The following is a 225022-nucleotide window of genomic DNA, read 5'->3' as shown; positions in this document are numbered from 1 at the left end:
TCACTTCCCACACAGCTGCGACAAGCAGGACTAAGACAGGCAGAAGCCAGGAGCCTCCTCTGGGTCTCCCACATGCACGCAGAGGCTCAAGGACTCCAGCCATCCTTTTCTGTCTTCCCAGGTGTTTTCAGCAGGAGGCGGATCAGAGTGGAACAGCCAGGATTCAAATCGGCATGGGACCCCGACACAGCAGCCCTCAGAGTGACAGCTCCAGCCAGGACCCAAACACAGCAGCCCTCGGAGTGACAGCTCCAGCACGGGACCCCAACACAGCAGCCCTCGGAGTGACAGCTCCATGGGACCCCAGCACAGCAGCCCTCGGAATGACAGCTCCAGCACGGGACCCCGACACAGCAGCCCTTGGAGTAACAGCTCCAGCACGGGACCCTGACACAGCAGCCCTCGGAGTGACAGCTCCAGCACGGGACCCCGGCACAGCAGCCCTCGGAGTGACAGCTCCAGCATGGGACCCTGGCACAGCAGCCCTCAGAGTGACAGCTCCAGCACGGGACCCCGACACAGCAGCCCTCAGAGTGACAGCTCCAGCATGGGACCCTGGCACAGCAGCCCTCAGAGTGACAGCTCCAGCACGGGACCCTGACACAGCAGCCCTCAGAGTGACAGCTCCAGCCTCACAGGGATCATTTCTCCTTCTGCCTGCCCTGTGCTTGGGTCCCACACACCTGGAACCCTCTGTCTGAATTACCACTCTGCCCACCTAATTCCCAAGGCCCTTCGGGTTTCGGCCCATTCCTTCCCGTTTCCGTGGGACACCGCCACCCCACGCCCTGAGTCCTGTCACAGATGCGTCCTTTGGGCATCTCTGGCAGATGCTGTGTATTTCTGAGTCACCCAGCAATGCACACCATGTTGTGGTTACCAGGGTCCTTGCCAACCAGTCAGGGAGGGTGGCAACATGGACCATTTCTCTCTCCCCACTGGCACCTCATTCAAGGTGATGCAGCTGGTGAGTGGAGACTGTGGGTTCAGGAATCTGACCTGGGTTGGTGAGTCTCCTTGCCCCAACCCCACAGAATCTACTGTAGGCACAAGGACTTCCTGGCCCTGGATTGGACATGGTCTGTCCCATCTCTCCTTCACAGTGCCAATTAACATCTCTCTCTTTCTCTCTCTCCCCTAGCCTCTCAGATCTCTTCTTTAAAAAACCGTACAGTGTTTGAAAGGCAGAGTCCCGCATACAGAGGTCTTCCATCCATCAGCCCACTTTCCAAATGGCCTTAATGGCTAGGCCGGAGGCAGGAGCCAGGACCCTCTCCCAGTCTCCCACATAGCTGCAAGCGGCACAAGCATGTTAGCAGTCTTCCACTGTTTTCACAGTCCATTAGGCAGTGAGCTGGACTGCAAGTGGAACACCTGGGACATAAACCAATGCCCAGATGGAAGCCAGGATCACAGGCCATGGCCTCAACCCACCGCACCACAGTGGCTCCAAGAACCTCTTATCCTGACCTCAATCCTTTATAATTACACCAGAAGAAGAGGAAGTGTGGGGCTGGGGCTGGTGCATACCAGCTAAAGCCTCCACCAATAGCACCAGCAGCCCATGTGGTTACTGGTTGGATTCCCAGCTGCTCCACTTCTCATCCAGCTCCCTGCTAATACACTGGGAAAGCAGCAGAGGATAGCCCAAGTGCTTGGGCCCCTGCACCCATGGAGGAGACCTGGCAGAAGCTCCTGGCTCTGAGAATCAGCTGCTGCGGTCATTTTGAAAAGTAAACCTGTGAATGGACAATCTCTGTGTCTCTCCTCTGTTTGTAACTCTGCCATTGAAATAAAAATTTAAAAATAAATCTTAACAATAGTATGAGTTCGGACTCAATCAAGATCTTCGTCAGCTCTCTAAGCAAAGCACCCCAAAGTCTTGAACTTGAACCTTCTAACACCAAAACCAGGCTCTTTAGAACAAGAGGGAAGCTGTATGTGAACATACACACACTCCCTCCTCTATAAAATTGGCCACAGAGCTTGCCACTTTGCACAGCATCAGGCTCTGCATCCCATTAAGGATCCTAAGGAGGAGGACTTGCAGCCTTTATACCCTGAACCAAGTGCTTCCCCGCACTCAGCACTGGGCTGGGTGCACCGGCTCCAAGAGGGAGAAGACAGTCCTGGTCCTCTAGACACGCCACACACTTGGAGGGAAACCCCCCAGAAACCTGAGACCCCCACAGGACCAGCGAGGACAGCCGATGTGTGAGCAGAAGCACTTGTTACACTGGCATCCACATGAGCTCTGCCAGGCGTGAGCAAATGCCACTGGGCACCCCAGGAAGGGGGGCACTGAGAAAGTGGCCGCCGGGCCAGCCCCCAAGGGACAGTGTGAGCCCAGCAGGGATGGCTCCTCAGACGCTGGTCCTGCTTTTTCGTTTGCAATCTGTGGTCATCTAGTATGTAAATCAGCGCAGCACACCAGCCACTGGGTGGGTTAGTGAATTCTAGGTGTGGTATTGTAAGTCAGAATCTGATCAACTTCAAGCAAAGCTGTGACCTTAAAATGCGGGCCTTTGCATTTTGAAAGGCTGTTCAAGGACCAGGAAAGAGAAGAGGTTCCCCATGCCTGGTACCTGCTAAGTTGACGCCGTGTGTGGTAACTATAGCCACCACGTAAGGGCCTATCAGACCTACAGAATCTCAAAATAGCTCTGCTCTCTGCAGCAGCAGCTCATTCTTTACTATTGTTGCTATGTGACAAACTATTGGCTCTCCGCATTTGTTCATCCGAGCCTGCCAGGGAGGGAGGGTGGGCAGAGGGCTCGGAGACAAGCATTTCTTCCAGAATCAAATGCAACCAACACTCCCTCAAAGTGGTCCTGTAGTGCTTCGCTGAGTTCGGTGGAAGAAATGCTGACTGAGTAACCCACACGGGGTCCGTACCATGCTCGGTTCTGGGGACACAAAGACAAATGCACATGGTTTCTGTCCTTGGTTGCTAACTCTGGAAAGAAAGGCAGAGTCATAAATTGAAACTGCAAGCTGAGAGGGGCAAGACAGAGGGCTGGGTGTTAACGGCAAGCAAGAGGGGCGTTCCTGGTGAATTCAGCTTTGGACGTGGTGGTGCAGCTGTGGGGTACCCACTCGAGAAATCACCTACAGACAGCTAGATATGCAGGGGCAACCAGATCACTCAGGTCCTAGGGTCTGGCAGGCTAGCAGAAAAGAGCGAAGACTCAGCAAAATAGATGAGGGGCAGTACTGAGCAGTGGGTCCTAACAGCTGCACACAAAGATGTTGGAACAGTAACCATGGCCTTGAGGTGGGGATGTCCATTTCAGAGAGAGCGGAGGAGCTGAGCCTGAGAGATTCAGAATACCTGCTACTGTGTAGCTGAGAGGCACCAGGTGATGGCACAGTAGCTGGCTCACTGCCACTGATGTGGAAGACTCCCAGTGACTTGTAGGTGCTTGGCCCAGCGCTGCCTAGTGTGCACATTTAGCAAGTGAGGCATGTCTCGTATCTGTCTGTCCCTTTGCTTCTCTGCCTTTTAAGTAACAGAGTGGTAATGGAACAAGCCCTTGGTTCTGCAGCCCGGGAACTGCTAAGGGGAGCCAAGAGGCTGGCATAGCAAACACCAGAAGGAGCAGAATCAAGAACTTTTGTCCTGGAACGACAGGTTAAGCAGCTTCTAGCCCTGGACAAGCTAGTGTTGGGGTAACTGACCCCAGATGGGAGACCAGGAAGACATTCCAGGCTCCTGATTTCAGCTTTGCTCAGCCATAGTGGTTACAGTCATCTGCAGAGTGAACCAGTGGATACAAGCTCTCTCTCTCTCCTTCTCTCTGTGTAACTCTGACATTTAAATTAAGAAATTTTTTTTTCTTTTAAGCAGAACTGGACAACAGGCATGGGAGCTGTGGCATGGGGCAGTGGATGCATTCCATCAAACGGTGATATGGCACCACAGGCAGACAGGACAGCAAGCCATGCTGCCACACTCCTCCAACCTTACGCATATACACAAGCTCTTGGGAAGGCAGCAGCAGATGGTCCATGTTCTTGGGCTCCTGCACCCATGGGAGAGACCCACGTGGAGATTCTGGCTCCTGGCTGCAGTTTGGCCCAGCCCTGGCTGCTGCTGCCATGAGGTGAGTGAATGAACACATGCTATCTTGTAATCACTGTGCTTTTCAAGTACATTTAACTGTACTTTGACCCAACTTAGTTTTCTAGATAAGTAGGCCATATTCAAGAAAGACTTAATGCAGTCGCTATTAGCACAGGTAAATGTGGAATAGATCTGGCAGGAGTTCACGAAGTCATTTATTCATCTGTCCCAAAAAATATCTTGAATTGGCACCTCAGGGAATGAACAAAAGGTGATTTTCACCAGATGTATCTGTTGCAAATTGAGAACAAAAAATAGTGTGTGTGTGTGTGTGTAGAGGGGGTGGGGAGGCTCTCCTAAAATAATAAACAAATGTGTCCCAATGAATCTCCCCGCGTGGCTTCCCTCCCAGGAGTCGGCGGAGGACTGGGCCTGGTCAGGAGAACATGACCCACGTGACAGCGCAGTGAGGTTCCAGGTGGGATAAGGAGCTTTCCCCTTTGCTGCCTCGGAGAAGTCACCAAGCGATTGGGAATGCTGGGAGGCCTGCCAGCTACAGCAGGCACACGGGAAGGCCCTCTGGCACAAGGACACGGATTCTGCCAACAGTGTGACGGAGCTCAAGAGCTCATGTCCCCACAGGAGCTTCCTGTCCACAGCTCGATCCCAGGCCTGGCAGACCCTGAGCGGAGGGACTGGCTAAGTGACACCGGACTCCTGACCCTCAGAAATGGGGAGATGATAAATGCTTGCATTTATGAAGCCTGTACATTTGTGGTAACTTGCAAGGCCACAAAAAAAAAAAAAAAAAAAACAGTGTAACATTTCAGGAAAGGAAGTAAGAGTCCTCTGGAAAAAAAAAAAAAAGTAAATCTGATTAAAGATTACACTAACGTGGTTTAACACTTTCAAAGATGTATTACTGCTCCATCAACAACACTGCAAACACCCAGTCCGAGACATCAGCAACTGTTTTTGTTGTTGGTTTCTTGCATATGCTTCCAGAGCCGATCCTTGCATATACAAACAACCACACTGATGTGTTCTTATATTTTCCTTAGCTTCCTAAATCACAGATGCTTCCTAAATCAACATGGGAGGAGTGCATAGAAATAACACTGCAGGAAATTAGTAAGCCAAAAAAGAACAGTATTATTCCCTCTCTATAAAAGTCAAAAAAAGGGCCGGTGTCGCAATGCAAAGAGTTTTAAGCCTGTAATTCCAGCATCGCACATAAGCACCAGTTCAAGTCCCAGGTGCCTCACTTACAGTCCATCTGTCTGCTAACGACGTGGCACAGCCTTGGAACACGGCTTCAGTGCTCGGGCACCTACATCCACAAAGGAGACCCAGAAGAAGCTCCTGGCTCCTGGCACCATCCTGGCTGAGCCCTGGCCATTGTGGCAACTTGAGAGTAAACCATTGCATGGAAGATCTCGCTTTCCTGGCTCCTGGCTTCAGATCGGCTCAGCACCAGCCTTTGTGGTCCCTTGGGAAGTGAATCATCGGATGGAAGATCTTCCCTCTCTGTCTCTCCTCCTCCTCTCTGTATATCTGACTTTGTGATAAAAATAAAATAAAGCTTAAAAAAGAAAGAAAGAAACTCATTCTAAGGGTCAGTGTGGTGGCTTCACAGGTTAATCCACCTATAGCACTGGCATCCCATATGGGTTCTAATCCCGGCAGTTCCACATCCATAAGCTCCCTGCTTATGGACTGGGAAAGCAGTGGAGGACGGCGCAAGTGCTTGAGCCCCTCCCCTGCACCCACATCGGATATCTAAAAGAAGCTCTTGGCGCCTGGCTTCAGATTAGCTCAGCTCTGGCCATTGTGGCTAGGGTAGTGAACTAGCACATGCAAGATCTCTCTCTCGCTCTCTCTCTCTTACTTGCTCTGTCTCTCCTCTTATAACCTATCTCTCAAATTAAAAAAAAAAATTTTTTTAATGCATTCAAAATTTTAATGTTGGGGCCCGGCGCGATGGCGCAGTGGTTAAGGTCCTCGCCTTGCACTCCCGGGATCCCATATGGGCACCGGTTCTAATCCTGGTGGCCCCATTTCCTATCCAGCTCCCTGCCTGTGGCCTGGGAAAGCAGTCGAGGACGGCCCAAAGGCTTGGGACCCTGCACCTGCGTGGGAGACCAGGAGGAGGTTCCTGGTTCCCGGCTTCGTATCAACGCAGCACCAGCTGTTGCGCTCACTTGGGGAGTGAATCATCGGACGGAAGATCTTTCTCTGTGTCTCTCCTCCTCTTTGTATATCTGACTTTGTAATAAAAATAAATAAATCTTTTAAAAAAAAGAGATACATAGTCTATATTTCAGAAACAGTGAGAAGACATCAAGTAATCAATTCATATTCGTATACCACAATCAAGAGCTGCTACGTCCAACATAAACTCAAAATAAAATCAACAACATAGAAAACGTTCCACACGATCTTCCTTTTTGCCTGTACGTCGGTGTCTTTTTATTATTATTATTATTTTTTTTTTAAAGATTTATTTTATTTTTATTGGAAAGGCGGATATACATAGAGGAGAGACAGAGAGGAAGATCTTCCGTCCGATGATTCACTGCCCAAGTGAGCCCAACGGCCGATGCTATGCCGATCTGAAGTCAGGAGCCTCTTCCGGGTCCCGAGCGGGTGCAGGGTCCCAAGGCTTTGGGCCGTCCTCGACTGCTTTCCCAGGCCACAAGCAGGGAGCTGGATGGGAAGTGGAGCTGCCGGGATTAGAACCGGCGCCCATATGGGATCCCGGGCGTGCAAGGCGAGGACCTTAACCACTGCGCCACTGCGCCGGGCCCCTTTTTTATTATTATTGATTACATTGTATTATGTGACACAGTTTTATAGGTACTGGGATTCCCCCCACCCCTGAAATAACCATCCCCCCCATGGTGGATTTCTCCACCTTGTTGTGTAACCATAGTTCAAATTCAGTTGAGATTCATTGTAAGCACATACCAAGCATAGAGTCCAGCATCTTATTGTCCAGATGAGTTCAACGGCTTCTTGGGGAGCCCTTCTCTGGTCTGAAGGCAGAGCCAACAGAGTAAAATCCTGATCAATCAAAAGCCCCAACATAACCTCAGCAAGAATATACAATGTTTTGGTATTAATTGACATAGTATTGAGTAAACAATATATTAAAAATAATGCAAGTTCTTAACCACATCCTGTGACTACTCCATTGAGATTTCAACAATTGAGGTGCATAACAGTTGTAGGAGGGGCGTGCAGAGAAATCTTCCGTACCTTGGTGAGGGGTACCTGCTCTGTGTCCTACCTAGTAAGGTATGTGTGAGTCCATGCTGACCAAGCTTTCCTTGTTGTTCTCTGCCTATCTATCCTAATTTGTGTGTGTGTGTTTGGAAGAGGGGCCTTGGAGCGACCATGCAGAGAGGGTGGAGACCCAAAGTTGGAACTAAGTAAGGACCAGAGAAAGCTCCTCTCCCTAGTCCTGAAGGAAGTTTACTGTTCTTAAAAAAAAAATCTTAAAAAAAATAAACTAAAACCTATTTTATACTGGAGTGGGTGTTTGGAAGACAGTAAGTCACGGTTTGGGACAACTGCATTCCGTTTGAGTGCCTAGCTCGTCTTGGCTGCTTGGCTCCCTGCTCGGCTTTCTGCAGGTGCGCGCCTAAAGGGCAGCCAGTCACAGCTCTAGCCGTTGGTCCGTGTTACCCGTGTGGGACACTCAGATGGACTTCAGGATGCCTGGATTTGGTGAGGCTCATCCCAGGCTATTGCAGTCATTTTTTAAAATTATTTATTTATTTATTTATATTGCAAAGTAAGATATACAGAGAGCAGGAGAGACAAAGAGGAAGATTTTCCATCTGATGACTCACTCCCCAAGTGTCTGCGAAGGCTGGTGCTGCGCCGATCTGAAGCTAGGACTTTTAGCCACTAGGCCATCGCGCCGGGCCCTATTGCAGTCATTTTAAGAGTGAACCAGCAGATGGAAAGTTTCTCTGTGTGTCTCTCCACTTCTCAAATAAAATGGAAATAAGTTTAAGAAGAGATCCATTTCGGGAAGTAGCATGGTTGTACGGTAAACTAAGCTGCCACCTGCAACCCTGGCATTCCATGTCAGAGCACTGGTCGGAATCCCTGTTGCTTCCACTTCGGTCTCCTGCTAACATGCCTTGGGCAGAAAGCAGTCCAAGTATTGGGCCCTGTCACCCATGTGGCAGTAGCAGAGGTTCTCCTAGCCGTTGGATGCATTTTGGAAGTGAACCAGTGAATCAAAAATATTGATCACTAGGGTTCCTGCATGGTAGCCTAGAAGCTAAAGCCCTCACCTTGTACACACCGGGATCCCATATGGGTGTCACTTCATGTCCTGGCAGTCCCACTTCCCATCCAGCTCCCTGGTTGTGTCCTGGGAAAGCAGTGAAGGGTGGCCCAACACCTCAGGACCCTGCACCCACGTGGGAGACCCAAAAGAAGCTCCTGACTTTTGGATCGGCTCAGCTTTGGCCTTTGTGGCCACTTGGGGAGTGAATCAGAGGATGGAAGATCTTCCTCTATCTCTCCTCTTTGTATATCTGACTTTACAATAAAAATTTTAAAAAGGGCGTGGGGACTCACTCCCTTGGTCGCATGCTGCCCTTGCTCTCACACTCTGCTCTCGGCATGTGCAGTACCTGTTGACTCGTTTCCTGTCTCTACAGAACAAATGGGAAAGCGGAAGCATTTGCCTCTCCCACCTATCTCCTCCCAACACCCTCCAGTGGGATATTCCTGCTGGGCATGACCTAGAGCTTGGGCGCCCTGGTCTAGGACGTGACTTCCAATCCTGTGTACAAAACACGGCCGCACTGGCTGTTGAGTTCACTTGGGGAGTGAATCATCGGACGGATCTTCCTCTCTGTCTCTCTTCCTCTCTGTACATTTGCCTTTCCAATCAAATAAATAAATCTTAAAAAAATACATATATATGTATAATAAAATAAAATAAAGCTTAATCTAATGCAAAAAAGAGAGAGATTTTATTTATTAACAACAACAAAAAGAACCTAAAAAGAACTGGTGCCCATATGGGAGCCTGGTGCGTTCAAGGTGAGGACTCTAACCATTACGCTATGGCGCCGGGCCCTGAAAACACTCTTACCCTGTTTTCTTACACCTTTATAAACCTGGAACTTGGGCTGAATAGGAGAATCCTTACCAGCTTGTCTCCGGTGGTTCTTGCGGCTGACGCCCTAACAGGGACCTGCTGGCAGGACCTAAAACCCCCATGAGTCTCCACCCCCAAACATGCCTGCACGTGTCTGTTTCCTACTCACCTTCTAAATACACTTAAATTTGGGGGGGGGGGGGAAAGGCCAGTCCTATGGTATAGTGGGCAAAACCATTACTTGCAATGCGGCTTGCTGTATGGATGCCAGTTCGGGTCCAAGCTGCTCTACTTCCAATCCAGCTCCCTGCTTATGCGTCTGGAAAAGCAAGAGAAGATGGCCCGAATATTTGGGTCCCTGTACCTACTTGAAAGATTCCGAAGAAGCTCGTGGATCTGGCCCAGCTCTAGCCATTGTGGACATTTAAGGGCCAGCGGATCTCTCTCTGTCTTCCAAATAAGTAAGTAAATTTGAAAAACAAGCAACTCATTGAGTTTCTGCTTTAGGCCTGGCCTCTGCAGAATCCTGTGGTGCTAAGGAAAACAGCACAGAGACCTGGTGCTAGGGACCACTTGAGCAGGTGCAATGGGGGAACACCCGGCGACAGCACTGTCCCAGGCGACATTCGAGACATTGGGCGACACTGGCATCTGGTAAAGGCATCTAGCATGCTTGGAAGAGGGCAGACAGCCTGAGGCTTACTTGGGAAACAGACAGAGGAGAAAGGCAATCTGTGGAGGTGGTGATGGGACTAGAGGCCCCAGCAGAGGGGGGCCCCGTGTTTGTCACAGGCAGGCAGAGCTCTGTCCATTTGAGGAACTGAAAGAAGTTCAGCTCAGCCGGAAGCGGAGATGAGTCAAGTTCGTTTTTAAGCCAAAAGCCCTATGAGGAATCTGGACAAAGGATTGAAAGAAGGCATTAGCGTAAAAACTTCTGTCAGGAAGCTTGTGCAGTCTTCAGACAGCGGGGCCAGTGGGGACAGAGGGACAGGACCCAGTCCAGGGATCCTGAGAGCACAGACCCCTCCCCAGACGAGCCTGGTGATGGCGTGCCGTGTGGAAGGCAGGGTCATGAGGGTGAGGTCAAGAAGAGGCACCGCTGGTATAATCCCGTCCTCTGAGACCCTTGGGAGGGCGGAGCTCCCATGGTAAGGTTCTACAGATTTAGGATTTAGGAGTTGAAGAACTTGCCTGAGGCTACACAGCCTGTGTGCAGTAGAGGCTAGCTAGCTTTCTTACTTTCTTTTTTTTTTTAATTGGAAAGGCAGATATTCAGAGAAAAGGAGAGACACAGAACTGCTGGCTCACTCCCCAAGTTGCTGCAACGGCCAGAACTGAGCCGATCCAAAGCCAGGAGCCTCTTCCGGGTCTCCCACGCAGGTGCAGGGTCCCGAGACTCTGGGCCAACCTTGACTATTTTCCCAGGTCACAAGCAGTCATTGTGCTGGGACCAGGCTTTTTTTTTTTTTTAATTAAGAGCTTTATTTATTTTTATTGGAAAGACACATTTATAGTTAGAGAAGGATAGACAGAAAGATCTTTTTTTGAAAAGATTCATTTTATTTTTATTGAATGGGCAGATACACAAAGAGGATCTTCCATCTGTTGATTCACTCCCTAAGCAGCCACAATAGTCGGAGCCAGGAGCCTGGAGCTTCTTCAGTTCTCCCATGTGGTGCAGGTCCCAAGGCTTTGGGCCGTCCTCAGCTGCTTTCCCGGGCCACAGGCAGGGAGCTGGACGGGAAGTGGGGCCGCCGAGATTAGAACCAGCTATCTTTCACTGCTTTCCCAGGCACATGAGTGAAGAGCTGAAATGGAAGTGGAGCAGCAAGGACATGAATGGCACCACCCCCACAGTCCAGCCTTTGTTTTTTTTTCTTTTCTTTTCTTTTCTTTTTCTTTTAAAGATTTATTTATTTTTATTGGAAAGGTGGATATACAGAGAGAAGGAGAGACAGAGAGGAAGATCTTCCTTCCGATGATTCACTCCCCAAGTGAGCGCAATGGCCAGTGCTGAGCTGATCCGAAGCCAGGAGCCAGGAACTTCTTCTGGGTATCCCGTATGGGTGCAGGGTCCCAAGGCTTTGGGCCGTTCTCTACTGCTTTCCCGGGCCACAAGCAGGGAGCTGGATGGGAAGTGGAGCTGCCAGGATTAGAAGCGGCACCCATATGGGATCCTGGCATGTTCAAGGTGAAGACTTTAGCTGCTAGGCCACGCTGCTGGGCCCTATTTTTTTTTTTTTAAGATTCATTTATTCATTTATTCCGGCATGACAGCATAGCGGCTAAAGTCCTTGCCTTGAACGTGCTAGGATCCCATATGATGCCGGTTCTAATCTCGGTAGCCCCACTTCCCATCCAGCTGCTGTGTTGTGACCTGGGAAAGCAGTCAAGGATGGCCCAAAGCAAGACCCTGCAGCCATGTGGGAGACCCGGAAGAGGCTCCTGACTTTGGATTGACTCAGCTCCAGTCACTGTGGCCCCTTGAGGAATGAACCATGGGACAGAAGATCTTCCTCTCTGTCTCTTCTTCTCTCTGTATATCTGTCTTTCCAATAAAAATAAATACATCTTTAAAAAAAAGATTCATTTATTCTTTTTATTGGAAAGTCAGTTTTATATAGAGGAGAGACAATGAGAAAGCCACCAGGCTACTGCGCCATGCTCCAGAATCCAGCCTTAAAGCTATTAGTCCGGTTGTCAAATTCCTGTCCATAACTTACTTCTTAAAAAAAAAGAAATAGATTTGGGGCCAGTACAATAACCTAGTGGCTCAAGTCTTTGCCTTGAAACCCCGGGATTCCATATGGGTGCCACTTTGAGTCCCATGGGTGCTGCTTCATGTCCTGGCAGCCCTGCTTCCCATCCAGCTCCCTGTTTGTAGCTGGGGAAAGTAGTTGGGGATGTTCCAAAGCCTTGGGATCCTGCACCCACATGGGAGACCTGGAAGAGACTTCTGGCTCCTGGCTTTGGTTTGGCTCAGCTCTCTGTAGTAGCAACCTGGAAGAAATAACCTGGGAAGAACAGCTAGGGTAGCCTGAAGCTTGGACACTTCCGTCCACGTGGGAAACCCAGATGGAGCTCCTGGCTCTGGCCTGACCTATCCTCTAGCTACTGCTGCCATTTAGGGAACAAACCAGCAGATAGAAGATCTTGCTATGTCTCTCACTTTCTCCCTAAATTCTGATTTTCAACCAAATAAATAGATTTTTTTTTAAAGAATACTCTGTACTCTTCAACACAAAGATTGGCCTAAGACAGGGTCTATGGCTGGTGGGTGCCAGGCCGGGCATCTCCAGGCTGGGATCCCTGACTCCCCCATCACGTGCGTTGGTGAGCTGTCCCCAGGCCTGCCTGAGCTCTGGGGGCTGCTCCCTTCAGGGTACACCCAGGGGGGAGTCTCAGGGGCTGGGCAGGCCTGGGGCCCGCCCGCCACCACCACTATTGAGTGGTGGATGGGATTAGGAAGAGGCGTGACCTTGGACCTGGGGGTTGAAATATGGAAATTATAGTCTTATCCACTTTCCTGTAGCCCTTGAACCTCTTTACCCTAATTAACTATGTAAAGATTATAAAAAATATTTTTAAAAATGAAAAAAAAATCTTAGAAAAAGAACCAGATTAAAAAAAAAAAAAAGACAGGGCCTATACCACAGAGAAGGAAGCTCAAGTTTAAAGTGCAGACTTCAGTGAGAAAGCTACAGCAGCAAGAGAATTGTATCCAGGGAGTCACCCGGAGGGCGAGTGAGCAGAAGGCCCAGGGAGGGAAGACCGGTTCCCGGTGACACCATGTGCACTTTGACCAAGCCACATGTGGGGCAATCCCAGGAAACAGGCATTTTAATCATCAGAACTCAGAGATGCAGACTGCTTGCTGGAGTGGGAATACTCAAACAAGCGCTCATGAGGCACTGCAATAAATCACTGGATGAGAACAGAAACCGGAAACTGACATAAAGTGTACTTGAAGACCATGAACTTCATGGGCTCAAGTCTGTGGGGTGGGGGTGGGGCTTCAGGAGAGGAAGATGAAGAGCATGGTCCATTAGTGTACAATGAGGGGTGTCTGAGGAGATGGAAGCCTTGAGACCAAGGGTCCAGAAAGTGGGCACAACTGAGAGTCAGAGAGAGGGCTCCCCTGTGGACACGTTCCGTTGGAGGGGCCTTAGTTCATGCTTAGTCCAGAGATGGTAGGCCTTCTATTCACACGCGTTGTGGAGTGATTAGATGTAGCCTACTCGCATGTCGAGCAACTCACACTTCCTTGGTGCTGGGACTGTTCGAAATCTGCTTTCAGATCAACAGTGCATCGTTACCAACATGGTCACCATGTTCATTGCACGATCAACACCTGCAGCCTACTCTGTCTGACTGACCCTTTGGACATTTTGACCCAAATCTCCCCAAACCTAAAGTACTTACAGTTCCTGGTAGCTCTGACATAAATACACTCAGGTAGCTGGTTGAAATCTGTACATGAAGCAAGATTTATAAAATGTCATCACATAAGTAAGACTTTTAAAACTATTGGTATTATTTACTTGAAAACCACAGGTACATAGAGGGAGAAGGAAAGAGAGAGGGTGAGAGATCATCCATCCCCTGGTTCGCTCCCCAGATTCCTGTAAGAGGCAGAGCTGGACCACATTGAAGCCAGGAGCCTGGAACTCCATCTGGTTTCCCACATGCCTGCCTGTCTGCCTGCCTGCCTGTCTCCTGTCTGCCTGCCTGTCTGTCTGCCTGCCTGCCTGTCTGCCTGCCTGCCTGTCTGCCTGTCTGTCTGCCTGTCTGTCTGTCTGTCTGCCTGCCTGTCTGCCTGCCTGCCTGTCTGCCTGTCTGTCTGCCTGTCTGTCTGTCTGTCTGTCTGCCTGCCTGCCTGCCTGCCTGTCTGTCTGCCTGTCTGTCTGCCTGCCTGTCTGCCTGTCTGTCTGCCTGTCTGTCTGCCTGTCTCTCTGCCTGTCTGTCTGCCTGCCTGTCTGTCTGCCTGCCTGCCTGTCTGTCTGCCTGTCTGTCTGCCTGTCTGTCTGCCTGTCTGTCTCCTGTCTGCCTGCCTGCCTGCCTGACTGTCTGTCTGCCTGCCTGTCTCCTGTCTGCCTGTCTGCCTGCCTGCCTGTCTCCTGTCTGCCTGCCTGCCTGTCTGTCTGCCTGTCTGCCTGTCTGTCTGCCTGACTGTCTGTCTGTCTGCCTGTCTGTCTGTCTGCCTGTCTGCCTTCCTGTCTGCCTGCCTGTCTGCCTGTCTGTCTGCCTGTCTGCCTGTCTGCCTGTCTGTCTGCCTGTCTGCCTGACTGCCTGCCTGACTGCCTGTCTGTCTGCCTGTGTCCTCTTTTGGTGGAGGAGTGAAAGGGCAGCTGGGAGGGAGGGAAGGCAAAAGTGAGAGCTGAACCCGGGGAATGAATGACCGAATGGAAGACCTCTTTCTCTCTGTCAAATTTGCCTTTCAATTAAAAATAAATAATTTAAAAAGTACAAAGTTACCGATCAGAGATGCAGACAGAGAGAGACCTTCCAGCCACCAGCTCACTTCCTAAACTGCCATGATGGTCGCAGCTGAGTATAAGGAATGAGATGACCACAGTGGAAATGACCATCCTGGACACAAGAGGAAGCGAGCTGTTCCGGCGCGGGGTGACCCCTAGACAGACGCAGAAAGTCCATGTCAACACCGTAGAATCGGTTCCTGGGTGTATCCTAGCTCAGGTGACACAGCAGCAGTGGTCAGCAGTTGGGGGAAGGTCCACCATGGAGGGCTGCCCAGCTTTCACAGCCAGTGTCCTGTTGGCACAGTGTTGGCACTTGGGAATGGCTTCTGGAATGGAGCGGTAGTAGACTTTTTTTTCAGGGTGACTGCTGTTTTCTTCAAACACTGGCCAGTTGCTTGGTCACAGCTTCATGAACAAATGTTGGCTGAGCCCAGTGCTGTGGCCTAGCAGCTAAAGTCCTCGCCTTGAACCCACCGGGATCCCATATGGGTGCTGGTTCCAATCCCGGCAGCTCCACTTCCCATCCAGCTCCCTGTTTGTGGCCTGGAAAAGCAGGGGAGGACAACCCAAAGCCTTGGGACCCTGCACCCGTGTGGGAGACCCGGAAGAGGTTCCTGGTTCCCGGCTTCGGATCAGTGCAGCACTGGCTGTTGTGGTCACTTGGGGAGTGAATCATCGGATGGAAGATCTTCTTTGTCTCTCCTCCTCTCTGTCTATCTGATTTTGTAATAAAAAATAAATAAATCTTTTAAAAAATGATGACAGTCAAAAAGCTCACCTTGACATACCTGTGGCGTCTCAACACTTTGGTCTTTGGCACTGCAGTCTCCGTGAGGGGTGCGTGCATGGGAGACCCAGGACTCCCGCAGCCTCATGGCAGACTTTATAAACACTGGATGCTGGGGCAGCACTAAATCAGTGCTAGCGGTTTCTCCATTTCTTTTTTAAGAATTAGTTTATTTTTTATTGCAAAGGCAGATATACTGAGAGGAGAAGAGACAGAGAGGAAGATGTTCCATCTGATGATTCACTCCCCAAGTGACCACAATGATTGAAGCTGAGCCAATCAGAAGCCAGGAGCCTGTAGCTTCATCCAGGTATCCCACACAGATGCAGGAGGCCAAGGTTTTGGGCCGTACCAGCAATGTTGGGGTACACTTAAATAGGAGACTGGTGGAATTATAATTCCTTATGAAGGATTATACCACCGTAGTAAAATGGAGAAAATCTCTTGGGGGGGGGTGGGAGTTTGGGGTGAAATCCCAGCCTATATGAAATTGTAACGGATAATTCAAAACATTCAAAATAAAAAATTATATATATATAAATAAAAATAAAAATTATACAAGTATGATACACTCTCTTTGTTCCAAGACAAAATTCTAATAAGGGAAAGAATAACTTTCTCAGCAAATGTTATAAATGTTATTGGACAACTTGATATGCATATGCAAAAGAGTAAAATGGGTGGGGCTGTGCGGGGCTGTAACAGCCTAACCCTCCTACGATACCAGCATACCCTACGGACATTGGTTCGAGTCCTGGCTGCGCCACTTCTGAGCCAACTCCCTGCTAACAACGGCCTGAGAAGCAGTGGAGACTGGACCAGGTCCTTAGGCCCTGCAGCAACATGCAAGATGGAGAAGCTCCGGTCGACCAGCTTTGGCCCACACCAGCTCCCACCGTGGCAGCCACTGACGGAGTAAAACAGGGCTTGGAGGACCGGACCGCTGTCTCTCCTTCTCCCTCCCTGCGACAAAACAATAACAACAGCAACAAAAAGAGGGAAACTGCACCCTTATCTCCTTACCCCAATCACACAGAACCAACTAACATGGATTAGAACCCTAAATGAGAGAGCCACAAAAGCCCTCAGCAGAAAATAGGGGAGTCCAACTCCTCCCCAGTCATGGGTTAGGAAACTTCTGTATAGGACACCCAGAGCACAAACTTCAAAAACTAGATAAATCAGATGTCACTGAAAAATGAGAAACTTTTCATTGAATGGAAACAAACACAGAATGGGAGAAAATATTTGGAAATCACATGTTCAGAATATATAGAGGACACTTACAACTCAATAACAAAAGGCAAATGAGCTCAAATTTTGAGCAAGAATTTGAAACAGTGGAAATGACCATCCTCTACATAAGATTACAAGTGGATAACAACGCCATTAAAATATCTCCACATCGTTAGCCATTAGGGAAGTATAAATGAGAGCCACAATGAGGTACTTTGTGCCCACTCAGATGCTACAATCAGACAGTAATAATGGTCAGTGGAGATGTGAGGAAGTTGGAAAATGGTTGAAGGAGATGTGGGGAAGTTGGAATCTTCATGGATGCACTGTCGGAATGGACAGGGAGGCATCACTGCCAGCACGGGCCTGGGGATGTCCAGCAGAGCCACCCTAGGGCCCAGCAAGTCCACTCACAGCGGGCAAACTGCAGAGACAGAGAAACACACACATAACTTGACGTCCTGTGTCTAACAGAAGCACAACAGCTACAACGTGTAAACGTGCATGTTCACCAGCGGGTGAATGGATAGCTACCATGTTACAATGGACCATGCAATATTTGACTATCAAAAGGAATAAAGTAGAGGGGTTGGCACAGTGGCATTGCGGGCAAAGCCTCTGTCCATGGTGTGGGCATCCCACATGGGTGCCAATCCGTGTCCCAACTGCTTCACTTCTGATTCAGCTCCCTGCTTATGACCTAAGAGAGCAACAGGTGATGGTCCAAGGCCTTGGGCCCCAGCACCCATGCAGGAGATCCATTAAAAACAAACAAAAAAAAAAAAAAACCTCTTGGTTTCAGACTGGGGATGAGTAGGAGGTCACCTTAGAAAAGTTGGTGGGTCCAGGGTCAAGTTCTGATGCTCTTGACCTTGGAAGGAAAGGGGGTGGGGCTCTGGGAAGGGACACCCAGTGGGGTGCTGGGCTCATGCAGGACGCGGGGTTTGTGAAGGAGAAGGGGTCAAACGTGCCAGGGGCAGCTGGAAGGGCGAGAGGACAAGGCCGGACTCAGGGCCGAGCCCAGGCCTTCCCGCACTGCCATTGGCAGCAGGGAGAGCAGTGGGGCTGAAACACGAGTATGGACACTGTGCGAACACCCTCAGCTCCTTCTTTAACTGCCTGGTGACCCCAGGAAGGAAAACACCCCTACAGCACCAGTGCAAGTCCCAGCTGCTCCACTTCCGATCCGGCATCCCTGCTGGTGCACCCGGGAAAGCAGAAGATGGCCCAACCACTAGGGCTCCTGCGTGGGGACCCAGGAGACATTGTGCCCATTTGGGGGGTGACCCAGCCGATGGAGCTCTCTCTCTTGTCCTCTGTAACTCTGCCTTTCAAATCACATAAAAGAAGAAAGGAAAGGACCTGATGAGTAGAGATGGAATCCTGTAGCCCTTGTGAACTCCCTGGCTTGTTAAATCCTCAAGCTCCACAAAGTCAGGTGTCCAGTGGCACAACCCCGGGTTCATTTCCTTCACTTCTGAATCTCCACTTATCGAGGGGCATAGGGGACCTTGGGGGCATCTGCCCACAGGCTCGCTGCAAGGCTTAGAGGAAAAGACGCAAGGAAAGCGCTTGGCAGGGCCTGGTGCGTGGCGAGGGCTCCAGAGCAGGGAGGCCCCTTCCCCTCTCCACCTGACATTGCCACGTCCTCTGTCGGGGACATTGCCACGTCCTCTGTCGGGGACAATCAGCTGAGCCCAGAGGGTAAAGCCACACGATCCAGCAGGGCAGGGTCAAGCCTTCTAAACAATCAGCCTGGTCCCCAGGTAGTTCAGATAGAGGGGAGCCTGGGAACCTGTGCAGGAGGTGTGGGGTGAGCGCGGTGAGGGACAGGAGGGAACCCGTGCCCTGCCCTGCTCAGCTCCTGTGGCTCCCAGGATAAACCTGATCACCATCACGACCATGAGAGCAAACAACCGCACTGGGGCTACCCGGCCCGTGACTCGCGTTCCTCCTGTCAGCAACCTTAACCCAGAGCAGCTGCCATGGCTGGGACCAACAGCTGGGCCCCAACAGGCCATAAATCACCGCTGACCCTGGACAGGAGGACAGCGTGACCATTGGCTGCTCCTGGCAGTGGCCTTGGGCTGGTGGGCGGGGGAGAGCAGGTAGGAGCTCAGAACTGTCTCCCCCAACCCCCACCCAGTCAATCCAACCATCACATCCAAGTTCAGAGTGGCTTCCAGTGTGGTATTCCAGCCTCGCCAGGCAAACACCTCCTCGCACAGCAGGGCAGTGAGGCTCCCCTTACTGGTAAAGCTGCAAGCTGGTGGAGGGCACCCAGAGAAAAGCCCCCACTCCAGGCTGTGGGGACCAAGTCTAGGGTTTCCCCACCACACCAGCCCCTACTAGGCCTGTGCATGCCCAACTGAATTGCTGTGCACTCAATGAAATGAACATGAAGCCACCTAATCCCACGGTTCCCACTAAGAGCCACAAAGCACCCTCCAGGCCCGGCAGCACAGGCTGGTCCCACCAGTAGCTCCAGCCACTGGGCAGAGAGGCCAGAGTGCAGGGCTCAGAGGTCGGGACGAGGGCCCTCCACACTGTGAGCCTGGTGGGAACTACAGCTTCTCCCTGCCGTGAGGAGGTTGGGAGGAGAGCCACTTGCATCTGCCGGGCTCCTGCGTGACTGCTGGGAAGCGTCTGTATCAGCCGTTTTCCCTTTAACATCCTGACGGGCAGAGCAAAGGAGAACCACGGGCGTGCCTGCTTTGCCACTGGATTCCTGAGCGCAGAGGAATCCGCAGAGGACCGCAGGCGGGTTGACACCTGTCAACACCCATCACCACAAGCCTGCAACACAAGTGCCAGTGCGAACACTGGATGCAGGGTGCTCGGGGCTGTCACTGTTCTGGGGGCCAGAGTCCGGGAATCAGCAGTGAGAGGAAGGACTTTCTGGAGTCTCCCGAGGTGGTCTTCTACCTCCGTTCTAGGTACCATTTCCCTGGGTGTGCTCATGTTATCCCGAGCCACCCACTGCAGCCGTGCACACTGCCCTATCTCTAATACAGCAACCCAAGGTTTGTTTGTTTATATACTTTTTAGATCTTTTTTATATTTATTTGAAGGGCAGATTTAAAGAGAGAGAAGGAAGAGAGAAGAGATCTTCTATCCACTGGCTCACTCTAAATGCCTGCAACAGCCAGAGCTTCTGAAGCCAGGAGCTTCTTCCTTCCTGGGCACATGGACTGACGGGCCAACCTCCACTGTTCTTCTAGGTCATCAGCAGGGAGCCGGATCAGAAATGGAGCACCAGGACTTGACCCAGCATCCATACGCTGCAAGAGGAGGTTTAGCCTGCTTTGCCATGGCACCGGCCCCCTGAGCAGTTTTTAAAATGCTCACGACTGCTCTCTTAGTGTCAACAACATTGAGATTTATTTATCTTATTGGAAAGGCATATGTACAGAGAGGAGAGACAGGGAGAAGTCAGATCTTCTATTGACTGGCTCACTCCCCAAGTGATTGCAACAGCCAGAGCTGAGCCAAAGTAAAGCCAGGAGTCTCCCACACGGGAGCAGGGTCCCAAGCATTTGGGCCATACTCTACTGTTCTTCCACGCCACAAGCAGGAAGCTGGATGGGAAGTGGAGCAGCCAGGACACAAATCAGCATATAGTATCCCACCGCATGCAAGGCAAGGATTAGCCCATCCAGCCATTGCACCAGGCTCAGGTCCTATGTCAATCATTTTTAAATGTTTTTGCAGAATTCAGGCTGCAGAGGAGTCAAAAGGTTAACCTAATCCAAACCAATTGTGACTGCACTGCACATTTTGCATGTGCCAGAACGAACTGCAAAGTTGTTTTTGACATTTTAAAATTACATATATATATTTTTTTTATTTTTTGTTATATTTTTTACAATCTTTACCTAGTTAATTAGGGAAAAAAAGGTTCAAGGGCTACAGGAAAGTGGGTAAGACTCTTATTTCCATATTGTTTCCTTCATGTATCTGAGATAAAGGGGGATGTTGAAGGAGAAGCCCCACCCAGTTTCCCACCCACTCCAGGTCCCAGATGTGGGGCAGGCTCCGAGATCCTTGCTCAAGTGGTTTTGATAATTCACCAGTAATGAACTGCTGCCAATCTCGCCACTCCAAGCACAATGAGGTCGTTGAAAAATCCACTGATTGACATAGTCCATCACAGAGTCCCCATTTGTCCAGTATTTCGCTGCCAACATATAGCTGAGGTGGCTGATTGACTTGTTCTGTCTTCTGTCCTTTCATGGTTAGGGTTCTGAGTCCAGCATTTCGATTGGGGAGATCCCAAAGAAACTTTGAGGTATTCCCAGACCAGATTCTTGTGTGTTCTAGCAAATACAGGGCCTGGCACACTCCATCGCCCCATCAGCTGGTGGTTGCAATTGCTGGGTTAGTTCTGTTTTCAGCCCTGACTTCCACTGGAACCAATGGGTGTTGCAGTCCAGCCTGGCTCTGCCAAGCACACACTCGGCCCTCACATAAACCAGTGGGAGCTGCAGGATAGTCGGAGGGACCCACAATAACCCCCACCAGGCCCGCCCCCTGCTCTGGTTGGCCAGTATGTGTAGCGGACTAGTCCAGTCTGTCCCACATCCCATTCAGCTCTCATACATGTCAATGGGTATTAAAGCCTAGTTCCATGTAACTAACTCAACTATCCAGCCCACACACCTGCTGTTGGGTGCCTCTCTGTCTAGACACCCCAGCCCCTGTCCTAGTTTTCTTGCCCTCCAGTGGGAGTGGTAACCCAAGAGGGAGGAGCCCACTATTTCCCTCCCAGGCCACTCCCACCCCCGAATCATGCACTCTCCAGGTGGTTCTGTGGTTTAACTTCACAGAATTAGCCCTCAGTGGTTAAGGTCCTCGCCTTGCACGCCCAGGATCCCATATGGGCGCCAGTTCTATCCCGGCAGCCCCGCTTCCCTTCCAGCTCCCTGCCTGTGGCCCGGGAAAGCAGTTGAGGACGGCCCAAAGCCTTGGGACCCTGCACCCGCGTGGGAGACCTGGAAGAGGTTCCTGGCTTTGGATCGGCATAGCATTGGCCGTTGCGCTCACTTGGGGAGTGAATCATTGGATGGAAGATCTTCCTCTCTGTCTCTCCTCTCTGTATATCCGCCTTTCCAATAAAAAATAATAAAAATAAATCTTTAAAAAGAAATAAGGAGTTACAATTCTATCAGTCTGCTACATAAGTGTGCCCAGACAATACTGATGCAGACCATGTCAGATGGCCATCACCCCACTGTCTAGATATGTCCAACACTTCTGTTGTTGGGAGTCCAGCTTTGGTTTGGAAGCACAGGTGCACGCTGCATTGTGTCTTCAAATTGCAAAGTTTCTTACCACAGAATATCAAGGAACTCTATTGGAGGCAATGGGAAGTTAATCAGTTTAGCCTCATCATTTCACAGGGTCCCATGAGGGTGAGAGGGGAGCTGCTTCCCAGGCGCACTGCAGGGATTTGGGATTAGAAGTGGAATAGCCAGGAATCAGGCTGGCATTCTGACATGGAAGGCCAACATCCCCAAAACAGCTTTACTCATTGCACTGCACCTCTTTGAAATTTAGTAAACACTGCCAGACTGCCAGCCACCCATTGGACATGGTACGGTTGCACAGGCAAGAGATGACAGGCTGTTTCCTCATGGTTACAATGCAGTGATGTCACACTCTTCAGCTCTGGCCAATCAGACAGACCTCAAACAGCGGGTCGGAGGAACGGAAACTCGCCTTTCCATGACTGTGAGGATGAAGGAGGGGACGGAGCCTGTGTGTGTGTGTGTGTGTGAGATTTGTTTGTATTTTATTGGGTTGTTGATTTTATATCACTACCAAGTTTAAAGTAAGATTTGAAATACAAAATCTTAAGCATTTTTCTGAAAACAATACAGCTAAGTCTCTGGGGTACTCCTCTGGCCCAGAATCCACACACGCACAGCCTGTGCTGCTGCGGAGGGTCTGCCGGGAGCAGGGGCCGGGACCTTTCCCAGTGCTGGCTCCTGACGCCAGCTTCTGCTAAGTCAGGCCTCGGAGGCAGCAGGTGATGGAAGCAGTCAGCGGCTTCCTGCCACCCACGTGGGAGAGACCCAGACTGAGTCCTGAACATTTGATTCACTCCTACCCCAGCCATTAGGGGCATTTTGGGAAGTGAACAGACAGATAGGAGACCTCTCTCTCAAATGAAAAAAGTGATGACAGTACCTACCAGGTTTTATTGGGCATTTCCTGGGTGTGAGGCTGGTGTGAAATAATCTTGGGGCACACGAAACCTCCAGTTCTGCTTTTGCTCACAACGTTGTGGCAGCCGTGGTTTCTGACGTTGCGACACGGTCTTCATGATTCTCATTTGTAAGGGCTGCTGTGGAGACAGGGTGTGAGCCTCGTGTAATTAGCTGTTCTCTAATTGTTAGCTGTCACCTTCTAGGGCCCTATGCTGTTTCTTAGAATTTTGTATTGATTTTTCCTTTGCTTAAAAAGGAGAGAGAGAGAGAAAAGATATCTTCTACCTTTTGGTTCACTCTTCAAATGCCTGCAACAGGCAGGGCTGCGCCATGCCAAAGGCAGGAACTAGAAATTCAGTTTGGGACTCTCAAGTCGGTGGCAGGGGCCATGAGTTGTAACCTTCCAGGGTTTGTAACCTCAGGAAGCTGTAACACAAAGCAGCCAGACTCAACACCACTCACTCCACTATGGAATATGGGCACGCAAAGCAGAATCTTGCCCACTGTGCTAAACAGCTGCTCTTTATACTTTTTTATGTTAAAAATTAACATAATTTTAACTGCCATGGCATAGGAGATTAAGCCTCTGCCTGCAGTGTGGTGTTGGCATCCCATTTGGGTGCTGGGTCAAGCCTCAGCTGCTCCAGTTTTGATTCAGTGGAGGGTGGCCCAAGTGCTTGGACTGCTGCGGCCACATGGGAGACCCAGAGATCTTTTCAGCCTGGCCCAGCTAAAGCCCTGGTGGCCATTTGGGAAGTGAAACAGCAAATGAAAGATTTCTCTTTCTTTCTTACTCTCTTTCTGTTACTCTGCATTTCAATTAAATTAAAATTTTGTTTTCTAAAAATAAAATACAGGGCCTGATGTGGTGGCCTGGTAGCTAAAGTCCTCACCTTGAACACACTGAGATCCCATATGGGCACTGGTTCTAATCCCAGCAACCCCATTCTACATCCAGCTCCCTGCCTGTGGCCTGGGAAAGTAATTGAGGACGGCCCAAAGCCATGGGACCCTGCACCATGTGGGAGACCTGGAAGAAGCTCCTGGCTCGTGGCTTTGGATCAGCCTAGCTCCGGCCATTGGGGACCACTTGAGGAGTGAATCAGCAGATAGAAGATCTTCCTTTCTGTATGTCCTCCTCTCTGTAAATCTGACTTTCTAATACAAAATAAATAAGTCTTTAAAATCATCATCATCATCATAAGCCACTTGGAACACCTGTATGCTGTATCAGATGCCTGGGTGTGAGTCCCAGCATCCTGCTGCTGTGCATCCTGGGAGGCAGGGGGTGACTCCTCGGACCCTGCCATGCTGTGACAGAGACGGAAAAAGACCTGGGCTTTGGGGCAGCCCTGCGGACATTTAGGGAATGAACCACGGCTGGGAGATCTCTGTCTGTTTCTCCTCCTCTCTCTAACTCTACCAAGTAAATCTTTCAATCAACCAGAACCCAGCCCTTCTGAGCAAGGGCCTTTCTGGTGCTGTGCTTCTCCTCCTTGCTGGCTTGGCAGAGGGGTGCTCAGCCCCCAGGTCCTGGTGTTGGAGGGCACCTTCCCCAAACACGGAGGTTCACCTTCCTGGGCCAGCCTGGCAAAGGTCACAGGGCCCCACCTTCTCGGTGCTGCTTCTGAGGTTTGTCACTAAACAAATCTGGTTGCCAAGACAAACGTGCGGAGGTACGCTCTCCCAACCCCCTCCAGGCTGGGGTTGTATTTGGAGTTTCTATAGATTCTGAACCACTGTTTTCCCTCAACCCCCCAAAAGGCACAAGGCCTCATCTCTCAGCACCGTGGATGCACACATGTCCCTCTGTGCCCCCCCAGAGAAAGGAGGGCTCACTGGGGAGATGCAGTGGCTGGCTACATCTGTGAGAGACCTTAGACTGCTGTCCTACCCTCTCCCCCACTGGCAGGCGGGACCCAGGTCAAGGTCACAGCGCTGGGTGGAATGCCAAGCTCACATTGCTACCCTCTCCCCAGCACTCTGGCATCAGGTCAACTCCCTTCTCTTCAAATTCCTCTAGAGACGGGGAGCTCATTATCTCGCCGTGGGCACCTCCCTACCCGGCTCATTGTTGGAAACTTTCTTTCTGGGCCTGCTGTGATGACTTGATGGCTAAATCCTCGCCTTGCAAGCACCAGGATCCCATATAGGCACCGTTTCCTATTCTGCGTGTTCCACTTCCCATCCAGCTCCCTGCTTACAGATCCTGGCTCCTGGCTTTGGATTGACTCAGTTCCGGCCACTGCGGACACTTAGGGAGTGACCCAGCTGATGGAAGACCTCAGTCTCTCCTTCTTTCTGTAACTCTGCTTTTAGATAAAATAAATCATTTAAAAGAAAAGAAAATGTGTCCTTCTAATGAATCCAGCCCTGACTGTGAGGTCTTCGCCCTGCCCTCTGACCCTTACCTAACCCATCTGATAACACCCCCATCCCTCCACCCAACGGCTATCTCACCTGAAGCCAGTGTTCCCAGAGTCCTGCCCTGAACACAGCTTGTTCTCCAAGGGGTTGACAGTGGAGACAACGTCCTGGCTGCCCGTGGGATGCTGACCGTCAGGGGTCGGTATGGATGAAGGCACGGTGAGAGGGGCAGGCATCAGGCACGGTGGGGAGGTGCCCCCTGAGTCATCCACATTTCGTTTCTGCAGCTCCTTGCCAATCCACATCCGATGCAGCTGCCTGCTAACGTGCAGAACAGGTGGTGGCAGGTGAAGATTGCAGTGCGTGGTCCCTCCTGCTTCGGGCTGCCTGCTGTGGGCATTCTGGGGCAGCGGGCCAGCAGACAGAAGATCTCTATCTCTGTGTCTCTCTGCCTTTCAAATTAAAAAAAAAAAGAAGAAGAAGAAGAATACAAAGGGAACACCTAGAGCACCGGGATGTCTAGTGGGAAGTTTCCAGAAGAGATGGGTGACCTGCAGCATGCCCTGTATCAGCCAGGGGCTGGAGAGAACAGCCACCGGAGCCTGCCCCCCAGCCCACGTCTCCACCTTTATCTGCTGTCTCTGTAGCCCAAAACAGCTGGCTCACACAATCTAGGGCTCCGAGGCAACAGGGCAACAAATATCAGAGACACACAGAAGCCAGCAGACGGGAGATTCAGGTTCCCAAAGGCCCTGCCCCTCGCAGGTGGGCAGCTGGAGGGGGCGAGGACAGAGACCTCCAATAGCATTGTGTCTGGTGCTAGGAAGGCACCCGGGGGCCACAGGGAGAAGCAGGGGGAAGATCAGAGTTGAAAACACCTGACTCTGTAAAACTCTGCCTCGTTTACTTTCGTTTAATTAAAAGGCAGAATGGGGCTGACATTGTGGTGCAGCACATTAACCTGTCACCAAAACTGGCATCTCATATCACACTACTGTAAGGACTTATTCCAATATCCCACCCTGGACCCTGCGCCATTTCTTCTTCCTCACAGCTCACGGAATTCGCACCAGTCCGGCCGTCCACCAATCAGATGTAACCTGGCATTCCACCTGAGAATCCCATCCTCAATCTTCCAGCCCCTTCCCCAACCCCGCCCACTCACCAATCATCCCCAGGCATTCACCTGCAGGCACCAATCCCCTGGGGCCTTGACCTCAATCCCTCCAATCCCCGCCCCCCACACCTGGCAGACAAAAAGGCCCCCAGGTGCGGTTCTCTCTCTCTTGCTCTCTCTTCTTGGTTCCTCTCCCCTGCTCTTCCTCTCTCTCCTCCTTTTTACCTCCCTTCCCCCCCTTCCCTTGTTCCTGCCCCACTCGGTTCTCTCCCTGTTTCTCTGTCTCCCTCTCTCTGTCTCTCTCCCTCTCTCTGTCTCTCTCTGTCTCTGTCTCTCTCCTCTCTCTCTCTTGCTCCCTCTTCTTGGCTCCTCTCCCTTGCCCTTCCCCTCTCTCTCCTCCTTCTTGCCTCCCTTCCCCCACCTCCCTTTCCCCTTCCCCTTTTTCCTCCTGACCTCCACTACCTCCACCCTGTTCCTGCCCCGCTGGAATAAACCTCCTAAGCTATGTCGTTGCGTCTGGTGTTTTCAGCTCACGGTAAAGAACCAGGTTGCGGGAATTAGCTGCGCGTAAAGTATCGTCATATCCTATGATCTAGAACTAGAACTCTTCCATTCTTTTAAATAACTAACAACTACCAGTTCAGGCCCCAGGTGCTCTGCTTCTGATCCAGTTTCCTGCTAACGCACCTGGCAAAGCAGCAAACGATGGCCTTGACATTTAGGGCCCTGCCACCCAAATAGGAAAGCACGATGGAATTCCTAGCTCAGCCTAGGCCCCGTGGTTGCTGTCATTTGGTGAGAAAGTCAGTGGGATCTACCTCTCTCGGTCTCTTTGTTTCTCTTTCCAATTAAAAAAACAAAAATCTGAATGGCTAAACAGCCAGAGTTGGGCCAGGTTAAAGCCAGGAGCCCAGAGTACCAGCTGGGTCTCCTACATGGGTGCCAAGGTTCACACACTTGAGGTGTCATCAACTGCCTCCCAGGAACTCTAGCAGGAACCTGGATGGGAAGTGGGGTAGCCAGGATGCAACCCCAAGCACTGAGAAGAACCACTGACATCCCATGTGGTAACTTAAACCCAGCACCACAACACCCACCCCCTGCAAAGCCGAGTCATTGTTCAGCATTAAAAACACAAGTGCTCCTCATGGCCTCAACTGGGAGACCTCAGCCCAGCGGCCTCCCTCTCCTCCAGGGCCCCCAGCCCTCTCTCAGACATGGCCAGGCCTGGTCCTTGCAGGTGTCTGCATTGACTAGTAGCTTGCCTCCACCCCTTCAGGGATCTCATGGCTCGTACCTAGAATGCTTGGAATACAGGGATCCGCAGCCCAAAGGCTGATGGAATAGATTCTCCTAGAGAGTTCTCAAGCCGCTCTTATATCCTGGAAAGAATCCAGTACCGCTTCCTCCCACTGCACCCTCACGTCCCACCCCTTGCCTCCACTGCTCTCCATGCACACCGGAAGTCACCAACAGAAGCCCAGAGCTCACCCGGCCACACAATCACCACTGAGGCCTGGAGCGCCCACCCACAGTTTCTCTGAGTGTAGACATTTACACTCCGTTCACCCCCTGCAGTCCCACACCCCCTCTCCAATCACTGTTACACTTGTAGCCTAGCAACCCGGCAGCATCCAGTCTCCCTCCCAACTTCATTCAAGCCCTCCAGCAGTCAGCCAAGGAGCTCCTCCCACGCCCGGGACAGGCAGGAGGCTGTTGAATCAATGAATGAATGAATGAATCCAAGACACGGGGATGAATGAGGCCCTAAATGAGGTACTATTCTTGGGAGAGGAGTAAGGAAGTGTGTAACACAGGGCACAGCAGGTGTGTGCATGCATTCGCAAATGCCCACGATGCAGTCACCGAGAGGCGGCAGAAGGAAGAATAAGGGCAAAGGAGGTCCGAGGCCCAGAGGTATGGGCCCCCTCGCGATGTCTGACGTCACAGCGAAGTTCATTATCAACAGAGAAGGACAGGCCAAGACTCAGGGTGCGGCTTCAGGTGGCTCTCTTCTGCCGCAACTCTGAAGGTACAAGCCAGTGGGAGGGAGTCCCCGGCTCCTGGCTTCAGCCAGCCTGGGCGGTCGTGGCTGTTTGGAGAGCGAACAAGCAGAAGGAAGCCTGCTCTCCCTCTCTGACTCAGTGCCCTTCGTATAAACATCAAAAACAGTAATAATAAGGGGAACAAGATTTCTAACATCTATACCCGAGAAGGCTCGTTCAAGACAGTTCCAAGTTTGACAGCAAAATCACAGTTCTCTCGGGCCAGAAGGCAGGCACACATCTCTGGAAAACTCTGCTGTGGTTTCAGCAAGATTTCCCCCTCCAGGGCAAGTGCTGTGGCATAGTAGCTTAGGCTTCCGCCTGTAGCACTAGCGCTGACAACCCACCTGGGCACCAGTTCCAGTTCTGGCTTCTCCACTTCCGATGCAGCTCCCTGGTAACGAGCCTGGGGAAGCAGCAGAACGGCCCAAATCTTGGGGCTCCTGCAGCTGTGGGAGAGACCCAGAAAAAGCCCCTGGCTCCTGGCTTCAGATTGGCCCAGCTCCATTGTAGCCACCTGGAGGGTGAACCAGTGAATGAAAGAACTGTCTTTCCTTCTGTCTAATTCTGCTTTAAAAAAAATTAAAAATAAATGAGGACAGATTGAATCCCATCTCCACTTCAGATTCCAGTTTCCTGCTAATGTATATCGTGGAAGGCAGCAGATGATCAAGACCCTGGGGTCGTGCTAACCATGTCAGGTCTGCATGAAGTTCCTGACTTGGACCTGGCTCGGCCCCAGCTGTGGCAGGCGTCTGGAAAGTGAACCAGCAGGTGCAAGATTCTCTTTCTCTCAATCTAACTTTTCAAATATACACACACACAAATAACCACACACAAAAAAAAAGGTACTTAAAAATGTTGCATCTGAGGCAGCACAGCAAGTATAGGGCAACTGTTCACCTAAGATTGCTGCATTCAGACCAGTTTGGGTGCCAGTTCAGGTCCCAACTGCTCCACTTCTGATCCAGTTCCCTGCGTGTAAACTGGAGAAAGCAGTGGAGGATGCTCGGAACCCTGCACCAACGAGGGAGACCCAGGAGAAACTCCTGGCTCCTGGTTTTGAACTGGCCAAGCTCCAGCTATTTCAGACATTTAGGGAGAAAACCAGGATTGGAAGACCTCTCTCTCTCTCTCTCCTTTTCTCTCTGTAAATCTGTCTCCAAATAAAAAAGGCCACATCTGTACAGAACACATGCACATGTTTTTAAAATAATAAGTCATGGTTCTCTAGCTCATGCAGACAGTGAAATCCCAAAGTCTTACATGAATGGTTGATGTTACTGGATTACTGTGAGTGGAGGATGGATGAAGGGCACAGGGTTTGGGTTTTCTTTAAGATTTTTAAATTGTTTTTATTGGAAAGTCAGATGTACAGAGAGGACCACAGAGAAGGTCTTCCATCTACTGGCTTACTCCCCTAGTGGCTGCAATGGCTAGAACTGCAATCCGAAGCCAGGAGCTTCCTCCAGTCTCCCACACAGCTGCAGGGTCCCGAGGCTTTGGGCTGTCCTCGACTGCTTTCCCAGGCCACAAGCAGGGAGCTGGATGGGAAATGGTGCCCATAGGGGATCCTGGCACAGACAAGGCAGGAACTTTAGCCACTAGGCTACCATGCCGGGCCCAAGGGTAGGGGTTTGATCTAACTGTGGTGCTGAGGAAGGGGAGGCATGGTGGCAGGGTCCTCAGGTCATGGGACCAGGCCCTCAGAAGGTAGGTCTCACAAAAGCTTGGTTCCACATTTGGCCCAGCTATTCTCTCTCTCCCTGGTCCAGTAGGTGGTCGTCCTGCGGTACCTGTTCCATTGCCTGTTGCTTTCATCAGATGTCAGTCTCAAGTGGTCACCGGATCGTGGACCGTGAACCTCCAAAACCACAGAGCCGAAATAAACAGGCTTCCCTCCTGCGTCATTATGACCAGTCCTTCTGAACAAAAGGACTGGTCAGAAGGCCTGCTGAATGCAGTGGAAGTGGGCCAGGGACAGAGAGGAAAGGAGACCAGCACAGACAGAAATGATCCAACCACCTGCTCCACACGGCCAAGGGTGGGACGCAGCTACCCCATAGGACCCGGGCTTACAGGAAGCCTAGGTGTGTGGCCCCATGCAGCTGGGACCTGGAGTCCTCAGGAAGCTCTGTGTGACAGACACGATGTCACACTTCTTACTTCCTCACAGCACTTAGCATCTCCCAGGGCACCCAGGGGTCTCAGACCTCCCCACATGCAGCAGCCCCCATATCATGGGAGGTGGAAGTTAGTGGAAAAATCCCAAGCTTGCTTCCTCGCATAGCAGAGCCATTGAGCAAGCTGGACACGCCTCCTCTGTCACCGGCTGCCCACGATGCTCGCATTCATCCCTGGGCCCCGCGGCACCCACTGCCCTCTACTTCCTGACCTTCCAACTCCTCCCTGACTCTTCCTAGGATCAGTTTTGGAGTGAGCTATTTGTTCTCAAATCCTTGCTTAAAGATCTGCATTGGACAGAACCGGAAGCAGGATGCTAGTGGGGCTGGTGCCAGGAAGGAAAGCTTCTGGAATGGGCTCATTTGCCAGGTGTATGGAGAGAAGGACCCTGTTACTGGTGCCGGCTGGGAACGACACCAGGTCATGGCTTTTACAGAGCTGCTGGTGGAGGTGCTCAGCTCTAACTGCCATGGAAATCTGGAAGGAGAAGAACGACAGGTTCCCCCATCAACTCAGAGCATGCTGAGAAAGCTGGAGTCTCCATGGAAGCATTTAGGTTTTAAGAAGGTACAGTGAGAGGAGAGGCAGAAGGATAGAGCTCTGGCCACCGGTTCACTCCCCAAATGCCGGTAGCAGCCAAGGTTGAGCCAAGAGTCTGGAAATCCATCAGAGTGGCCCACATGGGTGGCAAGGGCCCAAGTCCCTGGACCATCCTCTGCTGTTCCCCAGAGTGCACTGGTTCAAGCATCAAGGACGTGAAGTGGGTCCTTCAATATGGGATGCTGATGTCACAAGTGGTGGCTTCAGCTACTGAGCCATGAGGCCAGTTCCCTGCAGAAGCATTTAGAGACCCTTGCATCTCCTACAGCCAGAGGATGGACCGGGCTGAGAAGCAGCACCAAGATGTTGAGAGACGGATTACAAAGGCATCTAGAGCCACGGCCTCAGCAAGTGCCATCTGCTAATGACCCAGAGGGAGTGTGTGAGCTCTGAGACCTGGATGTGATGACTGGACAGATGCTCATTCCACCACAGCCATCTAGGGCAGCAGAGGCAGCCCTGTGCCCTTCCATGCCAAGCTCCCGTAAGATACTGCACCGGGATACTGCTCGGTACCAGCCGGCCAGGCTTCTGGCCAAAAATGAGGCATAGGCCTCAGTAGAAGAGCTTTAGAACTTGGCTAATGTCTCCCAGAAGGCAAAGGAGAAGATGCCTGGAACTGAATCCTGAGAATGAAGGCCCAGCAAGGGTAGAAGCCAAGGCTGAGATGGGGAGAAGTTATTCATATGCGAGAACCCTCACGTGATCCAGATGGAACAGGCAAAGGCCGGTGTTGCAGTGTAGCAAGTAAAGCCGCCAGCTACATCACCATACAGGAACAGGTTGAGCCCCATTGCTTCACTTCCAACCCCTCCCGGCTGGTCTACCAGCAGTGGAGGATGACCTACGTCCCCAGGCCAACTGCACCCATGTGGGAGACCTGGAAGAAGCTCCTGGCTTCAACCTGGCCCAGCCTTCATGATTACGGCTATTTGGGGAATGAACCAGTGGCAGGGAGATAGTCTGTCTCTTCGTTTTAACTCTGCCTTTCAAAAAAAAAAATCCAATATTCTGGCAAGGACTCCTGGAGTGAGTGCAATGTTCTCTTTCAGCCGCCAATAGTGGGAAGGCCACTAAGTGAGGTGCAGATGTGGGACCCACCAGGGCAAGGTGCAGAAGAAGGGGTGTGGTGAGAGGTGAGCACGCAGACTGAATCAGGAACAACCAGAGAACACACCACCCACGCAGGAAGACAATGGGAGGCCTTTCCGCAGGGAAAGCTCCATCCCTAGCCGCCTCCTCAGAGAGGAGGGGTCCTCACGCCCCAAGCCCATGCCTCAAGGGAGTGGCTTGCATCATCACGGCAGGAACCCTATACCAGAGTTCCTGGCTCCTCCCACAGGACTTGCCATCACTGCCTGGCCTAACTGTCCACAGCAAGACCTAGGGATGATCAGAGGCTGACCTGAAAGAGTGTCATGTATCAAGAGGGTGGAAATGTGCTTGGGAAGTTCCAGGTGACACATGAGTTATTTAGTTAGCAAATTCTTCATTTACCAGAATAAACAAACAACTGAGTTGGAGGGAGAAGAGGACATGCTACGGATGGAAAGGCGCCAAAGAGACATCCAGGCAATGCCTCGACACTGCAACCAACCAATGACACAGCAAGAGACATCCAGGCAATGCCTCGACACTGCAACCAACCAATGACACAGCAAGAGACATCCAGGCAATGCTTCAACACTGCAACCAACCAATGACACAGCAAGAGACATCCAGGCAATGCCTCTACACTGCAGCCAACCAATGACACAGCAAGAGACATCCAGGCAATGCCTCAACACTGCAACCAACCAATGACACAGCAAGAGACATCCAGGCAATGCCTCAACACTGCAACCAACCAATGACACAGCAAGAGACATCCAGGCAATGCCTCAACACTGCAACCAACCAATGACACAGCAAGAGACATCCATGCAAATGCCTCGACACTGCGACCAACCAATGACACAGCAAGAGCGGGACAGCCAGGAGCAGCGAGCGCTGACGCCTGGGTGTGAGACCACCTCAAGGCATCGGTATTTCTGGCTGTTGACAGCTTACCTGTGCCGACACATGTCTCAGCGGGGTAGGCTGCCTCTTGCACGTCTGGGCTCCCTTATCCGAGTGACTCCATTTCTGACACAACTTCCTGTGGATACACCCTGAACACACTGGACGGTGGCCCGACATGCAGGCCCCTGCTTCCCATGTGGACGAGCCGGATGGAGCTGCTGGCCGCTCGCCTTCGTCCTGGCCACCCTGGCTGCTACAGACCTGGTGAGTGAATGCCAGGGTGGAAGATCTTCCTCTATTTCCCCTTTTCTTCAACACGCTACTTTTCTTTTCTTTTTTAAGATTTATTATTTATTTTTATTGGTAAGTCAGACATACAGAGAGGAGGAGAGACAGAAAGGAAGATCTTCCATCCGATGATTCACTCCCCAAGTGAGCGCAACGGCCGATGCTATGCAAATACGAAGCCAGGATGCAGGTCTCCCACACGGGTGCAGGGTCCCAAGGCTTTGGGCTGTCCTCAACTGCCTTCCCAGGCCACAAGCAGGGAGCTGGATGGGAACTGGAGCTGCCGGGATTAGAACCGGCGCCCATCTGGGATCTCGGTGCATTCAAGGCAAGGACTTTAGCCACTAGGCCACGCTGCCGGGCCCCAACACTCTACTTTTCAAATGAACAAGCCTTAAAAAAAAAAAAAACTAACTTGGGCCCAGTGCAATAGCCTAGTGGCTAAAATCCTTGCCTTGAACGATGTTTCCAATCCCAGCAGCCCCACTTCCCATCCAGCTCCCTGCTTGTGGTCTGGGAAAGCAGTCAAGGACAGCCCAAAGCCTTGGGACCCTGCACCTGTGTGGGAGACTCAGGGGAAGCTCCTGGTTCCTGGCTTTGGATCAGCTTAGCTCTAGCCATTGCAGCCGCTTGGGGAGTCAGCGGATGTAAGATCTTCCTCTTTGTCTCTCCTCCTCTCTGCATTTCTGACTTTCTAATAAAAATAAATGAATCTTTAAAAAAATATTAACTCATCCTCATGCCCTCCCTGGCCCCATCTGTCTTGGCGGCCTCACCTGCCACGCCCTCACCTGCCACGCCCTCACCTGCCACGCCCTCACCCGCCACGCCCTCACCCGCCACGCCCTCATCCTTCCTCTGGCCTGCCTTCCTGCTCTCGCCAAGGTCAGCCGGTGCCTCCACGTCCACTGTGTCCACCCACCTCTCCCTTGACCTCAGAGTGGCATTTCAGATCTTGGTCCCTGTTTTCCCTTGGGACACTTTCTTCCTGGGGCTTCGGAGAGGTCACCCTTTCCCGTGTCTTTACAATGTCACCAAGTCGTTGTATCAGCCAACACCGAACCCAGGATTCTGCACGCTTGAGGCTCTGATTCCTAGAAAAGGAATGCTAGCCCCACTTTCTTCTCCAAAAACGGAGTCAAGAATAGAAACAGAACAAAGGTCCCAAGCATCAGAAGGCGAATCATGGAGCCAGAGTGGTGGCTTATCCAGCTAACGGTGCTTACAGCACAGCATCCGCTATGGGCTCTAGTTCCAAGCCCCAGCTGCTTCATTTCCGTGTTTATGACCCAGGAAAGCAGCTGAGGACGGCTTAGGTGCTTGGGGTCCTGCACCCCTTGGAGAGACTTGGCGGAAGCTCCTGGTTCCCAGTTTTACATTAGATCAACTGCAGCCACTGCAACCATGTGGAGAATGAACCAGCAAATGGAAGACCTCTCTGTAAAACTTGCCTTTCAAATAAAAATAAATTAATCTTAAAATTAAAAAGGCCAGAACTGTGTTGTACTGGGTAAAGCGACCGCTGGTAGCTGCAGCATCCCGCACGGGCTCAACCCCCAGCTGCTCCACTTCCGATCCAGTTCTCTGCCTGGGCGGGCAGGGGAGCTGGCCCAGTGCTCCGGCGCCTGCACTCAGGGAGAAGCTCTTCTTGGCTTTGAACTCAGCTCGGGCTGTTGTAGTTCTTTGGAGAGTGAACAGTGGATGGAAGATCTCTAACCCTCCTAGCTGTGCCTTTCAAATCAAAGCCCGCTCGGGAGCAGCGCGGCCATACCCTGCTTGGATTCCTCCACTTTCCCCGGTCGGCTGCCTCCCCTGTCTGCCCACCCACACACAGCCAAGGGCACCAACAGGTGCCCCCCCCCTCAGGGTCTCATCCACGAAGCCTGCCACCCCCCGAAGCCGGCCACCCCCCGAAGCCGGCCCCCCTACCTCCTCCCGGGCGACTCCCGCAGCCAGTCCCCTCAGCTCAGTCCCCGCTCTTACCTGGCTCACCCGTGTTCCCAGGGCGCACACCTGGCTTTCCACCTGAGTCTTTTCTTCCCTCTTAACCCTGCAGGCCCTGGTCTCCGCCTGCCGCCTATCAGCAGGTTTATCTACCAAGCCTTTTAGCAAATCTTCTAAGCTGACTGGCTGTGTGGGTCCTCTCACCAGATCCCGGCCAGGTTCAGGGCATCGGCCAAATAGGACATGTACTGTGGAATTATCAGTCAACCACGGGGTGGGGAGAGACACAGAATGCAAGCCTGCTTAGGGAACCCCCCTTTAACTCTCTGAAAGGAAACCCCACTCCTCTGGGGCCGATTCTGCCAACAGCCTCTCAAGGTTACCCCAGGCACTGCGGACTCGCTGCAGGGACAGTGTGGTAAGAATCTACAGTTCAAACCCAGCCCTGAGCCCCACAGCGCGGGGACCCTGCGTTCCTCCCTGGGTGCTCCCGCCTGCGGCTCCCGCGCCCAGCTCCGGGCCTGCGGGAGGACCAGAGCCCTGCCCAGCTCGGCCCGGGAGCCCAGGGAGGCCCCGCACGTGCAGCCCTGGGCTGGCCTCCCCGCCCCCACGGCGCACATGTGACCGCCGCCCGGGGTGGGGGCCAGGCCCGCGTCTGGCCGAACCCTCGGATTGGGGTGGGGCACCCTCCACCTCGGGGTATGCGGATGAGGAGTCCCTCGGAGGGTGCGATGAGGCGAGGCTGGGGGGACTGGGGACAGGGGGTGCAGCCTGCACCCTGCGGGCGCGGGAGGGCCGCGGGCCCAGGTGTCTGGGTGTGGCCGGACACCGGTCCCTCCGCCGCGGCAGCCCCTTCCTTTGTGTCTCCGGGCTGGGGAGGCCTAGCCACCCGGGGCCGACTTCCCTTTTCACGCACGCCCCAGCATGGGCCGGGTCGGAACCCCTGGAGCGCCCAGAAAACACTTGGAGGTTTTTCATTTCCACGCCCGTGAGTCTCCAAACCCAGCTCCGGGAGCCGCCGCGTTGCGCACCGCCGGCGGCGGAAATGGCGCCGCGCTAGGGGTGGGGACAGGTGGGGACGGTCGGGGCCGCCCGCGTCCCAGAGCTGGATGCTGGGGGCCAAGCCTAGGGAATCCTGCCCTGCACGAGGCCTAGGGGCCCAGGCTCCAAGCGTGTGTGCGCGTGTGTGTGTCCGCGTACGGACCTACGGCTGCTTGTGGGGCAGCCGGCCTGGGCTGGGCGGAGTCTGGGCTTAGGACAGGAGGCAGAGTTTCTGGCCAAGAAGGGCCTCTGGAAGGTGCCAGAAGCCGGCCTGCCCAGCGTCCCATCTGCCCCAATCCTTTTTGTCAGGGACCTCGGTTCCACCGTGCCGGCGCTCGAAGCACGCACTTCCTCATACGTGTTTTTAAAGGCCCCTTGGCTTAATCCTTCTGGGTGTTTCTCCCGAGACTCTCCGTGCCCACAGAGGGAAGCCAGACCCAGGCCCTCGGGAAGATCCTTGCGTCCTGGACGTTGCCGACTATCCCCAACTTTCCCAGATCCTTGGGAGTTTGGGGCCCGTGCATGGCCTGACCTCCCTGAGTGGCTGGCTCGGTGCAGCCTAGGACTTGCCTCGGCATGGCCAGGGCACCAGGACATCAGAATGAACGAGTGGGTCTCTGGGTGCTGCTCCCTTCAGAACCCTTGGGAGGTCAGTGTAGCCCAGACTGAGCTGGGTGCTGGCCTTCCACCTGCCCTGCTGGACACAGTCCACCCCAGGGGTTGCTCAGAGACCAGTGTCCCCAGCAGGGGGAGGGGAGCTCTGGCAACAGGTCCGGGCTGTGGTTTTGGAAGCTGAGAAGCCCTCAGATCAGCCAGGGTCCACTGTCCCCCAGCTCTGCCTTAGTAACTTTCCGGGGGGGGGGGGGAGAATTCCAACCTAGACTCCCCTTCCCCCTAGGGCTGCGGACTGTGACGTTTGTACCCCCAATGTCAGGCCCTAGGGTACCGCATCACACCTGGATCTTTCCTCTCTCTCCCCACTCACCCCCCACAGGCTTTGCCACACAGCCAAACTTGAAGGTGCTTGCCTTCCTACCCTGTGCTGCCCAGCCTGACAGCACCCGGAGTGGCCCCAGCCCAGTCTGCCTCCCTACCAGGCAGAAGCTGGACGCTGCCAGACCCTAGTCAGCCGTTAGCTCTTCTGGATTCTCTGTAGGAACTGCGGGCTGGAAGGTATCACAGTGCTTGTCCCAGCTGTACTGTGCAGTGAGAGAAAAATGAATGGGGGCTGGCATGGTGGCACTGCATATGAAGCCTCCAGCTGCAATGTCAGTACCACCATATGAATGCCAGTTTGAGTCCCTGCTGCTCTGCTTCTTATCCTTGCTGATATGCCTGGGGTGGCGATGGAAGTGATGGCCCCTGCCACGCAAAGGGGAATCTTGGATGGGTTTGAACTGGCTCACACCTGAGGGCTCCACTGAGTGTGCAAGTGGAACGTGAGAGGCAGAAAAGACCGAGGGCCAGCGGGCACTGTGCCAGCCACCCGGGGGGCCAGGAAGCTGTGGCCTTGCCGAGGAGGGTGGGGAGCAGCTGTGACCTGGCTGTCCCGGGGACACAGAGAGGGTGGTGCAAGGGTGGTCAGCATCAAGTGGTAAGAGCTGGGATTTCACTGTGGGGAGAGGCATCCCACTGTAGGTGGGAATTGGGGGTCACTGGACAGGCCTTTTTGGGGCTCACTGGCTTGCAGAGACCCAGGGCCACCCGATGATAACCTGGTGCTCCTCATCCAGCTGACTTCCACTCCCCGCCTGGAACTTCAGCACCTTCTGGAGTTCCAGCCAGGGGACGGGGGCAGGCCAACTGGGTGGGGGCGGGTCTGGAAGAACAAGTCGCCAAGGGTCTCACCTGGCCGCCTGGGGCCGACCTGGAAGCCCTGTGAGCCCCGAGCACAGGCTGCGCCTCTTGCCATCAGGGATTGACTGACCCCTGCTCTTTCCAGCTTCCCGAGGAAGTCCAGTCCTGCCCCTCAGGAAGCTCACAGGGAAGATGGCCATCCTAGGCACTGCCCAGTTCATCCTGGCAGTCTGAGAACTACCCACCATTCGGACCATTGGGCTGTTTCTTGGGAGATTAATACCTTGTTTTTAAAACATCAAGTTGTTGGGCCCAGCAAAATGGCTCAGTGGTTAAATCTTCACCTTTCGTGCGCCAGGATCCCATATGGGCACTGGTTCATGTCTCAGCTGTCCCACTTCCCATCAAACTCCCTGCCTGTGGTCTAGGAGAGCAGTGGAGGACGGCCCAAAGCCTTGGGACCCTGCACCCGCGTGGGAGACCTGGAGGGGGTTCCTGGCTCCTGGCTTCGGATCGGCTCAGCTCCAACCATTGTAGTCACTTGGAGAGTGAACCAGCAGATAGAAGATCTTCCTCTCTGTCTCTCCTTCTCTCTCTAAATCTGCCTTTCCAATAAAAATAAGTAAATCTTTAAAAAAAGTCAAGTTGGTAATTCAATTGGGAGTGATTCACTAGAGAAAAGCTAAACAAGACCCTTGATCCTGCACTGGCGTGTAGACCTACCGCATGTTAGTGAGTGAGTTGCAGGTGTCCACAGGAACCAGAAGGAACCCTGAGACATGACTCGGGCAGGTGCGTCCCTTACAACACCACATGCCATACTGGAGCCTGGCTCAACTGGCTCTACTTCTGACCCAGCTTCCTGTTAGTGTGCGTCCCGGGAGGCAGCGGGTAATGGCTGCAATGCTGGGGGCTCTGCCCCCATGGAAGACCCAGCTTCTTATCTCAGCTCTTGGCTTCTGCCTTGCCCAGGCCCCAAAGCTGCAAGCATCCAGAGAAGTGAGCCAGTGGATGGAAGATCCGTCCTCTTTCTCTCCTCCACTCAGAAAAAAATGGAAAGAAAGATTTTTATTTAATAATAATGATGATAATAATAATGGAATAAAAGTTACAGAATGGCCCGCAGAGCGTGATGCCGTACATTAAAGGTTTCAGTTTTTTAATCATTAAAAATGAGGATTAAGAATCCTGCAATCCTATAAGGTAGTTAGGGGGATTAAACGGGCTTTAAGGATTAAACTCCTTAAACTGCTTGGAAGGATGCCCGTCACCTAGTAGTTAGGGAGCGAGCGGGCGGGCAGTCCTGGGGAAGGATGGCTGGAAGTCTGTGTTCTACACCTAGTGGTGGTTGGCGTCCCCCACGTCACAGATACTGGTTACAGGTCATGGCTGGATGCAGCAGAGCAGGAAGGGTGGGAAGCAGCAGGTGAGGCTGGGGGTCAGGGAGAGCGGACTTCGGCACAGAAGGGAGAGGCTGTTGGGCAGAAGCAGAGAACTTGACCTGTCAGGGGACCCCCAGCTTCTGCAGGAGAGCTGCTGGGTGGGGCTTTAGCTGTGTGCTTCACCTGCCCGCAGAGACCTTGCTGGTATCTTACCCCAGCATCCGTGCAGGTCCCAGCTGCTCCACTGCCGATCTAGCTCCCTGATAGGGTCCTGCAAAAAAACAGCAGAGGATGCCACAAGTGCTTGGGACCCTGCCTCCCGCATAGGACCCTGGGACTGAGTTCCCCATTCCACCACACTGGCCGAAGTCCTGTGTCTCACCAATAACTTTCAGTGCTGGTCTAGAGGCCACTGCTTCTGAGGAGCCCTCCTGGATTGCCCTCCTGGGGATTTTGTTTTTGTTTTTTTTAAGACTTAAGGGAATTGTCTTTTCCACTTGTCACACCACAGTACCCCTGTTCTTCCAGATTGAAGTTGAAGAAAAAGGGGATGAAACAAAGCCAGGAGCAAACCGGAGGCAGTGCCCAGAGAGGGTCTATGTGCAGGAGCGACATTGAGACTGTGAAGCCGGGCCACTCTATGGCAACGCCATCTGGGGCAGGGCCCCGGGGACGGGTAGGGAGGCCCTCACTCCTTTTGAGGACTGGCTTTTCCTCTGAGGCCATGATGGGGAGGGTACGTTGTGGGGCTGCAGACTTGGGAGTAAGGGACCAACCAGCCATCATTGCACCCAAGCAGGTCCCCCAAGTGCTGAGGACTGAGAGGTGCCAACTCCTGACGGGGCTCCCGCTGCCAGACAGAGCAGACCAGGCTGACTTCCCACTGGGCTGCGATCAGGATTGACTGGATGTGGATGAGTAAGAGGGGTAAATTCCACGTCTACTTTCTTTTTCTCCTTCCCACACACTGACTGGGAGCTCCCTCTACCCGCTGCAGAGCTGGATAAGATCCTAAAGAAGAAAAAACCCCCAGGGCTAATGGGATAAGGAGTCAAGTGGGGGTGGGGAGCCAGCTCTTCCTCACCAAGGAGTCTAATGAACAGATGCGCCCAGCCAGCATCCCAGGACACAGCCAGGCATCTCAAAGTTCCAGCTGCCCTGCTTCTTGTCCAGCTGCATGGAATGCACGTAGGAGTTGGTCCCTGCCCCCGGTGTTGGAAACCTGGATGGAGCTCAGGGCTCCTGGCTTTGGCCTGGATCGCCGACAGCCGAGGTGGCCGTATTGAGGGTGAGAACATTCCTCCCTTTGAATAAGCAAATCTTTGGGAAAAAGAGAATTAAAAGAGAAAGAAAACATTGCCCTGAGACACTGGCCACAAGGCAGAGACCCACAGCCCCCGGGTGGAGTGGGGGGAGAGGAAGGGAGCCTGGTTGTGGTATTTTCCCAAGGCCCTCCCTCCCTCCCTCCCTCTTCGTGTGAGAAAGCTGGGAAGGATCTCAGGTGCCAAGGCCACACGGAGGAGGGAATGCAGGCAACAGTTACAGTCAGTGCAGATGAAGCAGATGCCACGACTGCCGGACGTGTGGGACCCTGGCCTGCAGCTTAGAACAGACCAAGCGGTTGGCTGCTGATGCTGAGCAGTTAGATGACACAGGAACCAGGTCTGTGTTTGACTGTAAACATTAGACACAAGAGAACACTTATTTTGCTGCAAACGTTTTAGAACACTATGTATAGTGTTTCGACGAACATTGGGAAGATTTCCCTAGAGGACTGAACCTCCCTCCCTCCCCCATGATTGATTTATTTGAAAGGCTGAGTTATATAGAGTGAGAAGGAGAGAAAGAGATCTTCCATTCGATGATTTATTCACCACAACGAGCCAGCATGAACCCGGAGTTTATTCTGTCTTCCACCCTGGCCCATGGGCCCAAGCACTTAGACCATCCTCAACTGCTTCCCCGGCCTGTGAGCAGGGAGCTGCATCCGAAAGTGGAGCACACAGGGCGCAAATTAAACCGTTGCCCACGCAGGGTGTCGGCACCACAGGTAGTGGTTTTACACTTCCTGGTTTGATAACTACTACAGTTTCTTAAGATCCTAACTTTAGGGGAAGCAAGGTAAAATGATATACAGGAACTTTCTGTACAATTTTTGCAAATTTTCTATAAATCTAAAATTGTTTCAAAATAATTGAAAACAGAAAATGTGAAAGCAGGTTTTACCCTTAGCATCCAGCTTGTGATCTGTAGTACCACTTCTCTGTAAGAATGACCAGAGTTCCTTAGCAACAGGCTGGCTCCAGGTCCAGGGCACTGCAAAGACATTCCAGAAGATCTAGAAAAATCAGTACCAGGGGCTGTGGCTGGAGTACAGCAAGTTAAGCCACCAGTTAGGACGCTGGCATCCTGTGTTGAAGTGCTAGGGGCCTGACATGATAGCCTAGTGACTGAAATCCTCACCTTGCATATGCCAGGATCCCATGTGGCACAAGTTCATATTCCAGCTGTTGCACTTCCCATCCAACTCCCTACTTGTGGCCTGGGAGACCAGTGGAGGATGGCCAAAGCCTTGAGAGCCTGAACCCGCGTGGGAGACCTGGAGGAACTTCTTGGCTCCTGGCTTCAGATCGGCTTGACTCCAACCATTGTGGCTTCTCGGGGAGTGAACTGGCAGATGGAAGAGACCTTTCTCTCTGTGTCTTCTCACTGCAAATCTGCCTATCCAATAAAAAAAAAAATAAACAAATCCTTTAAAGACAGAGAGAGAGAGAAAGAGTTGGTTCTAGTCCCAGCCAATCCACTTCCCATCCAGCACCTGGTAATATACCCGAGAAGGTATATGTGTAGTTGGGCTGCCGCCATCCACGTGGGAGACCCACACACAGTTCCTGCCACTTCTGCCAGACACAGCCAGGCTGTTGTGGTCATTTGAGGGGTAAACCAACAGATGGAAGATCTTGGTCTCTGTGTATGTGTGTCTCTTTCTGCCATTCAAGTTAATTATTATTTTTTTAATCCTTAAGAAAGATCAGTAGCAAGTATGCAGGGGAATTGGGAGCCATCTGGAGGCGATTGCCAGGGCTAGAGAGGATAAATCACACATCACTAAGAACTGCAGCGTGGGGGGAGGCCGTGGTGCAGTGGTTCAGTGGCCAGATACTCATCTTGTGTGGCCAGGATCCTGTATCAGCACCGGTTCGCATCCCAGCTGCTCCACTTCCCATCCAGCTCCCTACTTGTGGCCTGGGAAAGCAGCCGAGGACTGCCCAAGTCCTTGGGACCCTACACAAGCATGGAAGACCTGGCTTCGGCTCCTGACTCCTGGCTTCAGATTTTCAGATTGGCTCAGTTCCAGCCATTGTGGCCATTTGGGGCATGCAGTACTGGATGGAAAAACTTCCTGCCTCTCCTTATCATTGTAACTCTGCCTTTCAGGTGGAAATTAAAAGAAAGAAAGAAAGAAAGAAAGTAAAGAATGCAATGTGCTAACACATATCTAATGTTTAAATCTCTGACTCAAAAGGATTCCATGCACTATTTTTATTAAGATTTATTTATTTTTATTGCAAAGTCAGATATACAGAGAGGAGGAGAAACGGAGAGGAAGATGTTCCATTCGATGGTTCACTCCCCAAGCGTCCGCAATGGTCGATGCAAAGCCAGGAGCCAGGAACTTCCTCCAGGTCTCCCAAGTGGGTCTCCAGGGTCCCAAGGCCTTGGGCTGTCCTCGACTGCTTTCCCAGGCCACAAGTAGGGAGCTGGATGGGAAGTGGGGCCACCGAGATTAGAACCGGTGCCCATATAGGATCCCGGTGCATTCAAGGCGAGGACTTTAGCCGCTAGGCCACCGCACAGGTCCCTCCATGCACATTTTTAAAGCAGGTCGTCATTGCTGCCGCTCGAGAGGCAGCTTGGCACAATGAAGCCTGCTAACCAAAGGGCAATGGGGGAGCTGTATCTGGGGGGAGATCAGTAGGTGGGAGGCAAGGTGTGTGTTTCAGGAGGGACTGTGGCTGACTGTGGGAGAGAGGATGTTCAGAAAGCCCTGTGTTCGCTCAGAACACGCTGTCTTCACTGGGCAGCACCCTGGGAACAAAGGGTCCCAGGCATTGAGCAGCCAAGGCTGCTGACGCCGCATACGCGCAAAATGCTACTTGACTGTGCAAGCCTTGGACTCCAAATGGAATCCCATACTATCCCCTGGGTGTTAGTCTTGCTGAAACAGCTGCCAGCTGAGCAATGCAGGTTATGGAACAGGGAGCCCCCTGATATAGCCCCCTTCTCCCTGCCCACCCCCACACGAGTGCCTGGCTTTGGTTCCAGCCTCCGGTTACTGCGCATTTGGGGAGGGTGACGCCCTGAGAGCAGAAGCCTCTGGCTCTTGGGTGCTGTGGCAGAGAGTTCTGGGCTTCTAGTTTGGCCTGGCCCAGCCCTGATCTTCGTGGCCATCTGAAGAGTGAATCAGCAAAACGGAAGATCTCTTTTTCTCCCCTCTCTTGTCACTCAGCCTCTAAATGTGTTACTTTATTTAAAGGAATTGACTAATAAGGTACATTCTCAGGGCCACAGCAAGCACTAGATAATGAATATCACAGATGTCTCCCATTAATGTGATATTAACACAAAGAACAGGTTCACTGTAGTTCCCAACTCTGAGAGTTTAACACTTCCTGTCTGCCCTTTCCCACTCCCCCCCTTAAGTAAGTAGGAACGCTGTGCTCTGAATCTGATGAGACTCCAGATTCCACTATCCCTTTACAGGAAACACCAAGGGCAGAGTTTGCTACACTGTACCTTGAACGGGGAAGTAACAAATTCCAGACTGCGTGATGAATGATGCCTTTGCAAGGAAAGCAAAGAGAGGTGGGGAGCAGACTAGAGAGAAGAGACCTAAATGACACAGTAACAAATTGCACAGCCATCCCTACTTTCATCATGATTGAGAAGAACAAAGCCAGAGCCTGTAAGAGAGAAACATTTAATGTCATTTATGCTGTGACTGCAAATTTGAGCTTCTCATTAGCTATTGTAGCACTATTGTAGCCATGTGGCTTTAAAGTCCTGACCTGTAGAAACACCCCATGAAATGTTAAGGGTAGAGAGGTGATGGAGTGTGGGAGTGTGGGATGGAGCGTGGACCTCGCTTGCACGTAGCAGGTGGCCGGGGAAGGCAATGGGAGGTTCAGACAGGGCAGATAGGAGATGGCAGCAGGTTGGGCCTGGCTGGCTGATGAGGTTCAGCTGCTGTTCCTCCTCCTCCTCCTTCTTTTTTGTATTTTCAAACTCTACCAAGAAAAAAAAAATCTTTCCAAAACATCTGCAACCTACAACTTAAGATGCTCACACATGGCTCAGTAGGGGTGAGACCTAGCCTAGTCCGTCCCACATCTACTCTGGTTCTCCAGAACATCAGATGGTGTTTAAGTCTAGCCCAACTTGGTGCGTCCAGTCCCAGTCCACACTTGTGCCAAGGGAGACTACAACGGTATCCTGATCAGAACACAGCCCCCATTCCAGCCCTCGTAGACCCTAGCTGGGTTAAGATTCCCACCAAGGGCCTGGGCCCGCCCAGCCCTCTAAACATACCCCCTCGATGTACTCACCGTCAAGGGAGCAGGCTCTGGAGTTCGGGCAGGCCCAGGGACAGGTCGTCGCATGGACGCGGTGGCTGGAATCGGGGCTCCGAGCACGGAGACACTCCCAGCCTGGCTGGGTCTCTCATTTTGTCGGCAGGGCCCTGAAGTCCCTGGGCCACAGACGAGATGAGATTCTTTTCTTTTTCTTTAAAGGATTTATTAGAGAATCATTAGCCAAGGTGAAGCAGAGAAGGCCGATTCCAGGAAATACAAGAGGAGAGGCCGAGGGCAGAGGGCACCCATGGACCCATGGACACGGGGCAGCAGTGGAGACAACACAGTAGCCTTGCAGTAACCAGATACCCCATGAGTGGTCAGTGATCGGTGATGGGCAATGTATCTGGACTCTGCCATTCTCCATTCCTACAATGTTAGGACACAGTTAAATAGCAGAACGATGGGCTTACAACTGTTTCCTGAAGGACTATATTTTTAAAGATTTATTTTTATTATTTTTTCATTGGAAAGGCAGATATACAGAGAGGAGAGACAGAGAGGAAGATCTTCCGTCCGATGATTCACTCCCCAAGTGAGCGCAACGGGCCGATACTATGCCGATCCGAAGCCAGGAGCCTCTTCCAGGTCTCCCACACGGGTGCAGGTTCCCAAAGCTTTGGACCGTCCTCCACTGCTTTCCCTGGCCACAGGCAGGGAGCTGGAAAGGAAGCGGGGCTGCCGGGATTAGAACCGGCACCCATATGGGATCCCGGGTGTGCTAGGCGCCCCCGCGCCGGGCCCCGAAGGACTATATTTTTGCAATAAAATAGGGGAAATCTATTGCAGGTGAGGGGAAATCCAGGAGCCTTTGGAACTGTACCATTAATTTATTATTTAAAAAAAATAAATATTTATTTTATTGGCAAGGCAGATCAGATCTATGGGGAGAAGGAGAGACAGAGAAAGATTTTCCATCTGCTGGTTCACTCCCCAAGTGGCCACAACAGCTAGAGCTGAGCCAATCTGAAGCCAGGTGCTTATTTTGGGTCTCCCGCACGGGTGCAGGGTCCCAAGGCTTTGCATTGTCCTCCACTGCTTTCCCAGGCCACAAGCAGGGAGCAGGGTTGGGAAGCGGAGGAGCCATGACACAAAGCAGCACCCACCTGGGATCCTGGTGCCTGTGTAGGGTCATGGACAAAATTAAGTAAAAATCAAGCAGATCTTCTACGGCCCCTGGCAGAGGGACGGGGAGTGAAAAATTAGCACTTATCAAGCACAGAGGCGCTGTGGGAACGTCCAAAACAAACGCCTGGCTGCGTGAACATTTCAGCTCAATACAGAAGGAAAGAAAGACCCTCACGCCTGGACTCCTGGCCCCCAGCGCCATCGGGAGGGCGGCCCTGGCCGCTCCACCTCCACCTCCTCCCCCAAAAGCCCAGAGGGGCCAAAGAACACTGGATTTCTCAAACTCAAACCAGGAGAGCTGGTCTGACCGGGATGGGTTTCGCACCTGAAATCAGGCCAGCCCAGGGAAACCTCGGGCAGGGGGTTGCCGGGCAGGGGGTTGCTGTTGCTGGCTTCCGGCTTGGGAAGAAGGGAGCCGGCTTTTCAGCTACCTGCTTAACCTCTTAGGGACCAGGACTCCCAGATCTGGAGAGGCCGTGGGAGGTCACCGAGGAGGAAATGAATGATCCCGGAAGCTAAGAGCTCGCCAGAGTGAGGAACCACACCTGCTCCACAGGGCAGCCGCTGCTGTGCCCCGGGACCCCGAGCTCCCACAGCTGGGCTGGCATCTGTCTGAAACCCACCTGCCACGTCCGGGGGTGCGGGACCTTGCCTTGCCTCGCTTACCTTTCAGAAGTTATTTAGGGTGAAGGAATGATTGAATGAGTTGTGGGTCCCTGCTCTGTCCATTCCCCCACACCTCTGTGCAGGTCAGGGTCACCCTGTTCAAAGCAGGCAACTTTTGCACCGTTGCCATGGTAACGGCACTTTTAAAGAACTCTTAGAAATAACAGCTGCAGGCCATGCAGGACAAAAACAGCGCTTTTTTTTTTTTTTTTGGTTGCTGTTTGTTTTTCTGTCCAAGCTGACCAGGGTGTGCACAAAGCAGGGAACAGCCAGGGTAGGTCTCCGAGACCCCCCTTGGGAGGAGGGTCACTTGCTACATGGATCCTGGTTTTCCAAGCTGAAGTCTCCTGGACAAATCTTCCAACAGTATTGGGATTGTCACCCCACTCTGCCCACACCAGCCACAGCAAGGCTGGGATTGGTGACGCCATGGGGGTTGACAGATCGCAGCTCAAGGCAGGAACGTGACTGCTTTGTGAGCTGGCAGTACAAGCCTGTAGGGCCTGGACATTGAAAACAGCTTCATAAGACCATTCCAAACAAACTGGCAAACGAAAACGACAAACTAACCACGGCTACCAAGAACCATCAAAGAACTGTGTTGACCCAGTGGGTAAACTGAGAGCTGGCACTGCAGGGTGAACCGGAAACCATACAGGACAACGACCAGACCTTGAAAACAGTCACACTCGAAAGATCCCACAGAGCACGAGACAAAATGAAAATATTATCAGGGTTACTCTCCCACTCACCAAGGAAAACAGAAAAGCAACAAGACCAAACCCGTCGGCGGGGCACTCTGCCAGAACTGTCGGAGGCGATGAGTAAGATGCCGTCTGCCTGGTTCCTGGAAGTGGCAGGGAACCCACTGCACTTAGCTGACTGGGAGCCAGCTGCCATCTCAGTGTTGGTGTCGTTGAATTTTTTTTTATAAAGATTTATTTATTTTTAGTGGAAAGGCAGATCTGATTTATGGAGAGGAGAGAAAGATTTTCCATCCGCTGGGTCACTCCCGAAAAGGCTGCAATGGCCAATGCTGAGCCAATCCAAAACCAAGAGCCAGGAGCCTCTTCCAGGTCTCCCACGTGGGTGCAGGGTCCCAAGGCTTTGGGCCGTCCTCGACTGCTTTCCCAGGCCACAAGCAGGGAGCTGGATGGGAAGTGGAGCATCCAGGACAAGAACCAATGCCCATATGGAATCCTGGCGCATGCAAGGTGAGGATTTAGCCACTGAGCCATCACCCTGGGCCCTGTAGTCATTGAATTTTTAGACTGCTCCTGTGGAAAGTGTCCATATTTTAGACTTGAGAGAACTTGGACAAAATAACAAGCTTGTTTGAGGCTATACAGCTACTTATATGGCAGGTGCAAATTTGAACCTGATGCTCATCAATGCCTGGAACACAAAATCCAAGAATGAGTGCTTGTAAGAGACCAGCCAGGTAGTCTAAGGCACATCGACCAGCAGAATACTACACAGCTACACAAAAGAAGAAGGAAAAAAATCAATTTTGTAAAATGCGAAGAGCTAAACATATAACAGCAAGGTGCAGACTGGACTGCACAATGTGCTAACTTTGCATAACAAAAAGAAGAAAATGAGAGGACTGAGGATTATAAAGACATCGATTCTTTCTAGTTAGCTTAGAAATTTCTTTTTTCTTGGGCCCGGCGCTGTGGCCTAGCGGCTAAAGTCCTTGCCTTAAACGTGCCAGGATCCCATATGGGCGCCGGTTCTAATCCCGGCAGCTCCACTGCCCATCCACCTCCCTGCCTGTGGCCTGGGAAAGCAGTTGAGGACAGCTCAATGCTTTAGGACCCTGTATCCGTGTGGGAGACCTGGAAGAGGTTTCTGATTCCCGGCTTCAGATCCGCACAGAACTGGCCGTTGCGCTCCCTTGGGGAGTGAATCATCAGACGGAAGATCTTCCTCTCTGTCTCTGCTCCTCTCTGTATATCTGACTGTAATAAAAAATAATAATAATAAATCTTTTTTATTTAAAAAAATTTCTTTTTTCTTAACCAGACGAACAAAGAAAATTCTTTTTCTTTTTTTAAAGATTTATTTATTATTTATTGGAAAGTCAGATTGGTGCCGCCCACCCGAGCGTGTCATCGGTCCCAAGCGCTCCACTGCCCTGGTGAGGAGCTGCATCTACCCTGTGTCTTTTGGATGAGGTTTGAGGTCTGACACAAACTCCGCCCTCCTCTGTGACCATGGAAACCTCACTCTCCCAGGCCACAAGCAGGGAGCTGGATGGAAGTGGAGGAGCTGGGACATGAACCAGAGTCCATATTGGATCCTGGCGCTTACGGGGCTGGGTGGTGTGTATTAACCAACTGAACCTTAATTTATTCTTAAAATATGCTGGGGTGGGTTCTGGCATAGTGGGTAAAGCTTCTGCTGTGATACCAGCATCCCACAAGGGCACCAGTTTGTGTTCCAGCCGCTCCACTTCTCATCCAACTTCCTACTAATGGCCTGGGAAAAGCAGTGGAAGGTGGCTCAGGTGCCTGGGCCCCTGCACCCACATGAGAGACCCGGATGGAGTTCTGGGCTCTCGTTCTGTATGCGCTGGATCTGGCTGTTGCAACCATCTGGACAGTGAACCACCAGATGGAAGGCCTCTCCCCTTCTCAGAGTCAAATAAAGAAGAAAGAGGAAAGCTGGCTCTTGGCTCCCACCTGCTGCTCTGTGGGGACACAAGCCTAGGATGTCAGGAAGAGTTTTTATTGGCCAAGCTTGGTGACCAAGTAGGAGCCAGTGTGTGGCGGCCAAAGTCAGGGGTTTCTAAGCTCCCATCCTCCAACCAGCTTGAGAGATGCACAGTACAAAGTTTCCACACATTGAATTAACTAAATGGCAGGAGACAGAAAAGGAGCTGCCGGAGCCCAAAATTTCGCTGTGGTTTTATTAATCTAAAGTTTCACAACACGAGGCAGGAGGCGCAGGGTTTGTGGAGCCTCTGGAGCCACTTCTGCAGACGTGGGCCGCGGGAGTGGAGCCTGAAGGCACGGGGTGCAGACAGCAGGTGCTGAGAACCGGACAAGCAAAATGCCCAGGTCCAGAACAGCTGGCATGGGGCACGGGGACGCAGACACCTTCAGGTTACTGAAGAGCGCAAGAAAGCCTCATACCCTGCTGGCGGAGTGTCCAACGACGCCTCACCGTGGACTAGCTCATGGTCCCTCGGACAGTTGAACACGATGTCACCAAAGGAGCCACCACAGCCACTCCGGGCCATTTCCCAAGAACAGAAAATCGACTTTCCCCACAACTTGTGCGTGCACGTTCATGGCAGCACTGGTCACGGACCACCCACCGGTCCGCCCTCAGACGAAGGTGTAAGGCAGCATGCTGTGCCACGCCACGAGAGACCATTCAGCGACAGCAGGGGAAGATGAGACGATGCAGGTCGACCCAGAAGACACACCGAGGAGCCACATGCCAGACTCCTCACTGTGTGAGTCCACTTGTGCCACGCATCCAGACTGGCAGAGTGGAACCACACATGGTGCCAGGATTTGGGGCTGTAGGGGAAGTAGGGGTGGCAACCGGGGGACATGGGCCTTGGTTTGGGGGGAGGAAAAGGTTTCACTGGATGATGACAGCTGTACTTTGGGAGCAGAGGGGAGAAGAACCACTGGATTTCACCTGCTGCCAGGGCATAGCACGTATGGTGGAGGTGTCTCCCAGATAGATGCCAGAAACCCGGAAGGGCGCTGATCCTGACGCAGCACAGACAGCGCTCAGACATGCATGGGGCTCTGAGAGAAGTCTGGAAGGCTTCAGATGGCTTCATTTACAGCAAGCAAAGCCAGCTAGAATCTGGCCCCTGGACAACCAGTTTGGAGCCTCTTTTTTAAAAAAAAAAAAAAAAATTCTGTTCTCTGGATACAAAAATGGGGACAGGGATCACCACCTTCCAGCAGTGTGGAGGCTCAACAGGCCAATCCCCTACCTCTCAGCACCAGCATCCCATCTGGCTGCCTGTTTGTGTCCCAGCTGCTCCCCTTCTGACCCTGTTTGTGGCCTGGGAAAGAAGCAGAGGACGGCCCAAAGCCTTGGAACCCTGCACCTGTGTGGGAGACCTGGAAGAGGCTCCTGGCTTCGGATCAGCACAGCTCTGGCTGTTGCGTCCACTTGGAAGTAAATCAACAGATGGAAGATCTTCCTCTTTGTCTCTCCTCTCTGTATATCTGTATATTTCCAATAAACATTATTTTTTTAACATCTTTTAAAAAGATGTTAACTTTGCTTTTTTTTTTTTTTTCACGTTTTTTAACATCTTTTAAAAAGATGTTAAAAAACGTGAAAAAAAAAAAAAAAGCAAAGTTACACAGAGAGAGGCAGAGGCCCAATGGCCGGGGCCAAGCCAGGAGCCAGGACTGCATCCAGGTCTCCCATGTGGGCGCAGGGACTCAAGGACTGGGGCCGTCCAAGGCTGCTTTCCCAGGCACATTAGCAGAGAGCTGGATTGGGAGTGGAGCAGCTGGGACTTGAACCGGTGTTTCTTTGAAATGGCAGCATTGCGGCAAATGGCTTCACCCACTTTGCTTCCCGTAGTGGCTCCTCTTCACTGTTTTGTTCTTTTTTTTTTTTTAAGATTTATTTTCTTTTTATTGGAAAGGCAGATATACAGAGAGGAGAGACAGAGAGGAAGATCTTCCATCCGATGATTCATTCCCCAAGTGAGCGCAACAGCCGATACCATGCCGATCTGAAGCCAGGAGCCTCTTCCGGGTCTCCCACGTGGGTGCAGCTTCCACTGCTTTCCCTGGCCACAGGCAGGGAGCTGGAAGGGAAGCGGGGCTGCCGGGATTAGAACCGGCGCCCATATGGGATCCTGGCACGTTTAAGGCAAGGACCTTAACCACTGCGCCACCGCGCCGGGCCATCCTTTGCAGTTCTTGTCCTTCCTGCTCTGCCCACCCGGGGACAACATGAGACCTTGTCTCCTTTTCTATTTCCGTCTGCCCCGGGCCCGTGGGGCAGTGTATCTGTTCTGAGTGTCCTTGATGCCCATGTGCGCTCCACACCGTGACTGGTGTGTGCTCAGTGCCTCGCCTTCCTCCTCCCTCCTTTCCTTCTGGCCTGAAGAACGTCTCCTTTTTCCAGGGCCAAAACCTCTGCGGGGACACAGCAGCTCGTCTCCCTAACCCCAGTCCACTAACTTCCGGGCAGCTCCTTCCCTCGCTGCGGTCATCCACTTAGCTGCCTTCTGCTCATTGCTCAACTTCCTGTCCAACGTTTTCTGACCCTACACCCACCTGTGTGGCTTCCCCGCTGTCATCACTTCCTTCCTCCCTAGCATGGATTCCACAATCCTTGACCTTGACCGTGTTCTCCACAACACCCTGACCAGTTTGATTGGCCCTGACCACACCTGGGCTGTTCTTGGTGCTGCGGGGCATCTCCTTACGGCCGCTGAACTCATGGGCATCAGCCGTGGGCAGCCTGGGCACCAGCTACACATGTCCCTCAAGCAGAGATAGAACCACGTCCTGGCAAACCCACCTTAAACAACAGCACCTGCCCTGTCTCGGGCCACGTGGTACCCGGCTGCCCTGTCTCGGGCCACGTGGTACCCGGCTGCTGTGGGACTCTGCCAGCAGCACCCCTCGACTTCGCTCCCCCAGAACCGAGAGCTGAAAAGAAGCTCTTTGGTTAACATGCCACAGACAGTGTCATTGTGCTCTTGGCAACACAGAAAAGGAGGACCCGCCAGCCTGGCCCAGCACCATGAGAGGGATGTGGCACGCAGCAAACGCAGGCTGGAGGCTGGCCTACATGGTGAGATACTTCAGAGTGCCTGGGGTTCAATAACCAATGCCAGCTGCTGACTCCAACTTCCTATCAAGCTAATGGATCTGTCAGAATCAAAGAAAGAAATAATACGAGAAAAAAAAAATCACTTCAGGTCCCAGTGTAGTAGCCTAATAGCTAAAGTTCTCGCCTTGCTTGCACCAGGATCCCAGATGGGCACTGGTTCGTATCCTGGTTGCTCCACTTCCCTTCCTTGTGTCCTGGGAAAGCAGTCAAGGACGGCCCAAGGCCTTGGGATCCTGCATCCATGTGGGAGACCCGGAAGAGGCTCCTGGCTCCTGGCTTCAGGTCAGTGCAGATCCAGCTGTTGCAGCAACTTGGAGAATGAACCAGCAGATGGAGGATTTTTCTCTATTTCCTTATCCGTGTGCATCTGACTTTCCAATAAAAAATAAACAAATCTTTTAAAAAAAAGTAATAAATAAAAACAATTTTAAAATTGCTTTTGCACTTCCATGAAGTCAGAAAACTACAGCTCAGGGCTGACTGAACTTGCCTTCCGTCAGTCTGCCCTGCAGGTCCTCAGTAGCCACCTGCGACCATCACCTTCTATGATGTCTAGAACCTTCTTCCACGCCATTGTGCCCCCAACACCCCCGGGGAAGACGCCTTTCCTCTCCGCCTGGGCAAGGCAGCCCCCCAGCTTCCCTCGTACCCCCAAAGACTCGCCGTTGGCTCAGTGATGCTGTCTCAGCTTCTAGCACTGGCCCTGTGCCCTGGTTCTGTGCCAAGAGCAAGCTGGGCACCTCGCACTTCTCCCCAGCGTGTCCAGGGCCGAATCGGGCAAGCAGAATGGCCCTCGTGCCCGCACAAGCCATGGCCCTTCTTGAAAGGGCCTCTGCCGCCCCTGCCTCCCCACCTGATCCTTGGGGCAGCCAGGCGTCGGCTCCCCAACTCCACCTAACCTCCATTCACAGATGTGGCTTTTCCTGTGGCAGGTGGGGGAACAGAGGGGTCTATGGAAGCCCAGGGGAGAGACGCCGAGTCCAGAGTGCCCAGGGAGGTGAGTACAGGGCAAGCTTGGAAGGATGAATAGACGTTGACAAACAGAAGGACAGTAGCGCTTTAATTAAAACATGTTTATTTATTTATTTTTATTGAAAAGGCACATCTACAAAGAGAAGGAGAGATAGAAAGATCTTCCATCTGCTGATTACTCCCCAGTCAGCCACACAGCTAGAGCTAAGCTGATCTGAGGCCAGGAGTCAGGAGCCTCTTCCTGGTCTCCCACATGGGCACAGGGTCCCAAGGCTTTGGGTTGTTCTCGATTGCTTTCCCAAGACACAAGCAGGGAGCTGGATGGGAAGTGGAGCAGCCGGGATTAGAACCGGTGCCCATATGTAATCCAGGGCATACAAAACGAGGATTTAGCCACTAGGCTATCACACCAAACACAAGGGGGTTTTTGTTTTTTAACGGCAAACTTACAGAGAGAAGAAACAGCGCCATCATTTACCTGCTGGTTCACTCTTCAAATGCCTTTAGGGTTGAGTCAGGTTAGCAGGGACCAGGAACTTCATCCAGGCTGGAGCTAGCATTGTGACATAGTCATTCCACATGAGTATGGGTTCAAATCCCGGCTGCTCCACTTCTGACCCAGCTCTCTCCTAATGTGCCTGGGAAAGCAGTGGAGGAGGGCTCTGGTCACTGCGATTCTGCACCCACGTGGGAGACCTGGAAAGAAGGTACTGGCTTCTGGCTTTGGATCAACTCAGCTCCAGCCCTTGCAGCCATTTGGGGTGTGAACTAACAGATGGAACCACACTTTCCCTCCTCTGTAACTCTGACTTTCAAATAAATATACAACTCTTAAAAAAAAAAAAAAAAACTGCGTCAGGCGCTCAGGAGTCCTGGAACTGCCAGCAGCTGCAGGTCCCTGACGGTGGCGTGGGGACAGAGGAGGAAGGCCTTGGGGCCGTGCTGTGGATTGCCTGGGCTTGGTGCTAGCCCCTGTGGGACCCAGAGCACAGCAGAGCGGAGAGATCCGGGTGCAGCTCCCAGGCTCCACCATCACAGCCCGAAACGGCTACAGGCTGAAGTTGGCCAACTCCTAACCCAACACACGTCGAGTGCCGTAATTAGATCTGTGTTGCAGGCTGAGGGATCAGAGCAGGGGTGATTAAGTCAGCCGCAGAGGCAGGTGGAGAAGCCGCGGCCGCCGTCTGTGGTGTGCAGGTGGGCAGCGGTGAGGATGGGGCTAAGTGGATGGATTAAGGGTTCCAGGTAGAGAGAGACCTGGCAGGCTCCATGGCCACGGCCCTTAAAAGCCTGGGAGTGAAGAGTGGGTAGCACCCCTCTTGTCGTCAAAGTGCCTTTTCAGGGGATCCTCTGGAGAGCAAATGCTGGGTTTGGGGGCTGTTCCCTGGGTTCCCCCAGGCATCCAGAGATCTTCCCATTTTGCAGAAGATCTTTCAAGTGGTTGCACAAGAAACTGCCGATGGACCAAGCAAGGCGGGGCAGTCGGTGAGAGAGGTGGGGAAATCTGCCCGGAAGCCCTCACTCATTTCATGACCTGCACCTCGAGGTCCGGCTGGACACAGTGACAGGGACCTGCCAGGCTTATTCGAGTGACAGGTGTCGCCACTGAAGCTGCTTTAGGTCTCTTGTGGGGTGCTGGATCTGGAGAGGACTCCCCCGCCTGCTCGCCTCCCAATGCAGCAAGTCTCCCTACACCCCGAAACTCCTCCCACTGCCCCCCAGCCTCAGTGCTTCAGACCCAATCTCCTGCCACCCTGGAGGAGCCCAGCCTCTGTAGACACTGAGTAGTCAGTGGATGGGAGCGCTGTCAGCTGCTCTCTCTCCCAGAGTCCAACACGGCTCTCTGCTTCCTTCACTGCTCTTGGCGTCCTTGAGGATGCCACATGTTCCCTGGGCACAACACAGCCTCCTACCCAGACTTGCTGCTGGCCCGTGCCTCCCCCGGGGCCTGCTTCGGTGGAGTGAGCCTGGGGGTGTCATCTCACTCCCTGTTCAGGGCTTTGCTTGGAGTCCTGCTCAAATAGCCACTCTGGCACCTGCTCTGAGTCCCCCTCACACCGCTGCCTGGCTGACCTGGTGGGGCTCCATGGAGGGAGTGAGCAAAGCACCACCTCTCTCACTGCTGCAGCCCCCCTTCTCACAGCTCCCAGCTCAAGGAAGCAGGGCTGAACAAACCTGGAACAAACAGATCCCGCCTGGGGCCCAGGGGCTCCATTCCGGGAGTTGAAAACTGAGCAGATACATTCTCATTTGTGCCACTCTGGGTCTCCCCAGTCAAGGAGCCCATGGGGACCAAGTTTGCTCCTCCACTAAAGACTTTATCCTGAGTCCAGTGCAATAACCTAGTGGCTAAAGTCCTTGCCTTGAACATGCCAGGATCCCATATGGGAGCCAGTTCGTGTCCCAGGGTCCATGCTTCCCATCCAGCAACTTGCTTGTGGCCTGGAAAAGCAGTCAAGCACGGCCCAAAGCTCTGGTACGCTGCACCTGCATGGGAGACCCAGAGGAGGCTCCTGGCTTCGGATCGACTCAGCTCTAGCCATTGCGGCAGCCTGGGGAGTGAATCAGCGGACGGAGGATCTTCGTCTCTGTCTCTCCTCTCTTTATATCTGACTTTCCAATAAAAATAAAATAAATCTTAAAAAAAAAAAAAAGACTTTGTCCTAAGCAGGACAGGAAGCAGCAAAGGCCATGGTGGGGTGGGGGGCGTGATCCTTTGAGAAAGATGGAGCAGGGCACTCACAGAGGAAGAGCAGAGGCAGCGGATGCTTGCAGCACAGAACCCGTAAGGGAGAACCCCACTGGAAACAGGGGCAGGGGACACCAGCCTTGACACCACTATGGGGTGAGGTGGTTGGGGACCACAGAGGGACACAATAAATGGCTCTTGCAGACCAGCAGAGCCTGTGTGCCACGGCAGGAGATTCAGCTTTGACTCCCAGGGTAGGTACTAGCCTTGCAGGTACGATGAGATTCAGGTGAAAGCAAACAGATCCTGGCAGGCCGGGTGGGGTGCGTGCTGGGGGCCAGCCGACTCGGGGACCCAGCCAGAAGCTGTTGGCAAGCGTCCAAGTGCGCGGGGTCGGTGCCGGGGGCCGGGGGGAGATTGAGATCGGTGTGCCCACTTGGTGGAGCTTGGCATCAGGTCAGAGGGAGGAGGCCAGAGAGATGAAGCAAGGCAGCTGTTTCTTGCTCCGGCGACTACAGGCAGGTGGTGGCCCTTGGCAAGGCCGCTGGGAAGAGGCGTGTGGAGGGACAGACATGGAACTAACGCTGCGGAAAGGGAACCTGGGGCGCTTTGTGCCGCAGCAGCCAAGGCTGACGCCACACCCAGGAGAGGGCACCTGTGCCACACACAGCCAGCTTCATGAAAAGCACGGAGGACCCAGAAAGAGCAAAACGACCCTCCAGGTCTCCCAAGCAGATGCATGGTCTCAAGGCTTTGGGTCGTCCTCAACTGCTTTCCCAGGCCACAAGCAGGGAGCAGGAACGGAAGTGGAACTGCAGGATTAGAACCGGTGCCCATATGGGATTCTGGCATGTTCAAGGTGGGGACTTTAGCCGCTAGGCTACAGTGCTGGGCCCTCACCTGCCATTTAAATCTTGGTTAATGGTTGATGGAATAAAGATGGAGGCTGGGACCAATCATTTGGAGTCTGAATGTGGAGCCTTTGGAAAGAAACTGAGTTGGATTAGGTCGCAAGTATAGAACTCCACAAGCAAATCATGATGGTTTATCAAGGAGAGGCCTAAGGTGGGCACTTGGCACCATGGTAAAGATGTGACAGGAAGTGGGGAGGGGCGAAGCTCGCACCTGACTCAGTGACTAAATCTTCCCTTCGCAAGCACAGGGATCCCATATGGGTGCCAGTTCATATCCCGGCTGCTCCACTTCCCATCCCGCTCCCTAATTGTAGCCTGGAAAGGCAGTGGAGGACACCCCAAAGCCTTGGGACCCTGCACCTGCAGGGGAGACCCAGAAGAAGCTCCTGGCTCCAGGCTTCAGATGGGGTCAGCTGTGACTGCTGTGGCTACTTGGGGAGTGAACCAGCAAACAGGTAGAAGATCTTTCTGTCTCTCCTTTTCTATGTAAATCTGCTTTGCCAATAAACAAGCACCTGTATGTGATCCTGGCCCTTGCAGGAGGATTGGCAGAGAGCAATTGCACTGGGCCCCACAATCTGTTCATCTGCTGCTTCCCCCATATGTTTTATCTGAAATAGTGCAGCTCTTCTATGACTTGCTTCATTTAGCTTTCCTTATTCTGGGCTCAGCCCTGACCCTCCGGGCTCCAGCAACCATGGCCTTGACCTTCTCAGCATGCCTGGGCAGATCACCCCCAGGTGGGGAGACTCCCCTACCTCTGAAGTGCCTGGGGTGCTGGGGCCCTGCGTGGGAGGGTAAGCACTGAATGGAAAGAACATGAGAGCAGAGATGGGTGACTGCGTTTAAGTTCAAGCTTGCCTGTATCTCTCCATGCGCCCTCAGGCAAGTCTCCGAAATGCTGTAAGGCCCAGGGACCTCATTTCTGAATCGGGGGTGGGGAATGGGGGGGAATGGGGTAGGAGGGCAATGACAGTGTCCCTTGGTCAATGAGTTGGGGCATTGATACTGCCAAGGCCCACCGAAGCCAGGATCAGAAGTGGTTTTGGGGATATGGATCGAGGCTGGCTGAGGACAGCCGCTGGAGGAGGCCAGTGAGCGCCCATGAGCAGGGCTACAGTGAGAGCCTTCTCAGGGGAGGGGGAGGCCGACCTGCATCCCGCCCCCTGGCCTGGGAAGGGGCTCAGGGTGATGCAGAATAAAGACAGGAGTGGAAACCGATGCTACCACAGAAGCTTGGAGTTGTGCAGCAGCGAAGATGGCAGAAGGCAGGGGTGGGGGCACAGGGCTGGGCTGCCGTATTCCAGCCCCGCCCTCAGTCCTCCCTACCCACCGGCAGGTGCAGGGGGTCCCTGACTGCAGAACCTCAGCTCTGCTGCTCTGCCTCAGGGTTTTTTCAGGAGCCTGCCCTGCTTTCCCTGCAGGGCTGCCCATCCAGGCCCGGGATGCAGCACCCCCAGGGGAAGCTGAGGTTGCCAAGTGTCTGGCTTGGGCTCTGCTTTGGGGTAGTACGGATTCACCCTAACCCTGGCTGTCCATGCTGGGCATCGGGGGATGGCCTGCAGAGACCACCAAAGGTGGGCCGGGGCCTACTTGGCTACAGGCACAGGGGAGGGTCGTGACAGGCAGCACCGCCTGGTGCACCTGTGTGGACCCGAAGACCTCTGTGCTTTTGACTGGAAGTAACCAACAGGGTGCATGCTAAGGGAGCCACTGTGTGCTAAGCGCCTGCTCAGCGTCAGCTCTGTGCTGGGCACTGCACTTTACATATCCTCTTTCCAAAACTGAAATAGTAGGAAATGGCCCACGGCAGAGGCCTCAACCTTCAACCCTCACATACACGGCCTGGCATTTGCTCTGTGTGTGTGTTGTTGATTTGAAAGGCCGAGTTACAGAGACACACACACAGAGGAAAAGAGAGATCTACCATCCACTGGTTCGTTCTCCAGAGAGCTGTAACAGCTGTGGCTGGTCCAGGCCAAAGCCAGCAGCCTGGAACTCCATCTGGGTTGCCCATGTGGTTGGCAGGGGCCCAGGCAGTTGAGCCATCCTCCGCTGCTTTCTCAGGCTCAACAGGAGGGAGTTAGAGTGGAGGAAGAGGCAGCATGTTACTGGCACTGCTGCATAGTGGGCAAAGCCTTTGCCCAAATGTCAGAATCCCATGAGCGCTGGTTTGAGTCACGGCTGCTCCTTTTCCGATCCAGATAAAGCTGCCTCCTGCAATCCCAGCACACCATATGGATACTGGTTCGTGTCCCAGCTGCTCTACTTCTGATCCAGCTCTGTTTCCCAGGCCACAGGCGGGAGCTGAATGGGAAGCAGGGCCGCCAGGATTAGAACTGGCGCCCATACGGGATCCCGGGCATGTTCAAGGTGAGGACCTTAACCGCTACACTATCATGCTGGGCCCTGGTCAATCAATCTTTTACAAGGGAAAGAAGACAAACTCTAACAGATGAGAAATGAATGTTCACATGCCAAATAATAAAGTTGAGCTTGGGCCGAGCACGGTGGCCTAGGGACTGAAGTCCTCACCTTGACCGTAATGGGATCCCATATGGGCGACGGTTCTAATCCCGGCAGCTCCACTTCCCATCCAGCTCCCTGCTTGTGGCTGAGAAAGCAGTAGAGGACGGCCCAAAGCCTTGGGAACCTGCACCCGCCTGGGAGACCCGGAAGAGGTTCCTGGATCCTGGCTTCGGATCGGCATAGCATTGGCCGTTGTGCTCACTTGGGGAGTGAATCATCGGACGGAAGATCTTCCTCTCTGTCTCTCCTCCTCAATGTATATCTGACTTTGTAATACATAAGTAAATTAAAATAAATAAATAAATAAATAAATAAATAAAAATAAAATCCTGCCTGTTTGAGCAGCATTGTGGCACAGGTTAAGGCAACATCCCGCATGGGTGCCAGTTCAAGTCCTGGCTGCTCCACTTCCCATCCAGCTCCATGCTTGTAGCCTGGGAAGGCAGCAGCATGTGGCCCAAGTGTTTGGATTGCTGCAGCCTGGGGAGCGGCTGGACGGAGGCCCTGGTTCCCGGCTTTGGCCTCACCATATCATTTGGGGAGTCACTTGTTGGAACTGGAAGGGGTCTCTGCATGTCTCTCCTTTTCTCTCATTCTGCCTTCCAAATAAATAAATCTTTTTTTAAGATTTATTCTTACTGGAAAGGCAGACATAGAGAGGAGGAGAGACAGAGAGGAAGATCTTCTGTCCAATGATTCACTCCCCAAGTGGCCACAACGGCCAGTGCTGAATCAATCCGAAGCCAGGAGCCAGGAACCTCTTCCGGGTCTCCCAGGCAGGTGCAGGGTCCCAAGGCTTTGGGCCGTCCTCTACTGCTTTCTCAGCCACAAGCAGGGAGCTGGATGGGAAGTGGGACCACCAAAATATGAACCGGCGCCCATAAGGGATCCCAGCATGTTCAAGGTGAGGACTTCAACCACTACGCTATTGCGCTGGGCCCACAAATAAATAAATCTTAAAAAAAAATCCAAAGCCTAGATTTGGGCCTTGTGGATCCTTCCAGAATTAGCATCTATCACATTTACTTTATCCTTTTGGCAATCTCCACACACAGCAGCGGCGTGAAGGTCGAGGACAGCTGTCTAATTCAGCTCTGCATTGCCAAAGCACTGCACATAGTAGGTGTTGAATAAATAATTCCATGGATGACTTTGGGTCAAGAGACCAAGACGCCAGCAGGCTAAATTAAAGGCACGTGAGGACTTGGCGGCGAGGAAACAGTGACAGGGCAAGGACTTGGTCCCTGAGCCAGCAGAGGCAGCCCCCTGCACTCCAGACTCGCACGCACTCGGCTCAGGCCAGCCCAAAACTGGATGTTAGCAAGACCCCATTTCGGGGGCCTGCAGCCCACTCCTGTGACTAGCGGTGGCTTTCACAATGACTGCTGTCACATTTGCAAAAGCTGGCTTTCCCTCCCACGAACACAGGAGACAACACCATTCTAGAATTCAACCAGACTTTACTTAACAATACAATATGGCCGAAGGAACAACAAATTCAACACAGAAAAGACACAGTTCTATCTAATTTATAATTAAGTAACTAGAGGGCAAGTCTTAAATGAACAACAAAACAATTCAGCTTGATGGAAGAATTCTTTCTCTAGTGCCCATACCTGAAAGACAAAGTAGATCATTTTGTTAATCCCACGGCAGTTTCCTGTTTGAGGTGCTAAAACGTGCTTCTACCTATGAACACCTGAGCTCGGCACAGCACTGCTCGCTCGTGCGTCCCAGCCTGGGCGGGTCACTGCTGCTCCAGCTCTCCGCAATCTCACCTAACCCCGCGCTGGGCCCTCCCTGGGCTCAGTCACAGCACCTGGCAGGGTGCCACGGGGAGTGAAGAAGTCACAGCTGGTTTGGGGAAAGGGGCTCTGCCACCCAGCCTGCTTGAACTTTGGGGTGTCCCTGGCCTGACGTGCCTGGCAAGGGAGGCTTAAGACAAGGACAGTGATTAGACGGCTAACAAGTTCAAAGTCCGCTCTCAGTGCCAAGTAGAGCTGTGGCTGCGGGCAGCACTCTGGGAGAAGGGAGTGTGGAAAATCGAGCCAGGAGTTTCCGAGGTCCCGAGTCCTCCAGAAGCCAAGGCAGGCGTCACAGTAAACATGCCAGGCCATTTTTCCGTGACATTGCTCAACATAACATCTCCCTTGCTTTGGCTCTTTCTGGGCAGGGAGCTGCTTGTCAAGTGAACCTGGACGTGGACCCCTGGATCCTGCCTCCATCATCTGGGAGGATCCTTGGAATGCTTTTCACAGAAAAATCACCTGCACATCATCTAAGAAGAGCCGCCCTGCCACTCCCCAGAGCAGCCAGCACCGCGGGGGTGTGAATGGAACGCAGAGCGGGACTGACATAGTCTTAAGGCGTGTGCTAGCGGGGCTGCAACTGTGGCGTAGTGCATAAAGCCACAGTCTGGGACTGGATATCCCATATTGCTGCTGGCTCAAATCCTGCCTGTTCTACTCCTGTGATCCAGCTGATGGCCTGGGAGGTACAGCAGATGTTCCTAGCTCTTGGGACCTGCAGCCCCCATGGGACACGTGCATGAGACTCCAGGCTTTGGCCTGGCCTCACCCCAACTGCTCCAGCCACCTGGAGTGAACCAGTGGATGGGAGATCGCTCTCTTTCAAATAAATAAATACATCTCGAAAACAAACGAACACAGAATTTCCTCATCCTTGGAGTAGCACTAGCAGCAGCATCTCAGAACTATCAAAAACACGTGAGCAGAACCCCCAGGAAGGGCCCCACGGCGGGGAGCCTGGGGTGCCATCAGCGGCAGGCCGCCACCCCCGGGCAGTGCAGCTGTCTGGGGGGGTGGGCGTGGTTTGTCCTCTTGCATCCTCCTCTCCCCGGATTTGGGAAGAAGAAAAAGAAAACGAGTAAACAACAGCTCACCCACTGTCCGCTGATCCTCCAACCTTCCCACTCTGATCAACTATGTAAACATCATTAAAAATAAAATTAAAAACAAAAAACCAAAAGCAAATGAACAAAAAATCCAGAGTGCTTTAGATTTTATTCTTTCCCAGTGCAGCAATGGGCACTGCCTCCAAGGGCAGCATTGAGGCTCGCTGGAGGAACTCTGCACCAGAATGGGCACCTGCGAGGGGCCAGGTGGAGAGCAGGTCTGAAAGGGAAGGCGAGGCTGGCTCTGGGACCGAAGCCTGGCATGAAGCAAAGTGCTGCTGCCTGACGGGTAGTCCTGTCAGGCCTGCAAGCACAGGGAAGGATGGCCTGACACATGCTTGCACCTTATGCAAGACTCCGCGTCCACCTCCACGCACGGAGCTCGGGCGTGCACGGCAGAGTCCCTCGCAAGTTTCTTGAGAGACACACAGAGGGGTATTAGACCTTGACTAGAATGCAAAAATTTTTTAATCTAAAAAAAAAAAGAAGTTCTCATCAACATCCTAATTAAAAATCAAGAATAAGGGGCACAATACACACGTATTCAGAGGCACTCAACAGAAACGTGTAAAAGATTAAAAAAAAAAATTGCCCAATCTCTTGTGAAAACTTGCGCCCTGAGCACCAGCTCTGGCCCCCAGGGCAGCAGGGCTGAGGAGTGTGTGGCAGACCCCTGGCAGTGGCAGGGTGCAAGCTTGCGCACTCCCCTGTGACAGACACTTCACATGTACACCACGACTCATGCGTAAGATGTCCACCCTGTACGCTGCTTAACACGGAAAACCAAAACCAGATGCCCATCAATGCAGACGGGCTTAAAGTTACGGGTAGCGTGGTACCTAAGGGCATACTCTGCCCCCACCACAGAGCAGGTGGTCTGATGGCTATGTGTATGGACTTTACTAAAATGTACGCAATAGGAAAAAAACAGGATAAACTGTTATACACAAGGGACCATCCTAAATGGTTGCCAGTTCAAGTCCCAGCTCCTCCACTTCCCTCCCAGCTCCCTGCCAACGCACCCAGGGAAAGCAGCAGAGAACGGGCCCAGCGCTCGAGTCCCTGCCCCACATGGGAGACGCTCCTGGCGTCGGCCTGGCCCCGCCCTGGCTGTTGGGGCCACGTGGGGAATGAACTAGCCGATTAACCAGCGGATATTTCTGTCTCTCCTTCTGTCACTTTTTCAAATAAATAAGCCTTATTAAGATGTATATGTATACACATGCCAGTACCATATGGTCCTACATGCAAATCCACCTATGGAGACCGAGAAGCATGAGGCTGCTGCCCCCAGCAACACTCCAGTGTGGGCCTAACGTGGCAGATCTAGCTTTTGTGGTAAATGCCCTTTCAACCATCTGAAATTTTAAGTTTACCATGCCATGATTATTCACATAATAAATCAGTCAGGACAGCCCCAAACGCCGGCCCTGTGAGAGAGCAGTGGAACATGTGGCAGGCGGCTGGTCCGACCCACAGCACAGGGGCTGCCGCTGCGTGGCCATGGCAGCATTCACACGCTGGGATTTCTGCCTGTGCAGCCCCAGGAGGTCGGGAAGCCCTGAGCTGATTCCACACGTGCCGGCCCTTTGTTCCTCTTCCACAGAAATGCTCCTCTGAACATCTAACCATCAGCTCAGTTCACGAACAAGGCCTACCCCACTTCTCTGTCCCCTAAGACTACACCCCCATCAGCCCGAGGGGCCCCAAGAACAGCCCGCCTGACGTCACCAAACAGCCCGAGACACCTACTTTTGGAACTCCCACTCTCTGTTGTCCAAGGGACACACCTGCCGTGTTTTGAGCCAGCGAGAGATGCAGTGGAAGTGAAAAGCGTGCTGAAAGAAAAGACACATTTGGTTAGCACGCACTCCTCACTGACATGCTTCACAGGAGGGAACGTGGGGGTCCACATGGTGGGTGGGTTAGGACAGGGGACAACAAGGCAGGTTCAACATCGGAGCACACCCTGGGGGTGACAAGGCTGTCTGCGATTAAACACTGGTAGAATGCTGCCAGCAGGGCTGGTGCTGTGGTATAGCACACTAAGCTGCCGTCTGTGACACCGGCATCTCACATGGACTTCGCTTCAAGTGCCAGCTGCTCCACTTCCTATCCAGCTCCTTGTTAATGTACCTGGGAAAGCAGAGGATGGCCCTAATCCTGGGGTCCCTGCCACCCACTTGGGGCACCTACATGAAGCTCCTGGCTTCAGCTGAGTCCAACCCCGGCTATTGCCATAGTCTGGGGAGTGAACCAGTGGATGGAAGATCTCTGTCTAACTCTGCCTTTCAAATAAACAGATCAGTCTTAAGGAAAAAATGTTTCCACAAAAGGGAGAGAGAATGGCGGCAGCACAGGCACGCAGCTAGTGGAGAGCTCGCTGCAGCTCTCCTCCGAGGACCAGGCAGGCGTGGCTCCCACGTCCACCTGCCCGTCAGCCTTCTGCTCACAGGCACGCTTCCCTACGGGGAGACTGCCAGAGCTCAGGGCTCATAATCCTTAAAAGGGTGAGGCACTTGGTCTTTACAAGGAATGAGAATTTTCAGACCAGGCTGGCAGGAAGTGCTGGGAGGGAAAGCCTTAGAGCAGCCGGCAAGGAGCAGCCAGGGCTACTTCCACAGTCAGGACCAGGAAGGCACCAGAGGTAAAGGCTCTCAGGTACCTGAGGTAGTGGGCGGGGAACCGGTGAGCGTCGTGGAGAGGGCCCTGTGTCCTGGTGCGAGCCAAGCACACGCAGGGACTGAGCTACCTCCAAGGGGCGCCCACAGGAGCCAGGAGCCTGAAGCCCCACCGCGACTGGGGGGCTGAGGCAGAGAGCAGGAGATGCCAAATGACACCCTAACAAATGATGTATGCTTTGTAGGCTTAACATATTCACAACTATGAAATCTGGGCAGGAAGCCAAGACACTTTTTTCTCTCCCACTGGGTGCTGGGGTCAGGGTCACCTGCGGTGCTCCAGGCCCCTGACCTCCCCGTGCCTGTCAAGCACCTCGCAGTAGCAGCACAGGGTCTGTGTGTCCCCAGGCTCCCTAAGCTGACCTGTCACACGGGGCTCGGGGTCCCTGGCTCTCCTGCTCGTGTCCTAGGGTGTGCCTGCGGCTGTACAGGGCAGCGCAGGGAGAATTTACTTAAGAGACACTTCCAGGACTCAGCAGCTTGCAGCGATGCTGACACTACCTTATCTGAGCCTCGCGCCGAGCCGGCAAGCAAGCACGGCCGATACTACTATCTTCACTGCGCAGACAGGAAGCTGAAGCGCAGACAAGTGAGGTGACTTGCTAACTCCAGGGGCTGCACAGGACTCAGCATGGAACCCAGAGCTGGGCCTGAGGCAGGCCTACGCACATTTAACCAAACCGTAACGACACGTTTCCCACTAGCCCATTCTACACCAGCAAGGAAGACGCAGACAGGGAATGGTGGGGAGACCAGACCCTCCTTGTCCTCAGTCACTCTGCGGCTGTGGGTCCTGTCCCCTCGGCACACAGGAGGCCTGAGCAGGACGGGTCCAGCTCATGCTGCCTGTGACCACATGGCTCTAAGGGTGAATTTTTAAACATGTGCTAGAAATAACATGTTTGATGTCTGCTGTCCTCCACAGCTGTCACGGCCAGGGAAGGCTCTGCGTTCAGCCTCGTGATGCTGCAGAAAACACTGCTGCCACAGCCAACTCCCACCACTGTCCACTGGCCACACACAGATCTGAGCACTTTGCTTTCGCACCAGACACACACCCTCCAAAGCCAGTTTCCAAACTTGCAAGGTAAAGATTCCGCACATCAAGGGGCCGCAGGAACTAAGGGCAGCTCCTGAAGGTGAAGCCCCAGGACTCCAACACAGCTGGGCTTGCTTATTCACACGCAGTGGTGCTTTTCGTATCACACAGTTCTACACTGTTACTGAAGAACAGCATGATGACTTTGTAAAGTCTGTTTTTTTAACCACTATACGCCTTTTGGGAGAAAGGTGGGACTGTGACTGTTCCCGTTTTCAAGACGGGCAAAGCGGGGAGGGTGGCAGTACGTCTCCCAGCCACGCAGACAGTAAAGGTGTGTCCTTACGTTGCAGACGCCCCACGCCACGGTGCACTCCTCCGAGGTAGCAGACGCCTGGTTAGCTTGACACTCGATGCCTGTGGGAACAAGACAGCAGGGTCATGGGACCTGGAAGCAACCGAACAACCCCCACACGGTTCATTCTTTCCATTGCTTTAGAAGAGTAAAAGCCCACAGAAGACAACACATCCTCACTGGATGCCTGTGGACACTCCCCATCCTTGTTTAAAAACAAAGTCCCCGGGCCGGTGCTGTGTGGCAGGTAAAGCCACCACTGGTGGTGCCAGCACCAAGTAGAGCTGCCAGTTGGTGTCCTGGCTGCTCTACTTCCCTTCCAGCTCCCTCCTGATGGCCTGGGAAAGCAGTGCAAGACGTCCTAGTGCTTGGGTTCCTGCCATTCAAGTGGCAGACCCCAAGGAAGGACCTAGATCTTGGCTTTGGCCTGGTCCTGGTCATTGTCACTGTGGAGTGAACCAGTGGGTGGAATACTGTCTCTTCCTCTCTGTGACTCTTTCTTTCAAATAAATGAGTCTTTAAAAAATGATTAACTTGTGCTTTTAAAGACTGGGCGTGACCTGGCCTACCAAAATGGAAGTGATTTTCACTTGGTGAATTTAAGTCTTAAACCTCCTCACTCTGTTCCAGAACTGGCATCTCTTTTTTTTTTTAAAGATTTATTTTTATTATTTTTTATTGGAAAGGCAGATATACAGAGAGGAGAGACAGAGAGGAAGATCTTCCATCCAATGATTCACTCCCCAAGTGAGCGCAACGGGCCGATGCTATGCCGATCCGAAGCCAGGAGCCTCTTCCTGGTCTCCCACGCGGGTGCAGGGTCCCAAAGCTTTGGGCCGTCCTCGACTGCTTTCCCAGGCCACAAGCAGGGAGCTGGAAGGGAAGCAGGGCTGCCGGGATTAGAACCGGCGCCCATATGGGATCCTGGGCGTGCAAGGCGAGGACCTTAACCACTGCGCCACCGTGCCGGGCCCGGCATCTCTTTTCTATTCGTGGTCGGCGTTTCCTCTCAGTCCCCAACTGCCCACAGGCGTGCCTCGCCTGCCAGCACGCTCCAACCCACAAAGGGCTCAGGTGGGAAACTGTGAACTGAGGCGGATGCACAATAAGAATGAGGACCCCTGACTGCGGACAGACCCCTGGACAAGCATCCAAACCCCACACTCTTCAGGACAGCATCAAGCAAAGCACGGCCAGGCAGTTAGGGCAATGGTCAGACATCAGGGTCAACACTGCTGTACTCTCGCTCTGGGAAGCCAAGGCCATTACTCCAACCACAGCCACCAGCAACTTCACCATGGAGATCTGCTGAGATTGGGACTGAAGGCAAAAACTCGAGGTAACTATTCAATGGTTAAGAATCATGAAGGAGGGCCCGGCACGATGGCGCAAGTGGTTAAGTCCTCGCCTTGCACGCCCGGGATCCCATATGGGCGCCGGTTCTAATCCCGGCAACCCCGCTTCCCTTCCAGCTCCCTGCCTGTGGCCTGGGAAAGCAGTGGAGGACGGCCCAAAGCTTTGGGACCCTGCACCCGCGTGGGAGACCAGGAAGAGGCTCCTGGCTTCGGATCGGCATAGTATCGGCCGTTGCGGGAGTGAATCATCGGACGAAAGATCTTCCTCTCTGTCTCTCCTCTCTGTATATCTGCCTTTCCAATAAAAAATAATAAAAATAAATCTTAAAAAAAAAAAAGAATCATGAAGGAACAATCTGCTTTCTCCAAAGATGGTAACAGAATGCAGTCCTGAGTGTCAGCCCTAGCAGTTAAGGGCGCCAGTTCCCACATACAGCACGAGGGAACCAGGTTCCAGTCCCAGCTCCGGCACCTTACTCCAGTTTCCTGCTAAAGTGCACGCTGGGAGATGGTGCAACGCTTCAAGGAACGGGGTCCCTGTCACGCACACAGGGAGACCTGCGCTGAGTTCCTAACCCTGGCCTTGGCCTGGCCTAGTGCTAGCTCTGTGGGAACTTGGGAGGTGAACCAGCAACAGTACAGGACTCTCATTCTGTCTGTCTCAGATAAACTAATATAAAAAGTTTTCAATTGCATAACAGGAAATAATTCAAATCACTGCATGTGGAAAACAATGCATGGGTAACAAAGATTTTAATAGATACAGTGGTCTTATGGGAGAACAGCATATACCACCCTAATAATAAAAGATTCAAAATCACAGAACTTGATTTTTCCCATTTATTTTTACTGGAAAGACAGATTTATAGAAAGAAGGAGACAGAAAGATCTTCCATCACTCCCCAAATGGCCGGAAATGAGCCAATCCAAAGCCAGGAGCCAAGACCTTCTTCCAGATCTCCCATGTGGATACAGGGTCCCAAGGCTTTGGCCCATCCTCCACTGTTTCTTAAGCCACAAATAAGGAGAAGATGGAAGTTAAGCAGCTGGCACCCATATCTGACGCTGGTGCTGCAGACAGAGGATTAGCCTATTGAGCCACCACGTTGACCCTCCAAAACTTGATTTTGGCATCCATTTTCCCAATAAAACAGTGTAACTTACGTTTTAATCATCTGATTACAGTGGAGAATGTAGACCACAGGCTGCTGACTTCTGAAGCTGTGAACTCAGTATTCAGAATGGCAGAGAAAGAACAACTGGTAGCCTTCAAGCGGGACCCCTGACCTTAGACCAGGGCCATGTTTGTGTGTGTGTGTTTTGTTTTTTAAATGTATTTTTATTAGAAAGGCCTATCTACAGAGGGAAGGAGACACAGAGGGAAAGCTCTTCTGTCCACTAGTTCACTCTCCCAAATGGCCACAATGGCCAGAGCTGAGCCAATCTGAAGCCAGGAGCCAGAAGCCTCTTCCGAGTCTCCCACACGGATGCAGGGTCTCATGGTTTTGGGCCATCCTTAACTGCTTTCCCAGGCCACAAGCAGGGAGCTGGATGGGAAGTGGAGCAGTTAGGACACGAACAAGCACCCGACATGGGATCCTGGTGCATACAAGGTAAGGATTTATCCACTAGGCCATATAGTAAAACCAAAAACTGTTTTGGGGCTGGTGTGATACGGTGGCTAAAGCAGCCATCTGAAATGCCAGGATCCCACATGGACACTACTTCATGTCCTGACTGCTACAATTTTGATCTAGCTAACAGCCTGAGAAAGCAGCGGAGGATGGCCTAAGTGCCTGGACCCTGCTTTTGCCCTGGCTCGGCCCTAGCTTCCATGGCCACCTGGGGAGTGAACCAACGGACTGGACAGAAGATCCATCTCCACTCTCTTTCTGAATCTTTAAAAACAAACAACACAAAACTCCAAACTGTTCTAAGGTCCATCACATTTCAGTTTGTTCTGGATCTTTCTGGCTGTGGCCATGGCACTACTCCGGCTCCCGACACGATGAAGTCTCCACCTGTGCTTGCCTTGGCAGCACACACACATACCAAAAGCAGGAAGAAGCCTCGTCCTTGCTCCATGACTTGTCTCCACACCAGAGCGAGTTCTCTCTCTCAGGTCCATCTCCTCCCTCAGTAACAGCTTACACTCCCATGAGAGCTGAAGCTTCTCCTGACTCCCCCACAGAAGCAGCTCCTGCCCTTCCAACTTTCACAGTGCATCCTGTAACACTGCCAGTGACCCCGTGCTCCCTCTGGACAGCCCGAGTCACAGCTCCAGCAGAGTAGGGACCCTACCTTTCTTTGCTTCTTTACTACCTTTTTTAAAAAAGGCAGATTTACATAGAAAGACAATATTTTCCATCAGCTGACTCCCTTCCCAAATGGCAGCAATGGCTGGAGCTGAGCCCATCAAAGCCAGGATTCTCACACGTGGGTACAGAAACCCAAGGACTAGATCCATTCTCCACTGCTATCCCAGGCCACAAGCAGGGAGCTGGATCAGAGGTGCAGCAGCCAGGACTTGGACTGGTGTCCATATGCAATGCCAGCACTACAAAGGATCAGCCTGCTGAACCACTGTGCCAGCCCCTAGCCCGTGTTTCTATGCCGAGTGCAGAGCTCAACACTTGAAAAAAGAAAATCGCTTCCATAAACAGAGAAAATACGGGCCAAGCCTATATGTATTCTTTCTCAGAAAAAAAAAAAATGTAACAAAGAATGAAAACGAGCATGATGCCCTTGAGAATGCCAGGAGAGAGGGGCCGTGGCTTGGGGCTCATCAGGAGAGAGCAGCAGGGACTCTCACCTACACCTCCCAGGCTTCTGCTGCGCCGAGTGCAGTGGGTGCCAAGCGAAACTGAGGCAGCAGGGCCTGACATGGTGCAGCGGCTCGAAGGCTAAACCTCCACTGGCTGGCCAGTTCATGCTCTACTGCTCCGCTGCTGATCCTACTCTCTGCTTACGGCCTGGGAAAGCAGGAGATGGCCCTAGTACATGGGCTCCTGAACCCGTGTACCAAAGCTGGTTCAGATGGACTCAGCTCCAGCCACTGTGGCCATTTGGGGAATGAACCAGAGGACGGAAGATCTTTCTTTTTTTTTTCCTGTAAATCTGCTTTTCCAATCAAATTAATCTTGGAAAAAGCAGCTTCTCATCAAATAAAATTAAATACATAACAACCAAAAAAACCCACCTATGACATCAATAACCCATGTAAGCTTTGGTTCAAATCCTGGCTATTCCATTTCCAATTCAGTTGCCTGCTAATGAGGCTGGCAAAACAGAGGACAGCTGGGTCCTTGGGATTCTTTTATTCGCAAAGAGGACAGATAAAGTTCTAGGCTTCTGCCTTTGGCAGGGCCCAGTCCTAGACACTGCCATTATTTGCGGAGTGAAACAGCAGATAAATGATAGCTCTTCTTCAATAACCCTACCTGTCCAAAAAAAAATCTGAAAAACAAAACATGGGACTGTCGCGATAGCATAGCAGCTAAATCCTCTTTTGCATACGCTGGGATCCCATATGGGCGCCGGTTCTAATCCCGGCAGCCCTGCTTCCCATCCAGCTCTCTGCCTGTGACCTGGGAAAGCAGTGGAGGATGGCTCAAAGCCTTGGGATCTGCACTCACTGGTGGGAGACCCGGAAAAAGCTCCTGGCTTCGGATCGGCTCAGCTCTGGCCATCGTAACCACCTGGAGACTGAACCAGCAGATGGTATCTCCTCCTCTCTCTATATCTGCCTTTCCAATTAAAAAAAACCCATTAAAAACAAAAGGAACAACAACAACAAAAAACCAATCTGAGACAGGCACTATTCACGAGCAGACGGCAGCATGGCACATAAGCTCTTCCTCCCCGTCTCTCCTCCTCTCTGGATGTCTGGCTTTGTAAGAGAAATAAAAACGAAGAAAAGAACACCCAGCACATTGTACATTTCAGGAATATTCTAAAACAATCAATTAACGGGAGCATGTAAGATCAATACTAAGCCCCAGCAAGGGGCAGGCATCATGGCACAGCGGGTTACGTGGTTACGTCACTGCCTGTGAGGCCGACAAGCAGGTGAGCACCACCACGTCCTGCCTACTCCTCTGCTAACACACGTGGCAAAGCAGTGGAAGATGGCTCGAATTCTCGGGCCCTTGTCACCACATCAGAGTCCTGGGTGGAGCTCCAGGTTCCGGCTTCAGCCTGGCCCCCGCCTGGCCCCCGCCTGGCCCAGCCCCAGTGAAACAGCAGGACCACCTCACAACCTTTCTCTCCCTCTGTCCGCACTCCACGGCAGGCAGCTGGATTGGAAGTGGAACAGTCAGAATACAAACCAGTGCCCATGTGGGATGCCAGAATTATTAAGCAACAGCTTTACCCATTATACTGCAACGTTAGCTTACTTAGAAGACATCAGACATTTTCTGATAATATGGGTATCTAACCAAAAGTCGAACTGGATTCATTAAGTGTTCAATTCTAAGAAAATACAGCACTTGTGTTGTAGTCCTTTCAAGAACTATATTCTCTCACATTAAGTACACAAATACTTAAATACAGAGGCAAAGAAAAGCATTATAAAAACTTATTACGTACTTTCAGAAAAGAGCCTCTAGCCACAGGCTGCGAAGAGGCAAGGCACAGCAACTGGCAGCAGGCACGTAATCAAAGACCCCGCCCAAACATATTGAAAACTCTGCATGTGGTTTTTGGTGATGGATTCCTGCCATCTCTATTAAACACTATGTGAGCTGCTGATTGGACTGCAGTGTGGAAGGAAACGGGAGGGGGGGCAGTGCTGTGGCGTAGCACATTAAGCCATTGGCTGCACTGCTGGCAATGGGAGTAGGAACACTGGTTCGAACCCTAGCTGCTCCACCCCCAATCCGGCTCTGGGCTAACGAACCCAGGATGGCAGGAGGATGGCCCAAGTGCTTGGGCCCCCAGCACCCACGTAGAAGACCTGCATGAAGCTTCTGCCTCCTGGCTCTGGCAGGCCCAACACCTGCTACTGTTGCCATCTGGTAAGTGAACCAGTGGATTGGAGGCCTCTCATTTCCTACCTATCTCTATATATATATTTTTAAATTTTTCAGATTAAAAAAAAAAATCTTTAAAGAATAAAAGGGAAGCAGCCAAAGTACAAACAAGGCCAGGGAGATCTACCACTGTCACATATTGTGATCACTCTCCAACACAAAAGATCTGATTTATGCTTTCCAAGCTGCAACAACCACAGCATACTCCTGGTATTTTGTATTTATATTATTCACTCAGCAAGTATTTAGTGAGAACTTTTCTTACAGTACACACCACGCTAACTCCTTGCTATACAGCATAACATACGCCTGGAGACTAACTCAACTAAATGACTAATACAAATGGAAGCCCTTGTGTGTGCTAGGAATAGTAAACAAAACTGCCATGGCCAGCTTATATATGTGTATGATCCAAGTAAACTTCTTGGAGCAAGTTCAACGTGAGATATGAAGATCAACAATGGGTTAGTCTTACATTGGTCAAGACATTAGCTACTCAACACGTGAGGCACCCAGGCACGTGAGATGTGCTAGCCTGAATGAAGACGCACTGGCAGTGTGCAATGCAGCTCAACCTTGATGCAAAAACAAACATACTTTACATCGACCATATGCTGAAATGAAAATATTTAACATGCAGATGAAATATCATATTAATTTCACTTCTTTATGCTGGCTTCACTAAGGTGGGCAGCTGAAAGTTTAAAACTGTGTATGCGTTGGAATTTTTGGACTGGAAAACGCTGGGATAAAAAAAAAGCAGGCCCAAGCCACTGCTCCTCCTGCCGCACAGCTGTCCAACTGGCCAACCCTCCCCCATATGCTGGCATCCGACACGGCACAGGTTCGTGTCCCAGATGCTCTACTTCCTGCCCAGCTCCCTGCTTACGGCTCAGGCCTTTGGGACCCTGCGCATACATGGGAGACACAGAGGCTCCTAGTTCCTGACCAGCTCAGCTCAGGCCACTGAGGAACCAGCGGATGAAGATCTCAAACTGTAAATCTATTTTTTAAATGAAAGTAACTAAATCTTAAAAACAAACAAACAAAAAAACCACAAGGGAAAGAAGCGGAGAACATTTTAGAGGGCTATAAAAACGAGCCCCGGTCACAGATCCTTCAGGAACAGCAAGAAGGCTGTTTATATATGTGGGAGACCAGCCCAGAAAAGACCAGTTCACAATGAAACTGCAAAGGCAAGAGAGCCAGCTACGAAGTGAGAGCCTACAGTTCAAATGTTCAAAAACAGAACAATTTCGTTGTTCCATTCAATTTCGACAACCACTCATTTTAGTACCAGGATGAAAATATAATCTCAACTTTTCCTGCAGTGGTCAACGTGTGTGTCCCACCGCTATCACAACACAGTCAGTCCATCAACAGCTATGATGACACCTACTATGTGTAAAATGTCTTTAGTGAAGATAACTGCCTACTAGGACAATGGTGACTGATGATGCCCTTTCTATTGTTTGGTGTTAACATAGAAACTTTTCAAGATTAATTTTTATTGAAAGGAAGATTTACAGAGAGGAGATACAGAAATATCCACTGGTTCACTCCCCAGGTGGCCACAACAGCCAGAGCTGAGCCAATCTGAGGCCAAGAGCTTCTTCTGGGTCTCCCAAGCCAGTGGAGGGCCACAAGGCTTTGGGTTATCCTCGACTGCTTTCCCAGGCCACAAGCAGGGAGGTGGATTGGAAGTGGAGCAGCTGAGACATGGACTGGCCCTCATCATAAAATTCGAGTGGATGCAAGGCAAGGATTTAGCCACTAGGCTACCATGCTGGGCCCGACAGGAAAAATTCATAACCCCTGGACTGGAGGTGGGTTAAGCTACTGCCTGCATCTTACATACATGTCTGTGCAGGCCCTGGCTGCTCCATTTCCTATCCAGCTCCCTGGGAGCCTGGAAGGGCAGCACAGGACGCTGCTTGGGCCCCTGCACCCCCATGGGAGACCTGGAGGTATCCTCTGGCGGCTCCTGCCTGGCCCAGTAATGGCCATCTGCTGACGACTGGTAAGTCAACCAGGAGATGAAAGATGTGTTTCTCTGCCTCTCCTCTGTCCGTAACTCCTTCATATAAATAAATTTTAAAAGAAAAAACATTCTTCTTCCTTAGGCTTTGCCTTACACAACTGTCCCTTGCCACCTGGGGAGATTTGTTTGCACAGGCCCTTTTCATTAAGTGCCATGGTCCTGGCATACAGCCCACACACATCCTTCCAAATCCTCCATTCATCCCTGCAGGACTTGTAACAACCATTCCAATGGGAAGGCCACTAGCCGCTGCTAGTATGGGTTAGGGCTTCATGACAACACAGGAGGACAGATCTACTCAGTGCAAACATAATTCCTGAAAAAACAAACAAACAAACAAAATAAACTTAGGATCCACCGTTGTTTGCCGTTCCTGAGGGAGGCTAAGGACGCCAAGGATCAGCTGTAAGTCCTGCCCAGGAGAAAATGAGAGCAGATACAATGTTTTAGGTCATAACTTACTCTTCATTCAGATTTCCGCCTTGTAACCTCCATGGGAGACCCAGAGGCAGCACAAACAGCACGTGTTTGTGCATTCTCCACGTGTCCTCAGCCTCGAGAAGTGGATCCACTCAGAGCTGGGCAGGTCAGTCGGGCAGCAGGAAGAATGGCTTGCTTTTGAACACACTGATGCACTAACCATCAGAAACCCGACGCCCTGTGCCCTGTCTCCTCGTGAAGGGAACTGCCACACCGCGATGGCCATGACCTGCGTCCCCTCTCAACAGTTCCCACCCTGCTCCAGCTACTCACAGAGATCCATAATGTGGTTTCTGCAGATGGCACAGTTGTCCACCACAATATCCCAGGCCCACAGAGCCACTGCATTCCACTGCGAAGAGAAAGACAAGCGCCAATGCACTCTCCTCGTAGTCTCTTTTACTCTTACACACACACTTCAGGACTTTTTGCTGCAACCGCTGTTGCTGCCACCCGGGCCCCAGGGGCCGCCAGGAGCCCGAGGTTTCAGCTGTGACATCTTTTTACTCGTTACATTAGAGGACAATTGCGAGCTGTATGTGTGCTCACCCATTCTGCAGAAGTTCAGCAAATACAGAAAAGAATGAGTCATCTTTCTACTCCCTCCCCTAAAAGGTTTAAAATCACTTAGTCCTATCAACACTGGCACGTGAGGAACGGTTCAAGTGCTTGTTTGGGGCTTAATAAGCACCAACGTGCACCCCCGTGAAGGGCTTTTCTGGCACGGCAGGACCCCAGAGGCGGCTCAGGGAGCAGGGGTCGGAGGGGAAAGCTGGAACAGAACAAACGGAGATCAGCAGGTGGGTAATGGCGGGATAAGCCGGATAACCAGCGACCCTGTGCGGGTTTCCGACCAAGGTCATCCCTCCAACCTCACACCGCTACGCCACGCCAATCCGTTCCTAAGAGCTTCCGTTCTCTGCATCAAATAAACGGAGCTGCTCGGCTCTGGGAACGCTCACCCTCCACGGTTAAGACAAGGGGTGAAAAAAACACTCCCCTCAGCCACGCTAACGTGGCGCCACCGCCCAGCCCTTCCTCGCCTTCCAGGGCAGTCCCGGGGCTCTCGGAACTTGGTCGGCAGTTTGCACACGCAGCTCCGGCTAGCAGTGCTCAACATGGCTGCGGGCCGAGCAGGGCCGGCGCTGTCCGCGGCCCGGACCTCCCAGCACCAACAGCTCCCCGTTCCTCTCTCGGGCAGAGCCTAGTCAGGGAGAACGCCCGCGAAAGAGCGTCCTCGTTCTACCTGTGTCCTCCCCCCACGCCCCCTGGACCGGTCACTCCTAACTGGGACGCAGTCCCGCACAAATGGTTTGGGGTATTTTCTTGCAGAAAAAAAAAATTCTTTTTTTGCTTGTTTGTTTTAAATATCTTTCCCAATGGAAGATTCTGGATGTCGACAGATCACCACAGAACCGACCCAACGTCTCTCACGGGAGACACTCTACGGGGTGGGCATCGGGGTCAGGGACCTAGCGGGGTTTCCTCCTTCGAGCCGGGCTCCCGCAGGGCCTCTCCGGTGCGGGAAGCCCGCGGGCTGCCCCCGGCTTCTCGCCACTCTCGCCCCGCTGCCCCCGCTGCCCCCTCAGCCACTTCAGTGACAGCTCAGGCGCTAGGCTCCCGCAGCCCCGTCGCAGCCGCGCGCCTCTCAACAAGCCCCCGCGTGATTGGCCCGTGCGCCCGCCCGGCGCACCTCAGCCCCGCGCTCGGCATTGGGCCGCCGGCACGTCCATCAACGCCAGGGCCCGCCCCCTCCCCCAGCCCCGGGCTTCCCTTCATGGTACCCGCTCCTAGGAACGCCCTGAAAGGAAGCGCCTTTCCTCCGCGCCTCGGTCACCCCAGGGCCTGCCAGCCTGATCCGTGCTTCTCTAAGCTTCCCCGAGGAAGGCGCTGGCGAGACCCAACCTTTTTCACTTCAAAGCGCTTCTTGCCCGCGCCGCTGTTGGTGCCGCTCGGGGTATCCACATCCATCGCTGCCGCCATTTTGGAAACACACGCTGTGTCGTCCGGCCAAGGCGCCTGCGCACTAGCGCACGTCTCGCTTCCCACCCGCCCCCCGAGGCCCGGGCGCCTCCTCCCCTGACTGGCGCGCGAGGGGCGGCTGGGGGCGGAGCACATGGCCACGCCCCTTAAAGGCGCTGGCGCAGGCCTCCCGCCCACCCCAACCCACCTCACGTCGGCGGCCGGAGGGGCCGGGGCGGGGCCGGGCGGGGCTGAGGCGACCGAGGCGTTCGGCCCGGCTCGCTCTCGCCGCCCTTCCCCCGGGAAGCCCCCGGCCTCTCTTCTTCGGCTGGGCGGCGGCTGCTTCCTCCACCTCAGTCTGGGCAGCAGCGCCGTTCCTAAGGGCCGGCGGCAGGGCGACATGGCGCCCCGCGGTTATCCTTAGCGGACCCTGATCCCACTTAGGGTAGTGACCCTGCGAGGCCCGAGACCGGAGTCTGGCAGGCCCCGCACTGGCACTGCCTTGGTTTCCATGATTCCAGTTGAGTAAACGCACTGGGATTCGGCGTGGAGATACACCCCCCCATGTCCTCCCCAAGGGTGAACCATGCGGGCATCCATCCCAGCCCTGCCTTCACCTGCCTAGGAACCTGGGAGATGCCACCTGCCGGCGGCCCTCAGCCGGGGGCCAGCGGTTGGTGACAGGACAGGGATCCCAGGGCCCAGGCCCCACGCACCCTCGTTGCCGGTCCACGTAGGGTCCAGCCTCACTCGTGCCCCTCACTCCGGTGCTCATGGAGTCTTTGTGAGGCGGCTGACATTGTCGCTGTCACCTGTCGGTGCCACCCCACCCAGACTTGGCAGTGAGCTGGCTCCGCTGGACCCCTCTCTCGGCCGATTCAGAAATCACCGTTTTAAAAGAGTCTTAGGAAGATGGTAGGAGTGTGTTAACTTCGATGCTCAACCAGAAGAAAAATTGGAATGGTGTATGTCTTCATCAAAAACGAATCCCGTGATAAACACAACTTCAACCTTGGCAAAGGAAAGCTTGAAGAGACCCAGGTGTCCAGGAACCCTCCTAGGGTTCTTAGCCCGAGCGTTGGCACTGACGGTGTGTGCCTACAAGACCCTCAGACGAGGACCTGAAGCCCACAGCGAAACTATTGAGGCCAGGTGGGGTTTTTTTTAAAGATATATATATTTTTTAACTTTTTCTATTTTTTATTATATTTTGACACTCTTTACATAGTTAATTAGGGTAAAAAGGTTCAAGGGCTACAGGAAAGTGGGTAAGACTATTAGTTCCATATTGTTTCCTTCATGTATCTGAGGTAAAGGGGGATTTTAAAGGAAAAGCCCCACCTAGTATCCCACCCACCCCAGGTCCCAGATGTGGGGCATGCTCTGAGGGTCTTGCTCAAGTGGTTTTGATAGTTCACCAGTTATGAACTGCTGCCAATCTCGCCACTCCAAGCACAATGAGGTCGTTGAAGAATCCACTGATTGACATAGTCCATCATAGAGTCTCCGTCTGCCCCGTCTTTCACTGCCAACATATAGCTGAGGTGGTTGATTGACTTGTTCTGTCTTCTGTCTTTTCTTGGTTAGGGTTCTGAGTCCAGCATTTCAATTGATCCCAAAGAGACTTTGTCTGAGGTGTTCCCAGACCAGATTCTTGTATGTACTAGCAAGTATAGGGCCCGGCCCAGTCCATCGCCCCAATCAGCTGTGGTTGCAATTGCTGAACCAATGGGTATTTCAGTCCAGCCTGGTCCTGCCAAGCACACACTTGGCCTCCACATAAACCAGTGGGAGCTGCAGGCTAGTTGGAGGGACCCACAATAACCCCCACCAGGCCCGCCCCCTGCCCTGGTTGGCCAGTATGTGTAGCAGACTAGTCCAGTCTGTCCCACATCCCATTCAGCTCTCATACATGTCAATGGGTATTAAAGCCTAGTTCCATGTAACTAACTCAACTATCCAGCCCACACACCTGCTGTTGGGTGCCTCTCTGTCTAGACACCCCAGCCCCTGTCCTAGTTTTCTTGCCCTCCAGTGGGAGTGGTAACCCAAGAGGCAGGAGCCCACTATTTCCCTCCCAGGCCACTCCCACTCCCAGATCATGCACTCTCCAGGTGGTTCTGCAGTTTGACTTCTCAGAATTAGCCCCCTGTGCCAGCTTCTGCCAGCTGGTGCTGTGGCAAAGCCCAAACAACCCTCACCCACTCTGATTTATGCTTAAACCAGTAGGAACAGTCAGCCCAGCCTGGCTTTTCCCTGATCTAGCTCACATGAGGCCACAGGTGTAGTAACACTGCCTAGTCTGGTCTGCTCTCATGCCAGCTCACACTCTCCAGTGGGAGTAGCTGTCCAGCAGGGGAACCCCCCCCCCCCACACTCTTATTCTCCTTGCCGACTCTGCCCTCTCCCTTCCTTGTTCTCACCTGTGCTGGTTGGGCACTGTGGTCACATCCAGTAACCTCAGCTTGGCATTCCATATTGTGCACTGGTTTTTGTCACGACCGAACCTGGCTCGACTCATGCTCTGTTCTGGTGCTCAGATTCGTCAGTGGATGATGTGAACTGATTCAGCCTGGTCTGCCCCTGACCCATGCCAAATCTATGCCAGTGGGAAACTTCCCATGGCCTCTTCTAGGCTGTTTCCTTTCATGCTTCTTGCGCTTACCTGCAGGGTCTGTGTCCTGTCAGAGGAGTTGCCCAGGCTCCTCCATCAGAAATTCTCCCAATGCCACATTTTGCGCATACCAGAGGGTCCATGAGCCAGCCCTACTCAGTTCACCTCCTGTCCTAGCAGTAACAGTGGCTTTTCCTGACTGGCCTTCAACCCAATCTGGTTCTTGCTGTTGGATGTTTCAGCCCAGTCACGGCTCGTCCATACCCACAGACAGCTCACACATGGCTCAGTAGGGGAGAGACCTAGCCTAGTCCGTCCCACAGCTACCCTGGTTCTCCAGAGCACAAGATGGTGTTTGAGTCTAGCCCGACTTGGTGCGTCCAGTCCCAGTCCATACTTGTGCCAAGGGAGACTACAACGGTATCCTGATCAGAACACAGCCCCATTCCAGCCCTCGTGGCCCTTGGTGGGAATCTCAAACTAGCTAGGGTCTCACTTTAGCTCCCAACCGGGCCTGACTCAGCTTGGCACAGTCCCTCATCTGTCCTGACCCCTGCCTTAGACACTGGGGCTTAGCATCCCTGGCTCATGCAGACCAGTAGGTACAACAGCCGAGCTCGGCATGCCCTGTGCTCCATTCTGATTTCTAGTTTTGCTTGTGGGCTAAGGTTTGCTCAGGTCTACCTGGTACACCCCATTCCATTATCAATCCACACATGTGCCAGCCGTTGGAGCTACTTTGCCCAGCTTGTCTGACCCCCAGGTCTGGACCACATGTTCACCAGTGGGAGCTATGACCCACCAGGGTAGTTTCCCAAGTTCCTCCACTTAATTCACTCCCAGCCCCAGTTCTCATACATTCCAGTGGGTTTTAGGCCAGTGCCCACATTCTGGCCTTCCAGGGCTCCTGGAACCCTGTAGGACAAGCTGATTGTGTGTTGCTTGATGCCTTGAGGCAGACATAACCTCGACCTCTGTGGCATTAAGAAGCTTGAGGGTTACCCATGATTCTGAAAAACTGACAAAGCTTGGTTTCTCTGTTGTGATGGGGCCATGACGTGTTTATCTGGAGACTTGCTTGCTGGGTTTCAGTGTCAATGCAGAGCGAGTATCTGCACAGGAATGGGTTCTCTGTTAAGCTCATGGAAGTGGATGCATGCAGATCACACTGAAGCTGCCGTCAGAAGCTCAGCTGGGATACTAGCACCATCCCAGTTTCCTGCTTATGACAGAGAAACAACAGTGCATCCTGAAATATCTAAGTAACACAGGCTACCCAGAGAAGCTTTCTTCCCAAATGTGGGGGTGGAAAAGCCCCACACTAGCTGGGATGTCCTGACCCAAAGCAGGTTTTCATGTCCGTGTGTTGGTACAATTCTCTGGGCTGGAGGACATCTGGGCCACAGCTGAGGCCATGGCGAAGAATGAGTGAAAGCTCTCTGCCCTGGGCGTCCCGGTCTGCATGACCAGTTACAGATGCTCACCGCATCACTGGACAGTTCTGACTCAAACACTTAGCCTTGCTGGCGGGTCTGGGCCTCGGATAGGTGAGGATCTAAATATCTCCAGGAGGATGCTACAGTGGTCACAGGTCACAAGCAACCACCAGTGACAGCTGCACCAGAACTTGCTTGGAACCCCCTCACAATCTGGACCCTTCCAAGCAGGCTGCTTCATATCAAAGCCCCTGAGGCTTCTTGCAAGAAAGCTGGAGGCCTCAGATGAGTCAGAGGGACAAGACGGAAACAACCCCAGGAAAGGGGCAGTGGGGCCCAGAGGCCTGAGGAGTGACAAGTCCGAGCTGCGGATTTCTTTTCCTCCTCCTCTTTTAGAAAGTAACACAGGCCAGAGAAGTTGGCAGAAGGCGGCAGGGCAGGTGCAGGGGATGCAGACCCTGGCTGCGCAGCTGCACTGTAAAGCCTGGCAAATCCACGTGTGTGCAGGTGAGCGCTGGTGGGATGTGATATCCAGCCCACTGGTTCTGATAGTGTGGCCACCAGGCTGTTTTTGGCCCTGTGCTCTGGGTTTGCCTGACAGCATGAGCAACCATCTAACAGTATAGAAGTTAACCCCTCAACTAGTGCCTAACCTCAGCATGGAAAAAACCCAAACTAAAACCAAGTCCACCTCAAATGTGTGCTCTACTAGTTGGCACATCTTCGGTATTTTGGGCCCATTTCCACGTACAAAGGAGGTAGACTTCTCCACAGAGGCTTGGAGTTAGCCATCTCCAGTTACTCAGCCCTGTTTGCTGCAGAAACCTAGCTGTGTACTGCTTTTTATTGCTGCCATTGTAACATCAGGGAAAGATAAGTGATATGATGGGATGCTTACAAATACTTGGTGGTCTCAGTATTTTGTTTCTTACCAGCAGTGAAGAGACCAAAGATTGATAAGAGGGGTCTCTGAAAACTGGGGGCCACGACTCTCTTAACAAGGTAAGTGAGGAACTGGACAGAGGCCAGGGCAGAAGCTTGAAGCGTGACCTACCAAAAATCAATGGGGAGGGTGGTGTGATGGCTTTATTGACTCATCCTTTGCCTGCAAGTGGCAACAACCCATATGGGTGCTGCTTCGTGTCCCATCTGCTGCACTCCCATCTAGCTCCCGGCTTACACCCTGGGAAAGCAGCAGAGATGGCCCAAAGCCTTGGGACCCTGTGCCCATGTGTGAAACCCAGAGGGAAACCCAGTGGGAAACTCTTGATCTGCTCCAGCTGTTGCAGCCATTTGGGGAGTGAACCAACCGGATGGAAGATCTTTCTGTCTCTCCTCCTCTCTGTAAATCTACCTTTCCAATAAAAACACATTTTTTTGAAGATTCTGTAGGATGTCTGGGAAAGGAGCCATCTTGAAAAGGTTTCGTTTGACGGAGAGGAGGAAAAGAGGAGAGAAAGCCCTCCACTGGTTTATTCCCCAAATGCTGCAACAGCTGGGTCGGGGCTGTGCTACAGCCAGCGGGCATTTCAGCTGGTGGCCTAACGGACGGGCCCAGTGGCCCTTCAGAAACCATTGTGAAACTGACAGATGGCTGCAAGCTGGGGATGGCAGCCGCCACACAAACCTTTCCACCCTTTTGTTTTCTTACTGAGAATCTAAATGCTTCCTGGGTCTCTGGCAACCAAACAGCACGCCAGGCTTGCCATTCCTCGCTTCAGCGCCCACGTCCCTGGAGTTGGGGCTGCAGCTGGATGGTGAGATGGCAGCCCAGCAGGGCCTGGGGGCTCCGGTGGCTGCAGAAGCCACGCAGGATCTGCGGCATGTGGGCGGGGGTGGGAGCCTGCCCGTCCACAGCCACGGGCAGCTTAGTTCTGAATCCGACCTCACAGAGACAGCGCTGGCGCAGAGCGGGGAGCTGAGCAGAGCAGAGCCTTGTGTACATGTTTGTGTCACTGGAATGCACGAACGCATCACCAAGACCTTTTGTAACGTTTCCAGCTAACACTCGCTTTGGTCCTTAATTCTACAGAATTAAAGTTACCAAAAACAGCGACGACGTACCACTCAAAAATTCATTTTTCTTAGAAAAAAAAAGCCAAGCAGGTGATAACACCCACGCACACTGCCACGCTCCCAGAAGGAGCACCGGTGCAGTGATGCCCACACGCCCCAGGGGGCACAGCGCTGGCCGCCCGCATCCACCCCTTTGGCCCTGAGGTGCCCGTCATGAGGCCCTGCTGCAGATCTGCTCAATGTCCCTCAGCTCTTTGGGACAATCTGCAGAAAGGACGAGGGGCGAGTCCTGGGTCACCACAACATCATCTTCGATCCGAATGCCGAGGCCTCGGAACTTCTCCGGCGCATGGCGGTCATCCTCCGGAATATAAATGCCTGAGAAGTAAAACAAGAACGCGCCGATCAGCAACGACCACTGAGTGAGCGGGACGCGTGAGTTCACCTCTGTGTTAAAATGTCTTCCTGGTCCCCGGTGCGGACAACTGGGAGGGTCAAGCGGGAGACCGCGTGTAAGGGTGTCTGGTACATAACGGCCAATCAGTGCTGGCTACAGTTCTTACTGGTGTTTTGTGTATTAGACAACAGACACCACACAAACACAATAGCTTCATTTTAAAAACTTATTTATTTGAAAGGGGGAGTTGAGAGAAAAGAGAGAGAGGAAGAGACGGATATCTTCCATCCTCTGGTACACCCCACAAGTGGCTCAACAGCAGGCCCGAGCCAGGCTGCAGCTAGCAGCCAGAGCTCCTCCCGCTTCGCCCACACTCGGGCTAACCTCTGCTGCTCTCCCAGGCTCCTCGGCGAGGAGACGGTCGGAGGCGGAGTGGCCAGGACATGAGTCAGCAATGGCGCCGGGATCCCATATGGGTGCCGGTTCTAGTCCTGGCAGCCCCGCTTCCCTTCCAGCTCCCTGCCTGTGGCCCGGGAAAGCAGTCGAGGACAGCCCAAAGCTTTGGGACCCTGCACCTGTGTGGGAGACCCTGAAGAGGCTCCTGGCTTCGGATTGGCATAGCATTGGCCATTGCGCAACTTGGGAAGTGAATCATCGGATGGAAGATCTTCCTCTCTGTCTCTCCTCTCTGTATATCCGCCTTTCCAATAAAAAAATAATAAAAAATAAATCTTTAAAAAAAAAAAGTGTATTTCAAGATATTTTAAATGTGTTAAACATTTACATATTCTCATCCTTAACAACCAGAAACTGTAGTCATTATGTTCTCCCCTCCCCCAAACAGTAAAATAAGAGAGAAACAGAAAGTCTTCATGCCCAAGCACTTTCTCTAACCATCAAGTTGCACATATCCCAGGTATTCTCCTTTTAAAGTAAGTGTGGGGCCCGGCACGATGGCGCAGTGGTTAAAGTCCTCGCCTTGCACACGCCAGGAGCCCATATAGGCGCCGGTTCTAATCCCAGAGGCCCCACTTCCCATCCAGCTCTCTGCTTGTGGCCTGGGAAGGCAGTTGAGGATGGCCCAAAGCCTTGGGACCCAGCACCTACATGGGAGACCCGGAAGAGCTCCTGGCTTTGGATTGGCTCAGCTCCAGCCGTTGCGGCTGCTTGGGGAGTGAACCTTCGGACGGAAGACCTTCCTCTCTCTCTGTCTCTCCTCCTCCTCTGTATATCCGCCTTTACAATAAAAATAAGTAAATCTTTAAAAAAAAAAAGCGTGAATTTCCCTCATCATGCTCACAGAACTGCTTTGTGATAGGAAGAAAGTGATTGGCAAAGAAAACCCTATTCAGCACTCCTCTGCCAAGGCTGGGCTAAATGATATCCAAGGCAGACAGCAGCGCTTGCTTCACAGAGCTCACAGGCCTATGAAGTCTTCCCAGCCCGTTTCTAAAATTTATAGGTGAGAACATTGGAAAGCCGCAGTTGCGGTCTGTTACAACGATGACAGCATCAGCTGTTACAACGCAGCATCAGCGCTTGAGAACCAACCCCAGCAGCCCAGCCTTCACTCAGCTGGGGCCCCAACACAGCGGCTATGGAACTCACGAGAAAGGAACAGTGTCCAGGCCTGGGGCAGCAGGGGGCTGGCGCAAAGCAGGGTGGACACCGGGCAAACTGCTTCTGTGGCATGCATGCCCTGGGCTCTGGGGCCCCTGAGCAGCCCCTACAACTAAGTAACTGGGAGACCAGGACAAACTGGCCGTGGCAGAGGCAGGGGGAAAAGATGCATCTCTAAATATCTAATAATAAAAAGTATTTTCCACGTGCTGTTTATTGGAGGAGTCAAATTGTGTGATGTTAAATAAGACAGCTAAAGATAAATCTAACATAAAGTGACTTTTTACACCCATGAGGCTGTTTTCCTGTTTCTTCAAATTTAATTACATTGGTCTCGGCAAAAACTGACCATGTCCACCTGCCCTATTACTCTGTGCTGCTTGCGACCAGGGACGGCCCCGGCCTCTCCTTACCGGGCTCCAGCGTAATCACCATCCCGGGCTGCAGAGGGAGGGATCGGGGGATGTCTGGAGTGTCGTGGACGTCCATGCCAAGGTAGTGGCCAACGTGGTGAGGGCAGTATTTTCGAGCAGCCTGGAAATGATAAATGCCACAGAATTACTAGAGCAGTAACTTCGTCAGGCCAAAGATCTATGAGACATGCGATATGCCTTCCCCATTGCTCTGTCAACTTAGTTTTTCAATTTTTATTTATTTGAAAGGGATAGAATGTGAGCAAGTGAGAGAGAATCAAAGATCTTCCATTGACTCAATGCACACTCACTGCCAACAGCTGCTGCAGCCCAACGGCAGAACTCAACTTGGGACTCTGCTGGGGTGGCAGGGATCCAAGTTCCAAGGCCATCACAGGCTGCCTCCCTCTGCTACAATCACAAGGGGAGCTGGAACTTGACCCCAAGTACTCTGATATAGGATGTGGTGTCTCCAAATGCCTGCCCCCTACTGCCTGTGTTTAACCCATCCTTGGCCAAATGCTTAAGAGATAAACTACTACCTCATCCACAGTTATGCCATGGCACTTCTGCTCTCCCTAGTAAGTATACTGCACACAGCAATGTGTGGAATCCCAATAGTAACTGTGGCGAATGAAGATCTCCTTCGGGAAGTCGGGACAGAGGTGTCTTTCCAGTGCTCACACGGCCGCCCGGGAGGCCTGCTCTGCAGGCTCTCAGTAACTCAAAGCGTCTTGTGGAGGAGACCCAAGGATCGAGAACTTGGCCACTGTGGATACTTCTTTCTTTTTAAGGTTTATCTATTTATTGGATACGCAGAGTTACAGAGAGAACAAGAGCCAGAGAGAGAGAGAGAGATCTTCTGTCCATTGGTTCACTTCCCAAATGGTCACAACTGCTAAAACCGGGCTAGGCCAATGCCAGGAACCAGGACCTTCTTCTGCATGTCCCACGTGAGTGTGGGGACTCCAGCTTCTAAGTCACCTTGTGCTGTTTCCCCAGGCGCCTTAGCAGGGAGCTGGATGGACAGTGCAGCAGCTGGGTCTCAAACCGCCTCCATGTGGGATGGCAGCATTGCTGAGGGTAGCTGTAACTGCTATGCCACAATGTCAGTCATCAGCCCGGTTATTATCTTTTGTTTTCTAGTTTGCAAAACACAATTTATTTAGGAAAGGGAGAAAGAGAACTGATGTCATCGTGACAGGAGGGGGCTCCAAGGGAGCAAAGTCCCGGCAGCGTGGAGATTTCCATAAGTTAGCCAGGAATTTGTTGGTCCAAGCAACAGAAGTGTGGAGCCTTTTTTTCAACTGATAACAGAAGTGCCAGCAGCCTAAATCTAGAGGTGGAAGACTATTACTACTACACATGACTTAACACCTAGCATTGTAATTTTTAATCTGAAAAAATGTAAAAAATACATTTATTTTTATTTATTTGAAAGGCAAAATTATAGGGAGGAAAAAGGAAAGAGCAAGACAGAGATAGCTTCATCTTCTGGTTCATTCCCTAGATGACTAATGTCTAGAGCTGGAGCAGACAAAAGCCAGGAAGCCAGGAGGTTCTTCTGGGTCTCCCACATGGGCGCAGGGGCCCAAGAACTTGGGTCATCTCCTACTGCTTTCCCAGGCACATTAGCAGGCACTGGGACTCAACCTGGAACCCATATGGGATGCTAGAATCACAGGAAAAAGCTTTTACTTGCTGTACCTCAATGCTGTCTCCTGGCATTTCAATTTTAAAGGTTAATGTTTAAAGGTCAATTTTAAAGGCTTAAAGGTTAATGTAAGATTCTACATTATTATGGGACACCCTCATAATTTGAGTATAGACAAAACTCATTAGAAGACACTGGCCACTGAACATATTGCTAAACTTTCAGTAATATGCAACATTTGACCTTCACAACCTCCACAAAAGGACAGAGTTAAGTTCTCGGGGAGAGCACAGTGCCATAGCGATAAGCTGGATACACACATCTTGTATCAGAGTTCTGGTTCAAGTCCTGGCTCTTCCACTTCCAAATCCATCTACCTGGTAACGCATCCTGGGAAGCCAGGCACTTGGGTCTCTGTCATCCACACAGGAGATGTGGATGGAGCTCCTGGCTCCTGGCTTCAGCCGGCCCACTGCTGACTGCTGTGGGCCTTGGGGAGTGCGCAAGTGGATGCAAGAGCTCTGCTTTTCTTTCTTTCTCTGACACTCTTTCAAATAAATACATGAATAGTTTTTCTTAAAAAACATTTTAAAAAGTTAACTCTTCTTCCTTTTTTTGTTTTTAAATATAATTTAAGCCTGTTGTTACATTTTACTTAAAAGTCAGAGAGAGAGAAAGAGATGGACAGACAGAAAGGGAGGGATTTTCTAGCCACCAGTTCACTCTACAAAGGCCTGTAACAGTCAGAGCTGCGCCAGGTTTAAACCTGGGACTAGGAATTCAATCCTGGTGTCCCACAGGGTGGCAGGGATCAAAGCATTTGAGTCATCACCACTGTCCCCCAGGGTAACCAGCAGCAGGAAGCTAGAACTGGGAACAGAGTTGGGATTCGAACCCAGGCACTTTGGGATTGGGCACACGCACTGGTGGCTTAGCTGCTAGGCCAGAAACTAGATGGAACCCTCTTTTTGCGAGCCCCTTCCAGCCTGTCTCGCGAATACCAGGCTGGTCCTGCAGCTGGCAATGACTCAGAATGTGCTGCCATCTTCTGGGAGCTATGGGAACTGAGTCTCTTTGTTTTAAGTGGAAGCCAAATCCTCACAGAGAAGAGAACACCATGACCATTTCTGTCTCATGAGCTTTGTACAACGTGGAAAGCAGGGAGCGTGTGAGTGCTGAGAGTGGGGGCTGCAGCAGGTACCTGGAAGGCGCTGTTGTCCTTGAGGCTCTTCCCGACGCCCAGCTCCTCCAGCTTCTGGCCGGTCAGGGACAGCATCAGGCTGTAGATGTTCTCCAAGCTCGTCCCAGGAGAGCACAGGGCCAGACATTCCTTCTGGATCTCCAGAACAGCTTCGTAGAGTTCTGCCTGAGGTGCGGTGAACCTGAGGGGAGAGAACCACCCACCTGAACTCAGAGTCACCTATGCAAGTGCGACAAGACTGCTGCTTCAGGCTCAAGAGCAAACTCCGGCGGACGACATGCCCACGTGGGATGGCGCTGCAGCAAAGCGGAGGATTAACGTGCGGAGCCATCCTGTTGGCCCCTGTTCATTTTTTTTAATAGTCTTTCAGTACACAGAAAATTTTATTTTAATAGTCTAATTTATCAACTTCATTTTATGATTACTCTATGAGTTTTTAAACATTTTGAATACTCTCAGGTTTTAAAAATACTCTTTCTTTTTAAAAAATTCATGTATTTTTACTGGAAAAGCTGATCAGATTTACACAGAGGAGAGACAGAGAAAGATCTTCCATCTGCTGGTTCACTCCCCAAGTAATCACAATGGCTAGAGGTGAACCAAACCAAAATGAGGAGCCAGGAGCTTCTTCTGGGTCTCCCACGCAGGTGCAGGGCCCCAAAGCTCTGGGCCGTCCTCGACTGCTTTCCCAGGCCACAAGCAGGGAGCTGGATGGAAAGTGGAACAGCCAGGACATAAACTGGCATCCATATGGGATCCTGGCACTTGAAGGGGGAAGATTAGCCAATGAAACCATTGTGCCAGGCTCTTAAGATTCATTTATTTTTGGACTCAGTGTAGTAGCCTATTGGTTAAAGTCTGTGTTGCATTAGCCGGGATTCATATCAGTACCAGTTCTAATCTTGGCTGTTCCACTTCCCATCCAGCTCCCTGCTTGTGGCCTGCGAAAGCAGTGGAGGACGGCCCAAAGCCTTGGGACCCTGCACCTGTGTGGGAGACCTGGAAGAGCTCCTGGCTCCTGGCTTCGGATTGGCTCAGCTCTGGCCACTGCAGCAGCTTGGGGAGTGAATCAGCACACGGAAGATCTTTGTTTCTTGTCTCCTTCTCTCTGTAGATCTGTCTTTCCAGTGAGAATAAATAAATCTACAAATAAACAAATAAATCTTAGAAGAAACAACAAAAGCCGTGAGATGAGCTGCGCGTTCTTCGGCCGAAGCCCTACCTGCCACTGACGGGCCACGTGCGGGTGATGTCACTGACGTAGCAGGAGCTCTCGCAGCCTCCATCCAGCAGCACCATCTCGCCATCCTGGAACGGAGTGAGACAGGCTGGAGCGAGCGGGCTCATCAGCAGGTGCTATTTCCTGCTCATTTAAACCGGACATTTTAAAAAGCTCTCATCTACAGGAAACCTGGCTTTGCTTCTTTCCCATAAGAAACATACCAGATAATTCTTTCCAGTGAATTCATATCGCTGCAACAAAGGTGGTATTACAGACTGGTCAAATGCAGAGGTTCTACAACCAGGCCCTTGGATTTGAATTATTAGGTATAAATACCAGCATATCACAAAAACCATCATCGTCATTAATTGCAATATTCCTATTTAAGTTGGTATCTTGGTTCTTACATAAGCAAAAAGAACATTTAACTTTTCTTTTTTTAACTTTAAAGTGTTACAAAGAAAGACAGAAACTTCATCTGGGTCTTCCATGTGGTTGCAGGGGCCCAAGTACCTGGACCATCCTCCACCATTTTTCTTGAATGCATTAGCAGAGAGCTGGAAGTGGAAAAGCCAGCACACAAACCTGCACCCATACGGATGCTAGCGTAGGTAGTAGTGCTGTGCATTACGCCACTACCCGGATCTGTAAAAAGAATTTACTTCTTTTCTATATCTGATCACCGAGAAATGGATTTAAAGGGATGCACATTCTTGTGCATAGTCACATGGGAGTAAAAGTATAAAAAAGTCTGTTTCCTCAGCGACATTCTGCCTGAACCCAGGTTTCACCCACTGTTATTGATGTAAGTGCTTAGAGGCATGTGATGGCTGGAAACGAACAAGAGGGCTCGCTTGGCTACGTGCACAGGGCTAACGTGAGGATCAAATGAGCTAATTTCTATAGTTCCTTTATAAAAAGAAAATGCTTTTCAAGTGGTGCGCTGTTCTGACAGGAGAGCTGCCCGAGCGGCAGCAGCGCTGCGGCGCGCCTCGTATACCTTGATGAGCTGGTTGTTCTTCACGTAGTGCAACGTGTTGGACCGATTACCACCAGCAACCACGGGAGGGTAGGCTAAGATGTCAGCGCCCCGAGCCCGGCATTCAAATTCAAACTGTGGAAACAACACCAACACGGGGATGACTCCAAGGCTTTCCTCGAGTTACTCAGCCCAGGCTTTCCCCAACACTGAGCCCAGCTGGCGCTGACACCGAGTCACAACTCCAACACTGGTCATGTCTCGGCAAACTTTCCATGCTGTCACAACAGTCCATTTCTTTTCTTCTTACCTCACCCACTATAATCAATGCTGAAGAGTCTTTTATTCTTTTTTTTTTTTTTAAAGATGTATTTACTTTTATTGCAAAGTTAGATAAACAGAGAGGAAGATAGACAGAGAGGAAGAGCTTCCGTCCGATGATTCACTCCCTAAGTGAGCGCAACGGCCAGTGCTGTGCTGATCTGAAGCCAAGAGCCAGGAACTTCCTCCAGGTCTCCCACATGGGTGTAGGGGCCTTGGGCCATCCTCGACTGCTTTCCCAGGCCACAAGCAGGGAGCTGGATGGGAAGTGGGGCCACCGGGATAAGAACTGGCGTCCATATGGGATCCTGGTGCGTTCAAGGCCAGGACTTTGGCCACTAGGCCACCTGCGCCAGGCCCAAGTCTTTTATTAACCTCTTTACTATTATTACTACTTTTAATGTTCATTATGTATTTTTGAAGGTCAGAGTGACTGCTGGGTGGATGGGCAGAGAGAGAGGGGAGAGACGGGAAAATGGTAAGAGAGAAAGGCAAAGATGGAATCATCTCACTGGCTCACTCGCCAAACATCTGTCCGTAGCTAGGGCTAGTCCAGTGGAAGCTAGAAGTGTGGAACCCTATCATGACTTTCCACGTGGGAGATGGAGCCCCGAGGCTTGGGCCATTCTCTCGCCTCCCAGGATGCACGGCAGGGACTGGACTGGAAGCACAGGCTCTGGAGTAGAACCGGCACCTGTGTGATGATGGGGTCCCAGTGGGCAGGTAAGTGACTGGGCCAAACTCTCCCCTCATTACTTTTAAATTTATTTATTTAATTTATTTGAAAGGCAGTGCGCGAGAGACTGAAAGAGAGAGAACAATCTTCTATTCTTTGGTCCACTCCCCAGCCTCAATAGTCAGGATGGGGGCAGCCAAAGCTAGAATCCGGGAACTATTTTGTGACTCCCACACGGCTGGCAGGGACCCAGTACTGCTGCCTCCCAGGGGTGAAGCAGTAGAAGTTGGGTGGAAAGGGCAGAGCTGGGAGATGAACCAAGCACTCCATCATGAGATGTCAGTATCCCGAGCAGCACTAACATGTTTTTAAATTTATTTGAAAGGCAGAGTCAGAGAAAGGAGTAGAGACACAGATAGGTCTTCCGCCTGCCGATTCTCTCCCCGTGTGGCAGCAATGGCTGGGGCAGGGCCGGGCCAAAGCCAGGAATTTCTTCCATGTCTCCCATGTGGATGCAGGAGCCCGGGTACTCTGGCCACCTTTTGCCATTTTCCCAGGTGCGTTAGCAGGGAGTTGAAGTGGGGTGGCAGAGCCAAGAACCACTGTCCATACGGAACACTGGTGACACAGGCAGAGGCTTAAGGGGCTATGGCACAATACCACTACACTCATCCGTCACCTCTAACAGTAAATCTGCTCCTTTCTGAGCGCTCCCTAAACTTCCTACTATTTTCAAGTGATGTCCAGAAGACGAGAGAAAATCCAGAGGCTGAGTCCACAGGTATAATCACGTCAGGTTATCACTTGCTTGTTCTTATTTAAACACAGCATAGCCTATATTTTAAACAACAGTTTTTAGTTACTAAATAGCTATTATCAATCTAATTATCTGGTAAAGTGAAGAAAAAAAAACGCCAGGTAAGCTGTCGCTCCCCCCCGGTTTCATGGATCTAGGATGGAGGTGAGCCTGGTGAGCACGTGCCCAGTGCTTGGCATCGCCGCCCATGGCCGCGCCGCCACATTCACCTGAGCAAGTCACCGGAGCTGCTTTGCCAGTGTCTTTACCTGTAGCACTGTAGGTTTTCCAATCATCTGATAAAGGCCCAAAGGCCCAAAGACTCCTGCCCATGGCACGCAGAGCCCACGGCACACAGGGCCCACGGTAGGCTGTTGGCAAGTCTGCGACAGTGTGGTACCTCTGTCTCCACCCTGCCCAGGGCTCACCTTAGCGTAGAGAAAGGCCTCATCCACGGGGGCTTTACTGGCGAACATGGTCTCTATGAAAGCCTGCAGGAAGGAAGGAGGATGCAATGAAAACAGCCTCATCCTTACAATGCCATATACCTAAACGCTCTGAACACATCAATAAAAAGCATCCTGCCACCCCTGGTGCTATCAACCTGAAGCTGTGACCGTGGGTACAATGGGATAGTTTTCTCAGGGGAAAAATCGCCATGTTGAGGATGGCCATGCAGTTCTGCGAGGACACCAGGTAGTGCCTTCCAGGGCCACAGCCTTCCCAGACGCAAGCCCGCTGGGGTTTTGATCCTGGACATCCCAGCCTCCAAAACTGGGAGGAAGCACACTCCTACTGTTGTTAAATGACTCAGGCTCAGGGATCCTGATACAGTGGCATAAACAGGCCAAGCCAAACACATCAGTCACATCCAGGTAAGCAGATGCTGGGAGCACAGGCAGATCAGGGTCTGGAACAGGGCTGTCCCAGCATGAGCGCTGCTGACCCGGGGGCCACACTGCTCCCCAGGGGGCTGGCCTGTTCACTGCTGACCCGGGGGCCACACTGCTCCCCAGGGGGCTGGCCTGTTCACTGCTGACCCAGGGACCACACTGCTCCCCAGGGAGCTGGCCTGTTCACTGCTGACCCAGGGACCACACTGCTCCGCCACAGCGAGCTGGCCTGTTCAGTGCAAGGTGTGAGGAGAACCACTGACCTGTGTCGACTAGGACACAAAACTCCCCACCGAGAGTCACCTACCCACAATACAAATATTTTTATCAGTCTCTGTCACTGTCTTGTGTGTGTGTATCTTATCTTTTAAAGATTTATTTACTTAAATATTTATTTTTTATCTGAAAGACAGATTTTACAGAGAGGAGACAGAGCACTCCCATCTGCTGGTTCATGCCCCAAATCACCGAAATGGCAAGAGTGCAGCTGATCCAAAACCAGGCGCCAGGAGCTTCCTCCAGGTCTCCCACGTGGCTACAGCGTTCAGGGACTGGAGCCCTGCTCTGCTGCTTTCCTTGGTTTCCTAGCAGCTAATCTGATAGGAAACCTGTGTCAGTGATATAATTTCCAGTGTCAGCAGGACAAAAACAAAGCAGAGGTCACTATGTGACTGAGACGCTGAGACGGAGCACCGAGGTCTGCGTCCTGGTTCTGCTGCTCGCCCAGCTTCCTGCTAGCCCACCCCGGATGGCAGGTCATGGCTCGGGCTGGGTCTCGGTACTCCCGTGGGAGATCCGCACTGCCTCCCCAGCTCTCAGCTGCAGCCTGGTTCAGCCTGGTTCAGGCCTGACTCTTGCAGGCATCTGAAGGGTTCTCTCAGCGATGGGAGTGTCTCAAATAAGTTAACACAACAGAAAGATCAGTCTGGGGCAGACTCAGCTCCAGCCACTGCGGCTATCTGGGAGTGAACTGTGGGATGGAAGACCTTCTCTCTGTCGTTCCTTCTCTTCGAAAACCTGATTTGCCTTTACAATAAATACAAATAAATTAAAAAAAAAATAATACATACATAAAACAGAGGGAGCTACATTTATTTTGTAAGATTTGAGCATGGTAGGCCCGGCACAATAGCCTAATGGCTAAAGTCCTTGTCTTGCATGTGCCGGGATCCCATATGGACTCTGGTTCTAATCCTGGCAGCTCCACTTCCCATCCAGCTCCCTGCCTGTGGCCTGGGAAAGCAGCCGAGGACGACCCAAAGCCTTGGGACCCTGCACCCATGTGAGAGACCTGAAAGAGGCTCCTGCCTTCTGATTGGCTCGGCTCTGGGCGTTACGGTCGCTTGGGGAGTAAATCTCAATGGAAGATCTTTCTGTCTCTCCTCTCTGTATATCTGACTTTCCAATAAAAATAAATACATCTTAAAGAAAGAAAAAAAAAAAAAAAAGAAAAAGAACTGAGCATGTCTCCAGGTATGTTAATTAAACCCGCAGTAGAAGCTGGGTGCTGATCTGCCTGTGAAGCTATCACTGCACTGGGGTCTAGGACCTTAGGGTGCCCACTGAACTCCAAAAATGTGTGACATTCTTAATGAAGAGAAAAGCTTCCTCAGTAGGAGCCACACCTGTGAGGTCAGCTTCCCGGCGACCTGCATCCGCTCGATTTCCGCAGGAGATTTGATGAGCCGCAGGCGCTGCACCAGCTGCCGCACGCTCCGCACCTTGTTCCCGCTCCTGGCTTTGGCCTCCGTCAGACGCTGCATGTAGTCAGAATGGAGCTGCGCGTGAGAAGGCTTCAGCCAGTCATACCAGACTGTGCTGCTCTCAGCTTAGGGCGAGAAGCCACAAAAGAAGCTTACAAGAAAAGTAACAGCCCGAAGCGAGACATCATCGGTTCTAATTACTTCAACAAGAGTCACAAGTCTAACATAAACTCTGCGGTGTGGGACTCTGAGGGTTACCCCAAACTTCCAAGTATTTGATGGATTGATCATAAAGAGATACTGCCAGATCATTTTCTGAAAATGGCAAGAGATTCTGGGACTGAATATATTCAGTAGAATATTTGGTCCTAAATTACAGTATTCTTAATATATGATATAGAGAACTACAGTTTCATTTAAGGTTTGCTTTTACTTATTCGCTGTTGAGGAACAAATACAGAACTAGAAGCGCTGCTCCATAACTGTACACAGAAGGAAAACGTGCTGGGGTCACGACCTACGGCTCAAGAGCCTCGTCGCTTCACGGCACATCTCGGCTCCCGCCCGCTTTAGAGCAACTATCCCCCGCTGGACAAACACTGCCGCTGGCGACAGGCGCCCGCCCATCCAGATCCTCTGTCAGATCTGCCATTGGCCACTGTGTTGTGACTACTCGCACTTCACCATTTCTCAAAGGAAGCGGCCTGCATTTCCTTGAGCTAAGTGGTGAGAAGGTTCGTCATAAAATTATTTGCACGTAACACCAGGCCTACTTTTGTCCTTTCTCCTCCTAGTAGATTAGGACCAGGATTCCTAACAACGGAAACATCGTACAGTTCATGTGATTCAAAACCACTCTCAGGGCCCGGTGTGATAGCCTAGTGGCTAAATCCTCGCCTTGTAACTTGCAGGATCCCATACAGGCGAGGGTTCGTATCGCAGCTGCTCCACTTCCTGTGCAGCTCCCTGCTGTGGTCTGGGAAAACAGAAGAGGACGGCCTATGGCCTTGGGACCCTCTACCCTCTTGAGACCCGGAGGAAGCTCCTGGGCCCTGGCTTCAGAACAGCTCAGCTTTGGCTGTTGCGGCCAGTTCAAGAGTAAGTGAACAGACAGGGGATTTTTCTGTCTGTATCTCCTTGTCTCTGTAGATCTGCCTTCCCAATAAAAATAATGAAACTTTAAAAAAGAAAAAAAAAAAAAAGCACTTAGAGATAGAAGTGAGAAAATCCAGAAAACTCTGGATGCACATTAGTAAAACTACATCCTAACCACTTAAAAATTAAAATGATTTTACGTATATGTGAAAGAAAAAGCACTTCCTGAAGAAAAAAAGTAAAAGAAACCTGTCCTCCCAGGGAAGAAATCACAACTGAACTTTCAGAGGCCGCAGACGGCTGGCCCACTGTAACGGAAGAAGCCGGAAGCTACAGGCAGCAATGCTGCGGCCCTCTGTGCGGGCGCTGCTGCAGACGGCGTCCTTATCCTCTATCTTAAGGGAAATTCTCTCTGGGATTTCACACCAGCCATTCGTGGTCACTTGTAATTTGGTGAAGATCTAGCATACAATGAACGCAATCGCTCTAGCGGGTCCATCTCCTGGTGGCGACCTGTCCACGATGTGGGGGGACATGCCGCCACGGTCACCCTGTCTACCAGGAGGGAAGGTTCCGGTCCCAGGCAGGCCTGTGGTCTACCTTGGGCTCCCACTTGTTACCTTGCAGCTTGGGGACCAGATGCTGAAATTCTTCCAGCGTATAGGCTTCGTCCACTCCCGTTAGGGCAACCGCCCCATCAGGGCCAGATCGGGGTCCATCCCACAGTTCTCGGCTGGGGTCTCTCCGCGGCACAAACAGCATGGCTTTGTGTGAAGGCAGTGGCTTGCCAGGCACGTTCTGAAGGACCAGGATGCTGTCGGGCTCCTGGAATCCGCACAGGTACAGGAAGTTGTTGTCTTGGTGGAAAGGGTACGGGATGTCGTTGCTCATGTAGTAGGTGGGGTTGGAGAGCAGCACCACGGTCTGGTCTGTCCCGCTTTGCCCTTGAACCTCCTTGTGGATCAGTGACATCAGCTTGTGTCTGCGGAGGGCGTATTCCACCTGAGACAGTCCCGGTGTCACCTCCCCTGGGAAGGGCAAACACAAGTCAGCCTATGCGCTTCGATGCCAGTCCTTAACCAGCTTACAGCTAGATGGACGGAACCAAGCTCATCTCCCCAGTCTGCGCCAAATCTTCTAGCACAAGGAGAAGGAAGCAGAAAAACCAAGTTTCAAATTGGCTTATTGCGTGGTCCTCTGTGAACACAGCAACATGACCACGTGGAAGCTCTTCTAGTTCTCTGGTTTATTATTTTACTTCTTCAGCCAAACATCTATTTAAGACGATTACATGACAGCTGTCGTTAGGCACAGAATCAAGGTTACCCTAAAGGGCCAACCTGTATGATAACAGACAGTTACAGTATCTGTGTATGACTTCCTTAAAAGATTGTGGGTTCCATGAGGACATTAATTTAAACTAGTTTATCAAATTTTCTTCATTTACTCATTTTAATTTTATTTGCAAGGCAGATGGATAGAAAGCCAGAGAGACACAGAGCAAGCTTTTACTTGCTGCTCACTCTCTCAGTTGCTCCAAGGGCCAGGGCAGGGACAGGCTGGAGCCAGCAGCCTGGGACTCCAGAACTCCACCTAAGTCTCCTCTGGGAGGTAGGTTCAGGGGCCCAAGGACTTGAGCTATCTTTGACTGCTTTCACAGGTGCATCAGCCCAGAGGTGGATCGGAAGTGGATCAGGCAGGACTTGAATGGGCACTGATATGGGGTGCCAGTATCACAGATGGTGGTGTAACCCGCTATGCCACAATGCCAGTTGCTAAATACTAGGTGCTCGATGCAAGTACCTGGCAGACTGCCTGGAAGTTAGGACACTGATGAGTGAGTGAATGCATCCTTTATTAAATGGAAATTACGTCTGCATTTACTTCAGGCTCTAACACATAACAAACACTAAGGCGGGCCTGGCATGGGGGCCTAGTGGCTAAAGTCCTGGCCTTGAATGCGCCAGATTCCCATATGGGTGCCACTTCTAATACTGGTGCCTCACTTCCCATCCAGCTCCCTCCTTGTGGCCTGGGAAAGCAGTCGAGGATGGCCCAAAGCCTTGGGACCTGCACACATGTGGGAGACCCGGAATAAGCTCCTGGGTCCTGGCTTCGGATCGGTGCAACACTGGCCGTTGCAGTCACTTGGGGAGTGAATCACTGGATGGAAGATCTTCCTCTCTGTCTCTCCTCCTCTCTGTATATCTGACATTTCAGTAAGAATAAGTAGTAATACCCTCTCTATACTCTTAGCATTTCTTCAGAAATCAATGTTAAGCCTAGTCACCATATTGTTAATTTTACAATGTTTTACCAATCCTAAAACCAATTGCAGGTCCAGAAACAGTCACTTTTAATTTCCTCTAGCTGTTGCAGCCCTTGGCCATCTGGTGTATTCGCTATACACGGGCATTTGCCAACTCAGAGATTTCCTACAGATGAGGTCACGTACACACGGTCTTTGATGACACGTTTGTGTTTCTTGTTACTCTGCGGTTAACTCCTTCTGCTTATGAGGGACTCTTTCTGAAATCTCCTGCTTTCGTACGAATTCCACTCTAACACCTTGCTTTAGAGCACGCCTGTCCCACACCCCTTATGCTGAAGGCTTTCTACCTGAGGCGCTGTACTGCCGCTCCGGCCCTCTGAATTCCGACTTTCCTAAAGGTGTGTGATAACACAGTTCTTACTCATGTGGCCTCAGTCCGCTTGCCTCCTCTCGCCATCCTAGCTCCCTGGGCACGTCTGTCGTCCAGTAGGGGACATTTCCTATTCTCCTTCACACTCATACAATCACAAGTACACGTGTATTTTTTTTTAATCACCAGCATTTTTTTTTTTAAGTGAAACAGTAACAATAATGTTAGAAAATTCCATGTCATCTGATTAGTTCTGACTCAGTTGTGTCTGTAACCCTTGGGAGAGGATGTACTGTAACTTACTGAGTGCTAGCCAGCCTTGCACTCATCTCTTGGCACTTTCATGGCCAACATGCCAGAACGCTCATTTCGTGGCGCAGTCCCAGGAGAGAACGTGCTGCATCAAAGACCTTGGAGTTCCCTTAGTGGTCACGCGTGGTAGAAGCAGGTAGCTCAGCCGCTTCAAGCTACCTGGTTATTTTCCCACGTGCAGTTAATCTCTCCAGTAAATCCTGAAGTCTGCAGTCCATTAATACAAATGTTAGTATTTATTAAATTTGTTAGATATCTGCACCTCTACTGAAGGTGGCACGACACAGAGATTGGTCACTGTGGCCTTCCTGGCCAGCCCGGGTCCGCCAAGCAGTGGAGCGCGGTGAAGATCTCTGCCCACACTCTCCCTCCAGTGAGACTGAGCTTCTTGAGGCTTCTTGAGCAGAGCCATGACCTTTGTATCAGAGTTAATGAACAGCTCCACTTGCAGCTAATTACTCATGCTGTGTCTGCCACTGTTGCCCAACACTGGAAATTTCCCAATCCACACAAGCAGTAAAAACTCATATAGAAGCAGAGGTTGATTATAATGGTGGGTTATCCCATCTTTCCTTTTTTCTCTTTCTACTCTCTTCTGTAACCGAGCTTTGCTTTATGTTACAGGAATGAAAAGAAGCCAGTCATTTTGTAGGGCTGATGCCACGGCAAACAGGTAAAGTTGCCTCCCGTAGGGCTGGCATCCCACGTGGGCACTATTCAAGAGCCCATCACTCTACTTCCGATCCAGCTCCCTGTTAATGAGCCTGGGAAGGCAGCAGAAGCTGGCCCTTGAGCCCCTGCACCCATGTGGGACTGGGTGGGATGCAGCTTCGGGATCTGGCTCTGGCCTGGCCCAGCCTTGGCTGTTATGACCATTTGCGGAGGGAAGCAGTAGGCTCTCAGCTCTCCCCCTCTCTGCAACTCTGCCTTTTCAAATAAATAAATCTTTTAAAAAAAATTGATATTTTAAAATCTCCACAGGAGGTAAAATGTAGAACTTTTTGCACTAGCTCTCATTTTCACCAATAAGAGTCTACATTAACATGTCAAGTGACTATTGAAAAAAGATACTTATTTGAAAATTAAAGACAACAATCTTTTATATTCTTCAAACATTCCTTTTGTTGCTGAATCCAATGTCACACAAATGATTACATGAAGAGTTGTAAAAACACTTGGCAATATTTTCTCAAGCCTAGTTGTAATGATCAACATTATGAAGTGATCATTAACTAAATGCTTTCAGACTCCTTGAAATCTTAAAGTAATAAGGAACTCTGTCACGACAGAAACACTCCAGAGGGTGGCAGGGGCACCTCCTTTTCACCGGGAGGAGGAAAAAGAATGTATGATAAGGCAGTGAACTTTGAACCCGCGGTAAGCCTGGCAGTTGTCCTGGCCCTTGATCAAAGACCTCAGTCTGCCCTGAATCCCTTCTGCTAAAGCTCTACTTGAACACACGCACTGGCCACTCTGTCAGACCGGAAAGTATTAGAAAACCAGCACTTTATCCTGTGGAACCAGCGGAGGATGGAGGGCTGACTGACAAGTATCTTGGACCCATCAAAACCCTAGCTGTCAGATGGATTCTGCAAACAGCAGTCTCGCAATCGCTTCCCAGAGCTGCGGCCAGAACACCCCGGGTACTGAGCCTGGGTCTCTCAGGAGAGTGAGGATGGTCTCCACACTTTATCACGCAAGCAAAACACCAACAAAGTCTGAAAGTGGATGGAAAAGCGAAGATTTTGCTACAATTTAGGTATGTATTTTAAACTTAAAAAATATTTGTATTTGAAAGGCAGAGGGAAAAACGGAGTGGGAGAGAGTGGTCCCACCCACTGGTTCACTGGCCAAACGCCCAAGCAAGGCCAGGCTGGGCTTGAGCACGCTGAGGAGTTGGAAATGCTCCCTGGGTCTAAACCCTTGAGCCAGAAGCTGGAATCAGGGGCCAGGGCCAGGCCGGAAACTGGCAACCCAACTCAGGATGCCCGTGCCTCAGCCACAGGCTAGCAGCTGCTGCTCCTTGTGGGCGCAGTTTAAAGATTTCATCAAACTAAACAGATTAGCATCTTCATATGCTACGATTTTGAAGAGAATGCTTAAAAAGGTAGTTTTTACTATATATAAGTAAGTCATCAACTAATCAGTTATTCTTTAATTGGAAAATGAAGAGAAAGGAAAAGCGAACATTTTCTTTGTAACATATAATACTGACCTCCCTGAAAAAAACTAAATTAATAAACACTACTCCAAACTGATTTTATTTACAAACATTAGGCAAAACAAGCCAGACCTAGAACATGCATTCAGGCGGTATGGTTCTTACTACTCCACCTGAATGAGAACAGAACAGGGGAAACAACCTGCGCGCGCAGTGAGCAGTCGGTGGCATTGGCAGGCGCACCAGGGAACCTTCTGGGGCAAGGAAATGTTCCAACGTTGGCTGAACTGCAGGTGAAGCTCTGTGTGATTCATTGCATCTCAATTTTATCTCATTTTAAAAGAGTATGCTACTTTCCAGACTTGAAAGAATTTTGATGCCAACATTTCTCCCATTTGGGTCTCTTCTTATTAATTATGGCAAAACTTAAAAAAACCCCGGCTGAGTCCTCTTTGGCAGGGTGTGAGGTACTGTTCTGTGGGGAGTCAGATTTTGTTGGGTTGGAATTCAGTCTCAGTGACTTACTGAGTGACTACCTGCTATGTAACAGTGCCGGCCCTGTTTAGTGTATAATGTAGCACAGTGCATGCAAAGTCATCATTCAGTGAATGTTTGCTGATGGTGATGATGACAAAGATGTGAATGAATTTAACAACTGAGTGATAGATCCTGATGTGATGGCTCAATGGTTAAATCCTCTGCCTGCACGCTCCGGCATCCCACATGGGCACCAGTTCACATCCCGGCTTCTCCACTTCCCATCCAGCACCCTGCCTGTGGCCTGGGAAAAGCAGCAGAGGACGGCCCAAAGCCTCGGGACCCTGCACCCATCTGGGAGACCTGGATGAGGCTCCTGGATTCAGACTGGCTTAGTATCCGCCATTGTGGCCCTTTGGTAGAATAATAACGCATCCCTTGTTCAAAGAACTACAATGCAACTATCACTGAAAGCTGGATACCTAAACTGATCTGAACATTTCAAAGGAAGACTATTTTGGAACTATTATCTAGAATCCACTGTAGAACCAATCTCTCCATTATTTTCAATATTAAAAGGTAAATGGTAAATGCATTCTTCCATATTGTGTGCCACACAGCTGCATTCCTAATTCCTGGTGAGCTGTCACTGATGGTGGCTGCCGTGGTCCAGGGCATGAAGCAACCACTTCTGATGCCAGCACTGAATCCCGGCTACTAGGCTTTTGATCCAGCTTCTTGCTAACGTGCCTGAGAAGGCAGTGGATGAAGGCCTAAGTTCTTGAGCCCCAGCACCCATGCAGGAGACCAGGATGGAGTTCCTGGCTCCTGGCTGTGGCCTATCCTAGGCCGTTGGACCAGTGGATGCAAGGTCTCTCTGTGTCCACTTCTCTTTCTCTCTGTAAACCTGCTTCTCCAATTAAACTCTGGATTTGGGCCATTCTCCACTGCCTTCTCAGGCCATGGACAGGAAGCCGGATGAGAAGTATGGCAGCTGGAATTTGAATTGGCACCCGTATATGGGATGCCTGTGTTGCAGATTGTGAATTTGCCTGCTAAGCCAACATGCTAGCTGCTCTTGCAAATCAATAAATCTGAAAAACAGATGAAAAAAGGTAGAATTTCATGCCCCAAGTTAGCAAACTGACTTTGTTTTTCTTCTTAAAGTACTTTAAATTTACTCAAAACTTTGTTTTCCACCTTTCACACATTTTTAACACTTCTACGGGTTTTGCACCTCTGGAGAGAGGAAGGCACATGATTAACACTTTGGAAATTTTTTTCCTTGCAGAACTGTACGCCTAATTGCATGCCTGATGGTTTCTATGAAATTTCAAACAGGGATAATTCTGCTTTTCTATCCTTTCTCACTCTAACATCCCATGTTCGGGTCAGAGAAATGCGGACGTGTGTGTGGCTATTGAAACCAGCTAGCTTGCATTCACATAGTGCACTCAGCAAGCAGCCCGGGTGTCAAGGCCATGGTCTGGACAAGAAAATCACTAAGTTCAAGGCTGCCGAAACGCAGCTCACCCTGGAGAAAGTCTCTCACTACAAGAAATCAACCCGTTTCAAAGCTGGCAACAACACCAATCCACTTTGGTGGATTTTTTTTTTTAAACCAAGGTTACGTGTCAGTTGACAGGATCAATACTTTAAACGAACTGGGCCGCTATTAAGCTTATCCTAGAGCTTTGAAAAACTGATTTTTTGTGTGGTTCAGTGGTGAGCCGCCTTCCCAGCAGGAGTCCCACTCTGGTGAAGAACCAACCAAGGTGGCCCTCCGTGGGAGACACGGAGTGAGACAGCGAGAGAGCCATGGTTTCTACGGGTAACCTTCAGGCAGCTTTGTCACCGACGCTCACACAGCAAATCTTTGATGGAGTCCATCTTCCCGGGGCACAAGGACGACCCCTCTCCTTTGGGAACCTGACAGCTCGTCTACCAAGCACTTAGCTTTGCCCCACCAGGCTCTCTGCAATGACTTTCATTCCCCAGGATTTCCCCCTTACCTACCTTTCAAAACCAAACACCTTTAAGGTCTTACTGCAGGCAGGAGGGACAATGCATCTTTAAGTTGCAGCAATACTGAAATTTTACAGTAGGAAAAATGGGTGCCATAAATTTTTTTGTTTGTATCAGCTTTATTAAACAAGACACCATTTCTCAAAGTAGTGGGACAAATATGGAAATCTTGCTTAATCTACATAGAAATATTTTTATTCAATAAAATTTTGAAGTGACCAAGTAAGCATTTTCAAGAAAACACATTTTCTAAAATATTCTTAATGTAGCAGTCCACACAGAACCAAGGGTTAGAACACTGCTCTAGAAACCATGACCTAAGAGGGTGAGGGCAGCATGGGCACAGTAATTAAGCCCCAGCCGTGCTGGCCTCTCACACTGCAGTCTAGGTCTGAGCCCCGTTATTCGCTTCCGCTCCAGCTCCCAGCACATGTGCATGCTGGGAGGCAGTCGGTAAGGCTCAGGCTTCTGCAGTCCTGCCACGCACACAGGGCCCGGGACTGAGTCCCTGGCTCTAGCCTCCCCCGTCCTGGCAGTTGTGGGCATTTGGGGAGTCAATGAGCTGCTGGATGAGAGTCCTCTGTTTCCCTCTGCCTTTCAGACAAAATGAAAATAAGAAAGAGTTCAAAAAATGAAACTGTGACCTAAGAGTACAGTGCAATCTTTCTTGAAAATTATCCTGAAACACAAACTTTTCATCAGTTCATCCAAGCTGAAAGTTTGATTGTATTGACTGGTATACACTGGTACCAGCAGCCACCTGTGGTTACTGAAGTTTACTTTATTAAAGGTGTATCTTGTTTACTAGAAAGGCAAAGTCACGCATAGAGAGGAGGAACCATAACAGCAGAGAGAGAGAGAGGTGTTCCTTCTCTTCATGGTCGCACAGCCAGGTCTTGGCCAGGCTGGGTGTCCCATGAGGGAGGTAGGGATCCTGTCACCCCCAGGACGCACGTGGGCAGGAAGCGGAACTAGATGTGGAGGCAGGATTCAATCTCAGGCACCCCAAGCAGAGGTTTAATCAACTGCAGCACAACGCTCACTCCCACTTTCAGAGCAGCGACACGTGCCAACGTCACGAGCGCAGCTCTAAGCACCTCCATCCCCGACGAACAGCGCTCTAGACACGGCATGATGAGGAGACAGATGTGAGGTCCAGCGGCCTTACCTGGTCGGAGGAGATGTGGGTGTGTAAAGGGGCTGGGCTGGCCCAGGTACCGCTGTGGGATCTGCCTCTCCGGGACAGGCTGCAGGGAATACCTCCGCTGAGCACATGACAGGCAACCTGAAGCAAGAATACGAGGATGAAACGCAGCAAGGGAGCCACAAAGTCTTCGTGGTATGCAAACGGTTACCTATCGCCAGCAGCTTGGAGGCATTAGAAAAGTGCAAACCAACATTTCTTCCTGTCAGTATATATGATAGATATATTTATATATATCCTAGAGCTCTAGATTAGTTGGCAGTCAACCACACACAGGAACCAGGAGCTTCTTCTGGATCTCCACCGCAGGTACAGAGTCCAAAGCCTTTGGGCCGTCCTCGACTGCTTTGCCAGGCCACAAACAGGGAGCTGGATGGGAAGTGCAGCCGCTAGGACATGAACTGGCGCCCATATTGGATGCTGATGTGTTCAAGGTGAAGACTTTAACTACTAGCTACTGCACCAGGCCCGGAAGATCTTTCAATCCTTTTCTCTGTAAACCTGACTTTCCAATAAAAAATAAATTAGGGTCCAGCGTGGTGGCCTAGTGGCTAAAGTACTCATCTTGAATGAACCAGGATCCTATATGGGCACCAGTTCTAATCTTGGCTGCTCCACTTCCCATCCAGCTCCCTGCTTGTGGCCTGGGAAAGCAGTCGAGGACGGCCCAAAGCCTTGGGACCCTGCACCTATGTGGGAGACCTGGAGGAAGTTCCAGGCTCCTGGCTTCGGATCGGTGCAGCATCAGCCTTTGTGGTCACTTGGGGAGTGAATCATCGGACCGAAGTTCTTCCTCTGTGTATATTTGACTTTGATAAAGATTTGATAAATCCTTTTTAAAAATAAATAAATAAAATAAGGAAAAAGAAAGCACAGTCAATGCATGGGCAGCTGAGACCCAGACTCGCGAGCCAGCACCGCCATCTTGTGAGGACTGTACTGCAGGAAGCTGGGGTCAGGAGCTGAGGCAGGAACTGAACCTGGGTGAAGTGGTGAGCCATGTGCACTGGCTGCAGGACTGCACACTGCAAGATGAGGCAGAGACGCACAGAAGGGACACAGAGTGGGACAGGATTTAAGCAGCAGGCTATTTCTAGAACCACAACACTGTGCAGTCTACATTTCCATTTCAGAAGTAAAATAACTGAACACAGAAAAAGAGAAATAACTCCAGCATGTTCAAATCATGCAATCTCAGCCACTTCCAAGTTGAGGGGGGATTAAATCCCACAGATTACAATAAAATAAGCAAGGAAACAGGACCTTTTGCCCAAAGTCATGTAACTGCTAGCCAGGCTGGCACGTCAAGTCCTGCCCCTCAGTCACCCGACGGCCACAGCCTCTCAGGCCGCAGCTTTGCACCCCGCGTCTCCCTGCTGCTCCGCTCAGACCGTCTTTCTTCTTCAGCTCATCCCCTACAGGTTATGCTATTTCCAAAGGGATCTCTTGTAGTCCTTTGCTTCGAATTCTTCAGAAATTTTTGTCAAATTAAGCTGAAATTCCAAGATCTGTCCTTAATTTTCAACTCACCTGTTCTAATAACATAAATAAGCTCAATTTCCTAACTTTCAGAATAAGCTCCAAACTCTTGAGGTCAACATCACTCAAGATCTGGCATGACGTTCCAACAACACTGCAGCCACACTCAATTCGTCATGCCACACTTTCACAAGCACATCCTAGGCGGCACAATCTTCCCACTTTCAAATTTCTCTCAGAAACTTCCTCTCTTATGGACACAAGCTGCTTTACTAGAACGCTGCCAACGAGGCACCGCGTACACATCACTCGGTACAGTGTGGCTCAGGGGGTACTTACACAATGTTCGACATTATTTTCTTTATTTTTTCAAAATTTTTACTTGAAAGAGTTAAAGGGAGATGATGAAGGTGGGGAGAGACAGAGAGATCTTCCACCCACTGATTTTCTCCTCAAATGACCAGAGCTGGGCTGATCTGAAACCAAAGTGGAGCTGCTTTCCCAGGCCACAAGCAGGGAGCAGAATGGAAAGTGGGGCTGCCGAGATTGTAACCGGTGCCCATATGGTATCCTGTTGCGTTCAAGATGAGGATTTTAGCTGCTAGGCCACCGCACTGGGCCCCCTTAAAATTATTTTCAACTGCAGGCAAGCACAATTGCAGGTATGCTACCCACAAATACATGGAAGCACATATGCTAGAGAGAATTTATTTTGTTTTAACCATTTCACAATATCTTTGGACACTTGTATATCAAAACAGAAATAAATATTCAGACCTGGAAAATGATCTTGAAAACATGTCTAGAAGCATATATTTATAGTTCATTTCAGTAGAGTGCTATTTAATCGAGGGATTGATAAACACAATGGTATATATAACACACATACAAGCCAAATGAGGACAGAGCCAGGGGGTTAAGCTGCCACCTGCAACGCTGGCATCCCATATGAGCAGATTTGAATTCTAGCTGCTCCACTTCGGATTCAGCTCCCTGCTAATGTGCCTAGGAAAGCTGCAAAAGACGACCAAAATATGTAGGCCTCTATCACTGCCATGGGAGACGTGGATGGAGTTCTGGGCTCCTGGTGTTAGCCTCACACAGCCCTGGCTGCTGTGGGATGAACCACCGGATGTAAGATCTCCACCTCTAGGGCCAGCGTCCCACACAGGCCCTGGTGACAGTCCTGGCTGCTCCACTTGCAGACGATGGTTCAAGTCCTTGGACCCCTGCACCCACACGGGAGACCCAGGAGAAGATCCAGGCTCCGGCTTCACTGTTGTTGGCCATCTATAGAGTAAACCACAACAGATCCGTCTCTCCTTCTGATTGCAAAGTTACCTTTGAAATAAAAATGAATTTTTTCAAAGCTCTTTATTTCTCAGAAATTTCTTTTTCAAGTAAAAAAAAAAAAAGAAGTATTTAAAGAAAAAAAAAAAGATTGGCCTAAAGGAGGCTATCATGGTACAGCAAGTTAAGCTTCCACATGTGGCACTGGTATCCCCTACGGGAGCTAGTTCAAGTCCTGGCTGCTCCACTTGTGATCAGCCGTCTGCCAAAGTGTCTGGGAAAGCAGTGGAGAACAGCTCAAGTCCTTGAGCCCCTGCTCCCATATGGGACACCCAGCAGCAGTCCCTGGCTTCAATAGGCTCAGCGCTGGCTGGGGCAACCCTGTGGGGAGTGACCAGCAGACGGAAGAGCCCTCCATGTATGTCTGTCACTCCTCTCTCTGTAGCTCTGCCTTTCAAATAAAAATAGATAAGTCAACAAAACAAAACAGACAGACCAGCTCACTCTAGACATTTTTCAAGAATAATATGAGCCAGGGAGAAAATGTTTTAAATTCAGGACTAGTTTGTTGATGATTTAAATCATCACAAAAGAATATCAGCATTGGTCTAACTTGCTTCTAAATAGGTACTTTGTTCTATTTTCTCACATACAACTTATTATCCACCCACTAGCTACCATCCATTTAAAATTCAAACCAGATCAGTAAATTCTTATATCCTGGTCAGTGGCTTATCACTGTGCTTGAAACACACACTAGCTTTATTTAGACAGCAGCACCAAACTGGTGAAGTGTCCATCAATATTGTTAGTAGCTTCCACACTAGGTCACTACATGGCTAACTGTCATGAGTTCTCAACTCCAAGGTCATCTCAAGAGCCTTCTAAAACCAATTCCATAGTTAAAGAATATTTCTTTATTTCTTTTACTTGAGAGGCAGGTGGACAGTGCTCCCCAAATGCTCACAAGAGCCAGACTGAAGCCAGAAGTTTTGAAATCAGCCGGGGTGCCCTATGTGGATGGCAGAGGTCTAACCACTTGAGCCATCACCTGCGGTATACCTGGACTGGAGAGCGGATCCAGGCCTGGCTATGCGATGCAGGCATCCAAGTGGCAACTTAACCAAACACCTGATGCATGTTACCTGAAAAGTTCATGAGCAGTGACTGAAATCGTGCCTAGCATCACTTGATAGCTACAGGCACACTTTCCAAAATCTTTACAGTCATAAACTTCAGGTTGGAGATTAGGGGTCCGGCTGGTTGAGCTGCTTGCCCTACAGTCCTTATCAACTGATTTTTTTCCCCCACATAAATAATTATTTGAAAGTTACATAGACAGGACAAGCACAGAGTTGTCCATCTGCTGGTTCACTCTCCAACTGGCCCCAGCAGCCAGAGCTGGGCCAGGCTAAAGCCAGGAGCCAGGAGCTTCATTCGTTTCCCACACGGGTGCCAAGGGGTCAAACACCCGGGCTGCCTTCTACTGCTTTCCCAAGTGCATTAGTAGGAAACGGACTAAAAAGTGGAGAAGCTCAGAACAGAAACTGGTGTCTACAGGGGATGTTGATGCCATAGGCGACCACAATACCTACCCCAATTCTCCACTTTTCTAAATCAACACATCAAACAGCCAAGAAGTAATTAAGGCTCAAGGCCATATCGTTTCAAAGGAATGAGGTGGCCTTTAGAAATACATGTCATCGGTTTGAGGCACGGTCTGAGGTTCCCAAGGACACACAGGGGAACAGTGCAGGGGGCTCATGAGGGGCTAGTGTGACTCTGGACTGGCTCCATTTGGAAGGTCCAGTTGCCACCCCACCCTGCGATGACATAACAATGCAGCCACTTCTGACACAGGCTTGTAGCTGTTTGCCACATAATCAGTATCCAAACACCTCCTCGCAGGGGCTCATGGTACGAATATTGCCCTCAGTTTAAGATGCGCCTATTGGCAGCCACTGCGTCTACCATCGACACCGGCACCCATATTTCCCATAACCTGTTCAAACATGGTGGATTACTATGAAGTTCTAGGAGTGCACAGAGACGCTTCACCTGAGGACATTAAGAAGGCTTACCACAAAGAAGCCCTCAAATGGCATCCTGATAAAAACCCGGAAAATAAAGAAGAAGCAGAGAAAAAATTCAAAGAAGTGGCGGAGGCCTACGAGGTATTATCGGATGATGAAAAGCGGGACATTTATGATAAATTCGGCAAAGAAGGATTAAAAGATGAAGGCAGATGGCAGTTTGACGGTGAATGTGAGCACAGTTTTGTATTTCGTAGACCAGACGATGTCTTCAATGAAATATTTGGGCAAAGGGACCCGTTTTCATTTCATTTCTTTGAAGACTCACTCGAGGAACTCCTGCAGAACCCCAGAGGCTGCTGTGGGAGCAGGTGCCCGGGGGCCGGGTGCTTTGTCCCTGCCTGCAGTGAATACCCAGCCTGGGAGACGTTTCCTCCCTATGAGCCAGGATACACATCACTCGGGTCCCTGGGGCAGGAGGGCCTTTCTTCTTTCTCCTCGCTGGCCTTCGAGCATGATGGGATGGGCAATCACATATTCCTTTCAGGCAAATTTGCCAACGACAGAAACACGGGTATCTATGCAAAAATTGTTGAGAATGATCTAGAGGGAGAAGCTGAAGATGAAGGGCAGTTGAAATTCTTCCTTGCGGATGGTGTGGTGGATATGGAAGGCTTTCAAGAAGAAACCAGCTGGAGAAGACCACCTTTCCACCATTGTTCACCCAACTCCTACAGCCCCGCCCATGTGTGTCAATATGCTTTCGTGGACAATGACGTGCAAGGCATACCTTGGGTCAGCAACTCCTGGGAGCCCTCTATTTTCTCCACGGGGTTCAAAGAAGGGGGTAAGAGGAAAAAGAAGAAGTACAAAGAGGTGCAGAAGAAGAAGTCCACCAAAAGGAATCATTAAATTGACTCTTTAGACACATTATGTTCATGTAACACTTAAATGTGACTTTGTGTGCTTTGGTCCATCACAGGGGTCTGTGGCTAACATTCAGTACTACACTAAGAGTGTGGCTTGAACAGTTCTAGCAGGATTTTGATTCTGTGGTCAGCAGTTGCTTGGATGGGATAAGTCAGAGAAAGAGGAGTTTGTAGGGACAGCTGGTGTCAAGAATTTTAAAACTGCCATTTTAGTTTTGAGTTGTCTGCCTATAGAACTTTTCCTTAGTAGAATTTATATGACCTACTGCAGTCTTTTTTATCTAATTAAAGCAACTATGTAAGTTTCTTAAATATGTATGGCACTAGAAAATAGAAATGCAGTAAGATTACTCATCCATACAATGCAACATGTTCAGCGTTCAAAAGAAAATTCTCTCCCACGCTACAGCACGCATGGGCCTTGAGGACACTACGCCAGGGAAAGCAGTTATGATGTAAATATCTAAAGCATTCAAATTCACAGAAACAAAAATAGAATGCTGGTTTCTGGGGGCCTGGGAATGGAGGGAAAGAGGAAAAGTTTAGTGGAAACAGAGTTTCAGATTTCAAAGATGAAATTCTGAGGATTGTTTCAATGTGTGTCTATCAACACTCGTGGGCCTCTGAAAATGGTCAGGATGGCACACTTTACAAAAGGCAAACTTCCCCACCATCTTACAAAGAGGAAGCTTTAGCCAGGGTTCCTCAGGGCTTGCTGGCTGCATCAGGTGTGGTCCACCCTCACTGAATCTTTTCAGATGGGAAGCTTCTGTTTTTGTCAACTGTACAAGATCTACACACACAGTACTTTTCGGCTAAATGTCTGTATTACTTGTTCCTTTAACACAAATGTGCCATGCTTGTGACACAATTACTTCTCAGTTTGCTGCAATGATTTAAGTTTCTGTGTAAATGCAATCTCTTGCTTTTATTCATTCTATCTCTCGTTCAACAGTGTTCTTTCAGCACTTTGTCAGGCAATGTTCTAGGAACCTGAGGTACAGCAGTGAACCAACAAAAATACCAGATGTCACTGTTTACAAACTTGAAATATACATAAACAGATGTCAAGTAACAAGCAACATGCAATCTGTTAGTCATAGAAACTAAGAAAAAAGAAGGGACTAGAAGCTGTGGGGCGCAAACTGCAGGGAGAGGAGAGCCCATCACAGGAAGACACTGAGGGAATGGTGGGTTGCATAAGGCTGCGAGACATCTGAGCCCACACTGTACTCAGCTGCACAGCTGGGCAGTTTCCCAGCTCCTGATACCAGCCAGTTCACTCCTCAAATGCCCAGGTCTTTTAGGGCATCAGGGCACACACCTCCCGGGGTAGGCATGAGCAGTGGATTGCAATAAGGAAGCGCATCCAGGCATGAGTTGCTGACAGACTGGCTGTCCGGTATGATGGAGGAGTCACGGGTACTGCAATGTCTCCCACACATCAGGATCCCATATGGGTGCTGGTTCTAATTCCGGCACCTCCACTTCGCATCCAGCTCCCTGCTTGTGGCCTGGGAAAGCAGTGGAGGACAGCCCAAAGCCTTGGGACCCTGCACCCATGCAGGAGACCTGGGCTGTGTTCCCTAGTGACTGTTTCTGCCTGGCAGGGTCGAACCACTGCAGGCATTCGGGGAATTAACTAGAGGATGGGGCTTGTGCCTGTGGGAGCTCTTACTATCACTTGATGAAATTCTTAAAAACAAGGGCCACCGAGAACATCACAGGTACTCAAGTCCCTGTTTATGAACACCTCTAACCCAAGCTCCCACAACATAATCATTACACGATGCCTAGCCGTGCACTGGTGTCACAGGTCCAGGTTTCTATTGTGACCGGCTCCAAGGTCATCCGTTGCTTGTTCAACTCCCTGGACTGGAGTGTGAACAACTCTTGTGAAGGGACAGTGCAGTCCCACAAAGCCACCACAGGCATTCAAGGCTGCCTGCAGCGCTGGCAACCCCTGGGGTCAACTCCTTGTAGTAAAACAAGAGTCTGTGCCCTCACCGACTGGACTTGCTAAGACTCAACATCATTCATCCACGGAGCCCAAAAAATTGATATATATCTGATGACCTAAGAGGTTATCAAACTCGTCAATCCCACGGCCGCCAACGGAATATATGCATTTCAAACACATCGTTGTCTGGAACCAGTATCCAGTCCTAAGTCTCCAACGAATCAAGTGGTACACCACGCCTCCTGGAACCCCACGGGGAGAAGCAGCAGACAGCTGTGGCCAGCAGTGGCCGCAGTGCGCGGGACGGAGCACCTGCCTTCCCGCAGGCATATCCGCCTGTAAGGTGGATGATGGCAGTTTTCACGTTAGAATACACCTCACCAAGCAGACTGCCCCTTCTTCCCGGGCTCCTCCGTCTCTACACATTTAGGATCTTCCAGACACATACGCATGCCAGGCAGCCGTGGGAGGGACGGTTGTTGAGACACTGGCTTTTATAGGGGTTAGAGCTTGCGGTGCGTGGGTCGGGATATCACTGTGAGGACAAGGAAAGCCACCTTTTCTACCCCGCACATTTTAACCGGGAGAGGAAACCCACAGCCCACCCTCGCCCGGGCGCAGCCGGTACCCAGAGTTTAGGGTTTAGGAGCGGTAAGGCTCCTCGATCCAGGGTCCGCAGAACCGGGGGATGGCCCCCAACATCAACCTGAATCCCCATCTAAGGCATCTCGGGCGCAGGCGACAGCGAGGGAGGACAAGTCTGACCTGAGAGGCCGCGAGGGCCCGCCATGGCGGGAACCAGCCTGGGAGCTACGAGCAGCCAAGGCATGACGGCCTAGCTCACGCGTCAGGAATTGAAAAAAAGGAGAGATCGCACAGCTTCCAGCGGGGCCGCGTCGCCAGGATTCCACACGCACCGGACCGTCCCCTTCCGGCGGCGCGGGCTGATGGCGTCACGAGGCCCGCCGGGTCCTTGGCACAGGCTATGTCTTATCCCGGGGGAGTTAATCCCTCCGTTGCCAAAAGCCCACATTCTGAATGGCTCCCTCCCTCCGTCCTCCTTGAAGGCCATCTCCCAACCCGTAGGAAGCTGGCTGGTCGTGGGAATACTGGTTCGGAAGTGTGTGAGGAGTAGAGGCAGGCAGCGGCACGAACAGCCACCCTTCTAGAAAGTTCGGCGCAGTGCGCAGGAGCAGCGGCGGAGGGAGTCGCCGGGAGCGGAGCCGAGGACCCGGGGTCACGCGACCGTCGGGTGGGCGGAGCCAGCGGCCGGGGAGGTTCTAGGCTGTTCGGCGTCGCGGCAGCCGCCCCCTTGTCCGCGGTCACGTTGAGCCAGCGCCCGGGCCTGGAGTCGGTCCTCTAGCCGCCGCCTGCTGCCCTCCGCCCTCCGCCCGCCGCCCGCCCACCATGGATCCCCGCAAAGTGAACGAGCTGCGGGCCTTCGTGAACTTGTGCAAGCAGGATCCGAACGTGCTGCACATGGAGGAAATGCGCTTCCTCAGGGAGTGGGTGGAGAGGTGAGGGCCGGCCGGGGCCTGGCCGGGAGGGAGCCGTTGGCGGCGGGAAGAAGGGGGGAACGGGGGCCGAGGAGGGGTTCCCTCTCAGCGTGGAGCCGCCCGAGGCCTCGGGGAGTCGCCAGGGGCGTGTGTTGGGGCGAGCGACGCGTGCAGGCGCTGGCCGCCCGTGGACGCGGGGGGCCGGGAGCGGGGGGCCCGCGGCGGCTGGCTCGGCGCGCTCTGCGGAAAACATGGTTCCCCCGAGTCTCCAGCTCGGGAGCCGAGTGCTCGCCGTCGCCCGGCCTCGGCGCGGTGGTGAGCTGCGGGACTGCTTCCCGAGACCGCCCCCACTCCCCGCGCCGCGCGTCTGGGGCGACTTCTCCCCGGACCAGCGGCCATGCGGGGCGGGGATTCATGCACCGGTGCACGGGGAGTCGGAGGGCAGCGCCTTCCCGCGGGTCAGAAGAAGCTGAAACAAGCCCCTCGGCTCCTCGGGAAGATGAACTGGCAGTTACCCAGATAATTGGGAGAAATTGAATTTTTAATTTGAAAGCGTTACGGACAGCGAGATCTTCCATCCATTGCCTTACTGCCGAACTGGCCCCAGGAGCAGCGGCTGAGCCGACCCCAAGCCGGGCGCTTCTGGCGGTCCCCACGTGGGTGCAGGGTCCCCCACGTGGGTGCAGGGCCCCGAGGCTTCGGGCCCGAGCGGATGGGAAGTGGAGCAGCCTGGACTCAGCCATGCGGAGCCCACAGGCATTGGGCAAGGCTTAACTAACTGCTCTGCCGTGGCACCAGCCCCCGAAAGAGTATTTTCAGCACCTTTGTTTTCTAACGGAGAAAGTTAACAACTTTCAGCAGTATTTGCTGAAAACCTCTTAGAGTTGGTTTTTTTTTTTTGTTTGTTTTTTGTTTTTTTTTTGGCTTTTCTCCCCATCAGCTTTCTGTGTACTATTGTGGCTGGGAGTTCGACCCGAAACAAAGCCGCGACCTCATTTTTTGTCTCACATGAAAGAAAATATTCACGTGGATGACTCTAGATGTATTGAGGGAAGGAGGAGGGGCTTCTGGGGAAGGAAAAGTCCTGAGGTGAGGACAGGAGGAAGCCTTGTCCACAGTGAGCGGCCAGGGAACATCAGGAGGGTGGGCCCGTGACTTCCTGCCCTCCTGGGCATGGCTGGGGACAGTGACCGAGATGAGATCAGTGTGTGCGGGCAGCTCAAGAGAGGGGGCTTGATGTGTTGGTCGTCCTCACGCTGTTTGAAAAGGGAGCTTCCCCTGGGGCCTGAAGCCCCTTCCTCACACGTGTGTGGCAAGTGCTAACACCGTTTGAAACTTACCTGATACTAAACAGCCTTGAATCAGAATCCTGAACCCAGATCTCTGCCAGTTGATGTAATAGCACCAGGAATTCAGGGGCGGGCTTTGTTTTTTCTCTCTTTCATGAGTTGATCCCATAGTCTTCTTACTGAGTGCTTCTGTTCTTTTACATCTACTCATTTTAAGAAAGCACCTATGATAAATAGTTCCTCAAATTCCAGGTAAACTACATGAAGAAGTAGCTGGCAGCGGGGGAGCGTTCCGCTCCGTGGGTTCCGTGATGCTCCCCTCCCTGCCGGAGAGGACTGGGGTGCTCCCCTCCCTGCCGGAGAGGACTGGGGCCGCTGAAGGGAACAGTGGCTGCATACAGTGCGAGCAGTGCTTGAAATTGTGCTGGCCCCGCAGATAAACATGCAGCCGGTTCTGTTCTCTTAGATGATTCTAGTGCTGTTGCCTTTTTTTTTTTCTGATTCCGTATATGTTTTTCTTGTATCCTTTTGAATTGTTTGCTAATGGAACAAAGAGTCTTGGGAAGGGAGACACATTCCCTGATTGACTCCCCAGATGCCAGCAACAGCCCGTGGACCCCTGACTCCTTCAGGGTGGGTCACTTGGCGGGCAGGTGCCTGGCTGCTTGGGCCCTCGCCTGGGGCTCCCAGGGTGCGCCTCAGCAGAAATGCAACAGGAAGCTGAGGGGTTTAATTTTCTAAGAAAATTAGTAATGATGTCTTGAATGTGGGTTAAATCTGTCACAGCTCATGTGATCGTGTGAGAAGAGCCTACACTGACCAGTCAAAGTGACAGTTTTTGGGTGGAAGCTGGCTTGCTCAGAATCTTATTTCTAAATCTACATTGATGTTACCTTGCAGTAGTTAACTGAATTTGGAATGTTGAGAAAATCATAAGTTATGAATAAGCTCTCTTGTATTGACAATTTTGGAGCCATTTGTAACTGAAAGAAAATTTTGAAGTGCCGAACAGAGGAGCTCTTCTTCCTTGGCTGCCCACAGGAGGCCGCGCACCGCGCTGTTTTTCCTGGAGCCTGCTGTGGCCGGCAGACCTGGGCAGCTCGGGCAGGTGACAGCAGGCCGCGCCTTCCTGAGCTGCACACTGCGCCCCTTCCCCGTCAGCTTCCTTTACTGAAACAGTTGACTGTTACAGGCTAGGTACATATTTTGTACTTTTTCTTCAACTTAGATTTAAGATAATCTGATTTTTTACAATTAGGTTTAGTGTTGATATATTTTTTGGCCGGAATGTCACTTCCCAAAGTCAGAATGCGGCGGTTGTGTTTGAATGTTATCCTGAGTACATTCCTGACGATACATTTTGAAGCAGAACAGTTTAAGAGGCCTTGTTGTCTACATTGATTCTTAACTGCAGAGAGCTAGTGCTTCTGTACTTTTTGAAAATGGTTTTTCCCACAGAGAAGGATTTTGTGGTGTTTAGAAGACATGTGACTTTGGAACGGCATGTTGAGGTGTGTTGCGGCCATGTTATGGTTGTGCTTCTGCCCCAGAGGAGCCATCCACATGAGGGTACTGAGTCAGTGAAGACGGCGTGGTGACTGGGGGGTGTGGCTTTCCTCAGCAAATGGCTTCTGTAAGAAATTGCAGATTTAGTATCTTCCCCCCTATTTCTTTTACTTATTTTTATTCCATTTGCTGTTTTGTATTTATGCACAGTGTAAACCGCAGGAGTTGACAAGGTATATTGCATCACATAAAACTGACACACCCACATGCAGTGCCTGATAGAAAGCTGCATAAAAGTTAGAACTTTACTAAAAGTTGGACAGTGAACATTTGAAAAGTGCTTCAGCTCAAGTGAGATGCCATAAAGCCGTCAACACGCACCTGTCACCCAACAAGAACTAAGCACTGACACCGAGTTCTCACCCACTGCTGAGAAGTGGAGCTGGGGAAGAACCACTTCACAAAATGGGAAGCCATTTCAGTTCAGCATAACCATACTGTGTAAATTGAACAGTTTTGATGAAGGTAAATGTTGTGGCAGCTTATGCTGAAAAAAAAAATCGAAGCTATTAGAGTGACACTGCAAGCTAATCTTCCTGTGCTGTGGTGCAGGCATGTCATGGGTGCCAGTTTGAGTCCCAGCTGCTCCGGTTCTGATCCAGCTTCCTGCTCATGTGTCCGGGAAGGAGCAAAGGATGGCCCAAGTCCTGGAGCCCCTGTTCCCGTGTCTTTGACCTGAAAGAAGCTCCTGGTTCCCAGCTTGGAATCCGGAATCCGGCTGGGTCTGGCCATGGTGGCCATTTGGGCAGTGAACCTTTGGATGAAAAAATCTCAGTCTGTCTCGTCCCTCTCTTTTTGTAATTCTGAATTTTCAAAGTCAACATTTTCAGGGCATTTGGAAGAGGTCTCTTTTTTCTTGCTTCACACAAGGGTCGCTGTCTGGGACTTGCAACTTCCGCCATTTTGCAGTGTCTGTACATTCGTGGTTCGGTTGCTAGGTTAGATTTTACACAGCCTGTATGCTGCAAACTACACCAGCTAGAGCATGTCATGCTAATTTTGTGTTTTTCTTTACTTTTTAGTTAATTGCATATAATTTATACCATACCCCTGGATTGTATAGAAAGTGGGTACACTTCAGGACGGATGAGAACAGTATGAATATAAGAAAGAATCCATTAGGCACTGCCAGATGAAACATTTTGACTTACGATGAAAATTATTTCATAAAACTGCTTGTTTGAATTCAATGGGCTACTCTTGCTAATCATTCTGTTTCAAATTTGGATTTGAATATACTAAAATCTAATGATTTTCTAAAAACTTATTTTATTTGAAAGAGTTAGCAAAAAGGTTTTCCTTCTACTGGCTCACTTCCCAAATGCCCATAATATCTAGAGCTGGCTGATCCTGAGCCAGGAGCTTCTGCATCTCCCATTTGGGCCTTGGGACCCAAGCCCTCGCCACATCCTCTGCTGCCCTTGAGGAGCTGGACTGAAGGGGAGCAGCTGGTGCTTGAACCGGTGTCCGCGTGGGATGCCGGTGTACCAGGTGGAGACCCCTGCTTCGCCATGTGCTGGCCCTGAGAGCTAATGACTTTTATGAGTGGTTCTGTTATTTGTGTTTGGCCTGTGCTCATTTCTCTGGATGGATAGGAACATATATATAATTAAGGTCATTAGAATTATTGAGCTAGGGCAAAGGTTTCTTAAGTTTTTTAAAGGTAAGTGTCTCGGTGTCACTATTTTTTAAAAGGCATGAATATTGGTGCTTGATTTAATGGATTTTAAATTTCTAAAGAATTGTTTTTTTTATTTCTTTAAGCATGGGCGGTAAAGTGCCACCTGCAACTCATAAAGCTAAATCAGAGGAAAATATCAAGGTAAGTTTTAATTTCATTTGTATGTTTAATGATAAAATAGCATTTTAATTACTATTCTCAAGTTACACTCCAGATTTCTTCAAGATTACTGGGAAATAAGATGTTTTAAAATTGTAGTAGATGGCTCTGTGCCTTATCCTCTATGGATACTTTGTTAATATTTTCAGATTGCCCTGCCCCTCTCCCAGGGTTGCTTTAAGCTGTGACTCATGTGTTTTAGCATTTTGGAGAAAAGATGGAAAAGATCGGGAGCGAATTGCTAGTAGATGAAATTTAGAGAATGGGGAAAGCATATATATATATATATTTTTTTAAAAATTATTTTATTTTGACATTCTTTACATAGTTGATTAGGGCACAAAGGTCAAGGGTTACAGGAAAGTGGGGCAGACCATTGTTTCCACATTATTGCTTTTTTTTCCTGTATCTGGGTTAAAGGGAGAAGCCCCACCCAGCCTCCCACCCATCCCAGGTCCCTGAGAGAGAGGTCCCAGGCATGCTCAGAGGGTCCTGCTCAAGTGGTTTTGATAATTCAGCAGTTCTGAATTGCTGCCAGTCTTGCCGTTCCAAGCATGATGAGATCGCTGAAGAATCCAAGTGTACTCTTCGTTTTATTTATGTGGAGGGTAGAGTTACCACAGAGAGATCGCTTCCCAAATGGTTACAGTACCCAAGGCTGGGCCAGGTTAAAGCCAGTTCAGAGCTTCTTCCTCTTGTCACACGTGGGTGCAGGACGCAGGCTCTTAAACCATCGGCTGCTTTCCCAGTGCGTTAAGAGGAAGCTGGATTGGAAATAGAGCAGTTGGGATTGAAACTGACACTCTAATGGGACACCAGTACTGTTAGGCAGCAGATTAACTTGCTGTGTGACAGCACCAGACCCGTTTTACACTTTTGAATTCTTTTTTGTTAGTATAGTATAATTTCCTAAGTTGTTACCTATAGTTCTATAACTCAAGTACCCTTAAAAAGCAAATGTTTTTAATTAGTGATTGAACATGATCTGAATGGATGTAAGGCTTTTAGTTTTTATACCACTAATTATGAAGGTGCAGATTCAGAAATGGGGATTTGTTTGATGATGGAGTTGGGCCATGATGCCTACTGAAGGTACTCCAAAACATGCTGTGTGGATGACGGTAGGTTCTAAAACATTGTTCTGCAGAGTGGTGAGGAAGGGAAAATTAGCAATGGGAGTGTAATGTATTGACTGCTTTTGCATAAATTTGTCTGAAATGTGACATATTCTGGGTATTATTGACTACTGAAAACACTGTTTCCCTTGCTAGGAAGAAAAAGCAGATGGTAAGAAGGCAGAGGAAAACATCGAGGCGGACGAGCCGTCCAGTGAGGAGAGTGACCTAGGTGAGGAGCCGGTGCTGGGTGCTGGGTGATCCAGGAGCCGGTGCTTGGTGCTGGGTGCTGGGTGATCCAGGAGCCGGTGCTCGGTGCTGGGTGCTGGGTGATCCAGGAGCCGGTGCTCAGTGCTGGGTGCTGGGTGATCCTGGGCGGATCTTTATGAAGTGACTAGATCACTGTCTGATGTGAGCGACAAATGAAACTTTGTTTTCTTTCTTTTTAAAGATTTGTTTGTTTTTAAATTGGAAAGTCAGATATACAGAAAGGAGAGTCAGAGACGAAGATCTTCCGTCTGCTGGTTCAATCCTCAAGTGGCTGCAATAGCCAGACTTGAGCCAATGTGAAGCAAGGAGCCAGGAGCCTCCTTTAGGTCTCCCACACGGGTGCAGGGTCCCAAGGCTTTGGGCCGTCCTTGACTGCTTTGTGAGGCAATACCAGCCGTAGATAAAATACGTTAGAAAACACATTATAGTATATTAGTGTGTAGAAAGTTACTTAAGTCAAATGGTGGTTTTTACACTGAATGACAAACTTGTGCTCTAGCAACCACTCTCCAGCAGCCCGGGACAGTCTGGTGTTTCTCCAATTAAAAGGGAATGTCCTTGCTAAAACAGAATTGTCTTTATTGGGGAACTATTTTCTAATGAATCAGTATTTAAAGTTTTAGGAAGTATGAAGATTGTTAGTTACGCTGGCTCTAGCGCTTCAGGTGGCTGCTGTCTTGCCCAGCCCAGAATTTTCTCTGTTTTCTCCTCTTGGACAGAAATCGACAACGAAGGTGTGATTGAGCCAGACACTGACGCCCCTCAGGAAATGGGAGATGAAAATGCGGAGGTAATTGCATTTTTACTGATTGATTACAAAGCTTTTGTGTTGTTATTTTATTGACCTTCCTAGAATACTTGGGAGAATATCCGTGTGATTAACTGTGCTCCAGCATTGATCTCTGAGATCCCTCTTCCGGGATGTTTTGTTATTCTGTAAATTTGCATCTCGTGTGACTGCTATTCAGTGTCCCCTAAAGTGGAATTGCCTCTAAAGCTTTCGTGTTTACCCGGTGGAGAACTTGTTCATGCTTTTTAATATTGTGTTTGACTCTCCTATCTTCTGTGTCGTCTGAGCCCTTTATGTTGGACCATTTTCACTGTTGAGTTTTATTTCTATTACTTTATGCCCAGTTGTGTCTGATGTGTCCTGCTGATGCTTTAATTGCAAAGGGTTAAGTTTTCATTTCAACACTTTCAGTTTAATTTTTTTTAGAGATTTATTTATTTTTTGGGGAAGAAAGATTTGTAGGGAGAAGGAGAGACCGAGAGGAAGATCTTCCATCTGATGGTTCACTCCCCAAGTGGCTGCAACGGCTGATGCTGAGCCAATCCAAAGCCAGGAACCTCTTCCAGGTCTCCCATGCAGGCACAGGACCCCAAGGCTGTCCTCAACTGCTCTCCCAGGCCACAAGCAGGGAGCTGGATGAGAAGAGGGGCTGCCAGAATTAGAATGATGCCCGTCTGGGATCCCGGTGCATTCAAGGCGAGGACTTTAATCACTAGGCTATTGTGCCAGGCCCTCAGTTTAATTTTTTTTATTATTATTATTATTTTTTTTATTGGAAAGGCGGATGTACAGAGAGGAGAGACAGAGAGGAAGATCTTCCGTCCGATGATTCACTCCCCAAGTGAGCGCAATGGGTCGATACTATGCCGATCCGAAGCCAGGAGCCTCTTCCGGGTCTCCCACGTGGGTGCAGGTTCCCAAAGCTTTGGGCCGTCCTCGACTGCTTTCCCAGGCCACAGGCAGGGAGCTGGAAGGGAAGCGGGGCTGCCGGGATTAGAACCGGCGCCCATATGGGATCCCGGGCATGCAAGGTGAGGACCTTTAACCACTTGTGCCACCGCGCCGGGCCCAGTTTAATTTTTTTTTTTTTTTTTTTTTTTTTAAGATTTATTTTTATTATTTTTTATTGGAAAGGCGGATATACAGAGAGGAGAGACAGAGAGGAAGATCTTCCGTCCGATGATTCACTCCCCAAGTGAGCGCAACGGGCCGATACTATGCCGATCCGAAGCCAGGAGCCTCTTCCGGGTCTCCCACACGGGTGCAGGGTCCCAAAGCCTTGGGCCGTCCTCGACTGCTTTCCCGGGCCACAGGCAGGGAGCTGGAAGGGAAGCGGGGCTGCCGGGATTAGAACCGGCACCCATATGGGATCCCGGGCGTGCAAGGCGAGGACTTAACCACTTGCGCCACCGCGCCGGGCCCAGTTTAATTTTTTTAAAAAGCTATTTATTTGAAAGTCCTGGTATGAGATGCAAGTGCTAAAGTCCCATGTGGGCACTGGTTTGTGTCCAGGAGCCGGGAGCTTCTTCTGGGTCTCCCACATGCGTACAGGGTCCCAAGGCTTTGGACCATCCACCACTGCTGTCTCATGCCATAAGCAGGAAGCTGGTTGGGAAGTGGAGCAGACGAGACATGAACTGCCATCCATATGGGATCCCGGCGCGTGCAAGGCAAGGATTATAACCACTAAGCTACCGGGCCTGGCCTTTGTTTTATTTTAACTTGATAATGTGCAATTATAGATGAAGGGCTGACTTGTGGTTAAATTACCAGAAGATTTTCCACCTCTGTCCTTCACTGTCCCTTCTCTGGTACAGACTTGTTTTGGGGTCACCACTTTGCTTGCCTGTAGTGGAGATTGGAGCTCCATGCTTGGAGAGCATCTGGTTAGAGCTCATATTTTCTCCCCTTCTGAGCCTGTGTGTCTCTTGTGTTGCATTTCCTTCAAAACCAATGCTAGGTTTGACACCTGCTACAGGGGGAACGCATCCTGTGCGCTGAATTCTAATCTTGGTTTACTCTTGTTCTTTGTGGATTTCTGCATTTTATGGAATTTTAGACTTGTTTAGGGATATCATGTATACTCTTGCTGTAAATAGAAGCCATTTAAAACATTTTGGATTTAATTTAAGGAATTGATTGATTGATTGATTGGAGAGGCAGACAGACATATGAGCTCTTGGCGGCTGGGAACCAAGTCCCTGACCAGTCACTAGCTGGCCTCCCAGGATACACATGAGCAGGAACCTGGATGCAGTGGAACTGGGACTAACCCCAGGCACTCTCTTCTGGAATATCGTGTCCAGTTGACAGCCTGAAACCAAACATCCTGCTTCAATATTTTCATTAAGAAAATTAATTCATTTTTATTTGAAAGGCAGAGATGCATCTTACATTCTTTGGTTCAGTCCCCATGTACCTGCCACTGTTGGCCAGGCCACTCAAGGCCAGAAGTCCCCTGGTCAGTCTAGGTTTCCCAAGTTTCCAAGTACTTGAATTGTTGTCTGCTGCCTCTCCGGGTGGCAGTTAGACTGTGACCAAGCAGCGCCAAGAGTTGGGCTAATGCAAAGCAGAGTCATGGGTTTGTTCTGTGTGTCCCGTGTGGGTGCAGTGCCATGAGCCATCGTCCACTTCCTTCTAAAGTGCATTTGCATGGAGTTGTAGTAGAAGTGGAACAGGCGGGACTGACCCAGTGCCCACATGGCATGCTCGCTGCAGGTGGCAGTTTTACATGTTACACCACAATGTTATGCAATTTTTAACTTGGTAATTTTACATAGCTTGGGAATGATGGAAATATTACAATGGCCACTGGCAGAAGAAGGAAATCCCTCTATCAGAATTCAGAATGAGAAGAATACCTCTTTGTGAGTCTGTTGGGTTAATGTTCGTGTATAGTTATAAATGAGTTGGATAACCTAGGCAAAGCAGAACACATTGGGATAGAGAGGAGCAAAGGTGTTGTCCAGGATGTGGTAGTATTAGGGAGGGAAATTTGTATGAAAGGTTTGTAAGTTCATTGTTTATAGCTTCTCACTAATTGGTTATAATGAGTGTTCTTCCTGGTTTCTGGAGATTAGAAATGAATGAATACGGGTTGTGACTGCCTGACCCCTGCAAAAGCCCTGGTGGTTTCCTCTGCCACCTCTAATTTAGCGCTCAATTTCTCTGTGTTAGATAACCGAGGACATGATGGATCAGGCGAATGAGAAGAAGGGGGCTGCCATCGAAGCCCTGAATGACGGTGAGACCCTGTTTATTTTCCTTTTGTTACATTCTTGTAGCAGTTTGAATTCTCTCTACCGTAGAAACCATGACATAGTGGAAAATGGTAGGAGAATTTGCATTCATGGAGTATTCAGCCATCTTTTAGAGGCTGAGAGTATGTGTCAGTCACGCTGCCTCCAGGCAGGTACACGTCCTGATCTGACTCAAAGTCTACTTCCTTAACTGTCAAAGTGTGTAAAGTTGTTTTTACTCATGTGAAGGCGAAGTGATGGAGGGAAGTGGTAGGGAGGGGGAACTTACATCTACTGGTTCACTTCCTACTTGGCCACAATGGCTGGAGCTATCCCGGGCCAAAGTCGGAGCCCAGAGTTTAGTGTCTCCCATGTGGGTAGCTGGGCCCCACGGTCTCCAGCTCTGTCTCCCACTGTCTTCTCAAACACCTAGGCTATTAGCAGGGCACTTGATTGGAAGCAGAGCAGCTGGGACTTCAAACTGGGCTCTCAGATGCCAGTGCTGCTGGCAGCAGGACAGTTACCATGCCAGAATACAAGTCCCCTGAGTGTGGAAGGAACTCCAGAATAGAAGCAACAACACCCTTGACAGGCAGTGACCGCAGGCACGGCCCTCTTCTAGTTCCTGCATGTTAGATCCTAATGTTAAATGTATTTCTAACATTGTTTGCATAGTTGAGGGATGCACACCCATGTGTGCCTCTGGTTAGAATGGGGAGTGTCGAGGGAGGAAGGAGAGTTGAGGGACAAATGTTTCAGGTCTTGTTTTTTTCTTCTGTGTCCTCAGGAAGGGAAGGATGAGGGGACCCTCCTTGGTTTGGGGGTTTGAGTTCAGTAGTCTAGTTGTGTAGTCCCCCAGAAGCCTTGCCTGGGTGACCTTGAACCTGATCCCGTCCTGGCTCTGTGTTTGTCAGTGGATGCCGGGGCCTAGCAGGGGAGTTACTCCAGTTGTCCTCCCAGGCCTGCATCTTCCGCCCCCAGTGGGTGCTGTGGCCCTGCTTGGCATAGTGCGCCCCAGCCCCGGTTCCCATGAGTGTCGGTGTGATTTGGGGTCGAGTCAGGCTCAGCTCGTTACCACTCCCAGCTTTTGCACAAACCAATGTGTGCTGTAGTCCTCAACAGAATCTGCCCTTAGATCAGTTCTCTCATGTTCCAAACCCTTGCCCTGACACTGGGTGGGTACTGAGGCCTAGCAAAGCCAGGCATATTCCTCAGCCACAGCTTTTGCGTGATGCTGCCCAGCCCAGCCCAGGTCTCCCACATTGGCCTGGTCCAGACAGGCCCTTCAGTTTCCCTCCTCTAAACCACTCCACCTCAGCTCTCTTGTGGACTTGCCAGTACACTGAGCTGATCTGAGGAAGTCCCCACAAGTTATGACTCACCTTTCACACATCGCTTGGTAGGTGCTGCTCAACCCAGCACATCCCCAGAGTCCTTCCCTGGACAGTCTGCATAGGTCTCCCACACAGAGGCAGGAGCCCAAGGCTCTGGGCTGTCCTGCTGCTTTCCCAGGCTGCCGGAGTCCAGCTCCAGCAGTTTGGAACTCAAGAAGGGTGTGTGGAGTAGGCGTAGAGAAGAAATGGACCACTATGATTTCATGATCATAATGTACAAATGCAAGAAACCTGTCCCCTTACTTACACAGAAGCAGTCACAAGCTCTAGCACAGACTTCTATTTCACCTAAAAACTCAATACAAGTTCCTACTATTCTTATTCTACATCTCAATCTTGAATTAGTTAAGGCATGAAATGTATCACAAAGAAAAGGAGAAACTAAAGAATGAGGAAAGAGTGAAACCCTAAATACAGGTCGTTTGATTAGCATGAGGTCAATGGGGACAGCCAAGACAGTAGGAATAATAAAAGGCCCTTTTGCAAGACATTACTACTATTGACATTAACCTCCAAGCTCACATTGAAAGTAAAAAGCAGCAAGCAATCCCTGAAAGGATTAGGGTGGTCCTGTGTCCTTGCAAGGGAAGGTGGCTGTAGAGACATCCACCAGGCCTTCCTGCAATGGAACAGTCCTCTTCACACCTGCGTGTCCCCCACATCCACTGCACGAACCCCAGCACCAGGCCATAAGTGGGGAGCTGGATGGGAAGTGGAGCGGCTGGGACAAAAGCCAGTACCCATATGGGATCCCAGCAGATGTAAAGCAAGGATTTAACTACTAGGCTACCATTCTTGGCTCTGACCTAGTTCTAATCTTGGGATTTGTACAATTTTGTGTCCTTTGTAAGGGAGGGAATATTAATATTTTAAATGAGGAATTATGAGCGTGTCCCACCCAAGGATGACAAAGGCACATCTGTCAGGAACACATTAAAACTATGCTGGCAGTGCCTTGGTTTGAATCCCCAGGCTGGTACTGAACTAGGGCTTCATTTGCACCATCAGTGTTATGGGTGGCTGTGACTGGTTAGTGTTCTGCAGAGTCCAAGATAATTACAATGTAACCCTTTCCAGAAGCAAACGGCGTGATAATAGAGGCCGTTCAGTTAGTGAAGGTAGAGTGGGTGATGGGGTAGATTTTGTACATGATAGGTTTGAGCTGCTTGGTAGATGTTAAATTTAGTTATTATAGGTCTCTACGGTAGTAATTAGAAAGGCCTAATATTTTTCTGTATTGTTCTCATGAATTCTGATCAGTTTCCCCAAAACATCAAAGCCACTCAAGTAACACCCCTAGAACATTCTTCCTCACATGGATGTTTCTAAGACGTCCTCCTGACTGCTGCCCAACCCCCGGTGCTGATGTTGGATAACAAGGAGCAGCCCACTCTCCTTCCCCTCTGGGGACATGGTCGTTTATCCCACCCATCTTAGTCCTTGTGTTGACCCCTTCCACCCTGATCAAAGACCCACATGGGCATACATCTTTCTCAACTATGTAAATGATATTAAAAATAAAATTAAAAACTAGATGCCTCTGTTGTGCCCACATCCTGTATCAGAAGAGGATCTGTCCCAGCTTGATTTATTAACCCCAGCCTCTATACTGAGCACCCCGAGAAGAAAGCAGCGCTGGCTCTGGTGTCTGCGTCCCTGCTGTCCATCTGGGAGACTTAGATTGTGTCCCACACTCCTTGCTTTGGGACAGACCCAACTGCTCCGTGAGTTGTTTGAGAAATTTGAGGGGCGAGATAACTACATTTTTGCTCAAATAAAATGAAAACTATAAAGACAAAAAGAATGGCAGGCTTTGGGTAATGCTGGGTTAAGTTGCTCCTTGGGACACCCACATTTCAAATTGGAGTGCTTGGGATGGGGCCCTGTCTCTGCTTCCAGTCCAGGTGCTCCTGTTTGCCTGGGAGGCAGAACGAGTTCTTCGTAAGGATCTGCGTTAAAGAGCTGACCTTGTACACTACACGAGCAGTGGAGGATTAATTTGTGGTGCCACAGTACCAGCCTCCTGTGTATGTTAAGACACTAGTACTTTTTTTTTCTTTTTTCACTGTAGTGAAAGAATTTAAAAGACCGTAATTGCATAGGAAATCAAAATTTACATAGAGTGAAGGCAATATAGAGAGATATTAAATATACTGGTTCGTTCTAAAGGTGAAAACAGCCAGCGCTGAACTAGGTCAAAGTCAGAGCTGCGGGGCAGGGGCTAAACAGTTGCCAGAAGTGGAACAGCCAGGAGGCCAACTGGTCCCCATATGCGATGCTGGTATTGCTGCCTTGGTGGCTTTAGCCACTGTGCTGCAAGGCTGGTTCGTATTTTCCTCTGTGTCTCTTCAGGGGAGCTACAGAAAGCTATCGATCTGTTCACGGATGCCATCAAGCTGAATCCTCGCTTGGCCATCTTGTATGCAAAGAGAGCAAGGTGAGAACTCTGCAGACACACGTGCCTCATTTGTTTATCTAGAATTCTGTGATGATCGCAGTGTTACATTGTTTGAAATCAATATTTTTAATGTATTTCTTAGTGTCTTCGTCAAATTACAGAAGCCAAATGCTGCCATCCGAGACTGCGACAGAGCCATTGAAATCAACCCTGACTCGGCCCAGCCTTACAAGTGGCGCGGGAAAGCACACAGGTGAATCCTGGTTTTGGTAACGTGACGTAGTGGGCTTTGTTGGACGGAAAATAAGAACCTTGTGTTTTCTTATTTCCTGACTTTTTAAACAACCAGTATATTTCATGTGTCAGCTTTAAACTGCTTTAGTCCCTGCAAGTATGAAAAATCGGGACAATGGGAAAATAAAGTGGTGCATTTAAGCATTTAGTCGTTCCTGAAATCAACATGTGATGTTTCACAAATGAGTCTAAGATTTGTTTATTTAGTTTATTTAAAAGGCAGATTTTTACCAAGAGGAAGTTAGACATAGATCTTTTACTTCCCAAATGGTTTGTAAATCACCTCAACAGCTGGAGCCAGGCCAGTATGAAGCCAACAACCCAGGGCTGCTTCCTGGTCTCCCACATGGGTTGGGAGCCCAAGGACTTTGCCAAGACACATCAGCAAGGAGTTGAATTGGATCCGATGCATCCATATGGGATGCTGGCTCCACGGACAGAGGAGGAACTTCTTAATACAAATGAACATTTTTATCTTACAACTTTAATTCATGAATTTCATTTTATGTGGGTTGAGAAAATATTACTGGAAAGGCAGTAGAGAATGGCCTAAAGCCTTGGGACCCTACACCCACGAGGGAGACCCCCAAGAATCTCCTGGCTCATGGCTTCAGATTGGCTCAGCTCTGGTCGTTGTGTCCACTTCGGGAGTGACCCAGTCAACAGAAGATCCTTTTCTCTGTCTCTCCTCTTTGTATATCTGCCTTTGCAATAAAAATAAATAAGTCTTTGTTTTTAAGAATTAGGTGTGTTAATGACATCTGCTTTATTGGGATAAGCTATGAATAGAATTAGGAAAAATAAAAGGATGTGGAGCAGCCAGGACCCAACCTGGCACCTGTATTGGATCTCAGTGCTTGCAAGGTAAGGATTTTAGCCACTGAGCCAAAGCACTGGGCCCTAAAAATGTTTTTCATGCAGCAAAATGCATAATAGGGTTTATATTAATGATTTCAAAAATTTAACGTTAAATTTTTCCCCTCAGTGTTTGTGTGTGTATGTCTTATTTGAAAGGCAATGGACAGATGAGTCTTCACCACCTGCTGGTTTGTTCCCCAAGCCAAAACTGGGAGTCTGTAGCTCCTTTGGACTCCCCCAAGCACAAGGGCCTGTTACTGTGTCAAATCTCATTAACAGGGTGTTAGACTGGAAGCAGAGCAGCTCAGAGTCATCAGGGCAGTGGCTTAACTTGCTGAACCACAGTGCAAGCTTTTCTCATCCCCCCTCTTTTTTGTTTTTCATAATTTCCTTAGGAATACATGTGTATGTTTGTGTATGCATGTATTTGACAAGCAGAGAGTGAGATAAAGAGATCTTCCTTCCACTGGTTTAGTCTAACTGCCCACAGCATCCAGGAGCCTCCTCTGGGTCTCCCAGGCGGGCACAGGGTTCCAAGGCTTTAGAACATCCTCTGCTGTTTTCCCAGGCCATACATGTATCTGGATGGGAAGTGGAGCATTTGGGACACAAACCCACGCCCATATAGGTTGCTGTTGATTGCAGAAGGAGGATCAGCCAGTGGGTGGACTTACTGGGCTGCATGCTCATTTTCATTGCTGTCCTTTACCGCATTCTTATTGTCCTTGCCAACCTGTCCTTGTGTCTTTTGTCATCTTTTCTAGGTTGGGGAGGTTTGAAGGGACGGAGAGCTCCATCTACTGGTTTTATTTTGTAAAATTCTGGCCCAGTCCTGAAGCTGGCAATGAGAAACTCAAGTGTTTGAGCTGGGTGACAGGAACCCAGTTACTTGAACCATCACCCACAACCCAGTTTCTCTTTAGCAGGAAGCCAGAGTGTGGAGCAGAACTGAGCGTTGAACCTGGGCACTCTGATACTTAGGTGTGTTGTGTTAGTACTGATGTATGTGGGAGTCAGAGTGATGAAGGTAACTTGCATCTATTGGTTCTTCCTGAAATGGCCACAGTTGCTGGGGCTGCTCTTGTCTGAAACCTGGAGCCTTGAACTGCAGTCGGGGCTCGCACATGGCTGGCAGCCCACGTGAATGTGCTCCTGAAGTCTGGGATCTCCTGAGAAACACCTACACCCTGTTATGAGAACACCAGGAGGAAAAACAGGAGATAGGAGTGATCTTGGAGTGCTCAGAATTCCTGGAAAGTACAGTTACCTCTCAGGCATGCTGTGTACTGTCTCCATTGAAGTGATAGGATTGGAATCCTGAACTTTTGCATTGTAAATATTTATTGAAATAATTGGATCAGAATTCTAAACATTGTAAATTTTTTACCTGCTTTCTGCTCTATGTGACAAAATAACTCATTATGTATTTACTCAATATCTTATAGCTATTGATTTTCTCCTAAATAATATCTATAAAACCCTCCCATTTACTTTGTTCATGGCAAGAGGTCGCTCCCGGACTGGAAAGTAAAATCATTTCACTCTCCTTGGCATCTTGCTCAATTGCTTTGAACCCCCACAGCCCGAGTACTTGGACTGTCATAAACATTTGGCATGAACTGGGTTGGAAGCAGAGCAGCTTAGACGTGAACCAGCACTTCGGTTTGGTTTCGCACACGTTGCAACCTGTAGCTGAACTCCATGTGCCAAAATGCTGACTTCTGAAGTACCATGTTCTAAATACAGCCGTGTGTATGAAAAAGCTTATTGTATCCTGGAGGAAGTCTGAACTCCCTCAGGTTTTGATTGGGTTCGTTAACGATGTAATAGTAATTGAGTTGGTTGATGGAAGTTCATACTTAATGCTTTCTACTTGTCACAGTCTCTTTTTTGTAAGGAAGCAGCACATCAAGCCACATAAATAAATGTTTTGTAATTTTCTCCAAAAATTATTATATTGTTATTTTTTAATTTATTCCAGACTTCTGGGCCATTGGGAAGAAGCAGCCCATGATCTGGCGCTTGCCTGTAAACTGGATTATGACGAAGATGCTAGTGCGATGCTGAAAGAAGTTCAGCCAAGGGTATGTGCCAGCAGAGCTGGGGTAGTTACCACTGCAGTATTCCACAGTGTGGCACTTAAACCTGGCAGCCAGAAACTACCTTAAAAAATGTAAAGAAATAGACAGGTTGGAGTGTTTAGGTCTGCGTGTTTTCTTACATGGTATTGGAGCAGTTGCTCTTACTTTGTTTCCGAGACCACAGTGAAACTGTAACTGGAAAAAGGAGTATGAGGCTTATCAGAAGGAAAGAAAGAATAGTGTATAAAATATAAAATGTAACCTCGGTTTGAGTCTGGTGTGTCCTTATGTGTTGCTGTATTCAGCTACTTTGGGAGTTAGGCTTCAGCTTAGTAAAATACTGAATGCAAAAATTAAAACATTTTGCCTTTTGAAAGCACTAGCTTTATTTATTTGAAAAGCAGAATTAACTGGGAGCAAAAGGGAGTCACAGAACTTGCACCCATGCATCACTCTCAGACGGCTGCCGTGGCCAGTGCTAGGAGGACAGAGCTCTGTTCCGGTCTCCCGTGTCGCAGAGGCCCAAGCACGCGGGCCTTTTTCTGTTGCTTTCCCAGGCATTCACAGGAGCTGGCTGACTCGTACAGATTGCCAGCGTTGCTCGTGGTGGCTTTGCTTGTGACGCTGCCACACTGGTCCGTGTGTCAAGGTGTTTAAATATGTTCGTTTTCAGAATTGTGTGTTGAATTAAGTATGTCTCCTCAAAAAATTGTTGCGACTTTTGGAGCAGGCCTCACTTTGTGGCTCTATCCGTCTAGGCCCAGAAAATTGCAGAACATCGGAGGAAGTATGAGCGAAAACGTGAAGAGCGAGAGATCAAAGAAAGAATGGAAAGAGTGAAGAAGGCCCGAGAGGAGCACGAGCGAGCGCAGAGGGTGCGTGTGCGGGGGGCGCACGGCTGGGCGGGTCTTCAGGGTCTGTATTGGTAGCATTGCAGTTCTATTGATGATCTGCTTGAAAGAAGTCCCCCTTCTGCTTTACCTGGGGGTCGTTTTAATTTTTTTTAAGTGAGATTATATTTCTAATGTAATTTCTTTTAATGTTCTTTTAAAATCAGAAGTTTTTTCAAGTAAGTAAAGTAATTGAAATTTGACAATATTTTTTGTTAAGCCTTACAATTTCTCCTGTTCCAACAATGGGCTCATAACTCTTGAAAATTGATTCTATTTTTTATTTTCAGTTATAAAGTCCTTTTGTATTTGGAAATTTGTAACGTTATACCTTGTTTTTTTTGTTTTTGTTTGTTTTTTTTTTTTTACTTTATTGCGCATCATATGAATAAAGTTGTAGCTTAATATTTAAAAGTAATTCTTCTATTTATCCATCTCCTTGATTATGTCTGTGCCTCTATGGGATAAATTTCTTTTTTGTATTTATAAACCTGAAAAAGCAAGTCAGTCCTCTTGAAGGTTCCTTTTTTTTTTTTTAATCTTATTTTTATTGGAAAGACAGATATACAGAGAGGAGGAGCGACAGAGAGGAAGATCTTTCATTCGTTGATTCACTCACCAAGTGGCTGCAGTGGCTAGAGCTGAGTCAGTCTGAAGCCAGGAGCCAGGAACTTCTTCCTGGTCTCCCACGCGGGTGCAGGGTCCCAGAAGCTTTGGGCCATTCTTAACTGCTTTCCCAGGCCACAAGCAGGGAGATGGATGGGAAGTGGAGCTGCTGGGATTAGAACCGGCGCCCATATGAGATCCCAGCGTGTTCAAGGCGAGAACTTTAGCCACTAGGCTACTGTGCTGGGCCCTCTTTTGAGTTTTTAAGGGGAGAATATGGAGAAGATGGACCAGGGATATGAAGGTCATGGCAGTGTTGGTAATAAGTCTTCTAGTTTTAAAAGCAGTAAGTTCATGGTTTTACAGACATGAACATACTCATATTCATTCTGCTAATGGCCCCAGTGGCCATAGCTGAGCCCTTCAAAGCTGAGGAGTTGAGCTTCTTCTAGGTCTTTCGCATATGGGCAGTGGCGCAGTACTCGAGGCCAGCCTCAGCTGCCCTCCCAGGCACTGGACTTCAACTGGTGCCCATGTTAGATGCACTCCAGGCGTTGCCCAGCAGGCATTTCATTATTTTTTTTTTAATGTGAATATAATATCTGCACTTTCTAAAAAAGATTTGTTTTATTTTTATTGGAAAGTCTGATATACAGAGAGGAGGAGACACAGACAGGAATGATTTACTCCCCAAGTGAGTGTGACGGCTGGTGCTATGCCAATCTGGAGCCAGGAGCCAGGAGCCAGGAGCTTCTTCCAGGTCTCCCACATGGGTGCAGGGTCCCAAGGCATTGGGCTGTCCTCGACTGCTTTCCTAGGCCACAAGCAGGGAGCTGGATGGGAAGTGGAGCGGCCGGGATCAGAACTGGCGCCCACATGGGATCCTGTGGAATCTGGCACATTCAAGGCAAGGACTTTAGCCACTAGGCTACACTGCCGGGCCCTAGGCATTTCATTATTAAAAGTGTTTTGCAGAGTAAAGCATTCTACTTGAAATCGTTACTTAGTAATGTTCACAGTGCATTCAGATGTTAATTTGTTATCGAAGGTGTTGTGAACAGCCCAGTATCGTGAGTGAAATCTACCAGCATGTCTTACTGCAGGGCTGCTTCAGGGTGAATGCTGTTGTGTAATTTGTTTCTCTTTTTTGTGTTGTGTTAAAGGAGGAAGACGCCAGACGACAGTCAGGAGCGCAGTATGGCTCTTTTCCAGGTATGGTTTAAAAGAAGTCAGTACTGTTCTGCTACAAATAATTAAATTGGATTCTGATTTGGGGTTGGAGCGCAAGAAAGTTGAGATACTGATTTCTACTAAATTTGAATGTGTTGAATAATGTTAATTCCTGGAACACTAATGAGACTTATTTCCATTAGAATCTTATGTTAATGGGAATATTTCGTGTGTATTCTTCCCCCTCAAATTTTGAATAGTATTACTAACATTGGAAGATGTTATTCCACAAATGCCTACAGGAGCTGGGGAAGGCCAGAGCCATTCTCTGTGTTCCAGAACCCCCGAGCCAGGGTTCTGCCTTAGAAAGACTTATGAAGTAGAAGCCTGAGATGGGTTTTCAGTCCACATGGTTGGACATGGAGTACGGACATCTTCCTCAGTCTTTGGATTTTGTTTGTTTGAAAGGCAGAGTTAGAAGAAGCCTTCTGTTCACTCACTCACTCTGCACGTGGTAGGACCAGGACCTTCCTGCGGGTCTTCCCCATGGGCGGCGGGGTCCCGGCATTGGACCATCTTCTGCTGTTTCCCGTGCAGATTAGGACAGAGCTAGCTTGTAAGTGGAACAACCAGGATGTGAGCTGGCAAAGCAGTGTTGCCGGTGGCAAGCTACCATGTTACCCTCCAACGGCGGTCCACTTGCCAGAGTCTTAACTGCTCGGGGAAAGGTGTCTGTGCAGTATACATTTCACCAGTTGTGGGAATTGGAACATTATACCTTATTGCAAATAAATAACCTGTTCTGGTTTTAAGTATTTCTGAATTGCCATAGTGGAATTTTGCTTTGTTCTACAGTAATATTCATGAAGATAGTTTCTAGAAACACTAGATGGAACAGGAATCCACATTTTAAAAATTTTTGTGAATTTAATTTGAGGGGGCCCAGCGCCGTGGCGCAAGTGGTTAAGTCCTTGCCTTGCACGCCCGGGATCCCATATTGGCGCCAGTTCGTATTCCGGCTGCCCTGATTCCCATCCAGCTCCCTCCTTGTGGCCAGGGAAAGCAGTCGAGGACGGCCCAAGGCTTTGGGACGCTGCACCCGTGTGGGAGACCCGGAAGAGGCTCCTGGCTTCGGATCGGCATAGTATCGGCCGTTGCGCTCACTTGGGAAGTGAATCATTGGATGGAAGATCTTCCTCTCTGTCTCTCCTCTCTGTATATCCGCCTTTCCAATAAAAAAAAATAATTAAAAATAAATCTTTAAAAAAAATTTTAATTTGAGGAGCCAGCACCCTATATGGATGCCAGTTTGATCCAACTCCCTGCATATGGCCTGGCAAAGTAGGGGAGGATGGCCCAAGTCCTTGGGTCCCTGTGCCTCCTGCCTTTGGATTGGCTCAACTCTGGTTGTTGAGGCTATTTCAGGAGTGAGCCAGCAGTTGGAAGATCTCTCTCCCATCTCCTCCTTCCCCTTTTGTTTCTTTCTATAAATTTGCCTTTCAAATAAATACATCTTTAAAAAAATTAATAAGTTCATTTGCAAGGAATTTCAACAGAAAGAAATGATGCATCCTGTGGTTTACTCCCCACGTGACTGCAACAGCCTAGACTAGACAGATTGAAGCCAGGAGCCACAAACTGCACCCAGGTCTCCCTCGTGTGGCAGGCCCCAAGTGCTGGGTCATTGTCCTGTGGTGTCTCGGACACATTAGCAGGAACTGGATTAGGAGTGGGGCAGCTATAACAAGCCGGTGCTCATATATGGAATGCTGGTATTGCAGCCATCAGTTTAACTTGTACCACAACACTGGCCTCCAACTTGCTGTTTAAAGAAAAAGAAAATTGGATTTAAATCATGACTTATTTCTTTAACATAGAGATAACTGGGTTTTTTGTTTGTTTTAAGAAGTGATGTCAGGGGGCCTGGTAAAATAGCCTAGCAGCTAAAGTCCTAACCTTGCATGTGCTGATTCTAATCCCAGCAGCCCCACTTCCCATCCCGCTCCCTGCTTGTGGCCTGGGAAAGCAGCTGAGGACAGCCCAAAGCCTTGGGACTCTGCACCCATGTGGGAGACCCGGAAGAGGCTCCTGGCTCCTGGCTCAGGATTGCCAAAGCTCCAGACATTGCAGCTGCTTGGGGAGTGAACCGGTGGATTCTGACTTTCCAATTAAAAAAAATAAAATAAATCTTAAGAAAGAAAAAGTGAAAAACAAAAGTGACTCCTGGGGCCACATCCTGTATCTGATTGTGTGGGGTAAATTCTGGTTCCTTCTGTTTCCAGCTTCCTGCTGATGCACCCCCAGGTGAGGGGCTGCAGTGCCCCTGGGGTCCCTGCCGCGCGGGGCTCAGTGCTGGGCTCCTGGAAATCTGTTTACCTCATCCTGCTTTCTACTGTAGAATAGAGCAGTGCTCCTATGAAAGCAGCATGCAGGTTTTCATTTTCAGATATGTTGATTCTCTTGAAAAGGCGTAGAAATCAGGACAATCACCATATTTTTAAAAAGCCTCTTAACTAATTCTTGAAGGAATAACTGCTTTGCAGTCAATATGGTGACGATTTTAAAACAACAGTAAATTTATATGAATTTAAATTTAAAATGTTCAAAACAGGAAGAATGGTTTTATAATCCTGATGGACTGTCAGCTGCGCTCTAAAGTAACATTCATTTTATTTGCCAGTTTTACTGTTAGGAAATAATAGATCCAGAAGGTTAATGTAAAGTGTCAGTTTATTTTTAAGGGAAAATTGGAAGCTAGAGTTGAGTGTGTGTACCCAGCCGGTGGAGGGTGTGTCAGATGTCTGAACTGTACAGGTCTTTGATTTGCACTTCAGTTCTTCCTGTGTGTGTATCTGACTGACGTCTGTGCCTTTCTTTGATTTGCTCTTACAGGTGGCTTTCCTGGGGGGGTGCCTGGTGGCTTTCCTGGAGGAATGCCTGGAATGGCAGGGGGGATGCCTGGAATGGCAGGCATGCCTGGACTCAATGAAATCCTCAGTGACCCTGAGGTTCTTGCAGCCATGCAGGTAAGACCTTTGATCTTTATATGATTAGGGTATTTTTTTTTAATAGTTCTCGATGAAGACAGATTATGCCCAGGCATTGTGTATTTGGGTTTTTGTTTGTTTGAAGGAGTTACAGAAATCTTTCAGCAACTGGTCATGCCCCAGGTAGCAGCAGTAGCTAGGGCTGGCCCTACTTATAGGATTCCAGAGTTTTCTCCAGATCTCCCAGGTGGCTGGCAGGGACCACTGTCCACTGCTTCTCCTTGGCCATGAGCAGGTTGCTGGGGGGCTCTGCAAGCGCTGCACCACCTTGTTGGCCCCAGTCGGTGTAGGGTGGTTTTATTGTGTGTTTTTTTTTTTTAATTTAAATATATTGATCTTGGTTGCCAGAAAGGTACTTTTTCAGGTGTAACATTAATTTTAATTGTTTTGAGTTCGTAAGTTTTTTTAAAGAGATCTATTTTTATTGAAAAGTCAGATTTACAGAGGCAGAAAGATCTGTTATTTTTATTGGGAAAGTCAGATTTACAGACAGAGAGAGAAATATCTGACTGTTGGCTTGCTCCCCAAGTGCCTTCAACAGCCTGAACTGAGCCAACCCAAAGCCAGGAGCATCCTCTGCTGCTCTCCCAGGCCACAAGCAGGGAGCTGGAAGGGGAGTGGAGCATCTGGGACATGAACTAGTACCCATATGGGATCCCAGTGCATGCAGGCTAAGGATATTAGCCACTAGGCCATTGCACAGGGCCCTTACAGAAAGTTAAGTTTTAAAATGATTTATGGATAGTGCAGGAGTCACTGGTATTTGTATCAAAATTGCATGTGCTGTTTTTCAATATTTAGTTCAAGGGACATAACTGAGCTTAAGCTTTTGAAATGCACATTCATAATATTTGTATCTCAGGAACTGTTCTAAACCCTAGTTACCTTAACCTTGACAAAATATGGGCCTAATAAGCAGTTAGCAATAGGATAATAAACTTATTCCCCCAACAGGATAACTTTAAAAAGCCTAAAAGAACCATCTCCTCCTCTTTTTCAGGATCCAGAAGTTATGGTGGCATTCCAAGATGTGGCCCAGAACCCAGCAAATATGTCAAAGTATCAGAACAACCCCAAGGTTATGAATCTCATCAGTAAATTGTCAGCCAAATTTGGAGGTCAAGCATAATGCCCTTCCAACAAAGCCCTTCTGAAGGATAAGCAGCCTGGTCACCTAATGGATGTCGCAATAATACAAACCAGTGTACCTCCCACCTGGCCGAGAGCTGGCTGTGAGGTCACGGCCCAGTCCTCTGCACCGAACGCAGCTGAAGCATTTGACAGTGGTTTGCCATTAGGGCATTCATCCAGATAATGTTTTGCTACTAGGAATTATAAACTTTAAGTTTTTTAAACCTTAAAAATATTTAAAACAAATTAAAAGGGTGTTAATTCCTCCATTTTTCTTTGCTAATCATTTTGGGATTTTTTTCCTTTGACTCACTGGGCAAGGAAAACACACAAGAACAGAAGATAGACTGCTCTAGTGTGAGTGGAATAAAGATTTATTAGATGGCAGCATATATATATATATATATCATTTAAACAGATGACAGTTTAGTTGGGTAAATGGTTACTGAAGCATTTTATCTTTTTAAATGCTTTATTCTTCAAAAATGAAATGATTTATTTCGATAAAGCTATAGGGACCACGAGTGTTTCAGTATGACTTGGGTAGGGACTGGAAGTCCTTGGCAGGGTGGCGGTCTGTCACTGCGTTGCGCACCTACACCTCAGGCAGGGCACACTGGAGTCTACACTGTGGGGAAGGGGTACTGCAACAGCTGGGTTCCTCAGCTCTGCTTGTCCAGTGTGTCAAGTAAATTCTTCATTTTCATGTAGAGGAGATAAAAGACTGTTTTTTATATAATTCTGTTTAAAATTACCTTTCCTGATAAAAGCTACCCAACTCTGTTTTCTGTTTGTCACATTTTCCCTTCGTCTTCTTTTCCACTAGCAGCCTCACCAGTGTTCCCGTGTACAATAGAATTGTACAAGCATAGTTAATGCTGGTTTAATCTCATGGAGTACACATGGTGGTTCTAGGGAAATGCCTGTAACAGCCATGATTTCCTACTTGGCACAAGGTTACCTACGTAAGTGTTGGCAGCTCTGACAACACGTTGTATCAGAAGACAGGAGGAGAGAATCTCCTTGAGTATTGGACACACCTACTGCAGTTGAGTTCATCTTGTGCTGTTGACCTTCATATTTTGAACAGCAGAAGATCTGAATGACTTCACACGTGGAGAGGAGTCTAATTCTTGATTCAATCTTAAATTGCAAAAAAAAGTTATGAGTTGTTGATACTCAGTCTATCTTCCTATTCATCATTTCTTTAAATAACGCAACCATATCACCGCCTCTGCCTTCCTCCTTCCTCCAAAGATACGGAAAATGAGGATAAATCCCAGGAAGTGTATTCCTAAAATGGCACCCCTCTGACATCTTCAGGTTCCTACCCTTTGCTCTTCACAAGCAGATGGAAATGGCATCTGTTATATTGATGAGAAAAAGTGTATGCTAAGAGAGCATGGTTTTTATAAATCTGTTAAAACACTAAACTTGCATTTGGGCTTGCCATAATTCTTTTTGTTAATGTGTGTTCTCCTTTCTCAAAATTTCCAATGTGTGCTGTGCTTAACTCGAGAAGACCAGTTTAACCTGGATTCCTTACTGGATTTCATTATGTTACCTGAGTATATTCTAGTATTTCCATATTGGCTTAGACAGGCAAAAGTAAACTTGTTTTTCTGGAAATGTGTTCATGTACTTTCAGACTTTTGAATTCCACAAACAAGAAATTGTCTTCATTTTCATAAAGATTTAACATCACTTCTAATCAAACCAGAGACATTTCTGTTCTTGTACTGATGCTGAGTCAAGAAGGTGGAGTTTGCTTCTGCTTAAAATTACTGGATATTTCTAGTTATGTTAAAATAAAACACAATTTCAAAACGTGCATGTTTTCTTTGCCCCCTCCCCTTTCCCGCATTGTGTCCATATCTGCAGCGCACAGTCGGCTACAGATGATGAATTGTTATTAGCAAGGACGCCTAAAGATACACTGTGTGGGCTAAGGAGTTGACTAGCACTCTTGGTTAAGCCGGGCACTTGGCCAGGACTTAGACTGGTTGATAGAGAAAGGTAGGGTGGCGGGTGTTCAGTCTGCTAGCTCATTCCACAAATGGCCACAAGTCTGGCCTCCCTTGAGCCCTCACCTGCTGGCATCAAAAGCAAAGTCAGAACTCTAACCCAGCACTCCTAGGATGCCAAGTCCCATGCGGTGTCTTCACTGGCACTAATACCTCCTAGAATGGTTCTACGATGTTTTCAGTTCAGCCAGTCTTTTCTTGGGCAGTAATATCTTCTAGAAGTTGAGATGGAAGTTAAAGTGTGCTGTAACTTTTTCGCATAATCCTGTGTGTTCTGACTGTACCCAGTCTGAGGGGCCTGTGAGAGGAGACTTCAAGTTTGCTGCTGTCTGAGTGACTTGCTGTCCTGTGTGTTCGTGATTTAGCTGCCTGCCGGAAGTGCCACTGAACGCAAGCCGAGATGTTTTTGACTTCAGTGCAGCCGAGTCCTGACAGTTGTGGCCATTTAGGGAGTGACCCAGCGGGTGGAAGTTCTATTTTCTCTGTTTTACTGCATTTCAAATGAATACATCAATCATTTTTTAAAAAGATACCAAACTAAGTATGTCTCGTCCTCTCATACGGCTTGTGCTCACTACAGCTCCACGTTATTAAATGCTGATGGAGGGGGGTGCAGAAATGACTGAGTTACACATTGCTATTCGGCGTGATGCAAGGCGTGAACCGAGTGCGGCACGTGGTAAAGTGATCACTGCAAACAGGATGTTGTGAAGCGGGCTGCCTACAAAGCCGACAGGGTGCAGGTTGGATGCGTCTTCTAGCTTCTCAGAGTGTTTAAGACAGGTCTACGTAAATGAGCTATTTAGTCCGCAAAGCAAGTGGGAGTGCCGATCGTAACGTCGCTGCACAGCGGAGGGACCCGCGAGGAGAAACGTGGAGACCTCCAGACGCTCCCGGGTCGCTCCGGAGGGAGAGCTTCCACGGTCACAGTTCCCCTCTTCACAGAGAGAGGCCGCAGCCGCCGACGGCCCGCCGAGTGCAGGCTGGGTGCCAGAAAGCGTGAGGGAACGCCGGGTGCCAGAGAACGTGAGGGAACGCCCGGTGCCAGAGAACGTGAGGGAACGCCCGGTGCCAGAGAACGTGAGGGAACGCCGGGCCCGTCAGGCGCTGCCCGCGCGGGCGGCAGAGGGCGCCCGGCGACCCGGAAGCGGTTGTCCAGGAGGAGGCGGCCCGGCTGAGGGGGCGGGGCCGGCGGCGATTTGGCCCTGGGCGACGAGGTGTCTCCTCGTTCCCCGCGGGGCCACACCGGCTGGGAAAGTTTGTCCTGGTGTGCAGGGGAGCCGCTGCGATGGCCTCGGTGCTGTCCTACGAAAGCCTGGTCCACGCCGTGGCCGGAGCCGTGGTGAGGCGGGGTTTCGCGCCCCGGATCGCAGCGGGGTGCGGGGCCTTTTTGGGGGCTCCCCTCGCCGAGAGCCGGGAAACGGGCGGGGGATGCGCACGGGAGGGCGACCTCGGGGATGGGGGGCGCCTCTCCTGACTGGGACGCCGAGGAAGGGGCCATGGGGGGTTACCTCGGGGTAGGGACCCCTCTGGTGATGGGGCACGCAGACCCCCTCAGGCTGTGGGAGCGGTGACCGGTCCTCCCCGACCCTAGTGACAGCTCCGCCATTCCCACCTGATAACACCGCGGAAGGAGTCAGCAGGATGATTTTTTTTTTTTTTTTTAAGATCGGGCTTTTTGTCTTTCTCTTGTTAAAACGAGATCAGGGTTGCAGTCCCTGTGAGGACGTGAGCTGTTGGTTCTTGGCCCGTCTGACTAGGTTCCATTTGAAACCCCTTTTCTCTGAAACTTTCCACCCACACTTGGCTTGGGCCGTCCTCCTCTCCCTCCTCCCTCGGAATGCGCTTCCTCATGTCCCTCCGCTGCTGACACGTGCACCTTGCGCCCAGGAACAGCACTGTGAGCGGAGTATATGCCCATCTGAGCTGAACCCCAACTCCCTGCAAGCCTCACCCGTCTGCCCATTGGGTGACACAATGTTTCATCCCAGTGCCTGATCCGCAAGTCCTGGTTCATTCCCACTAGCTGGCATAAAGGTGCTGGGATGGCCCTGGTACCACATTGCTTGCGGACGGGTCCGGAGCAGCGGGCACTAGGGGCGATGGGTTCTCTCAGGTAAACCAAACGGGATCAGCCTGCACCTGAAGGGGAAAGAGAGGTGGCCGGACACCCGCTGATTTAGATTTGATCATCCCAGCTGTTGTGTTGAGTGTGAAGGGTGATGGCGGTGACTTGGGCCAGCGTGGTGACACAGTGCGCTGTGCCAGATGCCTCAGGGAGAAGCGTGTGGGCCCTCTGCCCCAGGAAGGCGAGCACTGAGGGACAAGCCCTGGGTTCATCCTGTTGGTTCGCCCAGGAGACTGGCTTCAGTAGAGTGACAGGGTGAGCAGTTGGCACAATTCCTATAGAACGGGAGAGGGGAAGCGCTCATGCCCTCTTCTCTGGGTGGATGTTCTCCATCCACCACACTTACGGAAAGAGAGAAGGAGAGAAAGATCTGTCTGCTGGTACCCTGCCAAATGGCTAGAATTGCCAGAGCTGAGCTGGTCTGAAGCCAGGAGGCAGGCACTACTGGGATTACCACGTGGGTACAGGGTCCCACAGCTCTGGGCCAGAAACAGGGAGCTGGATGGGCAGTGGAGCAGCTGGACACGAACCAGTGCCGTTATCGCTTGCAAGATAGAGGATTAGCCATTTGAGCTGTCCTGCCGACCCCCAGGGTTTTTCTTTTTTCTAGTGAAGTAGTCAGACCACCTGTGAGTAAGGAGAAACAAAGCAAAATTATTCTAGATAATGTCACAGAGGATTGCCTAAGGGAGTAGATGGTCCATGTTTGAAATTTGTTTTTTTAATCTGGTCTCATTTGCAGCTACAGGCAGCAAGCAAGTTCATGGCTGGAGCTGTGTTGCAGTAAAACCCCATTTGCAGAAATGGGTAGTTGGCTGGGTTTGGGCCAGGACCACAGTTAGCTGAGCTTGGTTAGAGCGTGATGTGGGCCAGTGAGGGATAGAGGACAAATAGGGTGTAAATAATTTATTTCTAGTTAATCTACAAAGATGATTCTGGGCTTTTTTTGTTTGTTTTTCCTCCTTGCTACCACCTAAAGTTTTTTTTTCCTCCCCTAAACTATGTCAGGTTATCTAACATATGAACCCCCATAGAGTACTTTTTTCTTTCTGCTCTCAAGGCAGTACTGTCCCATTTATTTTTAAAAAAGATTTATTTATTTTTATTGGAAAGGAAGATATACAGAGAGAAGGAGAGATAGAAAGATATTTTGTCCACTGGTTCATTCCTCAAGTGCCACAACAGCCAAAGCTGAGCTGCTCTAAAGCCAGGAGCCAGGAGCCTCTTCCAATACTCCCACTCAGGTGGAGCAGCTGGGACATGAACCAGCGCCTGTTTGTGATGCCAGTGCTTACAAGGTGAGGATTTATCCATTGAGCCATTGTACTGGTCTTGGCAACGCTGTCCCTGGCACATAGCTGAATGAAAAGTTGTTGTGTGTTTTATTACTATTTTTAATTGTCACACTGAAGAGTGGGTCTCACAAGTTTTGTTTGTTTGTTTGTTTGCTTTTTACATGCATGTGTGTTAAGGTTAGTCCACACCTCAGGGCCCCCACTTTCTTCTTGTGGCTACCAAAATGATAAATTTAACCCCCTAAAATGTGGCAGTTGACAGACGGTTGTTAAGGGACCATTGCATTGGATAGTACAGAATTGTGACGATGACTGATGTTTAAATTTACTAAAGCTCGTGTTCAACCAAAGCTTGGAGAGGATGCTGGAGGGTCAGCCATGCCTGTCTCAAACCCGGCCGCCGGGCCTCCCGTTGGTTGCCGTGAGCTCCAGCCTGGCCTTGCAGCTGCTGCTCCAGATGGCAGTGGAGCGCTGGTGATGTCTTTTTTTCTAAGATTTATTTTTTTAATTGTTTTATTGGAGAAGCAGATGAACAGAGAGGAGGAGAGACAAAGAGGAAGATCTTCCGTCTGATGGCTCACTCCCCAAGTGGCTGTTGTGGCTGATCTGAAGCCAGGAGCGCTTTCCCAGGCCACAAGCAGGGAGCTGGATGGGAAGTGGAGCTGCCAGGATTAGAACCAGTGCCCATATGGGATCCCGGGCACGTTCAAGGCGAGGACCTTAACTGTTACGCTATCGCGCTGGGCCCTGGTGATGTCTTTACTGACAGGCTTTTTGAGTTGACATTTCGTGGGTGCTTATTCACTGCCTTCTGAGCTTTCCCGTCACGTCAGGCGTAGTTGAGGAATATGTACAGGGGCCTTTTTAAAGTGAAAGGAGTACTTTCACTTGTACTTGACATTACACCTTGGGGTAACTGTCGGCAATTTCAAGTTGTCAGAAATGAATTACTTTATGTCAGAAAATGCTGGGTAATGTTCAGATGATAAAATCAGTGTCTTCAAATATTACTTCCAATTTGAGTTATAATTCTACAGTTTTAGCTCTCACTAGATCAGTTTTGAAAGATAGCTTTTTAATTCTAGAGGTGTAAAATTATAAATAGGAATGGTTTTCTATCACCTCTTAGTCTTTGGCTAAGATCAAGTGAAATGGTTCTTTTGGGCTAGAATTGAAAAACTGGATTGTTGGAATTGCCTAGGGTAGTTTAGAAACCCAAATGGACTTTGGAATTGTCATGTGAATAATTAATCAGTAACTTTCAAAGGACATCTTTTTTTCTCCTTTTATATTTGCGTAATTTATACTTTAAAAGAATCATTAGATAAACAGTGACTCTTAAGAAATTCAAACTTACTATGCTGGCATCCCATATCAGACTGCCAGTTTGAGTCCTGGCTGTGCTGCTTTGTGTCCAGTTTTCTGCCCAGGAAGGCAGCAGAAGATGGCCTGGTCCATGGGTCCCCATGTCCATGTGGAAGATCAGGATGGAGTTTGTGGCTCCTGGTTTCTGCCTTGCCCAGACCTAGACAGTGAGTAGGTAGATTTCTTTCTTTCTCTCTCCCTGCTTTACAAATAAGTCATTTTATTAGAAAAAAAAAAATCGGGTCTATTACTGTGGCATAGTAAGTGAAGCTTTTCTCCTGCAGCACTGGCATCCTCTGTGGATGGCAGCTTGAGATCCAACTGCTCCACTTCCAATCCAGGTCCCTGCTAATGTACCTGGGAAAGCAGCAGAAGATGGCTCAAGTCCTTGGGACCCTGCAGCCACATGGCAGACTCACAAGAAACTCCGGGCTTATGGCTTCAAATCATCCCAACTCTAGCTATTGCAACCATCTGGGGAGGAAGCCAGTGGCTGGTCTCTGTCTCTCCTCTCTCTGTAACTCTGCCTTTCAAACAAAAATAAATAAATCTTTAAAAAAAATTGTGGGGTCTGCACAGTGGCTAAAGTCCTCATCTTGCACGCACCGGGATCCCATATGGGCACCAGTTCATATTCTGGTGGTCCCGTTTCCCATCCACCTCCCTGTTTGTGGCCTGGGAAAGCAATCGAGGACGGCTCAAAGCCTTGGGACCTTGCACCCGCGTGGGAGACCCTGAAGAGGCTTCTGGCTCCTGACTTTGTATCAGCTCAGCTCCAGCTGTTGTGACCGCTTGAGGAGTGAAACATCGGACGGAAGATCTTCCTCTCTGTCTCTCCTCCTCTCTCTATATCAGACTTTGCAATAACAATATATATTTAAGGATAACTTTTTGGACCCTAAGATGATAGGAGAGTCCTCCTCTGTCCTGTGTTCCATGTGCCACTGCCCATGATCCCGGCAGTGCCCAGGCACACCAGTTTCTAGAACGAGTTAACCAAGTGTGCAGATCACTTTTCTCCAGACAGTTTCAGAAAAGCAAATTGGGCCGGATTCTCTTGCCCGGAAGCTCGTGCAGTGCGTGTGTTCAGGACAATTTCCCACGCAGAAATCAAGTAAAAGGACTTGTTGGTTTGCTCTTCAAGGCCTTCTTGATATAAAGGCCAATCAGAGTCCCTGTCCTCAAAAACTTACTCAGTGTGCAACAGGGCATGAGCAAGCCTCTGCTGGGACCAAGCTGTGCCCGTGGAGACGGCAAGTTGCCAAGGCTCACGTGTTAGAGGAGTGGGAGTTACTGAGCAAAGCTCAGGAGGAGGGACAGAACACGAAGCACCTTCAAGAGCCCTCCTGTGTCAGTCCGCATCTGGGTGACGTCACTTGGTTCAGCATGGAGTGAGAGGCGGTGCGTCGGCGGAAGGATGTGAAGTGTGTGAAACTTAAGGAGTTTGCGCTCAAGCTGATCAGACACAGGGCTGGCATTTGGCCTCGGTCGCCTGTATCCCGTATTGGAGTGCCCAGGTCCCGTTCCCAACTCTGCTGCTAATTCCAGCTTCCTGCTAACCCGTGACCTGAAAGGCAGTGGACAGTGGCTCAAATACCTGTGGCCCTGCCATCCTCATGTCAGACCCAGGTTGAGCGTCTTCTCTGATGTCAATCGTCGAGTCTCAGATTAGAGACAAGATCCTGTATTTCCAGGTTCAGTTGACTCCTACTCTGATTTGTAAAATGGGATTGTCTACCAGGGTGTTTGTGAACAATAATAAAACCAAGCAGATTTTCCATTGCCTAACACAAATCGGGGCCCCAGCATGGGAGCTGTTAATAGCTCTGTCCACTGCTGTGTTGTCTACTTCTTAATGCTGCTTATTTGTGTTACCGTTGAGCTTACTGACACTTAGCACTTAGAATTCCTTAATTTCTCTGCACCTGTTAACATGTATTTTCACATCTCACAACTTCGGCAAGGCAGACAGTGTTAACAAATGACTGAGGGTTTGGACTCTGAAGCCAGACTTGCCTGAGTTCAAATCCCAGCTTGCCACAACCACATGTGTGACTTTGAGCAAGTAACCAACCTGTCTCTGCCTGTTTCCTCAGCTGTAAAGCGAGGGAAGGCACAGTCCTGGCCCTGTGAGGTGGTCCCTGTGACTCTTGGACAAGAATTTCCATTCCCAGCCAGAGAAAAAGACAGGAAAGAGGGGCGCTGAGTGGCTTGGCCAGGCTGGTCCATGGGCACTCTGGATACATATCCTGAAATGTGGATGGTGAGGTACTCATAGGGAACACAGCTTCTCAATGTGGAATGTTCTCAAAACAGCCTGAGCTCCCCGGGAACTGAGACTGCAAGTGATTGCTGTTCACCTGCTTGCCACTTTTATTTGTCTTCTAGCCCACAAATGTAGATTTTTTTAAAGATTTATTTTTATTATTATTTTTTTTTTATTGGAAAGGCAGATATACAGAGAGGAGAGACAGAGAGGAAGATCTTCCATCCGATGATTCACTCCCCAAGTGTGCGCAACGGCCAATGCTATGCCAATCCGAAGCCAGGAGCCTCTTCCTGGTCTCCCACGCGGGTGCAGGGTCCCTCCCAAAGCTTTGGGCCATCCTCAACTGCTTTCCCGGGCCACAGGCAGGGAGCTGGAAGGAAAGCGGGGCTGCCGGGGATAGAACCGGCACCCATATGGGATCCCGGGCGTGCAAGGCGAGGACCTTAGCCACTGCACCACTGCACCACTGCGCCGGGCCCACAAATGTAGATTTTTAAAAGATTTAATTATTTACCTATTGAAAAGACAGATTTACAGACAAAAAGATCTGTCTGCTGGTTCACTCCCCAAGTGGCCGCATTGGCCAGAGCTGAGCTGATATGAAGCCAGGAGTCAGGATCCCCTCCAGGTCTCCTACCTGGGTGCAGGGTTCCAAGGCTTTGGGCCGTCCTCGCCTGCTTTCCCAGGCCATAAGCAGCAAGCTGGATGGGAAGTGGGGCAGATGGAATGCAAACCAGCACCTATATGGGATCCTGGCACATGCAAGGCAAGAATTTAGCCAATGAGTCATTGCACCAATCCCAAAATGTGAATTTTTTTATTCCTTCACTGCTGTGGCTCCTCCCTCAACGTGCTGCTTAATGACTAAATACAGCATGGTGCAGTGATTTCTTTGTGATAGAATTGTTAAGTATGTGCAATACCACTTCTATCCAGATGAGGGAGTAGCTAATTCTTCATCGGCTCACATTGCCTTGTGTTCAACGCGGAAGTCATTTCCGAAAGCTAGATAGCTCTGTGACTCTGCTTCTGTCGCTAATGGCTTCGCTTCTCCACTCTCCCTTGCTACTGTATGCAGCCAATGTGCAGCTCCTGTGGGTTCCTCCGTTTTCTCAGTCCTTGCTGAAGCAGTGTTTGTGTCTCGCTTTGGTCTTTCAGGTTCAGGTGCTTGAGGTTGTTTGTTTGGACGGCCCCCTTCTAAAACTCTTTGGTCGGCCCTGTCATCAGATGCCTGAGTGTGGGAGTGATTTCAGATTGTTCCCCCCCACCCCACTTCTCTAATTTTGTCAGTTTCCTAATTCTCATATTCAGGGTAAAACAACAGCTCTTTTATGTTTGCTTTGAATGGCTTTTGTCTAGTACCATTTGCTACCCTACTAAATCATTTAAAATAAAATAAATTATTTAAATTCCCTTCCAGAGGTAAGGGAATTAAGTACGGAATTCATTGCTTACTCATTAAAATCCACGGAACTTAAAAGTATGGCAGTAGTAGGTACAATGGAATAATAAATAAAAAATGTCAGTAAGAGGGGGCTAGCTCCACGGTGTAGTGGGTTAAGCCTCCACCTTGACACCAGCATCCCGTGTGAGACGGTTCAAGTCCCAGCTGCTCCACTTCCTATCCAGCCCTATGCTGATGTCTCTGGGAAAAGCAACAGATGCATTTGGGTTCCTGCCACCCGTGCAGGAGACCAGGTGGCACTTTGGGTTCCTGGTTTGGATCTGCTCTGTCCCTAGCTGTGGCAGAGAAGCAAGGGATGCAAGAACTTTCGCTCTGTCCCTGTAACTCTGCCTTTCCAATAAGAATAATTTATCTATAGTTTATTTAAGGAGATTTTTTTCAATCTATATGTGACTTTTTTTTCTTGACGTTCCCTGGCAGTGGTGGGACTCTGGTGCCTGGCCACGCCGAGGCCTGGCTGCTCTCACCCCTGCATCCGGTCCGTCTCGGCCCACGGCAGGTGGCCACTGGAGAATGTCACTTTGCACTGTGAGAGAATGGAAACAGCCGATCGTGGCTTACTGTTTCATAATTGACACGACAGTCATTTTGATTCTGGACCTCCGGGGTCTCCAGACTTTACTCTAAAGCTTGCCAGGCTACATTATTCTCTTGCAGCTTGATGGCCTTTTTTTTCCTGTAATTTCTTTTTTCCTCACTTCAAAGCTCAAACTAGAACATGGTGGTTATTAAAAAATCATAGAGGAGCACAGCAAAGGAAACGGAATTCACTTTTTATTTTCTCCCTCAACCTTGATTTCACTGTTAAGAATTTCTTGTTTGGCTTTAGTGGACTGTGTGTGCATGTGTGTGTGTGTGTGTGTGTGTGTGTGTGTGTGTATGCTTTTTAAAGATTGTCTAAAAATTTATTTGAAAGGCAAAATTACAGAGAGAGGGAGAGACAGGGAGAGTTCTTCCATCTGCTGATTGGTTCCCCAGATGGTGGCCAGGGCCGAAAGCCAGGAGCCAGGAGCTTCATCTGACCTCCCATGTGGTGGGTGCAGGGGCCCAAACTACTTGGGCCATCTTTGTTTTCCCAGGTGCGTCAGTGGGGAGCTGGAGGAGAAGTGGAGCAGTCCTCAGTAGAACCAGCACCTGTACGGGACGCTGGCTCTGCAAGTCGAGGCTTAAGCTAGTGTGCCACAGTGCTGGTCCCTGTGTACGCTTTTAGTAAGAGAAAGAGATGAATAGGTAAAATCAGAAGTGACGTGGGTAGTAACTGCAGAAGGCCAAGGACTAAGAGTTGGGTCAGAAGTCCGGTTCCCACCCTTCGCGCTGACCTCTGGTGGCCCCACTGCAGGACGGGGTCCAGAGCTGCCTGTGCCAGTGCCATGGGGGGAGCAGCTTGTTCCCCTGCACTGGGTGGGGGAGCAGTCGGCTGTAACTGGAAGTGGTTGTGGTAGATACAAAGGAAGTCTTTCTCTGGATATAGATTCTTTTAAGGATTGTAACTGTTGTTAGCGATAAAATTCCCATTCAGACCATTACGGATCTGCAGGACTCAGAATAATACATTGATTTTGTGCCTATTTTGCACAATGTTGTCCACTGTGGTTATCTGATTTTGTGTAAGTGAATACAGTCCTTAAAGGGGGAAAAAAAACATGTTGGGATTTTTCTGAAAAAATCATCTACTTGTACAGCTTGGCATGAGCCTCAGTTATATAATAAATATTTTGCCTCAGGTAATAGCTGTGTATAAAAATAATCATCCTTGTATTTGCTCGGTTAGGAGATAAATATAGCAAGTCACTGATGCACAGGGGAGCCGCATTCCAGGTTTAATGCTGGCATTTGAAACGTGTCTCCTTGTAGCTGATCAGGCTGAATTGTAGGGGCATGCATTCAGACAAGCGTGAATACGGCCAGGGTGGATGCTACGCCAGGCTAAAACATGTTTGCCGTGTAAAATAGGTTTTATGTTAGTGTTGAGAAAAGAAAGAAAAACCCACTAATCTTTATTTCTATGCAATATTAGAAATTTTGTAAAAACTTTGACTACAGTTGAGATGAAGGGTGAGCTTGAAGCCAAGGTCCCTGTTGGACTCCAGTTCTGCCTCTTTTTTTTTTTTTTAAGATTTATTTTTATTTATTTTTTTTTTTTGGAAAGGCGGATGTACAGAGAGGAGAGACAGAGAGGAAGATCTTCCATCCGATGATTCACTCCCCAAGTGAGCGCAACGGGTCGATACTATGCCGATCTGAAGCCAGGAGCCTCTTCCTGGTCTCCCACGCGGGTGCAGGGTCCCAAAGCCTTGGGCCGTCCTCGACTGCTTTCCTAGGCCACAGGCAGGGAGCTGGAAGGGAAGCGGGGCTGCCGGGATTAGAACCGGCGCCCATATGGGATCCTGGGCGTGCAAGGCGAGGACCTTTAACCACTTGCGCCACCACGCCGGGCCCCCAGTTCTGCCTCTTGACCCAGCCACCTCGTGTGCCGCTCGGTGCCGCCTCCTCGTCTGTGAAGCGGAGGGAAGGCCAGCACCCCATTACATTGGTGTGAAGTTTAATATGTTTGTTTTCTTTTTTGGTTGAGGTATAGTTCATATAACAAAGTCACTTCAAAGTGTTCGGTGCTGTAGATATACTGTTATTGGTCTACTTCCAAATGGCTGATTGCAATAATGTGAATTCCACTTCCACTTTTACAAAAGCCCTCAGTCGCTCAAACTGGAATGAACAATACTAACCTAATCAAAGTACAAGAACCTGTGGGTTTCTGCTCTTTTTTTTTTCCCTTACTTTCTTGAGAACTCAACTAAATATTTAATTGGTATTTGCTATGTTTTATTCAACATTTCTAGGTATTCCGTAGCACATTATTTAGGCCACGCTAGTGCTAGAAACGGTAGTTCACATTTCAGCCTCAAGTTGGTAATGCTCATACACATGCTTAGTCCTCTAACAAAGCCTAGAACAAACCCACGTGTGCGTGTCTCCTCTCCCGTAAGAGGGTGAGACTGCGGCTTCCACCCTCCTCCCGCCCCTGTCTGTCCTGCTGCTGCCTGCAAGAGGACGGGCTGGGCCCTCCAGGCACCCATCGCCTGGGTTCCCTAGGACTTGGGCACCGCCGTCACGGACTGCAGCTGGTCTACCTGGAGGTCAGGCTGGGGCTCCCCTGTGCTTGCCAGTGTTGGTTCCCCCCACATGCAGTCATCAGGTGTGTTGGTTCCTGCTGCTGTGACAAGGAGCACAGTGGGAGAGATGCTCTCTGAGCTGCACTGTAGGTGCTGGCAGAAGTGCAGTGCCCTGTGGAAGCTGACGGGCATTGCTTTCCTTGCCTTTCCCACCCAGAAGGCACACTTGATTCTTGCCTATGGCTTCTGCTCCATCTCCAAAGCCAACACTGGCGATTGAGTCTTCCTCATGTGGCGGGTTCGTCAGAGGATGGCTCGTCTCCCTCCGGTCCTTGTGAGGATCCTTAGGGGGCCACTCAGGCAATCTAGAACAGTCTGTCTCATTTGTAGGCAGCTGGTAAACAGCCTGCTCTGTGCTGTCACATGCTCTCCGGTGCTGGGACCAGAATGAGCACACGCGGGCACTGCTGTGCCACCACTCCTGTCTTGTGTGGGTCCTTCTTTCAGAGCCCCCGCCTCTGCTGGCTTTTTAACTTCTCATCTACCTTTTTGTTCTTCTACATAACACTTTTATATATGAAACTATGTTCTCATTGGTGAGGGCAAAGGGGCAATCATGATTTCCAAGTGACAGTCTTGATTCTCTTACTAATACGTTAAAAAATACATTTGTTTGGAAGGCAGAGCAACAAAGAAAAAGATCTTCCATCCGTTGATTCTCTCCCCACATGACTGCAACAGCTGAGTCTGAGCCAGGTCAAAGCTAGCAGCCGGGAGCTCCATCTGGGTCTCACGCCTGGCTGCCAGGGGTCCGACACTTTCGGCTTTCCACAGCCTCCCCGGACACATTAGCAGGAGCCTGGATTAGAAGTGGAACAGTCAGCACTAAAACCAGCACTCTGACACGGCATCACAGCTGGTGGCTTAACTCACGGTGCCACAACCCAGGCTCCAGTCACTTACACATTTTAAATAACGATTATTTCATTTTACTGCATTGAGTTTTTGTATTGACATAGCCTGAGCAGGGAATAGACCAATGAGAACTGCAGTGAGTTCTCTTAATCTTTGTGTTTCCACATAAGATTTCAAAGTAAGTGGAGCGTGAGTGTCAGAGCTATCAAATGTCTACTTGAAGCTGGCAGCGAAGAGGGATGGAGGTGGTGCAGTTAGTTGAGAAAGCCGTTTCTGGGCTGGCTGTTTCTGGGGGAGGCGGCCCTGTCAGGACCGCGCCCTGCGTGGACGTCAGTGCCTTGTGATTGGGAAGCGAACTACAGTCACAACAAGCAGAGGGAGTTTTCTAGAACTTACCAGACCCCAGCTTCCTTAGAGATGCCTCCACGGTGCGTTAAGGTGCTGGGAGCATCAATTTAAAGGATCTCTGCGGGTCTGGTGTTTCTGGAAACACTGAATAGCAGCCGCTCCTAACTAGAAAAAAAATTGTGTTGGAATCATTTTTTTAAAAAAAGTCAAATAATTGGAAACTAGAGCAAATGGAACAGTATTTAATTGAGAAACTAGGATCTACAAAGATGGAGAATGAATGTTCTCATCGCAGTTAGATCTCACTGTAGAAGTGCTGAGAGCGAGCGAGCAAGTGGCAGGGGACCCTGAAGCAACAGCCGGTTCTAACCTGACGGGTGGGACGGGGGAAGCGTCTCATCTGAGTTTTGAAGAATACTCACGTTGTAGCACCATGTTCTTGTTTGTCGAACTGACCTAGTTAAAGTGATAAGAGGCCTTGCAAATGTTTGTACTTATCTTTGACGCTGACCCAGTTTCAGGTTGTCATGATGATTAAAACATTGTATGTAAGCATTATTCGGTGAGGAGGCTGAAATTCCGAGAGAGCACGTGAGAGCACACACCAGCGGGCTCACCTCTGCCCGCCGAACCGCAAGCTGAACTCGGAGCTCCGTGCTCATAATTTCCTCAAGAGCTTGGAATTGGAAAGACTAGATGGTTTCGGTTTTGCTTCTTTCCCCCCATACGTGTTGTTTGAAAGGCAGAGCATCAGAGAGAGAGAGAGCAGAGCAACCTTGCCTTTGATGGTTCACGTCCCAGGTCCAGGCTGGCCTGGAGATGGGAACTCTTCAGTCTCCCACATGGCCCAAGCTTCCTGACACACCTTCTGTTGCCTTTCCTGGGAACAAAGGCAGGGGAGTGCATTGAAAGCAGAGCAGCCGGAACTTGAGCCAGTGTTCCAGTATAGGTGCCGATATCACAAGCAGAAGTTTAACCTGTTGTGCCACAACTCTGGCCTCTTCCTTGATATTTGTATTGTTGTGTTACCCTGGGTGAATTTGTAGCATTTTTAGCAAAGATATTGTCATTGTTTAACTTAAAACACCAGCAAGCTTTTTAAAAAAGATTTATTTATTTTTATTGGAAGGACAGAGAGGAGAGACAGAAAGATCTTCTGTTCACTCCACTGGTTCACTCCCCAAATGTCCACAATAGCTGGAGCTGAGCCAGTTCAAAGCCAGGAGCTTCTTCCAGGTCTCCCATGTCGGTGTGGGATCCCAAGGCTTTGGGCTGTCCTCTGCTGCTTTCCCAGACCACAGACAGGGAGCTGCATGGGCAGTGATGCAGCCGGACACGTGGCATTCATATGGGATGCTGGTGATTGCAAGGTGAGGATTTAGCCACCAAGCTATTGCGCCATCAATACCAGCAAATGCTTAAATAACAATACACTTATATGGGCTTTCATTCTTTGCTGCATATTCAGATTAAGTACAGAGAAAAGGAGTGTGTGAGTAATTACTGGTGATCTTGTCTTCAAGGAGTACCAGAGAGTGCTAGAACAGCACATCCCCGTGGGAGGGCCAGACTCATCCACCTGCTGTCTCTGACGTGCAGGTTGCAGCTCATTAGTTTGTCATTTATAGCGACGGGCTACATTTTCTCTCCCAATATCAGAGATGGGGAAATTTCTTCTAGAAAATTAGATTCTGCTGTTTAAGTACATAACTACAAAAGTTGGAACCACAGATTGAATGCCAATAGATTAAAATATTTCAAGTATTTGTTCACAGTTTTATTTGAGCTGTTGTTAATAAATATACTTTTGTTTGAGAGTTGGGGTTTGGGTTAGGCATTGTAGCTTAAGGGGTGAAACCACCACCTATGATGTCAGCACCCCGTGCAGGAGCTGATTCATGTTCCAGCTGCTCTACTTCCGATCCAGCCACCTGTTAATGGCCTGGGGACAGCAGCAGAAGATGGGCTAGCTATTCTGACCCTTACCACCCATTTATACAAACTGAATGAAGCTCTTGGCTTCTGCCTGGCTCAGCACTGGCCTTGGTGCTCTCTGGTGAGTGAACCAGCAGGTGGTTCTGCAATAGTCAGAGCTGGTCTGACCAAACCAGGAGTCAGGATCTTGTTCCAAGTTTCCCATGTGGTTGCAGGGTCATGTTCCAGTGCCCTCCCAGGCCATAGGCAGGACCTGGTTTTAAGCTGGCCCAGCTCTGACTTTTGTGAGCACTGGGGGAAGGAACCAGCAGATGGAAGAACCACCTCTGGCTCTCTTTCTCTTTCATTCTCAGTGTCTCTCCCTTTCAAGTAAATACAAACAGAAAGAATGGAAGTATGCCCGGTTGTGTTGGTGCTGCTGGGTGACTAAAGCCTCCTCTGACTTTGCAGGGCAGCGTGACAGCAATGACGGTGTTTTTCCCCTTGGACACAGCTAGACTTCGGCTCCAGGGTGAGTATTGGTCATTTCTTGTCGTCTGATTCCTGTCCGCTCGCCGTTGGGCAGCATGCGGACTTCCCTAGCAAGTTCCCATGCCTGCCGGGGTTCTCCGTTCTGGCCCGCTGCCACCAACTTGAGCCTTTGGTCACCACCGCAGGTCACTCAGGGGTGGCCAGAAACCTGGCTCTTAGAGAATCTCAGAAAATCATCGAGACTCTTTCCAGTGAGTTTAGAATGTCAGTGCTGAGGGGGAAGGTGGGTTTTTGCTCTTCTCCTCTTTTCACAGTTCACCTTGGGTTGTTGCCACTTTTTTTTGTTTGTTATTGCAAACAATGATTTAAGAATAGCTCTTTCCATATGTCTCTGTTTGTGTAAGCCTGTGGGAGGCGGGGGTACTGGCCCAGAGGACAAGCGTGGGTACTGCTGAGAGTCGCTGCCAACTGCCTTCCCTGGGGGTGGACTAATTGACCATCCCACAAGCTCTTCTGATACCGATTTTAATTCTCAGGAAATTGGTTCATCTCCACTTTTCAATGTCCTCAAGTTATTTTTAAGTTGTGGCTAGGAAATTTTTAAGTTAATTGAGATGAGGTTTTGTTTTCAGTGAGAATTTCAGCAGTTTCTTACGCTTTTGAGAGCTTTTATTTTTTATTCCATGAGGAGATGGAGTACAAGGATCAAACTTCAGAAACCTGAGGTTGAATCCCGACCGAGCGTCCTTCGCGGCTTGTGTCAACGTCTCCTTTGTTCAGGGAAGAGCGTAGATTCTCTGTCTTGACGTTGAGGGGTGGGGAAAATAAGACTATTTTAAAATGAGAATACTGTACCGAATACAAGCATCCCTGCCCCATCTTTTACTTTGGAAATTTTGAATTGAATTGAAATGCTTGGTGGTTCACGAGTAACCGGTGAAACCCAGGGACCCCAGAATGGGACACTAAACTCATGGTCATGTAGCAGGGGCTGAGGCGAAGCAGAAAGTGGGAAAAATAGGGCAAGAGATTACCCAGGTGAGGTTAAGTGGGACACTGGGTGGTGCTGGAGATAGCAACCCCAAGTACAAACAGACACTCTTTGGTCTTGTAGTGGATGAGAAAAGGAAGTCCAAAACCACACACATGGTGCTCCTGGAGATCATTAAGGAAGAAGGCCTGTGAGTACTCCCTCATTCCCGCTCAGTGTCTGCATCCTGAGCAGTGTGTTGGGCTGCAGCACCTCCACCACCTGCACTGGCTTTCTGCTTTCTCCCCATCCTTACAGTCTTGCAGGATTGTGAAACTCTTAAGTTGCCTGGCTTGTTAGCGCATAATTGTTTTCAGTTTCTTCAAAGTCCGTGCCGATGTCTCAGACAAGAACGCAGGTCTGATTCTGAGCTAGCTAATGCTCCCTAGGGAGCAGCCAAAGGTGACTGGAGTGTTTGGGCTCCTGCAGCCCTTGAGGGACCCCACGAGGAAGCAAACTCCTGGCCCAGCCTGGCCCAGCTGTGGCTGTTGTGGGCATTTAGGGAGTGAACCTGCAGATGAAAGATATATCTCTCTCCCTTTCTGCCACTCTGCCTGTCAAGGAATAAACATAGTTTTAAAAACTCTATGGTTAGAGGTCGGCTTCTTGACCACGGGCTCTTTGATGAGATCAGTGCTTTGTTTATGTCCAGCAGCCAGAGATAATCGTAGTTGTTTATTTTATTCCTATCAGATGCAGACAGATTATCTGCTTTAAAAGCTTTATTACTTGGGCTCGGCACAATGATGTAGTGGTTAAATCCTCACCTTGCATGTGCTGGGTACCCATTTGGGCGCTGGTGTGTGTGCCAGCTGCTATGCTTCCCATCTGCCTCCCTGCTTGTGACCTGGCAAAGCAGTGGAGGACGGCCTGGAGCCTCGGGACCCTGCACCCACGAGTGAGGCCTGGAGCCTTGGGACCTGCATCTGCGAGGGAGGCCTGGAGGAGGCTCCCGGCTCCTGGCTCTGGATTGGCTCATTCTGGCCATTGTGGCATCGTGGGGAGTGAACCAGCAGACGGAAAGTCTTTGTCTCTTTCTCTCTGTAAATCTCCCTTTACAATAAAAATAAATAAATCTTTTTAAAAAAGCAAAAAAAAACTACTATTTGTAAGTAATTTCAGAATTACAAAGAGTTGTGAAGCTCAAATTAGTACAAAGAACACCAGTGTGTGCGTCACCCCGATTCACCTGCTAACGTTGTCCCCATTCTCTTACCGTTTGTGTTTGTGCTTTTTCCGTTCCCTCTCCACTCTTTTTTTTTTAAGATTTATTTATTTTTATTACAAAGTCAGATATACAGAGAGGAGGAGAGACAGAGAGGAAGATCTTCTGTCCAATGATTCACTCCCCAAGTGACTGCAACGGCCGGTGCTGCACCAATCCGAAGCCAGGAGCCAGGAACTTCCTCCAGGTCTCCCCTGCAGGTGCAGGGTCCCAAGGCTTTGGGGCATCCTCAACTGCTTTCCCAGGCCACAGGCAGGGAGCTGGATGGGAAATGGAGCTGCCGGGATTAGAACTGGCACCTGTATGAGATCCCGACACATTCAAGGCAAGGACTTTAGCCACTAGGCCCTCTCCACTCTTTTTTTTTTTTTTTCATTCTCCATTCTTATCACAAACACTCCCACAAAGATTTTTTTGGTAGTTTGAGAATAAATTACATACATCAAATCCTCCTACCCACAACATTTGCACTTTCTTACTTATATGCATTTTCTGTGATAGGCAGAGAAAATGCCTCTTTTCTCCTTCACTAGTTCCCGTCCCAATGTCCACGGTGAGGGCTGGGCCAGGCCAAAGCCGGGGACTGTGTATTCTGCCTGGGTCTCCCACATGGGTATCAAGGACCCAAGTACCTGCTGTCCCGTCCCCAGAACCCCCCAAGGTCTGTGTTAGTAGGGAACTGGATCAGGAGCAGCATGGCCAGGACTTGAGCCAGGCACTCCAGCATGAAATACTTGCACCCCAAGCAGCAACTCAGCCACTATGCCAGAGGCCTTTTGCGGTATTGACTCAGAAAGAAAACAGCCCCTCCATGCCCACATTGATTTATTTATCTTTTGATTACCTGTGAAAGTTGTACATCTTTGTGGATGCTTTGTGATGTTTTGGTACATGGGTACACAGCAGGGAAAGCACCTAGTCCGAGGAGGCACGGTGATTTCATTATTACCCCTTCCTTGTGCTGAAAACATTCCTATTTGAAAACAAGGAAAAAAGCAACTACCCGGGCTCCTCACTTTTTGGATTGCCCTGTGTTTCTTCATGATTCAGCTGGGACTGAAGTTCTAGGTTCTCGACCAGAATCATGCTTGAGTGATGCTGTCGCCAGAGTGTCACATCTGGAGCTGCATGTCATCCATTGCCCTGCACTGGCCAGTTGTGCCGTCTTGGGTTCGATGAGGTCACTGTGTCGTTTCCTGCTTACAACTGTAAGCAAGGTACGCGGGAGACATGGTAACACAGTGCAGGTGTCCTTCCTCTTGTCAGAATGTCTCCCAAACTTGCTGACAGTGCTCTTGCCCCTCTGGAGTTGCCCCTCGAATTGCCGATCTCAGCTTGTCTTCTCTGTAAGGAGGAGCCGTGCTCTCCCACCCCTCCCCACCATTAGCTCAGCTATCATCAATATGCACTTGAAAATTCTTTTGTTTATTATTTGTGGTTCCCAAATGATCCCAGGTGCAGGCAGCAGGGACCCAGCAGTCTGGGTCCTGTGCCAGCAGCACGTGCCTTCGCCCATAGGTTCCTTTGAAATGCTCTTGTCCTGTGACAAAATGTGCCTGATGCTACCTGTATCCTTACTTGTGACAGCACGGGGAGATTTCCATTATTTTCTTGGCATCCCAGATGCTAGAAAAGAGCATCCTTCAGAGTGTGAGGCGTGGGGCGACTGCAGTCCACCACGTGTGGGAATAAACCCTGAGACCTGGGAGTGCGGGCAGGGTGGCAGTTTCCAGCGGCCTTTATGCATGACCTTCACTTTGTTTTTTTTGTTTCTCCCGTAGCCTGGCTCCATATCGGGGGTTGTTTCCGGTTATTTCCAGTCTCTGCTGCTCCAATTTTGTCTATTTCTACACTTTCAATAGTCTGAAAGCTGTTTGGCTCAAAGGTCATCACTCCACTACTGGGAAAGATCTGGTAGTTGGATTTGTTGCAGGTAACAAGGCTTTCTGAATATAAAGTGTTTTTCTATTTTAATGTTTGTTTTGTGGTCCGTGTATCTTCTAAGAGGTTACTCCAGTGTGAAGTCATAGAGAGTCCGTCTTCTGATTTGGTGGCTTTTGTTTGCTTTTAATGTGTTAAAAAAAAAACCGTATTTACCATCTTGACCATTTTAAATGTACCTTTAGTGGCTTTAAGCGTATGTGCATTGTTGTGAGACAGATCTTGTAAAACTGACTTCATACTCCTTAAAAAGGAGGCTACTTCCCTTCCCTCTCAGGCACTTTTGTCCCCCAGCATCTGATTACTCTGATACCTTCTATACCCATAAGTAGAATCGTACAGTATTGTCCTTCTGACTGGCCCGTGTCACTGAACGTGATATCTCCAAGGTTTATCCACGTGGTAGTGTGTGACCCAATTTTCTTATTTCATGACTGGACAAATATTCCAGTGTTTGTGTATGCAAGTCCTTCAGAAGGCTTATGGAAAGTAGAATTAAAAGTTTATTTTGGTCCAAAAAATAGTTGAAACCCTTGCATGAAAGGGTCTTCAAAAAGTGCATTGTAGAATATATTATGGGAACGCTAAGTAAGGTTTTCCGTTTTTTTTTTTTTAATACCAAAATATCCTTTATCTTTTCATTTCATTTATTTTTGAATCTTTTGAAGTCGCATTGAATGTTGTGTATCCATTCGTCAGCTGATGAATCCTTGGGTTGTCTCCACATCTTAGCTGCTGAAATCAGTGCTGAGTGTGGCTGTGCAGCCACGTCCCTGAGCGCCTGCTTTCATAGCCTCTGGATATACAGGTCAAGTGTTCCTTATTCAATATGCTTGAGACTAGAAGTATGTTATGTTTTCAGCATTTTTGGATTTTGAAATATTTGCAAAGGCTTCACTGGTTTAGCATTTCTAATCTGAGAAGTTTCAGATTTGGGAGCTTTCAGATTAGGGATGCCCAGTTTGTTTACCCAGAAGTGGGCTTGCTGGCTCATGTAGCGTTCTAGGCTTCTCTGATTGGTAGAAGCTCTGTGTTAGTCCATTTCCTGTTATTCTAACAAGATAGCCAAGGCTGAGTCGCTTTAGGCTCACGGGTCTCGAGGTCCCAGCACATGCCCCCAGCATTGCCTCAGCTCTGGGGGGCCTTGTGGTGGGTGGCGGCACGGTGCGGGAGAGTATTCCCGTTTGACACTAGTCCCAAGTGGCTTGGAGACAGTCAGGCTGGGAGTGTAGCAGTCCTCGGAGAACTGAGTCCCACCACAATGACTTAATCCAGTCAAGGACAACCCTGCCCTCCCCCTACACCACACCTCCTACACTGCCACACTGAAGACCATGCCTCCAGCACATGGGCCTTGGAGCACACACCTCAGCCCCAGGAACCCCCAAGCTGTTCTGCATGGCAGTTGTTCCATTTAGAACCGCAGCAGCAGCGTGCAGAGGTTCCAGGTTCTCCACGTCCTTGCCAACACTTGTTACTTTCTATTTTATGATAAAAACCATCCTCAGCAGAACAAAGTGCCTAGTTCATTCTGCCGCTGGTATGCGTTCCTCAGAAGACCAACAATGTTGAACATTTGTACAAGTGTTTGTTGGCCATTTGTATGTCCTCTTTGCAGAAATTTGGTTCAAGCCCTTTGATTGTTTTTTAGTCCAGTTATTTAAATTTTGTTGTTGAGTTGTAGGAATTTCTTTAATGTGAGATAGAAAATAAAGGTGTGCTCTTTGTTCCTGGCTCCTGGCACTGGCTGTTGGGGGTCTAAGTGCTAGTATCTTTTGTCATTCTTTCTTTCTTTCTTTCTTTCTTTCTTTCTTTCTTTCTTTCTTTCTTTCTTTCTTTCTTTCTTTCTTTCTTTCTTTCTTTCTTTCTTTCTTTCTTCCTTCCTTCCTTCCTTCCTTCCTTCCTTCCTTCCTTCCTTCCTTTCTTTCTTTCTTTCTTTCTTTCTTTCTTCCTTCCTTTCTTTCTTTCTTTTTTTTTAAGGCTTATTTATTTGAATTAGAAAGTCAGCTTTACCAGAGAGGAGAGACAGAAAAAGATGTTCCATCTACTGGTCTACTCCCCAGATGGCCGCAACGGCCACGAAGCCAGGAGGTTCTTCTCGGTCTCTCCACTGTGGCGTCTGCCCTCGTCTTGGTGTCTGCTGTATAACAGTAAATCTGTACCTGCTTTATCTCTGACCCAGCAGCATGCTCTTTAAAGACAGAGGTTATGTTTGTGTTATCTCCCCGTCCGCAGTGTCCTAGCAATGCCTGATGCGCAGGAGCTGCTGCTTGAATGTGAACCAATGGCTTCAGCAGAAAGAACTGCCGTCCTGGAGTCTTCTCCCTTGGACTACATGGCAGCTCTGCTCCACATCAGGAGTCTGTCCTCTTTGTCTCTGACTCTGGCCCCAGCCCATGAGTAAATCCTATTTGGTTTTTCCTCATGCAGTATTCAACCACAGTAAGTCCTGCTTTTCCATGGAGGATACATTCCGAAGCCCTTAGTGAGGGCCCTAAGCCACAGATAGTACCCGACCCCATTTACTCATTTTTTTTTTACTATAGATAAATAGATAGATAGATACCTGTGATAAATTTTTATTTATGAATTAGATACAGAGATTAACAATAGTAACTAATATAAAATAGAATATTTGTAATACACTGTAAAAAAAGGTTATTTAATACACATAAATTGTTTCTTTCTAAAAACTACCATGAATATTCTTGGGCTTTTGAGTCATGGAAGCTGTGGAAAGCGAAACCGCTGCTGCCTCTCTCCCCACCCCGAGCAGAGTCCCAGCAGCCTGGCTCTGGCCTGGATCGGCTGTGCTTCAGGCTGTGCCACTGTGAGCGACTGGGTCCCCCAGAGCCTGGTCTGACGCACTCGCCTGCTCCCTGGACTCCCATGCTGGCCTCTCCTGCTGAGCCCATGGTGAACTCTCACCTCCTCAACTCCTCCCCAAATGACCACACATCCAAGGTGCTGCTCCTTTTGCATACCCAGAGCCCTCACTTCCCTTTCTCTACTTAGCTGAGTCCTTAGCCATGGTCCTCAAACATAGGTCATATCTTATCTATGTATCTTATGTAATATCTGTCTCAGATTGTCATTTGTTTTGGTTTACTGTTGTGTCCTCAGGATGTAGGTCCAGGCTAGCACTTGCTGGACCCGCGGTTGGCATCCGATGCGTCTCCACTGGGCTGTCTCGTGCAGGAAGAACTGTACTTTCCCTCTATTAGCCAGAAGATTTGGGTCAGATCTGCCGCACGTGAAGGGACTTCAAAAAGTCATGAGAAATTCAGTGAAGTTCTTTTTAAGTCCATGCATAGTTTTCCTTCCTTTTTTTTTTTTTTTTAAAGATTTATTTATTCTTATTACAAAGTCAGATACACAGAGAGGAGGAGAGACAGAGAGGAAGATCTTCAGTCCGATGATTCACTTCCCAAGTGAACAGCCAGTGACTGCAACAGCCAGTGCTGTGCTGATCCGAAGCCAGGAACCAGGAACCTCTTCCGGGTCTCCCATGTGGATGCAGGGCCTCAAAGCTTTGGTCCATTCTCAACTGCTTTCCCAGGCCACAGGCAGGGAGCTGGAAGGGAAGTGAGGCTACCGGTATTAGAACCAGTGCCTATATGAGATCCCAGTGTGTGCAAGGCGAGGACTTGGTTACTGTACCGGGCCCAAGAAGGTAGATTTAGTATCAATAGAAATAGGTATCTTGTTAACACTTGATAGAGAAAGTAGACCATTGAAAGAGAAGACAAATCTCTGTCTTTTGAGATTTTATAACTTAAAATGGGGCCTGGTGCAATAGCTTAGCAGCTACAAGTCCTCGCCTTGTATGCACTGGGACCCTGCATGGGCACCCAATCATGTCCCCGCTGTCCCACTTTCCTTCCAGCTCCCTGCCTGTGGCCTGGGAAAGCAGTGGAGGACGGCCCAAAGCCTTGAGACCCTGCACCCGTGTGGGAAACCAGGAAGAAGCTCCTGGCTTTGGATTGGCTGAGCTCCGGCCATTGTGGCCACTTGGGGACAGTAGATCTCTTTGCCTCTCCTTTTCTCTGTAGATCTGCCTTGCTAAGAAAGAGTTTTTTTAAAGTCTTTAATAACAACAACAACAACAACAACAACAAAAGCACCTTAAAGTGAATAATCTGTCAGTGTTTGCGTGAGACCAGCTAATACGGATTTCGACCTTCAGAGAGCATCTGTCGGGGACATGTTCAGTTGTCCTGCTGGCAGTGCTCCTAGCATATGCAAGTAGAGGTCGGGGTGCTGCTGACCACCCACCCTACACACGCGACAGTCATCCAGCCCAAGTGTTCAGAGGCCATGGATTAAAGAATTTTCTGGAAAAAAAAAAAAAAAAAAGAAAGAGGGCCCGGCGAGATGGCGCAGTGGATAAGGTCCTTGCCTTGCACGCCCGGGATCCCATATGGGTGCTGGTTCTAATCCCGGCAGCCCCGCTTCCCTTCCAGTTCCCTGCCTGTGGCCCGGGAAAGTAGTCGAGGACTGCCCAAAGCTTTGGGACCCTGGACCCATGTGGGAGACCCGGAAGAGGCTCCTGGCTTTGGATCGGCATAGCATCGGCCGTTGCGCTCACGTGAGGGGGTGAAACATCGGACGGAAGATCTTCTCTCTGTCTCTCCTCTCTGTATATCCGCCTTTCCAATAAAAATAAAATAAATCTTTTTTTTTTAAAAAAAAGAAAGAATTTTCTGATTCTTTGTAATTCTAAGATTCTCTCGTTGTGGGTCTCTTCTATGACAGTAGAGAATTTGCTGGAAATTGCTTTTGTGAGTTTTAAACTACTCAATAACATGTTTTTATATCCTGATATGTACACATTCTTACAGTAATTAGAGAAGCCCTTGTCATCCTCACTGTAGAAATGAGTTTCCTTATCTCCAAGGAGAACAAACATTGCTGTTATTCAAAGAAGTTATTTGTTTATATTGTCAACACAAAAGCAACCTATAAAGCTTCATGCCCTGGGGAAGAGTTAGAGAACAGTCTTGCATATAATTTGTATGAAGAAGAGATCATTTTTTATACAGTTGAAAATTTTACCAATAATTCCTGTTGAGTAGCAATGGTATTGTCTTTGTTGTGAGGTTTCAAAATGCATATCCCAGCCTCAGGGCTTAAGTTTGGCAGGTAAGTGTCTTCTTGTATGTCAAGGTGGGTTCCTTCCCAGGAAATCAAGTGGTTAGATTTGTGGCTTGGGTCTGCCATTCTTTCTCAGTGATCATTAAACATATTTCCCAGCAGTATACATCCGGTTGGCATCCTGTATTTCTGTATTCTCACCATAACAAAGCAAAATCACTACTGGCAAAACTGCTTGGAAGATTCTGGAAGTGCATTGCCATGTTCTGGTTATTCCTTGTGCCCCGTTCCCTTTGCAAAGTTTATTGAAGTGAACTGACAGTATGGGAAGAGGCACCCAAGTTTACAGAAGGGATTGCCTACTAAGCCAGTGCTGCTTGAGTACTAATACTTAGATGGCATAGAGAGAAGGAATTTTTGAGGGGTAGCAATTATTAGGGAGATCTGATAGCCAATAGGCCCAGAAGCCAGAAAGCTATATTTATTCTTGTTTTGTTTTTGACGATCTTACATCCGATGATTCACTCTCCAAGTGACTACAATGGCCGGTGCTGCGCTGATCCAAAGCAAGGAGCCAGGAACTTCTTTCCAGGTCTCCCACGCTGGTGCTGGTTCCCAAGGCCTTGGGCCGTCCTCCACTGCTTTCCCAAGCCACAAGCAGGGAACTGGATGGGAAGTGGAGCTGCCGGGATTAGAACCGGCGCCCATATAGGATCCTGGCGCATTCAAGGCGAGGACTTTAGCCACTAGACCATGCGGCCGGGTCCAACTGGTCTGATTTTTAAGCAAATAAAGAAACCTTGGGGTAAAGCATTGTTTGGCATGCATCATCTCCAGGGGTCTCTAATTTTTTTTCTTAAAGGTTTCTTTTTAATTTAATTAATTAATTTATTTATGACTTGGAAGTTTAGATATTTAGAGAGGAAGAGCTTCCATCCATTGATTCATTCCCCAAGCAGACGCAATGGCTGGAACTGAGCCGATCGGCAGCCAAGAGTCCAGAGCCTCTTCTGGGTCTCCCATGCAGGTGCAGGGTCTCAAGGCTTTGGGCCATCCTCCACTGCTTTCCCAGGCCACAGCCAGGAGCTGGGTGGGAAGCAGGGCCACCGGGGCACGAACTGGCACCCACATGGGATCCTGGTGTGTGCAAGGCGAGGACTTGTAGCTGCTAGGCTACCACACTGGGCCTTAAAGGTTTATTTATTTATTTATTTTTATTTAAAAGTCAGAGGGAGTGGCACAGAGAGATCTTGAGTCCACTGGATCGTTCACAGATGGCCATAATATTGTGACAGTCAGGAGCTAAGAGCTTTTTCCTGGTCTCCCATGTGGGTGGCAAGGGTACAAGCCCACTCGGGCCACCTGCCAGTGTTATTCCCAGAGCATGAGCAGCGAGCTGGATTGGAAGTGAGTAGCCCGGACAGGAACCAGTGCCCATCTGGGATGTTGGTGCTGCGGACAGTGTCTTTACCTGCTAGGCAACCTTGGGGTGCCCAGATCTTGAGCCCGTAAAGATCGTGATGCTTGCAAAGCTGTTGGAGGTGTTCCATGGCATCTTATAACCACTGCCTGCCGCCTGCCTCTCCTAATTCTCTTAGCAAGGAGGAACTGTGAGCTTCTAGTCCCTCTCTGACTAGCCGCTACTCTCTCCCATCATCCCTGTGCCCAGCCCATCCCCATTGATGTTAGATGGTAGATTGGATCTTTATGGTAAGGTCGTGCACTTAGCATGCTATCACCACACCACAACCCCCAACCTAAAGCTGTTATTTAAAATCACCAAAAGTGCTCCCTGAGTGCTACAGACAATGAGCAAACGCTGGTCTACTGCCTCCTGCCACACGAGTGAGGACGCACATCACTGGTTGTGTGAAGGGCTGCTACTGCTGGCTGTTGTGCTGTCGACAAGACTTCCCAGTTGCTTCTGATCATAGTGGCTTGTGTTGGACTGCAGCACAGAGGGACACACAACCTGACATCAGTAACAAGAGCAGGAGTGGAATGTCGCATATGCAAAGGTGAAAGGCTTACATGCTGCTTTCCCTTTTTCTTTTTAAAGGTGTGGTGAATGTATTGCTAACAACTCCACTTTGGGTGGTAAACACCAGACTGAAGTTGCAAGGGGCAAAGTTTAGGAATGAAGACATTGTTCCAACCAACTACAAAGGCACTGCTGGTGAGCATCTCTTGGCAATGCCCCTCTTTGTACCTGGGATCTGATGCCATGAAAAACCCATATTGCAGGTGGCCTCAAACCTCAGCACTTCAGTATGCACTTTTTAAAAAATATATTTATTTATTTCAAAGTCAGAATTAGAGAGAGAGAGAGGGAAGATCTTCCATCTGCTAGTTCATATCCTGGATGAATGCAATGGCCAGGTCAGGGCTGGTCCAAAGCCAGGAGCTTCATCCAGATCTACCCCATGGGGGCAGGAGCCCTCTGCTGCTTCTTTCCCGGGCACATTAATAAGGAGCTGGATCAGAAGTGGAGCAGCCAGTACTTGATCCGACATCCACATGGGTGGGATGCCAACATGACGAGCAGTGGCTTTGCCTGCTATTCCTTATGTGTCTATGGATTGACACATTGTGAATTTGACTCATCTAGGATGACCTGAGCCTGATGGTCCTGGCACCATGTGTAACGACAGCTTCTGTCCAGGACCAGCCTGAGCATATGCTTGCCTTGGCACTGGCAGAGGTGCAAGAGGACACACGCAGTTGTAGAAGCATACCTCAAGTGCCTGTTTGCCTCTTGCCTGCTGGTCAAAGCGCATCACATAAGCAAGCCCACGATGAGGGATTAGAAGAGTGTACTTCTCCCACGGGTGTAGGTAGGACAGAGTGAATGATATCAAAGAACGATCAACTTGCTTTTTATATTCTCTGATGTCATCTTGGGATAAAGAGACCAGATTGGCGTGGGATCTCTTTGGGCTTCTGGTTTTTAGCAGCACCACCTTGCCAGGTCTCCCTGTCCCACGCCTCTGTTTATGTAATAACAGTGGTCATATGCTGTGTGATGGCCCCCAGGAACCCGTCTCATCTTTTGCACTAGACTTCTTTGGGAGACAGAGTGTTTCAGTTCTATGTAGCATGAGTCTCTGGTGGTGCTTGTACCTGGGAAGCTTGATATTCGCAGTGATTGCGGTTGGTCTCTCAGTAACATGGGCACTCTCGTGTCTGGTTCTTATTAAAGCATTTGCTGCTGACCTTGCCCCGAAATGTCAGTGTGGGAAGGAACCCCTGTCCTCAGAACCTGGGACAGGCTCACACGCCATTGGGGGACTGGTCCCACTGGGGATCGTTGTCACCAGGCTCGCATGCCATTGGGGGATCATTGTCACGCTTTTCAGAAGTCCCCGGTTTCTTGCTTAGATGCTTTCCACCAGATCATTCGGGATGAAGGCATCTTGGCTCTGTGGAACGGTACATTTCCCTCCTTGCTGCTGGTCTTCAATCCCGCCATCCAGTTCATGTTCTATGAAGGGCTGAAACGGCAGCTTTTAAAGAAGCGGACGAAGGTAATCCCTGGGTGTGGAGGCAGCCAAGCGGTGACCCATGGCGCTGTCCTGATGTTGACGCACTTCCTTCTTCCTTTGCTCCCCAGCTTTCTTCCCTGGACGTGTTCATCATCGGTGCAGTGGCCAAAGCGATTGCCACCACAGTCACCTACCCCTTGCAGACGGTGCAGTCGATCCTGAGGGTGAGTGCTGGGCCCCTGCCTGCCTGCAGCCGAGCAGCAGTCTGGCTTCTGTCTGAATTGGAGTTTAAAAAAAGAGTCACGAGGCATTTCGGATGCCAGAGCACACCCCTTCTACCACAGATCCGTGTGCTCGCTGTTCTGTGCCCCAGGCTGCCTTCCAGTTGGTTTCCTGTTGGGCTTGGAATGACGCGTGTATTGGCAGTTTCCTAGGTAGATAGAAAAGCCCTATGAGAAGAAGGCTTTTTTTTTTCTTTCTTTTTCTTTTTGATGTGCATCTCCCAGAGTTGATTTTATTGAACATTTCTACAGAGCTGAATTTTTTTTTTATTTAGATTTATTTAATTATTTGAAAAAGTTGTAGAGAGGTAGAGGGATCTTTCATACTTTGGTTCACTTCCCAGTGGCTGCAATGGCCGGGCTGGGCTGGGCTGAAGCCAGGAGTCAGGAGCTTCTTCCAGGTCTCCCGTGTGGGTATCAGGGTCCCTGGTACTTGGGCCGCCTTTTCTGAGACCGTTAACAGGGAACTGGGTCAGAAGCGGACAGGCCTGGCATGATGGCTCAATGGCTAAATCATCACCTTGCAAGAGCCGGGATCCCATATGGGCACCGGTTCTAATCCCGGCAACACCACTTCCCATCCAGCTCCCTGCCTGTGGCCTGGGAAAGCAGAGGACAGCCCAAAGCCTTGGGACCCTGCGCCCACATGAGAGAACTGGAAGAAGCTCCTGCCTTCTGGCTACCAGTTGACTCAGCTCCAGCCATTATGATCATCTGGGGAGAGAACCGAAAGACAGAAGATCTTTCTGTCTCTCCTTTCCATAAATCTGATCTGCCTTTCCAATAAAAATAAATTAACGTTGAAAAGAAGAAGTGTAGCAACCAGGACAGGTATTGGTGCATAGATGTGACCTAGCTGTTAGCAGCTTTACCCACTCTACCACGTCACGGCCCCAGAGGGAGGTTCTTTAATTACCCGCGGGAAGCGTTGGTCTGCCCCCCCTCTTCGCGCCAATCACATGGTGCCCTGACGCGGCCGCGGGTTAGTGCCTTCACTGCACTCAGGACGCATGGTGATTCGCCTTTCCACAGCACTTTCTTGTTTCTGTGTTTTCATTTGTTCAGTTCTTTGTCCATTCAGCTACTTACACTAAGAACGCACTCAGCGTGAAGAGCTGGGCAGGAGGCAGTCCCAATCCCTGCCGTCAGGGAGCTAGTGGGAAGCAGTGGGACCAGGTCAATCAGACGGCAAGAGAGGAGCGAAGGCAGCGTGAACAGCATGCAGTGAGAGCCACAGAGCGTGCCTGGTCGTGGGGCTGCGGGTGGGTCCTCTGAGGAGTCTGCTCAAGTTCAGAATCAAAGGAGTGCCAGGACTCAGCCGTGACAGAGAGGCATGGTGGGTTAAGCCTCCACTTGTCAGCGCCAGCATTCCATAGCGTTCCATAGCGGAGTGCTAGCCCACATCCCAGCTCCTTTGCTTCCAATCCAGTTTCCTGCTAATGTGCCTGCGAAGACAGAGGAAGGTGACCCTCCCACTCTTCCTGTCACTCCTGCCTTTCAAATAAATAAATCCAATGCTATGAAAGACAGCAGGACAAAGGGATCTTTTATCTGCTGGTTTACTCCCAACAGTTGAAATAACCAGGGACAGGCCAGATGGAAACTAGGAACCTGGAATTTCACCTGAGTCTCCCACTTAGGTGCCATCTTCTGCTGCTTTGCTAGACACATTAGCAGGGAACTAGATCAGTAATGGAGCAGCCAAAATCCAAACCAGCACTCTGGGATACCAGCATTGCAAAGTGCAGCTTAACCCTCCATGCTACAACACTGGCCCCAGTGAATACAGCTCTTTTAAAAAAAATTCTATATCAGCATGCTGGGAATTTTTTAACAGGTAAAATTTACCCCATAATTCTGTGTAAAATCAAGATTCTCATGCTCAGAACATTGAAAGCGTGTGTTTTTATTTATTTCTGCTCAATACTTCATATTTAGTTGAAAAGTAGGGAATGATTCTGTGATGTTAATTGGATTTTTGATTATTTGCTGTAAATCAGTGTTAGTCTGACCTAATTTCCTCTTCAGATGGACTGTAAGGAAGCAGCACTGACTGATCGCTTTTTATTCCTCCTTCGACAGTTTGGACGTCACAGGCTAAACCCTGACAACAGAATGCTGGGGAGCCTGCGGAACGTGCTCTGCCTGCTTCACCAGCGAGTGAGGTGAGCTCTGGGAGCCCTCGGGCAGCGGGGGTGCCAGCCAGGGAGTGGTCCCTGGGCACTGGCATCCTCGGGGTGTGGCACAGCACGGCGACGTTTGGGGAGATGTGCATGGACCCTGTTCTTAGGCGTGGATGGAGAGAACTTAAGAAGGGGAATCTTCCCAAATCTGGTACAGAGACTGGTGTGCCTGAGGGATTCCTCCACCGACGGTTCTGTGTCCTGTCTTAGGAAGATAACATTTGCAGAGCAGGGTGGTCGTGGACAGGGATGGGGAGTGGGTGCAGTGAGGGCAGGGAGAGGAAGAGCAGTGAGGACCGTCCTGATGTTGAAGGTGGCAGCAGGAGGTGCTGCCTGAGCAACCAATCCTGGGTGGTGTCCTTTTTTTTTTTTTTCATTTTATTTTTGACAATCTGTACATAGTTAATTAGGGCACAAAGGTTCAAGGACTACAGGAAAATGGGTAAGACTATCATTTCCACATTTTATTTACCTATATCTGGGGTAAAGGGGGAAGTAAAGGGAAAAGTCCCACCCAGTCTCCCACCCACCCCAGGTCCCTGATGTGGGGCATGCTCCGAGGGTCTTGCTCAAGTGGTTTTGATAGTTCACAGCTATGAATTGCTGCCAATCTCGCCATTCCAAGGACAATGAGGTCGCCAAGGAATCCTCTGATTGACATAGTCCATCTTAGAGTCTTCATTTGCCCTGTTTTTCACTGCCAACATATGGTTGGGGTAGTTGATTGATTTGTTCTGTCCTCTGTCTTTTCATGGTTAACGATCTGAGTCCAGCAGTTCGATTGTGGGGATCCCTAAAGAAACTTTGAGGTGAACCCAGACCAGGTTCTTGTGTGTACTTGCAAGTACGGGGCCTGGTACTGTCCATCGCCCCAATCAACTGGTGGTTGCAATTGCTGGGTCAGTTCTCTGTTTCCAGCCCTGTCTTCCACTGGGACCAATTGGTGTTGCAGTCCAACCTGATTCAGCCCAGCACACTCTTGGCCCTCACATAAACCAGTGGGAACTGCAACCTAGTTGGAGTGACCCGCAATAACCCCCACCAGGCCTGCCCCCATCCTGGTTCCCATGCTTGCCAGTATGTACAGCAGACTGGTCCAGTCTGACGTTTGGTGCGTCCAGTCCCAGGCCTGGGTGCTGTCCTCGATTGGCCAGCTCTGTGAGGTGGGCAGAGCCTTTGTGAATGCCCTCTTCCATGTCCAGGAACGGACATCTAGACCAGTCAAGTAAGCCGACTATCTTGAAAGTATAGGCTGCTATGTATAACTTTATTCTAATATAGGGCACTTTGAAAATAAGTCTATTATACATATAGAACAATGTGTATTAGCTTTTCATGACTTCATCCAAAGGTGCTAACTTACAAATGAGTAAGTTTTGTTTTCAGCTGATGATTTTAGATATTCCCGACCGAAGACAATCCCCGCTGGCGTTCCTGTTGCTTTAGGAGTCTCATAGAGTGGCTGAGAGCTGCAGGGACAGTACAACTGGGAGAGTTGGGGAGCTGAGCTGGCTGGGGAGCCTGCTCTCTCCTCTGCCCTCCGCATGGGCTCACCCTGAGCAAGCCATCGACATTCAATCCCAGGGCCCTGCTCCCGGCAGCCTAATGCAGCTCTTTCGTGGAGCCCACCTGTAAATGCTTTCTCCCTAATCCATTAACCATCAAGCCATTAGCCCTTAACACAAAGACTTCAGGGTTTAAATGTCTGCATGAGTTTGGGGAGTCAAATCCTCTTCCGATTGTAGCAGCATGAGATAAAAAAATAAAATCAGACAAAAAGTTTGTGTAAGACAAAAAGGAAACACTTATCATATGGACTGCTGGCAAGGCTGGGGGCCGCCAGACCTTTCCTGGGCTCCCGGCGGGAATGTAAGCAGTACCACTGCTTTGGAAAGTGTTTGGCATTTTCCTTCAACAGAGAAGCAGTGCCTCCTAGGACGCAGCCATTCTGCTGGAGAATGAGATGGTTTTGTCCGTCGCTCCGTCACACTCTGCAGTGCTGTGCTTTTGGGAGCAGAGAAGTCCTACAAGGAGGCAGGAAGCTTGGCTCAGCTGTGCCCCACAGCCCAAACCTGTGCTAAGGAGGAAAAGGCCTGGCAAAGTGGGATCCAGTGGGGAGGGACCAGCCTGGTGAGATGGGCACCTTTCTGTTCTGAAAAGACTCCAGTGCGCTCCCATGCAGTCATGCCTGCCAGTTCCACGATGCCCACGGTGCATGCCACGCTGGTCTCTGCTCTGGTTCCTTCTGCACACAGGCAGCCATGTCCTGAAAAGCAGGAGCTTAATGAGTAGAAACACGTTAGAAATTTTTCCAACAATCAAAAACTGGAGACAACCCAAATCTCCATCATTGGGTGGGCAGACAGAGAAGTTGCATTATTTCATACAAATAGAAAATTATTCTTAAAAAAAAAAGGAAGAATTACTGGGGGGGTCAGCACTATGGTGTAGAAGGTTAAGCTTCTGTCTATGGTTCCAGCATCCCTTTTGGGTGTCAGTTTGGGTCCTGGCTGCTCCACTTCCCATCCAGCTCATTGCTGTGGCCTAGGAAAGTCCTGCACACATGTGGGAGATCGGAAGAAGCTCCAGGCTCCTACCTTCAGCCTGGCACAGCCATGACTGTTTCAGCCATTAGTGGAGTGAACTGGCAGATGGAAAATCTGTCTCCTCTTTGTAGCTCTGCCTTTCAAATAAAAATTTTTTAAAAAATTCTGATACATGCAACAGCATGGAAGAATCTCAGTAATTACACTGAGTGAAAGAAGTGAGACAAGCAGGAAGCAAACAAGGTGATTGCTGTAGTGTAAAATTCCAGGAAATACCAACTAACCTTGAGGGTCAGAAAGCAGATCAGTGGTTCCCCGTGGTCAGGGTGGACAGCGAGGATGATCGTGGGGAGGAGTGAGGGTGGTCCTGCAGGTGCCAGCCGTGTCCCTGGTCTGGAGGCATGATCCATCAGCACAGTGGTTGTAGGTGTTTGTTGCATAACATGCCCAGATTCGTTTGCCGCTGTACTTGCTGCTGGGTGTTTAGGTTGTTCCCATGTTTGTGCCTTTGCAGACATTGCTGAATAAGCAGCCTGTACATTTAGCTCTGCTCACCTGAGGGCTTACAGCAGAGAAGGTTCCTATATGTGAAGTTACCTGACCAAAGAGTCTGAACATAGCAAAGCTTGAAGTTTTATAACTTTGAAAAGTAGGCATGGCCAAATTGTGGCCCAAGAAAAATGATACCAGTCTCTGTTTTTGCCAGCACTGAGAGAGCTTATAAAGATGTAGTCGTCAGAAGGTTTGGAAAGTCGCATCAACTGTGAAGATCTACAGTGCAGAGATGTGTCTGCGTGTCAGTGGACACACAAGAGGGGTGTCACATTCCCACTGTGCTGATCTCTGAACAGATTTAGAGAAAGAGGGGAGCTTGTCCAACAGAGGCAGACCAGATGTTCAAAACTGGTAGATGCAGAGCTTCTGTGCTGCCTGTTGGAATGTTCTGCAATGATGGACGTATCTGTACTGTCCGGTAGGGTGGCCACTACCCGCATGCAGCTGTAAGACCTGGGAGTTATGCTGGGACTGGCATTGTGGCATATCTGGTAAACCGCCATATGCAACACTGGCATTCCCTGGCACTGATTCAAGCAGGTCCTCCACTTCCAATCCAACGCCTCACTAGTGGCTCAGGCAAAGCAGTGGAAGTGTTTGGGCCCCTGTGCCCACGTGGAAGACTCAGGTGAGGGAAGCTGCAGGTTGCTGGCTTTGGCCTGGCCCAGGTCTGGCCATGCACCCACCTAGGGAGTGAGTCAGCAGACGGGAACTCTTCCTCCCTGTCTCTCCTCCTCTCTGTACATATGGCTTTCCAATAAAAATAAATAAATCTTAAAACAAGTGCAATTTCTTGCTCCCCTTCAGTGATCTACATTTCCACGCAAACCTGGTGCTTCAGATGTGGGTGGACCTCACTGTGAGAAGCACTGAAGTGGAATTTCTTGGGTTAACCTAAACTCAACTTTGTCAGGGAATGGGAACTTCCTCTCCTAATCCGTTCTCAAATGCATAGTGTGGTGCATAGTTTTAAAGGAGCACTTGACTGATGCCCCAATCTGCAGGCTGTGTTTTGTTTAAATAAAAGGTTTATTTGTTTTTATTGGAAAGGCAGAGAAAAGGAGAGACAAAAAGAAAGATCTTCCATCCACTGGTTCACTTCCTAAATGGCTGCGACAGCCAATGCTGAGTTGATCTGAAGCCAGGATCCAGATGTTTCCTCTGGGTCTCCCACGTGGATGCAAGGGCCCAAGGGCTTGAGCCATCCTTTACTGCTTTCCCAGGCCACAAGCAGGGAGCTGGATGGGAAATGGCACAGTCGGGACAGAAACCAGCACCTATATGGGATGCCAGTGCTTGCAGGTGGAGGGCTAGGCTGTTGAGCCACTGCATCAGCCCCCTGCATGCTGTTTATAAACCTGGAGCTGCTGATGGACTTAGATGTGAGATTAACTCTGAACAAGTAGCTTTGGAGGGAGAGCTCATTTCTTCGGAGCTCAGTCTCACCCAAAGCATTGGTCTCCCAGCGCAGGGGAGTGGATGCTCTAAGGGCTGACCCCAAGCCGGCATCATCATCCACATCACCTGGAAGATTTTTGCAAATGCAAATTCTTTTTTTTTTTTAAGGTTTATTTATTTGAAGAGCAGAGTCAGACAGAGAAAAGGAGAAAGAGAGAAGGACCAGACAAAAGCCCTCAGCCAGGAGCTTCTTCCAGATTCCCCCATGGGCAAGCTCTTTTGGGCCATCCTCCACTGCTTTTCGGGATGTGTTAGTGAGGCGCTGGAGCAGCAGTGGGGCAGCTGGGACTCCAACTGGCACCGCAGGCCACACCAAGGCACCAGCCCCTAGAGAGGCAAATTCTAGTCCTCATCCCAAACTTTGTGAGCCAAAATCTCTGGGATTAGTCTTTTGAGTGGGATATTGTACTGAATTTAAGAAATCCAGGACTAGGGCCCGGCAAGGTAGCCTAGCAGCTGAAGTCCTCATCTAGACCTCATCGGGATCCCATTTGAGCACTAGTTCGTGTCCTGGCAGCTCCAAATCCCAACCAGCTCTCTGCTTGTAACCTGGGAAAGTAGTTGAGGACAGTCCAAAGCCTTGGGACCCTGTACCCACATAGGAGACCTGGAAGAGGCTCCTGGCTCCTGGGTTCAGATGGGCTCAGCTCTGGCCATTGTGGCCACTTTGGGAGTGAATCATTGGATGGAAGATCTTCCTCTTTGCAGTAAAAATAAATGGATTTTAAAAAATAATAAGAAAAGATAAAGAAATCCAGGCTAGAGTGTCAAATGTCTGGAAAGCCGGTGGCCCCTGCACCCACATAGGAGACCTGGGAGAAGCTCCTTGCTTTGGATTAGCTCTTTTAGGAGTGAATCAGTGGGTGCAAGGGCTCTCTCTGGCTCTCTCCCTCTCACTCTTCCTCCTCAGTAACTGATTTGCAAATAAATAATCTTAAAAAAGAAAAAAAAAACCTAGCTTTTTTTATTTAAGAAAAAAGTGTCAGAATCAGAAAGCTTTCGTTTCTTTTCGTAGTTGTGGATGTGGCTTTTTTTTTTAAAGATAGATTTATTTGTTTGTATGGCAGAGTTACAGAGAGACAGAGGAGAGATTGTCCATCTACTCACTCACTCCTCAGATGGTAGCATCAGCCAGAGCTGGGCCAGGCTGAAGCCAGGAGCCTGGAGCTCCTACCCCAGTCCCATGCGAGTGCAGAGACACAAGCGCTGGGCCCGTCTTGTGTTGCTTTGCCAGCCACATTAGCAGGGAGCTCGGTCAGAAGTGGGGCAGATGAGGTCTGAACTGATTTTCTCATGGGGAAGCTGACATTGCAGGCAGCTTCATGCACCACGTCGTGCTGGCACTTTTCTCAGGTTCTTTTAAGGTTAAAGATGATCAAATACGTTTGGCAGTTCTCTTACCACTGTTAAACTGAAATGACCACATTGGGAAATCATTAAAGTTGAAAAGTTTTAATATCTCAGATTCTGGCACTAACATGTCCTTAGGAGAGTTTGGGGCCTGTGTCTTCTCAGTGGGATTTTGTCAATTTTCTGCTAATTCTTGGGGGATAAAAAGATAGTGCAGATGACTCATGCCTAACTTTTATCCGTCCCCGGATACCTTTTAAAATGAATGCTCTGTATGTTGGAGTGCACAGCCCGCATTGCTTGCTTTGGGAAGTAGCCATCAGGTCGGGTGTTCCGTGCTTGGACGCAGGAGCTGGCTTTCCTAGAGAAAAGCTTTCGCCTTTACAATCCTGTCTGTCCTTGCAGGCGATTTGGGCTGTTGGGACTCTACAAAGGCCTGGAAGCCAAACTGCTGCACACGGTCCTCACGGCGGCCCTCATGTTCCTGGTCTACGAAAAGCTGACGGCCGCCACCTTCGCCGTCATGGGGCTCAAGGGCGTGCGCAGGTCCTGAGCCGCTGCCCAGCCAAGGGCAGCCAGGGCCGTGCGGGATGGCAGAGAGGTGCCACCTCCTTCCCTCGGGCTCCTTCCGCTGCACGTCTTACCGCGTTGGCTTGGCAAGCGTCCAGGAGGACAACAGGGAGCCCAGCCAGCTGGTCTGACTGCCAACTCAGTTTTTATGATGTCTGGTTGGATCTTGAAGTGGAGGTTGGACTGATATGGAAAGAAGACGTTTTTGAAAGCCTAAAAGTGAAAGTCTGTTGGGGTTTTCGTTGGTTTTCTTCGTAAGTAATCTTTTCCATCTGAAGTTTTTCTGAAGTTTGCCAGCTCTTGTTTCTCCCTGAATTGTCTCCCAGATTCTAGGACCAACTTAATAACACATCATTCTTGTCTGATGCCTTTGTACGTCTTCATCTTGGCATTTTTCTCCCCTAAAAGAATATTGTGAGTGTGCCATGAGCTTAGCTTTATTTTTATTAGGCTTTTTTCCCCTCCTGCTTAGGGAGAGGTATCTTTCTTGGGACATGAAATATTTATTTTCAGGGACAGCAATGAATATCACTAATCCCAAAGGATTCTCTTATAAACTCTTTTTAAACATGCTTATTCGTTAATGTTTCACATAATTTTTAAAGTATTTATTGAAATCCATTGTTTGATCACAATACAAAAGACTTGAGATTTTATGCCCCAATAAATTGTCAGCACAAAAGACAGTCCTGAAGATTGCTCTGATTGGTGTTATGCTGGGGTTTGCAACCAAGTAATTAAAAAAAAAAAAAATCACAAAATAGGCCGGGGATCAGAAGCCCTGCTGAGGCTCTGGAATGTTATCTCCTTTTAGAAGCTTTTGGCGGAGGCTGTTGGAGAGCACCCACCTGTGTCAGGTTATGTCTGAGTGTCCCTGAGGCCCCGTTAGCAGCTGCCCTGAGGGCTGAGGGCCAGAGACAGCCCAGACCCTCTCAGGCCTGTTGGCATTCTCACAAGATTGGAAGGTGATGCAGCTTTCCAGTTAGCCGGAGTGGGCCGGGCTGTCCAGTGCCTGGGATTAAGTCCTGCCTGCACTGCCTCATCCAGCTCTCTGGGGGCCGCTGCCTCCCCGCAGGCCGGCTGGGAGGAGCTCCTGGGCCCTGTCTGGCCTGGCCCCGCCTTCTCCATCATGGACTTTTGGGTTGTAAACCAACAGCGGGAGGGTCTCTGTCTCTCTCTCTCTCCTCCCCCCATGTGTGTATGTTTTGGGTTAGGGGAAGCTCTGCCTTACAAATATAGAAAGAGATTTCAAGGCTCTTCAAACAACAGAAAATGTGTTTGACTTGTTATAGAAAAAAAAAAGTACACGTTTTTCTCAAAGGAAGATAGACAAATGAATTAAAATCGTCTATCAAAAATCTAAGTTGTACGTCATCATTTGCTTTCACCCCCAAGCTTGAAAGTGCAAGAGTATACCCCGGGCCTCTCGGAGAGCAATAGCTCTTGCCATCAGTAAGAACAGCTCTGCATTCCTGCGATTCGGAAGTCTGATTGCATCAGAGGGAGTATTAATGAAGCTTTTCTTACCGCTCCCCCCCCCCTTTTTTTTTTTAGCTATTTATTTGAAAGATAGTTACAGAGAAACAGAGAGGGGAAGGTCTCCATCTAGTTCACTCCTCAGATGGTCACAGCAGGTAGAGCTGGGCAGGTCCAAAGTCAGGAACTTGTCTCAGGTCCCAAGCAGTCAGGTCATCTTCCAGTGTTTTCTCAGGCACATTAGCAGGGAGGTGGAATGCAAACAAAGCATTCAGGATTCAAACGGGCAGTCATACGGGATCCCGGCGTTGCAGGCGGCAGCTCTATGTGCTGCACCACAGTGCTGGCCTTGGGATATTTCAATTTTAATTTTTTTTTTTTTTTTTAATTTAGAAGCCCTGCACAATGGCTCAGTGGCTAAATCCTCACTTTATACACCACAGATCCCATATGGGCGCTGGTTCCTCTCCCATCCAGCTCCCTGCTTGTGGCCTGGGAAAGCAGTCAAGGACAGCCCAAAGCCTTGGCACCCTGCACCCATGTGGGAGACCCAGAAGAAGCTCTTGGCTCCTGGTTTTGGATCAGCTGAGCTTTTTCCATTGCAGCCACTTGGGGAATGAACCAGGGGGCAGAAGATCCTTCTGTCTCTCCTCTGTAAATCTGCCTTTCCGATAAAAAAAAAAACTTTAAAAATTTCTTATTTATTTGAGAGATAGACATCGGTCCATTTGCTGACTTACTGCCTGTAAGGGTCAGGCGTGGACCAGTGCTAAAGCTGCGATCTAGGAACCCAAGCTGAGTCTCCCGCGTGGATGGCGGGAACCTCGTTCTTGGGAGCATCGCAACTGCCGCCTAGGGTCTGCATTAGCCAGAAGGTAGAGTCAGGACCAGAGCTAGATGTGGAGCCCAGGCGTCCCGATGGGGAACATGGACATCTAAAAAATAATACTAAATTTATTAGTAGTGATTTTTACATAGTTGAGATGGATACATGCCCATGTGGACCGTTAATTAGAGTGGGAAGGATTGAGGAATGGGGAAAGTGGATGAAATAATCGCTTCCAATTTATCTTTCTTCTTGTATCTGAGGGAAGTTGGTAGGGAAGGGGTGAGGACCACTCCCGCAACCTAACCATGTCTGTACCCTGAGACGGGGACGAACACCCAGTATCACCCCAGGGTCCCTAATGTGGAACATGTTCCGAGGGTACTGATTCAGTGGTTTCAATACTCCAAGATGCTTTTGGTTTTGTTATTCCAAAGTTGAGAAAATCCTTCCAAGATCCATTGGCTGAGATAGCCCACCTAAGAAACTGCTCACCCAGATACTTGCTGTCAAAGCTTGGCCGGGAGAATTGGGCAATTTGTTCTGCCCTGCATCCTCTGCCATGGCACTGCATGTCCTCTGTAGGTCTCAGTGATCTTGCATGTCCCCCATGTGCATCTGGGCATGCTGGCCACTGCTTAGGCTTCAGCAACCAAGGAGACCCAGTTCTGACACATGTACTCAATGGTCAGACAGATCCTGTGATTTTCCCCCATGGTTGGAGTTTTGAGTCCAGTGTTTCAGTTGGGGGTCCCCAAAGAAACTTCCCTTGAGGACTCAGTGCAATAGCATAGTAGTTATCCCCTTGCACGCACCAGGATCCTATATGGTCGCCGGTTCTAATCCCGGCGGCCCTGCTTCCCATCCAGCTCCCTGCTTGTGGCCTGGGAAAGCAGTGGAGGACGGCCCAAAGCCTTGGAACCATGTATCCGCAAGGGAGACCTGGAGGAGCTCCTGACTCCTGGCTTCGGATTGGCTCAGTTCCAGCCGTTGCAGCCACTTGGGAAGTGAACCATCGGACAAAAGATCTTCCACTCTGTCTCTCCTCCTCTCTGTATATCTGACTTTGCAATAAAAATAAATAAATCTTAAGAAAAACAAAGCTACCTCCCTTGAGGTAAACCCACACCTGACTCCTGTGTGTGGCAGCCAGTGTGAGGTCTGGCCCAATCCATTACACACACATACACTGGTAGTTACAGTTGCTGAGTCAGTTTTGTCCCCATCCTCATCTGATATGCAAACCATATGGATGCTGCAGCCCAGCCTAACCCTGCCCACCACACGCTTGGCCCTCACACACACCAGTGGGAACAGCAGCCTAGTAAGTGCGACCCCAATATCCCCCATCTCTGGTTCCTGCACATGCGGTGTGTGCAGCAGATTGGTCTGGTCTGTCCCGCATCCCACTCAGCTTTTTTACACACCAGTGGGCACTGCAGCCTAACTCAGCCCACCCCAGCCCCCATTTACTCCAGTAGATGCTACCACCTGTCCAGCAAAGCCCACCCCGGTCCTGGCTCTCATGCTCACCTGTGGCAGCTGCCCCCCATCAGAGGCGTGCCTATAGTTTCCTTCGCAGGCCCACTTCCAGCCCCAGATCTTGAGTTTCCAGGTGGTACTGTAATCTAGCCTGAGAGGATTTGCCCCATAGTCCTGGCGCTTGTCAGTTGATGGTATCTTAACTAGCATTTAACCACAGAGTGAACACCTGCCTCAATTTTTATTTTGAGGGTAGAAATTTCATTTTTTAATTTTCTCTGCTTAGTCACTGTGGTAATTTCAATATATGTGATTATTAAACTAGTGATCATTGGAAGATCCTTATGTTGTTTTAGAAAACAAAAAATCAGAAGGAACTCAATGGAACATGCCTTGACCTCAGAGGACAGAAGGCAGACTTCAGCCCCATTGCTTTTATGTTGCCTTGAAGGTTGTGTGTGTCTGGAGCAGGTCTTGGGTAGTTCAAAACTGTTCCTATTTTCTGTTCAGAAGGAGAAGAATCATAGAAATCTACTACTTTTTTTATTGTTGCAATTTTGCGCTGTTCACCTTGGACTTACTGTTGAGCTCAAGGTGTTGTGGCTGATATAGCAGAGTGACACCAGATCCACATTCAACAACTGCATTAGGCACGTACAACGCAAATGCATTTAATGCTTTTTTCAGTTTTATGAAGAAACAGTTTGATATTCTAGTTCTCTACTCCTTGTGGTACCCTATAGACTTACTAATTGAAACTAATAGCTCATCTGGCTTTGTAACCATTAATTAATGATTGATTAATTAATTAATCTAGGTTGATGGAAATGACTGCTGAAAACTAGAGAAATGCAATTTTTTTCTTCCTCCCCTCACCCCAGAAAGATTTATTTCTTTATTTAGACAGTGACACAGAGAGAGGGAGAGGTCTTTCGTTTGCTGATTAGCCCTTGAACGCTTCAGTAACCAGCGCTAGGGCGGAAGCCAAGAACTCCATCAGGGTCTCCCTCTTGGGGCAGAACCCAAATACAGGGCCGTTGTCCGCTGCCCCCCATGACACAGGAGCAGGAGCCTGGATTAGAAGTGGAGCTGGGCTTGATTCCAGCTGCTCCTGGGCGGGATATAAGAGTCCCAAGTGACAGGCCTAACATGCTGTGCTGTGACACCCACCCCATCATTCTCTGTGTTTCACAATGTTTTATCATACTTGAAAGAGAAATCTTCCACCTATTCATTCACTCTCCAAATACTGGTAATTGCCAGGGCTGGCCCAAGCTGAAACCAGGAGCCAGGAACGTCAGCCAGGGACCCAAGCACTTCAGCTACCATCTGCTGCCTCTCCAGTAAATTAGTGAGGAGATGCATGCAAAGTGGAGCAGCTGGGACTTGAACCCACACACTGATGGGGGGGTGTAGGCATCACAGGTAATGTCTTAAGCCACTGCACCACAACCCCTGCCTGAACATTTTTAAGATTTTGATTTTTTTTGTAAAATTTCTCTAGGATATCATGATTAATAACCTAGCTATTACATTGGTGTCACTGTAGTAAAAAAAAAAAAAAGTCTCTTTTTAAAAATTTATTTTTACTGGAAAGTCAGATATACAGAGAGGAGGAGAGACAGAGAGGAAGATCTCCCATCCACTGCTGGCTCACTCCCCAAGCAGCTGCAGTGGCCAGAGCTGAGCCGATCTGAAGCCAGGAACTTCATCCAGGTCTCCCACACAGGTGCAGGGTCCCAAAGTCCTGGGCCATCCTTGACTGCTTTCCCAGGCCACAAGGAGGGAGCTGGATGGGAATCAGGGCAGCCGGGATACAAACTGGCACCAATATGGGATTCTGGTGCATGTGTAAAGCAAGAACTTTAGCTGCTAGGCTACCATGCTGGGCCCAAAATGCTTCTCTTTAATCCTTTTTAAAAATTTTTTTCCCTTTATTTTTTGACAATCTTTACATAGATGATTAGGGCACAAAGGGTCAAGGGCTACAGGAAAGTGGGGAAGAGAACTGTTTCCACATTATTGCTTTTTTTTTTTTTCCTCTATCTGGGGTAAAGGGGGAGATAAAGGGAGAAGCCCCACCCAGTCTCCCACCCATCCCAGGTCCCTGATGTGGGGCATGCTCAGAGGGTCCTTCTCAAGTGGTTTTGATAGTTCAACAGTTCTAAATTGTTGCCAATCTCGCCACTCCAAACATGTTGACATTGCTGCGGGATCTACTGGTTGACATAGTCCACCTCAGAGTCTCCGTTTGCCCAGACTTTCACTGCCAACACATGGCTGGGGTAGTTGATTGAATTGTTCTGTCCTCCCTCCTCTGTTGTGGTACCAGGTGTCCTCTGCAGGTTCCGATGGACTGCCATATCCTCCATGTGCACCTGGATATGCTGCTGTTCACTGCTCCATCAGCTTCTGCGGCTCGGCTCTGACACTTGCACTCCGTGGCAGACCATGGAACCTGCACTTCTCTTCATGGATAGGATTCTGAGTCCGGCAGTTTGATTGAGATCCCCAAAGAAACTTTGTCTGAGGTGATCCCAGACTACATTCTTGTGTGTGCTTGCCAGTTCAGGGCCCGGCACAGTCTGCGGCCTCCCAATCAGCTGGTGGTTGCAATTGCTGGGTCAGTTCTCTGTTTCCAGCCCTGTCTTCCACTGGGACCAATCGGTGTTGCAGTCCAGCCTGGTTCTGCCCAGCACACTCTTGACCCTCACATAAACCAGTGGGAGCTGCAACCTAGTCAGAGCAACCCACAATAACCCCCACCAGGCGCGCCCCCATCCTGGTTCCCATGCTTGCCAGTATGTACAGCAGACTAGTCCAGTCTGTCCCACATCCCACTTGGCTCTTTTACATGTCAATGGGCATTGAAGCCTAGTTCAACCCAACCAGGCCAACTATCCAGCCCAAGTACATGCCGGTGGGTGTCTTTCTGTCCAGCCAGTTCTGCCACAGTCCTGGTTTTCATGCTCTCCAGTGGGAGTGGTAACCCAAGAGGGAGGAGCCCACTATTTCCCTACTGGGTTACTCCCAGATCATGCACTCTTCAGGTTCTGTAGTTTAACTCGACAGAATTAGCCCCTGTGCCAGCATCTGCCAGCTGATGCTGTGGCAAAGCCCAACCAACCCTCACCCATTTTGACTTTTTTTTTAAGATTTATTTATTTTTATTGGAAAGGCAGATATACAGAGAGGAGAGACAGAGAGGAAGATCTTCCGGCCGATGGTTCACTCCTCAAGTGAGCGCAATGGCTGGAGCTGAGCCAATCTGAAGCCAGGAGCCTCTTCCTGGTCTTCCAGGCTGGTGCAGGGTCCCAAAGCTTTGGACTGTCTTCAACTGCTTTTCCAGGCCACAGGCAGGGAACTGAATGGGAAGTGGGATTGCCAGGATTAGAACTGGTGCCCATATGGGATCCTGGCACATTCAAGGTGAGGACTTTAATTGCTGCACTATCGCACCAGGCCCCACCCATTCTGATTTATGTTTGCACCAGGAGGGACAGTCAACCAAGCCTGGCTTTTTCCTGATGTAGCTCACATGAGGCCAACAGGTATTGATTGTAGCCTTGCCCGGTCTGGTCTGCACCTATAGCAACTCATGGGGGCCCCTTCACATTCCCCCTCCCAGCTTTACCCCCTGCCTCCCTGGTTCCTGTGTGTGCTGGTTGGGCACTGTGACCCAGTCTGGCATGGCCTGCCTCACCTCTGCATTTGCCAGTGGGTGCTGTAGCCTGGCCCAGCCTGGCCCACCCCCAAATCTAGCTGATGAGGGTTACAGTCTAGCCCAGCCCCGCAAGCACCCAATCCCAGCTGTAATGTATACTGGCATGTGTTGCGATGATACCAGGCCCGGCCCTCACTGTTCTGGTGTTCAGATTCGTCAGCAGCGGCTGATGTGAACTGGTTCAGCCTGGTCCTCCCCTGACCTGTGCCAAAGTATGCCAGTGGTTACCGTTCCCTGGCCTGGTCTGGGCTACTCCTTATTGTGGTTCTTGTACTCACCTGCAGGCACTGTGTCCTGCCAGAGGAGTTGCCCAGGCTCCTCAATCAGAACCTCTCCCAATGCCAGATGTCACGCATACCAGTGGGTCCATGAACCAGCTCCACGTGGTCCACCTCCGGTCCCAGCAGGAACAGTGGCCTTTCCTGACTGGCTTAATCCATGTTTTAAAGCAGATACTGAACAAGGATGTTTTTAAAAATGTATAAAAATGGAATTAAAAGATATTCTATTTTTTTGCAAAAAAAAAAGGATGTTTTTGAATTCCATGAAGTTTTTCATAGTTCACATTTTTCATGACCACTGATGTGCCTGCAGTCAATCTGAGATGTAGAAAATGTTTCTACCCTAGGAACGTAGGAACGAAATGAAAAATTTGGGGTGTTATTCTCTTTATCACTAACCAGCAGATGATGCATTGGTGTGTGGTGAAGATGACAGCGCCTTGAGTGGGTGTCACCCGCTGGTAACAGCTGAGGGCCTTGGTGACCACAGGACAAGGAAGACCTTGAAACTGGGGACAGTGTCTACCTTTACTTAGCAAATTCCTTTCCTAAAGCTCATGCGTGTCCTCGTTGTAGCATCCAGTCGGGAAGGAGACAGAAGCTTCAGCTAACGTGCCTGCTGAGAGGTGGGACTGGAGTTGCCTTTCCTGCAGTCTCAAGAGCAGTGATTGAGAGCAGGTTGTATGGGGCTGGTGGTGCTGTGGCTGCTGGTTCAAGTCCTGGCTGCTTCACTTTCCATCCTGCGTGCTGAAAATACACCTGGGAAAGCAGCAGGAGGTGGTTCCAGTGCTTAGGCGCTTGCCACCCATGTGGGAGACCTACCTGTTGGAGCCCCAGGCGGAAGCCCCTGGCCTTCACCCAGCCCTGGGCGTTGCAGCCATCTGGGGAGTGAACCAGTGGATGGAAGATCTTTCTCTCCCTCTCACTATTCACTGCTTTTCAAATCACACAGTCGTTTTAAAACAGAGGATGGATTCTGGAACGGATCAGACTGGCCCTGCCTCTTAGCAGCTGTGAGAGACAAAGCAATGACCGAGAACTCGGATGTCACAGAGCCCCGCGAGGGTCCGCTGAGGGCTCAGGCCAGTGCTTGCCCCGTGACAGGAGCCAGGTCAGCATTAGCAAGGCTCTGACTAGTGTCCCCTGACGCTCACTGATGGCAGCTGCCACCGTTTAACTGGCTGGAACTGTGGTCTAGTTGAGGACACTCTGGATTTTGATCCAGACCTTTTGTCACTTAATCAATTAGAGCTGCAGACCAATGCTTCACCTTTGTGATCCCGCGTCCTCCCCCATCAACTAGGAAACGAGGACTCCTAGGCTGCTCGGGGGACTAACCCAGGGTGTCCGTGAGTGTGCAGGGGCGTCCAGCATAGCATGCAGCGCATACCAGGGTCTTGAGAAGGTGTGGGGAATGTGCAATGTGGGAAAACAAGGAATTTCCATGTTTTTTCCCTCAGAATGAACTGACTCGCCTTCCCAGGAACTCTGCAACCTCTCACGTCTGCTGGCCAATGCCGATGGAACAGAAAAGGCCATTTGCTTTTACATCAGGCAGCATTTCCTCTTTTCATTTGCTGGAATTCTAATCGTTCATGTTCCCAGAGCCTTGCAGTGGATGTCTCAAACCAGAAATCAAATGCCCTAATTTTATGTTTTAGTCAGTGTTCAGTGAAATCCCCAAAGCACTTCCCGGTTGATCAGCGCAAATATGAATCACTTTGGTAACAAAAGGTCACTCGCCGACTGAGCCGGTGAGTCACAGAGGCTTTTTTGAAAAGCTGGAGAGCCGTGGCATCACAGAGCCAAGTGCCACGTGTCTGGGAGAGCCCTCTGCTGAACAGGTGAATCGTTGCTGATCATCTTGAATGTCATCAGAATACCAAATACACAGGAAGACTCACTTGTAGGATATTTATATATTCAGAAAATGTAGCCGATGGGGGCCTGGAGGGTTTTTCCACGTTCAGCACAGCATTCATGATGCTGCTTCAAACACCTGCACCCCACGTCACTGCCTCCCTACCTGTGATGCCGACTTCCGGCTAACGTGTACCCAGCAGGCAGCAACGCTGAGTTAACTGCTTGGAACCTGGTGCCTGGCTGGGAGACACTCCACCTTCTGACCTACTCTGGCCTAGTCCTGGTTGTTGGGGACAATTAGGGCTTGAACCAGAAGGGAGATATTCTCGGTCACTTGAGGAATGAGTCAGCGAATGGAAGATCTTCCTTTCTGTCTCTCCTCCTCTCTGTATACCTGATTTTGCAATAAAAATAAAATCTTTTTTTTTAAAAAAAAGAGGGAAGGAAAGACTGAGAGAGAATGTCTTTCATTTGTTCTTTCACTCCCCAAATGGCTACAATTGCTGTGACTAAGCTGATCTGAAGCCAGGAGCCAGGACCTTCTTCCTGGTCTGCCATATGGGTGCAGGGACCAAAAAATTAAGCCATCCTCCTCTGCTTTTCTAGGCCACAAACAGGGAGCTGGATGGGAAGTGGAGCTGCTGGGATTAGAACTGGCACCCGAATGGGATGCTGGTGCTTGCAGGCAGAGCATTAGCCATTTGAGCAATCATACTGGCCCAGAAAATTAGGTTTTTTTAAAAAGATTTATTTATTTTTATTAAAAAAAAATAGGTCTGCAGAGAGACAGAGATACAGAGAGGAAGACCTTCAGTCTGCTGATTCACTCCCCACGTGGCCGCAACATCAGAGCTGAGCCAACCTGAAGCCAAGAAATTCTTCTGGGTCTCCCACATGGGTGCAGGATCCCAAGGCTTTGGGCCGTCCTCGACTGCTTTCCCAGGCCACAAGCAGGGAGCTGGATGGGAAGCAGAGCTGCTGGGACATGAACCCACACCCATATGGGATCCTGGCCCATGCAAGGCAAGGACTTCAGCCGCTGAACTACTGCACCGGGCCCAGAAACTTACTTTTTCAAATAGACGGTGAAAAGGAAGGCAGAAGATGACATGAGGGTCGTGGGAAGAGAGGCACAGGACCCAGAAGCTTCTCATCCAGGACCTCGGGGTTGAACCAGTGCTGAAATGGAACTGGAAGAGCCTCAGGCAGCTGCGCTGGTGTGCCACTGGCCTGGCTGAGCTGCCTGAGGCTTGCTTGGGTCTGGAGAAGGACAACGAGGGCCCTATATGCTCAGAGCTTCAAATTTAAACATCAGCGGGCTTCTAGAGAGCAGGACTGCAACAGGTGTCAATGCGTTTTCAGCAAAGATGCACCTGTGAGGGCCGTGTGGGCTCCTGTGGGGACTGAGCATGTGAGCTTCAGCTTGGTCGTTACAGAAAGGTGGACTCGGGGAGTGTTCAGAGCCTTGAGTGTTTCTCTCTGGGGGTTTGCTTTGTGTGTGTGTGTGTATGTGCGTGTTAGTAAAATATACACCATCTTAGCTATTTTTATGTATGCAGTTCAGTGGTTATTAAATACCTGCATTGCTCTGCAACCATTGCTACTAGCCATGCTGAAATGCTGCACTGCCGGTTACGGGAAGCCTGCCAGGTCCCGGCCACCACACTTCCGCTTGCTTTCCAAGAGTTGCAAGTGTGGCACGATCTTTGTCTTCTTGTGGCTGGTTTCACTCAGCATAACGTCCTCGCGGGGACTCCCTGGTGGCCCGTGCCACAGTCACCTTCCTTTTTAGGTGTGAATAGCGTGGCAACAGCCGAATGGGCCTGTTTGTTGATGCGTAGTTAATTTTCTTCCACAGCTGTTGCGAATAATTGCACTGTGACTCTGGAGGAGCAGGTATCTCTCGGAGAGCCTGCTTTCACGCGCTGTGGTTCTCCTCCAGCAAGGGCAATGCTCCAGCACACGAGGATTTATTTTTAGTTTAGTTTTTTTGTTTTTGTGGGAGCCACCGTTTTGTTTTCCGAGATGACTTTACCGTTTTAACTTTTCTACCGAGAGCACAGGAGCAGCCCAGCTAATCCCTATTCTTGTCGTTGTTTGTTATGTTTCGGTTTTTGATAATAGCCATGGTAACGAGGATGAGGCAGCATCTCACTGTCATTTTGACCTGCGTTTCCCTAAGTGCAATGCTGAACGTCTTGAGGTGCTTACTGGCGATCTGTGTGTCTTCTTTAGAACAATGAATCCAGGTAGCATTTTTTTGTGGTTGAGCTTTAGGAATTGTCTAAATTCTAGATGTGAAGTCTTTATCAGGTATAGGATTTGCACATAATTTCCTCGTTCTGTAGATTGCCCTTTAAAATTTTTCCTGGGGCCCAGGATGGTAGCCTAGTAGCTAGGATCCCATAGGGGTGTCAGTTCCTGTCCTGGTGGCCCCACTTCCCATCCAGCTCCCTGCTTGTGGCCTGGGAGAGCAGTCAAGCATGGCCCAAAGACCTTGGGACCCTGCACCCATGTGGGAGACCCAGAAGAAGCTCCTGGCTTCTGGCTTCAGATCGGCTCAGTCCCGGCCGTTGCGGCCATGTGGGGAGTGAATCAACAGATGGAAAATCTTCCTCTCTGTCTCTCCTTCTCTCTGAATATCTGATTTTCCAACAGAAATAAATAAATCTTAAAGAAATTTTTTTTGAAGTCTGATTTGTCTGTTTTTCATTGTGTGTATCTTTAGTGTCATGCCAAGTTCAATGTCATGAAGCTTTTGCTCTATATTTGCTTCTAAAATTTTTATGGTTTTAGGTTTGAACGTTTCAATCTGATTCATTTTTGAGTTATTTTTTGCATAGAGTGGTAGGGTAGGTCCCAACATTCTTTGTTTCTTTCTTTTTTTAAAAAAAAGATTTATTTTATTTTTATTGGAAAGGCGGATATACAGAGAGGAGAGACAGAGAGGAAGATCTTCCATCCGATGATTCACTCCCCAAAGTGAGCGCATCGGCCAATGTATTCCGAATCCAAAAGCAAGGAGCCTCTTCTGGGTCTCCCACACGGGTACAGAGTCAGGTCTTTGGCCGTCTCGACTGCTTCCCAGGCCACAGGCAGGAGCTGGATGGAAGTGGGGCCACAGGATTGAATCCGGGCCACATGGGATCCCAGGAGTGCAAGGCGAGGACCTTAACCACTGCGCCATTGCGCTGGGCCCCGGTCCCAACATTCTTTTGGGATTTGTTGAAAACTAGTTTTTCTCTGGCTGCTTTTCTTGTGTTAATTAGTGTATCAGTGAGGGAGAATTTTTCTTAATTTTTATCTTAATTTTTGACATTGTTTACATAGTTGACATGGGCTTGTGTTCAGGTGGGGAGGGCCGGATATGAAGGAAGCTGGGTGGGACGAACGTTTCAGTTCTCCTTTTCTTCTTCCTGCTTCCAGAGTGGGAGCCGAGGACGGGGCTGCTCTTTGCTGTGGGGCTGCATCAGCACCCGGAGACGGGGGGCATCACTTGATGGCATCTTAGAGACCCCCATGTGGGGAACACCGTTCCAAGGGTTTACTTGAGTGGTCTTGATAATTCTGAGACATCATCAGCTTTGTTGCACCAGGGTTGAGAAAATCTTTCCAAGCTCTGTTGGATGAACAATTCAACCTTAGTGCCTCCACAGACCTAAAACGTGTGGTAAAGCATGGCCAGAGGAGTTGTCAAACCTGTTCTGTTTTCCACCCTCTAACGAGGCACTCGATGTCCTCTGCTAGTCCAGATGAGCTGGCTGTCATGTCATCCTTGTGCGTTTGGGTATGCTGACCACTGCACAGACATCAGCAACTGAGGAGACCCAGTCCTGATATATGCAAGGTTGGGCCACATACATTGTGTTTTAGGATCTGAGTCCAACAATCTAGCTGGGAAATCTTCCAAGAAACCTAACCTGAGGTGACCCCAGACTTGACTCTTGTGTGTGCCAGCTAGTATAAGGTCAGGTTCAGTCCATCACCTGCGCCAGCCAATGCACATATTGATGGATGCCACTGACTGGTCAGTTCTGCCTCTAGCCCCATCTCGCATGAACCAGTGGGTGCTACAGCCTGGCACAACCCAGCCCATCACTGCTCCATCCTCACACACCAGCAGATGGCTTGGCCCAGGTGAGCAACCCCCAACAAACTCCACAAGGCCCGAATGCCCACCAGCTCCTGGCTGCTTTTCTCCCAGCAGTGTAACACTTGCCTAGGTACAAGGCAACCCAGGCAGCTGCCGACAGCTGGGGTAAGAATTTTTAAATTGAGAAAAACCCTCTTTTTAAATTCGCAGATAGTTTATAGAAGTCACATTTACGTATTTTTTTTTTTTAATTTGGGGGATGTTCTCATTCTCTCTTGTGAAATTCATTTTAATTGCATTTCTACAATTTAGGTGGGAATTGAGACACAAGCCCGGCTCTTATCACATGGGGAAAGATTAGTCTAAAAGTGGAATCCAGACTTCCTGAGGTTACCCAGCAGTCTTGCGTTGACTCATGCCTCTTGAAGATTAGTGCTTTCTATTTTGGTTTCAGATTTTTGTTTTTGCTCTAGATTTTCTTTTTTCCCTTTGCAGAAATGATACATAGTTGTTACAAAAATGTGGAGAATGTGGAAAATGACGAAATTTCCCAAGTGGAATTCCTGCTAATATTTCCAGATATTTATTTTCAGCCTTATTTAAATGTATATTACACATGCGGGTACAATACTGATAAGAATTATTTTGTAAAGGATTTATTTTTATTAAAAAAGCAGATTTACAGAGAGAAAGAGAGATGAAGAGAGAATGCCTTTCATTTGCTGTTTCACTCCCCAAATGGCCGCAGTGGCTGGAGCTGAGCTGATCTGAGGAGTCTCCCCTGGGTCTCCCACGTGGAGTGAATCATCGGACGAAAGATCTTCCTCTCTGTCTCTCCTCCTCTCTGTACATCTGCCTTTCCAATAAAATCAATAAATCTTTAAAAAAAATAGAAGAGGATTAGTCATTTGATCCATTGTGTCAATTTTTTTTTCAAATGGTATTAAAACATGCCTAAATACATAACTATTTCATCTCAGTATTATTTATTGCCGATAAGAGCCTATGGGATAGGGTTTGTTGCCACATAGAATTATGTTGCACATGTCTGTCCTTGTTTAGTTAGACACCCTTGATGGGCTGGTGGGCTAGGGCGTTTCCAACTTTGGGATGTTATAAATAACAGGACAACCAAAATCCTTTGTAGTCACATATGCACACTTTGGCACTTTTTGGCTTATTTCCCCAAGAAGGCCTTCCAGGAATTCAGCTCCTTAGCTGAAGGGTTTGCCTCTTGGGCAAGCCAGAGGGGGATCTGCATCCTGATGTGTCAGGGAGAAAGGCAGTGCTGGCATGCCTTGTCGCCCTCCCGCACCCCGTTCCCCTGTGAGGCGCAGGGCTCTGATGCAAACCCTAAGTACACAGGAAGCCAGTTCCCCACCCCCCACAAGTAGCTAGGACCCCAGGGCATCCTCTGGGGAGCAGGTCTGTGTGCAGCTGACATGGCCACTTCCGAGCCTGCCCGTCCCACGGTTCTGTCCCCTCAGCGTCCTAGTTCTTGGGCCCTTATTGGCTGTACTCCGAGGACCGTGAGCCTAGCATGATCCCAGGCACACTGCCTCTGCACAAACACCTTATGTCAGTTGTGGAAATTAAATGACAATGCATCTTTGTGGACTGCCAAATTCATAAATTAACTCCTATTTGGTAGGAAATGATTGCTTTTTAAAAATTATTACTAAGATGTATTTATTTATTTGGAAGTAGAAGTTAGAGAGAGGGAGACACTGAGATCTTCCATGTACTGGTTGACTTTCCAGGTGGCTACACTGGCCAAGGCTGGGCCAGCCCAGATCTTGCACAGTGGGTGGATGAGGCCTAAGCACTTGAGTCATTGGTTGCTGCCTTCCCAGCGCATTAGCAGGAAGCTGGATCCAAAGTGGAGCTACGGGATACCAACCAGGATCCATAGGGCAATGCGGTGTGGCCGACAGTGGCTTTGTCCTCTGCGACATGACACCCACCCCTGCTTTATTTTTTATTTTGCAATTGCGGATTTGAGGGCATGTTTGAACCACAAGGGGGCATCGCAGCCGGCCTTCCTGTCTCCTCTGCCTTATAAGTCGGTGTGGTCAGGGATGTTTCATGAAATGTGTTTCCAGTTAAACAACCTGGTGGACTGCTACCCGGATGCACTCTATCCGAGAAAACAAAGAAAGGAAGAAGGCAGTGTTTTGCTGAAACTGGATTCTTTCACCTTTCCTCAAGGGAATACCGAAACGTTGACTTGTCTGTTGTAATATTTCTAGCTCAGAGAATAAAGCCAGCACCTCGCATAGATGCAAAGACAGGATAGTGCAGGCTCACCCCGCAGCCGTCCTAGGCCCTCCGCAAGCCTTGCCAAACCCGCGGATCCGCAGCCTGCGAAGCTCCCGCCCGCCTGTCTGCCCCGTGGTGGAAGTGACAATAGGCAGAAGAGAGAGCAGGAAGGGAGCGAATCGCGACGAGGCGTTTGGACAGCCGCGAAATGAAAAATCAATTCTTCTTACTAAACAAGTGCCTTTGCCGTGCACCCTGGGATCTTGGCACGTCATTTGAAAGCAATGTTTCCCTGCGGAGGCTTCCGGACTGCGGCTGGCCACAGCACTCATTGATCCGGATTCCTGAGACATTGGAGATGCTAATTTGTTTCAAAAACATTCTCCTGAGGACGCCTGAGGCCGGGACTGAGCCCTGCCGGGCAGGGGGGATAACAGTGACTCCTATGTCCTCTGTTGCTTGGCAGGTTGTGGAAGGCTCTGCTTTGGACGGTCTCTTCTGGCACCCACTTCAGGCCTCTGAGAGGGACTCAGCCAGGGAAGATGGGTTCATTTACAACCACACAGAGAAGGGCCACGGAAGTCTCCCGAGTCCCATCTTTGCCCTTGGTGCTAGTCTGTCTTCCGGGAAGAGAGAAGCCTGTTACTCTCAAGGGAGGCATCAGTTGCATAAAATGCCAAGGACCCCCGGTTAGGGATTCACATATTGCAGGCGGGCCTTTGGTATGGCAGTGGAGGACACTGCTTGGAACCCCTGCAACCTTGGTAACTCTGTTCCAAGCAAATAAATAAATCTTAATAAGTGTAGAGGTGGATGTTGCACGTTAAGCCACCACTTGGGACGCCTGCATCACAAATCAAAGTGCCTAGGATTGAATCCCACGTCTATTTCCCATCCAGGTGCCTGCTAATGTGCCTAGGAGGGCCATTCATTCAAATAAATAAAATTTAGAAAAAAATAATACGTGCCTAAATATTTCAAATAAAGGGGAAAGGTTACAATGTATACTGTGGAAACACTTATGCATGGATTTCAAAAAAAGCTTTGCTCCAAAATAAGAGCAAATTCCATTTTACGTAAATGAATCCCACAATGATCTCGTCTCCTGCACCCTCAGGTAGCTCATTCATTTGTGTGTTCTGGACGAGTTTCTGTGCGTGAGATGAAATCATCTGAGAAGGGGTGGGCTTCTTCCGTCCGATCTTCATGCCGCTAACCGTGCGGCTCCACCTCCCAGGACCCTGTGGACCATCGCCAGGGAGCAGACGCACTTGACTTGCTCCTGACTTTGGAGAGACGCAGCCTGACATTTCCAGCTCTTTGTTTAGTTGTTCAAACATCTCCTTCCCCAGCTTCTCAGCCAGGATGAGTCAATGTCAGGTGCGAGGTAGCGCTGCCACTAAATTAAAATCACTTTTAAAGGTTTGCTCTTGAAAACCCCCATCCCATGCCAGTTGCCGTTTGTCAATGAGTCTTCATACGAGCAACGTTCATGGCAGCAAAACTCCCCAAGGACCCAGTGCTCTGTGAGCGGCGCCCTGAGTGCTAGCACCGCAGAACACACACAGCAGCCGATGCGAACAAGCTCCCGCTCTGTGGGAAAGCACTCGCCAGTCACACAGCGTTGAGGGCAAGAATCTCGACACAAAGTGTGGCTCAGCCAAGACGCTGCAGCAGAGTTTCCAGAACAGGGCTAGATGCCCAGACGCAGTCACCCTGAGGAGGGCACGAGCTGTGTGCTGTTACCCGAGCCAGGCAGGACTGCCCAAGCACAGAGCTGCAGACAGAGGAATGAGAAACCCCGTGAATGGCAAACCCAAGGAAGATGCGTTTCCAGAGGAAATAAGATGGATATATGTCTGGGACGAGATCAACGTGCTAACAGCATAGACTCATGTGCATAGTGCAAAGAGGGTCAGACTTGAGACGAGAAATAGACCACTGACTCCTTAGGAATCTTGCATCTCTCTCAGAAGTATTTAGGCTAAAGCAAATCAGAGCAGCTATTGAACCCCAAACTACTGTAAATTCCAAGATAAATGCAGGGAGGCTGCTGGAATGGCTTAGCTGACTAATCCTCCACCTGCAAGCACCAGCACTGTTCGTGTCCCGGTGGCTCCACTTCCCATTCACTCCCTACTTGTGGCCCGGTAAAGCAGTGAAGGATGGCCAAAGCCTTAGGACTCTCCCATGTGGGAGAACCGGAAGAGGCTCCTGGTTTTGGATGGCTCAGCTCTGGCCCATGCAGCCACTTGGGCAATGAGACAGTAGATGAAAGATCTCTCTGCCTCTCCTCTCTGGCAATCTGCCTTTCCAATAAAAACAAATAAACCTTTCTTTATAAAAAAAATATAAACATGCATGTGCACATATGCACAAGGGAATACTTCAGATTAACTTGAGATAAGTTTTATTTTGTCACAAAAAAAATAGTGAAATCCATGTGTAGTTTTTTCATAATATGCAATTCAATATGAACTCTGGGAACACTTAGTCTTCCTCCCAATTCCCTGGGGGAGGAGTGGAATTCCTAACACCTTTCAAAGCTAATAAGAGATAAGCATGTTTTGTATGCAAATGAGATGACTAGCCAGTCTCAGGGCACGGGGCTGCCTCCCAACACATGTTGGAGACCAGAGTTAAAACATTCGTTTTGAGTGAGTTATGTGTTGCATGGAACAGGACCATCCTCCCCTTCCCCACCACCAGGACATGTTCTTTTTAGGATGCATGTATTTACTTGAAAGGCAGAGTGACAGCGAAAGACGAAGCAGCAGAGACAGAAAGTTCTTCCATCTGCTTGGTTCACTCCCCAAGTGGCTACACCGATCAGAACTGAGCCGAGAACCCAGAACTGCGTGCGTGTTTCCCACGCGGGTGGCAGAGGCTCTGGCACTTGGCAGGCTGAGCAGCAGCGAGCTGGATTAGAAGGGAAGCAGCCCACATTCAGATCACCACTCATATAGATGTTGACAACACAGGTAGCAGTTTAACTCATTGTGCCAACAAGCCCCGCCCCCCAGACAGATTTTCTCATTGCACATTCAGTGCATTCATAACAGCTCACCATCACATATTGACCTGGAATCAGGCTCTCGAGGTCTCTGTCTTCTGGTCCCGCTTCTGTCCATTGGAGCCACAGAAACATGTTACTTTTCCATGGCAACGCTTTCAGTTATGTCGGTTCTATTTTAATCTTATGGATCAATTTCACTTAGTTATTAGAGAGCTCTTTCATCTACTGGTTTCAACCCCAAGCACCTGCAACCACCAGGGCCGGGTCAGGCCAAAGCCAGGGGCCAGGGATTCCATCCTAGTCTGCCGCGTGGGTGGCAGAGACCCGAGCAGTTGAGCCATCATCTGTTGTCCCTCAGGGTGCACATTAGCAGGAAGTCAGAGCAGAGAGGGGAGCGAAACCCAGAGACGCCCCTATGCAGCGGGCGTTCCAGTGGGCACTCATGGCCCACCCCTCCGCCAATCCCTTAAAGACAGAGTGGCAAGCACAGCGAGGCTGTTGAAAATCTCACCATGGCTCACGGTGGCGGGGGGAAGGGGTTGCTCAGCTCTGGCCCCTCTGACACCCAGCCAGGCTACTTCTCTGCCAAGGAGACTTTGTCCTGTGCCCGGGAGCGTGTTTAACTGCACCTTAAGTTCACCCCACTGCTTGGCAGGTATACCCCAAGTGACAATCCTAACTATCTCCATGTCAGCTGCCAACCAGCATCTGGGGCTGGGCGAGGAAGGGGGGCCTCAAACTCAGTTTCTCAAATCTCAGTTCAGATCTCCAACCGGGGCAGTGGGAACCGTTGCTATAACTTGTCACCGGGCTTTGGAAGCCAGAATCAGGAAACTAAGTGAGGAATTGAATGCAGGCGTGTGGCTGAGGGATGCGGGCATCTCAACCCACATCCTACCGCCAGGCTAGATGCCCACCCCTCCACCAACTTCGCTATGTGCACTCATATATTCCCTTACCATGCTTTCCTTCCAGGACCCACCTCATGCTGTAGGACCCACCCTAAGACGGAAGCCTGTCCTTAATTCCTCCCAGGCTAAGGCTGGCCTACGTGACTCCCAGGCATGAATGAGTTAAAACAACACATTCTCCTTCTACCGATTTCTTCCCTGAACAAAGCGCGGGGCACCGAGATACACGTGGGTAACAACGGGATCAGCTCAAGTTCCTCCGTGTCTGAGATGCCGTTGTTGGTACTGAGCTCGCTGCTTAGCTGTTGGGGTGCAGCGGGGCGGGAACTGGAAGTCTTGGGTCAAGCTTCACCCAGAGGGAAAAGGGTCAAAGTCATCCATGGTGCCTCTGGCTGCCCAGCTCCTGCCTTGGCCCCACGGGCTCACTGTGCAGCGTCAGGCCAGTGGCTGGGCCGTGGGTTTGCCATCCATAAATTCCTCACTGGCTTTCGAGCTAAGCTATACACCAAGCATGAAGCCACACGCAGAAATCCGGGGCTTGGCAGCCTGGGAGTTTGCTTTGTGGCTTTCATTGTTATTAAATATGTGTGACATCCTTAGCTAGGGCGTTTCCCTCCCCCACCCCCACGGCTTGAGGGTGAGCCCTAAACTTTAATTCAGAAGGGAGAGATCAGAGTCTTGGGTGGAGGGAGACCCCCTTCCTAAACTTGGCATGTGGGTAATTATTTTCATCCTCAGAGATGCCAGGAGCCCGATTCCCTTGGGATATACATACACCTGGGAGAGCTTCCCGGGGCGCTCTGGAGCACGCTGAGCCCGAGGGCCTCTGGCGAGAGCTCGCTGATTCTTCTTCCTGATCTTGGCTTACCTGGAAATCATTTTCTCTAAACTGCCCTCCTGAGAATTCTGACAGCGAAGAGAGCTCTTTTGTTAAGTTGTCCCTGGGTAGAGGGCCAGGCTGATCTGAGTCGTGTTCTAGAAGCTTCCTTGTTTCCTCTACCGATCAGGTTATGTTGCATCTTGGAAGCCTCTTTTTTCTCTTTTCCCTTTTCTCCTCCAAAGAGCAGGTGCTTCAGGTCCCAACCCCAGCAAGCTGTGCAAAGATTAGATGAAACAGAGCAAGAGAAAGTCTAGAAGCAATAAAGACATTCGGTGCGGCTCCATGCCACTTCCAACGCTGTCCCCCACAGGTCACGTAAACCCGTTGGCCCGATGCCTGGCATGCAGGGTGGTGGGTGTTGGGCTTTTTTGTTCTGCAGCATGCCTCCTCCGAGCTGGCAGCACGCCATGTCCACCCGCGGACGAGCCATCACAATGAACAGATAATTGCAGGGTCAGGCCCCGCGCTTGCCATTGGCTCCCGCAGCAGTCTGCTTGTTTACTTGGGTCTGACAGCAGCAGAGCCGTTGTCTGGCTCGGGCCCTGCGCTGTCGCATCTCCACTCCGTCTCTGCAGAGATGAAACGTCTGATCTCTGCGGGGAGACGGTGCCCACCGTGTGTGGCGCCTCTCCTGAGAGTGGAGTTTGTAGCTATGGAAACTGCAGCCTCAGCTGAGCCGGCAGTGGCGGCATGGAGGAGGCAGGGCCGCTTGCCGACTTGTGCAGCTCCGAGCATCTGGGGCTATGGGGTCACGGGGCATGCCAACCTCCCTCTCCTACCCTGCAAACGATGTCTTTTGCCCTGACATGGAACCGGGTGCAAAGCTAAGAAACTAGTGTGTGAAGTACTGTATGTGTTAATCTCTCCAGTGATGCCAAAATGACCTGTGGTGTTTGCACGCAGTGGAAATAGGGGCACCTCCGCCCATTGCTTCACTCCCTGCGTGTTCACAACAGCCCAGAGCGGGCCAGGCAGAGCCAGGAACACAATCCATGTCTCCCACTTGGGTGGCAGGCACAGCAGGCAGCAGCTTAATTCAGTGTGCCACAGTGCTAACCCAGGCCTCTGGCCTTTTGTATGTCACAAGAACTTCAGGAAATTACACCCTGTTCTGACCCCGGGTCTTGGTTTTAGGGTGTTATAATCAATAAGTATCCTTCCAGGGTCTGATTTTTTTTTTAAACATAAAAACATCTTTCTGGTTCTAATCTGGAGAAAAAGAGGGCCTGGTGCAGTAGCCTAGCCGGTAAAGTCCGTACCTTGTACGCACCGGGATCCTGTATGGTCACTGGTTCTAGTCCTGGCAGCCCCACTTCCCATACAACTCTCTGCCTGTGGCCTGGGAAAGCAGTTGAGGACGGCCCAAGGCCTCGGGACCCTGCATCCATGTGGGAGACCTGGAAGAGGCTCCTGGCTTCAGATAAGCTCAGTTCTCCACTTGGCAAGTGAATCAATGGACAAAAGTTCTTCCTCTCTATCTCTCCTCCTCCTCTCTGTATATCTGACTTTCCAATTAAAAATAAAATAAATCTTTTTTTTTTTTTTTATTGTTGCTTACACTGTATTATGTAGTACAGTTTTATAGGCGCTGGGGATTCCCCCCACCCCTCCCACACCCCTCCCCCCATGGTGGATTCCTCCACCTTGCTGCATAACCATAGTTCAAGTTCAGTTGAGATTCATTGCTTGCAAACACATGCCTAGCATAAAGTTCAGCGTCTTATTGTCCAGATAAGTTCAGTGGCCTCCTGGGGAGACCTTCTATGGTCTGAAGATAGGTCTAACAGAGTAAAGATCCGGTCGGTTAAAAGCCCCAACAAGGCCTCAGTATCATTATACAACATTATGGAATTAATTGACATTGTATTGGGTAAACAATATGTTAAAAATAATGCAAGTTCCATTCTTCGAAACATCTGGGTTGAGACAGCATCAATGACACGTTCAAAAAATAACAAACAACCAAACAGTAAATTACAGGTTAAATCAAGGCAAACATGTGGTATCTAATCTTTTGGGATTCGCTCATTTCCCTTAGCATTATAGTTTCCAGTTGTGCCCATTTAGCCACAAAGAACTGCATTTTGTTTTTTTTAATAGCTGAGTAGTATTCCATGGAGTAGATGAACCAAAGCTTTCTTATCCAATCTTCTATTGATGGGCATTTCGGTTGCTTCCATGTTTTTGCAATTACTGATTGTGCTGCAATGAACATAGGGATGCATGTTGGTTTGTCGTAAAACAGGTGTTTTGGATATATTCCTAGGAGTGCTATTGCTGGGTCATATGGCATGCAGATTCTGAGTTGTTTGAGTGTTCTCCAGACTGATTTCCATAAAGGCTGTACCAATTTGCAGCTCCACCAGCAGTGGAGTAGGGTTCCCTTTTCCCCGCATCCTCGCCAGCAAGCGTCGTTGGTGTTCTTGATTATGTGGGCCAATCTTACTGGTGTTAGGTGGTACCTCATCGATGTTTTAATTTGGATTTCCCTTATTGCTAGGGAGCTGGAACATTTTTTCATATGTTTGTTTGCCATTTGGACTTGTTCCTTTGTGAAATGTTTGCCCATTTCCCTTGCCCATTTCTTGAGTGGCTTGTTTGTTTTGGTTTTTTGGTTGTTTTGAAGTTCTTTGTATATCCTGGAAATTAGCCCCCTATCGCCTATATCGTGTGCAAAGATCTTCTCCCACTCTGTGGGTTGCTTTTTTACTTTGTTGATTGTTTCCCTTGCTGTACAGAAGCTTCTTAGTTTGATGAGGTCCCATTTGTTTATTCTGTTCTCAACTGCTGTTGCTTTTGGTGTCCTTCTTAGAAAGTCGGAACCTACTCCTAGGTCTTGCAGTGTATTTCCTACATTTTCTTGCAAGAGTTTGAAGGTTTCTGGATGTAGGTTTAGGTCTTTTATCCATGTAGATTGGATCTTAGTGTATGGTGATAGATGTGGGTCTATCCTTTTGTTTCTACAGGCTATCAGCCAGTTGTCCCAACAACATTTACTAAAGAGGCCTTCCCACTTGCTTGAGCTATCATTGGTCTTTTTGTCAAAGATTAATTGGCTGTATTTGTGTGGGTTCCCTTTTGGTGCTTCTATTCTATTCCATTGATCTTCCTTTCTGTCTTTGTGCCAGTACCAGGCTGTTTTGATAACCACTGCTCTATAGTATGTCCAGAGGTCCGGGATTGTGATTCCCCCTGCTAACCTCTTATTTTTCAGGATGGTTCTAGCTATTCGTGGTTTTTTGTGTTTCCAGATGAACTTTTGAATCATTGTATCCAGTTCCGTGAAGAATGTTTTGGGCAATTTGATTGGAATTGCGTTGAAAATGTATATTGCTTGTGGTAGTATAGACATTTTAATGATATTGATTTTGCCTATCCAGGAGCACAGGATGTTATTCCATCTTTTGAGGTCTTGTTCAATTTCCTTTTTAAATAGTTTGTAGTTTTCTTCGAATAGGTCTCCTACGCTTTTGGTTAGATTTATTCCCAAATACTTCATACTTCTCTCTGCTATTTTGAATGGTATCCTGTTGGTTAGATCTTCTTCCATCTTGGTGTTATTTGCGTACACTATGGCTGTTGATTTTCGTTCGTTAATTTTGTACCCTGCCACTCTGCCAAACTCTCGTATAAGTTCTAGCAGTTTCTGTATTGAGTCTCCTGGTTTTTCTATGTATAGGATTATGTCATCTGCATATAGTGAAAGCTTGACTTCTTCGTTTCCTATACGTATGCCTTTGATTTCTTTTTCTTGTCTTATGGCCTCTGCAAGTACCTCTAGGACTATGTTGAATAGCAGTGGTGATAGCGGGCACCCTTGTCTTGTTCCAGATCTCAGTGGGAAGGGTTCTAGCTTTTCTCCATTCAGTATGATACTGGCGTTGGGTTTTTCATAAATTGCTTTAATTATGTTGTGGATTTTCCCATCTATGCCTACTTTGGCTAGAGTTTTTAGCATGAAGAGGTGTTGGATTTTGTCGAAAGCTTTTTCTGCATCTATTGAAACTATTATGTGGTTCTTGTTTTGCAGTTTTTGGATATGGTTTATAACATTTATGGATTTCCGAATGTTGAACCATCCCTGCATTCCAGGGATGAATCCTACTTGATCCGGATGAATGATCTGTCTGATGATTTTTTGAATTCTATTGGCTAGGATTTTGTTGAGAATTTTAGCATCAATGTTCATCAGAGAGATAGGTCTGTAGTTTTCCTTCTCTGATGGTTCTCTGTCCGGTTTTGGGATTAAGGTGATGTTGGCTTCATAGAATGAGTTTGGGAGGGTTGCTTCCTCCTCTATTGTTTTGAAGAGCTTGTAGAGGATTGGGGTTAGTTCTGTTCGGAATGTTTTGTAGAATTCTGTAGTGAAGCCGTCTGGGCCTGGGCTTTTTTTCGTTGGGAGATCCTTGATGACTGTTTCAATCTCTACCTCGGTTATGGGTTTATTTAATTCTGCAGTTGCCTCCGGACTGAGTTTTGGTAAGTGGTGGGAGTCCAAGAACTTTTCTATTTCTTGGTGGTCCTCAAATTTGTGGGAGTACAGTTCTTTGTAGTAATTTCTAATTATTTTCTTAATGATTGCAGTGTCTGTTGTTATGTTGCCTTTTTCATCTTTAATGCTATTGATTCTCACTTTCTCTTGTTTTTTTTTGGTCAATCGGGCCAGTGGAGTGTCTATTTTGTTTATTTTCTCAAAAAACCAACTTTTTGATTTGTTGATTTTATGTATAGTTTTTTTGATTTCTATTTGGTTTATCTCCTCCCTTGTTTTGATGATTTCTTGTTTCCTATTGTGCGTGGGACTCTTCTGCTGCTGTTTTTCCAGATCCTGGAGGTGTGTGGTTAGTTCCTGTATTTGGCGTCTTTCTTGGGCCTTGACATGCGCTCCGATTGCAATGAATCTACCTCTTAGCACTGCTTTGGCGGTGTCCCACAAGTTTTGGAATGTTGTATCAGAGTTTTCATTGGTTTCCATGAATTTTTTTATCTCATCTTTAATTTCTTCTCTGACCCATTGTTCGTTTAATAGCATATTGTTCAATTTCCAAGAGTGCCTATACTTCCTGGGGAGTTTTGAGTTGTTGATTTCCAGTTTCATCCCATGGTGGTCTGAGAGGGTACATGGTATGATACTAATGTTTTGGAAGTTGTTTAGATTCGCTTTATGTCCTATCATGTGATCGATTCTGGAGAAGGTGCCATGCACCGCTGAGAAGAATGTATAGTCTGTGGCCTTAGGATAAAAAGTTCTATATATGTCTACTAAGTCTAGTTGTTCTATTGTTTGTGTGAGCTCTGTTGTTTCTTTGTTGAGTTTTTGTTTTGTAGACCGGTCCATTGTTGTTAGAGGTGTGTTGAGATCGCCTACAAGAATTGTGCGGGTGTCTATGTCTTCCTTTAAGTCTGTAAGTAATTGCTTTACGTAACTAGGTGCATTAAGATTCGGTGCATAAACATTAATGATGGTGATTGCTTCTTGATGGATCATTCCTTTCACCAGTATAAAATGGCCTTCCCTGTCTCTTTTGATATTAGTTAGAATGAAATCTATTTCGTCTGAAATTAGGATAGCTACCCCAGCTTTTTTTTCTCGTCTATTGGCGTGAAATATCTTTTTCCATCCCTTCACTTTCAGTTTCTTTGCATCCTTTCTGGTTAGATGCGTTTCTTGTAGGCAACAGATGGTTGGGTCTTGTTTGAGGATCCATTCTATTAATCTCTGTCTTTTGATTGGTGAATTTAGACCATTTGTGTTGAGAGTTAAAATTGAGAGTTTGCAATTTTGCCCTGCCATGTGATTGTGTTGTGTGTGTGTTGTTGCCTATGTAGTTGTCTTGTTTGTGTAACTTTTAGTTTGGAGACCTTCTTATTTGCCAGCTTTGTTTGTGATTTGCCTCCTTTTTGTCCGGGACTAGTGCATTTCTAAGGAGACTTTGCAGAGCTGGTTTTGTGTAGACATATTCTTCTAGTTTTTCTTTGCTATTGAAGTATCTGATTTCGTTCTCATATACAAATGAGATCTTTGCTGGGTAGATTATTTTTGGTTGACAGTTGTTTTGTTTCAGGACTTGGAAGATCTTTGTCCATTCTCTCCTTGCTTGTAGGGTCTCTTCGGAGAAGTCAGCAGTGATTCTGATGGGTTTTCCCCTGTATGTGATCTTTTCTCTACTTCGTACTTGTCTCAGGATTCCTTCTTTGTCTTCATTGGAGTAGAACCTGAGCACTGTGTGTCTGGGTGAAGATCTCTTTGGATCATGTCTGTTGGGAGTTCTCTGTCCATCCTGTATGCGGGGTGGATTCGTGTTCCAAGTGTTTTGGAAGTTTTCCTGTATAATTTCATCAAGCACTGCTTGCATCCCAGATTCTCTTTCTACTCCCTCAGGGAGGCCGATGATCCGAATATTCAGTACGCACCGGGATCCTGTATGGTCACTGGTTCTAGTCCTGGCAGCCCCACTTCCCATACAACTCTCTGCCTGTGGCCTGGGAAAGCAGTTGAGGACGGCCCAAGGCCTCGGGACCCTGCATCCATGTGGGAGACCTGGAAGAGGCTCCTGGCTTCAGATAAGCTCAGTTCTCCACTTGGCAAGTGAATCAATGGACAAAAGTTCTTCCTCTCTATCTCTCCTCCTCCTCTCTGTATATCTGACTTTCCAATTAAAAATAAAATAAATCTTAAAAAAAAAAAAAGAATGTCTGATGTGTGGGTGTTGTAGAAGTGGAGGCTTACCTAAGAACAGGCTCGGAAAGCAAAAGGCCAGATGCGACCTTCCCGTGGATGCCGAAGGACCCCTGAACGTGCCACATGCCATGCTGGCTCCCCCAAGTAACTGTGAGAGCCAGCTTTCTCTTACTGTCAAAGTGTGTGAGCTTGTGGAACCCCTCAGGCCCCATGCTACCCAGCATGCACCTGCAAGGCCGGAGCGGGGGTGTGCGGCAGCCGCGCACACTGAGGGCCACCCCAGACGTCTCCCGTCGGCGGCTGTTACCAGGTGAAACCCACTCGTGAGCAGCTGAATCACCCACGCTGAGTTTCCTTCCGGACCAGGTGTTTGCTGAGCTCCTCTGGAGCCCCAGACGGGCAGGAGGCGGTCGGAATAGGGAGACGAATTCCTAACCTCACAGAGCTCCGGGCCTCAAAGCCTGAAGGGGTTGGCACACGGTTAGGAGGGTTTGAAGAAAGCTGCGCTGGGGAGCCTGCCCCAGGACACGCCCCTGCCGGCTGGGATGCGGCTGTCAATCTGGAGTCTGGGGGATGCGGGGGTCTGACTGGCAGGCTCTTGTTCTGTAACGCTAGCATCCTAGCCTCTACCAAAGATAATGACCACCTACATCTCAATTGCTTACGCTTTGCAAAAACAACAGTACCACTTCTCTGAAAGATTGGTTTATTGGAAAGGGAAGAGCGTTAAACACTTCCATTCACTGGTTCACTCTCCAGTCATATGACCACCATGCCCTGGATGAAAGCCAGGAGTTTCATCTGGTTTTCCCATCTGGGTGGCAGGGATTCAAGCACTTGGGCCAAGACTCCACTGCCTTCCCAGGCACATTAGTTGGGAGCTGGATCAGGGCAGCAGGACAGCCGGCTCTTGAACCCGTGCTGGCGTCGTGCGGTGGCTTAGCTCTCTGCACTACAACACCAGCCCCACAATATTACTTTGTTTGTTGTTTTTTCTTTTTTAAACACAGGCTGTAACAGGTCCGCAAAGGCTATCACAAAGATGCCTATATTGATCATCTGCAGTATGATTTTTTTTTTTTAAGTAGAACAAGCTAGATCAAGCTCATGGACGTGTGTGTTGCTTCCCACGGCCGTGACTGCGGACAGGAAGAAACTCGGAATCGACTCTCCCCACGTTTCTCCAAACCCTCACCTCCCGCTGGTGCAGGATGGAGATGGCCGGCCAGCGAGAGGGTGAGGACGCGAGGGACCCAAGGCGGTGGGCCGAGCCAGGTGTTTCCACATCCCCTTGGCGGCCCTCAGCTGCTTCCATGCAGCTCTCCCTGGAAGACCCAGCAGCCTGGCAAGGCCTTGGCAGCTTCAAGCCAGCCAAGGCACTAGTAAAGGAACGAGCCCGGAGCCCTCCCCTGGAAACCTGTCTTCTCCCAACCAAAGCAGAGGCTGTCACCATGACGGGAGCGTTGTTGGGAAGAGAGCGAAGGTCAGAAGCAGTGGGGGACTTGGGGAGAAGGACTCATCCCTGAAGGAACTCAGCAAGGCGGACGCCAAGCATGGTGAGCAGAAGGGCGCCGGCGGTCTCCCCACAGGAGGCAGGCCCCATCCCCGGCGTGTTTGAGCGCTTACTGTGGCCAGATGCTATCTGTACAGCACCAGGAAAGGCAGGCTGTACCCTCGCCTTTCACATCCGAGCAGGGGAGCGTGGCGGGGGACACGTCACCACAGGAGCCCCAGACCCAAGTGCCTCCTGTTCTGCTATCCTGCAGCGACACTCCCACCCCCTGCCCCATCCCCCAGGCTGGCACCCTACTTTCTCCAGCACGTATGTACAAACTTGGTTTGTGAGCATTCATTAGGGCACTCCGACAGTTCTGTCCCCGAGAAGCCGACCTCATGGTGTAGGCAGCAGAAAGGGCACCTGCTCATCCTTCCACTCAGTTGGTGGGCAGTAACTGGACAGCTGTGCAGCGGCCAGCCCCTGGGCGATGCTCAGGACCCAGCAGAGTAGGGCTCGACCACCTGCCCCTGCCCTGGAGGGCTCACAGTGGAGGGGAAGCTGATTTTTATTTCAAGATGAATTTATTTATTTGGAAGACAGAGTTACAGAGAAAGAGAGAAAATTCTTCCATCTGCTGGGTCACTCTCCAAGTGGTAGTAACAGCCAGGGCTGGACCAGCCTGAAGCCTGGAGATTGGAGCTTCAGCCAAGCTTCCCATACAGCTGGCAGGGAGCAAGTACTTGGGTCATTTTCTAGTGCTTTTCCAGGTGCGCCAGCAGGGAGCTGGATTAGAAGTGGAGCAGTGGGGATTTGGATTGGGATGCCTGCCACAGATGGTGGCTTAACTGACTGTTCCACAACACCAGCACCTGGAGGGAATTCTAATCCTAAGTGAAGATCACAAAGTGAGGCTGTCAAGTGAAACAGCCAGACTGTTTGTTCAGGCAAGCTGGCACTCCTGTGCTCCTGCAAAGTAATCCTGTCTCTTAATATTGATATGCCTGCCTTCCCAGGATGCACTTGTCCCATCCAGGACCAAGGTACAAGCTAAGACCCCTCCCACCCTATTTGCATATCAACTTGAGGTACCTCCCCATAAAGAAAGGTAGCAGGTGGGAGAGAGCTCTCGCCCCCACAGCCCAGTGTAGGTGTCCTGCTTTCATTTTCTCACCACCAGGAGGCGCGCTGGGATGAGCCCCTTGTTGGCACTGCTTTCTGCCAAGGACTGGTGTTCCACTCTCAGATGAACCCTCTCAATTATCGGTGCCATTTTCCGTTTCTTTCTTTCCTGGGCCACACGTAGGTCCACTCATGCTGGGTGCTGGCTGCTGGACAAGGCTGCTGGCAGAGCACAACTTCCACATCACGAAGCCTGGAGGGTCGGACCCGGCCCTGCTTCCTCCAGTAGGCAGGGATTTTGACCAACACTATCTTCCTGGACCCGTGTCTCCTCTGCAGAATGGGCACAGCTGTGCCCACCTGAGAGGGCCAGAGACAAGACCAGCTGGCCAGCCCCGTCTGTTCCTGCACGTCTGCTTCCTGGTTGGCTTCAGGCTAGCAGTCCTCCCCCCAGCCCTAGCCTTCAGGCTTCACAGGATCACGCCACTGAGCAGCTGAGCCAGGGACGGGCAAAGAAACAGGAGCCAAGGGATTCCGGGAAGGAGCAGCTTCTCTTATGCGCGTGGACTTGCATGAGGGAGCAAGGACACCCGGGAGCTGCTGGCCGACTGTCCAGGCCAGCGCAGAGGAGCCGGCCTGGGAGTGGTGTCCTTGTACGGTGTGTCCTCATTGCGTCTCTGCCCTTGGATCAAGGATGACCGGAAGTTGGACCGCCCAGGACTGTTAAGTGGTCTTAGCTTATTATTACAGACAGTTCTAGATGAATGTTCTGTTTTTTTCTTTTTCATTCTATTTTTCAAAGGCAAAGTTACAGAGAAAGGGAGAGGAAGATCTTGCATCTCCTGGTTAACTCCCCAGGTGACTGCAATGGCCAGAGTTGGGACCATCTGAAGGCAGGAGACAGGAGCTTCTTCCAGGTCGCCCATGTGGGTGACCCAACTTCCAGTGCTTTCCCAGACACATTAGCAGGGAACTGGATCAGAAGTGGAGCAGCTGGGACTTGAATCAACACCCATATGAGATGCTGGCACTACAATGGTGGCTTAATCCAGTAAGTCGCGTTGTCCACCCATTTATTTGATTTTATAAGGTTTACTTATTTGAATAGGACAGTTACACACACACACACACACACACACACACACACACACACACACACACACAGAAGGATGGAGAAAAAGAACAAGACATTTTCCATCACTGGTCCAACTCTAAACGGCCACAAAAGCCAGGGCTGGTTCAGGCTATACCCAGAAGTTGCCAAACTCCATCCGGTCTCCCGTGTGGGAGGCAGGGCCCAAGCGCTGACACCACCCTCTGCTGTTTTCCCAGCCCTGTGAGCAGGGAGCGGGATCGGAAGTGGAGCAGCCAGGACTTGATGCTCCGACGTGGGATGCCGGCTCCGCAGATGGCAGCAGTTGGCTGGCAACAATGCTGGTCCCAGCCTCTCTCTCGTCTGCTTTGCCCCTGTTCCTGAGGAATTTCCACTCCTCCCCTGAGTGCTGCTGCTTTATGGTAATGAGCCCACTTCTGTTTCTATCTCGCTTTTCTTTTTTACCATTATGACTTGTGATTCATCACTTCATTATGTTTTTGAGGCCATTAAAGTGGAAGAGAATGTCTCGGAATGGCATGAACACGCAGAACCCAGTGGGGTCTCGCTTGATGGCCAAGGTTAATGATCAGAAAAGTCAAAAGTTCCGGCATAAGCCCACTAGGATGACCAAAAGCTTGATTGAGCTAATAAGCCGTTCAACCCCGCGGCTTCCAGCCATGCCCTCCAGAGAATCCTTTGAAGTGCTCGTTTCAAAGAGCGTGAGTTTAGACCATGTTCAAAATCAAATACTTGTTTACAACAGGCGGGTGTGTGCTGAGGATGTATCAGCTGGGAGAAGGAAGGATTCCTAGACTGAAGAGACCCTCCAACTATCTTATCTTCCAGACAGCTTTTGTCGGTTCTTCGTTTGGTTTTGTTTGAGGGCAGGCACTCAGAGATCTTCTGTCTACTGGTTCACTCGGCAAACGCCCATCAGTAGCTGGAGCTGGGTCAAGCTGAAACCAAAAGCCCAGGGTGCAAGTCGGGTCTCCCATGCGGGCGACAGGGAGCTAGCCACTGCTGCTTCCCAGGTGCACATGAGCAGGAAGCTGGAACCCGAAGCGGAGCTGAGGCACAAACCCTGGCTCTCCTACAGGGGTGTGTAAGTTCCCTGCCCAGTCTTAATCGCTAGGCCAAATGCCCATCCCAGATTTATTTTTTTATTTCTTATTATTTTATTACTTAAAGATCTCTCATCCATTGGTTCACTCTTCAAAGGGCAGCAATGGCCAGAGCCAAGCTAATCTGAAGCTAGTAGGCTTTTCCAGGTCTCTACTCGGGTGCAGGATCCCAAGAAATTGGGCCATCCTCTACTGCTTTCCCAGTCCTTAAAGGAGGTGGAGCAGCTAGGACACGAACCAGCGCTCATATGGGATGCCAGCACTTGCAAGTGGTGCATTAGCCTGTTGAGCCATTGTGCTGGCCCCCAGCATTTTTTTTCTTTTAACTTCACTCATAGACAGATTTTAAGAGCCACAAAATTATTAAAAGAATGCTAGTGTATAAGTGTCAAGAAATCATTTGACAGATTTAAAGTTTGACAAAACACTACATTTGTAGCAAAACTGATATGGCTGTTAGATAAAAACTCTACCAAAACAGCAGGACACCTGAGGTCAGAATGATGCTAAATCCAGATTTTATTGCGGTTTGCTCCGGTCCACTACCTTGTGGACCAGGGAAGTCACCCAGTTTTTCTTTTTAACAAACCCTATCTCCCTTTCTTCTAAGGCATTTTTAAAAATCTTATTTATTTGAAAGAGTTAGAGAGATCTTCTTCCACATTGCTGTATCTGGAAGGCCAGCTCCGCACGCACCTGCTGTCTTGCTGGTGTTTAAGGTCTTCCTGCCCAAAGCAGGGTAAGGCGTCCGTCCTCGGCCCCCCAGGCACCTACAACATCAGGTGTCCAGGGCACTTCTTGGTGACATGGGGTGGGGGGTCATGATTAACACACGTTAGCTGGTCGAGAGGGGGACCCATCTAAGTCCTCTAAGACTAAGAGCTTCCTGGCAAATCTTGAAACCAGCATGAATAAAAAGCCTGCTACCACTGCGCACAGACAAAAAGAGGACAACCTTGTAGAGAGGAACGAAGACCTAGTGGCAGGTGTGAGAGTGAAGATGCTGGAGGGAGGCCCAAATCCCGCAGCTGCTGGTGCCCGAGTTCACGCTCACGCCCGGCTCCCCGACAGCGTTGTGACACTGCGGACTAGGCTGCTGCTTGCGTTGCAATGCCAATTTGGAGTTGCGCTGTGGTACTCCGCTGGGAGGGTACTTTCCCAAGAGGCCGTGAGTGTTTAAAGCTTCCGTTTGGCATTTTTCTCCCTTGGGCTAAGGGTGACAGTAGATGCTGTGGGTGCTATGGACAGCCAGACGGGTGGACACTGCTTCTCTCAAGAGAACGTCTGTGGGGACTGCCCGGTTCCTCGCTGCTGGTGCCTGGCCTGCAGGCTGCATGGCGCCTCTGGCGGAAGGAAGGAAGGAAGGAAGGAAGGAAGGAAGGAAGGAAGGGAGGAAGGGAGGGAGGGAGGGAGGGAGGAAGGAGGAAGCTGTATGTAGCAGAAAGCCAACCACAGTGGTGTTAACGCAGGGGGAACTGAGTTCCTTCGGCAGCAGCGCAGGAGAAGGCGAGTCCCCGGCTGACCCCAGGCACCCCTGTCTTCTCACGGAGCGGCCTTAGCCCGAGCTTCTCTCCACATGATCCTGACTGGCTGGGTGAGGGCAAACAGGTGCAAGGAACACATGGGCTGAGAGTTTCGCTCTTTTCCAAAAGGACTTTGGAATTGTCACGTGGCCGTCGCAGGGGGCAAGGGAGCCCTCGTTCTGGGTGGAACTGTGTCAGGTAAGGCGGAGGAGGGGAGCTGGATGCAGACAGGCAGCTAGCTGGCAGCTGTGTGTGTCACTTAGGGATCCAGGGAGACACGGGGCGTAGCCATGGGAACAGACGCCTGTGCGCCCGTTCCTCTGTTCTCAGCCGCTTTATCTTCAAATGTGCCTGCCCCCCCCACCCCAGCAGGTCAACACTTGACCTGGCACATGCTGGCACATGGCGGATTACTCCCTGAGGCTCCCACGCACCCCTTCCCGTGATGACCGCGCGGCACCAACCTCGCACCTGCCTCTCATTCACCCACCGCCAATTCTATCCACAAGGTGATCTTTATTCTTAAAAGTTGTACTTTTCAAAAATTACCTGGTTATTATTTATTCAGTCATCTCTTGTTTTTCAATTATAGGACTCGGGGGCGGGGTGGGGCCACCACGGTGGCCTAGCAAGCTAATCCTCCACTTGGGGTCTGGCATCCCATATAGGCACTGATTTGAATCCCACCTGTTCCACTTCTGATACAGCGCTCTGCATATGGCTCAAGTCCTTGGGATCCTGTACCCACGTGGCAGACCCGGAGGAAGCACCTGGCTCCTGGCTTCAGATTAGGCTCAGCTCTGGCCATTGCAGCCATTTGGGGAGTGAACCAGCGGATGGAAGATCCCCATCTCGCTCCTCTCTGTCAATCTCTTTCAAATAAAAAATGAATCTTTTTTTTTTTTAAATAATAAAACATAGGGCTAGGGTCCAGTGTGTGACTCTGTGGATGATTGTAGTGTTTAGTGGGCAGGATGAGGATCCTGGACGTGCCATTTAATCTCCTGGTACCTCATCGTCCTCACTTACACCTGCTCCAAGTCGTTTATTTTAAACTTTGAAAATAGGACAGGCACTGGTCTGGCAGCCAAGGTTGGACCCTTTGAGGTTCCAATTCCCAGACGCCAAATGCTGTTTGCTGCCCCAGTGGACCCACCCTGGATGCTGGGACTGCCCAGAGGTGGGTGTGTAGGGGAAGACCAGGGCCAGGCAGAGAGATCCCAGGCCTGGGGCACGAGGTGACAGCTGCCAACGGGAACCCACCTGCCATCACAGATTCCCTCAAGAGGGTGGCTCCCCCAGCCAATCAAAGCAAGGGCACGCGCACCAAGGACCAATCAGGTCACATGCTTCGCAGCCACAATTAAGATTTGTTTAATAAAAGGCAGAATTACAGAGATGGAAGGAGAGAGAGAAAGAGAGAGACCCTCCATCTTCTGGTTAACCCCCCAAAATCCACAGCAAGGGTGGGGGGCGGGTCGGGGCTAGGAAGCCAGGAGCCAGGGGCGCCCGACCATCCTCCTCTGCTTTCCTGGGGCATTAGGGTTTGCTTTCGGGGTTACACAGCCTCACCCCACCCCCTCACTTGCAGATTCATCATTTGCATGTGAGGAGCTTCCTGAAGGCAAGGTGGGGGTGGAGGAGCTCAGAGTTCAGGCAGGGACCTGGCAAAATGAGATGCCTGTGCTGCAGACCTGCTCCATGGGCTTGGTCCTGTCTGGGAATCGTGGGCATGTGGCTGTGTGACAGGGGGCGGAGCTGGAGTGACTGTCACCGGCCCATGTAACAGCGGAAGCTGGGGGCTTCAAACAAATGATGTTCCTCACAGCTGGCCTCACGACCCTGGCGACACCTTAATTTTGGCCTTCTGCCTCTGCAAGTGGGAGGCAAAAATTTATTTTAAGATTGGTTTATGATTAGCATTGTATCATAGCAAGTTAAGCCACTGCTGTGCTGGCCTCCCATATCTTTCTTTTTTTTTTTTTAGGTCTATTTTATTTTTATTGGAAAGGAAGATAAACAGAGAGCAGGAGAGACAGAGAGGAAGATCCTCCCGCCGATGGTTCACTCCCCAAGCAGCCGCAACAGCTGGAGCCTACCCATTCCAAAGCCAGGAGCCCGGAGCTTCTTCCAGGTCTCCCACGTGGGTGCAGGGTCCCAAAGCTTCGGGGCATCTGCAACTGCTTTCCCACGCCACAAGCAGGGAGCTGGATGGGAAGCGGGGCTGCCGGGATTAGAACCGGCACCCACATGGGATCCCGGTGTGTGCAAGGCAAGGACTTAACTGCTACTCCATTGTGTCAGACCCCCATATGGGTTTAAGTCCTGTTTACTTGTCTTCCAACCCAGCTCCCTGCTAGCATGCCTGGGAAAGAAGAAGAAGTGTTTGAGTCCCTGCACCCGCATAGGAGACCTGGAAGAAACTCCACGCTCCTGGCTTCCAGCTGGCCCAGCCTCTGCCAGAGGGAACCAGAAGACAGAAGATTTATTTGTTTTTGTTTTTGTTTGATTTTGAACAGCAGAGTGACCACAGAGAGGGAAAGATTCAGGGAGAAAGAGATGTTCCATCTTCTGGTTCATTCCACGAACAGAATGTTAGTAACAGCCAGGAGGGGCCGGAAGAGGCGGAGCCAGGAGCCTGGAACCACCCCTGCTCCCCTTGCCTTTTCAAATAAATAAACAACATCAAAAAAAATAAATAAATAAAAGAAAGGAACATGCCAGGGCATCTGCTGCTGGCATGGCCCTTACATCTCAAAAGGCCTCAGCAGGAATGAGGGCAGGAGACAAACGGGGAGATTATTTATTGGCTTTTTTAAAATTATTATTATTTTATCATGGTAAACTCTACACAATATAAAATTTACCAATTTTTTTTAGCACAAACTTCAGGGCATGAAAGCCCTTTTACACTGCGATTCTGCCAACACCTCCACCCGTCTCCAGCACGTTTGTCTCTCCAAACCACGTCCACACGAAGCAGCCCTCTCCAGCGCCCTCCTCCACCCAGCAGCCTCTCTGGACTGGACTGCCCTGAGCACCTGGGGCAGGGCCACTCAATCCTGCTAGAACTGGTGGTGAGCTGACTGATATGCGCAGGGTGCACTCTGTTGGCCTTCGGTGACCTCGCTAGCCAACCTGCATACCTTCTTTGGAATAGTCTTTCGTTGGGTCGCTTCTTTCATCATTGTTGAGTTTTCATCATTATCTAGTTTGGATTTTGACCCCTTACCAGATTTTCAGATATTTTCTTCCATCTCATGGGTTGCCTTTTGACTGTGTTGATTATATTTTTTTTTCTAGGTTTTATCTATTTACTTGAAAGAGATCTTTCATCTACTGGTTCACTTCTCAGATGAGCTAGTCTGGGCAGAATCCAGGAACTCCATTCGGGTCTCCCAAGTAAGTGGCAGGGCCTTCTCAGGACTTGCACCAAAAAGCAAAGGTTGCTGATCAGCCATGGAGATCTGCTGGCTAGGGTCTCATCAGAGAGCACGCTGGGTCGATAGTTACCACCAAAGATGTCACCAGTTCCCATCCCCTGGGATAATGGACATGCGGTCATCAAGCTTGGCCATAGATGCTCCACGTCCAACTGAGGTTGCTTGTATTATGTTACTTACACACTAATTATTCTGAAGCTGAAATGCACTTCTATGATGCACAGTTCTCACGGAACAACAATGGCTGCAGCCGAACATCAGCCTCTTGCTGCTGGCCTCCCACCCCGAGCCCGCTCAGTTTCTCACGATTTCTTCCAGAAATGATCTAGAGTTCTCATGTGCTTAAGGACATAGATCCTTGCTTTCTGATTTGCCTAAATGGTAACAAGCTAGCGACATTGTCTGCCCTTGCTTTTCTAACTTCCTAGAAAATTCTACCAAATGACAGCTGTGTACTAGTCCACTTGTGCTTGGTGAGTGTTCTGGTGAATTTCAATTTCTCTATACTACAAACGATGTAGAATGTGTGTTGCGATTATTCTTTTTAAATTTTTCGTTTTCTTATTGGTGAGGCAGAGAGAGCAGAGAGAGAGGTCGTCCCATGTGCCGGTGCACAATGGCTGGGACTGAGCCAGACAGTAGCCATGAATTGGAACTCCGAGGGCAGTCAGGGGTTCTGCTTGGTCCAACACCTGCTTCCTCCCCATGGACGCGCTGGCTGGAAGCTGGGCATCAAATCCAAATACTGGAAATCAGCCTCTTGGCTGGTGTCTGAATTGCAGGGCCGAAGGCCCACCCTTGGGGTTATTTCAGAGTGGCTTCACAGCTCCACAGCCCACATGCAGGCACCTGCTGTTGGCGGGGAACCACTGGTGCCCAGCTCCCGCTGCCTGCAGGGTCATCTTCAGACAGGCCCTGGAGGGGTTCCTCCCTTGCTTTCATGTCAGGGCAAGGCAGGGCTTCCCCCTAAAGCAATTCCTGTCCCCCATGGGTGCTCCCACTTTTCTTTGGCCACTAGGCTCTCAGAGGCAGTTTGTGGACCGTGTTGGCAGGGAAGGCTCACCCTGCGTCTTCCCTTCTCATTCCCCTCTCCCTTCAACACTCCGTGAGCTTTGCTTTGTTCCCTGACATAGCGCTTAACCTCAAGCCACTGCAAGTGCTCCATGTGGTAGTAAGTACGAACACACATACATACATGCACAAGGTGCAGTGGGAATGGAGTGCCCAGGGGCTGGCCAGCCTGCTCACCCCACGCTGCCACAGGGGTCACTCAGTGCCCTGAGGGGCTTGCAGGAGGCCCTGGCCCCTGCTCCAGGCCGCCCCTGGGGGTCACTCCTGCAGGAATCCCTCCGGAACCTCTTGTCTCAGAGCAAGGCCAGGAAGATTTCCCCACTCTGTAAAACCTTCCCCGCACAGGGGCAGAGATGGGACGGAAGGCGGGAGTTCTCTGGGACAGGAGGAAAGGATTTTTGCAGCCGCACCTCCACCCCTCTATGACCCCTCCCTCAGGAGTGGGGGTGGCCCTGGAGTCCTGTCCCTGTGGCCGCCCTCACATGCACAGTCATCACACGGTGTGTGCCCACGGGCTTCGTCCCACCCACCCATGTTCCTTCGCCTCAGTGTTGAGAAAGCAATTTGCATTCAGTCAGCAGGGTGAAGTAAGGAAGATGGATAGCAGCAGCCGGCTCTCTCACGGCGCAAACCTTACAGTGAAGCTCGCGGATGCTGCTGAAGTGCCGGGAGGGGGTTGCGGGGTGTGGGGAGGTAGTTGCGGGAAGAGGTGGCCTCTGCAGGCTGCGCGTCAGCCTAATGGCAGGATGGGTGTGGGGTGGGGGTTACGAGGGTGGAAGATGGGGCGCATTTGATTGACAGTAGGGTCAGAGACACGACGGGAACTACTCTGGCGGCGGGAGCGGGGGAGGCTGTCTGCTGGGCTCTGCGGCAGACAGAGGAAGGGGCCGGGGCGGGGGGGCTGAAGGAGGGGGGTGGGGGATAGGAATGGAATAGGGCCGTCCATGGGCCAGGGGGCCTTGGCTGACGGCTGAGACGAAGGAGAGAAAGGGGGTGCCTGAGCTCCTCGCTGGGGGGTCTCCCTGGATGTGTTAGGAGGGGGATAAGAGCTGAGGGGTGGAAGAAGTTCAGAGTGAGGAGATTCTGGTGAGGAAGAGCTGATGAGACTGCTAAATCTGGGGGTCATAATGGGGGTAGGGACTGACTGGGCAGGCCCGGGGATGCTAATAGGGCCTGAGGGACCTGAGGTGCGGGGGGAATTGCGCAGGCACGGCCACTTCCAGTTGGGTAGGTATGCCATTAGGGCGGGCTGGGGAAGGACTGGTACTATGGATCAGACAGGTTCTGGTAAGAGTTTGTTGGTATCAAGCCGCAGAGGCCACGCCGGAGGAACCCCTAGGAGAGGGGGCACCCTCTAGGGGAGGCCACTGCTCTGAGGTGGAGGAGGGGCCTGGAGGGGATCACGTCCTAGACTTGGGATTCAGGATCCCGTCTCAATTGCAATCGCTCAGAGTCTATTGATCTTCCATGAAGGTGTCAAGAACACACAATGGGGGGGGGAAAAGACAACCCTCTTTGTATAGAGGGGGTGTCAGGAGGATGGGGGTTTGGGCACCTTCATAGGAAGGTGATAGGTATGGGGAGCGGGAGCTTATACTATACAATACGAACTCCAACTCAAAACCTGCAACGGTAGAACTTTCAGGGAAGAAACCAACAGCCTCCTTGCCCTTTAGTCTGGCAATTGGATCAGACCCCAATCGCACATGCGAACTTAGACAAACAAGATTCTCATCAAACGGAAAAGCTCTGCAAGAGCAGCGTGCTGAGACAGCCTCGGGGATGGGAGACAGCCTCGGGGATGGGAGACAGCCTCGGGGATGGGAGACAGCCTCGGGGATGGGAGACAGCGGTTGCCAATTGCTTGTCTGATCCAAGATGAGTGCCTGAAGCCTCTGGGCCCCATACCTGCTGGAATGGCTGGCATCCAAGTCACATGAGGTCACAAGTGTTGGCGAAGGATGCAGAGAGAAAGGCATCCGTGCACGCTGCTAGTCGTGAGGCCACTTGGTATGACCAGACGGAAAAACAGTATGGAGTTTCCTCAAAAAATTAGAAGTCAGCTGTAGTGTAAATGTTGTGGTGCACTGGGTTAAGCAGCTGCTTGGGACACCTCCACCTGTGTTGGAGTGGCCAGTTTGAGTCCCAGCTATGTCCATCCTGGGAGGAGCAGAAAATGGCTCAAGGGCTTGGGCTTCTGCTGCCCACATGGGAGATCTGAGTCAAGTTCCTGGCCCGACCCTGGCTGTTGCAGGCATCTGTCTTTCCATTACGCTCTTTTAATGAGATGAAAATAGAAACCGGGTTGGTGCGGTGGCTCAACAGACTAATCCTCTACCTGCAAGCCATCCCATATGGGCGCTGGTTCATGTCCCAGCTACCTCGCTTCCCATCCAGTTCCCTGGTTGTGGCCTGGGAAAGCAGTTGAAGACGGCTCAAAGCCTTGGGACCCTGCACCCATGTGTGAGACTCCCAGCTTCGGATCAGCTCAGCTCAGCTCCAGCTGTTGTGGCCAGTTAGAGAGTGAACCAATAGGTGGAAGATCTTTCTGTAAATCAGCCTTTCAAATAAAAAACAAAAAATTATTCTTTTAAAATGGCAGAACTGTGGCAATGTGAATAAACCTGGAAGGATTCTACTGAGTGAGGCGAGCGGAGCACGGGAAGACGGCGGGCTGATGTAGACAGTGGCAGAGGTCAGCACAGGTGGCCGCCAGATGGGAACTGTCGGTGAAAGGTCGGTCGGCTCTGCAGCTTGAGGGAGTCCTGGGGCTCTCTGCGCAGTATGCACACGAGAGGACCCCTAGAGTGTTTTCACACATGTACGAGTCAGCAGGAGGAGGGGGGTCCAGAGTCCTCATTTCAGAATACCACCTCAAATCCTGAAAAACACAAATGCCATTTTTCATTTGTCAGTTACACCCCAATAAGAAGGCAATGTCTCCCTAATGATTTTTTTCCCCCAGCACCAAAGCACATTACATTGTAAAAGAAGGAATGGGAACAGGACAGAAACATTACAAACAAAGACCCTCACGAACCCTGCTATTCTGAAGATGTTCTATGGACAAGCAGCTGGTACCTGTGCCCTGGTGGGCCAGGCAGAGGCTCAGTCCCGCCCCGAGCCCCGCTGGCCACGTTCCCCTGTCCCTGAAGTTGGCTTGAGGAAAGAACTGGCCATGGCTGCCTAGCTGTTGAGAGACCCAGTGCCACCTGTTTTGCCTGTGTTTGAAGCCTCTTTTTACAAAACAATCACTCTGTAATTACCTGAACTTTTCTATCCTTGTCTGTACTTGTCGCTTAGCTTATCCAGGCTCCCCTCGTGCCCAGCTCGGTGCCTCCTCATTGTCCTGGGGGAGATCCCTGCCCCACCTTGCCCACCCTCCCTCTTCCTATCCCATTCACCGCTGCATCTGGCTTCTCTCCCTCCCACTGCAGGCTGAGCTCGTGTCCTGAGCCCCAGCTGCCTTGTCCCCTCTCCTCCCTTGGTGACTCATGCCCATCCTGCAGGTCTCAGCTCAAACATCACTTCCCCAGATCTGTGTGGGGACACGAGCTGCCGGAAGGAATACACGCCGCCCAGCAAGGTCCCTGGCCCTCCAGGGCTCCTCTGGCCGGCCGCAGTCACCACTTGCTTCTTTGTCCAGCGCAGAATGAGAGCTCCGAGGGGCGTGCACCCTCCTGGCCCCTTGCCCTTGGGTGCCCAGCGCTGATGAGTCTGGCGCCTGGACACAGCAGGCTGACGTGCAGTAATACCTCTGAATGAGCGCCTGCTTTCATGTATCAGACGCATTCGGTTCATCTCCCTGTTTTATTGCCTTTTGTTGAAATCATAGAAATAATAGATGCTAATTATGTTTTCCAAAAAGCTCTTCAGAAGGAAATAAGATGAAAAGTAACCTCTTCTCCTCAGTTCCTTCCAACTACAAAAGTAACCATCGACAACAGCTTATTCAGTCTCCTTCCAAAACTATCTAGCCCTTTAAAAACCCCACAAATAAAATCACGCTATAAGAACTTTCTTAAGGGTTGAGGTTATGATACCGTGAGTGAAGCCACAGCCCGAGACATCAACATCCTTTAAAAAAAAAAAAAGATTTATTTATTTTTCATTTGAAAGGCAGAGTGGTAGAGAGGAGGGCAAAGAGAAAAATCTTCCATCTACTGGTTCACTCCTCAAATGACCGCAGTGACCGGAACTGAGCAAATCCGAAGCCGGGAGTCCAGAGCTTCCTTTGGGTCTCGTCCATGGGTGCAGGAGCCCAAGGGCCCACCCTTCACTCTTTTCCCAGGCCACAAGCACAGATCTGGATCAGAAGTGGAGCAGCCTGGACTCGAACCGGCACCTTTATAGGATGCCAGTGCTGCAAGGCAGAGGGTTAGCTTGTTGAACCACCTTGCCAGCCCTAATATCAACATTCTCCATGGGTGTTGGTTTGATACTTGGCTGCTCCACTTCTGCTGCAGCTGCCTACTGATGCGCCTGGGAAAGCAGAGTGGTCCAAGTGCTTGGATGTGTCACCCACGTGGGAGTCCTGGATGGAGTTCCAGGCACCCGGCTTTGGCATGACCCAGTCCTGTCCATTGCAACCGTCTGTGAAGGTCGAGCCATGTGTGGAAGGTCTGTCTCTGTTTCTCCCTCTCTCTCTCACTCTGCCTTTCAAATAAATAAGTCATTTAAAATGTCATTTATTATTTGGGAGACAAAGACACGCACACATACGCGTCTTCCACTTGATAGTCCACTCTCCAAAAGCCCACAAGAGCTGAAGCCAGGAGCTTCTTCCGGCCTGCCGCATGGCTGGCAGGGACCCAAACGCTTGGGTCATCCTGGGCAGCCTCCCTGGATGGGAAGCAGAGGCAGGAGCGGCTTGCGGGTATGGGATGTGAGCCTGGGTATCCTAGACGGTGACTGAACCTGCTGGGCCTCAATGCCCAGCCCGGCACTTCTCTTTTAATCCCATCTTTCCATGAATTTCTGGAAGCACGTCCTGCCGTACAACACTTGCCATCAGCACCATGTTGAAGCCGAAGCTGAGTCACACACTGGCCGCACTGATGCACTATCCGGAACCTTTCCATCACACAAAGCTGAAACTCCTTAAACGATGCCCCGTCTGTGTCCTCCAGCACATGGCAACTGCCCTTCCAGGTGACTTGAGCCACCTGCTTGGTGTATTGTGACACTCCATGTCTCCCTATGCGCACGGGAGGGTCTGGCCCGCTCCCCCCTCAGCTGAGTGCCCCTCCAGCTGCGGTTGGCGTGAGCACGTCTTCTGTCAGTGACACAAAGGTTGTTTTCCGGTTTGAGGTGACAGCACCGTGTGCTGCCCCAGCACGCTGAAACGCCAAGAGCCGCAAGGTCACAGGGCACACACCTGCACTTGGCCAAACCGCTGCCACTGGAGGAGGTGCAACTGGCTGATGCCACCTGCTGAGGATCGGGCTCTTCAGTCCCCCACACCAGTGCAGACAAGCAATGCCAGGCCAGCCCAGGGACCCAACCTGGAAAGCAGAGGTCAGCGAGCCTTCTGCAGTGACCTCCCCGAGGTAGGGAGGGACAGCTTGCAAAATGAGCTGGTGGGAGGTGCAGGGCACAGTGCAGGGGAGGGATCAGAGCCACTGGCTGGGGGTGGTGCTGGGGGAGGGAGGCTGATTCCACAGCCCCACGGTGAGTGGACTTGGGAAGAATCTGGTTGCTGTGGCAACCCGGTTCCCCTAATGCCGAGAGCCCGCTCCTTCTTTCTTCTGCACCTGGCAGGAGCCGTTTTCTCTGCCTGTTACTTGAGGAAGAAAGGCAGGGCATGGCAGGCCTCTGCTCAGGTCAGGGCACAGGTGCCATCCTGGTCAACGCCCATGTGTGAGCCTCTGGCTCGCAGATGCCCTTGTCAGGTGCGTTGCAGGCAGGGCCCCGTGCCTGCCACCGATGGCACACACTTGGAGCATCTATCTGCACTGAAAAGCTGAGGTTCTGGGACCACACTGATCCTGTGGCACCCAGAGGTACCAGACAGGCCGAATCCACAGGGTTCGCTTGTGGTAAAATCTGTTTCAGAATGTCAGAGGTCAGGGGCCTTGTCGTCTCGCTGGAAAAGGCCCCTCAAACCACACCTCTACTTGTTCAGTTTCCTGGGGGTTGATGCACCCTGGGCGTGCTGCTTGGAAAAAAGGAGGGGGGGAGGGACAACAGATACAATTTTATTTTCTAACCTGCTTGCTGCACCAGGCTTTGTTGGGCACACAATTAGGCTTTTTCTCCTAATCCTTTCAACAATCAGAGGGAGATGGAGAAAGAGATCTTGCACACGCCATTTCATTCTCCAAATACTTGTATAACCCAGGCCTGGCCAGGCAGAAGCCAGGAGCTCAGAACTGCATCTGGGTCTCCCATGTGGGTGCAGAGACCCAAGCACTGAAGCCACCACCTGCTGCCTTCCCAGGGTGCACCTTAGCAGGGAGCTGAACAGAAGTGGAGGAAGCAGCATTCACACTAGGCACCCCCAAATGACATCTGAACCTCTGGGGTTGGGACTGTACCCCAATTCTCTGAGGATCCGCTCCACAGGCCAGAGTGTGTTTGTTTGTTCCCGGAATCTCAGTCCCACCTGGGTCTCAAGGGCATGCCTCCTCACCACTCAGAGGGGAGGTTCTCCCTTGTCCCAGACCCAACTGCAGCCCATCATTGAGCTTCTCTCCAAGCAAGAAGGACCCCTGAGCTGCTTCCCCTCTGGAACTCCCCCTCGCTGCCTCTCTCAATCAGGCCATAGGCCACAAACAGACTCAGGTTCAACTCCACCCCAACTGCGGACTCCTGCACCCCGTCTGAACCCCAGTCTCACAGCAGGACTCTGAAGACACCCTGCACCATTATTGTGCTGTGGGAAGGCCGGTGGGGGTGGATTCGGTGGGTCCAGGAGAGTTCCTCAACTTTTCTCTGAGACTCCAACAATCCTGGTCTCCACCCAGCCACGTGCGAGCCTTTCCACCTCATTCAAGTCTCTGGCCAATTGGATCCAAGGGTCTGAATCCATACCAGCTCTCAGGAGCATTTCTAAAAGCAGATGGAAGATAGGATGGAAAGAGATGAATGCAAAGAAAGGTCTGAAATCCATCCAAAAAAGGCATCTTCAAAAAGTTGACCAAAAATGTCTATTTTGAAAAAAAAATATGTTTAGATTTCAAAAACAGACTTACCTTTTCATGGCGTTTTGGGGGACAGGTGTTGGGTGCCGTGGTTAGGACTGGCATCCTGTATCAGATCCAGCTTCCTACCAGTACATGCCCTGGGAGGCAGCAGGCAATGGCAGGAAGACTTGGGTCCCTGCCTCCCATGGGGCAGATCTGGGTGGAGCGCCTAGTGCAGCCCTGGCTGCTGCAGACCGGCAGTAAGCTGGAGTCAGGAGCGGTCTGCACCTGCTGGGTAGATGGGCCTTCCAAGCTGTGACTCCACTGGCCCCCGAGACTCGCTTTCCTCTTTGTCCCGCTGCCGCTGTGCATGGTGATGATGGCCAGGTCACCTGTGGGTTCCCATATGGACACCGATTCTCATCCTAGCAGCCCCACTTCCCATCCAGCTCTCTGCTTGTGGCCTGGGAAAGCAGTTGAGGATGGCCCAAAGCCTTGGGACCCTGCACCCGTGTGGGAGACCTAGAGGAAGTTCCTGGCTCTTGGCTTTGGATCGGCATAGCTCTGGCTGTGGAGGTCACTTGGGGAGTGAATCATCAGACAGAAGATCTTCCTCTCTGTCTCTCCTCTTCTCTGTATATCTGACTTTGCAATAAAAATAAATAAATCTTGAAAAAGAAAAACCAATAGACTAAAAGAAAAAAAAAAAAGAAATGAAATGTGCTTTGGGGGCAGGGAGAGGCTGGCGTGTCGGTCAGATTCCCCTGGGCTGAAGCCTCCACGCAATCAGCATGCTCCCCTGGGTCTTCTGAATTCCCAGCTCTGCCTGTTTGCTCCTGGCCCACTTCCTGTTTCCTGCCTTCCCAGCTCTGGTTACAGAGACGCCAGCTGGCAGGAGCCCTGTCTTTCGGCATTCTCTCTGCTTTGGCAACATGAGTTTCCCTTTTAGGACCCACATGCCCCTGTTTGCCACCACCACCTCTGCTACGCACACACACAGTAGGGCAACAGGTAAAATGGCTCTACTAAGTGCAGACATGCAACCTGTATCATTCAGAAAGAGAGTCTGCCCTGGCTCCCCATCTCCGGTGGGGGGGGGGGGCGGATGGGAAGGTCTGTAATTCACACAGGAACCCCAGGTAGGGTCTCAGATGCTGGGGCGGGGAGAAGTGGCCAGGAGTCGGCAGGTGGCAAGAAGGAAGTCTTAACTGATTCCTGGAGCTGCTTCAGCTGCCACATGGGAGGACAACCCCAGATGAAGGATGCCAGCTGAGAAAAATGGATACCAGGGACAGAGAGTTTGTGAGCGAGAAGGGCTGCCCTGGGGGAGGGCTGCAAGCCTTGGGGAGCCAGGTACTACTGCACGCCAGACCTAGCCCAGAACTTTCATATGTGATAAGCCAGTACACTCGTCCCTGCTCTTTTGTGTGAAACAACAAGCTGGGCTGGGTTAGACCAAGCCAGGAGGCAGGAAGTCCATCTGGGCAGCCAGAAAACCTGGGTGGCTAAAACCCAAGCTCATGGAGCCCACCTCCTAGGATGTGCATGAACAGGAAGCTGAGTCCTGAAGCCCAGCGTGT

General features: G+C 50.0%; 5 protein-coding genes across 6 annotated transcripts; 3 read left to right on the top strand and 2 right to left on the bottom strand.

Annotated features, from left to right (window-relative positions):
• Positions 1 to 61472: 61472 nt before the first annotated feature.
• On the bottom strand, positions 61473 to 78006 carry RBX1 (ring-box 1). Its single transcript, XM_040986597.1, has 5 exons — positions 77833 to 78006; positions 76201 to 76279; positions 67010 to 67080; positions 64696 to 64781; positions 61473 to 61645 (listed from the first exon to the last, which is right to left on the bottom strand). The coding sequence occupies exons 1-5, from the start codon at positions 77908 to 77910 to the stop codon at positions 61633 to 61635; spliced, it is 327 nt and encodes a 108-aa protein (XP_040842531.1). The 5' UTR covers positions 77911 to 78006; the 3' UTR covers positions 61473 to 61632.
• Positions 78007 to 84048: 6042 nt separating this feature from the next.
• On the bottom strand, positions 84049 to 114634 carry XPNPEP3 (X-prolyl aminopeptidase 3). The gene is made up of 10 exons (XM_040986542.1): positions 114203 to 114634; positions 105711 to 105827; positions 97546 to 97953; positions 95753 to 95955; positions 93663 to 93725; positions 91463 to 91576; positions 90463 to 90548; positions 89241 to 89421; positions 86386 to 86506; positions 84049 to 84333 (listed from the first exon to the last, which is right to left on the bottom strand). Exons 1-10 carry the CDS (start codon positions 114264 to 114266, stop codon positions 84167 to 84169), a joined length of 1524 nt encoding a protein of 507 aa, XP_040842476.1. The 5' UTR covers positions 114267 to 114634; the 3' UTR covers positions 84049 to 84166.
• Positions 110277 to 111481, top strand: DNAJB7 (DnaJ heat shock protein family (Hsp40) member B7). The gene has a single exon (XM_040986579.1). The coding sequence runs from the start codon at positions 110528 to 110530 to the stop codon at positions 111458 to 111460; it is 933 nt and encodes a 310-aa protein (XP_040842513.1). The 5' UTR covers positions 110277 to 110527; the 3' UTR covers positions 111461 to 111481.
• Positions 114635 to 114654: 20 nt separating the features above from the next.
• Positions 114655 to 140738, top strand: ST13 (ST13 Hsp70 interacting protein). Of its 2 annotated transcripts, none has more exons than XM_040986565.1 (12): positions 114655 to 114954; positions 119553 to 119610; positions 120930 to 120975; positions 121733 to 121803; positions 124981 to 125047; positions 128789 to 128873; positions 128977 to 129087; positions 131968 to 132070; positions 132826 to 132942; positions 134727 to 134775; positions 137626 to 137759; positions 138781 to 140738. In XM_040986565.1, the coding sequence occupies exons 1-12, from the start codon at positions 114845 to 114847 to the stop codon at positions 138907 to 138909; spliced, it is 1080 nt and encodes a 359-aa protein (XP_040842499.1). In that variant the 5' UTR covers positions 114655 to 114844; the 3' UTR covers positions 138910 to 140738. The 2 variants fall into 2 exon arrangements, with proteins under 2 accessions (XP_040842499.1, XP_040842490.1); XM_040986556.1 differs by having other exon boundaries at positions 120900 to 120975.
• Positions 140739 to 142134: 1396 nt separating this feature from the next.
• Positions 142135 to 178640, top strand: SLC25A17 (solute carrier family 25 member 17). Its single transcript, XM_040986585.1, has 9 exons — positions 142135 to 142277; positions 156219 to 156279; positions 157354 to 157420; positions 160276 to 160427; positions 167589 to 167705; positions 168908 to 169053; positions 169140 to 169235; positions 171375 to 171457; positions 177790 to 178640. The coding sequence occupies exons 1-9, from the start codon at positions 142224 to 142226 to the stop codon at positions 177935 to 177937; spliced, it is 924 nt and encodes a 307-aa protein (XP_040842519.1). The 5' UTR covers positions 142135 to 142223; the 3' UTR covers positions 177938 to 178640.
• The last annotated feature ends 46382 nt before the right edge of the window (positions 178641 to 225022 follow it).

The sequence above is a fragment of the Ochotona curzoniae genome, unplaced genomic scaffold (assembly GCF_017591425.1).
Source record: "Ochotona curzoniae isolate NIBS_2020 unplaced genomic scaffold, NIBS_Ocur_1.0 contig_1014, whole genome shotgun sequence".
NCBI classification, from domain to species: Eukaryota; Metazoa; Chordata; class Mammalia; order Lagomorpha; family Ochotonidae; genus Ochotona; species Ochotona curzoniae.
Note: the sequence above shows the minus strand (reverse complement) of the source record. Positions and strands in the feature narration are given on the sequence as shown.

What these genes read in the sequence shown, in the direction of transcription:
- RBX1 (XM_040986597.1), bottom strand. Translation starts at nt 77,910, where the DNA reads ATGGCGGCAGCGATGGATGTGGATACCCCGAGCGGCACCAACAGCGGC. An exon ending in AGCGCTTTGAAGTGAAAAAG is followed by an intron (nt 76,280 to 77,832) that starts GTTGGGTCTCGC and finishes TTCTCTTCGCAG; the next exon opens with TGGAATGCAGTGGCTCTGTG. An exon ending in TGGCGTGGGGCGTCTGCAAC is followed by an intron (nt 64,782 to 67,009) that starts GTAAGGACACAC and finishes CTTTTCTTTCAG; the next exon opens with CACGCTTTTCACTTCCACTG.
- SLC25A17 (XM_040986585.1), top strand. Translation starts at nt 142,224, where the DNA reads ATGGCCTCGGTGCTGTCCTACGAAAGCCTGGTCCACGCCGTGGCCGGA. An exon ending in ACGCCGTGGCCGGAGCCGTG is followed by an intron (nt 142,278 to 156,218) that starts GTGAGGCGGGGT and finishes CTGACTTTGCAG; the next exon opens with GGCAGCGTGACAGCAATGAC. An exon ending in CGGTGCAGTCGATCCTGAGG is followed by an intron (nt 169,236 to 171,374) that starts GTGAGTGCTGGG and finishes CTCCTTCGACAG; the next exon opens with TTTGGACGTCACAGGCTAAA.
- ST13 (XM_040986556.1), top strand. Translation starts at nt 114,845, where the DNA reads ATGGATCCCCGCAAAGTGAACGAGCTGCGGGCCTTCGTGAACTTGTGC. An exon ending in CATCGAAGCCCTGAATGACG is followed by an intron (nt 125,048 to 128,788) that starts GTGAGACCCTGT and finishes GTGTCTCTTCAG; the next exon opens with GGGAGCTACAGAAAGCTATC. An exon ending in GCAGTATGGCTCTTTTCCAG is followed by an intron (nt 134,776 to 137,625) that starts GTATGGTTTAAA and finishes TTGCTCTTACAG; the next exon opens with GTGGCTTTCCTGGGGGGGTG.
- DNAJB7 (XM_040986579.1), top strand. Translation starts at nt 110,528, where the DNA reads ATGGTGGATTACTATGAAGTTCTAGGAGTGCACAGAGACGCTTCACCT.
- XPNPEP3 (XM_040986542.1), bottom strand. Translation starts at nt 114,266, where the DNA reads ATGCCTTGGCTGCTCGTAGCTCCCAGGCTGGTTCCCGCCATGGCGGGC. An exon ending in TCTGGTCCCCAAGCTGCAAG is followed by an intron (nt 95,956 to 97,545) that starts GTAACAAGTGGG and finishes TCTCGCCCTAAG; the next exon opens with CTGAGAGCAGCACAGTCTGG. An exon ending in AGGACAACAGCGCCTTCCAG is followed by an intron (nt 86,507 to 89,240) that starts GTACCTGCTGCA and finishes TATCATTTCCAG; the next exon opens with GCTGCTCGAAAATACTGCCC.